Source organism: Aythya fuligula, chromosome Z (assembly GCF_009819795.1).
Source record: "Aythya fuligula isolate bAytFul2 chromosome Z, bAytFul2.pri, whole genome shotgun sequence".
In the NCBI taxonomy this organism is placed as follows: Eukaryota; Metazoa; Chordata; class Aves; order Anseriformes; family Anatidae; genus Aythya; species Aythya fuligula.
Window position 1 is genome coordinate 954,272 of NC_045593.1, and position 230,140 is coordinate 1,184,411.

At 47.7% G+C, this 230,140-nt stretch overlaps 1 protein-coding gene across 11 annotated transcripts; it reads left to right on the forward strand.

The window, feature by feature from the left end:
* The first annotated feature begins 22,939 nt into the window (after positions 1 to 22,939).
* On the forward strand, positions 22,940 to 196,432 carry TCF4 (transcription factor 4). 11 transcript variants are annotated; one of them, XM_032206712.1, is made up of 19 exons: positions 22,940 to 23,073; positions 25,538 to 25,629; positions 27,325 to 27,397; positions 78,974 to 79,035; positions 81,054 to 81,150; positions 112,742 to 112,806; positions 131,983 to 132,112; positions 132,526 to 132,575; positions 167,282 to 167,387; positions 168,881 to 169,014; positions 170,942 to 171,074; positions 176,623 to 176,690; positions 177,984 to 178,062; positions 180,721 to 180,797; positions 182,762 to 182,965; positions 192,037 to 192,172; positions 192,673 to 192,835; positions 195,030 to 195,259; positions 195,663 to 196,432. In XM_032206712.1, the coding sequence occupies exons 2-19, from the start codon at positions 25,558 to 25,560 to the stop codon at positions 195,797 to 195,799; spliced, it is 2,016 nt and encodes a 671-aa protein (XP_032062603.1). In that variant the 5' UTR covers positions 22,940 to 23,073; positions 25,538 to 25,557; the 3' UTR covers positions 195,800 to 196,432. The 11 variants fall into 11 exon arrangements, with proteins under 11 accessions (XP_032062603.1, XP_032062601.1, XP_032062602.1 ...); XM_032206710.1 differs by lacking the exon at positions 22,940 to 23,073 and adding an exon at positions 23,321 to 23,607; XM_032206711.1 differs by lacking the exon at positions 22,940 to 23,073 and adding an exon at positions 24,317 to 24,464.
* Positions 196,433 to 230,140: the final 33,708 nt, after the last annotated feature.

Genomic DNA, 230,140 nt, shown 5'->3' on the forward strand with positions numbered 1-230,140 from the left:
CAACACAACACACTCTGTCTACAACATGTTTTGCCCCCAGACTCCAGCTCCTGGGTTGGGTCCCAAAAGACTGGGATGTGTGGGGAAACTGGCCAAGCCACGTTGTTCTGAATGGGATTGGGGGAGAAAAGTGAAGGTCATTTTATTTTTTAAGGAAGGACAGCTTACACCAAAAATAACCCCACATCTTGATCCCATTGGTTCTCATGCCAACCACAAGCTTTCAATGCAACTTCTTCTGTTTTTAGTCTTCCTCCCAAATTTACCAGTTCTGAGCATGAGAAAATTCAGCCCATTGTGTGATGCTCATTGTGTCAGTAAAAACAGCATATCACAATCCCATTTTTTGCAAAAATTGTGAGTAGGTTTCAACCATCAAAAAGAAGATTCTAGAAATGTAAGGTTCCAGAGTTCCTATGAGTAATATCACATTAGTTATCAATGTAGGACTCTTACCATGGATACACAAATCTGTCTAGTTTATTTTTAAAAAAGAATGGGAGAATCTTTGACAAAAATCCTAAAACTGCAATGTTTTTGCAATCAACATGATAAAGATTTCAAGTATTTGAGGATTAAAATTTAGCTTTTTATTGCATTGAAAACATTCTACAAAAGCCAAGCCCTGCTTCACTCTCTCTTTTGAGTCTTCTTCCGGCTAAACCTTGACTCATTAGAAAATCTGCCCAGTTAAAGATGGAAAAAAGCTTTGGAATTTGATCTCATTTTTACTAAAAATGTCCTCTTGCCTTTTAGGAACCACTGCTTAAAATAATATTTACTTTGGATTTAACCACTGCCCTACGATGCTATTTTAGCCCACAGAGGGCTTGCTACTGGTTCGTGCAGAAATGACAAGACATGGGGTGGTTCATCTCTTTCTCACCAGCTGCTAATTGCATTACAAGATGCAAACTTTAAGCGCATGGAAGTGTTATTTCCAGCCTCCGAGCTGAGAGGCAAGTCCAGAGAGGTGCTGTGCACCTGCAGCTCCAGCAGGATTTGCTCTCATCGGGTTATTCTCCCTCTCCTGGGTGCTTCCAGGCAGCCTCTTATCTTAGCAGTGGGGTATTTCGGTTCGAACCCAACACTCCCCGGTATTTCAGGGAAATAACTCCGTCCCCATGAGACAGGGAGGCTGTGCTGAAGCTTAGCTACTGCTCAAGACCGCAGCAGGCATTCGTGAGGTTTGACCCAGTCTGCTCAAGACAAGTGGGAGCCTAGACATTGTCCATCCTTTTTCCCCTCTCTGTAAGCCAGTGAGATCCCGTTGGTGCCTGAATTACAGAAGTGTTACCAAAGCACAGGAAACAACCCTTAGACTTATTCCAGATAAGCAAATTCAGCAAACACAGCACTAAGACACTTGGGCTTGATTTTGTGCCATTTGTCAGGAATATTTCTTCCTGATCTGCTGGCTTATCACTATATCGTGCTATCCCATCTTTTCCCTTTGCCACGGGGTGAGGCATTGTGTCTCCTTGGTGCTTTTTGCCGGGATGTCTTTGATGTATTTTATGGCTTCTCGTAGCCGGAGGAAGTTTCTCCTTGCACTTCCTCACATTGGACACTGGGTTGAAAGGCACGGCACAGGATTTGGTCACGAGTGAAGTGCAAAAAGTAAACAGATGTTAAAAAAAAAAAAAAAAAAAAAGGAAAAAATCACACTAAATTAGATCGTGGAATATCAGAATTGTTTCATTTCCCAGACACAGCTGGGAAGTTATTAGGAACATATAGAAATAAGGATTTGTATTTTCTTTTGCTAGCTTATTTTCAACCTGAGACAACTTGCTTGAGCTCATCTTAGCACCGTGGCACTACAAAGCCACCTCGCAGCCACTTTCACGTTCACCTGTCCTGAGGGTGTCAAACCCATCAAAGACTGTGAGGTGGAAATTTAAGATCCCCTCATGGCCAGTGGAGATACGTGGGTGCAAGGTGGCCAGACATAGGTGTCTGCAGTAGGGTGAGCAGACACGTACCTCCCATGTAAACATCCAAAGTGCAGACAGCCTAAATTTAGATATCTGAGTCAAGAGTAAATCTTCCCTGCAGCGATAAGAAGCACTTCATCGGGATCCAAGACCAACAGAGGTTTGATGCTAGAAAACTCATGCCGCTATGGGTTTTCTGCTCTTTGTATTACTGTTTCCTTTCCAAAATCATGAAGATGAAAGTTAAGCTGTTCCTAGGTCTGTGCAGTAATTGCACAGTGGAATATAAACCAGCTGCCCTTATAACTTGTGAATAAAAATAACAACAGAGCTGGGGAATTCAGATCTCACAGTTCAGCAGGAGCCTTCCCACTAATCCTGTTATGACTCCACTCTCTCAACAGAAATGTAACGCTTTATGAATCGACTTGCATAAAGATTGTATTCTTATTCATTGTTCCCCATCACTTGTTGAATGATACCAGCTAAATACGCCGCTTTTAAAATGCCATCTATAATTGGGCTGCTCTCCTTGAGCAGGGCACGTCTTCAGATAAGGCACGCCGTCGGTTTGCGTTGTTAGATGCGGCACCTCAGAAGTTCAGAAGTAGGTTGAAGAGTGGACAAAAAAAAATAATTTCTGCAAATATAAAGCAGAAGGTACTAGACTGACTGTTTCTTGGCAGAGGACACGCAGACTGACTGCCTGTGCCCACACAAGAGGCTGGAAACCAGTGACAGATCTGGCTTCGAATGAGAGCAATTCATGTTCTCAGTTGGTTAAAGGAGCTTACGTTTTCACTGCTTGGGGACCTCTAAATCAGTCCAGCGATCTGGACTGAGATTAGAGCAGGTTATTTTAGATAAAATAAACAATAATTTCTGGGGTGATATCGATCAAAAAGATTACTCCAGCTTCTTTGCCAGAAGCATAACAGAATTCTGAGATCAGCGGCGCTCCTCTCGACAGTTGCCATGCCCATTGCGTTAAGGGTTCGTGCGTCCATCATTCCCCTACTGCCCTGTCCCCTCTGCCAGAGGCAGCCTTCACTCCTCTCTATCTCCATCGATTACAGAAAACCTATAGGGAGAAACGGCTGCCATTCCCTTCTCAAATCTTTCAATGTTGGCACTATTAAAAATCCAGAAATCTCCATGGGAACACGACCTTATTTTGGATGTTGCATTCCCTTTCTTTACCAACGTCAATGGGAGTGACATAGCTACTAAATGTGGGCGCACCACATTTGGCCCCCAAATCCCAACCTCATACACCTGAAAAGCTCCTCACCCAAGTGCAGAATAATTCAGGGCCAGGCTCCTGGCAGAGCAAAGCCCCCACATACAAAGACCCACGGCTCACGAGATGAAACCAAGACCCTCAGCATGGATAGCCTGGGCTGTTGGGACACCAGACAAATGCAACCTGTTTTAATTAATAAGAATTTCAGTCAATATTCATCATCTGTGAACGTACACACAGGAAGAAGTCAGCAGAAGAAGACAATGTACCAGCCCTTCCTTTCCGTTGTTAATACTCTTGGAATTCAATAACAGTAAAAGAAACAATTACGCGGACAATTATTTCAGTGTTTCCTTTTAAAACAATATAAAAGGTACAAAATGAACATTTTTATATGAGATACTATATTTGCTCCGATGGTGTTCTGATGTTTTCAATTACTCTTGTTTCCAAGATTACTTTGCACAGATAAAATAGTCATCTTGGAACATTAAAAAACAAAAAGAAACAACAACAAAAAAAAAAAAAAAGGAAAAAAGAAAAAAAAATCACTCTCCATTTATGTAAATTTTATTCTTGACTTTTATAATAAAGGCCACATAGAGAAGTTAGTGCATTTGCAATATCATTCTATTCATGCCTTCATTTTTATTTTTTTTTGGCGTGATTGTTCAAAATTCCACTGAATAATTGAATGAATAGATGATAGCTCAGAAGAAATATATTCTTTTAAAGAAGACATTTAATTATTATGTTTTACATACTGTGGAACATTAAACTCACTTGGAAACAGCTTCAAAACAGTGGGTTATTATTTATTTATTCATTTATTTATTTATTTATTTTACAGTGGGGTTTGTTCAGGATTATTTGTTTTGGGTAAACGAGTGTTTTAAAAGTCCACAGGTGACTTAGGAGCCTAAATCCAGGAAAAAGGCAATGAAAGCAGAGCTGCTGAGATTCCTAAGTATCTTTGTACAAGGTATCATAAATAATTTTGAACAAGGAAAGATTGAGATGAAGACAAGTTTGTCTAGAATGTAAATAATTTGTCCATGAACTGGAGATGTCTTATGTGAAATGTCTTATGTGACAAGTGAATGTGCATATAAATGTCAGCCTTATGAACACCTGAATGTGTTTTTTAATGTCACGTATATTACACTTTTTATTATGCCTAACTTCATGTCCATGATTCAAAGGGGATCTAAGGAAAGGATTCTTTTGTGTGAAGCAAAACAAGGTACAGCAGGAGCAAAACGAAGGCATGCTAAGCAAATAGAAAATAAAATATTAATTGCAGGAAGAATTTGTGGCCCCAGCTAAAGCAGCAGCACGTATACTTCCAAGGTCTAAATCAGGGGTAAAGGGAGTACCACAGGTTTTGTGTTACCGAGTGCCACGGACAGGCGGAGGAACCCCCTGTGGAGGAGTATTTCCCATCCCTGCGCACACCGAAGATATTTGGGCTGAATGGAACTGAGCACAATTTGCCACAAAGTGCTAACCCTACTCACCTGAGCTTTCTTACCCTTTTTCTGTGGAATTAGGTCAACCAGTGCCGTTTTGGCTCTGAAGAAGCTGCTTTACGTTTGTTTTATCAACTCGCCGAGGCTGAGGCCCCACGTGGGTAAGCACTTTGCTGGTGCCAGATACAGCTGGGTTAGATTTGCGAGGTGCTTGGGAAGCAGAGAGCTGGTGCAAAACCAGAAATTATGCCTGGGACACCCCACCCTGGGCCACCAACCCGTCCCCCTGCCCACCGGGTGCTCACAGGGGCAAGCTTGCAGGAACCAAGGGGGATCAGGCAGCCAAACGCACGCCCAGCCTACCTCTTCACATCGCTGGCGCTACAATGGAGATTAACTGAAGTCAGTATGCTTTGGTTCATTCTTTCAGTAATTGTTAGGCTTTACCCAGCGATCTGGCACTCAGATTTGCTTGGAGTGTATTATCCGCTGCTCATACGGCTCCTGCTCGGCAATAGCGAGACTCAGAGCTCTGCTCGTGTCCTATCTCTTTTTTTCAGAAGAGCTACTTTTAAAACCTGGTGCAGACTGAATTTCTAATCCTTAAAACATTTGCAGAAATAGAGATTTCATCCCACACAATGGATTATCCAAAAGAGAAAGAAATATTGGCACAAATATCACTCTGGCTGGGGTTTATTCTACAGCAAAGCAAATAATCTGAAAGAGCAGAAGAAGCCTTGTGGCCTGACTCCCATGTGTAGGTAGCATTGATGAGTAACGTCAAATTTCAATCTGCAATGCTTAACTATAACTTCAGCTAGTCATCTCGTGCCTTAAATAGACCAGAAAGCTCTTCATTACAACAAAAAGATATGTCAGCCTTTGAAAGCCGAGTCTCCTTTCAGGAAACAAGTAAATTTTACAGCCTTGTGCTTCGCCGTGTTCTGACAAAATCTGACCATCTTCCTGCACATCTCTTGTGTGCTGGCGTTTCTGCTTTGAGAAGCACCCAGCCCAGCCAGGCTGAGGTTTTCCCGTGCAGTGTGTGTGTGGATGCTCAGGTTTTTCCGTGCCCGAGTTCACAGCCACGTGTGTGCTCGGGAACCTTCAAGATGTGGACATTTGGGAAAGTGCGATGGGCTGCCACCACCACGGGTGTGACAGAGCACAAACAGAGTCCTCAGAATCCGTATTCATGCCAAAACTTCTTCGGGCTCCATGGAAAAAGTCATCACCCCCTGGTCTGACTGCCCAAAGGATGGACAGACAAACAGACAAAATCCTTATGTCCTTATGTTCATTAAAGGAGCGCACGCCTGACCTCAGTCCTATAGCAGCGTTTGATATAGCTGCACCTTGGGGCACAAAGCACTCATCCCATTTCGAAACGAGCAGGAAATTTCCAGAGAAGCATGGGTAGAGAACAGTGTGTGGAGTTTAACTTCATGTGTTGATTGGTTAGGCAGCTTGAGAGAAAAAGGTGATGAGCATCTGCTGAGCAAAAGCAAAGAAAAAAAAAAAAAAAAAGAAAAAAAGAGGTGGTAAGCTTGCTAACCCCTATAGCATATGATACAGTCATATATTGTCAGTATGGAAATCTGTGGTTTATCGAAAAGTAGGTGTGCTCGGATGAGTAATATAAATTATGCCTAATTTTATAACGTCTATATAACATGGGGACAAAGTGGCATTACTTGTACCATTCATTGCCACACTTCAAGAAGAAGCTCAGACTGAAATTCTAAAGGTAAAGCTTAAGTTTTAAAATCAATTGCATTTTAGAAACAGAAAATGTGAAATTTAATTTTAAAGAATTAATTATTTAATTCTCAGCTGGCAACACCAGGACTAGAGGATGACAAGTGTAATGCAGATTTCAAAGGAAGATCTCCTACCTGAAGTATTGTGCTCTAAACTTTTTATTTAATCTTTGCAGGCAGCCTGGTCTTAGCCATCATCTCAGATTTTACCAGCGTGTTAAAAGTGAGGGGCAGATTTTCTGTGGCACCCAGATATAAAGTAAAACTTGGAAACTAACTGACATTTAAGGGGCAGATAACTTGATTTTCATGTGTTACAGCATTCAGTAGAAAGCTACTGTCTTATTACATTAGCAACATCATACTGTTATCAATTTTAAAGCACATGAAAAAAAAAATCCTTCTTTGGGAAATCACTAAATAGAGGACAGAATCTTCCTTTCTGTTACATCGGTTTTCATAGCTACTAATTAATGTGAGTTTTCAAAAGCTTCAAACAACAGCAAGTCTCTGAACTTGGAAAGGTAACGTAATGAAACGCCCATGAAATGTAATTGTGCATTTCACTTCATCTTGCAGAGAAAATCATCTAGAACGGTCTCGTTTTTTTTTCATGATGACTATACCTGTATAATACGTGCCACCACTGCACAGGAAGGACCCTTGGCCTGTGGTTCACATACCAAGAAACTCATTTTTCCCTCTCATAGTTCTCAGTGCCATGATTAGATTTGCATTTCTATAAAGTCTATCATTAACATTAAACTGAAATAGTTCTTTAAAGTCTTGTGATGATCCACCAAGCCTGCAGATACTTTACAACGGCCTCCTGTACGTAGACTGGAATACAGGGAAACTACCATGATTGAAAAATCATTGCCCTCTATTTCTGCATTAACATGTAGCAACCATTAGCTGTTCTAACTGGACAGTTAGATGATACATTGGACACAATATTGGATTTTTATTATTATTATTTTTGATTATCCAAAATATATAAACAGTCAAAACAGTTCCAGCTTTCTTTAGCAGCAAACGCAACTCTGTTCTGCTGTGGGAGTTGCAGGCAGTACTTGGTACAGGAGTAGCCAAAGAGCTATTTTTTTAAAACAACCAAGGCACTGAGATGCATTCTGCAAGCCAGGTTTTTTACACCGTAGCCCCTCAAAGTAAAGATTAAATGAAAGATGATGAAACATGCTGACACTAAATGGCCATAAACATTTTTCTTTATTTTTTTTTCCAGAAACATTTGCATGTGAGAGTGAATAGTTCAGGGAAGGGTTTGTGATGGGTGCAAGAAAGGGAGGTTTTCTACACTGATTCATATCTAGGGTAAGCTTTTATAGGACACTACCTGCTCTAGGCTGCCACAGCCAGGACGCAGTTACAGAGCAGTGCAGCAAGCTTCTTGCTACGCAGCCATCAAGGTGCCCAGCCAGTTGTCTCATTACCTACTGAAAACAGCTTGAACTTTCTCAAGGCTCAGGGGGTGCCTCCTTTAGTTCACAGCTGACGTTACCGCTACCAAATAGGCCATTCGGCAAAGAGAAAAAGAGGAATATTTTTTATCAGGAAAGGTTGCTGTAGTCCTGAAGTCGCAGGAAGGAAAGAGGGCACAGTTTCTGAGGCAGAGCCTAAAAATAGCAATTTAGGTTTTGACTCCAAAAGAGCACTAAATACATGTTTAATTTTAACCACATGTGTGTTCCCATCTTGATTCAACACAATGTTTTAGCATGAAGCACATGCTTAACTAGGATTTAAAAATACACCCAGGGAGCTAAGCACATACGTGTGTGTTTCAGACCACAGAGATAAAACTGCTCATGGCCCTACTTCCGAGCATATATTTAAGTGTCTTCTCGTCATTGTGCATCAGAAAATGGAGTGCTTTGTTACAGTCAAGGCTGCTCTACTGCCACGGAAAGCACCACAGTGGTCCAAAGACATCTGCTTAGAGTGCTTGTTTCATTGCAATCCTCTGAAGTAAAGCCTGGGGTGTGGAAAATAGAGGGAAGAAAGTAAGCATCTGTTTTCATACGGAATGTACTCCTGCAAGAAGATAGACTTTTTTTTTCCCCCCCTCCAATGTCAAATCCTGCAAAGAAGGCCTGTGAAAGAAAGAAACTCACTGCAAAGCCAGCTGTGAGAGCAAAGGGTTTAAGAGAGCGGAGGAGACGTTTCATTAGGAAAAGGGAATGGGGTGGGAGGCCCACCTAGGGCTTTCTTGCTGCGAAGACAGAAATCCCTGAGGATTTGGGGTGGCTTTTTGCAGTGATCTTGGACGTCGGGCGAAGTGGGAAATGGGAAACTCAGCAACACCGCACCGAGCCGCTGTTCTGTCAGAAGGGACGGTGCTGCTGGTGCCCGAGGAGGAGAGCCTCACCTCCGACAGTGACAATTGCGATTGATAGCGGAGGTTGTGGAGTGAGACTGCAGGGTGTATGCTCACCCCGCCGAGCGAGAACGCGATCCTCCTGCCTTGCACGTCCGTCCGCATGACACACCAGTGGGAGAGCGTCCAAGGCACTTATTAGCCCAAAGTGTGAATGTTGGCCAGATGGTTTCCTTGGATTCGGAATAGTCAAGAGGATCAGACCTGTGATTTATTGTAGGGCCGCTAAGATGTGCGGCTACGATGGGCCTTGCTGCTGTTGTGTGGTCAGCGATGGTGGCACGTTCATGCTGCTCTCGCTTTCCTGAATCCAGATGCTTTGGGTGAAATGGTGGGCTTACCAGAAGCCAAAACAGCAGTAGCCAAAGACAGCCGAACAGATTGTCTTGCAGCTCTTTGAACTGTCTCATTGGTCATTTGAATATCTACTGCCAACTTTGATACAGCATTTTCCTTTCTGTCATTAGCAAGAGCAGTCAGTTTAAATCAACAGGCCAGAAAATAGCCCGAAATGTATTTCCTGAACGCAGGGACACAAGCTCTTTGGACTCACTCCCCAAACGTTTTGGCACTGGTGGAAAGACTCCCTGGGGATTTAATTTTCTCTTTACATGAAGAAGTTTTTTCATTAACTGCACCAGAATGAAAAAAAAAAAAAAAAAACAGCTTTTGTAATATATAGCTGGTCTAGATAGGCATGTTCAATACTTAACTCTCTGATGGCTTGTTCATAAGTCTAAAAAAAACATTTATAAAGCAGACCAGCCTTTTATGCTCTCAGTTCACTTCACAGATTTAGTCCCCACTATGGGCTTTCCCTGTGCACGCTCTGAAATGCAGAATTAGCTAAAAAATTCAGACCAGCTCCCCAGTAGGAAACACAGTAACGTTCCCAGAGTTGCATGAAGCCCTCTGGTTTTCCATTAAGTACTGAGTTGTTTTATTGCCTTTGGTAATATTCAAATGCGATGTGAGAGATGCATATACGTTTACTCTTTCAATATATATATTTCCTCTTTCTGTGCTTATTTTATGATTGTTCAAACAATCATAAAATGGATTTAATCTATTAAAGAGTATCTCACATACCCCATCTGCAAGTTCAGCTGTGTTGCTAAATTCGACTGGGTTTGTACATCAGTATTTTATACAGATAAACAAATATAAATCCATAAATACATGTTTACACTTAGCCAGTGTCATTTTTCCTCTTCCTGGCTGGATGAACAAAGACCTACTTCCACCCTTAGTTTAATATGAAACCTGCTTCCCTCAAATTGTTGAAAATAGTTGGCCATGGATCGTTCACTTGGAAAGCAGACCTTATCCTAAATCTAGAAATAATAATATATATGCGTGTCCAGTTCAGAGTATTTAAATAAGCCCTGAAATTTTATTTTCAGTGTCTTTGTTAAGCACAAATACATGAATGCATGTTTTGTTGTTGTTGTTGTTGTTGTGTTTTGTTTTGTTTTAATTAGGTTATGTCTTAAGATGTTCCCAGAAAACTTAAAACAAAGGTTGAAATTTCTGTCATACGCTGTGTGGTTTAATAAAAGGGGCTTAATACTGAAATGAAATAAATCTAGCATTAGAAAAATAAGCAGAATCAAAATCCATTTAACTGAAACCTGAAGCTCTTTATTTTTAAATCATAATACACTCACAGTAGAAGCTTCACTAAACACTGTCCCTGTCAGAGATAGCCCTTTATTCTTTCTTCTCTATCGCTTGTCAAGTAGCTAATTCAAGTAGCTAATTGTGCAAATAACTAATCCAACCACCATGTATTCTGTCAATTATTCTCTTTTTCATTCCCTTTCTGTTGTTACTCCCATGTATTTTTACATCATCTTTTAAGTAGATTATAAGGACAAGCAACACACATCACCACACAAAACCCCAAACCAAGGATCTCTGATCATCCTCAATGCATCTGGGCTCAATAATAAAAATAATATTTAATAATAATAACAACGATATGCCATTTTCTTCCACCGATGTTGAGCCTTCAAATAACACTATGTTATTATATGTTAAATAATACCATTTTGGAGAATAAACTACTAAATCTCACAAGCTCTCTAAAAAGTCCCTGCACATGATGTACAAGCCAAGAAAATGCCATCTCTCTTGGCATTTTCTAAGCAAGCTTTATAAAATGTTGTGAACTTTCCCCTTGGCCTTAGATAGTTTAAAATAATTTGTCTTGTAAAAACGGTGAGGTTGGAAACTCTGTAAAAGAGGGTTATTAGACAGAAGACAATCCTCGTTGTCTTAGCCTGACTTCAGTTGGGCAAAACTGGAGAAGAAAACTCTTGCCAACCTACTCAAAACTACTTGGTGCTTTACTTCGTGTTGAAAAGAAAAGCTAAGCAGCTATTTTTATGATACTTGGCCTTGAGTGCAAACATATCACCTCCAATGAATTGGCCATCAGGTTTTTAATCACTTAGTCATACAGCAGCTGCACGCTTGTATTCTTTCATGAAGTGTGTCACGTTGAAAGAAGTTTCCTATTTTTGCAAGTGAAGAACAAGCATGTTTGATTTCAACAAAAACAAGTAACTACGTTATTCTTGTTCTATCAAATTCTAGGAAGAAAGAATATAGAGGGGAAAAAAAAAATCTTCAAGTGGCTACATTTTCTTTAGCATTCTTCCATTATTGATTCAGCAAAATTGTTCCTGCGTGAATTGTGACACTTGTCCTATCTCTCTGAAGACATTTGAGGCTGCAGCACATCACCACCAGCTCCTGTGGGCTTGGGGCTGCTGACGACCCGAGCCCAGGCTCCATATTCTAATCCCCTTCCTGTGTTTCTTTAGAATGCTTTTTCTCAATTTAAATCATGCAGAAGACAGTGACAGATAGCTCTTCTGCAGATAATGAGGAAAGTGGTAACTTTTTGAAGCATTGAAATAAATTCATGTTTCGTTTCCCATGACATTTGGGAAATGATTGTAGATGCTCCCATGTGACTATTGGCACAAGATGCTAAAACCTTCCATGGCACTCATTCCTGCCTTAGATGTCAAAAAGATTTAAGTTCTTAGTGCTTCTTAGAAAAAAAAAAAAAGTCCATGATGTCTAATTCATCAGGAAGCATTTCTTTGCTGTGTGGGTGATGGAGCCCTGGCACAGGCTGCCCAGAGGGACGGTGGAGTCTCCCTCCTTGGAGACCTCCAAAATCTGCCTGGATGAGGTCCTGGGCACCCTGCTCCACGTGGCTCTGCTTGGGCAGAGGGGTTTGGACCGATGGACCCAGAGGTTCCCTCCAGCCTCAACCAGTGCGTGACCCCGTGATGCTGTGAATCTGACATCTGCTAGGATTAAATAAAAGTCTTACAAATCATAAGTCTGTTTTCAAATGGCATCATTTATATGAAAAAAAAAATGTTTGAGACAATAGCGGTGACTTGTAGAAATTGCAAGCTTCATCCTACCTTTGCACAGATAAAAACAAATATTTAGCTCGGTGCCAAAAATACAGACAGAACTGCTAATGAGAATAAATTCATAGAAATTTAAATGATAGCATCTGAGATGGAAGCTGTACGCAAAAACTTTAATATGTGCTCAATCTGGGGATGATCTCCAGCCCAGAAGACTTAAGGAGCTGGCACACTAAATCATCAGTCTGTCAAACCAGGAGTGCAGACATATTATTGAAGCATAGCAAATGTGGACAACTTTTAAGAAAATGGAAGAAAAGCAAGCTTAGCAGCCACCAAGCTATCCGAGTTCAAGCTATACGGTGTTTAAGTTTCGAAGAAAACAACAATAAGCTCGTGGACATAAATGAGAGAAAGATTTATGAAAGACAGATCTTATTAGACAAATCTAATATTTGCTCTGATAGGAAACATTATGATTTAAGCAATCTAGACCTAATGCTATTGGACTGTGGAAGTATTTGATGTTGTAACACGGAAAAAGTAGTAGGTAGCTTTCCAAAACATGATAATTAACTCACAAAGAGAAGGCGGCGGTGGGTTTTCTGAATGTATTGATAGAATTTAACCCACAGTATTCATCACGGATTAGTGCTGAAAACGATCTTCCCGCTTATTTCAACAATGATCTCCGTAGCAAAGGGAGGAGTGGGCTAATGAAATGTTCCCGTGACAAATTAGAGGAGCTAATGGCAGTGACAGGTGCACCACACTGGAAGATCTGCTCGTTGAAGACCGAAGCAACGCAGAGGAGATTAGGTTCAATAATACCTAGTGAAAAATAGACTCGGAGAGTGATTCACCTCCTCGGACAGAGCCAGCCAGGAGACAGGTCTCTGGGCAAACGTAGTGTGGTCGGGGACCTGCCAGGAGTGATTCACCACAGATAGTGCTGAAAACTCTTCTAGAGCTGAGCATCTGTATCTGGCCTGCTAACATCAGGTGAGTCGTTCAGGTTGGTAACTGTTAAGAAAAAGGCTGAAAGGCATCGGAGAGAGATGATACAGGAGAATGATCTGGCCATACTGCTGAGTTCCAGGATAAATACCAGCTACCAGTGTGTTATAGCTGTAGGAAATCCAAGCGATCCTAGCTTGTGATCCAGGTTACTACTAGCATATGTAGGCAGCTATAAATTGCATTGTTCAAGACACGATATTGTCAACCTGTTCAGAAAAGATGAACTCAAAATGAAAAGAAAATGCAGAGAAGGGCTACTCAGAAGAGAATGGAAAATCTGTCATGTAGGGACTTACCATTTCTCCTGGCATGATGATGATTATTACCCATAAACAAACAAAAGAAGCAAACAAAAAAGAGGAAGCACTACTTAAGTTAAAGGATGATACTAATAACGAAAATATCGTCACGAGGAATTAAAAGACATTTTTATCAAACAAATTACTGGGTTTCTGAAGCAAAGGGAGCAATACAGTAAAATTCTATATTTGAAATAAAAATGTTGCATGAAGTTAAAACATTAGTTGCAACTTTGATATAAGAAAAACAAAGGCATTAAACATTTCACAAAATACATTCAGAGTTAAACTTTTCAGACATGCAATTTAGAAAAAGTTATTTTATCATGCTATATCACAGTTAAAATCTTCTTCTTTTACTTAGAAAACAACGTTTGTCACGTCTCATTCCAAACATCTCTCTTTATTTTATTATTTTTAATTGACCTAATTTGTGAAAAAAAGCCAAAAATCATATTATTATAAGTGGAATATTGCTGTGTAAGTAGAATTGCTGTACTTTAGTCATTAAAACTAGATGACAAGCAGTAGACAAAGAGTAACAGTATTTCTAGTTTTACTGGCTTGTCACTAAGTTAATTGGCCACAATATGCACCTCCAAATAGCATTTCCCCGTCTTTTCTTAAAATAAATAAATAAATAAATAAAAGATAACAATAATATAAAAGAAACAAAACCAACACTAGTATTTTTAAAATGTTTCCAGGGAAAAAAAAAATCATTTTTTCCAGATGCTGGTTCTTTAGGAAATATTAAAGATGCCCGCTGAAATCTTTATAAGAAATTGCTTTATTGCACATTTTGTATTCTTAGCCAACCTGTCATCACGACCTCTGCATTTCCATAACTACCTACATATGCCCATTTACTCGAGTGGAGTAAACTGACAGAACTAACTTCACTGCAGCATGGCTCAGGGAGAAATTTTCACATGCCAAACTTAAATGGTAAAAATATAACAGAAACAGGAAGCCTCTTTGCATGAAAAACTAATGATTTTTTTTTAAATTCTTTTGAATTAAAAATAATAATAATAACAATAATGTTTTGACCGGAATACTTTATTCAAAAATATATTTTTTTCTATGGTAATTTCAGGAGTGTAGACTTCCCTCGACTACAGAACATAGTGTACAGGTTTTTTGAGAACAAAACATCCCCAGCTACCGCTGCCAATTGGTACAGTGGGTGCTTGTAGCACGCAGCATTTCCAACCATCCATGGCTGCTCACACCCATGGAAACAACAACAAAATTAAGAAATCCATCAGCAGAAGGGTCTAATAAACTCCCCCAAACACCTGCAACTACAAGGGACGGCAGGCAAGAGGAATCCTCTGCCCCTGCTGAGCTCGGCTGAACACGGTGCTGGGCGAATACCTGAACCCAAAGATTTCCACGGTGAGAGCGAAGCATCCTGTGTACCTGCTGGCCTTCTTCCAAACCCACCCCCTTCTCCCTGATGGACTAATGTAATGCATACCCGCTAAAACGATGCAGGATGTCCTAAAATGATGACATTTCATTTTAATTGAAATCAAACACACGCTTCCTCCAGGGAATAAGAAAGTAAACCAAATTTTAATAGAAATTCACACAAGTACGGGAGAATATTTTTCTCCCTCCTATATTATCTTTCCATGGAAATCCAAGAACAAATATTTTTGAGGCAATAAATGAAACCTAGTCTCAGTTAAACTGTAGTGAAATTAGTGAAGTTATATTGCGTATTGATTTGGTGCCTGTGCTTCTGTGGAAATGCAACTGTAGTGGATATATGTTTACTAAAATATACTACTTATCATAAACTTCACAGGGCATCCCTACCAGATTTTGGCTCAAAAAATACAACTTTTCCTACTTATATGAATCTTAGCCTAATACCTCAGATAGCAGGAAACTGTTCTCTCAGAATTTCCCTCCATACTCTCAAACCATCAGTTCCAAAACTGGTTGTATTTGAGAACAGAAGAAGGGTGAAGGCACAAGTCTTGTGTCTGTGTTTCTGTGCAATGGGATGCCAATGTATAATTAACCAGGGACTGCAAAACATCACAACTCTGCCCTCAGAAAGGCCAGAGCTGATAAGGTGCTGGTATCACAGCAATTACAACCTCTGGATTTTCTGGGCTTCAAAGGAGTGCTACGAACACCACTGGCTGCTGGTAACAGCTGAACACGACGGCAACACAGATCCCAGTGGCCAAGGAATTTACAGTCCTACAAGCAAAGGAATAAGCAGCCTCTGAAACACCTTCCTAAACCAGACACTGTTAATACACACTGCCTGCTCCTGATGCTGGTTGCATCCAGAGATGATGCCCTCAACTACTCCTTGCCATCAAACGATGCTGCTCTGCAGAAAGAAAAAATCGTGAGCCAATCAAGAGCTCAACTACAACTTGTTGCATGTCAGTGGAAAACAGATTGCACTTCTTACAGCTGTAATTCTGACTCTACACTCAGAACTTCAGTTTGCAAAGTTAAATAAAACTTAGGTTGGTTTGCTTATATTTCCTCTTTGTACCTTCCTCTCAGGAAAGCACAAAATCCCATGATATTCCCATTGAAGAGCTGTGAAACCTTTAGCTTACAAGACATAAGGGAAGAACTTGACAAATGTTTTATTGCCATACTTTCAAACCTGATCTCTAATCACTATCCAAAATTCAAGTACACTTTTTTTTTTTTTTTTTTTAAGGAATAAATCCTGTATGAGCAGAGAGCAGAATATGTGGAAAGGTACCGAAGAAGACAAGTGGATCAGTTTGTATTGAAGAAACACGTTGATAAATACATGTGGAAAACTAATGCATTGCAATTGAAAATAAAGAGCAGAGTCATGATAAAGGAGAGACAAAGAAATGTCAATGGTAGAGGGCTGAAGTGTCACAAAACTTAAAATGAAACAGAGGTCCCAGGTGATGGCGGGGGGATGTCTTCGCTCTCCCAACAATGAAGTGGTTTTCTTACTGGCTCATGGGCTTTAAATCTGACATCCAGATAGGATTTTATTATTTTTTTTTAAATACCACTTTCATCCCATCAAAATCAACAGTAGATATGCAAAATGATTTAACCACGTATCTCATAGGACTTGGACACATCCCTCAGGATGTATCAAGAAGTCTCTCTGCTGACAACATATTCTCTGCATTTTTTGAAAGGGGAAACATTTGTGACAAGAGCACAGTGAGTAGGACCACTATGTGACACTTCAAACGCTCCTGAAGACATCAGAGAAAGCATTTTGATCTTTTAAGGCCAATTTTCTTCCTCCGGTTCACTTCCTCAGACTAAAGTTTGCAGCAAGGATTTTGAGGTTCTTGGGAAATTTCTTCGTTCTTTGCAGAAGTGAAAGTTTTCAGCCCTTCCTTAAACCTCCCATTCATTGTATTGAGAATTTTGCTACAGTGACTATGGGATTTAACCTCTAAAAATACTGACTGCTTACACAGTCTACTATGGATTCAAAGTTCCTTGGAAATATGAATTAACCCTCATATACTTGTGAAGTCAAAGAGACTCTTACATATTTCTATAATTGTAAAATAAACCACAAACCATAGAAAAAAAATAATAGCTATATAGTTAAGCCATAGAAATATTTACTGATGTTGCAAATACAAGTATCTCAACCTTATTCTGTCCCTCTTTTTTTTCTTTTTTTTCTTTTTTTTTTTTTCATTGTTTTCAGAGAATGATTCAAAGTATAGCAGAGAAACACAAAGAACTATAGTAGAGGTTGCATGGAAATGATGAGCATTTTCTGTGCTTCTTTTTTCCATTTTTTTAAGGGGGCAAAAAGTTGCTTCAAGAAGCATCCAATTTGGTGTAGTTTGGTGTTGAGAAGCTCCTACTTCGTGGGATGCTGACAGGCTCTGAGCAGTGGCTCTGAGGTCTTCTGAGCTTGGTCCCCTCTCCCCTCTGCTCCACCTCTTCGTTGTGGTCTCCAGGTTGAGGTTGTGCTCCCCAGCTCCGCAGGCTGCGTGGCTCTGGGTACTGAGAACATTCTCGTGTATTTAAGCAGCTCCAAGTGAAAGAAGAGAAATAACATTTTTTTACCAGTTTATAATTCACTCAACGTGAATCCTGACACATCTCAAACGTTGAGGGTGTTAGGTTTTCTCCCCCCTAAAAAAGGCCAGTAGTAACTTTTTCCCAGGCATGTGTTATGTAGCCTAAAAATACACGTCACTACCATCTCTATCTGCAGTAGAAACTTGCAAGGTTTTTCCTCAGAATGTTCCACAATACCTGGACTTTGTTCTGGTGAAAGGTCCCTAAATTTACTTCTGCTGGCTTGCTGACACTTCCATGAGCCTTCATCGTGGTCACACAGGAGCAGTGAGTTTGTATCAGAGCTGCTTTGCAGAGCACAGGATGGGCATCATGGCATGAGAGTATTTTGAAGAAACTCACCAGGTCTTACCTGCTTCTTTCTAACCTGGTGAAAACTACTGACTTGCTTTTTGATTCTGGGGGTTTAGCACTTAATATCAGAAGCACCACCATGAATAATGTGAAATGTATTTTATAGGGGAGTGTGGTCGGTAGTCCTCTGTCTATTTTCAGTCTTAAACAGTAGATAAGTGAAGGGTGGAGGGAATCAACTGCAAGGTCTTATCTCTGGGCAGAACACAGCTGTGTTCTAGATTCAGTGCCAAAAAAATACCCAGTTTTTGAAAACTACCTCTCCCTACACATTACTTGAAACATACCCAAGCAAAGGAAGGCCACACCCAGGGAAGGAGTCATTAGCAGTAGTGTGGTTTCAGCCTCGTTCCTCTAAAAATGACTCACCAGAATAAAAAAAAAGCTCAGAAAAGACCTCTGTCATAACTGTTGTCCTGGCTCCAAGGCGGCTCACGCAGAGCCATCACGCGAGGAAGTGGCCAAGCAGCAGGCTCGGGACCCTCCTGCCCTGAATCCCACTAGTGGCATCAGGCAGGAGAGCAACACTGCAACACCGCAGCAGCCGCCAGCTTCCTCAGCATAAATTGTTGAGGCAGGCATTAATTACCTCCTCGCTTGCCATTTTTTCCAGAGGGCCCCTGCTTGGTCCCGTGCACGGTGCTCGCCGAGCAAAGTGCTGTTCCGCCACTTTTTTTGTCGCCCTTGTTCATATGGATGGCACGGCACGCAGGCTGGGCACGCCACGGCTCCAGCATTTGCAATTTCCACTTGGGTTCTGCCATGGCACCAGTTGTTGTGGCAACACAACGCCTCATAACATTAATAGGTTTATTTTCAAAACACCCTGGTAAAATTTCCAAAGAGCGTGTCTGCAAACGCCGAGAGAAAATCTACCGAACATGTGCACACTCAACTTTTCGCAGGCTTATGATACGGCCAGATTTTGCTGGATTTTTATAGCAATGAAAAAGGGCACAATCATAGTCCCCAACTCGAACAAAACGCAGTCTAGTACTTTGCTGTTGTGCTATTAAAGTCTGCAGACAGGGTGAAAAAATTTCTTTGGAGACGTATAGTTAACAGACACATTCGGGAACCTAAAGATGTGAATTTTTGTCTAATGCTCTTACTTGTAACACCGCTTATCATGTTAACAGTGCAATTCAGCGAGCGTTGCATGGATCCAAATTGCTTCACATGTCTTCAGAGGTGGGAAAAGACCCAACTGCCAATAGCTCCTGCCGGTCCGCAACAACATCTGCACTTGTGAATTGTCGATACGAAATTCTGTGGCACGTTGAGAACTGAACATATGGGGACAGTATAAAATACAGTGGATTAAAATCTCAAAATAAATAATACTGGGGCCAGTATGGCAGTTGTGTTATTCTTTTGCCTATTTAATTTAAAAGCAAAAACCCAAAGCCTATTATTACGCGTAGCTTCTGCATTAATTTTCAGTCTGCCAACCCAGTGTACTCCAGAAAGACAGGGTCTTGCTACAGAAACTAGCTGCACTTGTGTTACTATGTGTGAAGTCGTACATGTCACCGTGAATTTACATTTTGTGTTCTATGAATATTTCACTGTTGTGAGGTGAATAATTATATTTACCTCTATTTTCCCCGAAAGTACAGCATTTTTATATTACTTTAATGCAACCAATGTTTCAGTTATTGCTAATATTAAAAATGGATTTAATTATGACTTGATTCATCCAGAACTAAAACATGGCTGATATCTGAACAGGCCAGGCACAAATCAGGTGCAATTTACATCCCTAATTATTATATTAACAATTTCTTGCTTCTGAAACACTGAAATGACATGCCCAGTATAATCATGATGAAGAGCAGCAGCAGGCCAGGAAATGCGGCAATCTTAAATAAGGTACACACTGCACTGAGATATGTAAGCACAGCAGACAGGAATTACACCAGTGAAGCATTCAGAAATTACAAAATGGGACCTGGACAGCCCTGCCTGCCATGCTGGCATGTAATCTGTGGGGTTTCCCTACTGCTCCGGGGGGAAATTGTCTCATGGGAGGGTTTATGAAACCTTATGAAAGGCCAGCATCACGGCAAGCAGTGATCAGCACCGAGGGGACCCTCAGTGTTAGCAGCACTCGTTGTCCTGCTCCTTCCTGGCTAGGGGAAACGAACCTTGTCCAGGTTGGCAGAACTGCTTTAAGTCTCTACTGGTGCTTCAGTTCATCAGTGGTATCTGGAGATCCCAGGTTAAATAATAAAACAAATGTGTCTCTCCTCTGTGGGCTCACACCATTTTTTCATCCGGTTTTCTGTGTATAGATTTACTTGGGGAAAAAAAAAAAGAAATCTGCATTTTAAACAATAAGCATTTTGGCACTGGGACTGTCTTTTCTTTGTACCATGTATACTGCTAGGGCTATTGTTGGTGCCACAGGAACAACTCACAGATAAAAGAGCTCTAATAATACAGGGAAATGACTGTGCTTTCAGCCCTACCAGGCTGCCAGGCCCTGTGACACCCACCTCTGGGATATGGGAAATGAGGACCCCCCCCGCCCTAACCTTCCCCCTCCTGCATCTGCGTCACCTCCAGGCAGAGCCGCTCCGTTCCTGCTCGTTTCCCCACCTTTCACCCCCTGAAACCCGCTCCAGTCCCCTTGCAGGGGCTGCCGGGTGCCAGATGCTCTGTTGGGCACAGCAGACGGGTGGGCACAAGCCCTCCATGCTCACGGGATTTTTTGGGTGCCCTCAGGCCTCCCTTGGTGCCGAACTTCATCTGGCAACCACAGCAGTGATGGTGATTTCAGCCCAAGGCAGGAGCACGGATGCAGTGCCCACCAGGTCCCCGCCAGCAGTTGTGTTCAGGGGCAGTCTCGGTGTGAGTCGCACTTAACGCAGTATTCCGGTCACTTAGGCAGTCGTTGAAGACAAATTGAAGCTGATATGCTAAAAGCACTAAGTCATAATGGCTGTGTACACTGCCCTTAAATGTTCCCATCAGTGCCCCGAGGCCAAAATCCTGACTGCCCACATTATCTCTGCCACGGACTTCTTTTCTTCTTTTGTCATCCCCTTGTGCCCCTGCTCCTGGATGTCTCACACCTGCAGAGCCCATCATGGCTCTGTGAATACCGTCCCATGCAGCGTCACCCACTTTACATATTCTGGCACCACACCACTGCCAGGCCCTACAAACAGGTTCCTCTTCCAAACATCGTGTCTGGGCCCAAAAACAGAGCCCTCGTGGCAGCAGGTGCCACCTCCTCCTGGGAGGAGGCCTGTGTCCCTCTTCCCTCCGGGCAGGACACACGACAGCTTTGTGAAGCTGCTCTGTAACCGGCTCTCGGTAGCCCACAGCACCAGCAATGTCATGGCAACATGTGCTCGAGCAGTACAGAGAAGGGCATCCTTGACCTGTATGCAGCGTGTGATGGAGTTGTTGGAGGCACTGAACGTGAAGCTCTGCTCAGCACCCCCTAGGAACAGAAGGGAAGGCATTGGAGGCGTTATGTGGGACTTCAGCTTGACTTCCATGGGGCCAACCGCTCAGCTGGAAGCACGAGGAGCAGGTGAGTGCTCTCTGAAGCATTACATCCCATACGAAATGGGGCTGTGGCGGCCTGGGGGCTCTGGAGAGTCTATTAGAGCAGGGTATGGGCTGCTCTGACTGGAGAACAGCTGCGAGGGGGCACACCCCGTGCCTGGGCATGGTCTCCTCACATCCAGGCTGAGCCCAGGGAGCACCTCCAGGCTGTCAGGGGCATCCCCAGCCCCATGAGGCCATTTGAGCACCCCAGTTCCTCACTTGCTTCAAGGCCAGGCCGAACACAGTTTGACATTGCACTGGGAAAGCCCCTGCGCTGACACCCTGCTTGTGGGGCATGGCTGAGGGCAACCAGTGGTAAGTGGTGAAGTTTTTGTCGTTGTCAGTGACCGGGTATTTTTGCACCATATGTCTGCACCCACCGCCCTCAGGATAGGCCCTTATCTGCCACGTGCTTTTTGCTCTTCCCTCGCCTGTTCGCTGTGGGGTGCCGGTGACCACGTCTGTGTGTAGGAACAACCCCTGAGCGTGCTGGGGTGTCTGCATGGCAGACACTTTGGGGGGAAACTACAGACCCATGAAAACAATGCCCAGGAGCTCAGGGCATGCAGTGGGGTGCACCAGACAGGCCTGGTCACACCGCAATGCCAGAGCTGTCCCGGGAGGAGGAGGACATCACCCCTAAAGGCATGGGCACCGTTTGCATCGGGGTACGTGGTTAGTGCAGGCCTGGGAGGATGACAGGTCTGTGGTGACACTGAGTTGTTTCTCATTATGGTGGTGATGGGCAGCAGTCTGGTATGTATCATGTATGTTTCACCTCCTGGGACCAGGCCAGCTTCCCCAGCCCCATACCCTGCCTTTTAAAAGGTTTGGATGGTGCCATCCTTTCTCTTCCACCGCTGCTGGCGGGTTCAGCCTTCCATCCACAGACCCAGCAGAGCAACGCGGGTACAGGGAGGACTCTGCTCATCACTGAGGGTCTTTCAGTCACCCCTGCAGCCTCTCACTCATCACTGAGGGTCTCTCAGTCACCCCAGTGAGCAGGGGTCCACAGACCCCAGAAGAGCACCCCACTTCTCATTACGACCTCCTTATGACCAAGGCCATCTCCGTCCTCCTGTCCACCCGTTCCCCTGCACTCCCACCCTAGAACCCACTGGGCGCACCATGCGCTCACAACAAAACCCCACAACCCCCCGTTTGGGTCCCCGACCCCCGCCACCCCAGAGCCGCTCGCATGGGCTGCGTGGGGCTGCGTGGGGTTGCGTGAGAGCGGCGTGAGAGCGGCGTGGGGCTGCGTGGGGCTGCGGGGCCCCTCCATCTTGTGCGCGGCACCCCGCGCCTGCCCGCTCGCCTCGCCTCCCTCCCTTCCTTCCCTCGTCATTGTCTGCGAGCGGCGGCGCGGCGCTTATAAGGCGCGGGGCATTGCCCGGATGTGAGCGGCTCGCGATGGGGCTCCCAGGGAAACATGCCATTAGCCGCGGCTCCACGGGGGAGGCCGTGCTGGGGCTGGTGGTGGTGGTGCTGAGGAGGAGAGCGCTGTAAACTTGGAACAACAACAACTTGGGGGAACCGGCTGCTCCGCTCCCGTGTGTGCGTGTGTGTGTGGTGGTTCTTTTATTTTTTATTTTTTTATTATTATTATTTTTTTTTTTAAAGGAAGGACGGAAGGGGGGAAAGTCCCAGAGCCGCCACGGTGCGAGCAGTTTGTCAGTCACCATGTGTCTGTAAAAACAATAGGGGCAAAAGTTGCTGGACTTTTTTTTAATTTTTTTTTTTTTGCTTTTTTTTTTAAATTTTTTTGAAATTTTGTATTTTTTTTTTTTTTTTCCGGCCGGCTGGTGTTTCGGCTGGCCGGGTGGGGGAGCGTTTGGCGGTCGGTAACCCAAAAACCCAACAAAGCCAGGTGTAGGGTGCCTGTAAAGCTGTGGAGTACCCGGAGCAGCACTGACCCCCCCAGTACTTCTTCGTGGTTTCGGAGGGTCACACACGTGTGAGATAATAAAGCACTTTGGCAGAAGATTTCCTCTTTTTTTTTTTTTTTAATTTTTAATTTTTTTACAACATTTTTCCTTTTTTATTTTTTCCTCCCTTGGAATATTGTGAACATATTTGTGGCCATTTAAGGTAAAGTTACAATTTGCTGTTAGAGTAACTCGTGTCGTTTTTTTTTTTTTTTTTTTTTCTCCTTTTTTTTTTTTTTTTTTTTTTTAATATCTCTATAAATTGTCGATCCCGCCGTGTTCTTGTACAAAGAGCTGCAAACTTCTTCCATGGGGTGGAAGTGCAAAGGGAGCGAGCGGACACCGCGTGTGTGGACGTGTAACCGTGTGGCTAAACCGCTGTGCTCTGGCCACGGCGTGCTTCCCTGTGCGAGATGTACACCGAGGTGCAAACGCTGAGCTCCACGGCTCGCTGCTTGCTCTTTCCTACTGGAAAAAAAAGAAAAAAAAAAGAAAAAAAAATATATATATGTAATGAAGTCGGACTCGTTTCGGTGGAGTACGGCCGGGCCTGCGCTAGCGAGATGCAAAATAAAAAAGTGCTGCAAAGGAGGGGAGGGGAGGGGGGGGCTGGCAGCGTCCCCAGAAACTTGAGCGTAAAGCGAAGGCGACGGTGGGGTTTTGCAAAAGTTTTGCAGCGATGCTCCCCGTAAATCGAGGCGAGGGCGCTTGGGCAGTTCAGTAGCTGGAGGCAGCGGAGGGGGGGCACAAACAAACCCAAACAAAGCGGGAGAGCGAGATCTGTGTGTGCGTGTATAGAGATATATGTATATAAAAGAAACCGGACTGGATAATACGAGGGGAAAAATATTGTTCCTCTTGGCAAAGTCCCCGCATCACGTGTACGTGCAGCCTCGTATAAACTTGCTTTGCCATGTGGATGTGTGCGAGCTCGGGGAAATTTAAAGTCTAATCCGTGCAAAAGTGCGGCGCGGGCGGCAGTCGGCGGCTCGCCGGGATCTGCAGCTCCATGATCTGCGGGTATGGAGGCGGCGCTCGGCTCCGGGGCCTTTTGGGGCCGTTCGGGGCCGATTGGGGCCGTTTGGGGCCGCTCGGGGCCGTTCCCAGCCGGGCGCGGGGGGCGCGGGGCCGGGCGCGGGGCTCGGAGGGGCCGCGGGGCGGGAGGCGGCCGCTGCGCCGGGCTCCGCGCCCCTTCCCTTCCCTTCCCTTCTTTTCCCTTCCTTCCCTGCCTCCCTTCCCTCCTTCCCTGCCTCCTCTCCCTTCCCTCCCTTCCCTTCCCTTCCTGCCTCGCCTGCCCTCCCCGCTCGTCCCTTCCCTTCCCTTTTCCCTCCGCCGCCTTCCCCTCCCCCCCGGCCGCTCGGAGGGAACTGATGACTTCGCCCAGGCCCGAGCCGCCGCTCCTCGGTCGTTGTTATTAACCACCCGTCTCGGCACTAATTAGAAATTGGGGCTAATTGGCAAGGGCTCTCCGCTCGCCGCTTCCCTCCCGGCCCCGCCACCCCCGCCCCGCGTCCCTCCAGCACCGGCGCCTCCGTAGCCTGCGACTCCGCATCTATTTGTTTTTTTTTTTTTTTTTTTTCTTCTTAATTATTATCATTTTTTTTTTCTTCTCGCTGTTTTTTTTTAATTATTTATTTTTTATTATTTTTTTTCCTTTCCGTTCCTCGCCTCCCAACGCCCCGCTTGGCGTGGAAGAAGGAGAAGGGGAAAAAGTTGGGAGCGGATGGCTGTAGTTTGCTTCTCTGGGATCCTCATTCATTCCTCGCCGAACCTCCTGTTGCATAAATGATGCTCCGGGAGCGAGCCTTTCGCTTTTTTTGCCTCCTCCGCCTTTGGGTTTAGAGTGGATGTTACCGGCTTTCCATCGCCTCTTTGGAAATACAAGATCGCCTTTTTTTTTTTCTTGTTGTTGTTGTTGTTTTTGCTGCCCCTCCATCTTTTTTTTTTTTTTTTTTTTTTTTAATTTCCCTCCCTTCTTCTCAACCCCCCCCCCCCCCCCCGACCCTTCACCCCCCTCCCCCGACCAAACCCGATTGTGTTTCCTGCAAGGCTCGGGACTGGGTTTCTGATTGCGGTTATTTCCATGTTTCTAGGTTTGTGTGATTTTGCTAAAATGCATCACCAACAGCGAATGGCTGCCTTAGGGACGGACAAAGAACTGAGTGATTTACTGGATTTCAGTGCGGTAAGAAACAACGGTGGAAATTAACAACAGCTGTAAAAAAAAAAAAAAAAAATCTTCTAGCTGATCTGTTAAACTGGAAAAAAAAAAAAAAAAAAAGCAAAAACCAAACCCAACTGCGATCTGAGTCCATTGGGTAATTTTTAATCAGCAGCTAGAACCGTGCTAAATATATTTTTTTTTGCTTAAAAACGCAAAAAAAAAAAAGAAAACCAAAAATTAGCCTTTTTTTTTTTTTTTTTTCTTATTTCTTATTGTGTGTGATGGGAGATGCAGTCGTGTGCACGGCTTATTTTGTAATGTCTTGGATGCCTAAAATGAGATATATATATATATATATATAATTTTTTTTGGCCGAAAGAGACGCCCCTAAAAGCGACCGTTTCTCATCAGCAGCCGGTGCCACCGCCGAGCGCTCTCGCCGTGCTTCGCGTTGGACGGCGTGCTTGGCACATGAGCTGCTCCGTGCCTCATGAGTGCCTGCCATTCTCCTGGCCCGTTCTTCCCTTGTTGCGAGTTTTTTTTTTGGCCCGCGGAAAAGTGCAAAGAAATCCATGAGCGGCTCAGTTGAAAGTTTGCCCCCCCAAACCTGCCCTGCCTGTAGCTGCCCCCGAGCCCCCCGGAGCCCCCAGCTTGGCTCTCCCCGGGCCCCGTGCACTTGTCTGGCTCCTGGAGGCTCGGCTCCCCTCCCCCTGGCCCCTTCCTTCCTCTCCCCTTCCCCTCCCTTCCCCCCGATATGTCAGGAGTAGCTCTCTCCATTTATTTATTTATTTGAGGGGGGAACCGGCTTGCTGGGAGATGCGTGTGTGCCTCGAAATGAACCCCCCGCAAAACTCCGCAGCACCCTGCTAAATGAGGCTGCTCCAGGCTGCTGCTGCTGCTGCTGCTGCTGCTGCTGCTCCAGCCTTTGCTTGGGAGGAATGGCTTTGGGAAGTTTGGCCAGGAAACGTAGCCTGAGGCAGCTTCGCAGCCCCCTCTTTGCTTGTTGCACTTTTTCCATTTGTTCCTTGGCTTTTTGCAGGCTCTGACTCAGGGAAGGTGCGTATTATCCACTAGACACGTCGAAGAAGAGAGAAACCAATTAGGGTCGAAATAAATGCTAGCGAGAGAGAGGGTGAGAGAGAGAGGGAGAGAGGGGGAGAGGGAGAGAGGCTCGCCTCAAACTGCTCTCGTGGTAGAGACGAAATGAGAATTTAGGGCAGGTGGCACTTTGCATTATTATTATTTGGGTGCACAGATGACAGGCAAACCCTAAAGCGGGCTGGACATGGACGTTGCTACCTTTATGGCCAAGGTTTCGACCAACAAACTTTTTTTTTTTTTTTTTTTTTTTTTTCTTTTTTTTTTTTCCGCCTTTGTCGACGAGCGAGCAGGAGAGGGGAGCGAGCCCCGCTCCGGGGCTGCGGCCAGCCCCGCGGGGGCACGGGGGGCTCCCAAATGCTCGGGGAGCAGAGCTTATCCGGGGAGCTAATGAGCCCGAGCGAAACGTGCTGCTGGTGGTGGTGAGGGGCCGGGGGGGGGCTGCAAGAAATACCGAGTTGGCTCTCGGGGCTGTGGGGGACGATGCCTCGCATCAGGCAAACTGCGAGCAGAGTTCGCAGCGAGCGCGGAAGGAACTTTTTGGCGAGCGGTGGACCAGGAGTCGCTTCTTCTCCACTAGTAATGTCTCTTTGTTTTTCTTGTCGTTTTTTTCTGTAGATGTTTTCACCTCCTGTGAGCAGTGGCAAAAATGGACCAACTTCCTTGGCAAGTGGACATTTTACTGGCTCAAGTATGTAACGTTTTTGTTCAGTGCGGAGTTGAAATGCTCTTAGATATTTATCCATAGGCATTACCTTTGTTGTGGTCGTGTTAATCTCTTCTGGGGAGCAGATTCATTCAGATTTGAGCGGAATTATTCCTAAGTGCTGGCTATTGTTATTATTGCTGTTATTATTGTTGTTATTGCTATTTCCACAAGGCTGGGATGTTTTCACAATATTTCCTTGCATTTATGATTTTTTTTTTATTTTATAAGAACTTTCCCTCTGTGTAATTCTTCAAGGTGGGCTAGTTTAAATATTTTTCCTTTTTTATTTTATTTTATTTTTTAATTTAGCACTGGAGATTTTGATTTACAATTTCGGACGCTGTCTTTTCCCTGTGAGAACCGATGATCGCAACACCTCGAGTGAGAATTAATTTTGCGAATAAGAATGAAGGCTGCCTAAATTAAATAAATAAACGAGCGAGTATCCGAGTGTAAACACCAAGCCCTTCCAGGAAAAGCACTCTTTGGTGTCAGAGATCGGAGCTCGCTGACCAAATATTTTTCCTTGAATTAAAATCTCCAGGCTGGTTTCTGGTCCTGACCGAAAGCAAGGCAAATATTCCAAATATTTGACTGCTTTTGAAGAGTCCCTGAAATTTCCCGGGCGGATTTGTTTGTTTGTGTGTGCGTGCGTGTTTGTTTATTTGGCTGCAGTGGGACTGCATGGGCAACTTCTGCATTCCATAAAAGCAGGAGTCCTGTTTGATGACAAAAAGCAACACCCGAGCTCTTTGCGGTACAACATATGTGTGCAATAATTGTCTGGCAACTGACGTTTTATATAGAGGCTTTTATATGCCTGACAAATTAGGAGTAAAACTAGCGAGGATACTGACGCGTTTTGGAAATTGCCTTGCTCTTCTCTGAAGTTTGTTTAAGAGGGTTCCCTGCTTTGGGGATGCGGGCTTTTGGACAGGACACAAATCCTGTTGCAGTGTTTTAAAAGCCCAGGCAATTCCACATACCAGCACACCGTACGTAGTATTGTTAGACTCAGGGAACTGTTCTAAATCAGATGGGAAATTTGGACAAGTCTTCACTGCAAACTGCCAGTGGATATCTAGATACAAACACGTCACTGCGTATAGTTTCGTGCCTGGTATTTGCAGTTTGTGCTCAATTAAAGGAACCTCTTCTGTGCACTCAGTATAGGCATTTTTATTAAAGGCACCGCTATATTAATTAACTTAGAGAAAGACTTCCAAATCTGAAGGCAGCCTGTAACAGACAGTTTTAGGACACTGTATCAAGTGCCACCTGCAATTATTAGGCACTCGTTTTAGGCATTTTGTTCTGTCCAGACTCGCGAAATAACGTGCTTTATTTTCATCAGTTTGGTTATATTCTAAATATAGTGACTTGGAGAATTTCATTGTCAGGTTCGAATAACTTTCCAAATGTGCTTTGCCTCGTGTCTTGCAAGCTGAAGATGTGAATCCCATTTTGTGTCCTTTTCTGAATTGTATAATTTAGGTATGCGGTTTAGGCAAATTTATAATGCTCGCTATATTTGTTTTCGCTGGAGACAAGTGAAAAGTATTTGTGCCAGGCAAATCAATTTGCCATGCTTCTATCCCAGGCAATGCAGCAACCAACACTTGGTCTAACAGCAATTAACTAGATAGCTGTATTTAATCAATGCATCGCAGACCTCACCTATGAAGTCATTTTGCTCCGAAATAGCAAAGCCAAGCCAGGCAGTGGGTGAAATGGAGGGGCTGTGGTTGGTTTTTTTATCGTCTCTGAAGCCGAGAGCATTCAAGTAACTTTGACACATCGTTTTAGACGTCCTGAGGATTTAATGAGCTGGGGTCAGCCGGTGATAGGGAGATGGGGAGCATCCTAAATACCACCTGAAGGCTCCCACCGGGTGACAACTTGTGCGTGCTCAAACACACCGGTGGCTTTGCTCCGCTGCTTGGTGTTGGGGGTGGATTTTTGTGGCGAGTGGTCAGTGCTTCCCAAAAAGTTGTCAAAAGCCACGGACTGGTGAATCGCCCTGACCTGATCCTCGCAGAGAGGGTGGGTGCGTGGCCTGGAGGCAGAGGGGCGTGGGGGAGAAGTGGGGCCGCTGCTGCTGGCCAGCTGCGGGCGGTGGTCTCGCTTCCTAGAGATCTTGGCTGTGTGTTCCTCTAACGAGCCTGGGCTCGAGAAATTCGGGGTTTATATGACACTGCCCAGACAGCTGCTTCAAGAGATGCTCCATGCAGCTATCTGGAAGGTTTAAAGGTACCTTCGTTGCTGATATATGGGTGGAGGTGATTATCCTAGCTGGTAACCTGGAATTTTAGCAATCAGCATGCAGCACGTTCATCCTCCTGGACAGATGCCCTTCTCAAGTTTGAGCTCGCCATCCCTTAGTGGTCTTTTCAAAATCCTATTTGCTGTGACAGGGAAGCACAGCTGTCATTCCTCTGCATTCACCTGAAACTTCACTTAAAAAAAACAACAAAACAAGTCCCCAACAAAAAGTGATCCCAAGCAGTGAAGTGAAACTAACTGGACTTTACGAAGTGTGGTAATATTTCATGCTTAAAGTCATCCTAATGGCTTTTTACTCATCTAATATATGATGCTCCATTGTGATTTGTAACGTGTGAATGAAAATAAAGTAAAGCCACATTTCCTTTTAATCTTTAATTTCACAAACATGGCTCCTTACCACGTTAAGAAATGGTGAGGGCTGCAAGGGAGAAAGGAATGTAACCTGAGCCACAGCCGTGACATTCCCATGGAGCATTTTTCACATGAAAGGCTTTTGTCAACCCAGTAAAGGACCAGGAGTTTTTGTTTGATGTTTGCAGGTGTTCAGCAGAGAGCACTAAAACAATTCAGCCATGCTGGCTTAGAGACTCTGACCTTAACGGGGGGAATTGGTGAGGACTGAAATTATTTTTAAGAAAACTCCCCTGGAGTTACCTCAAATTTCTGCTGGATTTGCGGAGTGATTTAATACCTGTGACTTAAATCGAACAATGCACGTCCATTAGAATGAGGGTTTTTTTGTTTTGTTTTGTTGGGGCCGTTAGGACAGTTGCCAAAATCAAATGAATTTTCCCGGATGTTCAAAAATTTTCCGAATAGTTCGGCTTCCGCACCAAGAGCGTTTGTCCTAATCCAAGTGTGAGCCAGTGGAAAACGAGGCGCGATTGCTGAATCAGATGCTCGCTGGTGCTGGGTTTGAGGATGGGTTTCGAAGCAGCTTTGCAGCACTTTGTGATGCTGAAGGATTCGCCAGGTCTGTCACATCGGCCACGCTCAGGTTCCTGAACCGTTCAGCAAACCCCCCAGCTTCCTGATCAGGCTCGATTTCTGCATCTTCTATTTTAAGTATCTGATTTTACCTAATTTTTTCGGGCATCTGTGCGAGGTTGCCCACTAAGGATGTGCCTGTGTGTGGGTGGGGGTAGCCCAAATTCCTCTCGTTGGCCTTTCTGACTGCCCCAGCAAATCTCTGCTAGCACAGGCACGGCTGAATCGAGCCAAGTCAGGTTTTAAAGAAAAACTTGCTTTTAATTTTGCCGTTGGTTTGATTAAGGCTGCGCTAGAATAACGGTGATCACAAATTAATACATCTTAAACGAGGGAATTGCAAATTCAGCTCGGTTTTGAAGTCCTTATTTACTTTCCACGTGCCTGTGAGCAAATTTTAACAAAATAGAGGTTATTTAGGTCCAGTTCAGTGTTCAGAGCGTGGCCTTTTGGGAAAGGTGCATCATTTTGCTGTTGATCAAAGATAAAAAAAAATGAAGTGAAATATGGAGATCTGTGAAACATCTCCATTACCTGGAGGCGTTTGAACAGCCCCTCGGACTGGGCACCCCTCGGCACATACGCAGGGGTCCCACGGGCGTCCATAGGCACAGGAATTTTTAGCCTGTGGATCAGCCCCGTGGGTTTTAGTACAGAAGGACAAGAGGTGTGGGTGCGTGGCTCTGGTATTGGGGCGGGTGCCGGGCTCGCCGTGGCAGAGCCCCGCAGCTCCCGGCCGCGCTTTGCCTTCTGGAAACGGCGCCAGGGCTTCGCGAGGGAGCCGCACAAAGGCGACCAAGCGCTGCCATCTTCCTCAGCCCTCCCGTTTCGTAATTATGATTAAGGGGAAGAAGAATGCTCGTTACCTCCCGCCCTCCCAGCTCTGTTTCCTCGCCAGGAGCCGATCCTGCTCTTCTCCTCGCGGCGCCTGGGGCAGGACGGGACCCAAAGGCTGGGTTAGAAAGGAGAGGGGATCCTCCTGCCCAGGGTGGTGAGTCGAGGGCATCCCGCCGAGGCCAGCCAGCAGCATCACCCCAGCTAAAGTCAGCCGCCCCCGTGCTAAATCTGGAGGCGAGGCTCCTCTCTTGGCGATTAAACACCGACCAAATAATTCCCCCCGATTTCTGATCCTGGGGAAAGCAGCCCCGGTTGGTGGCAGAGGGTCTGAATGAATCGGCTCCAAAAGGGGATGGCACAGGAGAGAATTGTATCCCAGGCAGTGCAGTGGTGCCCCTTGGATACTGTTGCTTCTTTAGAAACACTTTTTCTGCTAATCACTGGATGTCTACCTTGTCAAGGCTCCTGCCTGCATTTAATAATTCAGAAACACACACATTAGCTGTCTGGGAGGCTGAAACGCTCGGGGGCCAGATTCAGCCAAATGTCACTTGGAGGAGACGTTTGTGCCTGCCGCAGCCAAATTTAGCAGCGGCAGCGCTGCTGTTTGAGATGATTCAGTGGATCCAAGTTCCCTGTGAACGAGGGCTCTGATAAACGGGTGAGCTCGGGGCTGGCTGGGAGGTAGGTAGGTGGAGGAAGCTTGTGTAACGCGCTCGGGAAGGGATGCAGAGAAAGGAGGCATTTGGGAACAGGAGCCACAGTTTGGCTTCTTCCCGTTCGGGTTTGCGCTCTCCCCGCTCCCAAATTCAGATCGATCCGTGTCGGGCAGCTTCTAGTGACTGAAATCCCACAAAACACTAAATATAAGCATAAATAATGGCCAGCCTGTGCACCTCCTGCATACCAGCTCCCACAGATTGTAACCTTTCACCACTTACACTTATTTTTTGGCTACTGCAGCAATACTTTGTGATTAAAAAAAAAAATATGAATTTTCCCCCATGATTCTACAAATTACCGAATTTAGGATCACTTCGATATTTAACTTACCTACTAGGTATAAAAAAATAAAAGCTTTTAAGCACGCACGCTTTGAGATCCGAGGAGCGGAGCAGAGCGAACGAACTGCCTGGCGTTTTTCTACAAGATCAGCAAATATCTTCACCCTGCTATTGTAATGAGGAGATCACTTAAATAACAGATGAACAACTAAGTCACATAAACATATATAATAGAACTATGTAATGAAAGTTTATGCCGTTAATTGCTTGAATCTCTCTTAAATGCACAGAATCATGGAGCACTAAAAGCTGTCATATAAACAGTTTTGTTTTGAGTTTAAAATTATTCCTTTTTTTTTTTTTTTTCCCCCTTCTTTCATCTGCTATGATAAACAAAGTCGTTTTGTAAGCTTTACAGATCAAACATTTACTCCTAATGGTAAACTACATTTTGGATCTGGCAGTTTGTGTCTGAGGAAGGCCCAGAGAAGAGGAGAGCCCCGGTGGCCCCAGGCTTGTGGTTTCCAGTGTTTGATAGCACGATGCTGTTCGGATCGGTTCCCATAAGCCGAGATAGCGGATCTGTGATTGTTTAGCTGGGAGCAGGGGATGTGTTTGCAGTGGTTTAAAGGTCTTGTACCCAAATTCTCCCGGATAAACCATAACCAGGGAGGTGGACGCAGTCGGAGCGCAACTAAAAAGGGCCAGAAATCACATTTCGAGAGGTGGGAATTATTTTTGATGCTGTGAATCCCAGGCAGCCTTTTGTTCTGAAACCCAGAAAGCGCTGCCAGGTGCCTGCACCTCCTGGGGCTCCTTGTGGCTGCCGGGGGGAGGCATCACCCCAGGGCATCACCCCAGGGCATCACCCCAGGGCATCACCCCGGGATGTCCCTGTCCAGGGCCCCGCGTCGCGTCCTGGAGGCGCCTGCCGAGGGGTCTCTGCTCCCTTCTGCATCCACTGTGGGACCCAGCCCAGCCCTGAAACCTCCACTTGTGCTGCTCAAGGGTCCCCAAACCTTCAGCTTTGGGGTTTGTGCCTGGCTCCTATAAGGCTGGCCAGCAGAGCTGTTCCCTTCCACCTGCTGCTGGTGGTGGGAGCTTTCCCCCAACGAGCGCGCTCGTGGGGAATTTTTCCAAACATTCCCAAAGACGTTCCCTAATCTCTTTTCTTGAGAAAGCTTGTTGTATTTACCCTTCGTGCCAAGGTAAACGGCGGTGCCGTCGCTGTGCATATCAGCCAGGCAGGTGGATTTAAACCGGGGTTATCTCAGGGTCTTAGGGCGGTGAGGATTTCCCGCAGAGGTGCAGCGGGCCCATTGCTGGCGCCGAGCTCTCGGGACGGTGGCCGGTTAACGATGTCTTTCGAGGCTGCTGCTGGTGGTGCTGACAGTCTGGAGCTGCGACCCATTGTTGTCTGGCTGGGCATTGATCTATTTTGGAAACAACGCTTCCCCGGCGCTGCTGTGGTTGTGGAGCACCCTCGTGGAGTTTGGCTAATCCCCCGAGGGTTGGGTTGTTGGGTGGAGTGATTTGCTTCTCACCTGGGGAAAAGGCTGCCGGGGTTGGGGTAGTGAATCCGGCTGCCTTCAGCCTCGCTCCTCACCCGCAGCTGGGTCCTGGGCATCGTTTTCTTATTTTGGGGCTGTGTTTGTAGCATTGTCAGCGTGCCGATGGTGCTGCGGGCACCCTCAGTGGTTGCCCGTGCCTGCAGCAAGGCACCAAAGGCGTTGGGGGTTCCCGAAAAATTAACTTCCAATGGTAAAGCACAAAAAACCCCCTATTGCGTACCGCATCCATCGTGAAGTGATGGGTGTGTTCACCGGGGTAGTTTTAGGGGTCTGAAAATTGAGGAAAAATAAAATGAAATAATTGAATTGATTCATAGGCATGTGTGTAACCCCTGACAAAATAGGGATGGGGTTCTTTTGGCTGTGTGGTGCCTAAAATTCAGACTCCCTCCTGAATGAACCCCGGGGCTGGTTCTCCTGACCAAAAGGCTGCCTTGTTCCCAAAGGTTTGGGGTTGTCGGGTTAAGGCGGCACGGGGCACTTTTCCTCCTGACCGTACATTTAAATCCGATCGACCCGTTTGATAAATAACCGGTACAAAGGTTTTGTTGTATTAAAAACAGCTAAGTACGACTCCTGATCGAATATCAGGGCTGTAATTGAATCTCGGGGGTTCTGGTGCTGTTCATAAAGCATCGGGGTTGTTTTGTGCTTCGTGACGTCAGCCAAAAGCTTGATTGAATTATGTCCTCGCATTGTGGGAGCACCTGCCAGTGCCACTAGAGCGAGGGGTCCGTCAGCATTTCCATTACAAACCTCGCCGATAAGTCGGTGACTCGGCTGCAAGTGATGCAGGGAGAGGGGCCACGGTCGTAGGAACCTGTCCCGAATTATTTCGGGCTCCTTGTAGGTCTGCGGCCTCGATCGTGGCGGCTCCGCGTGGTGGTTGAGCCCGAAAGGCGCAGGAAATGTTGGGCGCCCTGCTGCTCGAGGGGCAAGAAATGCTCCTCAGCCCTAAGTGACTGTGGGCCATTAGGCCTCGGATCTGGTTTAATGCTGTGAATATTTTGAAAGAAGGGCAGGGATGAGGCGGCTGGCTCCGTGAGGAACAGCCCCAAATGCTGTTGCGTGGCTCCACCTGGTTTTTCAGATTTTTTTATTTTATTCTTCAGACCCGGGGTAGTTTTTCAGCACTATCCCAGCGCTTGTGGCAGAGATCGGAAGGAGAAATGGAAGCAAGGGTTTGGAAAATTGCTTTTTTTTTTCCTGAGCTTTTCCACGTAAATGAATTCCGTGCTGGGGGATTTCGGATCTGCCTCTTGCTCGGGTGGCAGGGATGCAGATTTTCTGGCCAGACCTCACGAGCTGATCTTCCCCGGCGCGTTGCCAGCAGTTGGGTTGGGTTTGCCCTCACCTCGTGCTGCCGGGGACCGCTCGTCCTCGCTGTGCTCATCTGGCCTCTCCTCAGCCAGCTTTCTTTACCAGCATTTTGCCCGATGACACAATCCTCTGGGGAGAATCGTGCGTTAGGTCCTGATGAGAAACTCGATAACGCATTATTCTGCGGGCGCGGAGCTGTGAGCAAAAGCCTTGCTTAACTTTTGTTTTCTGGGCCTAATCGCTTTGTTGATTTTATGCTCTTCGGAAAGATTTACTTACTTAGGAAATACTGTGTCCTGCTGTATAAACAGGGGAAAATTCACGTTCCTAAAATTAGATATTTTGTAAACATCAGAAATTAGAGCATTTAATTTAGGAACCAGCTTATTAACTAATGGACATTGTCTTTCTCCCTCGCCTAATTTTCTCATTTATATTCCTTTTTTTTTTTTTTTTTTTTTTTTTTCCTCTTTCATCTCTGTCTTTTTTTCAAACCGAAGCAGCTAATTGGCACTAGTGGCAGCGCGGCGGCGAGAGTGCTTCAGGTTCATGCTCGTGTCAAGATGTGATTAAGCGGTTTGGTCAGTGTGAAATGCTGATGCTTCTTCGCATCTCCCTGCCTGTGGCTGAAGTACACAAGCTGCTGAAAGCGCCTTGATGCCCCATTAGGAAGTTAAGGTGGCAGAATTACCCGTTACCTGCCCGCTGGTCAGTGGGTGCCCTCTTCCCATGGGACTGCTGGTTCCCTAAATCCTTACCAGCAACATTATTGGCAGGAAAATAGCGTTTATTTAGTTATTTTTCAAACCACAAACCTCATTTAATTGAAGCACGAGAACGCTGTCACGTTGAAAATGAAATTGTTAGGAGCCACGTGTTACTTTGGGTAGTCTCTGCTGAGAATTCAGCTGAGTTTGGGCTGCTTCAGCATCACGGTCGCTTCTTGCCTTCCTGTGCATCCCTGCTTGGCCAGATGTGGCATTTAATTTCACCATTTCTTCCCCTTTACTTGTTTATAATCTTTCCTTGGACTTGTGAACGTGAGCTCTGTAGGAAAGGAGCACTGCAGCCATTAAACCTTCATTCTTTGAGCTCTGTAGGGCAGGATTTAGGCTTTTTGCAGCTCAAATCCCATAGAGAGAGCTCTGCCATTGCATTGAGTGTGGGATGGGGCAGCAGGGGAACACTCTGCCAACAGTGAGGGTTCTCCTAAGTCCAGAAAAAAAGCCACCACTGGCCCACATCGCAGGCTGGGTCTGTCTGATACAGCCACATGAACCTTGGTTCCCAAATCCTCCCCTTTTATTCCAATATTGCCCTGCTTAGGTTCCAGGAGAGGTGATTTGTTTCAAATTTGGAAGTGGAGACAGGGATGGAGGAAAGAACTGAGAAGACCATAACCCAAAACTTCAGCAGAAAAGAGGCAAGGTGATTATTTCTGTGCTTCTACCTTCTGCTGCCCAAGTGTTTTATGTGGCCATCACACCCAAGAGCGTCCTAGCACAAAGAGGAGATATTTGTTACGCCAAAAATGAGATCTTTTAAACTTCTGGAGACTGCTATCTCTTTTTCAACATATTCCCAGCTGTACAAAATCATCCGCCTCAGTGCCACTGGGCGAACTGGGGATGCGTTTGAAAGCAGGGCAGTGTCTAATGCCGTGCCTAATGGAGAATTGTTATTTTCTTAATCCAAAAGAGAAAGAGCTTAAATAGAAAGTGCGGGATTATAAAAGAAGCAGCTTTATTCTCTTTAATATAAACTTGTTTCCTCCCGCTCAGCTGAGTCCTGTCCCCACGGCTGGATCATCGAGGCTATCAGTGGAGGGGGCCAGGCCTCTGTGAAGGGATCAGAAGGCTTTTCCCTTTTTCAGGTAGTGCTTTCAGATGGGTTTTGCAAGGCACTCACCTCCTCGTGCCGACTGTAGACAGAGCTCGGTGACCACACGCCTGCTTTTTAGATGGTTGGAATTAAATGAGATTAATCCAGTCTTAAAGGTGCCCTGGGTCTACTTGAACCCTTATTTTTTGTCCTTTTGTCCTTATTTTTTGTAGAACACAAAACCCTTCGTTCTCGTGTCTGAAGAACCAAGAGCCCACATCCCATGAGCTCGAAAACCGTTCTCTCGCTGCGGCGCTCGGTGTTATTATTTCTGTATTTATTATATTTATTAAAGACTGCCACTGTGCTTGGCGTGGTGCGTTTCGGAGGGTTAATTGCTTCCAGTTGCAGAGTTAATTGATTTCAGTGGGCTCCCAAGGAGGAGACGTGAGATGGAAATCCTTCCGAGGGCGACGCTTCCCGGGAGGAGGAGAGCCCTCCTCTCCCCTTCGCCTTAGGTGCGCTCGGCTTTGTACCTCAGGAGGGGAACAGATCCCCGTGTTGCCATTTCAGCTCATTTTGAGCAGCCTGTCCTCCAAAATGCCTCCTTCCGAGTGGCAGGGTGTCTGTGCAGTCCTGAATGCGCATCGCCATTATTAGCAGCTTTTGATTTTCGTCCAACTCGGTGACTAATAGCAACAGATTCCAAATAGTTATTCTGAGCCTCTCGATTCCGTCCAAATTTTGCCTTAAAATGGGTTTGCTTACATACAAGAGCTATTTTGCTCTCCTGCATTCATTGTAGCCGCTTCAAATGATTTTCGAGTTGAAAAGGGGTTTGATCTTTTTCTAATTTAATCAGAGTTTCCCGCGAGGACTTCAAGGAAGAACATCTCATTTGCCCATCGGTGGAACGGGAAAAGTTCCTTGCAGAGGATCATCACAAATTCTGGCCGCTTGCTGCCTAGTGCTGGATTTATGAACCCCGCCGAAACAGTTTTTCTGGTGGATATTCACACTTCTTGTGTCTGGCTCACTCAGAAATACTGCAAATATCGCACTTCTCTTTCTCATTAAAGGCAGCTAATTAATAAATATGAGGAAAGTTAAACAACGGATGGGAAAACGTTGTCTGGGCATTGCAACTTGGTGACCTTGACTTTTCTTTGGAGCAATAAAAACTAATAGATAACATGCAGAAGGAAGTGGTGGTGGATTTATATAATCTGTCAGATCCACAACTGGAATAAATCAGCGTAACTCTGCAAACACCCACGGAGCCGTGCCATTTTACCCTATCTGAAGATCTAGCGTTCTGCTGGGAAACTAATAGGATAAGTCTAAAATATCTTTATTTTAGTTTGGGCAGCGGGGAGACTCGTTGCTTTCTGGGAGGAAGACGTGCGCCAGCTCTTTAGGTACTTGTGAAGATGCCGCCTCGTCCCCTTCCTTTTCATCTTTCATTGTAAAATTAAAGTACACATTTCCTGGTTGCTTATTTGGTTGAAGCCTCCTTCAAGTGCACATTCAATAATTTGTCTTATTCATCTCCTCATCATGCTCATGGTTATGTTACATTCACCTCCAGTAAGGGTGCAGTGAGAGAGGAAGAATGAATATGGATGAATCAATGAATACAAGTGCTGTAAGTGATTTTTAGAGCTGCTCGTATTCACTTTGACAGTCTCAGATGGAAGACTGTCAAGATCAGGCCTATGTTTTGAATCGTCAAGTGCACTTTATGTGCTTCTCCCCCTGAGCTGGAAGCCGGGCTTTTGGATAGCGAAAGCAATGGGAATTTTCCTGCTGACTTCCCTGTGCAAAGGATTGGGCTCTTTGTCTGCCCGGCTTCTGCAGCTTTACACATTTCATTGCCCTACATACTCATGCTAATGAAGGAGATAGGTACAGGAATGGAAAGGCATGATATGAATAGGTGGGCTTGGGAGAGGAGGCTCCCAGTCATTTATTTAGTCTTTGGGGCTTGCCCGGAAGAATTATTTTCTCATATGCTCCGCTTTAGATTTTGCTGGAAGAAGACGTTTGCCAGGATTGGGACGGCCAAGTGAAAAGTTGTTCCCTTTCAGCGTTTTAAAGCGATTCGAAAACGTTTTTTCCCCACCAGCTCCGCGTTAATTTGTAAGGAAAACTTCGCTTCAAAAGATTCACCGCCGTCCGCATAACTAGTGTGTGCTTTGTATTTCCTTGTCCTACTGTTTGGGTTATAAACATATTTAAAAAAAAATATATTCACATACACAACATTATCATGATTCGGCTTAAGCATCTGTGGTTATAAGTGCACTTCATTTCACCTAATTAAGTTATTTAGTCATTTACACATTAGCAATGTACTACATATTCCACTTTTACAGGAACTTATTTTAATTATACCCACAGTTCTGTTCTGCTCCATTATAGCCATAGATCAAGCTGAATAATAACCATTCTAAAAGCCATATGCTAAAAGAGATTATAGGTCATTAAGGCCAAATTAAGGTAACATTTCTGATGGTCACAAACAGAAGTCTAACCAACAATTATCTTCTTTCAGGTCTGTAGATACAGCCCTCTCTGAGCTTTTAAGATGACAACCAAAGGACAATCTCTGATTCCTAATTGTTGGCATTGGTTTCAGAGGTTGTAATTTCTGAAATTAATAAGGTTTGCTAAGGCATAACAATGTTTGTTTGTTTTTCCTCTCTCCGATTCTGGTATTTGCCAGAGGGCCCCGATGCAAACTTGATCTCCCCACCGCTCGGCTCCTGCTCCGCGCAGCATCCACGCGCTCGGCTCCTTCCCGTGGCCGCGCCGATCGCCAAAGCTCATTTTCACTGGTGTTGGGTTCTACAGCTCTGGGCTTAACTGTCTTCTGCTGAATAGAGTTGAATCTAATTGTCTCAAGATTAATTTTGGCTCGGAGCTTGCACCTAAGAAGCTTACCAGTAATTCCCTTTTGACTGAGCCTCGGTGGTATTTTCCCCTGGAAAGAGCTGAGCCACAGACGAGCTTCCCGCAGGGAGGGACCTGGTGTCGTGCCTGTGTGCTGCCCTGCAAAGAAACATCCTCCGCCAGTCCCCAGCATTCGGAGTTAACTTCAGGTGTCATCACTTGCTGTCCAAATGCAGTCACACCCACACCAAATAGTAACAAAGCCCCTTTGTCTATAGACAGCAGATGTGTTGCAAGCAGAATTACCTACCCACCGACGGGAATGCAGGTTCCTGTCCACCCAGAAGGATGCAGAAAAGCCCTGAGGAGGTGGTTCAGGTGGGACAGCACTCCTTAAAGGTCAGAGATGACCAGCCAGTAGGGTGAGGAGGGCCCTGTGAAAGCTCGTGAGGGATTTCAGGCAGGAATATCGCAGCCACCCCTGCTGCTTTGGGGTCTGGGAGGCTGTGTGCAGGGATAGAGACCCCTCTGGAGCGCTGCAGGTTGGCCTGCCTGGCTTGTAAAAGAACACATTTATTTTTTTATGAGAAATGCAGATTTCTAGCCAGAAGGCTTACAGACAACACTTTTCAGCAAAATAAACTGGAAACCATTCCTGTCCACATGTTATTGCCTTTCTGCTCTTGGGGGTATCTCAGCAAACTATTGACAATACCCTTACTGGAGTGAAACAACTATTTTAAATATATCTATGTATAAGCAAAAAGAGTTGTTGGTCATATCTAAAATGGTGCTCGGTCCAAACCAAGCTCCCATAAGCAGGCTGGAAAGGAATCACACTCCTCTTCTGTCCAGCGCCATGCTGGCGTGTCCCATAATGGTTGGCCCACCCTTATTTATGTTGGAGTGCGCTGTGAGATGTTGTTGCATAGGATCCACAAACAGCTGGGGTTCCTGTTGTGTCTCACAAGTAAGAGCAGAAAGAAATCCCCTCTCTTATCTCAGGGATTTGCTCCAAACAGGTAATCCCGCATTCCTGACCAGTTTCTCTCCCTCGATAGCTGGCTGGCCACTCACAGTTCATCATTCCCATGGCTGTGTCTTCGCTTGCCAGCCATTGGAGTTCCTAATATTGTATTGCAAAGGGCTTCTAGATGTGGGGACGTGTATCAGTAGTGTCTGAGAAGGGAATCGGGGCTGGAAGGGAGGCTTCGGGTGCATAGGGCCAGGTGCCGGGTATTGGTTAGGTTGTCACTCTGAAAATCCTCGGGGTTTCTGACCCAAACATTGCCTTGGAATAGCGTTCCAGCATCTCAGACCTGATGGCCAGAAGTCTTACTGGGATGTTTTGACAAAAATTAAACACGGCCAGTGTGTGTTTGCTGGATCCTGTTCCAGCACTCGGACAGCATGTTTCCCGTCTCCATCCCACCCCAATACAAGGCACATCTCTATAGGAACGTGCCTTTTTTGATGGGAAGCCCCAACCAGGAGGCATCTTTGCCTCCCAGATGCAGGCAGGCACTTGTCCTGGCTGCCTTTGCCCTGTTCCCATCCCGGGAGGGAGCAGAGCAAGGCCACGATGCGAGGTGCCAAATCCCCCCGTGCCGGTGGGCACCATCCAAACCATCGCCGCAGCTGAGTGCCCTGGGGGGAATTCAGCCCCCCCTGGGCGTGGAGGCACCCCAGGTGTCGGTGGGCTGCTTAATTGCAGTGATTAAAGCATGGACAGCTGGAGGAGGCCAGGTTTGCGTGGTGGAGATGGCTGCTGGAGCGTGTGGGGGCTCTGTGCTGGGGAGGTTGCTGCCTTCCTGAAGGTAAGAAGGGGCGAGCAGGAGGTTTCCAGTGATGTATTCTGGAAACAACAGCATGGAGACTGGGGTACCATGCCCTTTGTGCTCTTATTCTGTGGGATTGAGGGTTTTGCACAGGTTTTTTTTGTTAGGAACTCTTCCTTTGCGATTTCTTACTTGACTATTTCTGCCTTCCTTTAGATTAGAGAGGTGAGGTGGGGTGCTTTTGTGGCAACTCATAGCATGCAAATCTATCTGTACATCCATGTAGCTGGTTTATGCTGCTTGTTTTCAAAATCTTGTTACTAAAATGAAGCAATTGTTACTGAAATAATACTAAACTTGCTTCCCCAACCTATGGGTTTTGGTGTTTTAAGAGAACTTTATTCAGAGGAGATTAAAACCATTTTCATTATTAAGGCTAAAATGGTTAAATCCTGTCTCCTGGCTGGAGATAAGATAATGACCCAAAATACAGCCCCTGTGGACTTGACAGTGTGGGATTCCTCTGCTTCTGTGGTGAGAGGCCCCTGGTGCCCCTCTTGTCCCCGTGCCTCACCTGTGCTGCTGCCCTCCTCTAGGGTGAGGCAGGTCCTTGCACTGTGTCACTCGCCATGGGGGTTGTAGAGGCTCAAGAGATAAGGAAATCTGCCTGGGTATCAGTGATGAGATGCTTAACTTAAGCGTGTGGGTTTTTTTCCTCCCAATAACTCTTAAGCCTTTCTGTGCCCTCCTAGTTCAGCCAACTAGCACACTCCTTTTGCTTGCACTGATGCTGTTGGGGCTTCTGCCCACCGTGGGTACCGAGATGAGCGTTGTTTGTGCGTCTGAAGTTCTGTAAATGATAGCAGGAGCAGCTCTTCTGCTGTTAAACCTTTGTTCAGGGCTCTAAATATAACATGCATGGGACTTTTCTTAAACTATGGTCCCAATCCTAAAGCATCCTACTCGAGGCAGCATCCCGCTGGCTTTGCTAGAAGAAGGATCGTGCCCATTGGCGATGTAGCGTTGAGCTGGGCTCTGCTTGTACACAATGGCTCGAGCTGGGTGTAGCTTGCCTGAAGTCAGTGGATTTGTGCCAGACTCCTGCTCGTGCAACTAAAAAAACTTTTTTTTGTCACAGAAGCCGATAAGTAGTACCATGGAATCAGAAGTGCGCACAATGTGCAAAGTCAAACTCTATTTAAAGCGCCTGATTCGCAGAGGAACACCTCTAACCTTTCAATATGTGAATAAGATGTCAACCTAGTTCTGTAGCTCCACCAGGTTTTGACATGGGAATGCATTTGCCGTCGCTTAGAGGCTTGCATTGGTGAAGTGCAATGATTTGCCCGTGTTTATTTAAATAGTGCAAACTTTGAATGTTATCACCTTTTTATTTAAGAGAAGAGAGGATGAAGATGACATCACGGGAGCATCATGCGCTTCTAAATGGGACTGTCTATGCTTGGATTTGAAAGCCTTCCCTGCTCCTCCTCCTCTCCTTTTTGAAACTGAATTGCAATATCCATGGAATTCAGATTTTTTTTCCCTTAAACTGAAATTTCTGTCTACAAAAACAGTTGTAGCTTTCCTTTCTGTGTACTCAGTGGGTGATTGGGGTTTCTCATTTTGTTATCCGTGAGTTGGAAGTAGATGGCTTTCCTTGCTAAAACCCAGCCACTGGTTGAGCGAGGGGAAATAAAGGTGTGGAGTACTGGCTCGAAATCTGCCCTTTTGAATAATGAAGGGTATTTTTGGTCCCTGGAACCGGCGGAGGGATTGGTATTGAGAAGTGTACATTTTAATTTGAAATTTCAGGAAGACTCCATGGCAACTGTGATATGAAAGGAGCAGGGTCTTTCATGAATCCTTTGGTCTTTTAGGTAATCAGGCTTTGTTTACTGGCTTATTTGGTTTTTCGGGGAAAATAGCCCGCTGGACTGCCAACTCCTGTGCAGTGGTCTTTCTTCAATGCCTAAATTATTTTTGAAATACAAATTTTGTGCTGAGGCAGCCTCGGAAATCCATAAACCCCGTTGCGCTCTTGTATGGAAAATATGGACTGGGATGGTTTCGCGAGCCAGAGATTAAAATGAAGGAATTAAACCGAAATCTTAACAGAGCAGTAATTGTGAAAGTGGTAAGAATGTGGGCAACTATAAATATAGTTTGTGTAGGGGACCAAAAATAACCGTGGAGTGATATGAAAGCAATGTTAACAGTGATATCAGATAAATCTAGTATTTATTCAAGATTTTACTCCTTGCTTCATTCATCGCAGCGTATCATTAATGTTTATTTGGGGTATGAATGCAAGGGACAACTTGACCAGTGTGCTTGTCACAGAAGTTGATATCTGAAGAGAAATATCACTGATGGAAAACCAGAAAGACTAAATAGATATACTTGGTCTCACAGGCAGTCCATTAATTTGCTCAAATTAAATATTATCTTTAAATATTGAAAGGTTAAATGTACACTGATAATGGATTTAGACAGCCATTAAGTCATAATTGCTCTCTAATGTAGTTAGCAAAAGACATTATTTGATATAACTTATTGAAAAGGGACTAAAAGCACTGGGATTTTTTTTTTTTTTTCCTCTTTGGCTTGCCCTTTCTCATATAAAAGTCCGAGATTAAATTCCATTTTCATTTAACGCTGTGGGCCCTACCGGGGTGCGGGTTGGGTGCTGAGCCCCCCGATGAGGCTTTGGGGGACGTGGGGCTGCTCCTGACCCTTTTGGGGTGCTCCAGGGCCCTCGGGGGCTCCTCCTGGGGCTGCCCCCTTGGCTGTGAGATGCGAGGCATTGAACACAGCCTGGCCTACAGGTGTGTTATGGTCAGCACGATTTTATTTGGGTTGCGATGTAAATATTAGGAAAGCTTCAAAATATTTCTCTGCAAATGTACGTTTGCGTCGCTTCCTGGCCGGGTTTCCCGACTGTTTTGGGGCCGTGGGTGCTCCTTGGCATGGTCATCCTTCAACTGAAGGTCCTGTGGGGGCTCAGCCATCATCAGGTGCAGCTCCTTGCTTGCTCCGAAACCCTCTGGGGGTGTTTTGGAGGTGACTGCCCTCAGCTGGAGGATATCTGGAGAGGAAGGATGCTCAGAAGAAAGCTGGGAGCCTCCACGGTGGCTCTGGGTTGAGGTCTGGCCATGTCTCGGAGATCTTGCAGGGCTTTCTGTAATGTCAGGAAGAAAAAGATAAATATCAGTCTTTTCTTGGGCAGCGTCTTGGGTTTAAAGCCTGGAAGGGGCTTAATCGTAAGTGGCTGTTATCCTGCTGCAAATGGGATGTTTTTCTTCTCTGGCGATATTTAATGAGATGGTATCAAGGAGAAAACTTAAAAACGAAGGAAAATGCTGCTGTCATCTACTACAGAGGTAAAAAAGCAGAAGTAAAAAAGTCTCTAGAACTCTGTACTGTTGGATTTTTTTTGCCTTTTTTTTTTTGTAGTCCATGTAAGGCTGATAATGAATCAGGATGTTTGTCAGTTTTTCTGAATCTTGGGAGGTTTTAAAAAAAAAAAAAATTGCTGCAGAATGATTCACAGTGAGAAACTTTGGGAGGTCTGAATTAACTGCAAATAACAAGAAGGTCTGGAAATGAAGTTTTTACTTCTTAAAAATGCCCCCGAATTTTGTGGGGTTGTGATGAGGACCTGACCCTTCCTCCCTTGGCTAGTGGCAGCAGTAAGTAGCCAGTGACTCCGTGAATGGGGAGCGCATTTTTCCTGGGTTAGGGGATGCCTATAAATAATAAGCAACGTAATTGAGTCGTCGGGCTTTGGCTCTGCGAGCGAAATCGTGGATTTGAACCACCGCAAAGTGCCCTGATTAGATACCTCCGGGTATCTCCTGCGCTCTGGCACGTGCGAGGAAATAGCTCCCATTTCTCACCAGTGAAATGAGTCAATAAACCCCCGTCCTAACGAAGCAGACACTTCCTTTAAAACTCATCACAAGCTTCTTAATTCCTGGTGTTTTATTCTTTTGCTAGTTTAATTTGGGGTCGGCTTTTAAAATGGGCGAAGCTTTTAGGGCTGTTGGTGCTGAGTCCACACCGTCTAGGGGTCCCCGTTGCTCTCTCTGGGTATATTTTGGTAGTTGGGCTCAAAATGAAGTTTTCTGCTTGTTTCAAGAGCTACGTGCAGGCTGTGTGCTCGCTGTGCACCCACTTCCCAAAACCCAGCTTGGTGCATGCAGCATCGCTCCTAGACCAGCGGTCTGTGGCCTCGTGAGCATCCCCTGTGACAGGTTCCTGCTCCTTTATCCCTCGTAGCTATTAAACAACATCCAAGCTCCTTTTCAGAACAGGTAATTTCTGTCCAAGCAAAAACCAAGAAAAAAAAAATTAACTACTTTTTCCTTTTGGTCAGCCTGCCCCTTTTCCTGACATGCTGCTTTTTTACTAATTTGTGTCATCTTTCTTACATTTTCTTCCAAGCGTTTGGAGAAAAATGTGGAAACCAGGAAGCAATAATATCACTGGCTTTCTGCCTTTGTCCAAGAAAAGTCTTGCTACATTTTGTAATTGTTTGCTTCCCTCCGTCCCCGTTTTAGGCAGAATTTCCCGGGAATCGATGTTGGATTTTTCTGAGTAGGTTGAGAAAAATTCTGGGAAAGTCACTGCTTTGACTAAGGGGAATTATTGCTTAAAATTCGAAAGTAAAAAAGGTTTTAATGAGTTAGATGCAAGTAAAATTTGGATTTGATGTATTTGGAAAAAAAAACCCTCGCACTGGGGTGGTCTGGTCCTGACCTGCAACCTCGTGGTGACGGAGCGAGCCCCGAACAAAGAGAAGGAACCTTCCCCAGGAGCTTAAAACCGGAGTGTAAACCCGGGGAGAACAGATGGATGGACAGATTGGGGAGCAGGAGAGAACAAAGAGACGGCATTGTTCGGTGGAAATAGCTGCGGTGGGCTCGTCCCCGCAGCACGGGGCTGGGGGATAATTGGGGCTGATCCCGTGGGGACTGGGACACCATGGGGTGCAGGGAGGGTGGCCAAGGGGGTTTGTGGCTGGATGTGGGGTCAGAGCAGAGGAGGAGGGGAGATGGGTGGTGAGGGTAAAAAAGGTGTCGGGTTTGGGGAAGAGCTGTCCTTGGGACAGGGAGAGGGGGAAGAGCAGTGAGGACAGGTCAGTCGGCCACTCTGGGGCTGAAGGTGATGGAAATGTGCGTGGATGAGAGGCAGAAGTGTCCCCTCTGAAGGTGTCTGGCTGGTTTGGAGGTGGAGGAAGGATGGGTGGCACCGTGGTTCAGGTGGGTAAGGGCTTGGGAAGTTGATGAAGATGAAATAATTATTTCTGGTGCCCAGGAGTGATTGGGGATTGCCCACCAAGTGCCTGGTTATTGCGCTGCCAAATGGAGCCAGCAGGTAATGGCCTGGTTCCGTGGGTTGGCAAGTGGAGGAAGAAAAAGACGCCACCTCCTGAATCCCCAAAAGAGTAGAAATGCAGGGGAGAGCAGAAGTAAAATGAGAAATGGAGAAAAAAGCCAGCTGAGGAGTTGTAGAGGCATGGCACAGAGATAAAGAGGTGGAAAAAAAAAAGTGTTGATGATATATTATTCAAATTAAAGAGTAGGGAGGGATAAAAGGTAGGGCTTGGGAAGGGCAAAAGGGGATGGGAATAATTCAGCATCCTTTTCTGGGCAGGGAAGGGCAGGTGTCCCCAGAGGCAGCTTGGAGAGGGGAGGAAGAGGGCATGGGTAGGATGTGAGCCCCTGGGACCTTCCTATATCTGCGTCGAGCCCCCTTTCCCTGGATAACGGTGCTGCTGGGATGAGACCTTCCCCAGAGACACAGGAGGGGTGGGCAGAGCAGTGCCGCCAGGTTTTTTCGTTGTTTTTTTTAGCGTGCTGTCTTCCAGGTAGCGAAACGTGCCAGTCGCTGCCTCCTTCCTCGGATAGGAAGCCGCTGCTGCGGAGCGATGGGAGGGCTCTGAACAAGAGAGGAGCCTCTCCATCTGGTACCCTCCTCGCGTTTTATGTGTAAAAATGGGAGAAGGATACCCGGGCTGGGTTCGGCGGTGCCCTGCTCATCGTCACCGGCCTCCAACAAGCGGAGCTGGTGGCCACCAAGTTCGCCGCTCCACTCGAGGTGCGCTGTGATTGCTCCTCTCCCCGCCGGGTGTCACTCAGCCGGGATTTAAATACCTAATGGCTCTCATCAAACAACATTTAAACTTTCTATGAAATCCCGCAAATGTTCCGTTAGATCACATTCGGAGGAACAATGGGTGAAATGAGCTTGAATGGGAGGGCTGTGTTGCAGGCTCGGGGGTTCTGCAGCTGCTGGTGATGACAGTGGAGCACTTCAATTGAGCTGCAGCCTGGCATTCAGCAGCTCCCTGCCCATTAAACGACGTAGAAAAACAGCCTCAATGGGCCGGCACATTTCCTTTGCCACACTTATTTTCATCTTAGTCACCGGAGTGTTTCTGTAGAAAATAATTTATTTACCGGGAAGCTAACAAGGAACGGTTTTTGGGGGGCGCTGGGAGCACCAGATGTGGTGCTGGGCTCGTGGCACGACCCAACTGGAATCGGACAAGGAGCTCTTTATGCATTGAGAGGGACCTCACGCCGCGGGAGCAGACCTGGCCTCGGGGGGGAGCGGGGCGGCCCCGAAGTGGGGATTTATTGGTGTTTGTTTATGCGGATGGTGCCCTGTTTGTGGTAGGAATTTCACGGGGACATGTTGGGTCGCCCAAGGATATTGCGATGCGGCGTGGACAGATGTCACGTCGAGGGAAGACATCAAGCCGTGGGGGTTGGAGAGCGGCGATGTGATAACGCAGGGGGAGCTGGGGAAGCGTGGCTGGGAAAAAATAGGTTTATTATTAAGAGTGCTATTAGGGGGAAGCTGAGTTTTGAATATAGCTGAAATCCCGCTGTGAGGTGTGTTTTAGTCGATAGCAGTCGCATCCGTGGCCATAGGTAATCGCGCTTCCCCCATCCCCATCGCAGTTCAGCTTCCTTCCAGAGAGGAATTCACACACTCACCGAAACCACTGTCATTAAGCAGGAGAAAATAAAGGAAAAGGATCAAGGGCAGCACCGTGCCTTATCCCCAAAAATACTCAAACGGCAACAGCCCCGGCGAGCAAATGCCCTCCTACTCCTTGTGTGCCCCGCTGCTCTGCCCAGCCCTGCGCTGCTGAATCACCGGCAAAATCCCTGAAACTGGACTTGTGCTGTTGGGTCTGGGGTTGGTGGGATCCAGAGGAGGCTGGGGTGATGGAGAAGGTTGCCCAAACCTCTCGCTCCACGATGCAGAAAGCAGAAGGGTTTTGATCTTTGATTTCATACGGCTTATGAAATGTTCAGCCACGTTTCCTCAAATCGGTGACTTCACATAATATGGATGGGAAAAAATCCACCTCCTCAGCGTCCTGGAGGGCTCCTACAGTGATAGTGCAGCTCGAGACACCTTTATCTTACTGCAAGGAACCCAATGGAAACGTAATTCAATGCAAGTCCGTAAAAGTTTGAACATCCAAAGTTAAATATGAAAGCTGCTGGTGGCTTGGCTGCTCTTAAAAAGTATTCAGTGGGGTCTTTGGGAAGTTGATAGGGTTCTTGTCCACCTTCTTGGGCAAACACCGGGATGATATTTTGTGCTCCTAGGGCAATGGGTCCTCTAGAAGCCCGGCCGAGGGCTGCCCCCGCTCGCCTTCCCTTTGTCTTCGTTCCCTCCCCACTTCTCATTGATGATTGATGGAGATGCTCACTGGGAGTTGCTTCTTGACATCCTTAAAAAAAACAAACCACCAAACATTTCGTGCTTTTGTTGTTTTTTTTTTATGATAGCGTTCTGTCTATTTTTGAAAGTAAGGCTGCTCATGTTAAAAAAAAAAAAAAATAAAAAATGGTGCTGGAGTGAATTGTAAAGGCAGGATTATTAAATCCCTGCAAATTGCTAATTTATTAGTTTTCTCACCTAATTTTGATTTCTGGTGCGTGATTATAGTGACACCCATCTTCAAAAACAAGTGAATTGCTGAGAAACTATTTGCATATTGCTGAAATTTTTTTGAGACTTGATATTCAACATTTGCCAAAAAAAAGAAAAATCCATCCCTCTGGTTCTCTGCTTTCATTTGAAAACTACAGGGCTAAAAAGATTGAGATTTCATTTTCATTGCTGCCTTGGACAAGGAAAAAATGGCCTTATCTTATGAGTAGTAAGGTTTATTATGGGGTTTGGCTGTTAGGTTTGCTGCCATGGGGAACGTTTTTGGGTTCCTGGTGCTGTATGTTGCCCGTTGAAAGCTCTAGCACCTTCATACATGGAAAGATTTAACTAAAAATGAACCAGCACAAACGTATATTAAAAAGAGGAGTGAGAACGGGATCGTGGCATGTTAAGTTCTAGGAAAATCGGTGGGGTTGGTTCGGTTTCCTTTGGGTGAACGAGGATCTCCAACGAGGGTCTCCATCCCCTTGGAGAGGGAAGGTGCTGACGCATCCCACTTCTGCGGGGCTTTGTGCTGAGGCTTTGACCAGCACCACCAAAAAAAAAAATGTGTGCGCGTGGTGGGAGATTCATCACCAGGCCCCAGAAATGATGGGAAGCATCGCGGCATGGCTGGGCGCACCTGAGTCTGGCGCGGCTCCAGGCTTCGACAGATGTGGAAAAGGGCCCAGATTAGCAACACGCCTTCCTTTTTTTTGTGGGAACGCCCACCTAGGAGCACCTCGCTCTTTGTGTGCGGGAGATAATTGAATCAGCGCGTTCATTCAGGGCTGCCTCCATCCCCCTGGAGTTGTGGGGAAGCTCTCGTTCCCCGTAACAGCGCGGGATCGGGCTCCGACAGCCGGATTTGTAGGGTCTTTGGGTGCCTGGGCTGGCAGACAGGTACCTAATAGGATTTTAAGAAGCACAGAGACATCTAGCCAGCGCCGAGAGTCAGGTATCCAGGCACTTGTAAAAATCCTGCTAAGCACCTCTCTGCACCTTTAAATGCCCTTCAGCTGTCTTGCTCTGAAAGCCAAATCCGGGGAAAAAACAAATGAAATCAGTGGCAAAACTGACCTTAGTGTGCAAGCAATAAAGCAGCTGAGCATAGGGGAAAACCGCGAGCCCTTGGATTTTTATTCATATATGAAACGAGCCTGAGACTTGTTAATTTTGCTTAAGTGCCATGGCAACATACATATCTGTTTTGCAGCTTATGAAGTGTATTTTTGGAACTACTGACTCACACGCTTGCATATTTCTGCTGCACCAGGCCAACGTGGTTCCTTTTGCTTTCATGGGGCGCTCAGCTCGAGATCAGCCTCGCTGCTGCCCCGTGCCCTGGGTGACCGGGGCTGGCAGCGAAGAGCATCTAAATTAACAAAATATTAATTCAATTTGGACACAAATCACCAGGTTTCCAGGCCCTCTGCCATAGACGGGGTGGCTCGTGGTGTTGGTGTGCCAGCGAGGTGACCCCAAACAGCCCACCGGGGCTGGTGCCTTTCGTCCTGCTCCCACCACAAATGTTCAGGAGAAGTTTCTGCCCTCAAATACTTGCCCGCGAGGTTTTATTGTGTGCTCTGTGTTTCTTCCTGATGCCCTGTGCTGCCATCCTGCTGGAGAACTTCTCTGGCTGCCCTGAATCGGAGGCTATAGGGCTGCCCTTGTCCATAAAACTGAGTTCCTTCAATTTTGGGTTGGCCCTTGCCGGGCTATAACAGTGCCTGCTTACCTCCCAGGCTTTTACAATTAGCATGGAAGCGCTTTGCAGTGTAGTATGCAAATTATTGTCTGTTATTTCCCCTCTAAGCAGTAAATCCACGCGTGCGCTGTCATCTGGAGAGCATCAGAACCCATTACTTAATATATCCACCTAGCAATTTTGATTAGTTTATTGTACTGCTTTAATAATAATAATAATAATAATAAAGTAGCAGTAGGAAAAAAAGTGTATTTAAAATGGGAGTTTTCTGTGCTGGTTTTGGAGGCCCTAAAAGCAAAGCCCAGGGGATGAGTGCAGTGGGGTGATGGGGATCTGTCCTAGGGGGCTAAAAATAGGGGTTATCCTAGGCAAATTTTGGCAAGTTATAGCCTGAGGAAAGCTTGTTTGTTACAGGGAAGAGGAGTGGGGTGCTGTCAAGGAGTTTAAGGACTTAGATCTTGTTGGAGCTTGGCTGTCCTGGCGAATAAATGGACTGGGTGACCCCAGCAGGGCTTCTTAGGGCTCTGGCTTTAATTGCGTTTGTCACTGGGCTGCGTCTCGAGGTAAAGGATCGGTTTTGTAGCAAAAGGCTCTGGGTTGTGCTATCGGGACCAGGTGGCGGCGGTTTTACAGCATGCTTTTCCCCTTGCAATTTTCACCATTGAAACTTGTAGAATGTCTTTAACTGATAATTTAACTCCCTACCTACTAATTGGACCTAGGCGTAACTTTGGAGCTTTATCTCTTTCCTATTCCTCGTTTTATTTCTGTTTCAATTAGCGAGTGTGCCTTTAGCGAGAGACTAAGATTGTTTTTCTATCTGTTACAAGATTTGCCTGCGAGAGAAATACATTTTATTGCCTGTCTTCTCAAATGCTCAGGCAGCATCCTCCCCGTTACCATCAGCGAGGAGACCCACGAGCTCGTTTGCTTTAGGTTTGACCCCGTGACACTCCTGTTTTAACCCCAAATCGCTTCAATCTCCATCTTGGGTCAAATTTTAGAATTGAGAAGAGTGGGCATGGGAGCTGGAGGAAACATTTTGGCCACAAACTGCTGGGGTCAGTGCCCTGTTTCCAGTGGGGGCACCCGTTTTGAGATTAAATAGGGGAAATGGGAGCGACTGAGGAATCTGGAAGTGATCCCGATCCAAACTGCAGGATGATGACACTGTGCATTTTGGCACGTGGGTTATTAAGCTGGATCCACAACTGTTCCATCCTTGAGGGGGTGGTTTGCACTGAAGTTGCTTTGTTTCAATGATTATTTTTGGTTATTTCAATCCCAGAAGTTTGGGAGCTGCTGGCAGACCCCTCTGGGGCTCAGCTGCGTTTGAGGCAATACAAAACGGGTAGCGAAAACTTGAGGCTTGACCAAATATTTAAAATTCTTCTAAACAGCAAATCTCCCTCTGCTGACTTTGGCACGAGACCGAATGCGATGGAGAAAATAAAAAACCCACTGGGTAGTGGTGTGTGGAGGTCCCAGGCAGGGACACCGGCTTGTCACCCATGCGGAGCTGGCGGTTGGACGCGTCTTGGAGACAGCCAACGTGTCCTCACAGCTCCTCACAGCTGCTGGGCTGCTAGAAAATGTAAATTCCCGTTGCCACGGTTAATCAGTTAGTACTCGATGTTTGTTTAACGCCCTTGTTGACCACTCGCTCAACTGATTTGAAAAGGCTTCGAAGAAATTGTCTCGTTTCTCTTGGTTATTAACGAGCAAAATAAAAACATCAGAAGTCCGAAACTTTGAAGCCTTCTGTTTTGGAGCTCATGGAATAACTCAGTGGATGTAGGCTGTCGGTCTCTCCAGGTATTACAAAAAGCAGAAGCTGTGCAATTTGGAGCCCTGCGTTGACCTGTGGTCTGTGTGGGGATGCTCCTGGTGGTTGGTGTTGGGTTTCTGCTCGTCTTCTCCAAGACGAGCATCTCAGGTGAAAACATGCCTAAAAAGTACCCAACTTCAAACATGTCATGCTTTGTCCTGGTGTACCTCACTTTCCTAATTATTTTAATTCCTTTCAATAATTAATCTGTTCTAAGATGGCTTCCAAATTAAGTCTCTGCCCTCATTCCAACCTCTTTGGTGGTTGCGCTGGGTCTACAGGAGGTCGGATGTGCCTGGGTTCGCACCCTCACCGCTGTCATCTGTGGCTCCTCATGGATCCTCACTCTTCCCTCAACAGTTGCATGTTGGGGATGAATTACTAATTTAATCCCTTGAAAACTCCATCTTTTTGTTCGTTTCTTCATAATTTATCACGGCTCATTCAATTTTAAATAGCTTCTTCAACCTCCGTGGTGGTGGTTGTCTGTTGCGCAAAGAGCAGTCCGAGCCTCCCTTCGCCTCAGGTTCAGTGCCCACGGGTTAAATAATCAGCTTCCTGCGAGGAACTTCCTAATCTGCTAATTTCTCTTGATTTTCTTCTCTCGCGTTCTCCACCCTCCTCTTCCTGGCCTCGTGATCCCCGTTTATCACCGCATAATGTTATTTCCCTCCAGCCCAGGCGAACGCATCTTCCTGCCCTCCTGCAGCTCCGTGCCGTGCCTATCACCGTCCATGACCCCCTTCAAAATTTGGGGGTCTGCTGGGGGTCTCTTTGCGCCTCTCTGCTCCCCAGCAGACCCCCTTTTATTGGGGAAACTGAGTGCTTCTCCAGTCAAGGTTGTCTGTAGCTCATTTATAGCCATCGGTTCTGCTCGATCCCTCCCTTCCCTGGCAGCCGGGCATCTCCCCTCTCCTGCCGGGGGCTTTTGAAGAAGAGGGAACTTGTCCCGTTTGCCCTGAGGATGCATAAAGGAGCCCGAGATGCTGCAGCTCCTTGCCTGAAATTCTCCTGTAGCCGATGTTTTTCACAAGCTGGCGGCAGAATCTTCTGGTGGCATTTTTTTCCCCCGTGTTTTGCTCCGAGCACGCCTCTGCGCTTCCTGCTTTGGTCGGGACCAGAAGTGGAAGTGCTGAAATGCCACCAGGCAGGCTGCTCGCGGGAGGTTTTCCACTCGTTTCCCAGACCCGAGCAGTCTCAATAAACATCTGAAATTGTGGCATGCCGATTTGACCTGAAACTTGTGGCTCTGAGGTGCTTAACGATGCTCTTTTTTTGCTGGCCGGCCCTTGGTCCTCCTCGAAAGCACACATTTGGCAATCCCTTGCATGGTTTCACAGGCAGAAGAAACCTTTTGCACTGCTTACCAGATAATGCTGTTCATCTGCTGCTCTCCCTCTACATTTTGTCCCCTAAGACCTCGAGATCACCTTTTGGCCACTGTAGAGGTCTCGTTCCCAAGGGCTTTTCCTCGGAGCTTGGCCCCTGCAAAGCTCAAACAGGCGATGCTCCCCTCCAGGTGGAGGGGTTTGGGAGGGAGGGAGCTAAATCCTGTGTCTGAACCACAGGCATCAGCTCTCTTCCATTTATACCGTGGATTATTTTTATTGGAAATAGCAATCCTTTAGGTATCGCTTGCATTTCAACAATTATGGCACTAATTCGGGTAGGTAATCTTTGTATTTGCACTGCACAAAAAAAGGGTGAATGAAACTTTCATTATTTATTCAGGCGTGATTTTTTGAATTGTGGTTTCCAGCAGGTTTTGCTTTTGGATGGAATTTAGGTTTCAATTATAACAGGCAAAATCCAGCAGTTTAAATCAGTGTTTAGGAACTTGATGACTAAGCTTGTGAAATAGTTCCACGTTGAAATGAGCAGAGGCACTAAAAATACAAACTATTAGCGATTTGTATTAGCCGGTGTATTGAACTGATTGTTTTTTGGTGCAGGCATCCTTCAGCGTGTTCGAACTATAGCAGATCTCATGCTTTGGGGTTTTATTTCCATTGATAGCTTATCCTTTACTGCAGTCTCTCATCCATTTTCCAGCCCTAGCCTTGGACAGCTGAGCGATGGAGCTGTGCTGGTAGGACAAATGGGAACGAAGGAAATGTTCCCCGTGCGTTAGGGGAAGAGGCTGGTGATGTCAGGATCAGTGCTGCTTTTCCCCATGCCACAGTGCCAGGGATTGGGCTCGTTATTTCCACTAGTGGTTTATATTTTGAAATACGAGCACCAAATTTGCAATGCCCGAATATTAACTTTTCATTCCTGTTGTTTAATTCCTGCGGATTTAGATTTTAAAAGAAGCCGAAGTTTTAAACGTGCTTTGAGTTCTCTTGTAAATATTTCGTTCAACGTGTTTGCAGTTTGATTTCTGACTGATAAAAGTAATTGTTTCCCCTCCCCTTGTGTTAGTTTTCCCCTGGAGTCCCTGGGTTGCAGTCTTGTAGCCCAGCCAAGGAAGCTGGGGGGAGGCAGTGGCAGTGAGAACTCCTTTAAGACACTAAATATTGAAAGAAAAGTAAAATAAATAAACAAAAAAACAGCACCGAAGAGACTAAAACCTCCCCCCCAGCTGACTGTAAACAAAATGACTACCAAAAAACCCTCACACCCCAGCCTAATCTGTATCTTTTGTCTGACATCTTTAAAATTCAGTCTGATTTTTTTTTTTTAATTTGCATTTATTAGGTCAATAATTAATAAATGCAAATATGAGTATTTGGTCAATACCTAATAAATGCAAATACCAGCGCCGTAGTAATAAGCACAGGTTTTGTTCTCCCTATTCTTCCTTGCTTGTTTTTTTCTGCCAGGTATTCCCCCTTTGCTGAAAATGCATCTGTGTCAAGACATTTTTGCCAGCTCTCATTATTAGTTTCCTATAAAATTATAGCTGACAAAGGTCAGGGAAAAATAAATGGGAATCTCTCAGATGTGTTCGTATATTTGGGGTTATTTTCCTGTATTTATTTTCACTTCTTCCCTGGCAATCCCTGCTTTGACAGGGCAGACGTAGGAGAGAGCAACTCTTTCGGCATACGGCAGGGATGCTGCAGCTCCTTCTGGCAGGGGCCGCAGGAAGGCTGCTGCTCGCCTTCCTCGGCATCTCGGGGTGCTGACAACAGCACTTGCTGGTCGTAAAAGTAGCCCATCGCCAACCCGATTTTCTTTTGGGATCCCAAAGTTCTTGTAGTTCATACGGCAATTTATTCAGCCCAACCACTGCAGGTCCCTTCTAGAGTGTGGCCACACGGTGCTGAGCCACATCCTTCACCTTGTGCCCTCAGCAGGGTTCATTCTCAATGGAAATGCTCCAGCACAAGGTCAGAGTCCATGCAGCAAGGCTGCTTTCCACTAGACAAGTGAGGCCAACCTATTTTTTATTCATTTTTTCAATGGAGAGCAAGTTTTATATGGAGTGCTTTGAGGGGTGGGCTAGGCGCAGGGCTAGTGGGCACCAGCCTTGATTTTTGGCGTGCTGAATCTAACACATTATTCATTTTTTTTTTGGATCTGAGTATAATTTTCCCATCCCTTTGAAGTCCAGAGGGAGTGGCGGGATCAGGGGGTGAAAATAAAGAGGGTGGAGTGAAAGGGGCTGCTCGATGGAGGCGCTGGGTGCAGAACAACTTGGGGCCCCCCTTGGTTCTTTCCCCTTATCCTCCCTGTCCCCAGCATGCTGGGAAGGGACCACGATAGAAAGATTGCTAGAAATGAAAAGCACTTGTGTTTATTCTCTCTAAAACGCATTTCAAGCATCAAAACCTGTGCTCAGTGTAAATTCTAAATGAGAGAGAACGGAACGTATTAGGACCGAGGAGATTATTAAAGGCTTGATTTAACTAGTCATGTTGCAGCCCATAAACCATATCTAAATCTCCGGAGCGAGCTTAAAAGATGACATTGAGGTCAATCTTTATAATACCTGGATTTAAGGAAATTGAAAACAAATTTGTGTGCGGAGGAGTTGAGCAGAAACCTCCGGTTCCTTCGGCGGGGCCAGCTCCTCTCCCCGGCCCCGCTCGGCACCGAGCGCTCGAGCCAAGGGCTGATGCTGACATAAGCAGCAGCGGTGACTCATTAATGCAGCTTTGGGTGGTTGGGCAAGCAAAGAGGGGGAAAAAAAAAAAGTGTCCTAATCCTCTTACGTGCAGGAGAGGTGCTTCTGGGTGCCGCTGCTTGAAGCGTGTCCTCTGCAGCCCGCTCCGTCCAGCGCCACCCGCTCCGAGCATCCTCATCGGGGCACTGCCTGGCAGCTCCCAGCCCCGTGTCCGGCCACCATCAGCATCACCTGAGGTCCTGCAGGGGATCCCCAGTGGGGTTTGGGGCTGAGGGCTAACGTTAAATGCTTCCCTGGGTGCCTGCGCTGCGCCCTAACCAGGGTTTGTGCCTCGGGAGCTGCGGGACCTTACAGCCGTCTCTGGGATTTTTAACCATTTTCCTTTACGGGGCGGCAGAGGGGGGAAGGACAAAATTAGAAGTGTGTTTTCACTCATTTTACTGCGTATTCTGGCTCTGCCTGAGCAGGGAGGTGGGACCAGACGCCCCTTCCCACCCCAAGCGGTCCGTGGCTCTTGCTTAAAGCCATTTCTCCTCCTGTAATCCTTTCCCGTGCTCAAGCACCAGCCCGGCGCATGACATCACCTCGCTTCCCAGGAAAGTACTCTGATGTAGTTCCTGTAATTCAAGCAGTAATTGGGTTAATTTGGAATTAAAAGAGTTATTTCAAATGAGTTTAGTGCAGGATCAGAGGCCGGCTGGGAAGAGTTTTTCCTTTATAGCCGAGGTAGGCTCGCTAATTACCTGACGGTAAGGAGGGATGGGGAACGGCACGGAGGACAGGAGGACCTGCATTTGTCCTCCCTTCAGCTTGCACTGATGCCCACGGGGTTTTTTCTCTGCACAGTTTTATGTCAATCCCTGAATCACAAGCCCTGCAGTGGTCAGATGTTGTCTCTGCCCATCCCGCAAGCACAGTAGTGGTTCACATTGTTTTTAATGTGACCAAAACAACATGTTTTCCCCTTGACTTGTTCCCAAGAGCGGCCAGAAGTATTTTGTTGTTCCTCCCAGCCACAACAGGGGCAGGAGGCTGGAGTCTTTCAGGAATTGCTGCTCCTCGGCAAGCGAACATGCAAAGTAACCATTGCTGTTTGTGTGTATCTGGGAAATGCCATAATTTTTTTCCCAATTAATATATTTATGCAAGTCCCTAAGTGTCCATTAGATCTTTTATGTTTTTATTCAATGAATTTCCAATGCTGGTGTTCAGTGATAACCATGGAGCTACCAGTCCTGTTACAAACCCCATGCTCTTAAAGGCAAGCGAACAACAAATTAAGGTCACCGTGTAATAAATGGAGATGCTTTGGGGCAAGCAGAGATGTTCCCCTCCCAGTCAGCCCCTTCCAAGGGTCTGCAAGCAGCTCCTGCAGCCCTGACCCTAGGTTTTTTGGGTCCATGCTGCCCCTGCTCCTGTAGGGTGCTGCGTCAGCCCCATTCAGCTATGGGATCTGGAGGGGACCTGAAGCTTTGCAAATTGATTTAAAACCCGTTATAAGTATGCGACATCCATCACCTCTACTGGTCTATGCAACGTCTGTAAACTGAGCTGGCAAGGGATATTATCAAATATTGGGGTTAACAGTCAAAAGAAGCAAATTTTATCGTGGATCTCACAAAGGGCTGTGAGGACAGGACGGGCGAAGTCCGGTGTTGAGCCGTGGTACTGAAAACTGGGGGAGGAATGATTAGGGAGTGGTGTGTGATTGCTTCATTTAAAATAGTGAAAATAATGCTTTGTACTGCCCCCAAGCCACCCAGGGGTGCAGGATGTGGAGTGTAACTGAACAAGAGCCTCAGATATGTGTCTATTTAGGAATGGTCCTAATATTTTATAGGTTATTTCCAAATAACCTACAAAATTGGGAGGTGGAGGTGTTCCTACAGCCGTGCCTGTGTCAGAAGCGGGTCATGAGGTCAGAAAGGGGGCTGTACTTTTTACCCACACCTACAAATTCCCTTTGAACACCAAAACCCCGATACCTGCGTAAACCTCCTCCTCGGACCCTAAACTCAAGCAGGCTTTAATGACGGCGAAATAAAATCACCCGAAATCCCCCGGGCAAACAGCACACGCAACTCTTCCAAGTGCCGAAGTGTTAGCTGCAAGGCACGGGTGGGGAGAGAAGACTTCCTACTGAATCCTAGAAAGAAAGTTGAGACACACGTTAGCGGCGAGGCAATTCCAAAAGGTGAGAGGAGAGACAGTGATTATGGGGCTTTCTGACGGGAAGTCATCGAGCATTTCCTGCGAGAGGTGGAAGAGGAGCGCGCTCGCGCTCTGCTCAGCGATTTGGGAGCACTTAGATATTTATAGGAAAATTCCGAGGGGTTGCGTGTGTTTTCCATTATACAGATTTCCTATAAAAAATAAATGTTGCCCCAGCCGGCTGATGGCTGTGTTTGCTGCTCGCTGCTGCAGAACTTGCTTATTTTAGCTCACACCGGGGCTGGTTTTTTTTTTTTTTTTTTTTTTTTTTTTTTTTTTTACTGAATCATTAATTCGCTTTGCAAGTTGGCAAATTTTTATCATCCGAAATCGGAAAGTTCTATCGTGCTGTAAAATTGATAGGGCTTTGAAAAAGAAACGCCAGCGAGCCCTGTAAATGACGGTAAAAGCTAAACGGAGCACCTGCTTCTCCCTTTACCTGTGGAGCCCTTACCATTTCCACTTCTTTTCTTGTTATTCAGTAGAAAATCCCATGCCTTGTAAGGGTAACTTGGACACGAATTGGCTCTGTGGGTGACCTGAGTGTCCTGGAGTGCTGAGGATGCCCTTGTCCCGTGGTGCAGCATCTCTCCCTTCTGCTGCTGGCCTTTCCACTTTGAATTTGTTCATCCCAAAATCATGAATAACCACACGGGAGGAGGAAGGGGAGGGGGATGTACACAGAAATACACATATAAACTTGTAGAACTTCGCACCCCAGCCTCTGGGATTTTAAATAGCCCACTATGTCCTGGCACGTACATCTATTTGCTGCGTGGTTCCAGGCAAGTTATTTAGCGTAAAGGTGCTGGCACCCATGTGGATGCCTAATTCCCTGGGTGAACACTGAGATACGTGGTTTTCAGAGAGATGTGGCTTCAAGAACATGAGCCTGCGTGCCCCTCTTGGTTTTAATCCCTGTATAAACCAAGTCAGAGCCACTTTCCCAAAGAGAGGAGAAGGAAAATATTTCCTATTGTTCGATATGGGGTGAGGAGGTCACAGTTCCCCTAAATCAGGAGGGGAAATCTGATCCTATCGATTTCATTTGTCCCGTAAACAAATCTTCCCCCTCGCATCCCAATCCTTCTAGCTCTGCCTCAGTGTTTTAACAATTAATCCAAGCCACATCAGCTCTCGTTAGTGCTGCTCCCTACACAATGGCTTTTGTTTGGCTCCCAGTTGCGCTGTGTGTGCGCTTCCTCCTCCCGAAGCTGGAAAAGCCAGCGCTGCTTCTGGGGACCCAGAGCTGACTTCCCAGCCCCGAGGAACTCCTCTGGCAGCGTTTATCCTGAGGATCTGAAGGTTTCTGGTTCAGAAATGGAGTTGGGTTTGCTGTGTGGCTGCCTAGGAGGTACAAGCGGTCGATATTCTTCCTTTGGAGCTGGTTCCCTGGGAGCTGTGCGTGCTCTCCGTGGTGAAATTCAAAATCCCCCATTATTGAGCTCAAGAAGAACTGGAAATCCTCAGAGCTGGTCGGCTCGAGCGAGTTTCATGGCTCTGTCCCTGGATTATTCCCTTAACCAACACGTTGTGTGCACAAAGGCCCGTACATCGCCGCTATTTTGTTCCGAGGTTGATCAGCGCGGGCATCAACAGGATATTATTAGTCCCCCCGAACTGACGACAGTTTGACAGCCTGATGCGTAGAGGAAGGAAGTTTACAAACATCTCGGAGAGAGCCATGGTGAGCAGCCGAAGGAAATGAGGCATGTCCTGCTGTTATTGTGCTTATAGCGCTGGGATCCCCGAGGGACGGCGCAGGCCCATCTTGAGCCCTCAGTCTGGCAAAGCAGGAGTTGACTCATATTTTATTTCTGTTGGTTTTGTGACTAGTCTGTTATTGTTCCAATTGTGATGTTGCTTGTAAACAAACTGCTGCTATAATTTTATTTACAGCTATTGGAGGCTGGCTTGGGCACATAGAGAAAACAGGCATCTGAGGCTTGTGGTTGTTTTTCTGCGTGTTTTTAATGTTGCTATACATCAGCTCTGCAGTCTCCCAGATGAAAAAATGTGAATTCTACATCCAATTTGCCCAAAATAGGAAGCTCGGTGTGAAACATGGTGTCCTGAGAGCTGTTTGTCTCCCAGGTGGGCATGCCACCCCTTCCTCCTGGGGACAGCCCGGTGCCACCTTCTGCCACCAAGCGCAATGCTAAGGGGGTCGGGGAGTCCCCAGGCTGTGTAGACGGCTGCTAAGATCTTGTCAAACCCAACTCCTGGCCCCAAATTGCTTGGTCTTGGAACAGCAAGTCAACTATTGCCCCTTCCAGCAGTTTTTCTTCAATATTTTTTTTTATTTCAGTAGCTAAAGTGAATCAAGACTTAAGCAGTCATTCACAGGAGGGAAGTGAACTAGGCTTCTAAAACTTATATGCTAAATAAAAGACTTCATGCTGGCACGTTGATGAGTATCTCTAGCTCTTCCTAAAGCCAGTAGATTATCGCTTGTGTTATGATGAACAGTTAAAACACCCCAACCCCCCCCACCCAAACAAGGTTAGCGCGTATCCTATCTTCACGGTTATAGCACGGTTTTATTACTGAAGGTAAGACAGATAACTGGGCATTACTCCAAATTCCTGGCAGTTCTCCCTTTCCGAGGCACTAATATTGGGATTAGCGTGTTGTTTTAAAGCCGTTACCTTTCTTCACCTTCATAATTGCTTGTTCTTAGGGGAGAAGACTGCAGACTCGGTGCTCGTAAAGCAGCCTTGTTATGCAATGCGTGCACTTAGGTTTTATCACCTGGATTTACCGGAGCCTTTCTCTGGGTGCATCTTCATATACTTTGATATACATCTGCGTGTTCTTCGATTCAGGGTATATCTGGTGTGCAAGTAGCGAGGAAAAACTAGAACTCGAGGCTTTGATCTTCAGAAAGCTGCTATGACATCTTATGGGAAACTTATTTGCCTGGGTTTGGCATCAGGGTGGCGTGTCCTGTGCTGGAAGCTGTAGATATGTATGAAAGGGAGGAGACTTGATGCTGCTTAGTGCTGGTTTCTGCATAGAGAAGCAATTGAAGATCCAATTCCTTTGGATGCTCCTGGCCTTCCCGGAGTGAAAAGTGTCACAGCTCTACGTGGAGAACTGAGCTAGGGAGCAAGCACCATCCACATCGATTCACTGCCCCACTGCTCCTGGGAAAGAAAGCCAGCTCTGCCTAGCGATCCCACTCCCGTCTGGCTTAAAACAGAAGAAAAGAGCGGAAAAAAGTGGCCTCGGACTGGGAAATAGGTAGGCAGCGAGGCAGCAGCAACCTTGGCTCGCCGCAGCCAGGAGAGCCTGAAACAGGCTGACAAAGAGACAGCAGGAGAGAGCATTTACTGCTAACAATTGACTGGATCCCGTGCCCTTGGGGAAGTTTTTGTTCTGTTCTTGGTAGGGGAAATAGCTTGGATGAAAGATATGAGGATATGAAATAAGTTTAACAGCGGGAAGTTGTGTAAACATGATTAATTCCATTAATGGAAACTTTCAAATTGAAGGTTGTCAGTCCTTGTGTATATACCTCTTGTTTTCTTACCCCGTGTCACGCAGAGCATCGAAACGCTCTTCTACAGGAAAGTATTAAAAAATTAAGAGAAGAATACGCTTGGTTAGCTGCCTGGAAAGAGTAAGAAAAGTCTGCTGCCTTGCCCGAGCTTCTAGCAGCTTTGGAAGGCTTCATGTCGTATTTTCCTGCGCTGCTTTATAACAGGGTTAGTTTGCTGAGCGTGTTTGGGGACGAGGCACGCAGAAGAACACAACCAGCTTCTCAGCGGCTGCTGGTCAGAAGCTGCCTTGAAACCAAGAAAACCTCCAAATTCAGAAGCTGGTAGCATCGCTCAGCAGGAGGACAGCTTGGGCTTTCGAGATGGAGATGGTGTTGGGAGAAACAGCCAGTGTCACTGTCCCGTAGTCTGAATTCAGAGGTGATGAGGTCTGCAGACACCGCCAGGCTACCACGGGAGAAGCACCACCACCAAATGCCTTGGCTCTCCCCAAAAATCAAGGCAGCGCTGAGATTTATTTCAAAGGAGAAGCGTACAAGGTGCTGTACTCTGCTTTGGAGGAGGTAATGAACCTGCGCTCATTTTCCTGATTAATTACTCAAGGAAAGACTAAGCGTACACGTGTGTGTGTGTATATATACACATGTATGTGCACGTGTGAATTCATGGACAGTCCTGCTTTTGCTCCACGAAGCCTCCCCCCATCCTGCACGGTTGAAATAAGATGCAGCTGACGACATTCTCTTTGCCTTTTTATGATATGGGGATGCGGTGGTATCAAAGCAGGCAGGATGAAAGCACAAAAGCTTCCTGTTTCCAGCTGTTTTCCTCAGCAAAGACTCTTTTTTCCAAAGATGATGCTTCCTTTTAAGGGGTTTTTAATCTGCAAACTGTTTCCTCAGTTTATTTCACTACAGTAAAATGTGTTCCCTTTAGGTCATATCTGTCTCTTAAAAACCAACCTGCCCTTTTCAGTAGTTTTATTTGCTACTCAAAAGAACAAACATGACTTTATAAAAAAACCTTTAATGAAGTACAAAGACCAATAAACCTTTTGCCACTAGAGCTGAAAATTTATAGTGATTTTTTTTTTTTTTAAAGAGAGACCTTGAATAACTTAAATGGGGGAAAATATACCGACTACATAACACTTTAGGGTTTTAAGCAGTATTTAATACTGCATTTGTACCTGTTTAGCATACAAAAAAAATAGGTTTAGATTTATGTCAAATATATAAAAAAAAAAAAAAAAAAAAAAAAAAAACTTGGACACAACTTTAAATAATGGAAGAAATGGTGATTTGGATTTAAAAAAAAAAAAAAAAAACCTTCCAGCTGCTTCCATTACGTTAGTCTCTTTTCATTAAACTGATCTTTGTTTACTTTCCTCTAAAGTAAACATGTATAATTAAAATATATTGTGCCTCTCTCTGCGGCTCTGGTTCTGAATGTGGGCTTGTCGCAGTTGGAAATACCCGAAAGTGCTGCCAACAAGTCGCTGGGAGAGGGGCCCTGAATTTTAAGGTAAAAACGTCAAAAGGGGGAACCAGGGGTGGCTTTGGGCTCTTGGCCAAGCTGTTCCTGCCCAAGCTGTCCTCCCCGGTGCTTGGGCAGCTGCTGGTGGAAACCCTTTGGTGGGTTCCCACCCGTTCCCTTCCCAGGTGGATGGGGAGCAAGCAGAGGAACCCCGAAGTGAGCTCTGGATGCTGCCACCAGAGGAGGGTGGCAGGTCCCGAGATGGCATCGAGGTCCCGAAACGGCAACGAAACCGAAAGCATAAGGCAGAGAAGCACCTCGGCTGGGTTGTGCTGCAAAGCTTTCTCTAACATATGTTTTGAATGGCGATGGTGTCCCAAATGCCAAGACGTGTTGAAGGATAGCTGGTTGTTTTTGGATGATTGTCCTATATTTACTGCTTACAAGTTTCATTGTTGTTGAAAGTCTGCTGTGGTCTGTAAATATGTTCTGGAGCTGTATAAAAATATCACAATTAACATATTCAGAAGGACAACAATTGTCATGGTTGAATGACTTAGAAAGTAGCACAGGCTGTAAACAGGATGTGCTGAAATGAACTAGCACTCCCTTCCCTTGCAATGGTCTCTTCAACAAACGTCTGCTTGGTATCAGCACTTCTGAAAATAAGCTTTGGATCCTCTAAAGGACATAATGCTCTGGTTTCAAAACCAGCTCCTCTAAGACGAGAAGCGTAGCTGGCATCGCTACCCTTGGAGGTAGCCAGGTTTGGTTGGGAAGTGATGGCTGGGTTCGTGTTCTCTAGCCTAGCAAAGTGCTGTGAAGGGAGAGGGGGAGGACAGATGAAAGTTCTCCCCTCAATTCTGCTGGAAAAACCCTTCTAGAAAAAAACCCTTCTAGAAAAACCCTTCTGTTGGCAAATTCAGAAGTTAAGAGCAAGGCAGGATGTCCTGGGAAGGACTTTCATCCAGACATGGTGGGTGTAAAACTTCCCTTCCTTGAGCTTGTGGTTGTTTTTCCACTCTGTAACCTTAAGGAACGTAACAGCAAGAAGTATTTTATCGGAGTGGTGTAGTGTGCTCCACCAAGACCTTGAATAAATTGCCTCACTCCATGGAGGACACGTTGAACAGCTTCCCATCTCTGCAGGTTTAAGTGCTGTACCTTCATTTCAAAGGCTACCATAGCTCTTGAAGGTCCATTTCTTTCTTAACAGTGGAAAAAGTAATGGAAGAGGAGAGAATTAGCTAAAAACAGCTTTTAGGAAGCTATGGACTCTTTCACAGGTTGAGTTCTCAGCAGCGTTCTCCAAAGTCCCTGTAACTTAAACAGGAGACTTGAATGACGAGCTAAGGACAGGATTTCCAGCAACGTGTTGGAACTTCTCCTCTTGGCATCGTTCCCTGCTGGAGCTGCTGCTTTCCATAATGTTGGGAGGAGTAATTTCATCTTGGGTTTGGGTAGACATCTGGGCCTCGAGTCCAGCAAGGAGGACCAGCTGCTGAAACGGTTTCCATCCTTTCCTTACAGGTGGCTTTTGTGTTTGTTTTTTTTTTTTTTTTCTGAGTTGCCTTGCAAAGGTATTGGGGCCTTTTTGGGAACAGCGTGAAACTCGAAGCCCCGTAAGTTTCTTCCGAGCATATGGCCAGGCTGAAAAATAGCAGATGCTGCCTGAGCAAAGGGCAGCGCCTCAGAAGGTGGGAGATGAAGGAGGCTTCAAGAGCCCCTCTCTCAGTGATCTCTCAGTTCAAAATCAAACGCTGCCATTATGTAAGTTATCCCTGGCACAAGCTTCAAGGCTTGCAGCCATGCCTCAGCTGTTCCTGGAGGAGTGGAAACTTTCCAAAAGCGCAAAACAATTTCTCAAACTTGAGTTTTGTCAAATGCAGTTGACTCAAGAGTCCAGCGAAAAGACCTTGCTAACAGTCTAAATGTTGGATCCCAGAAGCTATATAGGAGAGATGGTGAAGACAGAGGAATTGGAGCAGATTTATTTGGGGTATTCCTTATTATCCTGTAAAAGGACAAAGCCTGGAGAGTTCCTGGAATGATCTGGTTTGGAGAAAGGAAGCATCGTTGCTAATTCTTTATATACTAGGGAATAACGTGTGCTGGAGCTGGCCATGCTCCTCAGGGTCTGTATTTGAAAGCAACCCACGTATTGGGGCAGGTGGCTGAAATCCGTGTCCACGTGCAAGATTGCTCCTGAGCGGGCAAGGCAGCGGTACCTGTGACCTCCTGCGGCTGTTCAGCGAGGATTGTCATCCCTGTATTGTCGTCAGCAAGCCTAACGAGTGGGTAGTGCTCTGTGTATTCTGCAGTGATGAATTAATTTGGTGTTCATTGTGGTAGCGCTGATCATAATGAATTAATTTGGCATTCATGCGGATGTCATGCTTTTTTTTTTTTTTTTTTTTTTTAAAGCTTTTCTATTACAATGCAGAATTAGTAGACACTTAAAGCATTACGCATCCGATTCAGTTGTCATCATAACCTGTTTATACTGTTCCCTTGTCTGGATGTTGCAAGTGCAATGTGTTCGTTTTCTGGAGAAAGACTTGCTGGGTGGCAGCGGGGAAGGCTTGGATAGTGGTGATGTGGCAGCAGCGAGGCATTCAGGAGTCGTTTTGCTCTCTTGCCCTCCCGTTTTGGAGTACCTGAGCAAACCACAGGGGTGTAGGAAACACGTGGCTGGTCCTGGACAGCTTGGGGTGAGAAAAGGGAGCTTAATTCTGCTACGTAGGCCCCAAATCAAAATGCATCACCGCTAATTAGTGGCGACATTGAAGAAAAATAGACTTCCTTTTGTAAATATTGAATGGTGAAAATCGCATGAAGCGTTTTGCTCCTTTCTTTGTGTTTTATTCCCCAAATGTGTCCGGTTAAGATAAATAACGTGGGTGTATGTCTCTCTTTTTGAGAGTTGGACTGCACATGCTTTTTCTTTTCCATTACAAAGTGGTTTGGGTGAACTGGGAGGCTGCTGGTGAGCTGAAACTGTTGGAGTTGGTTTCAAACTGATTTGACATGTCCTCCTCCTGCAGGAAATGTGTTTAAAGTATGAATTACTCCCTTGATGCGAGCCAAAAGCCTTTGACCAGATGCATATTTTATTAGTGGATACTCTCGTATTTAGTTCTGCATATAACGTACATTAAAACTTAAGACAAAAGATGGAAATCTCACTAGAGACCCCGTGAGGAGGTGCCTTACACACGTGGTACCATTACCTGGGATTTCTTGTTCATGAAGTGAGGAGTTGTGAGTGATCTGGGCCTGAAAAGGTACAAGCAGTGGGAAGAGAACCAGAGTTGCAGTCAGCAGAGCATTGCGAGCCTCCTGTGTCGTGGTGGCAACTTGACATTGCACCACGAGATTGGGCCAGAGGAAAAATGATGCAATTATCCCAGCATTTCTTTTCTGCCCTGAATCAAGGGGAAACTTCTAACTCTTGTTTGCAGTTGAAAGAAAAAAAAAAAAGAAAAACACACCAAAAACCAACCAACCAACAAACAAAAAACAAACAAAAGCCATGAGCTGAGGTTAAGACACCATGAAAACTAAAAACAGAAATCAAAGAAAGGAAGCTTTCTTTGAACATTGCGGAGTTGCAAAATTGCAGGCTCAGTCTGAGGCCTTCCTTGGGACCAAGGAGTCTCCCTCCTGACCTTTCTCTCCTTGCAAATTGAAGTCTGCGAGCGTGGAAAGAAAAAATTTGCATCTGCCAGCAGTTTGCTCAGGTCCGTAGCCAGAGCCCCTCCTTGGCCACCAAATCGATCCCATTCCGATTTCCAACTTTGATGGCAAATGCATTTTAAGAAGCTTTGTGGGAGGTGGTGGCTGTTGGAAGCCCAGACCTGCACCAGCACCACTTGTGCACGAGTTTTGGTGGTTTCCATCCCCAGCCCGTTCCCAGTTGAACCAGCGGTCTGTCCTTCTGCCAGAGGCTGCTCGAAAGAGAGAGGATTAAAGTCAGGTGAAGTCACAGCATGGCCTTGAAACCGTAATAAACTCCCTTGCCTGGAAAATCCTTTCTCACTACAGCATGATGGATCAGTTAAAATGTCTGTAGCATTGATTTCTGGTGGATTTCTCCCTTGTCAGTTCATATTCGGTGCCCAGAAACACACGGCTCGTCCTGCGATAGCGAGGGGTCCGGTAAATAGCAAGTGTTGGCTACAGGCTGTCGTAATGCACTTTAAATGCAAATACATCCAGGGCAGTTTTAATGGCATTTTCATATAGATGAAGTCATTCTAAAGTACACTTAAAATTAAAGCGCTGTTCTCCAAAGACTACAAGTGTGGCAGAAAATGTCCTGTCGTTTCGTTGGAGATTTTTCTTCTGTCTCGATCTGATTTGCCTTTCATCAGCTTTGTATGGTTTGCAATCAGGACGGGATCATTTCTTTTGTCGTCCATCTAATTTGTGACTTTTGCAACAGCCAGTTGGACGATCTGGACTGGTGGAGGTTGTTTTTTGGTTGTTTTTCCCTCTTTTTAGAAAAAAACCTTCGCCTTTTCCAGTTACACATTCCTCACTAATCTTTCTGTTTCCAAGAAACATAAATATTGGGAATTAACCAGTCATGTACTGGCCAGAGAGGTACAGAACCCAGCTGCTGGTGTGCTCTGCAACAAAATCTGGTTTCGATAACGGCATCGCAGCGGAGTGTATACAGAAATGGCCCCAGCAGATGCGCCCGCGATCCCGAGCCATCCGCTCAACGCAAACTAGCGATCCCTGAATTTATTCCCCACCCAAAACAGAAAGAAGTTTGCATGTTTTTAGTTTTTTTTTTTCCTGTGTAATGACCCAAGCCAGCCTTCATCCCTTGTGTCATGGGCAGGGGTCCTGCTGGAGATGCAGTGATCCCCAAAGCGGTGGTGAGGAGCTGGAAGCCCCCAGCGCAGAGGGGTGAGGAGCCGACCCCTTCCCCGTGCTGCTGCGAGCTCGCTTCTGCCTCCAGACCTCGCAGAAAAGAGGCCTTAAGCCCTCTGGATTGCCTCCACTAATTATGGCTTTCATTTATTTGTTTTTGCACCCTCAAAGTCACCAGTCAACTTTAACAGTTAGGGACGGTTTGGGTCAAAGTGAAACTGCACGAGTGATAACAAATATTTGCATCTTTTATTAATAGGTAGGAAAAGTCCCTAGATGTACCTTGCACCTACATGCCTTTACCATAAACCTTCCTGCACGGTCTGCTTGTGGAATTGGGTCTCAGGGTGAGCTGGAGATCTGTGCCAGACCCCATCCAGCCCTATTTAGATGCCAGGACCCTGGTTTTTTTACAGAAGTTCTTGGATTAAGCTGAGGGTGCCCCCGGAGCCCTTCCCCAGGAGGGTGTGATGTATGGTAGCGGCACTGCCCATGCTTAACGAGGTTCCCAACACAGTGGAACCGATCAGTGAATTATTAGATGCTGTTCCTTACAATTATTCAGCTTATTTTCCCAATTTGGGAGAGGGGTGCTCCTTGTGAATCCAACTCTTCGTGTATTTTTGTTAATTAGGAGCTAAATTAAATCCAATGTTTGGAGCTGTCACTACTCGAGTGTCCTCCGTGCCTGTCTTTGCTCTATCAAGAGGCTTTGGGGTCCTTCTGTGGGTAATAAATCCTAAAGGTGTAAACCTCAGGAATTGTCTAGTTTTCATGACTAAAGCACAAATTTACCTAATGTTTCATGGCACAGTAAAATGTGTATCATGGTATTACTGCTCTGCTGGAAAAACTTTGGATACGGAGTGCCAGCTTCTTCATATAACAACTCGGAGTGTTACTGTGCAAGCGTGCATCACTTCTTAGAAATGTCATCTGCGTATCAGGCTAATGACACTCCTTGAAGCTTGGGTTCTTGAAAGAGCTCATCTTACATGGCTAAACATGAAATCATTCATTTGGCTTGGGCAGCGAAGCCGCGTTTCTGTGATTCTTCTCTTCCACAAGCCCATGTGCTTTGTTTATAGCATGTTAGCACACGGCTGTCTCACAGAACGTCAGGATGTTGGAGCTGCATGCGGATTTTCCATGGAAAGCCCATGCTTCCATAGGCTGCACGAATGCACAAAACAAAAACGTCGATTTAAACTCAACGCAGAGCTCCCAGAATCATCTAGGTTGGAAGAGCCCTCCAAGATCACCGAGTCCAACCTCTGAGCGAACGCTAACCAGTCCTCCACTAAGCCATAATCAGGATTTTAATCAAATGTCTGCCACCACCTCTTGGCTTCGACTGCTAGTTTGGAAGTCAAATGCCCCGTTGCTTCATACCGAGACCTTCATAATCTGGGAACACAAGGAGAGTGGAAGTAATCTGCCCCTAAATATTTCTAGGATGCAGTGTAGAATGCATGTATGGGGTTCAGGTAAAATTAAGTACTTTAGTATAGATTATATATAAACATACAAATTAAACACTGTTTTATGAACTCTATAACTGAAAGAGTCCTAAGAAATGGATGCTTTCCTACTAATGTGTCCTCTCGGGTTAAAATCAATCAAACATTTTGCTTCGGACCCTGTGTCCAGCACAGCACTCTCAACCCTAAATGGATCCAAAACCAGGACAACATCAAACCTAGAGTATCCTGATGAGCTGCAAAGGGCGTTACAACACTTGGCACGTCAGTACCTTAAACTTTATTGTACTGTCTGCTTACAGTTTCATCAGATCTGATAGGAGCTGATTAAATGCCGGAGTTATGCAAATGGCATGGATACGTGAAAGTCGGCTGTCCTTACAGGCAGAAAGGCTGTCGTATGTGTGTTAGAAAATAGCTTATGTAACTGTGGAAAACACAATGTGAGGTTTTATGACCTCATCCGAAGGCGGGATAATGCAGTCCTTTGTGATGAATATTAAGATGGAGAACAGTTTAGGTTGTTTACCCTGTTGATGTTTTATAGCAAGTGCTGTCAAGTGGTGCCTCAGACTGTCCGCGGGTATTTGTATAGACTGTGAAAATCCGGGCGTAAAGTAAAATGACCATCTGATTCGAATGAATTTTCCAATTATTTGTGGCTTTAACAGAAGCTATTGAAGTGTATTGTATATATTTGGCAGCTGGTCCTATTTCCTTGGAAGAAAACAAAACAAAACAAAAAAAACCTAAAGCTTTATATCTAATCCCTTGAGCAAACCAATAGTAAATTGTTTATCAAATAAGTCGTAGAGTTTTTCCCATTTTGAGCCTGTGCTTTCTTTACGTTGCTCTCACGGAAAGGCTAATCGTATGCAACTTGATGCTGGAGGTGCACGGCGTCGCTGTTTGTGCTCTCCTCTTCCCTCACCGAGCTGTTGCCTGAGCTTTGTGCAACTTCCCCCATCCTGTGCCGCAGTCTGTCAACATCCTCTGCTGCTTCCCGTGTCGGAGTGAAGTTTTCTTCCCCGGCTTCCAGGGCCCTGCAGTCTGTGCTTTTGTTCGTGCCTCCATCTCCTGACTCCTTTCTCTCGCTGAAGTCTGTCCTTGACTTCTCCAGTCACCTTCCAGATTCATGCAGCCCTTCTTCCAGATCCCCCCCCCGTCTATTTATCTATCACATCCTGATGATATTTAGCTCAGAATCTTCAAAAAGCCTTGCATCAATGGATCTGCATTTTCAACTTGCCAGTCCTTTAGCATACGAAATGTCCAGGTGACCAACTTTTATTCTTCCCTTCATCTGCTGGCCTTTAATCCTCCTTCTGTACTTTGTCATTTTCCGCTCGGCTCATTTGTTATTGAGTTCTTCAGCCATAATGCTCCGAGGAGAAAAAAAAAAAAAAAAAAAGCAAAAAACAGTCTTTTGGAAAATCAAACGCTTAGCAGAAAAGGTCTCAATCCACAGGATGGGTTTGTTTAACTTAATTTGTATTAGCAGTATCTGACACGCTGTTTGTAAGGTGCTTCAGAGCACAAAGGGGTAATAGCGATCCCGAGGTATCTGTTTATCATACTTGTCTGCGGATGGTAATCATAATTAGAGTCTCGGATTTTTCCCACCCTTCTCATTTTTGACACAACTGTAATTCATACAATGGGAAATGCTAATCAAACATTACTGTGGTGCGTACACAAATCTCTCTTGTGTAGAGATCGCGGTCCTCTTCCTTCTAGTTTGAAGGTATTTTGACTGCTAAATCCCTTATAAAATTACTTTGGGTTAATACGCTATTTTTTTCCTTGAAGATAAAAGTGGAATTTTAAGATATTTGTCTCTTCCTTCACTGTTCTGTGTATTTTAGCTCATGTTAGCAAATCAACCCAGTTGGCAGGCTCTTTAGGGGAAATAGTCGGGGTTAGCATATAAAAGGGTTTTCTGATACAGGTCAAGTTATACTGGCTGGCTTCAGAAGTGAAGTGTGTATTTTGCAAATAGACCACTTGCCATACACACTCAACGTACGGGCATAATTATTACTTTATGTATATATTTTTTTAGCAAATAAACTGTATCTTTGGTTGTCTATGGTAAAATTATAATGATGAAAAAGGTGGTGGTTTTGTTTGTAGTCCATCCCCTTCCTGTTTGTCCTTTATCCAAACTCCTTTCCTCAAGGATGTTAGCGCTGAAGCCCTCAGAGATCAGCTCATACCACTCACCCAAACTGCTTTTATCATTCTTCTGTTCTGTCACTCCAAAACCAGCACCACAAAAGCCCGTCTAGGGAGGGATTTTCATATTTTCGAATGTACTTTCCCCAGTAAACATGGGCTACCTACTCCTGAACTGTCACTCCTGCTCCTCTTAGCTGCCTTGGGTACCTTTTTTGTGTGTTTTTGTGCCATTTTTTGTAGCATCTTCACTGCCAGACTTTCCATTGCAATCCTTCTGGTGTCATCTTTGCCCTCTGTCTTTTGGGGAGGTCAGAGCATATAACATGTTACTCTGATTTTATGATGCTACAAATGAAACAACGGTCTGAGCCAGCAACCCTCGACCCAAGCACGGCGTCCGGGAAGACGCCCACTCCTCACATGCAGGACGAGCACTGCTTTTTTAACACCCTTTTCCTTGGCACCTTCCCCCAGCGCAAACACATTACGCCATTTTAAGGGAGGTTAAGCAAATGTATTAATTCTGAGTACAGTATGTTGCCTTTTGGCTTTGGGAAATCATATTAAGTAATTTGCTTTCACCAACACCTTCTTGGGAGACTTCCCTCTTGCTCTAGTCGTCCATAACTGATCCCATTTGCTGCATAGGTAAATTCAAGAGCACGGCACTTAGCATCTGTGAAACGCGTGCTCTAGTTGGTCACAAAGGATAAAATGTCATTTCAAGCATTTTTGTGCTCTTGAGTGTTAAAATATTTTCCAAATTTGTTACAGGATTTTTGGATTTCTAACACAGTTCTATTTCTGAGCTACTAACACAAGTAACTATATCAATATTATTTTGCACTTGCACGAAATTATCGGTCTTCAGGAATTATCTTTGGCTTGCTCTGTCGTTTATTCAGCCCCTTTCAAAGAATACATGGCCCTAGCACTAAGTTAAAGAAAAGTTAAAGAAACAATTCTGTATTTCTTGCTCTGAAACTGATGGGTAAAGGCCAGATTTTTCACGGGCATGCTTCTGGGTACAGGCTGCTCATGCAGCTACTGTATTACCACGTTCTCTAAAAGTCATGATTTCGATTGTGCTGCTTCTCTGGATATTGCTGTTTAAACATGCAATATTATTTATTCTGGATTCGGCGAACAAAAATACGAAAGATGAAATTTCAGACTTAACTGAAATCAAATACAAATCAAATGGAACTCCCACAGAAGCCAAAATTCACCCGGGTCCTTTCAAAGCAAGGAGGTTCAGCCAATGAAAACAAACTGAATTTGCCCTTTCGGCTCTCTTTATTTGAGCATTTCTTAAAAAAAAAAAAAATAAATGTATGTAATGGGTGCCTCTCTATTTACTTGCATGAGCATAGTAATCAGGTTACTTAATTTGTGGGCAGAAGTAGGGATGACAGCATGAGAAGGGTGGGAAGAGGTGATCTTAGATGATCTTTAAGGTCCCTTCCTACCCAAGCCATTCTGATATCAGTGTTGCCATTTACTGGGGTAGAGTGTGAGAATATCATTTTCTAGCTTGTGATTTTAGGATTTCATGTACGTGCTCGAAATCGTTATTGGAAGTGGTGGGAGGCTCAAATGAAATTATTTTCCAGAGTCATCTAATTTATTGTCCTGCGTTATTGCTATAGTGTTGGATGATTTCCCAAGTATGTTGGCTTATACCTGCAAAGAGGAGGGTTTTTTGAGAGTAGGGTGGATTTCCAGAAAAATATATGCATATATTAATTTCTAAGCCTAACGCCTCCCTTTAGGAAGCCCTTAAGGGAATGAAATGTTTACCAAAAAAAAATTTGAAGGAACTGGGTGTTACAGCCAAGGTCTAGAAGCCTTGCTTCGTGCTTCAGGATCATCGAGAGAGGTGTCAGGGCTTGAATCCAGCCAGCCTCAGCCTCTCTTTTAGGATCCGCAGGATTTGCTTTCCCAGGTTGTGAGGATTTGCTTTTGGTAACGTCGCGTTGCCTCGTGCTTCTGATTAAGTGAGGTTAATTTACACGAGCCAGATTCTGGAGAAAATTACATATGTGTCCAAGTTCGTGCACTGTGGGATAAACCCAAGCGCTGAGAAGAAGTCACTGGAGATTTCTGCGTTGACTTTGGTGGCATTAGGGCTTCGGTGTCCTAATTACCTAAGTGGCAGTCCTCACGGGGTACTTAATAAATTCCCAGCGTTAGGTTTAGGGGACTGCAAAAAGATTTGTAAGATCTGCCGTGCTAAATTATTAGCAATCCAGGCTAGATTAACTAGGTAGCAATTACTGGGGCTTTTTCTTCTCGTCGGAGGGAGAAGTGCTGTTGGTTTGAGCTCCGTTTAGAGGGGGACAGAAGTTAGCTGGGTTGGCCTGTCGATAGCTCGCTGGATCATGCTGAAAGAATATTTTTAACTGAGATAGAGAGGCAAGGTGCAGATGTCCATCTATTTATCGAGCACTCCTGTGTTTTACCCCACTGTATAACCCCTTTGTGGCCACAGGCAGAAGGAAGGGCTGAGAGCTCTGGGTGTATCACACAGGTAAATGGGAATTCCACTTGAAAATGCAGGAAAAAGAATATTTCTTGGCAAATCTACAAACACAGTAAAATTATTATTTTTTTTTTCTATTTCTAACACTAGTTTTCATCCTAGTAAGCTCCTGATTTCCCAGCTAAAGAGCTAGTGTTCTTTAAAAAAAAAAAATAAAAAATCTTAATACATCTTATTCTTCAGCTCCGGCTTAGGTTTTTATAGGGCTCCATGATGTGTTTGAGACCAAGTTCCTTCTTTTTTGACTGTAGCCGAGATAAAGAATTAGTAGTTTAAAACAATAACTACATGTTCCACTGTGATCAAGGAATTAGATAATCTGGCATGTTTGCTTAAGGGGTCTGTATCTTGGGGCTTTTATAGGGCAGTATTAAAGCCCTGAGCCTTCTTATTATGCCAATACCCAGAAGATTGCTTTAATGAGAAGTAAAGGGCCTTTTTCCAATTACAAGGGAATAACTGTATTAAGTTCCTGTGTTATGTCAACCTGCTTTGATTTGATTACTGCGAAAGAAATGGATTTATCTGTCAGTGTTACTTAATTAAGCCTTCTCATTGATGTTTTGCAGAGTAATATAGTGTAGTTTGCACATTTAAGTCTAAATACAAAGAAAATTGGTCGAAAGCTAAGACACGACCCCTGAAGATAAGGCCCAAGAGCCATTGCTTGTCATTTTCTGATCAGAGTCCAGAACTTTTAACTTCGGTGGGCGAACTTGAGCTTTGTATGGACTCAAATTAAAGCAAGACAAATTATAAAGAGCAACCCAGCCCTGAGGTATGTGTTCTTCCTGGGTCATTTTAAGGATCTGATGGTGCCCTCTGGCCATTGGCACCTTGGCTCAAGGGAGGAATTGGGGATAACACAGCAAAGGGTGCCAGAAAGGAGAAGTGGGCAGGGTTCACCTCTTCCCCAAAACCATCTGCTTGACTGTAAGCCCATAAGTAACCTTTCCCTTCTTGGGAAGGGTGCCTGGGGCTGCGTGTGATCCCCCTCTTGCCTGTTCTTAGGGCCACTCGGTGCAAAAAGATCCCAAAACGCAGTTCTCAGGTGTTTGCTTAGGTGACTCATTGCAGTGCCCCAAGACCACGGCATCTGTATTCTTAAAATATAAATAAAAAGTACAGTATGGCAGCCCAAAAAGCCTGCTAAAGCACTCAGATCTTGCTCCTAGCCCTGACCATAAACCAGTGTAAGGGGCCTTGGCGGCTCGGCACTGCTCCTGGCACGCGTGTTGGGGTACACGAAGAGGTGTAGGAAATATTGAGGGATGTGCACGATGTCAGCATCTCTGCGTGTGCGTCTCTCTTGCTAATTTTTCTAATGGATTTAATATGGATTTTGGAAGCTGTGCTCCAGGGTGGTGCGATGCCCATCAAAGTCAATGGGATAATATCCATTGATTTTTAACAGGCGATGGATCAGGGCTCTACAGAGTTAATTGCCTGTTACATAACACAAATGATTTTTAAAAATATGCCTAATTAACCTAATAGAATGGTTGATCTGATCTGTCAGGTAAATGATACACATTTTCTTTCTTTTTCTGGAGCTTAATTAAATATTTACCTAAGAGTGTCTTGTGCTATTAACACGTTCATCTGTTATTGAGATAATAGGAATTGTAATTGAGGGAAAGTATTAAACTATACACTTTTTTTTTTTTTTTTTTTTAATGTTGGAAACCAACCAGATTTGGTCACAGCACCTGTATTTCGAAGTGCTAATGACCATAGCTGTGTCTCAGGCGACTCAGGTTCCCGCTACTCCTCCAGGAGTGGCTGAAGCAATACCAGGTGGGGAGGTAGCTCTTGTGTTTGTAGTCTTAGGGAGCACTCAGAGTTTCTCCAACCAGCAAAAAAAAAAAAAACCAAACGCATCTTTTTCCAATTAGATTAAAGCTACTGTTTGTGCGTGGCAAAAGGCAAGCAAGGTTGTTATTTCATTAGGGCGCTGGTGGGCACACGGGAGTAAGTTAGAAAATAGCACTGAAACGTGCAATAACGCTATAGATCGACGCCAGGCACATTCCTTGATATTTAGCACACAGTATGTAAAAAAACAAAGCAATATGGTCCATCAAGGTACTCAAGGATGTGTTTGTGTTGAGTGTGAGTGATCTCAGCTGAATTCACACCGGTGTGAACTGGGGTTTTGGTGGAATTACTCGCAGGCTTCCCTGAAACGTGTGCTGAGGTTGCTGGTGTACGTCTACCCATCCAATTTTTAGGCCAGAGGAAAGTCTCTTGAGGCTCCAAACTTGCTTTGGTAGAGGTTTTGTGATGGCTGTGGTTGTGTAAGTGTACATCTCCTGGGCAGAGGGTGCCAGGCCTGCAGGAGGTGGATGTCAGTGACTTCTCCTGGGCCACGGGGCGACCTCCAGCCTTGAGGTGCGCGGCCTTGTGTTGGGCACCCATGGGACACGGCCTCAGCAGCTGGGGTGTGTAGTGAAAAAGGTCCTATGTCTTTTTTTCATTGTTCCCACAAATGTGGAGCCTTGAAGCATCACAAGGAAGGTTTAATACTAGTAAATTGGTTTCATTGACAGTATCTCATTTTTTACTGGGAAAAACCCGGGGAAAGTGGAGTGGAAATACCACCATCAGAAGAAATACTGGGGATTATGAAATGTGGAGAGCACCTTATGCAAAATGTTTGATGTGATTTTTGTCAGACTGTCTGAAACGCTGTGTGTCTCCTAACGATTGCAATGAATTTTGTATTAAACAGGGAAGGCAAAACCAGAGCTACCTGCTATGTGCTGAGCTTTAGGAATGTGCTTTTCTGTGCCAAAACGTTTTTCTAAAATGGTAGCCTCGCCAGGGTGGTGAGAGTTAACACCCTAAATACGTCTTTACTTGAACTTCCCAGTTGCTCTGTTTTCTCAGATTTTGTTTTTTACTGTTTGACCATACCTGGTTTTGTGCTGGAGGCTCTGGCAGGACTCGAAGTGGTCGAGTGCAGCCGCTCCTCAGCGGCGAGGAGCGCTGAGCCACTGGAGTAATTTTATGCTCAAACCTCAGGTTCCTGAGGGTCCGGTTCATTTCTGCTGTGAATTTAAATGAGTTAATTTAAGCAGTGGGTCAGAAGCCACTACCATCGTAGTAGCCCTGTGCCTGATTCTTAATTAAAGGCAACAGGAGATTAATTTGAAACATTAATTTAAAAGTGCCTATACAAAAGGAAAGAATTATTGCAATAAAGCCTAAAGAACTTTTTTGTCCCTAGATGTAGAAGACAGAACTAGCTCAGGGTCCTGGGGGAATACAGGACATCCTAGTCCATCCAGGGTAAGTATATCTAATCTTTTTCCCCAAACCAGACATCCTGCATATGTAAATTTGCAATCTTAAATACGAGTTTTACACCTGATTGTGCAGAGAAATGGGCATGCAAAGTTGGCAGCGGTCTTGTGTTCCCTTTAAAATTGCCTTTTTTTTTTTTTTTTTAAAAAAAAAAAAGCATTCAAACCTGATCCTGTGATTGAATTTGGCACCTGCTCCACTGCTGCTAACAGGTAGTGAGAAGATTAATTAATCATTTTGCCTGGTGTGGTAGCAGCCACCTGGCCGTGGAGCAGCGAATGCTGGTGTTGAACATTTTTGTAGTGAGGTGTTTTTTTTGGGGTGGCTGGTGCTGATGCCCCCAAAGAGGGCCGAGGCAGCGCAGCTTCTCGAGGAGATGGGGAAGGGACCCCGAGGGCAGGCTGGTGTTCACAGCACCAGCTCCCAGACCCTTTTAGAGACCCTTTAGCCGTGCAGACCCTTCAGCCATCTCGGGCTGCAGCGGGGCCAAGCGCTGCTCCGTGCAGAGCCCCCCTGCATGCCCGGTGCTCCAGCGTCACGATCGTTATTTCTGTTTACATCCTGCAAAGGCATGAAGTACTCTTAGGCTGGGCAAAAAGTGGCTGAGCTCTCACTCTACGCCCTTATTCAGCCAGTTTGTTTAAATTGCTTTTTAATTGTTTTCTAATTAACGTGAAGGAGCCAGGCTGGTGAGCAGCGCAGGCTGCTGCTTGGTGCCCCCGAGTGCTTTTGCTGCTCGTCCTTGGGCCCGTCTTTCCCCTCGGGGTGGGTTTTTGGTAGGTGCCCACATTCAGAGGGGGTCTCCAGGTGCTGCCCGGCAGGGACCCTGGCCCTGCCACCGAGGGCTGGAAGCCCGACACCTTTTCTTCCCTCCCGCTTAGCATCCATTACGTCATTACCGCTCGCGTCTGTCACTTTTATTTTTATCCCCTTTTTTTTCGCTTGACACTTGTATTGCTTCCCGGGGAAAAATGTTTTGAAAAGTAAATTCTAAATTTGCACACACAATTATTTATGCATGCAAAAACTTGAATGTGAGCGCACAATTAAGTTTTGCGATAGAAAGAAAAGAGCACGAGCCTGGGGAGAATTCTGGACTTTCAATCAAGGCTGTGCATTAACTTGCAGAGTTACACCCCAAACAGCCTGACCTCTCTCTGTTTCCCTTTTTGTGAAGTGATGCTGGTGTTTCCACGCTGGGAGAATGAGTTTCTTGTGCGCTCTTCCGAAGCAAAGAAACAAAACATTACACAACTCCCTGCGCGGCCAATATTTGCAGTTAATTTTAAGATTTGGCTAATCTGCTGACTGAGAGGGGAAGGTTACTCTCAGGCTGTTTTTGAAAGTTAGGGCCTGATCCTGCCAAGGTTTGATAAATTCATTCCTCTGTGGGTACTGTGATGCTGCTGATCACCCCAAAAATACTCGCAGGCCAGCACAGGAGGGGCAGCAGGCACTCACAGGTCACTTAGAGAAATGTGTGCACAAGCACTAGCACCACGGAGGGTTATTTTTCAGTATAAAGTTATCCTCCACACCCACTCTGTAACAGTCTTGGAAATTCGTTTTATAGGCACTTGCACGCATATAGCAGCGAAGTGATTCAGAGAGCAAACTTCTACGTAGAAATAAATTTTAAAAGCAAAACATTAAAAGAAATACTTCTTCCTTTTTTTTTTTTATGTTATGGGTAAGAAGATTTTCATGCTAAGAGGGCCTTTTGCTGCATTACACAGCAGAAAGCTCCAGGAACCTCATCTCAGTTGCCCATTCAGGATTACCCACAGAGCAAACCAAAGTCAATTGCTAACAAAATAAAAATTTGAAACAGCTTTAAAAACGCTCTGGAACGCATCACTTCCAGCGGAATCAATAGAGGAAAACAATAAAAGGACTAATATTTCTTATAGATGACTTAAGACTTAGAAGGGGAATATGGGCCTGTAGGTTTTGAAAAATGCTGTAAAAATGTGTAAAATTGTTTTTCCCCACTTTGTTAACAGAACTATGGAGATGGGACTCACTACGATCATATGGCGAGCAGAGACCTCGGGTCACACGACAATCTCTCTCCTCCTTTTGTCAATTCCAGAATACAAAGTAAGAAACGATTTCCTAACTTAACTGTGGTTTTGGAAGTGGAATTAATGAACGAGAAATAAAATTCTGAGGGTATAAAATCCTTATCCTCATTCTTGGGGCAATTGCACTCGGTATAAGGGTGGGAACATGCTTTTTTTTTAAAGCTTCCATATGATTACAAAACGTACATGAGTTGCATTTACTGAACAGGCTGTTTTCCTCTCGTAAGGGGGGGGTATGACTTCTGATGTGATAACTATTTGCTGAAGGAGGTAAATCTATGCGTCCTAAGGCACAGCTTTTCCTTTCTAAAATGTGACCGGTTGGCAGAGAAAATAAGGATGTGCCCTGAGCAGGACTTGAAGAGTAGGAAAGGCTTTCTGAAAGCATTAGAAGTCTATGTTCACAGAAGGGAAGAGACAGATAGCTGCTGAGGGACACCGAAACCCTTGTTTGTTTTGGAGCGTGGTGGGTCGCTGCCTGCTGGGACCTGTGAGCTGCAGGCTCCCGGGTTGCAGATGAAGGTGGCTGCAGCATGTTCGGCTCACAGCAGCGAGATCTGCCCGAGGCGTTTGGCAGGGACCCTCCTTCTGCCCCACGCCCCATGATAGGAAGTTTTGACACCCCTGAATAACCATTTAGCTTTAGCAGCAAGCACCGCAGCAGTATGAAGCGAGGCTGTAATTATTTGTCAGTGAATGATAGCTACTTTCTTTAATTACGGTTGATAAATGAGTTTGGTTAAAGTAAATATATGATGTAAAAATATTAGTAATGTTTGCGCTTGGCCAAGATCACACCCTTCTTCTGCAGTTGTCAATGAACTAACCAAATGCTTTGCTTTAAAGGGTTGAATGCAAGCCAAAAAAAACATGGAGCTGTAACTGTGATATATCATTCTTCAGCTCTAATATATGTCCCTAAAATATGCCTTGTCTTTTAATATTGGGAAATATTTGTGAGTTGTTTAACATATGGGACAATGTTGGAGCTTGTAGTCATTTGTATGTATTCACGTACAAAACATGGTTACAACAGTTTTAAAGGGTCTAATATAAGCCAAAAAAAGCATGGAAATTTCAACACTCCCTTCTTAACTCACGCCATGGGGCTTAGGTAGTGCACAGAGACACTTCACAAATAGCCACACACTTCTGTGAAACCCACTGGGCTGTGGGATGCTTTCAAGTTTAACCTTTAATTTGAATCTGAAGAACTTAAAAGTGTCTCTTGCTTCTGCCTGCCCTTAGGTTACAGAAAAATCTCATTCCTGTCTGATTGTTTTTGCCAATCTTACTGAAAATACTGGTTTCGCTTGGTTTAAGACGTTTGTTTTCTAGAAGCGTGTTCAGAGGCACACAGTGAATTAAGCCATGTAGGACTCTTAGAAATTTTGGATCCCCCATTTCGGTGTTGTTCAAGTCCCAGTTGTCCCCAGCGGAGAGGTTTGCACAACCACTGCTAGCCCAGCTGTGGGCTCTGTGCTCCAGATGTCTTCTCCTGCCCTTGGTAGGGGCTAGGAGCATGGCAGTGTCCTACAATTTCGTGTTCCTGAAGCACCCTGAAACTTTTGTCTGCTTATACAACTTGAAATTTTCAAGTTGTTATATGTGCAAGCCTGTGTTATTGTGTGTGTGTGTGCTGCTGGGGCCATCAGCTGCCTCCTGCAGCCGAGTTCAACATAATTGTCTGGTAATTGGGGTGGACTCTTCTTAATCCATTTTGTCAGGCAGCAGAGGTGGCAGGGCCCATGCCCTTTTGTGCCGTGGTGTCGGTGTGTTTCTCGATGTGGGGCATTTATCTGGAGGAGGTGGGGATGATGTGATGTGGACATTTCCCTCCAGTGGAAATTCTGCTGGGCATCCTTGGCCAGGATCTTCATTTTGTGTGGTGTGGGACTGGAGATGGGGCTGTGAGTACCTCTGCTGGGCTGGGTGACACTTGTAAATCCATGCTGATCACCTGAATCTGTGATTTGGGGAGTATTATAAATATTGCTGTGATGAATAATGCATGTTGCTGTTTAACAGAGGTGTCCTGACCCCAGGACTTTGAACCCTCTGAAGGAGAGGTCCCCGTAACTGCTGGTATAGCATGACTTGCACCTCCACAAGCAGGCAGTAACTTTCTTTTCATGCTGTTATTTCTCTTGGCAACTGATAGAGCCTGATTATCATCCATTTTGAACCAGTTTCGTACTGGTGCATGCTCCTGACTCGAACGAAGCTGCTCCTAACATGAGGGGTGTGGCAGCAGCAAGGCCTTCGTGTCACCTCTGGTTTTATTGCTCTTAAATAGCATAATTGGTACATTGATTAAATGTCTTGTCTTTACGAGTAAGAAATTATTAGTAATGCTTAAATCAGAAACAGGCTAGATAGCTATATGGTTAATATGTTTCACAGAAAAGAACCACAAATGGCAGTTCGATCTCATGTGCTGCTGCTTCTGCTCTCGTGCCGGTTTTAGAGCAGCTCGTTGCTGTTAACACCGACATCCCCTGAATCTTTGCAGCTTTTCATTTGCTGACCCCCTGCTTGTGTCCCAGACAGTGGTCTGGATGGGTCTGGTGCTGTCTTTATGGATGGAAAAGACCCCAGAAGTCCCAGGTGGGAATGGGACGGGGCTGCAGGCGGCCAGGCCCTGCTTTCCCTCAGAGCTGGGCCAGATGAGCGCCTCCCTGTCACACTCACCGTGCTGGGGTGTTCATTCTTTAAAATCTGTGAACCACAAACCTCTGCAGGGAGAGGGTGTGCTTAAATGAGGGCTTACGTTGTATTTTATTCTCCAGATGCTTATTTTTAACACACATTTTGCTGTGGCTGGCATCTAGCAGGCAGCCTGTGCCTCAGGCTTCAGGGCCGGCTGCGTGGTGAGGAGCAGGTGAAGCTGCAGAGCTCCTTGCGTTGCTCACCGTTTCTCAAATCCTTCCTTAAACTACTGCCTGTGTGTTTTCAAACACAGCTTCTCCTGTGCATTTCTGAAGTCCAGGTACTCTACTGGGTATTTTGGTTTTGTTGTAAGAGTAACCAAAGAGTACTCGCTTGGCCCAGAAATGAAACATGCGCGGGCTGATAGCTGCAGCGGGCATGGCGTTGGTTCTTGTTGCCTCTCCATTTCCACCTGTGTCCTTGGTGAGCACTTTCTCTCTTGCTACTTTGGATATTTTGCTAGTACATTGTATCAGTATCGTTTACCAATGTACAGTAACTTGTTTCTAACCCCATTGTAGCTTAAAGTAGCATTTCACTGCAAGGATTACGCTGAGGTTTTGGGTGCTGTCAAAGAAAGCTGCTGGCTTGCGTGGTGACCTTCGAGTCTCATCTGGGCTGGTGGTTGATATTTTGATTTGGTTACTGTGGTCGTACTGTGACAGCTGCTGGGTTGTTGTAATTCAGTTCCTCTCCTTGGTTTGCCTACCAGGAGTATTTAGGTTTGTGCCACTCGGAGCTGCCGCAGCCCGGTGTGCTGGGACATGCTGTGGGTGCTCTCAGCTGTGGTGACAGAGGGCATGGGGAACACTCCACGAGAAAATTGTCCCTGACTTGATTAAGTGTTAGGTATAGTACTTCTGAAAAGAGATAATGGAAATAGAAAATATGGAAGTAATAGACATGAAAATAGAAAAGAGCAAAAATATTTTATTTGGCGGCATGGACGGTTTGTGTGCTTCTCCCCTCCACCTGTAATATTTCTAGTGTTCAAAGTAGTGACTTTGATACCTTATTGAAAAAGGTCCCACCCCACTCACTGCCTGCAGTGCTAGAAGGTGGATATTTTACTTCTGATACTGTTGTGAGACTCTGAAGGGGCATAAGCTCACTGAATGTACCTCTCAATTTTTATAGGAGTCGGTCAGTGGTCTGGTATGTGAAGACAAATCTCTATTGCTAAATGCAAAATAAAGAATTTCAACTTTTTTCCCTCCTAATCGTCTACTTCGAATTGATCCTGCGCGGTGTGGGGTTGTGCTGTTACACAATCGCTTGCTTGCCATGCTTTTTGGAGGGCTGGCACTTGGATTTTCCAGAGGCGGTTGTATCACAAAACAAATATTTTCACCTATGGATTCTTCCCTCCTTTTAAAAAACCTCCCAGTCGGATTTTTTTCCTCTCTGCATTGTTATTTCTGAGAAGGTGGTGTTTTCTCGCGGTTAAGTGACCGAGCCCTGACCATGCCAGGAGGTGCAGCTGGGCTGCTTGGTGCTGGGAGTGGTGCTTGCTCCCAGCTGGTGTTCCCAGCAGCTTGGCTCCGCTGCCCGGCTGCTGCTTAGCGAGTTGCCGAATGTCTTTGTACTCGAAGGAGCCTTCCTATTTATCTGTCTGAAGAATGCGCAGTGTATATTTTGCAGGGATATTGTGCGATTTGATAAATTACTGTCTGGAAAACATCCTGAGTTCATTGGATACTCTGTGTATATGCCAAATTTTAATATTATTTTTAATGCTATGATAGCACTTGTCTCCATATGAATATTGCTGTGGTATTTGCTTTTAATCCGGACAGCTTTGATTCTGTTACTGTTATTATAAGTAGAACTGGAATTTTTGCAGATTAGTTAAGTTTACCCAACACAGCATTATAAGGCCTTGCTTTCAATTGCTAAACTATAAACATTTGGGATGAAATTTTCCATGCTGTGTATCTGACTCAGCCTGATTATTATTTTTTTAACCTTCTGCAGAAATGATTTCAACATTTCCTAAAATGAGATTACATTTCATCCTGGCAGATTTTTGATTTTCTCAGTTAGCGCCTGGCATGTCATGAACATTAATTCTTTTTCACACCGCCTCTGTTATGTCAGGTGGCTTTGGGTCCCCCCTTTGCAGCTGGAGAACTTAAGGTACGTGAAGAACCACGAGGGAAACGTCAAAAACTGTCTAGTAATAATTCAGAAATGCAGAAGGTTTTGATTCTCGTGGTTGTGCTGCTTCTTTCTGGTCATCCATATTATGAGAACACACATTCAACAGCCACTTATTTACCATAGTGTTGTCTGATTTTTTTTTCTTATTATATTTTTTTGTATTGCTATTGCTTTTTTTTTTTTGGTATTGTATTATTGCTTTTTCAATGCAGTGTAATTTCTTAGTATTACAAAGAGGGTCTTTATTAAAGGCATCAGACAACTTACAGTGGATAGAAATTAATACATACGACTATGATAATTGCAAAAAATAAATTCCATGTGACAGACAGACAGAACCACATGACATTGCTTTTTGGATAGCAGTCAAAGGTGGATTTTCAGGACTCACAAGCAGCATCTCGTCCAGAAATATCTGTCACTCTCTGGCTAGTTTTACCATCAAGTAAGATGTTTTTCAACAACAGAAAAACTGAATCTAGCAGCTTGAAAGGCCTTCAGAAACCAAAGAACTGGAAATCCCGGGCTCCAGTTTTCACGTAAAATATTGTGTTTTGGTGCAGCTGGCGCAACACCACACCGGCAGCTTTAGGAGGAATCGCACAAGGGGTGAGGAAGGGGCTTCCCCTTCTGTGTGGGAGCTGTGGGGAGTGGTGTGAGCCCACGCGTGCCCAGCTGGGTGCACTGGAGCCTAACCCCAATAACCCCAATCTGCTGCGGAGGGCATAGGCTTAAGTGTGATGAGTGTCAAATCCCCCAAGGAAGCTGAGGCGTGATGTGGCTGGGCTGCAAGGAGACCTTTGACGTGGTCCGGTGTTTGAGGATGGAAAACATGCCGGGAATGCCAGCAGCTCTGCTATATTTATCCATAGCAGCTATGACCTGGAGAAGACCGGTCCCACCACCTAGGACTGCGGTGTCCTTGCTTGTGCTCGCAAGAGAGGTGGGAAAAGGTCTGAAACCCTGGCTTCAGCTGCCAGCTTTGAGCTATTGGGCTGATCTGTCACGTGCTTCATAATCTGCCTCTGGCATCTCATTTTTTGGGCAGTTTTATTTACCTCTAGACTCACTTAACTCTCCTTCCACCCACCTTGTTGAATGTCACATGGATATACGTGCTCACCAACATCACTTCTGCTCCTTGGGAGTGCAGGAGGCCATCCAGCCGAGGCAACTGGAAGGTCTGAGATAGCTTTCAAATAGCACCCAAATTCAAAAAGAGCCGTGTTGAATTTTTTTTTTGGCCAAATCTAGAGTTGCTTCACCAATCAATGTTTCTTAACATCTCCAAAATTCAGAAACAAAACTGATCTGAGAAATAACTGCACCCCCTTGAGTGTTTTTCAAGTGGGGCACTCTAAATGCATCTCTGAGGACCAAAAGTCCGAGTTTTAGCTATGCGGGCTGTCAAGGCTGAGACCTGAGGAGCTTGGATGCAGCATTTGGGCTTTGGAAGGTAACCACAATGGAAATCACACCATTTTCTGTCCACGGGGGCCTTGAAAGAGGCCTTAAAAATGCTTTGTGGAAGGCAGGGGCTCACATGCCTCTTGTCATGCATTATACCTGCTGCTCCTGCCATGTTTCAGTTATATACAAGCAAAATTATCAGTAAAGATCTGTGCTGAAAAGCATTTTGTAGATGAAGATGGAAATACGTCGTGGTTCCTAAGCACGAGGTAATGCATTTTGCAGCGTGCCGCTTTGCAGGGCTCTCAGCTCCAAGCCTCTCGTACAGTCCCAAAGAAAAAGAAATTGCAAGGACATCTCCATTTATTTGGGGCGCGAGCAGCAGATGTATAAATAGAAACCGTAGACTGTGGCAATTAATGTCTGCATACTGAGCGAAGAATTGAAATATTATTTTGTCCTACATAGTTTCAGCGCAGTTTACATTCCGTTGCGTTTTGTTCTTAAACAAGCCCGAGCCTTTTTAATAAGTTATTTGGGGCGACGGTTGTGTTCTGCGTAGCGTGGCACGGGCTAAAGCTGTGTGAAAACGGGGTGTTGAGCTGCAAACGTGCTTGATCGGGCTTTGGGGTGCGAATTGCAACGGGTTGAAGTTGGCAAAATGCTGGCTGAAGTTATTAAATAGAGAGGGGAGTCCCCGTGCTGGCAGCCCAGCCCTGTCTCGGGAACGGAACTGGATTTGAAGGGAACATCTGTAATGCCCCTGAAATGGTTAATGAGCTTCTGCCCTTTTTATAGATGAACTTAGTTTGGCTTTCAAATCAGCATTTGCTGCTCTTCTCCAGCTGAGCTGATATTCGTGGCAGAGGGAATTTGAGCTCACACCTGTTTGAGCATTACAAGAAACCTAAGAGTGACTTCCTTCAAATATTCACGGAGAGGACAAAATGCAATTTCTAGGAAGTTTTTCAGCACCAGGAAAAACATCGATAGGCACATTTAAAGGAGGGGAGGGATCAGCAACAACAACAAGCTGGCGTTGGTTTGTGAATTACTTAAAATCTTGATATTTTCCAGGGCTGGTGGTAGTCACGTAATCGGGGAGCACACACTTAAAGGTAGAGGCGTGCTTCTGGAGGACGCGGCCGGCCTGGACGTGGAAGAGATTTGCATTACAGCTGGAAAGCATACATGTGGGAAAATCTGTGAAACAAAACAAATTTGTTGAATTACTGGGTCATTTACATAGCTGCTCCAGTCATGGTCCGTTAAACAGGCAAAAACAATGGTTTTGTTCTGCTCTCTAGTTAAGGCACAGAATGTGTAAAACAATGCGGAGTTAGCGGGATAATTAATGATGATTCGGGGCCTTGCTCTTACCTTAGGCCCGAGCTTCGCAGCGTACAGAGACGTTGAATCGAGTAAGGCGTTAGCTAAATAGGGTCGACTTCCTTTGTTTAGGGCCTGGCGCGTTCTCCTCCAAAAAAACAGAGAAAGCTGCAACTGCCTGGGCTAAGCGCCGTATTTCTGGAGCAGATTTCTTCCGAGCTTTTTGTCTGTAACCTAGGGCACGTCCGGGAGTGAAACGTATCCCGTTGGCTTCTGCAGGAGGACGGGATTGTCTCGTGACAAAGTCGTTTTTACTTTCCCGGTTGCATTTTTAATCCTCTCTCCCAGCTCCTGCTGCCAGTTGGTGTGCTGGTGTCTCTATTCCCGTCCCCGCTCTCCGGCACTGCTCTGGGTTTTGCACGTTTGGTCAGATGCACAGAATATAGAAAATCAAATATAAAAGAGCTCGGATGAAAATGATAAAAAGGGTATGACAGGAGGGTACAGTAATCCTCCGCCGCATCATGCCAATAGATACATCTTGCCATATGGTCGGAATTAAGGACAGCACCAGTTCTCACACTACACGAGGCTGCTGGTATACTAGGTCCGTGCTTTGATCCTTGTACCATGTGAAATAAAAAGATATGGAGCATGCATTTAACAGGAACCATCAGTACTTTAATTAGATTATATTTCTTTTTAACTAAAATCAGAGTCCTCCAAGCCGTTGCGTTACTTTGCAGACTTTTACTATGTGATTGTGGTCTGAAGCACATTCGATAGATCTAAAAAGAGTGCAGAAGGGAAAGCGATAAAGGAGGGTATTCTGGGGAGCAAACATGCTGACTGGGTGTGCTGAAGCAGAAATCAGGCTAACTATCAAACACTGCAAGTGATATTGTTTGGAAAAAGCAGTTTTGATTCCTGGATGAGGAAGCTGTGTGGTTAGATCAGCAAGAATTTAGTTACAAGCATTTTTAAACTGTTGTTTAAATAAATTTTAATTACGGTGTTTAGTTCAAGCATTCATATCTTTCCTACTCTCTCTATTTTCATGTGTGTTATATCCCTGGAATTGAAAATGCCAGCTTCTGCTTCTCACAGACAGCAACTTCTGTTTCCCCAAGTACTTCCAGGACAATATTTTTCCTTCCCTAAATGTTCCCATTCCCATAAATCTCCTAGGGAATTATTCCAAGGCCGGTTTAGACCTGGATTTGCAAGTGGCTGAGATTACAAATCCCCCACGGCACGGGAAGAGGCACCTGAAAGATAACAAAATCTGACGAGATAAGAGCTTATTTTAGGAACTACTACGTGAAGGAGTTTGCAAGTGTCCATAAAATTTGGCCCAGTGGCAGTGCTCTACGTAATCAGTCTCCATTTCAAGAAGCAAAGACGATGCCATGTAAATACACACCATCAGTGTAAGGTGGGAAACATCAAGTGCTGCTCAGAGAATGCATGGAATGAGGTGAAGTGTTAAAAAATAATAACACGAAAGCAAAGATAAAGAAGGGAGAGACTGGAGGTGAGGTGAGGATAAATAATCACGAAAGATTATTGCAATGCATAAGGAAGAAGAGGTCAGTAAAGTAGATTTTAGGACCTCTTAGAGATGGAAAGGGTAATTTATTGACAGATGATGTAGACACTGCTGAAAAATAAATGGATTTCTCGCCTCAGTGTTCACAAAAGAGGATGGGGAACAGATGCCAGAATCAGATATAAATTTCCCAGGAGAGAGTCAAGAAATATTGAAGGAAATAGGGATTATTCCAGAATGGGTGATCACACGGTGGGTGAGAACATCAGTAGATGGATTAAACCCTGTAGAGGAGCCATCACTGAATGCTTAAATAAGAAAAGAGAAAGGGGTATTTAATGCTGTGGGGTGGGGGGAAGGAGGGATGAGCAAACCCAACAAACCCTCTCTTCTGTTCCTTGGTGTCCTCAGCTGTCCCCAGTGGTGACCATCGAGGAGCTCTAGTTCTCTGTAGTGGCATGTTGATAAAGTCCTTAAAGGACAAAAAAAAATAAGTTTTGTGCTTGACTGCTTCAGTCATTTTAAAGTAGTTTTAAATACTTGGAATATTTTTTTTGGAACGAAGAGTCTGATCTCCACAAAATGTGCCGTCCTGGATGGAAAGGGCAACCATGAACTTGTGGCCACCTGGAAGGAACGGCTCAGATGGGTGAGAAGCCACACTCGTGGTCTTCTTCAGCGCGGATGTTAGGAGAACAGCAATTAAAACGGACGGATCTGTGGATGGAGGGGAGAAAAACGAGGCAGGCTGAAACTGAACTTAGGTTGTCCATCTGGCAGAGGAGATCCTCACCATTTGGATACCAAGCTGATTCAGCAAAACCCTTCTTTTAAAAACCTCGCAGTGCTTTAGAAACAGAATCCAGATCAAACAAGATTTCCCCCCGAGCAGAAGTTGCCCTCTGGTCCTTTGGAAAGCTTTTGCAGAAGCCCAAACCCTTTCTTCTGTCCCCCGAGTGGAGGCTCACCCTCTTCCCGAAGGCAGCTGCTGGCGGATTTCCTCTGCTGCTTTCTCATCCCTGCAGCTGCAGGGCAAACGTTGCAGCCGAGATCCCCTTCTGCCTTCATCTCAGCTTCCCCCCTCGACAGATTTGCTTTGTTTTTGTTGGGGGACACCTCCTACCTCCACCCAACCTCTTCGGTGGCGTTGGAGATGATGGTGAGCGGGGGGAATCTTTGAATGGAGACAAATCATCTCGTAAGCCCTGCTTTGTGGACGGAAAACCCTCAACTGCTTCCAGAGCCTCTTGCCTGTAGCCATCCACCCATCTGCATTTTAATTCCTCTGACTCCGTGTCACCCTCCTGGCCGTGACCAACTAGCGTCCCTACTCCTCAGTGTCCTAAATCTTTCGTAGAGACACCTTGACCCTCTCTGGTAAACACAAAATTCAGCTTTCCACGCCCCTAACCAAAATTTTCCGTATTTTTCCAAAATTTTGCAGCACTCCTGCCATCGTTAAGTCCATTTTGTGCCTTTTTGGTGCTGCTGGATTCACGGCGCTGCCATTTTAGCCTTTGCATCTTTGAGCTTCTCTCCTCCTGTAGTTGGAAGAATTACCAGAAAGTCCCTATTGAAACGTTTCTGCTTTTCTGGGGAATAAAAGCCTTTTATCTCCCCCAGAACCCTTGGTTTACACTCAGAATATTCTTATTTTGGGTCAGAATGTGCTTGGAGTGGGGGTGACCCAGCTGAGCCTTGCTCCTTGAAACGGCCCGTCCCTTGCAGCGTGTTTTGGTCGCCTGGACTTCACCTCTCGGAAGGGCAGAGCCGTTCTTTGTCTAACTTTGATATTTTTTTCACCACGCGAAATGGTTTTGATCACGTCCTCCGGAGCTGTCATCGCAGCCCGGCCGGTTGCGATCCCCGTGCCTGCTCATGTGGCGCACACCTGTAACATGTTGGGAATGGAGCGGGCTTTGAAGCTCGACTCGTTCCCTCATCAGAGCCCGCATATTTCTTCCATCGTGTAATGAGATTTGCTGATGATACAAAACGGGAGGGGAGCGGGCTGCACTTAAAAGAGAGGCAATATAAAATCCAGCTTTGGCCGTGCTCCTGCGCTCGGACGAGCCCTGCCCCGGCGCGGAGCCTTCGCGCACGGCTCTGTAAAGCAATAAAACCCCCCCTCTCCTGTTTCTCCTGCTGCAGTTTGGTTTTAATGCTTTAAAACACGGAGTAAAATAATTACTGAAACGCCGAGGGAGAGCAGAAGGATGAGGGGAGGGAGGAAAAGATGGGGAAGGGGAAGGGTGACGTGAACCTGCTTTTTCTCTGATCCTTTAGAGGAGAAGCAACGCCAACAGCAAAGCGAAAGGGAAACCAGGCTCAGCTCTCAGGGCTGTCGCAGGGACTGGTTCTTGAAATATTTTGCTGCAGGTAGGAGCAGGCTCCGGTCCCCGTGTCCTGTTCAAACTGGAAGGGACCTCAAGGTGAGGCGGCTCCGTGGTGCGTGTAGGCTCGTGGTGCTGGGTAATGGACAGTCAGACCCCAGGACTGATGGCAAACAGTCCATCAAAACCTTCACCCGCGTACAAAACAGGATTTTTTTCTTTCCTTTTTTCTTTTTTTTTGAGCTAATAGGCTCAAAAAAATAGGCTCGTGAGCGAAGGTTGAATAAAAGTCAGAGGAAACTATGTTGGCACTTCATAAGGGACGAGCGAGGCCACATCCGTAATCCTGCGCACGGTTCTTGTCACCTTATTATTAGAGCTGTGTAAATCTGGCAAGGATTTGTATTTGCCAAATATACCTCTGGCCTAGATTTGGGCTTATATTGGGAATTCAGGCCAGTTTTAACGCCTGTGCAGTTCGTAATTTTTGCCAGTTTTAAGCAAAATAACAGGAAAGAGGATAATGAAGGACAGAGGAGTCAGGAAAGCAGAAAACTACGAAAGGCAGGAACTGGAAAAAGAGGAGAGGGACAAAGGAATATGGAGCCCGTTCCTTCACTTCCAGCTTCATTACACCCCTGCCTTAACAGAGCTTTTCTCTTCCCTTTCGTGCTTCAGCGTTGCTCTCTTTGAATTCAGAAGAATTAAGTAAAGCTGGGGTTAGGGTTTAGGATCTGCCTTCCCCGAGGGCAGTGAATTGGATCCGAGTGGGCCAAGCAGATCCCAGAGCAGCCAAACATCCTCTGCGCTCGGGGCACTCGAGATTTGCCACCTTCTCCCTTTGGCACCTTTCTCCTGGGGAGACCGACGAGGGGATGGGGAAGAGAACGGGAGTGTGAGAAGCTGCCCCTTCCTCAAGGTCACCCAGGAGATCAGAGGGAAAACTGGAACAAAACCCAGCAGCAATCAGAGCAAGAAGCGCTGGTTCTGCTTGTGGAAGTCCTCGGCGCACGTCCGTGACCATATTGTGCTGGGAGGCCACCAAAATCTTCGCTTTTAAGCCCAAGATGCCTCTGCTGCTCCTCCTCTCGATGAATCGGCGCTGAAGTCGGCCGCGCAGGTTTGTAAGGATGAAAACGCAGCAGGTATGCAGAAGGTACCCGTGGGGTGAGATAAAAGGAACGCTGAGAATTCCCCCATTTAACGAGGTGAAGGGGCTGCCCTTGCTGCTGTGGGGCTTTGGCAGGAACTGCATGCAGAAGTTCTTAACCAGAGAAAATAACACAGGGACGTGAAAATGGCCAGCCCTAGACCCAGATCTGAGATAAAACGGGGGTGTTTTGGTGTTTGCGGGTTGCTCAGAATTTCCTCTCTTTGCGCACTTTTGGCTCCCCGCGTTCTCCGTGCCGGCGCTGCGGACAGCATCGCAGAGGGCTGCCGTGCTTTTCTTTCAAAACATCCCTTTTTGGATCCGTTTTGTGTGCTGTTGTGACTGCGCGCTTCTCCCTTCGGAGGCACGTGGGAAGCCGCTATGTTTTCATCCCTTTTTGACAACATCCAAACTCGCAAGACTCCCGTGCCCTCCCTCACCGCCTCTCGTTGTAGCAGTGCTAAAATCTTTGCTTCTCCACTGCCCCAGCCTCCTGCCAGCCCGCGGCGTGCAACCTCGGCTGCTCCTCTCAGCAGCTCTGGCACGAGGCTGGTGGGGAGCAGAAACCCGGAGGAGCCACGCCGCAGCGCACGGCGATCATTATTCCCCAGGTTTTCGGGTTTACCTGTTGTGCTCGGCGCAACAAAAGGAACGAAATCTCCGTAATTATCCGGGAAGGGGGAGGAGGTGGCGTTTTAGCCCCTTTGATCTCCAGCCGCAATAAGCTCGGCGTTTGGAAATTCGATTTGAAAGATTCCGCCGCGCGCATCTGCTTTGCGCGCCGCGATTTCTTTTGAGCCAGAAAAGAGAAATTTATTAATGCAAATGTACAGGTTCTGTTTGTTGGGAGGGGAAGAAGCCCGTTCAAAACACGAGTTGAGTCTCTTTCTTTCTAGCACTAGAAAATCTTAATGGGTACAACGGGGTGTTAGTGTTCTGGAGTTGATACCAAAGTTTTGGGGGAGCAAGCGGACAGCAGAAAATGGCAGGACACTTCTGGGAGATAAAATACATGAGCAGTTGCAAGGTGTTAAGGACAAGAATTGGGGCAAAATTGAAGAGAAAATTGAAGAGAAAGGAATTGGGGAGCGGGGCTTGCGCTCAGTTGCTCTGCGGATGCCCAACGCGCCGGAAAATGAGTCGCGCCTTGCCAATTGAACGGGATCCAAAATTCAAGGTAGATACTTTTCAAAACATTACTTCAGAGATGCGACTTGTGCTTCTCGAAGCTCTGCACACAAACCCAGGGAAGACGGGTTGGACAGCGAAGCGGGTAGGAGATATACCTTGGCTCTAGTAGATGTTCCATCAGAATTTCCCCTCTGCGCCTTTTTTTTTCCTCCTCCCTGTCAAAACCTGCCAAACGGGAGCTTGGTCAGCCTGCAAGAATGCCGTATAAATGAGAACGTATATCCTGAAGCATATGTAAAGAAACCCTGAGCAGTCTGGGTGACAGCAGAGAGCTAAAATAAACCCGAAAGGTTCCGTTTGTTTGTTTTGAAATTAGCCCCTTTTTGTGCTTTGCGACTGGAGCGTATTGTCAGGATTTCAATGCCATTCATTCGGCGTTTCCCTGGCCAAGACCTTGCGTCAGGTGAGCCTCTCTGGACCAAAAGCATCCCTCAGATCTGTGCAGCCAGACAGGACGACTGCCTTGCGCTTGCTTTCAAGAACTCGGGGTCCACTCGATGCCATGGGAAGTGGAGACGTGGGCAAGTACCCATGGCGTTGGCTGGCACAAGGCTTTTGAGGCTTCTTTTGTTATTATTTCATTTTTCCCCATGTTTAGGAATAGGATTCACCCCATTAAGTTTATCAACACATCTTTCCTTCCCTCTCTGGTATCCCGTACGACTTGGCCATGGCTGGCTGGGGTTCCTGTTGCTCTTCTTGGGTTTCGTTGGTAGATGGGAAGCAATTTCTGCTGGCACGAGCAGAGGTGGCGTTGCTGCGCGATGGCAGACGGTGCTGGAGCTCAGCTTCCTAGCGGGGGCGATCCCTTGAATTCCTTCTCTTCCCCTCCAGTTGGAAGAGTTGGTGAGCGCTGCTCCCCGGGTGGGTAGGTGGAAGCTCCCCTTTTGTTGCAGTGCCGCCCTGGGCATTTTGGGACCACGGCACGGGGACCCGGGCACCCCTTGGTGTCCGTGCGCTCCTCCGGGCATCTCCGGAGCCCTCCAGGAGCATCGCGGCTCCTGCTCCCCTCCTTTCCCCTCGGCGCCCTCGCCCCCGGCCCCGCGTCGCCCCCTCCCCGCGCGGCGGCGCCGAGACAGGGCGATTATGAAGACGTCAGTCGGAGCGGAGGCAGGCGAGAGGGGAGCCGCGCTCCAGATGAGGTCCTGGGGGAGCCGAGGAGGGTCATTCATGTACGACCATGTGTATGTGTCTGACAGACTGTGAAATGGTGCGTTGTTGCGCGGCTGCGCTGCACCTGGGCCCTTCATCTGTGATTGATTGGTTTGGTCATGTGTAATGGTCCCATCTGCTCCGTGTTGTTTTTCTTTTTTTACTTATAAACACCGTTCCCAGCGGCTGGGAGAGGATGAGCTATGTTTTGTCATCTTCACTTACACTTTAGCTCAAAAAAAGTGGTCAAGGAGGTAAGCTCGAAAGTCTGTCCAGGCAGCACGGAGCGGGAATACTATTTTTTTTTTCCTTTTCTTTTCTTTTCTTTTTTTTTTGGCCTTTTTTTTTTTTCCCCTCCCGCGTGGAATTGAATCCCGACTGATATTTGACTCGTTCGTGAACCAGGAGAGACCCCAAACCGGCGAGCGAAGCGATTTGCACAAATCTGCCGATAGCGACTCTTACTGCAGCGAGGAGTTTTTTTGTAACCGAGCCAATACTTAATTAAAACCGCTGACATCATGGTGTTATAATTAAGCGTGGCATTAATTAAGCTGGAATAACGATTTTTTTTTATTAAGAGCCGCTCCAATTGTATAAGCGCGCGATCGGCAAAAAAACAAAATAATTTTTTATTAAAGGAGGAGAAATCCGGCCCCGCGCTCCGGCGCGCTCACGGCACGGCGCCGCCACAAGTCTCGTCCCCAGCACCAACTTTGGGGGGCTGCAGCGCGAGAGAGGGGAGCAGGAGAGGTTGGGAGTGAAATTTGGTTGTTTTTCTTTTTTTTCTTCTTTATTTTCCTTTTTTTTTTTTTTTTTTTTTTTTGCCCAAAAATGCTGATCGGCTCCTGGCATTCTGATGGCTAATTATGCATCGGAGAGCTTCGACAGCTGCATTCATCATCATAAAATGTAATAATTAATGACATTCCAACAAAGAAAAATATGCAAATGAGAACTCATTAGCATTTTCATATTCAGCTTTGATAATGCTTTTGCTGACAAGGTTGTAATTAATGAAAATTCATGTCGCAGTCAGGAGATTGGATCGGTTTCATTCCGCTCACAATTCCCAAATGCTTGCATTATGGAAAATCGGCGGCTCTGCCAACTTTTCAGGGAAGAAAAAAACACACACACACACACTAAAAGCACCAGATGCAAATTAATGGTAGGGAGCCTTTAACTCTTTAAAGTCTTCTCCCCCGAGCCCCCCTCCCTCCCCGAAAAACGTGAAAGCAAACCAGCAGCCCCCGTGCAGGAATAGTTGGATGCGCAAGTTTCGGGGTCTTTTGGAAGTAACTCCGGCTTTCTGCCCAGAATACAAAAATTCCTGTTAAACTTTTTTTTTTTTTTCTCTCTGTTTTTCCTTGTTCTTATACCTGCGTGGTAATAAACTCCGAGAAAACGAGGCTTCTCGAAAGGTCTGCTCTCCCCTGCCCTTCTCTAATTAACTCCACAGTTGTTTCTCCACCCGAGGCTTCCCAGATCCGTGGCATCAGCTGGATGCCGTGGCGATGGGCGCAGGATACGGCCCCGCTATTTCCTGCTCCTCAGAAGCCAGCATTCGCCCGGGTGTGTATAAATCCCTGCGAGGCCTCGCAGAAATGCTCTGCTCCCTTTTTCCTCTCTGCTTTTATTTTGGTTTTGCCATGCGGCCGCCCTCGGGTCGGGGAGCGCTGGTCGCGCCGAGCCCAGCTCCGGGGCTGGCAGCAGCCGGGATCTCGCTGGGCCATCACGGCCACACCAAGAGCCGGTCACACCTCGCCGTGCCACATGGGAAGCTCCGGTTTTGACAGCAAAATGACGGAGGAAGGGATGCGAAACACAGCCAGGGCCCGGTGGTGGGAAGGCAGCGACGCTCGACGCGCAGCGGCAGGGAACCGAAGCGTTACTTCGAGGGCTTGGGGCAGCAAAAGGCAAACTTGGGGCCCTTTGGGCACCCAGCCACCACCCGTGTGTGCTCCCAGCCTGCAGGTTTCTCACCGAAATGCCACTGTCCCTTTTGGTGCTGTGGTTGTGCTCTGTCCCCACGGCACCGCCGGGCGCCACGTGCCCGGTGCCGGCGTCTTCGCAGCCGTGGGATTTTCGCGGAGTGCCTTAATTTGTACTTCCCTATAGCATCGCACGGATTTTTTTTTTTTTTGGCAGAACTATTTCTTTAAAATGCAGCAGGCTTTACTTTTCCCTCTACTTTCCCTTTGTGCGGGCAGACTGCCCAAGCAGATGGTGTAATGTCACCTGTAAGCAAGCTGAATAGATAGGTTCATTCTTAGGTTTTCGAGAGCTTTTATTTCCTTTCTATACGGTACGACCATCGCTGGGAGCCTGCTCAAGATGGTGTTTCTTTTTTGTTTCCTTTTAAAGAGCTTCCTGCTGCCATCGGGCCTTTTTCTTCTCCCCCCAAAGTCTCCGGTTTTGGGCTCAGTTAAAAATCTGTGACTTGAGAAACTTTCCCGGGATTGTTGTAAGAACATCACAGGAAACCCTCGCCCATTTTTCAAAAAGCGTAAACGAGGAAGGATAGAATAAGTCAAAAACGCATTGAATTGTTCAGACGCACGCTGTTTTAATTTTGTAAATTCAATATTTGCTTTAAAAAAAAACAACAATTAACTACTTTTAAAAAGAACATCTTTTAATTGCTACCCATTTTTGTAAGCCCGGCTCTGCTGGCCCTCAGTCCCGCTCCTCAGTGGGACCCCCGTTAATACAGGTCTTAGTGATCCGAACCGGGGCTACTCTAGATAAGCCTCAAATTAGTTAATTTTGTACTAATAAGGAATTAGGGATTGTTTTAGTGAAGGTCCTGCTTGTATTATCATGCAAAAACTCCCCTCGACTTCAGCGGGGCCGCTGGCAGGAGTAGGGCGAGGAGATGGGTTTGCATTTAGAAAGCTGCAGAGAAACTCTGGGCATATTATCGGGCTTCAATACATTTCTACCACGCAAGCTCCTTAAAAAAACAATCGTTGGGGTTTTTATAAGGCCGTATTTGCAGGTTTATCCGTGGGGAGGAGCTGAATAAAAGATTGCTTTTTAAAATTGATGGTGAATGGGAAGCCACGGGATCTTGAACGGACTGAGAGAGGTGGTTTTGTTCTTGGAAGGAAGGGAGAGAAGCTTTTACATGTAAGCTTGCTCTATCTTTTATTTGTGTTTATTTGATGGTCTAAAATCCCGGGGTACTTGGGGGGAACTGCTCGGAGTTGCTGCTGATGGCAGCGTGCACCGGGTGACCTCTGGGAAGCCGGAGAGCTATAGTTGGCATTTTTTTTAGAAAAAAAAAATAAATCAGGCCCAGTTTAGCATCGTCTTTATTTTTATAGAAATTTCATAATTAACCTGGATGTTTTATGCTTCTAATTGATGCCAAGTTACTGGTTAGTCCACCAAAACCCTCCTGAGAAAATTTTTGGGAAGAATCCGTCTTCAGTACGATTCAGGAAGGCAAAAACTCGCAATTCCTCGTTGCTCCCAGTAGGAGCTGGGAGAACTCAACGTTTCTGGAAACCGAAGCGTTTTGGTAATAAATACGTATATTGGGGTGCAATTAATAAGTTGCTATTTCTCAGGAGGAAAAAAATAGAAAAAATTGCTCTTGGCTGGAGCGAACGGGTTCTCAGGGCTCTAGTGCCCATTGAGATCAACTGGGAACTTTTGTGCGAGTTTCCAGCCACAGGATCGTTCCACCTCCCCTGTACGGTCCCAAGGAAATGTCTTTAGTGCAGGTGAAGCACACAAAAAATAGGCTCGTATTCCTATAAGGCAGCCCCCGGTGTTTCGATGGCGGTGAGCAGCCCGAGGAGCAGGCTGTGAGCGTGCGGCTGGGTGCTGAGATGCTCGGGGCTGAGCTGCTCGATGGCAGAGTGTAGGGCTTTAGCTTCCCTGCTATCCCGAGCCTTTCCCGGTATCCCAAACCTGCAAAACGTGGACTCGGCTCCCTGCGAGGTGGCTGCGGTAAGAGGTTGGTCCCGTTGGAGGTGGGACACGGAGCCATCCCAACACCGGCACCATCAGCAGGAGCCCGCGAGCGTTTTGGCCTTGGTATCATCTCTCTGCTGGGTATCTTCTCTATTCTTGCCTCGTGACACTCGTGTGGGAATTCCCTTGTGGGGAATTTGGGGCATTAACAGCACGCTAGGCTCGTAGTTGAACTTATTCACAGATGCGTCAAGTTTTGTAGCAGATAGACTTAACTTCTTGATAAGGAAATAATGAATAGTTCCAGTATTTATTTTAAACTTTGCGTTCCCTTCTTTCAAACGTTTCATTCTTCTCTTTACCCTTCCCAGAGTTCATGATGAAGGGAAAGTAAATGCTTTGCTGAAGTTTTTATTCCATTTCATGAATGGCTTAGGAAACAGCCTGCTTGAAAACGTATTGGAAATAAATTTAGGGATAATAAATCCAGGCCAAAATTTCAGGGTTGTTAATGAAAAGTAGGAGTGGAGCACTGGCGATTGTATTTAAAATCTCTTTGGATCAGGTGTTGCTTTTACCATGTGAGGATTTAATTAGTAATAATAATGTTGCTCTGGGTTTAACGGTAGAATCTGGAAAACTCAGGTATCTGCCTCGTTTGCTGGTGAATTTAGCCATATTTCTCTTTCTGCCTACCTTTGATTCATTTATGCGTGTACCTCTATTGCTGCTGATAGCCGGAGAGAATTCAAGATGGAAGGGCCCTTCCAACCCAACCCATTTGGGGATCCTCTGATATTACGGGTTGTACCATCATGGAGCGTTGAGTTTGTTCGTATATAGGTGAGCAGCCCGTAAAAAATATGGAAATTGATTTCAAATTGATGGAAAGCATCAATTTGAAACCTTCGGCCTCTCGATGGTGGGAGTCTCATGGTTCGCTAGTACCAGGAGCGTGGTCAAGGCTTGTTCTCTACGTGAAATAAATAGTCCCAATAAATAGTTCAGAAACCCACATACGCCAGCCCCTGGGAGCACGACAGCCCCCGCGATCCCTCCCTGTCGCCTCTGACAGTAACCTTAAATCGTAAAAACACATTCTGAACGATGTGTGACTTTTTGAGAAGTTGATGTCCTTTTAATATGCAGGATCTTCCGAGGGAGAGGGGGGGCAAAAAAAGTCCCCTTTTTGAAAATGAAAGCACGTGCCGCAAAAGCATGCATTTATAATCAGAGGGGGCTTTGTTTCAGCGCCTGCAGTACGAAATGCTAAATCAATAATAAATTTGAGATCAGCAGGAAGAACTACAGCACCAGAGCCGTGGAGCTGCCTCTCTTTCAGCAGTGGTTTTGGTAATGGTCTTTGTTCTGCCGGCACGCCAGGGCTCCCATCTTCCCTTCACGTCGTGTTTCTGGCCAGGGCAGTCCCGAGCTATCGAGTTCAAAATGGTCACTGCTTGATCTATGAAAAAAAGGCTGTAAACATTTTGGGAATCTTTACATTTTTTCTGCTTAAATATTTGTTCCCGGTAGCAAGAACAATAGCATTTTCCCAAAAGCACAGAGTTACCAAAGACATTTAAAGTAATCTAAAAATATTTTTGCGTAAGGAATATAAAATGCTAATATATTTTGAAGGATTACGTTCTTCTTCCCACTGAAACTGGTGCTTTGCAAGTTCATTAGTGACTGCTTCAGTTAAGTGACCACCAGAATTCCCGTTAAGGACTGTTTTAGTCTCAGCTTCTTGAAATCTGAAAACAGGAACGCAGTTGAGCTTAAATTCAGAAAATAAGTACGTGTGAATAGCTCTGTATTTGATCTTCAGAGATGATCCTATCGCCGTTTAGCTACCAAGAACGTTGGGTTCCTACAGAGATGCTCCCAATGGGAGCTTCCGAGTCCCATCAATAACCCGTTGGCCTTGCACATCTGAAACTTTATGCTGTGTTGGGTGTTTGGGAAGTGTGTGCTGGTCCCAGCACTGGGCAGGACGGGCCCTTACTGGTAGCAAAGCTGGCTCAGCATTTATAAGGTCAAAATTAAAAAAAAAAAAAAAAAAAAGGATTCCAAAAATAAATGCTTAAAATTAGGTTCCCAATTCCAAGACCGTGGTCTGTTTTGGTTTTTCATGCACCAGCAGCTTCCACTACCACCAGTGACACTGGCTGGGATTTACAATACCCCTGGCTACGAGGCTTTAGTTCAATGCCTAAATAAGGACGTAGCTCTAGGTCACCTCCTTTATTTTTGCACCGTGACCCCAGGGCATTGCCCAAAAATGGTTGCGCAGTTATTTCTGCATATTTTATTTCTGAACCGTAGCAGACCTGCGTGATATTGGAACAGGATTATGACAAGTTCATAGAAGTTTTGCTGTCATCTTGTGCAGAAGAGATTCTTTGCAAGGACTTTGCAAAGTTTTTGGGAGGACTTTGCATTGCTTTTCTTCTAAGCGGTCCCTTTGTTATTTATGGCAGTGAAGACCCATAAGTGTGGCAAGGCAAATATTCCCAGTTCATGGGAACGCACGGCTCCCAGTCCACTGGTGTGTAGGTTTGGTACATCTGCTCCTTCCAAAGAGCTCGGGAATTTGTCTCCTCCAACGAGGGTAATTATGGGCGGTGAGTGTCTTGTGCCACATCATGGTTTGATCCTTGAACATGGTTTCATAATCAAAATGGGATAAAAAAGGGCCGTGGCAGCTGTGGGCTTGTACCTGGTAATCACTCCAAAGTGGATCTGGCTACTGGTGTTCATGGAGCAAGCATGGCCGTGATGTTGGGTTGTGCCCAACACTTGTAGGACGTGTAGGGTTCTACCATTCTGCCCCGTAGATCGTAAAGTCATGGACCTCGAAGATGGAAACGATCTTTTAGGTCATCGGTGCTGTTATCCTGCCTATGTAGGAATTCTCCTGACAAATAAGGGCCAATCTGGTGAGGAACACGGAAATGTGGTGGTTTGCGGTAGGATGACTGCTGTCTGCTCACGCCCACCCTCAGGTGTCTGAGTTGTTCTGTGGAGTGACGTTTCCATCGAGAACCCATCGCCAAGGCTTTGGAGGCATGGGTTTTCATCTTTTTGTCTTATTTAATTTTTCTTGGGTCTTCAACGAGCTACTAATAACATTTACGCTGGTTAATAATAGAAATGTCCTGCACTTAGCAAATGTACCAAGAATAAAAACCGGCTTACTCAGGAGTTATTTAAAATAACGAAGACCATAAGATTTCAGAGGAAATAATTTTGGTGAACCACCTGTTCGCGTACAGCTATTTTGGTGGACAAGGTAGAGGCTCTGGAAGGGCTCTACGAAAATTGAAAGGCTACGATATCTGAAATTTAATAAAAAATAAAGTAAATCAAAGTAAAGTCTATAGTCAAACTCCTTAATTGTGATGCATTTGCTGAGTTTCCCTCTTCCATCGTCGGCCCTGCTCTGATGCCATATGGTCTACCATGGAACATTTAACTTGTCAGATATAATGGATTGTCCTGGAAGCAGATTTTTGCTTTGAGCGTTCGGCTCCTTTCTTGCATTTCACTCTCAGCTCCAGGCTGCAGGATGAAGGATTGTGGTGGAAATGCAAAGAAGAGACACACAGTTGATTCCCCTTAAGAGAGTGACCTATATGCCACAAAATTTTACCCACGTAAAGAGGCATTATCCCTGTCACTGACCCTAGCAGGCTGCATGTCAGAACCATTTAAATTTGTCTGGACTTAACAGATTGTGCAAATGTTTCAGAATCGAGTGCTTAGGAATAATAAAGGCTTGTCATTTCAACTTAGGCAGCGGCGGCGCAGCTCGCGATGGCCAAGGGATGAGTATTATTTATTGTGACCTACATGTAACCTAAGCCGCCTGCCTTGTAGACCTTGTAAATTAAGTTCATCTCCCAAGGCTACCGAAACTTAAAAAAAAAATATATTGTCCGATAAGGAACCCGAAGAGCCATCACTCTCTGGGCTGTAAAGCAGAGGTTAAGGTTGGAAACGATCGTTTCTGCGGCTGGCCCAGTAGCAGTTAATTACCCAAATGTGGTCCTGCAGCAGAAAAAGGACATTCTTCCCCTTGGACCCACCTGGACACGGGGTTTAGCCACCCCCGGGACAAGGGACCGGGTTCAGCAGCCGTGCATGCAGTGCTTCCACGGGAGGAATCCGGAGCAGGAGCAGACACTACAAAGTTCTCTATAATGCAAACTTAACCAAGCGGTTTCTGAAACAAGCATGACAAATGACAAATTTTGGATATATTTTTTTTGAATAATTTACTTGAATTCAGTGGAATAAATCACATTGAAACTGTAGGTAACATCGCTGTCCGATTCTGTGGAGTAATTAAAGAGTTTAGGATAAAAATCTAACCTAAGATGCTCAATTTTACTTAGTGCAGCCAGTGTTTCACCTATAGAAAACAAAATATTAGTAAATCTGAATTTTGCTGTTCAGTATAGCACTCCTTTCACTTGAGACATCTGTATTGAGGAACAATTTTTTTTTCACATTAATGTTATTGTTTTCGCCTCTAGGAGTGGAAATTTTGAAGCTAAATCATCACCCAGGAGTGGGGGGAAATCCCTCTCTCAAGGGATTTTTTTTCAGCATAGGAATCACCCTTTCTGGATTAGTTTGCATGAGACAGCTTTATCATTTTAGCTCTGGCTCTGCCGGAGAGTATTTGTACTGCTGCTATGAGTTTGCCTGTATTCTCAGCCCCAAATTTTCCCTGAAACGATGAGGAAACGTTAGGTCTCAAGTGTAACAATCTTATTAGGGTATGCATGCCCTCTGCTGGATATTACCGACTGGAGACTGGTGGGTATTTCATGTGCTGCAATATATTTACCACATTCATTCCCATTCATTCCGTACACATATATCCCACGTAGTGTTTTGCCATAGACTAAGCAGCTCGTAGTTTGTTTCCCCTGCATACCCAGCCCGAATTACCCCATCCAAATTGGTTTTAAGCCACCAAAATCCTAGAAAAAAATAAATGCTGTTTTTTTTTTTTTTTTCCTTAAATTTCCTGCGCCGAACAATATTACAAATAAATAACAGCTCAGTGGGGATGTGTGACTGAGTATTTAATAGTCTAGTGTGCAATCACAGGCTTGGGTACTGCTGCCCATAGTTGCGGAGAGCTTGGGAAAATGGGGGAGAAAAGGGAGATAACTGGTTCTGAGACATCTACGTTAGCAAGTCGCCGTTCATCTTGGTGATCGGACCTTTGAAATGGGCCAGGACCTGCTCGTGGTTGTCACTTGTGCCCTCCTCTGGGGCTCGCAGAGGATGCTGCGGGGCCGAGTCCCCGGCACGGGGAGGGCCGCGGCCGCCTGACGGGCAGAGTCTTTGTTAATCGTGGTGGGGAGGTGCAGGTTTGACCCCCAGCCTGGAAGATAAGGCTTTTGATCTCTTTATCCTTGCTCTTGTCCAACATGGTTTGTTTTAGTAGCCTTTTAATAAACGCTACTAGATAGGGGGTGGTTTACAGAGGGAAGATTTAGAGCCCAGACTTGGCTGTGGGAAGGTTTATTGTCCTCTTTCAATTCTGTGTCTTTCATGGCCTCAGATCCTTATCTAACTTGTTTTAAAGTGATTCTGGTTTCATGCTTGAGTGAAAACCCAGGTTTCCAGATACCCGATAAGGATCTCCTGAACCGGTCCCTGAACAAATGATGAGGGATCGCCCCGCGGTATATTTCAATTTGAAATAGCTCTGGGAGGCTCACTTAGGATAAAACAATATCCAGCGCTTTCCATTCAATTCTTAGATATTGCTTTCAGGTCTGGAGCCTTATTGCAACGTGGTTTTTTTTGTCTCACATCTTTATGAAAATGCTGCCCCTCTTTATTACTCTGCTTCTTCAGTGCTGTATAATGCTTTGGGGTTTTTTGGGTCTGTAATGCCCCTGCCCATCTTGTGACTGTTGCATGCTCCGAGAATGAGAAGGGTAAATCACGGTGAGTAGGTTTTCTTAGAGTTTTTGTTTCTCTACAAAATCAATTTGCCCATTCTTTCCAGAATGATACAGGTGTTCAGGCTTAGATGATCATAATCATTTCCTCTAAGCTTAAATTCCGTGCACATATGAAAAGGAAGGGAGGCTGAGGGGTGTTTACGAAGTCAGATGCATCTTCACGATGCGAAATGAAGGATCCCTTCCCATGGATGTCCCTCTGCTGCACGGCTTTTGGGTTTGGTGCCCAGTCCTTCACTGCGAACTGTGACGATTAGGATGAGACCAGTCTTTGTGGGACCCAAATAGTGGCCACGATGGGGAGGACTCTCTAAGGTTTCCTTCACTCGTTAAACATTTCTTCAAACAACATTGAAATAAACATTGTTTTGTTAAAATACCGACTTTAAATATGAACATTTATTATTCTGGTCTCAATCAGTGCGTGCACTTGCGGTGAAAGACGGCGACATTCCTTGCCCACGGTGCCATATCCATCAGTTGCCCAATTGCACCGATGGCTCTGACTTGGCAATACCTTCGTGCCCTCTCCTTAATTTCAAGGTGCTGAAAACCTGTTGCAGAGCGTGTGATGTGCTTGGATTGCCGGGTTAGATGCCAGTCGGTCCCTGTAATGCAGCCGTGTCGTGAAGGCAAATCGGCACCCGCATCAAGCGTTCCTCTTGGAGGACAGCGCGATAATCTTTGCATTGATTTTGGTGGCTCTAGACAAGGACTAAGGGACTATTTTACGTATATCTGGCTGAATGTGATCTTCAATATTCTGCCTTCACATTCTTATCATTTCAAATGTAGTTTTGCCGCAGCTATTTTGTTTTAAAAGCACGCAAACAGCGACATCGCGTACTGCCCGGTAATAGATGCTATTATTTGGGAGCTTACAGAAATAGACGGAGCAATTTGCCTCAGTCTTTTGATTGGGGGCCAACATCTCATGAACCAAGATCAGCGACAAAAAAAAATAAAATAAAATTGCTCTCCTGACTGAATGTGCAGAGAGGGGAGCGTGGCGGGGTCGGGGCTGCCCCGTCCTGGGGCGCAGAGCTCGCGGGGAGCGCGGCGACGTGCGCGGGGCCGTGATGCCAAGCCTGAGTGCTTCATTCAAGCCAGCCATGATCGCTGTGAATATAATAAGCGATATGTCCGGGCACACGTAGAGGAAGGAGTTTGGCCCTAGGGGTGTTTGGGAATTAACCCTGCCCATTTAAGCAGGAGCACTAGGGCAGCGGGGGCAGTGGGAGATGAAGCACCACTTCTGCCCGGGCTCCCCTTCCGTTCATTCGCTTGTTCAAATCAGATCCGTAGCGTTATTTTAGTACAGGTCTTAGGATTTAATTTCCTTTGCGTTTTGATGGTATTGTTTAAAAAAAGAGAAAGAAATCTCCTTTTGTAACAGCACTTGCTCTGGCATCGTAACGTCTCTTTAAAAACCATTACTGTTTACTGCACATCCGTGTAAGTGGAAAAATCCTCTTTCATGTCAAGCAGATCTCTTTCTCCTGGCATTGTGCTACGTTTTGGGGTGTGATGCCATTACAATTATTGGGATTAATACCTTCCCTTAGCTTTGTCTCTAATTTATGGAGCTTCCCCGGATGAGTTGCTGTGGCATTTGGGCTATATCGCGCCCGGTCTTGCCCAAACTTTGTTTAAAATCTATTAGATTCCTTTCTTATTGTCTGTACTTCACATGGAGCACAAAGCAGAAATAGCTCATTAACATGATACTTCCATTACCATCGGGTGAGATGCTTTGTGATGTAAAATACGCTGTTCAGAACCTCGCTGAAATAAATAGGATATTTTGACTGTATATCCCATACCAGGAAGCGCATTACTGTTGGAGAAATATGTGTACATAACCTAGGTCAAGCCCGAGTTACTAACTGAGCCGAGCTAAGTAACTCTCTGCTGTGTAAATGTTGGCAGAGGAGAGATTGCGCCCGTACCCCCAGCTCCAGCACTTACTGCTCAGCCCCGCTTGCCCAAAACCGAGTCCAAAAAAAACCCTCATTTAATACTAAAAGCATTCTTTATTATTTAATTTACGTATCTTTTTTTTTTTTTTCTTTTCTTTTAAAGAACAGAGTACACAGAAGTTCTGGAAAAAAAAATATAATAAAGAAATTACCTGCTGGCTCCTCAAAAGATAACGTGGGAGGGATAGGGTTTTTTTTTTGTCAAGGTCAAAAGATTGCAAAGCCCAGGAGAATATTCCTGGAGGGCACAGGGTGCGTGTATTTATTTCCCTGAGAGGGAGCTGCTCGTAGGTGTGTGTGGGTATATAATGTAGAATAGAGCTCATAAAGAGTTTTTTTTTTCTTTTTTCTTTTTTCTTTTTTTTAAAAAAAAATTATTATTATTTTATTTTTTTTTTTACTAGGATAATTTGTAATGCAGTAGAAATTTTAACTTGGTTTCTATACGCTTCGTTTTTTCTGGATTTCAAATCTCGGAGGCAAAAATTAAAAAGAAAAAGAAAAAAAAAAAAAGCCAAGAGTCCTGCTAATCTGGCTCTCAGAGACAAAAGCTGCTGTGCAGAGCCAGTCCCTGTGGCAAACGCAGAGAGCAGAGGTGGTCTTCGTGCACACGCGTGGGCACGGAGAGGAGTCCTGCCCTCCTCTCCGCAGAGCTCGAGCCCTTCCAGCCTTGAGCAACCAACTTTGAACAAGCATAGGAGAGAGCTGGAGATCGAGGCTGAAGTCAACTGATCCCCGATCGTCATAATAATGCAATTAAGCCCTGCTCCGGCCAATTCGGAGCCATTCAAATTTCAATCTTTAATGCTTTTTTATTTTTTTTTTTCCAGACAGGTTTTCATTCTTCAATCTAACCAAGAACCAAAGCCCAAATGTAGGGCATCGGGAACCTGAATTAGAATATTCTGGTTGAACTCATCTCTAAAAAAAAAGATGTCAAAGACGGAATCAATGTAAACATTGAATTCAAGTCGTTTATAGAAATAGCTTCACTTCCTTTTTCTCTGCAGATGGAAAGAGTTGCCTCATGCCTCTCATTCTGCCTACCCAAAAAAAGACAAGGTGCCCTATCTCCCAGGGCAGGGGAATCGGATGACTGGCATTTGTGCTTGGGAAGTTGCTTGAATTTTCTACTTAATTCGATTAATTTTTCAAAGCGCACCATGGAAAGGCGAGTGGCTTCTTTATCGATTGATTGGCAATCCTGGGCTGCTTTTATTTTATTTTATTTTTATTTTTTTTATTTTTCGCAGTTAAAAATGCGAGCGGAATATTTCGGAGGCGGTGGGTTCAGCTGAGTGAGGATAAGCAGGGCTCGTTTCTTGAAGGATTGAGGGAGCACGGCCGTGAGACTCGGTGTGTTTGTCAGGAACCAGGAGCTGCATGGAGTTCTTTGTCTCTCCCGTGATTGGCATGCACGGTGGCAATTAATTCAATAGATAGATTTTATAGAGATACATTTACACCCCCGAAGTTGCTACCTCGGATGGCAACCAAAATGCCTTTTCGGCATCACCTAAAGGATAAGCGTGCACTTGGAAGTGATTAACCACCCTTTGTAGGTCAACTTCTCCCATGAAGCTCCCGATTCAATTGTCAGACCAGAAAGCCACGGAAGGCTACGGGGTTTGTCGCACGCGTGGAGTGCTGCTAACAAACGGCACGTTTCAGCATTTGGTCCTCTAGGTAGAAAAAAATTCATCAGACGTCTGCCTGGATTCGTTATTCGTCTGTATTTCAAGCTCCTTTTTTTTTTTTTTCTTTCTTTCTTTCTTTCTTTCTTTTTTTTTTTCCTTCCCCCTTCTCCTTTCCTGGCTCACGACAAAATATGACGGAGGGGTACTTTTCGGTTTTAAAATATGGACAGCGGTACTCCATGCAGTAAAAGACTCGAACGATTAATGCTACCCTTATGCCTCTTTTGAGTAGTTTTAGCCATGGGGCTTGGCACTGCCACCATTGTCTTTGTGCCAAAAAATATCCGCAGCGGCTGCCGCATTCTAGTACTAGAGGGGTTGTCTCGAAAATTCCGCAGTGAATGCGTCGGGTGTCTACATCGCCGTAGACGCTCTCTCTTTTTTAAAACATTAAAAAAAAAAAAAAAAGGAAAGGAAAGGGAAGGGAAGGGGGAGAGGGAATCTTTTAGCTCTCGGGAAAGGCGCAGCGCAGGCTGCGGTGCTCGAGCGCCTGAAAACGATGCATAATGTACAGGAAAGGGAGAAATTCAGGAGACGCTTTTGTATCTGCAGAGCACAAATAGTTGCTTAAAGAGCCTCCTCTCGCATATTATCAGCGCTCCCGCAAATTTTATTATCTGAAACAAATGTGCCAGTGAATTTGAAGCAGAAAATCAACATCAAGACTGTAGCTAATTTGAAATGGACAGTTTATACAAAAGATATTCCTCCCCCCCCACCCCCCCACCCTTCCCGAAATGAAGTGTCGGTACGAAAAGTATGATAATTTCATAATTACAGTGAAAATCCGTGTGTGTGTGTGTGTGTGTGGCTCTTTGGAACGGTTTTCTTGACTTTTTCGTGAATTTGGGGTTATTTATTCTTAATAGAGCAGGCAGATCCCCGGCTGCACGCGGGAACAACACCACCAAGGAAAGGCAATAAAGTTAAAGGCTTACACCCGCCGGATGAAATCGTGCTCGCCCGTGATCTCCAAAGCTATCTGCTTGGTGGTAAAAGTGGATGCTAGAGATGAAATCTTTACAAGGAGCATAATCCTAAAAAAAAAAAAAAAAAAAAAGAAAAAAAAAAAAAGTCAATCTCCTGCTGGCTGCTGTGCCGCTTTGGTACCTCACAGACTTCGACAGAGTCCTGGACGAGTGCCCATTGATGTCATGGAAACACTCAAATTACTGAGAATGATTCATGTCTATGCTGTTCTCTTATCCTCCCCCACACAAATAGAAGTAGATTTTAACCCTGACAACTTGTAATTTGCAGCGGGTTTATTTTTGTATCGGGATAAATATTTTTTAACAACTGAAATTAAGCCCAGGCTTGCCTGTGGCTGATCCGATAGGGAACGGGGGCTGCCGGCAGCCGGGCAGCGGCGCGAGGAGCGCGAGGAGCCCCCGGCGGGGCCGCGTGCGCCCCTGCCCCTCGCCTCGTGGGGCTGCCGCTTCGCCCCCTGCCCTCTCGTTGTGCCAGCAGGCCCCGGCATCGGGCTCCCGATCCCAATTTCGTTGCCGTTTCCAGCTTGAATGATCTCTGCGGAGTGCTCGGAAGCCGAGGGGGTGATCCGGCATCCCCCCGCGGCCAGATCCCGGCGCTGTCAGAAGTTAGCGCGGGCGCAAAACGGCCCCCGAACCTCAAATAAAGCACAGGGGTCCCCCCCGTGTTTAAGCACAGGGTTTAGGTGGCGAGCAACAAAAGCAGGAACAAAAAGAGGGGCGGCCAAGCAACAAAAGGAAGCTCCGGGCTCGGATTATTATAGGGGAACGGTAGGGGTTTGTTCCCAGCCTCTGTGCCAGCCTCGCGGCCGGCCCCAGCCTGGTGTGGCTAGCGAGGAGGTGTGCTCGGCCACCTAGGTGTGCTGGGTGATTTGGGATCTGAGGTGAGCTCTCCCGTCCTTTGTCTGTCAGTCTGCCTCCCCGTGGGCTCTACGGGAAATGGGGACGGCGTTGGGAAGTCCCAGCAGCGGCGCTGCCAGCCCTGGGCACGCGTGTGCCGCTAGCCCCGCGTCCCCATGCCCCTGGAATTGCTTCTGGGACCATCCGAGGCTTCCTGGAGATGTCCAGCGGGTGGCACGATGCTGTCGGGGCCGTGTCTTGGGGTGTGGGTTCATTAGGGCACGGGGTGGCACTGGGGTCGGAGGGAGCATCCCGTCCTGGGGCACTCCTGGTGCTCCAGCCGACGGGACCAACTTGGATGTCAGGAGTGAATTTTTTTGCTGCCTTCTCGGGTGTTGTGTGAGATGATGCCTCCCCCCGCCGGGATTATCCTCACCATAAGGGTGGTCTTTTAGTGTCAATATGTTTTGTATCAGCCCTCTTGACTGCTCTTTGTCTCACTAGCACGTGGTGTAGCGCTACTCAGCCGTGACTTAATGCTCTGCAGAAACCACCTCTTCCCTCCTCGGCTTTGCTCAAGCCTGGCCGTTCCCACCTGAAAGACCCTTGATTTTCCTTTGCAAACACGCCGTAACCCTACCGCTGCTGCACGCCAGGCCGGCAGGGAGGCATTTTAAAGCCTTCCTGGGGGGGAAAAATAAAAAAAGGAGAGAGTGGGAAGGGCGACTCGGGGCTGGCAGAGCGTCTCGGCAGCCGCTGGGCCCCCGTTCAAGTCCCCGCGCCGCTGGGGCGGCCGCAACTTGGGCAGGGGATGGCAAATTTCCAGCCCGGTGTCCGGCTGCCAGGTGCTGGGAAGGAATTTCCCCGTCCCAGAGATTGATGGAGGGGCTGTGCGGGTGCCCCCCGGGGAGAAAAGGGGCAGCACTCGGCATGGGGCTGAGCGGGGGCTCTCCGCATCCCGGTTTCTGGAGGTGCGTGGAGCGGTGCCGCGGGGGTTAGGAAGTTTCTTGCACGTTGCCATCCTCAGCTGGAGAAAACCTGAATCCCTTTCTGCTGCCTGCGTGCATTACGCAGCCAGCAGGGCCTATTTTACATAAGTAAACAGCACTGGGAAACGTGGGGAGCGTGGTGGAAAACACTCAGAGCCGCCGAGGCTGGCTGTTTGGATCCGTTACACACCTATTTGTCTTCTCTTTTATTAACAGGTAAAACAGAAAGGGGCTCGTACTCGTCGTATGGAAGAGACTCGAATTTACAGGGTTGCCACCAGGTAAGTGGAAGGCTGCTGAGCAGCGAGGTTGCGATAAATGCTCCGCGAAACGAGGCTCGTGGCTGCAAGTTGGGCATCCCGGAGACGGGCACGGCGAGGGCTGCGAGCGCGGGCTCTGTCTGCCTCCTTTAAAGCTCCTGCCCGAGCCGTGCTGGCCAGGATACGGTTCCTGGAGGCTGACCTAACACTGGCCTGGTCCACGCTGCTGCAAACTATTGATTCTTGTCCCCCCCCCTGTAACAATGCTGCAGTGTTTTTGGCGCGGCGGCTCCTTCCCAGCAGTGCAACTCCAGGAAAGGCACCGCAGAGCTGGTGGCGGCCCCCAGCTTTGGATGGCTACCGCAATAAATTATAGTTTTCCTCGAATCTGTATGATGTTGTGTGAAAACAAGGTTGTATTGAGGGATAAAAATGTCTGTGAAAATATGATTTGTTGTCCCTTTTTGTTTCGGAATTGTTTTTGGCTGGAAGTCAAGGCCAGCAGGCTAACAGCAAAGCCGTCTCAAGGGAAGCATGCGTGAGCTAGAAAAATAAGAGTAGTTTAATTAAATAATAAAATGCCAATGTAATACAAAGGTATAGCATGTGTGTGTGTGCCTCTGTGCACTTTGCATTTGCATACTTTTAAGTCTCCAGAGAAAGTCTGAGTCTAAAAATACTATCAATAGCCTCAAGTCTGTGCTTTGTTTCGAGACAATTGATTTTTTTAAAAGACACTTTCTTTTTAATTTCGGTAGCAATATTAATCATGTGTTTAAATTCATTTTGCTCACGAAGAGTGCCAGGCTTCCTTTTTTTTTTTTTTTTTTTTTTTCTGAGCGCGGCAGCTTCTGACTTTTGGGAAAGTATTGAAAGAGTTTAATGGCCTCCTTAATATTCAGAGCTTTCCGCTGTTCAAATATGCCAGGAGAGAAAAAAAAAGTAGGAATATGGGGATGCAGTTGGTTTTTGTGTTTTGAAAACAAGGCTAGGAGCTGGCAGGACGTGCTGCTGCCCCCAGCGCTCGCGTGGCACCCGGGGTCTGTCCACACATGACTTTCAGATTTCACCTCAAAATGCACCTTTTCTTCGCCGTCTCTCGGTTTTCTTTCAACCTTCCTGTATTGGAAAGGGCTTGTAATACCCCAAATAAGTCAGAAATGAGTTCAGGATGCCTTGTAGAGGCGTTCGAACCGAAACCTCGCCGATTCCAGTAAGCAAATTGCCTCATGGTGTCCACAGAGTGCTCTGCGGTCCTGTAGGGTCAGCTGATGGAGAAAACTTACTGCCCCGCCTACCCTCTCTCCTTTTTTTGGGGGTTTCACTCGTGAAAAATTGAAGAATATTAGGTAAATATTGCAAAAGTAACACGAATAACAGAATTTCCAACCCGGGGAATTTTCTTTCTGCCCATGCATCCGCTTTGCTGAAGTGTAACGGAGAAGGGGATGAAGCAGATGACCAATGGCCAGCCGTGAAGGAGAGGAGCTATTTCTAAAAATAAGAACCTCTTGAATTCCTGAAAGGTACAGAAGGAATAATGCTGAATGCCAAGGCTGGACCATCTGTTGTCTGTTCTCCAGGCTGCAGAACTATCAGGATCCACCAAATTATTAACAAGCCTGAACCTTCAGGCTGGGAAGAAAATTTCAAAACCGCAAAGTCTACTGCGAGATTTCCGGGACGTGCTTTCGTGTGTGCTGAGAAAGATGAGCTAACCTAGACAGGAGATGCTGAGGAAGAGGATATTTGGTCAATTCCGAAGAAAATATCAATGGTGATGACACAGAAAATTAAGAATACCCTGAAACCTGGAGTTTTCAGAGGGCCCTGTGCAGCGGGAGGAGTCGCGTGCGCTCCCTTTTCCGAGACCCAGGAGGAGCGTGCAGATTTTGTTGATTTCTGAAAGGTAAATTGCTACCTCCAGATGTGATGCATTGCTCTCTGTAGATGAGTTCCTGGAACAATTAAGGAAAACTAAATACCTAACGATATTGAACTTGCTACCTATTAATCTTCTGGTACGAAAAAAACCACCAACCCCTCTTGGTGCAGACGGCAGCGGTGAGCTGAGGTTTCCTCCCCGTGCTCCTCTCACACCAAGGAGAAGAGGTCGGGCACGCGGCGAGCCATTTACTCCAGGCTGGGTTTTATTCCCGAGCCCAGGGCCCAATTCTGCTCTCACGGAAAACTGTAGTAAATACAACACTGATTACAGTGGGAATGGAGGCAAGCTCATCTTGGGAACCATTTAATTCCATTAGAGAGAAGGCAGCGAAGAAACATGTACCCAAGTTGTTGTCAAGGCACTTTTGAAATACTGGCTTCATTCGAGTTAATGACAAAAACCTCATTTCGTTCAGTCAAGTCAGGATTTTGTGTGTTGTCTTAATTCTGCGCTACTCACCATCTCCCCACAGATCCATTTTTTTTCCTTATTGGGCTGGTGTGGGGGGCATTAGCAAGGCAGTGGCATTTAACAACGCGCTCCTGTTTTATCCATCTAACTTTATCCTGGTTCCGCGCTTCGGCTTCCCAAATGATAGATAAAAACGTTACTTAAATAGCACGATTTAAAGATAAAAGAGCGTTTGTGAAACGTTGATTTATCTTTCTGCCAGAGGGTCTGGATATCCAGAATATCATTGCTAGACTATCGGTAGCGTGTGCTGCTTAGTGTAGCGAGGATCCACTCATCGGTTAATAAATAGGCGATGGGGCCGACTTTGAATAATCCAGGGCCACCGTGCTTTGCTGGGCAATGGTTAATTCCCAAAAGCGCTGAATAAAGAGACCTGTAAAGTGAGCTCGGTGGCCAGAAAGCATCCACCGTAGATTTCCAAGGCAACGCATGAGATTGTCTGGGGGAATAAATTAAGAGTTCCTGGCCGATTTGGATTACGCCTTTTTGGCAAGTGCCGAGTGAAGGACGTTTGGCATGAGGTGCTTTAACTTCAAGCAGAACCCCCAAGTCCTGGGATGACTTGTTTTTACTATTAGGAAAGTGAGCCTCGGTGTTGCTTTTGGCTGTGCTGGTTTACTCGGTGTTGCAGAAATACTCCGAGGCTGGCTGGAGCCATCCCATCTCCAAAGCTGGGTCAGGAACGAAGCGTTAAGGTAAAGCGAGTCGAGTTACACAAGCTCTGCCAGTTTTTGCTCTTTTTTTTTTGGGTTTGTTTTCAAATACCTGCTCCCAAAACGTAATAAATCCCGAATGAGATCATATCTGCTGGACTTCAGCTTGACTCAAGGCACGGTGCTACAGGGAAAGGCTGCCAAAGGGAAGGCCACAGGCTCCCTCCTGACCTCCTTGCTGTGTGCCCGGGCTCCTCTCTCCTCTCCATCCTTCCTTCCCTTGCTCCCCCATCTCTCTGGAGCATGGTGGCAGGGAAAAAAGGGTCACACATCATGGGCGAGGGGGATCCCAGCGCGTCCAAACTCCACGGGACTTGGCGAGCCTGAGAGGAGTCCCTGGCACAAGCCTTGGGTTTTAATTTTTGAGCGCTCGAGGCTCGCTGAGCAGAGCAGGGGGTGTTTATAACACACCTTAGACAGGGATTTTGTACGGGGGCAATGGAAATATTGCTGGAAAACTCGAAAATGAGCATAATGGGGATGAAAGACCGAGGCAGCTTCTGTGGCAAGTGCGTGTGGATTAATTCAGCCCAGCTGCCCGTGCCTGTGTGCCCACGAAGTGTGTAAATCCTTGCATAATGGCGTTCTCGTGCTGAGGAGGGAATGGCCAGAAATAGCGATTGCCCATTTTCTTTTTTTTTTTCTTCCCCAAGTCCTGGGACTTCCTTTTTCTGCTGCGAATTATTGAATTGTTGCAACATCTCTAATTATGTGAAGAGGAGTCCAAGCAAAGAGAGAAAGGGAGGGGGGGAAAAAAAAAAAAGAAAAAAAAGAAAAAGCAAGGGGGGGATTATCTTTTTATCTGCCATGTACTTTTAAAAGGCCCTTCTTCAGTGCTTCATTCAGCACGAGATTGAGCCTAATGCATATTCTGAAATCAGGCTTCCGACTGAAGCCACTGCAGAACAACTGCTGGAAAAATCACCCTGGTAGCACATTCTTCACTATCTTGCAGAGCGCTTTGGGGTTTTGTTTTTGGGGTTTTGCTTTCCTTTTTTTTTTTTTTTTTTTTACTTTTTTTTTTTTTTTTATGGCCTGACCACATTTTCCTAGTAAACAGTAAAAAAAAAAAAGGCAGCTCTCTGGCTGCAGCCAGGGAAGGTGTGAGCAGGGGTTGTGTGCGTGTCAGCGCACAGCGCCGCTGCGCTCGGAGCTGCTTCTCATTTGTACTTTGTTCAGGACCGGCAGGGCAAAGAATCTCTGCGGTTTTATTGGGATTGTATACAATAAGTTATTAAATTTCATCTCTGTAATACACCTGCAGTAAAATAACAAAACATTACTGCACTTAAGGAACATGTGTGTGTGTTGCAATGTTCCACCCCTCCCTTCCCAACAGCTGCTTACGGATTTCAAGATCCATTGTATGTATTCCCTAGAGCCCACCTCTAATAATCGAGACACATCTGCCATTGCAGTGTTATAGGCATATGTAGTTTTATTGAAAACTATACCTGTATAAAAAAAAAAATAAATAACTCCTACCGCAATTAAATTGGCAAGCTACCTTTTCTGCAGATCATATTGCAGACCTCTGGAGACGCAGCGAGTTCATTTGATTCTTCTGTTACAAATCACTTAGTAGTTTTTTGCTTAGTCAAATAACGAGATTTCCTCGCGGTTTGATGGCGAGATTCCTCTGCCTATAACAATTCCTCCATCCCTAGAAAAACACACACAAAAGCTATCCTAAGATGATAAAAGATACCTAATGTACCAAGGAATGCGGGTCCTACAAAGTCTATTGCTAATCCGTTTTTGTGATGAGATGTGAAGCGCCAGTACCCTTAATAAACCCGACGGTGCTTTGTTTATTTGCTGTTAAATATTTGGAGTCTCTGACCTCTTGGCTGGGCAAAATGTGCTTACCAGCCACAGCTGCGTAGGGATGCGATAAATAAAAATTAAAAAAAAAAATAAAATTATGCTCTACTGTAAGCACAGCCTTTGATACTTTGATACCAGCTAACATCCTGGCTACCGTGAGGTCTGTGATCAGTGGGGCTGGGAAGCAGCGCTTCTCCTGCTAACTTCTGTGGTGATTTATAGCTGGAGAAGGTTCACCTCTTGTCATCGTTTGTGCTCCAGCATCTTGCTGTGGGAGGTGGAATCATTGCTTCTGCTCCAGAAATTAGTTCTAGCGCCCATAAACTATCCTCCTGTGATCGTGGGCACGTTGTGGACTAATGTTTTGGATGTTACAGCACTAAAATAATGACATAAGAGATAAAATTTCCATGTTAATCAAATGTATTAAAGGAACAGACTTAAGTTCAGATGTCTGAATGGCTCATTTAGCAGAATTTCTCATGCATCCAGAAAGACACGGTTTCATTGTCCATATCATAATTGAAGAAATGCTAAAACCCAACACTGCAATTTAGTGGTAAAAGGAAGTGCTTTTCTCTTAGCCCTTTGGATCAAATGTTAAGCTGAGGGCTATTTTGTTGGAAGTGAGCATTCCAAGGGCACCTTTCTGGAGCTTATAACCTGGCAACAGAATAGCACTGCTATTTGTAATGTGCAATAATAGGTTTATGTTGTGGTTGAGTGCTAATAGGAGCTGGGTTTGCCTTTGCAGTCACTGCACTCTGACTTTCCGTGCTATCGTCAAGGCGATAAAAAGGGGAGTGATGCTCGCCCGCGGTGGTACCACAGCGAGCTGTGACCCCGCCACGCTGCACGGTGCTGGTTCAGGTCTGGTCAGGGCTTGATGGAGGACCTCCAGCAAAAAGGTGGCCTGCTTTGACCAATTCTGGCAATTTGCAGGGCTCAGAGTTGAGTGGTGAGTGCCCTGGCGTGTCCAAGGGTGACAGCCGAGGGTGGTGGCCTTGGCATATAAGGTATGGCTTGGCGACTTTTGCTGATCTAAATGCATAGAACCTAAAAACCACCCCCACCAACAAAAAATCCAACCCATCCATGCCCAGGTGGGTCTCGACTATCACCCCCCATCCCAGTAAAAACCCGTTTGCTGGTGTTTACGTGGAATTTCCCCTCTTTCCAGTTGTGCCCTTTGGGTTACTGGCCTGCGGGGCGTTAAACTCCAGCTCTACCTGGCCATTTTCAGGAAGCACGGCGAGACAAGGAGCTCGTGTGTGCATGCACACAAACAGCACGCGTGGCCAGGCTCTTGGCAGCTCCCCGTGCAATAGAGGCGATTTTAAAATTTCTTTTCTTGGGGTCTGTAACGCTGAGGAAAGTGTCGACCTCTTGTCGTTGCCACAAGCCCACGTGGCCGTTTCTGTAGCATTCTCTGCGCGCTGTCGCATTGCTCATTTCCAACAGACCATTGCCAATAGCCTTTTTACTGCCCAGAAGTTACTCCGCGCTTCCACCACCCCCTTCTGACATGTGGTTACCTGCTGCTTTGCAGGGGAATGAATAGCATCTTTAATCACACTTAATTACCATGCGGCTGCAGACAGGAACTTCACATACAGAACAGCTCAAGATGGAGAAACGAGATCTTTCACAGGCACGGATAGACGCAGAAGGCTGATTATTAAAATAAACACTGTTTTCAAAATGTATGCTACACAAATTTTGGTCGGGATCTGTACTTTCTAAGAGAGCTATTAATTCACATTTATAAGGAATAAAATTCGTCTCGTTTTGCAAACTTCTTTGCAGCGTTTCTTGTTGCAATTCAGACAATCTGCAAGTTGTCCAGATCTCCCCGAGTTTCGAAACCTAGTGCATCTCTTTTGCTTACGCTTTGCATGGGCTGATATTTATATTTTAAGTCATTCAAATTAGTCAGTAAACAGTCCGGTACGTGTAAACACCGAAAAATCGGTGTTTTAACAAACCAATGCCATAAATTCAGACAGCAGACATTTCTTGCTGCATTGGCTCTAGAATTTTTTTCACCTGTTTCACTGCATACTCCTCGGGAAGGTCCAGATAAACACAAGCCCATGATCTGTATATTTTTAAGAGCTTTCCAGTAAACTCTCACCACCTGATTTTCACAGAAAGCTCTTTAACTTCCTCCTCGGTAATAACTGGAGGAAAAAAAAAAAAAAAAGAAATATGTTCACATCCCCCTTGAAAGACCATGTTTCAGCACTGCAGTTGCCCCTTGGTGTCTGGTGCCAGCCTTCACCAGCAGTGACCTTAGAGGTGGTTTTCCTACAGGAGATGATGCTCTGGCCGGGCTTCTTTTGTTGTGTGATTTATTCCTTTGCTTCTTGGCTTAAAAAATAGGAGCAATTTCTTCTGACAAGTAGAGATTTCAGGGAATGGATGAGGATATGAATCCTAGCAGCTATTTATGTATGGAATAATTAAAAACAATGACTAAGTTGTGCTCTCATCCTGCCTAAAAAAAGAAAACCCGCTGATACCTCAGACACACAAGCACCATCAAACGGCTTTGGAGTTGTCATGGAGCGTTCCTCACTTCTTTAGGAAATTCTTTGTCTTCTCACATCTGAAGGTGCTTCTCTAGCTTGTTTTAATTTAGTATTAAAGTAATTCTCAGAAAGAGAAAGAACTGAATGACAAACTGCCCGGGGCAACACAGCGTGGGACATTCCAGGTAAATGGGATTTGGGCTCCGTGTCCCACCTGTGTTGCCTATGACCCTTGGGAGCCCCCCAATTACCTAAAGGCCTTTCCTGGGCCTTACGGGGCCATTCAGAGATGCGAGGCAGAGGGGTGGTCAGAGCCCGCGAGCAATTCCCGGTATTGGGTTCACTGAATCACCCCCCGGGAGCAGAAACCCCTATTTCAGCGCAGCCGTGCCCGACTTAGGCCATCTGTAGGCTGGGGGCCATCGACCAACGACTTAGCAAGGCCTTGTGGTGTGTCTTTCTCGCTTCCCCTTTCCTGTTTTGCTTGATTTTCGTTGTTCCCCTTTCACAGCCTTTTTTTTTTTATTATTTTTTCCCCTGTAACTGTCTTGTGTTTTGCTGCAGTCTGTGGCTGGTGTGAGCACAGAGAGAGGAGGAGGAGGCTTTGTGTGAGGGGCTGGACATGCTCCTCACAGGTGGAGGAGTGGGTCTTGAGCCCCGTCACACCTCTAAAATGGACATTGTTTGATAGATTACACAAACGATCAAACTTTTTGTGTGAGGGAGTGGGATTTTTTTCTCGCTTTCTCAATCCTGTCGGACATTGGTGCCTGCAGGTCAGCAGGACAGTGCGTGTGGGCTCTGGGACAGCCCGCCAAAAACTTGGCATTTTTGTAAAGTTCAGTTTTTGGCTCTTGAAAGTATCAGTAAGAGGTGGTTGAAGGTATCAGTAGGAGGTGGTTAGTACCAGCCACGTGCTGGTGTTTGTGGAGGATCAGCCGAGCTCAGAGGAGAGCCATGGGCCCGCGCCTGCCCACCCACCAACGTGCCCACTGCTGACCAGGCCACACTCCTTGCAGGTAAACTTAAAATACCTCCCTTGGCCTCTCCTCCAGTCAAACAGTGCAAAACTCTGCTATTTCCACACTTGCCAGCTCTACAGGCCGGATATTTTCCAAATTCTTCTTATTTCAGACCTGTTATTGTTAGGCTGGACGCGTGGCCGCATGGGCTTCCCTCATACCGCCCTCCTGCTCTCTCATGTCCTCGGTCTTATTTACCTCAGGAGCAGCATTTTTAAAGTAGATTTCCCCCCCCTCTGGCTTTGAAAAGTGCCAAACACATTGTTGGTGCTTAACAAATAATAAATAATAATACCCCAGAAGCCAGGTATGTCTTTATGCCTTCGCAGCAGATGAGGTGCATGTCTGCCAGGCATTCAAGTCTTGCTGCAGTATGTTTAGCAACAATGGAGAAGTTAATATTTTTATTTTGTTTTGAAGTTAATGACAGAATATAGCCATCTGTCTGCATGTTTATAGGTCTTTCCATTTTATTTTTTAACTGTTTTCCTTCTTTGAAAATGGATCCTGCTTGACTGTCAGGAGATTATTATTTTTTTTTAAGAGTAAAGATATAAGCTATACGAGAGGTAGAATTATGGATATTTCCTTGCCTTTCAAAAGTATCTGGGGAAAATGCATATAAAGTCAAATAAAAACCAACGGAATCACTGAAAATATAACTCACTTGGGTATTCCTCTGTTGGTTTTTTACATCCCACTGTAATATACAGGATTACCTTTACAACATAGACAGTGGATAACAAGGTACTGTGACAAATACAGTTTTTAGACAGAGATTTTTTATTCTTTAATGCAATGTGAAAAAAAAAAAAAAAAAGCCAATTAACTGCCCAACACATTATAGTCATCTACAGAGAAAATCAGCCAGAAAATCCCCCTTGCTTTATGGCCTTAGATGAGGCTATCTTGCATCGTCACGGAGAGTCACCTGCATCTTGTCCCATGTCTTGTTGGGAGCAGAGCTCCTCTGCCTTTACCTAGTGCCCTTCCAGTCCCTGTTGTCCCAAACACTACCCAGTAGTCATGTCTTGGTTCATTGCTCCCCTTTTTGGAAGGCTTTGGTGTTGAACAGTGAGAATTTTCCATGAGTCCTTACTATTTTCTTTAAGATATATATTTCCTCTTAATCATTTTTTCAAGTTTTATTCTGTGATGACCAATCTTTGGCAGGCTTTATAAAATGACTCATTTGTAGCCCAGCTTTGGAAGACTTGTGAGAAAGGACGCTTTCAATTCGTGCTCTTCCAACAGCACCAGGGGAGTGTCCTTCATCTATGGTGCGACCACGGCGCAACATGCATGGAAATTTCTACTGCTCGTGCGATTTATGGGCACATCCTGATATCATACGATAGACTTCATGTGGTCATACGCACGTGGAACAGCACAGACAATTTCAGGATTGCAAGTGTACAAAAGGAAATCGCCGTTGATGCATGTTTTGAAGTAGCCCAGCGAGGACAAGCGAGGCTTCTTCCTCGCATATTCTTGCCACTGGGTAGGGCAGCAACGATGCTGTGCCAGTGTCCTTTAGTTTTCCAGTTTCTAGAATCTCATTCTGAAGCTGGTGGGATTCACAACGTTTGTCGTGTAACTTCTGCTGGCTCTTTGCTTTCTTTTCTGCTGCCTTCCTTTATCGGTTGCGTGCTGCAAGGCACGTCGTGCATCTCCACGGGGCGCTAGGTGCAGGCGAGAAGAAAGCAGTGTCTGTGAAACGTTGCTCTCTCCGCAGTGCTTCTGTTTGGCCTGGTGTTTCCTTTCTGCCAAGGAGCTTAGCTTAGCGGCTTTGGTTTATTTGTAAACGATGTCTTGCAGATAAACCGAGTCCACATTTTGTGACGTTTGTCCCTAATGGCAGCCGGGAGGGATGCTGCCAGCCCTGCTCCACGCCAGCTCTTTTCTGCATCTTTTTGGCTAGGAAAGCCTTACTAAACCTTGTATTGATGGTGGGAGTCAGACTTTGTAAAGAAATAAGAGAAAACCCAGGTGGGGACGTGTCCACAGGCAGTCCTTTGCTGACTATGGGCATCGATACCGGCCTGTGCAGGCATTTGCTTTGAGTGGATGGCTCGTGCTGGCTTCCCCAAAAGCAGCAGTATTGCAGAGCAGGAGCAAAGCCTCTCTCTGCAGCGTAGGCAACCAAAATGCTGCCTCCACAACACAGAAGATCCTCAGCACCTCTTCCACGCAGAAAGGAGGGAGGAAATGCAGCCGTGTGATAGCAAGCAGGACACGGAGCAGGTCTGCTCTCCCCTAGCTGCCCCAGATGCCCCCTTGGAGGCACCTAAGTAGGCAAAACTGCATTTTCACTTGAAAGTGCATTTTCTGAGCTAGCTGCAGGGCAGCATGGAGAGCTGGCCGGGTGGCACGCTCTGCTCTGACTCACCCAAACGCCAGCTTGCTATCCTTTCACCTGTGTCAGCACAAAAAGGTGCTTTTTCTTCCTGCCCGTTCCTCAGAGCAGCTGAATTTGCCAATTTTGTTGTTGTCGCAGGGCAATTCTAATTTATTTATATTTTTTTGGTCCTGTCTTCAGCACAAGGTGACCTGAGCTTTGCAGACTGTACTTGAAGTGAAGAAGCCTTCACGTTTTGTTCAGCCACAGTTATACATCATGTGCGGGGGGATCAGTTTCCATCGGGCAGCAAATGTCTTAGCTACGTGAAAAAAGACCCTGAGGAGCAGAGGGAAATTTGAAAGCAAGGAAAAAGGAAAGTTCCTGTAGTTTAAGCTCCACATTCGTGCCGTTGGTTGGCTTTATGTGTGTTCGCATGGATATAGAAAAACAAAAAAGTGATGTTACAGCACCGAGAGGTGGCTGGGGGGACCCGGCCACCCCTGCCCTCCCCGCGGCGTGCATGGGCTGACGGCGAAGCCACGAATGTGATTTATTTCCAGCTTGTCATGTACCGTTGGGTCCCAAGCCCACTTCTTCCCCCCAGCTTCCTTTCCAACGTGTGCTTGAGGTTTCACTTCCCTGCGCCTCACCCCAAGCAAACTCAGGCTTCTTGATGTGAACGTGGGGATGGAAACATCCTTCCCAAGCCCCTGCGAGTCCCAAGCCCTGTGTCTGACATGCAGGATCGTTTGAGGAGCTTTAAATAAAAGCTTTTAGTCTGCGGACAGCTTTTTCTTTTTTCCTACAAAACCTTGCTTCTGCCCTAAAAAAAAAGGGGGAGGGCGTTGTTTATCTTTCAGGCTGATGAATAGTAATAAGTCTGAAAATAAAAAACAAAACCACGCACTCACACACACATCCTCCGAGGCGCTTGAAGTATTTAGCATGGGTTTTGTTATTTTTTTTTTTTGGACAGGAAGTTTCTTCGGTCTCTTAGATGTCTGTACGGCAACTTTTCTTTGGTTAAAAATATTACTAGCATAATTTCAGCAAAAGGCCGTTTCCCAGGCATTTGAACTTCTGTAAGCCTTTTTCTCTGTGTTCTCCCATTCAAAGGGAAAACAATAATTATATCATTAAAAATGGGAATTCAGCCACCAGACACCTTTTCAAGACTGAGGCGTGTCAGGGTATTTTACCCTGCCTGAGACAACCTGAGCCAGGATTTTTGTTGTAAGCCGTTTGTAGTCGAACGCTTACACGGGGAAGAGTGATGATAATTGACTTGTTAGGTTAACGGGGCTTTTTTTAGGGTTTCTCATAAGTTGCCAGCGAGAGCCATTTTGAAGCGAGCAGCAGTAGGACACCCTCACTGAATCCTGTTGAAGTGCTTACTTGAACTGAAAAAAAGCAGAGCCCGGCGAAGGAATTCCTGCCAGCGAGCCTTCGGGATTTTTTCTCAGGGAAAAACCGGTGTAAAAATGTCCTTCTCCTCACAGCGTTGGCTTCTGCGTGTCATTAATCCTCCCTGTCTCCTATCCGTCTCTGGGAGATCTCTGGAGATCCACTCTGGATTTCCGCGGTGTTTGGTGGCAGATTGTTCTGCGCTGGATCTTCTCGGGCACGGGCGCTTGTGCAGGGCCCCGTTCTTCATGCTCTCAGCCACATCCAGCTCCTTTCGGGCACGCTGCTGTTTCCAGAAGCATTTCCCTGCTCGGGGAGCACATCTGCAGGTGAGGACGTGGGCTTCGGTCCCGTGTGGCACGGGGACAACCTTGGCACCTCGGCCACCTGCAGCACCGGGGAGTCACCAACTGCATCATCCCGTCCCCTCTGGGCACAGCCAGCAGCACGAGGACTCTCCAACCACGAACCACTGCCCATGGACTTGGACCAAAGTCTCCACTTGCCTCTTTCATCCCGTTTTCCCCTGCCACCCTCACGCGCTGGGCGCTTTTGGGATCATCCCCAGAGGTGGCACGGGGCAGCCCCTTAAACGTGGCTGTTGTAAGGCTGGTTTTGGGAACCCGCTGGCATCGCCGTTTGGGCTGTGGCAAAGGAGCTATCTCCAACTCCAAGCACTTCCAGCAGAAGCTGCACAGCAAAAAAAATAAAATAAAATCACAAACAGAGCAAAGGCTGCATTTAAAAAACTCCTTAGTTAGGAGGAAGTCCCTTCTTCCCTTGATTTTTTTTGTGCCTCGCACTTGTTCAGCTGAATCGCTTTTTATCCACGTTTCCCCGACCGCTAGGAAACGAAATATTTTCATTCTCCTGAAGCTTTAGAAAAAACCCTGAGAACTGTGCCGTTGATGGCGAAATCATTCACTGCAAATGCGAAAGCCGGGATCGTTAATGCAGACGAGTAGCTAACCTTTCGTGGTAATCAAGCGGCGGTGTAATCATCTGAGTCATCGTGCATAATGGTGAATAAAGGCAGGGGAAGAAGCAAACATACGAGAGTAAATGTGGGGAAAACGAGCTCAAAAGTTACAAATTTTTTTTTTTTTTTCTCCTGCTCACCTGGAAGAGATGAGGAAAAGGAGCGGAGAAGAAATTGGAAATATGCTGCTGGAACCACCGAACAAACTTGAGAAGTTCCTTCTGTTGTGCTGCTATTAAAAAAAAAAAAAAAAATTGGGAAAAATTTCTCCAGAAAGCTTTAAGCCTAAAGAGCGATTTTAAATTATGCAGATGAAGAGAAAGTGAAAAAAATAAAATAATAATAATAATAAAAAAAAAAAAAGTAGAGAACTGCTCCTGATGACATTAATGCACGAGGGCTGGTTGAACATGAAAAATGAGTTGATGATACCTGCAAGCGTTTTTCTCGAGGCAAAGGTCAGAGTCGAAAGCAAAGTGCTGAGCACCGCGCGCAGCCGTCTGAAGGTGCTGCCCTGGAAGGCAGAAGGAACGAGCCAAAAAGGTTATTTGCCATCAAGATGGAGCAAAGAAAAGAACCAGAGGAAAATCTCTCCTGCTCCGTGCTCGTGAGCCTTCCCCAAAAACCAGAACTCGGTGAGAAACGAAATCTCGCTGCGAGAAGCTCCTTTGTTCCCTCCAAGCCCAAATTTTTCTGTAAATACTTTGAAGAATTACGCTTGGTTGAGCAAAAAGGAAAACAGTACCTGAGCTCGAAAACATCCTCGGTGGAACCCGAGGAAATTGTTGCTCTGTGTTTGCCATCAATGCTTTGCAATTTACACTTGGCATTAGAGAGGACTACTGGACATAAACGACACACAGAAGATTTTTCAGAGAGCTGCCAAATTTCCAAAAGCCAAAGAAAGGAGTATTTGTAGGAATTGGACAGATTACGAACAGATGCCCTGATAGTCACATGATAAGTGGAAATTTAGTTTCCTAATTTGATTAAAAGCAGAGGATTGAAATCACAGAAGGAAGTAACCAAGGAATGATTCAGATGTCTATGCGGCATGACTTAGTTAACTTGACTTAAGTGAAAATTCATAAAGCGAGGGGAGGGCATGGAGAAGGAGCCGCGACCTGGCTGAGGAGATGCACTGCGGCATCCTGCGAGCTTGCGAGAGGAAGAAGCAAACAGAGCGGTTGCAGTTCAAAATCGGGCGTGTTGAAAAAAAAAAAAAAGAAGAAAAAAAACAGACCTCCCGTTCCTCTGTTTCGGCATGAATTAATGTGATTTCATCAAATTTAGGTTGCTTGGGGTGCACTGGGTGTGGAGAAGGCCAAGCGAGGTGGTGGAGGCGCGGGTAGCCGGCGGGGGAATGGCCTGGGCCACGCTCCCTTGGGCTGGTGTTTGGTGGGAGCACCCCAAATTGTGCCGTGGGGCTCCAGCACTGAGGGTGACTGCATCCATCTCGGCTTGAGCTCTTTTTTTTCTGGAGGAAAATGTGATTTGATCGCAGAACGGGGAAAGCAAAAAGGTTTTGGTCTTCAAGGGTGCACGGCCTTGTGATGCGAGGGCTGCTGGAACAGCAGGAAAGTGGCCGGGCTCTTCTTCTTGGCCAAAGTGCCCGAATTCTTCCCGTCCATGGGAAGTTTATTGCAAAAGGAGCTTGCTTTTCCATCCATGCGTTTTCCCGTGCGGAGCGGGGACCATCTGTCCCGCGGCCCCCATCCCTCCGCCGGGCTGGGGAGCGGCGAGCGGGGCTGCAGCTGTGTGCGGGGACGCTCGGCCCCGAGCGCCGCGCACAATCGCTTGGCAGCCGTTCAGAAAAGGAGCTTAATCTCTCCTCCTCTAAGCCCGTTTTTCTCTTCCCTGCGACGTCCCCGCGATGGCGCGTTTGATACCGGATCAAGATGCGGCAACAAAAATAAAATACAAAAATCTATCCAGGTTGTCAGCAAAAAAAAATAATAATAAAAAAGGCCCTTTCTGAAATATTTTTTTCCTGCTCAGTTTTATCATTTTATCAGAGGATTTTGGATTACGGGCTTCGAGGATCTTTACCTTTAATCTGAACTGATGTGCTGTTAGCGAGCGGCAGCGCTCTGCCGTACCCTACCCTCACCTGCTTCTACAGTAAAGGGGATAGAAAACAATTTTTAGAAATCTGTTTCCTACCCACACGGGTCTGAAGCAGGAATTGAAGCGAAACGCTTCTTGGCATCCGGGTGATTTTGGTTGGAGGAGCAAAACTCCAGGTTGGTAATGGAGCAACGTTTGTGTTTCTCCAGGAGGGGTAATATCGCATCCATATGGATCTTCCTTTGCCGGAGCAGGCGCGCATTTCCTCCCCATCCAGCTTTCAGTCTTTGTCTAGTTATTCAAATCTGGGAGGCAGGACTCACTGGTTAGTGACTTATTTTACAGATTACCAGAAAGAAGACAGGATTGCGTGGAGCAAAAGGCAAAAACATGGCAACTGATGAAAAACACAGCCGCGTGCCTCCGCGCCATCTTGCTCTGTTGCGTTTCTTTTCTTCTGGGGTTGGGTTTTGCTTCAACCTACCATCCGACTGGCAAATCCCGCGCGTTATTCGCTTTGTTTATGAGAAAACAAACAGGCTGCCAAGTGTACAGGTCCGCGAGCATCCGCCGGCAGGGTTTGTAGAGCTCGAGGGTTCGGAGTGTGTGGTGGCTCGCCGGTTGCACCCAAAGACGCGCCGCTACGTCGAGCACATCCACGTGGCGAGCCCCTCTGTAAAAAGTCTGCTAGGAAGCTTGACCGACGTAACATTTTGGGGTTAAGCTCATCTTTTCTTAGTGGTAAATACCAACTTTGATGCCCAATAATTCACGCCGCGCCTGAGACCCAATTGGGAGCAAACGCAAGCTCCAAAAGCTGGGTGATCTATGGCCCCGTGGCTTGCAAACGTTTCATCTTTCTCTTTGTTGCAGGCCATTAGCAGTGTGACACGGAGGCTGAGCAGTAATAAATGCCCATTGTTCCTTCTAGGAGCATCTCGGAATAAGTACAGATACGTTTTTTAGCCGACTTTTCCTCCCTGGAGCGCTCGCAAGGTCCCCTTAAGCGCACAACCCCACCTCTTTTTGTAGCCTGTGCCAGACAAAGGAGGGCGCTTGGGTGGTTGGGGCAATTTGGGGGTTCGGGCTCTTTTTGGGACCGAATGAAGAAATCAGCACACGACACTCAGGATGGAAAATTTGGGAGATATGTTTGAGAAAACCCAGTCTTTGTGGCAGCAAGAGCTTCTTGTAGCCGAGCTCCTGTGCTGAAATCACTGGGAGGTGGACACGTAGCGTGAGCCGGGAGCGGGCTCCGCACGGGCGCTTGCGTGCGCCCAGCCCGGCCGTGGGGAGCCCCGCGGGCACCCCGGTGGGTGCCAGCTCCAGCCGCAGGTCCTTGAGCCCATCCAGGGCATCCATCGCCCGCATTTCAGCACCTACCTGCTAGGTCAAGAGGAAGGAATAGTCATTGTGAAGTGCAACTAGTGGCAACGAGAAGCATTCGATCACGGAGCAAACAAAAGGCGGGCAGCCCGTCGGACCGGGGCATCTGTTTACTCCTCATCTAATAACGCAAATTTGGGATCTTTTATTTTTTGTTTGTTTGTTTGTTTGTTTTTCCCCGTAGAAACCTCTGCATCTTTTTTTCTAGAGAGAAATGTTTGGATGAAAAAACAAAAACAACATAGGGTATGTGTGTGTTTTCTGCTCCTGAAGTGAATCTTGTTTAAGCTCCAATAGTTTGCAAACGCTGTCTTAGAGACTTTTTTTTTTTTTTTTTTTTTTTAAATCAAATTAAATCTAGTAGGCTGGGTATAGGAATTTATACAGCTGATGGCTGTAAGTCTTTCAGACTCCCCGACATATGGATAAACCATGCACAGATTTAGCAGGTCTGTCTTTATGTTAAAACGTATACGTGATAAAAATATATGACTGCGTCGGATTTTTGTGGTTAGCACTGTTTCATTCTGAAATGCTCCGAGACATTCAATAAAATCCCGTGTATTTGCAGAGGATATTCACAATGAATTGATAACCTTTTTTTTTTTAATTTATATATTTTTTTTTTTTCCCCAAAGAGTTTTTGCATATATTTCTTTGCCATTATGCAATAGGCTCGCAACCATTTTTGTGCCGGTGCAGGTGCTGTTTATTCCGAGGAGTGTAGGCATTGCAGGTGTATATTAGGCACGAGCTGAGCGTCAAGATATTAGCCCAAAGTACGCTTCTCCCTGGCGTGCCTGCATTTTTTTGAGGTCTTTGAGGGGTCTGCGAAGCCAAAGGCTGGACTGCACGCCAAGAAGGGGGTCGGGGCCGCGTCCGTCGGGCGTCGCTTGCCCATACGTCGGCGGCGATTTTCCTGTAGCTGCTCCAGAAAAAAAAAAAAAAGAAAAAAAGAAAAAAAAGAAAAAAAAAAAAGAGTAATATAGTTTTCGTGCAGCAAAAGTTCTCTCCGAATGTTTTTAGACGTGTAGGAAAGGCAGAAGGATGTTTTAATTTCTGATTTTCCAGCTCATGGCTCATATTTGACCAACTGCTTTCAGCAGAAGACATGCCACTTTGTTGAGCTATTTAGGAATCAAAAAGACTGTCTTAATTTAAAACAAGGAGCCTTTGTTTTAGTTGGTGACTGCCTTGTGAAATTTTTCAGTTCTCAGCGGGTTAACCAGGGAACAGGGGCAGAGTCATAATTGGCCTATTTAGAGTATTTTGCATGTGAATAGTGTGTTAGTGAAGCATTACTAAGTCTGTTGTGAGTGACATGGTGATTAGAATTTAGATTAGGGAAAACACATTCTGTACTTTATCAAGTACAGTAATTAGTTCAGTCAGTAAAAGTTGATTACAAGTAACGATAAAGTTAGATTTTTGGTGCTTAATTTTAAAATTTCTTTATTAAATGGTAAATTTGTTCTTAATATAAATGGTGGGATCTACACCTGTTTTATTGCGTATCAGAATAATTAAAAGAACAATGTGCTCAATGCAGAGTATAATCAGGGGATTTATATATTATGGGTAAGTTTCCGTGTAGTTTATAGCAAATAGAACATTACTCAGGAAATTGTTCTTCTGCCGGAGCCTCTTGGAGATGTGTAATTTCTCTGGCGGCGGCGGTCAGATAACGTTTGCCGCTCTCGCAGGGCAGCCGGGCTCCGTTCGTAGCCGGGGAAATGCCGTGCGTGCCGGGATGCTTCTCGTTAGTTAATGGGAGAGGCAGAAAATGGATCTAGTGAAAGTCCGCTGCTGCTGCTGCTACTGCGGCTGCCGTACAATAGCCTTAATTGTTTGGGATTTTCGGAGGTGCTTTTTGGTGGTTTGTTGTGGTTTTTTTTTGTTTTTTTTTTTTTTTTTTTTTTCATGGCATCGCAAAAAAATCTTATTAGCGCACCGCTCCCGCTTGATGCACAGCCTGCCGTGTAGGTTTTCGTCTTGCACACCGCGATCCGTTTAGGAGTTTCGCCTTCCGTGGGGACAATGAGGCTGCTTCATGCGCTCCGAACCAACCGCACTGTCAACAGCAGGATTTTTTTTTTTTTTTTTCCCCCTTCCCTTCAGTTTTATGATGGCTAAATCCGCGCGCCTCACTGTCTCGCGTGCAGCCAGGAGACTAAATGGCTCCCAAACACGTCGCTGCACCGAGCTCCCAAAGTTTTTCAAACACTGATTGCGCTCGACTAAGTCGGCACTAAGTCTCCTTTAAACGTAAAGAATCGGATCTGAAATTCATTCCTTTGCGCTTTTCCGGGGGGAAAGGAAAGATGCGAAGCTGGAAATTTTTGCGCTGTCGCCTTTAAAATGTTGGCAGGTCCTGCTTTCAGGGTTCCGGGTGCTTGGGAAGGCTGCTTTGCTATGTTATTTTTAGGGGTGAGAAACAGCTAATGATGGGGGGAAGGCAGCTTGCACATGCACGCGCGCACACGTGTGTGTTTTTTCGTCTTTTAGCAAAGTCTCCTGGGAGGGGAGATGGACATCGGCAACCCCGGGGCGCTCTCCCCCAGCAAGCCGGGCTCCCAGTACTACCAGTACTCCAGCAATAACCCCCGCCGGAGGCCTCTGCACAGCACCTCCATGGGTGAGTGACTTCGTGCTCGGCGCTTTTTGCCCCGTTTCCACGCACCGGGAGCGCTTCGGGCCCCGCGCGAGGGCGCGGGGAGGTGAGCGCAGCGCAGCCGCCGCCGCTCCTCTTTGTGGGGCACGCGAGGAGCCTTCGAAAGTCGCTTGCTCAAAGCAGACCCGCGCCGGGCGAAAACAAAGGCCCCGGGGCTGGAGGTGGAAATATGAGGGGTAGGCAGGAGGCTGGCACCCCTCCGCCGTGCCCACGCTGCTGGGAGTGGGGAGGGAGCGGCGGGCAGGGTGATTAGCCGGCTCGCTCGTTAGAAAACCTCGCTGGCAAAATTAAAAAAGAAAAAAAGAAAGAAAAAAAAAAAAAAAGCCCATCTTGACGAAGACACCGTTTTATCTTTTTTATTTTTTATTTTTTTGCAGAAGTACAAACAAAGAAAGTTCGGAAAGTTCCTCCAGGTTTGCCGTCCTCAGTAAGTACCGCGCGCGCCCGCCCGCCCGCCGCGCCGTCGCTTTGCTGGGGGGAAGGCAGGCACGGGCACTCGTAGCGCGTGGCACAGGTTGTGGGCAAGGTGAGGAGAGGCGCGGAGCCTCGTTGTATGGCCTCGTCCGGCCTCAGTGACACGTCGGGGACGAGCGTGCGTGGGTCACGTTGGACTTTGAGAGGCAGAAGCGCCGAGCCGCCACGCGCCTGGTGGGCCGGGCGCGAGCTTCACGTGCCGGCCGGCGGCGCTGTCGCTGCGAGGCTGATTTATGGGTTCGTGGAGCGAGGTGCACGGGGAGGGTCCCCGCGAGCTGGCCCTGCTCTCAGCCCACCCCGAGGTTTCCCTCCCGCGCCAGGGCAGCGGGCGGCCATACCTGCAGCGGGCGCTGCTGGGCTGGCACCAGGTGGCCGCCAGCGGGAGCCAGCTGCTGCCGGGGCGCTGGGGGATGCTCAGGGCATAATGAGAGAGCTGCTAATTACCCAGGGCTTGCCCAGGTATCTGCAAGCATCTCGCTGCTACCTCTTTGTGAGGAGGACCGTGGACGCCGTCCATATAAACTGCGCTGATTTCGCAGCGTTTGTCTCGAAACCCTGGCGCCGCGCGGCCGGGACCGGGTGTTTCTGTGTGGCTGGGTGAAGCCCTTTGTCTCCCGACCCCCACAACTCTCCGACCACTTTGCAGTTTTCCGTGGCGGTGTAAAACCTTTGTGGTTTGTTTGTTTGTTTGCTGAAAAAGCCGTACTACAGTCAACCGCATCTTTTGAGAGCGTTTACTTTAAAAACCATTAATACATAAAAAATAGTGGTTTTAAAAGAAACGATAGGACATTGCAGTAAATGAAACATCAAGTAGTGCTTTGAATTTCATTCTAGTTACCATTACGTTTCATTCTAGTATTTTTAGTCTATTTTTCTTCTCCCCCATGGCTTTAAAAATGCATAATGCGTATTTTCCTATCAGTATCTGCAAACAGAGAAGAAAGCACTAATGAGGGGAGAGCGTCCTTTTCATACTTGATAACTGTGGTTGCTTTATCTGTAAATCTGGTTATTAGGAGGAGCCGAGTGGCAATCAATCCTGCAGCATATATAACAAATTGACATATTAATCTCAGATGGGTTTTCTGTTTTTGCCGTAAATCCAACTAAATTTGCAGTTTGCAAACCAGCCTACTTTGAAAGCCTCAGTTAGTGCAGTGAATGGGCTAAGCAGTAGTTTCAGGACCGGTCACTTTATAAATAGAAAAAAAAAAAATTGCAATTTAAAAGAGAAAAACACATAGGAAGATCCTAATTTAATTGCAATTTAATAATTGATCATTGTAAGCTTTATCGTAGGGAACAATACAAGCGTAAATCTATTTATAGTTGCTGAAATAGGGAAATTCTCGAACGAAAGGTTCCAGCGAAGTCATGATACTAGCTTGTTTTAATTCAAACCAAGTTCCCACGTGCGTATTTTAAACCTCTTTCCCGGTGTGTTTTTTGGGTTGGGTTTTTATTGGAGCCCTTTACAGCAACAGCTCATATCCCCCCCCCCCCCCACCTCCCCGAAGGCTTTTACGGGCACCGTTACGCCTGAAGTCAGGGGTGGATTTCATTGAGACGAAACTTTAGCTCTCCCCGCTTGCCCTGCCAGCCTCACATGCTCTGGCCCTCGCGGCTCTCCCCGGCTCGAGGCCAGCCCGTGGCGCTGAGGATCCGAGCCCCGGCGGTGCAGGGGAGCTTTGTGAGCACTTAAAGATGCAGTGCCCTGGCTTGCTTTGTGCTCGCGCCCTCACCGCCTGCCAGACCGCTGCTTTTTCCTTCAGGCATCCTCAGGGACAAACACCCACATTTATTTTATGCTGTACAATATTTCTCAGCAGCGAGGTGACCATCTCAGGACGTTTACCTGAATATTTTTGCATCCATGTTATAAAAGATACACTCTGTAGGACAGTACCCGCTGTCTGCTCTTGTTTTGAGCAAGAGAGATGACGCTGATGTTGGAAACGTCAGCATTCGGGGATGTAAAACCACCACAAAAGTTTTTTTTTTATGGATTGCTTCTTGCTTCCAAAGAATGAGACGCGATTTGTGTTTGTCACAGATTAGTCTCAAACGCGCGCTTCCTTTAATTTTGCCTGAATGCTGCTGTTGTGCAGAACGGAACCGCTTCCACAGCTCGGTACTCCTTAACTATTTTAACAGTATTGCTATTTTTCAGTCAATTATCCCCAAGTCGAATACACGCTAAAAACCTGAAGTGCTTTTAAGGAGATGCACAATTTATGAGAAAATAAAACGCAGGAAGGTACGCCCCGATATTTTAATCGCCCATAGCTGTGCCTTCTAAGAATAAGGAAATGAATCTACAACGAGTCCAATAATGTGAATACGAGAATGGTTTGGCTCTGAACGAAATACAGCTTTGCCTGCGTGACCATACAGATACGTGTTTGAGTCTGGTTGTCTCTGGTATATCATGGATCATCCGTTTCCCCTGAAACACCGCACACCCAGGTGTCCCCACCAGCAGGAGCATCCAATAAAAGGTCAGGTTCATTCTGCCGATAGCTCGTGGCACGCCGAACAGCCAGGATTTATGATGCTGGATAAAGTATAGGCATTTATAAATTGCCTAACTGGCTGATAATACACTTAGTTGATAGGGTGGAAATATTGCCGTATTTCTCTTAAAATATGTATATTAACTTGTGCTCGGTGTGATTTATGCGGTGGATATGGAGATTAATGCAGCAGCGTTGGAGAGAGCAGTTATTGTTGATTAATTCATAAGTAGTCTTATAAAAATTTCAATGATAAATGGTAATAAATACGTGGTATCAGCTCCCCTTTATGATAAGAAATGGCTATGAGTTTTGCAAACAAAGTAAATTAAACTAGGGAGCTAATCAGCATGTAGAAACTACCGAGGGGCGGGTGTCACGAAGCCGATGCCGTCGGCCACGTGGGGTGGGTGCAGGTGGTTGTCCCCGCGCCGCCCCTTCCATTTCCCCAAATCAGGACCCAAAAAGGGTGGCGAGCTTGGGGTATTTGGGGCTGAGCCCCCTGAAGGTGAGACACTGACTTGACAGAGCAACCTCAGCAGCTACTTCACGAAGAGCTGTGCAGCCATTTGGTAAAATGCTCTGTGCAAGCAGCAGCTGCTGCCATCGCCGTTGTGCAATCAGACATCTCTTCTCTACGATTTTCTTCTCCCCTTAAACTTCATTCAAAGGTTTTGCTGCTGTTTTAACCATTAACCTGACACCTTCACCCGCTTTGGCTGCCCCTGCACCTCTCACAGGCATCCCGGCTGCAGGAGGCAGGTCGCAGGCTGGAGAGCTCCGACGGAGATAACTCATAGATAAAGATAACGCCAAAATTCAGCCTTCACGGGGAGCTTCTGGTGCTGGGATGGCAGTCAGCTGCGGGCACGGTGTGAGAGCTTGGTGGCTTTGCTTGGAGCTGGAGCATCGAATCGCAGGCAGGATGGCTGTGGGGTGGCGCGTGGCTGCCTTCTGCCGCACAATGGGGCCGCGGGGCTGGAGCAGCTCTGACAGAGCCCTCGAGCCCTGCAGGGGGCAGGCAGGCTGGCAGTGAAGCTTTCTGCAGCCTGAGGTGCTCTGCTTTGGGCCAGGCTTCCCAGGGGTTAAAGCTTGTTGTTTCCTCCATCGCCAGCCTTATTTCCTTTGGCCCAGTTGTCCTCTGGCAAGGAGTGCAGTCAGACACAGTCCTTATACTTCCTATTTCCCTTCTCCTTGGACACTCTTTTCCCTTACAAGCACACCGGGGGCTCTGTTCGATCCTTACAGCAGGCCTGGGAGCTGTAGCCCGAAGTGAAACCCCTGGAGCAAAATGCAAAGGGTTCAAAAAGGAAAGGGCAGGGAGTTATGGCTGAGCTGGGCTGGCATCCTCATGATGGGGGTAGCCTTGTGGTGCGGACACTACAGCCAGAATAAAGGCTGGGAGAAGGTGAATGTCATCCCAGTTGTGTTAAAGGAGAAAAGAGGAACCAGAAACCTGCTTTTGTTGAAGAACCAGCAGGTAAAATCTCCCCAGCCTCACTTGTGGTGGCAGCAGCCTCCCTCTTCCATCTTAACTCGAGGTGTCCTCCTGGGCAGGAGCCATCTCGTTGCACTTGCTGGGGTGTGTTTAGGACCGTATGGGCTTTGACCTTGCTGCCCAGACAGATAAGGAAGTGTATGACTCAGTCGTACGTCCTAAGGAAACACCTGCTTTGTTCCAAAAAGCAAGGAAAGAGAAACACTACGGGGATGCCACCTGGAGCTCTTCCACGGCTTTCTTCTGGGAGCCTTGGAGTAGCTGGGAGGTGAGGAAGCACCCTTTGTGCTGTTTGTGCAGGCTTTTCGCAGACTTCCTACCTCGAGCAAATAAAACACAACCTTAGGAATTTCCCTTCGACTTGATGGGGACTTGTCCAAAACAACCACGGTGTCCCCGACTGTCCCTGTGCCTCCGGCCGCCACCTGCAGTACCAGGAGATGGGCCAGCACCTCTGGGGCCCTGCCTCGGCCCCAGGTGCCTCAGAGCTTGCCAGGAGGACACCTCAAGGTCTTCCAGCTGCAGCCAGGCCTCCTGGGATGGAGCTGACCTTCCTGAAGTAGAAATCTGTGGAGATTTGGGGTCCTACAGGGAGCAGGCTGACAGCTCGGGGAGAGGGGCCTGAGGAGGTAACAGGAGCCGAGAGGGGCAAGAGGCGGCCTGAGGAGGTAACAGGAGCCAAACCGGGCACTTTTGTGGAAATATTTATGTGTAATTCAGCCACAAACCCAGAAAATTACTCAAATTACTCTCGAGCAGTCAGGGGATGGGTTAAAAGAGCTCCTCTCGCAAATCGCACCTGAAAGTGCTCGCTGACCCCACAGGACTGCGGCGACATCTTGCAGGCCGAACGCTGTGGTGGTGTTTTCAAATGGATGAAAACGCAGTGAAATGCAGATTAAAAATGCTTAGTTTTTGGTTTCGGGTAAATCGGACAGGATATCTTAAACATGAGAAAGGATCCGGGGAGAATGGTGTGATTGGGGTATTTTTCTGAGGCCTCGGCATTGCGGTATATTTAAAGGCAAAACTTTTAGTGCAGACTTCACACACTTAACTATCCTGGACTCAAAAAAAATATATATGTAAAAAAAATAAAAAATCCCATGCTGAATAGCTGTGGCCAGCTGGTGACAGAGGTGTGGGATTAGTGGGGTTTTGGGTTTAGCTTGAGCATAGACTCCCTCTTCAGAGTACTGGAGGTAGTGCAGGAGGCGATTTTCCCTCATGGACATCACGCTTTGGCCAACGCATCCAGGTGATCTCCGTGTGCCTCCAGAAAGGGCAAAACAGAGCAGAGAGCACTGTTTTTATGGCAGCTCTTGGCAAATCGCTGCTCCTGTGGAGCACCATTTATCCCTCGCAGTGCCTGCAGCGGGGTTTGTAGGGTCGCCTGAGCGGGGTCCACCGGTGGGACACTGGGCTCCGTGCTGGGGAGGAAACCCACCGCGTGTGCTGGAGCCTAACACCTTTCTCCCCCCCTCTGAACCACACACACATTTTTAATTCACAATTAAAATTGCCCAGACTTCTATTTTCCTCCTTTATACATCCATGTAATTTATATTTCTTTCCTTTTTTTTTTTCATTTGGAAATTAAGGCGAGTTTCACAAGTGCAAAACTCAGCGCTTATTTTTTTTTTTCCTGTTTGAATTCAAGGCTAATTGTTGGCAAAAGGCATTCAGAGATAAAAAATAAAAACTAAAATCGCTCGCTGCAGCGATTTGATTTTGTAGCTTTTCTTTAAATATTATCTCTAGCTGGTGTTCATTACAAGCACTGCAGTGGCTTCAGATCTCTGATTAGCACAGTCCAGCATCGAAGCAAAAAACATTTCAACCCTATCTTGTATCAAGCCTTTCCAAATCGGTTTTAGGGAAGGGCGGCTTCCTGGGCTTGGGGGGGTTATTTATTTGATCTGCTTTAAGTTTTTCTTCCATTTTAGAAGTGATTGGCTCGGGGTGATGCGGCGTGCGGAGGGGAGAGCACAGCGGTGCCGGAGTTATCTCGGGAAGTTGGAGATAATCTGCCAGGATTGAGACGTTTGCACTTTGACTCGCAGGCATTCGTTAACCTAGTCTGTGTATTTTATCAAAGGAACATTTATTTTTTTGCTCCGGAGTAATTTCTTTGCCTTTACGCCGAAGCGGTAAACGTGCAAAAAAAAATAAAAAAAAATCAGCATAAGCGAAAACAGAAAAAAAAAAAAAATGGCATGGAGAGCTCCAATAACTATTAACGTTGTTAAATGCATAGCAAAGCTCCCCTGACAGTTTCTTGGCACAAAACCTAGGCGGCCTACAATGGCTGGTTGTTTTTTTATTGTTATTTTATTTTGAATGGCCTTCAGCGCGTTTCGACAGGCCAAACACGCGCTCGATGTCGGCACCCGAGCCGAGGGGACACGGCCGAGGGGACGCCGGGGCGCGGGGCCGTGCCCGCCGCTGCCTTTGGCTTTCTCACCCTCGGGCCTCCAGCAGGAGCAGGACGGGTGTCACAGCAGCCAGACAAAACTGGCAGTGCCCCAAAACGGGCTTTTTTTGAGATCCCTGAGCCCACCCAAACACGGATGGGACACAGATAGGACACAGATGGGACATGGACAGGACACAGGACCCAGACACCTCATGCTGGGCGCATGGTGGGATGTATCTCAGAGGCAGCATCCATGCAAGGCCATCCTCCCCGTGCTGTAAATAGTCAAAGGTACCTGTTTTTGCATTTTTTTCGGGCAAATCCAGGCGACTTGCACATTTCAGGTGCCCGCAAAGGCCCCTGAGGTGCGTGGTGCTCACGCATCGAAGCAGCTGAGCGGCGCCCATCAGCTCCGCAGCGAGCAGGCCGTCAGTAAAGTTGCAATTTTCGGCAGGATTTGCCTATTACCCACGATTTCAGCCTGTTTCCAGACCAGAGCACCTTCTCCCTGCCAAAGGCCAGGCCGCAAAGCGACGAGGAGAAGCCCAAGGGCTTTGGTGGGAGGCCAGGCACCCCGCCACCGCTCCCCGGCCGCCGCCACCGCGCTCCTGCCCCGGCCCCGGCCCGCGCCGTTGCCACCTGGTGGAGCGCAGAGGGTGCGGGTTCGCAGCTCGCTCCCATCTCACTCGGGCTCTTTTATTGCAACCACACTTTGGCACCCGTGCGCCGGAGTCCTTAACCAAAAGGATCCTCTCGTTTGCTCTGCAACACCTCATTTCTCCGCTCACAGTTCATTTATGATTCTGATGAGAGTGTTTTTTCAGGAAACACACATTTCACTTTTTGACCTAGGAGCATCTGTTAGAATTTTTTTTAATACTACTTTGGCATTCTGGAAGTGTTAATGTCTTTCATATCTGTTTAATGCTATTTAGGGATATTTATGATCACCTCTTGGTTACTTGGGGTAAAGTGTGTTGCAATTTTTTTCAAACAGACAGGAAAGCATTCATATGAGGAAACAGATTGCTTTAAACATGTGCTTCCTGTGACAGTAAAAAGAACAAATTAGATTTAACACTGTGTAATGAATGCATAAATGTGTACGTTTAAGCTTTTAAAAGCCTTACATTCGGTTCTGGCCTAAACAAAAATCGGGAGGCACCTAGCGAGGAGCGACGCAGTCGATTTAACCACGTGCAGCCGAGTCTGGTTGCATTTTCCGAGCGTTTTTGCTGCAGTTTCCCCTTCCAGCCTCGTGGTTTTCCCCTGAAATTGGGCAGGGTGGTCTCTGGCACCGCTGAAGCCTTTCGGTAGGGAGGGAGAGCTCACGGGGCCGGGGCAGGAGGCAGGGGGGTTCAGCGGCCGGGCAGGAGCCCCTCCGGGCACTGCCGACCTCTGGCTTTCGAGCAGGGCTAACAGAAGCCACAGGGCGAGTGCAGTGGCCCACGAGGGCTCCTGGAAGCACTTAGGGGCCATCCTGTGTGTGTGACCCTCACCTCTTGTCGTCTCGGAGCCGTTAGGGTTCCGATAATGCCCCTAACCGAGGGTTTTCCAACCCCTGGCTGTCGCAGGGCTCTTGTAGGAGCTCTTTGAAACGCCTGCGTCTTGGTTGCCTCCCTGTTTTGCTTTGAAGATGCATCTGGAAAAGAATTAAAGGCGCTTTCTGCCCGCCTTCACCCAATTAGTTCCCTCGCGCCCTTTATCTGCCGCCTTCCCAGAGCGTTTCTGAGACAGAAAACCTACCCAAGGTGAACAAGGAGCGGGGGCTTTTGTGTCAGAGGCACGGGGTGCAGGTGCCGTGGTCCCAGCCCAAATCCCAGTGGATTTGTAGCCAGCACCCAGCCGTCCACCGGCCGAGCAAAACGCCAGGACGATGCCCAGCTCGTGCCGAGCCTGAATTTTTATTTATTTCATTATTTTATTTTATTTTATTTTTTTTTTTTTTGCAGGCTGTGGGAGTTGGGTCTGGAACACAGTTTGTTTGATAATTAGTGCACATCTCCGCAGACTTGCCGAGGTTCCTGGGTAACCTTTGTGCCACCACGTTCGAGCACCAAATTAACACACCTTTTATCTTCCCCCGCTATTTTAAGTAAATATTTTTGAACCGTCTCCGTGCAACAGGTTTCCAAAGATTTAAAGTATGCCGCAGGTTTCCAAAAAACTTCATTTTTTCTTATATTTTAAATGTTCTGTTTGTGCAAAATTTTGAGAATCACCATAAGGGCTTCTTTGCATTTTTAATTTAGTAACTAACATATGAATAAATTTGCATATTAATTAGTTGCAGATTAAATCATGCATACATAATTGCCTCCTTACTGTGTTTAATGTTTGTCAAAATCTCCAGCCTGGTTTGATGGATGTCGTATGAAAGATTACAATTTGATGTACCCTTGGAAGTATTTACACCAATAACGCAGGATTCTTAATAGCAGAATTCACGAGTTATATCCAGTTCCTAATAAACATGGGAGCTAGGTGCCTGTCCCTTTTGCCTAGATTTTTTTTTTTTTTTTTTCCTTGCACCAAGTCATTTACTATTCATAATCATTAATGCATCTCCTAATTATACAGCATATGTCTGTTAACCCCTTCGGTGCCGATCTGGGGGGGCTGCGGCGCCTGAATTCCTCGCCCAACCCGTGTCACTGGAGAGGCTGCTCCCGCATCGCTTCGCCCCCAGCGGCAGCCAGCACCTCGGCTTTTCCTGGCGGGTGATCTTTGGAGGAAGGAGTTGGAAACGCCAGGTGCCTTTTGCGGTTTGTAAATCGGGCTGGAGGAAAAGAGCGGCGCTCGATTCGTGGCTGAAGGCTCCTCTGCTGGGGCTACTGCAGTAAAGCAGCAAGGGCGTTCCAAGAGCACAAATCATGCCTAGCGCAGCGGTCCCAAAAGCACCGTGAAGCCCTGCCTGAAATCCCGCAGGGAAGAGCCCTGCTGGTGGCTGCACCCCTCCTGCTCGGGGACAGCTTCGCCCCCACCAGGTCCGTGCCACCCATCTCCGGGGCGCAGAGGGGTTGTGCGGGGGCTTTCAGTTCAACCAGGCTTTTAAAAGACCAGGGCATGGTTGCCGACCTCCAGATTCCTGTTAAAAATCTTCCCCCGGCTCCCTGGCACGCCAAATTCAGCAGGCATTTGTAAACATGATGGGTTTGTGTTTGCTTCTCTTTTTATTTTATTTTTTTCCTGAGCTTGTACCTCTGCTCGCATCGCACCTTCAGGTTTTGCCCACAGCAGCTACCAGGGCCTGAAACTAAAATTTTTAACCGAGTCCAAATTTTTACCTAATTACAGCATTTTTGGAATGAGGCTTTAGGGGAGAAAACACAAAAAAAGAAGCAACCCAAGCCCAGGAAACAGTGCAGGGCCCCTGATAAGATCCCAAGAGCTGGCTACGCAGGATTTATCAGCCAGCAATTAGATTTTCTTCTTCATTTGGCTACGCCTTACCCACTTCTCAAGCAGCAGCAGTTTCCGAGGCCCTCCAAATAACCATATTTTGTTAGAGAAGCTGGCACCAGCATGTGTTAGGCATTTAAGTGTGAATTTGAGCAGTCGATGGGAATATGGCACAGTGTTAGGAAACAGAACCGCCGAAGTTGGATCTTGCTCCCCAGGCTCCTTGCTGCAGGGTTTGCTGGCGATTCCCTTCACCTCTCCGGCCTCAGCTCCCTTCTTTTTGGCCGTCTTTGTTTCCCCGGGCTGTAACCCCTTCGGGCCAGGCTCTGGCTCTGTGGCAGAGGCTCCTCGGGAGGGCTGTGGGGTGAGGATGCATCTTCTAGCACGGCAGCTGGATCCTTACCACCGAAAGCACGCTTTCGAGTATGAATTAGGATTGCTGGAAAGCAAAGTTCACAGGGAAAGCGCGTGGCATCGCAGCGAGGGATTTCCTCTGTAACATGCCTGCAGTTGGCTCGCTGCGCGTTTTAAGGGCGTGCATTTTGGGTGTAAATAACCAAATCTGCACATTGGGTGTAAAATACCCGACAGAACCTCTGCGCGACCCCGCGTGCTCGCAAAATCCTGCGCTTTGGTTCACAAGACCCAGCGTCGTGGCATCTTTAACCCAACCGGTCAGTTTGCAAGATGTATTTTAGCACGTTATTCGCAGTGAAAAGCCCGGTGAAACCAAAGGCACAAACACCCAAAGGATCTCGAAGGATTTTATAGGGTAAAAATAAAACGCAGAGTGCCCAAAGACCTCGCGGACTTCTCCTCTCATCACAGAAGAACACAATCTGCGTAAGACTTACCCCTAATTATTCTCCCGCACTGTGCAATTTGGGAAGAAACCACAAAAACATGTTCAAAACCCAGTAAGGGACAAATCTACAAAAAGAAATAATGTGAGGTTGGGCCAAGCTTGGCAAACTGAGCTCGGTGCTGAGCGGGTGCGGCGTGCGCTGCGGTCTCAGGACCGCACACACCTTACACCAAACGCCCTGTGCCATTTCAGGAGCTGCTTCGTTAGCATGTCCTCATTTAGTGAACTGTCCAAACCTTCACTCCCCAGCCCCATTACGGCCTTTGGGTCGTGGAAAACCCAAGAGCACGGCTCTGTGCTCGCGGTGGACGAGGAAGGTGAGGTCCCTGCACCTGCTGCCCGGGCGCCTCATCCTAACGTCACTGTCACATCTCATCCAGCTGTGCTATCCGAAGGGTTAACAGCCAGTCGGAAAGCCGAATTCTTCATGTTTAATGGGAAAATTGACGCTCAATGTTGCACAGAACATCTTTTGTTTGAAGATCTCCAAGAAAAGATGGATACCCGGCAGTTTCCCTCCTCCGGGCTATGTTCCTGGAAAAAAAAAAAAAAAAAAAGAGAGAGACACAAAACGATTTTATGCAAAGAGAGAAGAAAAAAGACCGTGAGAAACAAAAATGCTAGCGTTGGTTACAGCCCGGTCCAGCTGGTGCTGAGACCTGGGGTGGGTTCGGTGCCGGTGCTCGGATTCTGTACTGCTCGGGTCGTGTGAGCACCAGCACGGCAGAAACCAGCCACAGCGGTCCGAGATACAGAGGGAACTGTGCTAGGTGTGTGCTTTTGGGAATCCTGAGCCCTGGTCCTCCTTGTGGCACCAGGAAACTCTCTGGCTGGTGGGTGGAATCATTGAGGAACACTTTGGGGTCCTCAAATACCCATTATTCTGGTTTCTTTCCTTAAATACCCATTATTCTGGATCCTTTCCTTAAATGCCCGTTATTCTGGATTCTTTCCTTAAATACCCATTATTCTGGATCCTTTCCTTCTTTCTTTGAGCCTTAACAAAAGCCTTGCACTTGGTCCCCCTTTCCTTCTTCTGAGCAACCTCGCGGTGTCATGAGCTCCACTTTGGCCAGATCCAGACCCAAAGCCGGAGCTCTCACCGTGCCCTTTGCACCTCGCCGGCTCTTTTCCCAGAACAGGGTTCATCCTATTTCTTTGAGGTCCTTCCATCCTATTTCTTTGAGGTCTTCGGGACCAGCCACTTCCATCTCTGCGTGCGATGCCCCCGCTGGCAGCCCGCAGCAAAACCAAACCGCTTTGCTCAGCGGCGTGGGTGACGTGCATGGGTGGGCAAAGGAAGAGTTACTCATTTCTTTCCTTTATTTCTTTATTTCCAAACAATGTACAGGCACAAATTCACCCCAAACACCTCCTACGGGCTCCTCACCCTCACCACTGGGTTCTGTGGGGACGTGGTGACGAGGTGCCACCATGCAAGCGCTCGTCCTCCTCCGAGGTGACAAGTGTCTAGGACCGGCGCGGCCCTAGGGATTGCCACCCCTGGCCCCTCCGAGCTTCCCTTCCCCATCTATACAAAGGGAAATAGTGACAGAATAATATTTAACTGCTAGATGGAGGGGCTGCGAGGCCTAGCTATGTAACAGCTGAAAAGCCTTCCATATGGCAATGTGCAATAAATGAGAAGCAGCGTTTCTCTCCCTCCGCAGATTCTTGTGGCAGAGTGGGAAAGAATACGACTTTGCAGGATCCCACATCTATGTTCGGTCCTGCAGAGCATTTAGCAGAGAGCAGGCTAGTGAGAAACGCTTTTGAATGCTTTGATCCGCTCTGTTCGCGTTTTACCATGTAGACACACTGCTGCATGTGACTTTTTAAAAAAAAAAAAGACCGAGTTTGGGTCCGTAAAAATTAGCCATGTGGCCATTTGCATGGTGCCCACAAGTTTGGTTTTTTCTTTCACTTTTTTTCTTCTTTTTTCTCTTTTTTTTTTCTTTTACTAGAGAATTGCCATCCCATTTACATCAACTCCATGGGGGCAGCACCAGGCACAGAGCCCCGCTGCCCATCCCATGGGAGGTGATTTGGGGAAGGGACTTTGGCATCTCCAGGCCTAGGCATGGCTCCGCAGCACTTTGTAGCCAGGGAACTTTCTGGAAATGCTCTCGGTTGTATTTAGTACTAACAGCTCTGAGTGTAGAGACACTGTACTCTTGTATTGTTTTAAAAAGGAGTTGTGGAACATCATAACATATATAAATTCCCTCTCCGAGTCCTGGTACAAGTAGGTTTTTTATCGTTTATAAACCACCAAACCGATGTGGGGGAATATATATTGATCCTAATGAAAATTGTTGTGTTTTAGTGTGCTTTCTGTTCCTAAACACCAAATATAAGATCAGGTTCTTGATTGCCTTGTGCTTAAAACACGTATTTAGCTTGTACATCCTGCTAATGGAGAACAGTTGACCAAGAACATAGGGAAACCTATTGGTAAGGGAATAGGAACAGTAGCTCCAACGCTGGTGGCTACAGGTTGTATTTTACTCCACAAGCAGTGACTTTCTTCATAATCCAAACAGATTTGGTGGTGGTGAACTGCTCAGCACTCCTTGAAGTGTAAAAAACCATCACTCTGCTGATTTATTTTGCCAAATAACCCCACAGCGGGTTCCAGGCTGTAGGGCAGATCCAGGACATCTTGGATCTCGTATTGGGACAAATGGCACCAAAATTCCCAAATATCCAAACCTCCCACCTCTTCACCCCCAGTGCCTTAGGGACACATAGAAACGGTCGGAAATGATCCTTAAAACAATTTTCCTGTTAATTTCTGTGGTGAATGGTGAATCGAGGCCAGTGGGACGCTCCGGCCTGCAGTCGGTGCCGGCACTATTTCTGAAGGGCCTTGAAGCCCCAGTGCCACCTTACAGTCATTGCCAGGCCTCTTTACGTTGCCAGAGGGCTGTGGAGAAGCCATCACAGCACTGCTAACCTCAAAGGTTCAAATATCCCGAGTCAGCCGCCCCGCCACCCACAAAAAAGACGAAATCGTGAGGTTTTAAGGCCTGGGTTTGATGCCTCAGAGTCCCCATTTCCTAGATCTCCTCCCCAGCTATCAGCCTTCAAAACGTGCCGTCTGAGATCACCCTGCAGTCGGTGACTCCAGAAGCTCTGGCTTTCCAGAAGGGCTCACCAAAAGCTCTGAAAATGGAGAGAAAATGGTAAAAATTGGCAGCGGTGCCTCCGCGCGACGAGAAATCCTGGCCCATGTGTTTTACGTTTCTCCCTTGGCTTTTCGCAAGCGGCGGAGTCAAAAATAGACCGGGTGGCAAATGGATATCTTAGATAGAGGGTTTTGTTCAAAATAGATTAGCTGTGAAGGAGGTTTCGATGCCGGAGGTTTCTTTCGTGAGGGGCATTTTGGGGAAAGTGGCAGAATAACCAGGGGGCCTCAGGCGGCGGGGAGCGGGCCCACGTGCAGGCGGTTTTGGGGGTTTTGTGGTGTGATTAGCTCCGTGTGCTATCTGGTCAGTACATTTGAGCTAAAAGGAAGAGAAGTTTGATGTTGGGCTGATTAAGGGTGGTTTAGTGAGGTGTCCCGTGGCTTGTGGTGGCAGTCTCGGCTTGTGGTGGGGCTGTGGGCCTCTGCCACAGCACCCACCCCAGCCCTTCACCTCGTGTTTTTGGCAGCACAAGGACAGGGGTGTGTGTCATTATACCACCGAATCAGTCACCTCTGAAAGAGCAATTTGTGTAGGAACTCCTCTGGCTCCGGCAGATGTGCCTGGCTGACATTTGAAGTCCATAAAAACGTACAGAGCAAGAGCTTGGGAGGAGCAGCGCTCACGGTGATACCTATGGGTGGCAGCTGGCTGACCGCAGCCGCCTGGAAATCAGCTCGAAAACACGGCCTTACTGAAACAACGGTGCCCAAAATTCACGTATGGCAGGCTCAGGTGCTGCCCAGCTTGGTCCCAAGCCCTCTGTCCCCTCAGTGGGACGAACAGCTCGGTTTGGGTCTGGGACCACGCATTCCCAGAGCCTCCAGGCCCTGAAACAAGGCTTTTGTAGGGTGGTGGGGTCGATTAGGGGTGCCATCGCTAGGCAGCCCTCCGAAAGCAGATGCATCCACATTTGGCTGGTGTAAAGTAGCTTCTCAGAGCCGGTGGCTTTTAGGATCTGATTTATTCATACGGCATCTGTACAATCAGGCAGTTGTGCTGCTTGCTGTCTGCGGCACACGAGGATCTGAGCACGAACCTCCTCCCGGGGAGAGGGGGGAATGTCAATGCCCAGAGCGAGCTGCGGTCGCTGCGAAAGAGACACCCACAAATCACTGCCCGGGGTGCTCAGCAGGTTAATCTCCAGCGGATTTGGGATCCCCCAAAACCAAGGCCAGACAACACCCCTAGCACATGCAGCTTGGGGTTTATTTGGCGTCCCTCTGCAGTTTTGGCTGTGTACCTGCCGGTCAGCTCCATGCACATCCCTCTCTGAGCTCTGCTGGTGATTTTAAGAAACCTTGAGCTCAGAGCTGGCATCCTATAAAATGGACCTGGCTTTGTGGAGAAGAGCTGCAGTCGGCTTTTGTTTTGTTTTCTTTAACCAGGGGAGAAGCTGGTTGGGAAAGGCCATCGGGGCAGCAGCTGGGGTGCCTTCATGGGACCTCTCCGCTCAGATCCTGGGCACTGATTTGGGGCAAAAAAGGCCCAGCTTGGCAAAATTCCCTTCCCCTTCAGCCGTCGCATCTGGGGATGCGGAGCCACTTGTAGGGTCCGTTTTAATAACGACACTCAAGGATTTGTGTAAGAAGGATGAGCTTATCCAAGTGACCCAGACGGAGAGGAATACTGGTTATTTTAGCCATCTTACTTGAGATTTCACCATTATCCCTTGGAATTTGTGGCCAAGCCCGTCATCTCGCAGATCGCTTCCCTTGCTTTGCTGCCGTCACAGGGCTTCGGTCGCAGCAGTGGCACTGTCCCCACAGGCCCGTGACTCTTCCCCTGCTTCCAGTGTCCTTTGCTTTGGTGTTTTGTGCAGACCCGAGGCGTGCCCGGGGCCAACGGGGTGCCCTCCACTGCGGCACCAGGACGGTTTCCTTCCCTGCCTCCTCCTCCCGTGGGAGCTCAGGCACTCGGGGCTCTTTCTTCTCCTCCTGGGGTGTCTCCAAGGTTTCCTCACCCTCTTCTGGCATTTGCTGCTGGGCTGTGGCAAAAGAGAAGTGAGGAAAGGATATACCAGGACACCGAGATGCTACCAGGGGAGTTAGGAAACTCGGGGCATTTCTAGGCTGATCCCTCTCTTTTCTCCCACCTTCAGATACTCGTTCCTGTTTCTGAAAAAAAAGAGAAAAAAAAATACATATCCGGGACAATCACAGGTCCCCCAGCCAGGCAGGAAAATGCATTAAAGTTATCTCAACGTATGTGCGAATGCAAATAGGATATGGTAAAGTAATTAATTTTTATTGTCGTGTGCTGCGAATTCTGTTACAGTGAGGGGCTTACTGCCCTGCAAACCGCATTAACTTCTTATCGTGCTGGGTACAAGACATCGGGACCGAAATTCTCCCGCTCGGAGAGGTGAAAGCACTCGTGTGCCGGGATCCAAACGGAGTCGGACTGTTCCCCTCTCCGAGCTTGCAGAAAACAAACCAAAATCATCTGCAGCCATTTCCCTGACACGTCGGGCACGATTCGGGGCTTGCTTTGCCGAGTCCTGGCTCTCTCTCCCCGTTTGCACGCTCCGTAGGCATCAGCAGGAGGAATTTTTGGGATTACCTCGTGCCAGTCAGCGCAGGCGTCTTGGGCTGGAGTTGGAGGCTTGCTGGGTGGCAGCGCAGTGCTGAAGTTGCGTGATTTAAAGGTCCGCCCGATGCCATTCCGTGCTACAATCCGCACTAAAAATGTAATGCCCGTTGTATAACTTTGTGTGGAGCTGTGAAACTGCAGCGGTGAGCAGGAGAGCAAAGCCTCCTTTGGGGCTCGCAGTTTGAAAACACAAGAGGGGAGAACTCGTTCAATCCTAGTCATTGAGGTTTTTTTGGGACCGATCAGGGCACTTGGGTATTTTTCACCTCTGGAGCGTTACCACCTGGGAGCCCTCGGGTTTGGGGAGGGTTTCCTTTCCCTCCCAGGCGCGGCTGACCGGCGGTGGCCGGGCTTTTTGGCCCGCCGAGGGTGGCTTAGAGGTTCCAAATGCGCTCTTGTCGGATTGACAACGAGCCGCCCTAATGAGGAAGAAATCCGCAAAGCATGAAATGGGAATGAAATGTGTGATTATAATTCAAGGGCTGCTTCCCCCCAACCTCCGGGGAGCTCCCCGAAGCCGGCGACTTGGAGAACCTCCTCCCTGCCGCCGCGGCCACGCACACGCGACCCCAGCGAGCCGGGGCCGGCCAGAAAAAAAAAAAAAAAAGAAAGTCGGAGGCGAAACTTTGCCGTGGCCGGGCCTTTGTGGGCAATGAATACTGCATGCGCTCCGCCGCCGCGGCGCGGGGTAAGGCAAGAGGGGGCTCTGAATTATTAAAGTTGAGCCCGGAGAAGCGCTGCACGCTCGGCTGGCATTTGCTTCGCCATATGCAAATGATTGAGCCGCATTTGGGATCCATTCCCAAGGGGGCCCTCCCTTCCTGCAATGCTCACGGTTTGGCAGGCTCGAGTGAAGCCTCCGACCCCCCCTGACCCCCCCGGAGCCCCCTCGCAGCCCCCTTTTGCCCCGCAGGGGGAGGGGGGCAAAGGAAAGGAAGGGGGCTCGGGGGCTCGGGGCTGCGCGGGGCGGGCGGCGGCAGCTGCGCACAATGCTGGGAGCGCGCCAGCAGCACGGACAGATGGCGGAGTTATTAGATGTGCATCATACGATTCCCTTCCTGCCACTCGCTTTTTAATCAAATTAAACCCCAAAATAAAAAAAAAAAAAAAAAAATTAAATAAAAAAAAAAAATAAAAAGAAAAAAAAGTGGAAGAAAAAAAGGTAAAAAAAGGGAAAAAAAAAAGGAAGAAAAAAAAGAGGGAAAAAAAGGAAAGGAAAAAAAAAAGAGAAAGAAAAAAAAGGAGGAAAAAAGGGAAGGAAAAAAAAGGGAAGAAGAAAAAGGAAAGGAAAAAAAAGGAAAGGAAAAAAAAGGGAAGAAAAAAAAGGAAAGGAAAAAAAAGAGAAGGAAAAAAATAGGAAAAAAAAGGAAGAAAAAAAGGAAAGGAAAAAAAAAAGGAAAGGAAAAAGAGGGAAGAAAAAAATGAAAGAAAAAAAGAAAAAAAGGAAAGAAAAGAAAAGGAAAAAAGGGGGAAAAAGGGAAGAAAAAGGGGGAAAAAGGGGATAAAAAAGGGGAAAAAAAGGGGAAAAAAATGAAAAAAAAAAAAGGAAAGAAAAAAAAATGAAAGAAAAAAAAAGGGGAAAAAATTTAAAAAGGGGAAAAAAATAAAAAAAGGGAAAAAAAATAAAAAAAAGGAGAGGGAGAGAGGGGGGAGAAGGAGGGGGGGGAGGCAATTAGGCGCATTTGTATTCCGCTCGCTAATGGGCCCGACTCCGCGGCCCCGCGGGCGGCCGGCTGGGAGCGCGCCGGGGCGGCGCGGGGCGGGCGCGGGGCGGCGCGAGGCGGCGCGGGCGCGGGGCGGCGCGCGCGGGCGCGGGCGCGCGGAAAGGGGCCGGGGAGGCGGGAAAGAGGGGGGGTGGGAGGGGACGGGGAGGGGATGGGGATTTGGGGGAGGAGGAGGGGGGGGGGGGGGGGCGCCCAGCCTCCGCCCCCGCGCCGCGAATGGTCTCGCCCTGCTTTGCATATTGAGCGCGCCCGGGCCGGCCATCTGGGAACATGCAAGTGCAGGAATTGTGGTGAAAAAAAAAAAAAAAAAAAAGAAAAGAAAAAAAAAAAAATGAAAAAAAAGTGGAAAAAAAAAAAAAAAAAAACAGGCACTGAGAAAAAAAAAAAAAAGCCAAGCAGCAACACACAGGGCGCTGGAGCGAGTTTGAAATAAAAGTTGGGAAGAGTGGGAACCGGAGGGGAAAAAGGCTCCGGGACCATGTACTGCGCGTACACGATCCCCGGCATGGGCGGCAACTCCCTGATGTACTACTATAATGGCAAAGCGGTAAGGCGGCGCTGCGCCGGGACCCCCGCCGGGACCCCCCCCAAACCCCGGGCACCGGGCACCCCCCTTGGGGCCGGGGGCGCCCCCAGCCCCCTCCCGGCCCCGGCCCCTTCCGCGGAGCTTTTTTTGGGGAGGGGGGGGCGAGGGAAGGAGAGGCGAGAGCCGCGCGGGGCGTTCCGCGCATAACCCCAGCAGAAGGTTTATACTCGCCATCTGGAGGTTTCTTTCCTTTTTTTTTTTTCCTTTTCTCTGTGTTTTTTTTCTTTTTTTTTTTTTTTCTGGCTGGGTCTCGGCGAGGAAAAGTATTTTAAAATATCTCGGGGAGGGGGGGGGGGAGGAGGAGGAGGAGAGCCGCGGCTGGAAAGGAGAGGAAAATTGTCGGGAAAATGGGGAATTTGGGGAGGTCGTGGGGGGGGGGGGGGAAGAGCCCCGATTCCGGCTCTGCCAACTTGCTGCCCCGCTGCAATTTTTGGGGAGGGGGCCGGCGGGGCCGTGCGCGGGGGGCGCAGCACCCCGGGGTGCCCCCGGTGGCAGGGGGGGCGCAGCGCCCGGCGCCTTTTGGGGTGCGCGGTGCCCGGCGGAGCCTCGCGGACCTCGCCTTTTGTTCCCAGCTCTAGGGGGGGGGGGGGGGCTGCAAACCGAGGGGCTTTGCTCAGCCGAGATTTAACACCGCTTAAAAGACGAAAAAGAAAAAGCTGGCGAATCGGTGAATTTACCGGGAGGCGCTTTTTTTTTTTTTTTTCCCCCCTTTTATTTTATTTTCTTTTATTTTTTTTTTTAATTTGAATTAGTTGCGCCTGCTGCTCGTCAGGACGAAACCTGGCGTTCCCACGCGCCGCCAGGCTGGGGGTAGCTTTGCTTTGCGAGGAAAAAAAAAAAAAAAAAAGTTGCCAGCCGCTGCTCTTCATCCCCAGTAAGTAATAAAAGCCCCGAGACAGCGCGCTGTAAACAGGAAGCGGCAACGCAGGGCGCTCGCCTCGCGCCGGGACCCTCCGAAACATTTTTCAACACTTTTGCCCAAGTTCCTTCTTCCCTGGGCTCCTCGGAGCAAAGGGAGCCGGGGAAGAAGCACAAAGGGGCTGCGGGTGCAGCCGTGCCAAAAGCCACGGCCGCGCAGCTGCAGGAGTTCGGCACCGGAGAGCTGGGGAGAGAAAGTATTCAGCCGGCCACTTGGCCAACAGATTTCGGGGGTTTTGTTCCGTGGGTTTTTTTTTGTTTTGTTTTGTTTTTCATACGGTTGGCATTGTTCTGGCTCGGGTCGTGCGGTGTAAGGCTCTTGAGTTGGTGCCAGGCAGCTCGCCCAGCCCGGGGATGCCACGCGTGGAGCGCCTTGGCGAGGGGAGCCGGGCTGGCGGGGGGGCTGCGCGAGCAGAGCGGGGCTGCTGGTTGTTGCCCGAGCCCCCGGCTGCAGGAAAAGATACAGCCCTAAATTCCCCCGGTCCTCTTTTTTTTTTTTTTTTTTCCCCCTCCTTTTTTTTTTTCTCTCTGCGTTTTTTTTGTCTTTTCCCAGTGACAAGTCAATTACTTGTTTAAATTCGGCTTGAACTCCCTGAACCGAGCGCCGGCAGCGGAAGCAGGGCTTCCCTGGGAATAAACAAAAGCCGAAAAATGCAAAATCCTTCCAAAGCGCTCTCGGGCCCGCTCGCTGCTGGGGGAGAAAAGCAACCTTGGGTACGGGAGTCACGAAAAAAAAATGACCGAAAAAATAAATAAACTGCCACGAACGCGAGGTTTGCAGAAGGCTTTTTCTGCTGCTTGCTTTTTTTCCCCTCGCTCGCGGGGTGTTTTAGCAGAGCTCACTCCGGGGGAGCTCACTTTTGCCTTGAACTATTTCCCCGTGCCCGGCGGTGAGAAACCTTTTCCTCCCCGTGCCTCGGAGCGGAGGGCATTTCTTGGGGGAAAGAAAACGGGGACGTGTGAGGCAGCGTTCGCTGCTTGCCTTGGTGATGCCATACACGGCCGGGGAGAGCTTTCGGTCGGCTTTTTCTCCCCGAAAAGATTTTGGAAGGGAAGTTTCCATGGAGGAGTTTTCTAACCCGGGAAGCAGGGGAAGGAGAGGCGAGGTGTTTTTGCCAAGCCCGGCTCCCCGTTCCCCGAGCCGTGCAGGCGGTGTTTTAGGACGTGCACGGTACCTGCGAGGGGATGGCTGCGGGATCGCTTCCCACAGCTGATTTTCCAGATTGCTTCGTTCCAATTTCCCCTCCCGGAGCTTTTATTAAAGCGTTATTTCCCCCTGTACCTGCAACACGTTTCAACGCAGGGGGGCTCTAAGGAAGGAATTACTGCAGAGGAAAACGCAAGGCAAAAGTGGCAAAATTTTCTTCTGCTGGTCCCTTCAGATTGCAGCAGCAGCTCCCGCCACGCGCATGTGTTCAATCGTATAGGGAACCCTATAATTATTGTCATTGCTCTTTTTGCTTTACCCTAAGCAGCCCCGAACCGGCTCTCCGCCTAGTTGTTGGGGAAATAAGTTGTTTGCCAAGTCATCCAAATCCCCCAAAGTGGATGCTAACGAGTCCTTCCCGTTCCCGTCCCGTCTGCTATTCCTATCCCAAAGCTTTTTGGAGCCCGGGAAGTTTCCTGGAGGAGGATGAATGCTTGGCGGTATCGCTCCTGCTAAGGGGCTAGGCCACCGAGTGCCATAATTCCACGGGCCGCGCTTCATCATGACAAGTGCGAAGTTGTGAATGGCGTGAGCCGGGTGTCATCCCGCCGGCGTGGCAGGGGAAGTTAAGCTTTGGGAGCCCGAGGAGAAAGGAATCTCTAAATCTAAATTAGAGACCTTTTGTGCTCGCGTGTGGCGTGCGTGTCGTCGTGTCCCCGTCCCCCCCCCCCCCTCTACCGCCGCCTCCGAGCCCCGAATGAAGCTGCGGCGATTCAGCGCCGCGCGGTATTTTACGCTTCTGCTTTGTTGGAAGGGCTGCGTGCGCTGGAAAGGAGCGGATCGTAACCAGAAACAATAATAATTAATAATAATATTTATTGGCCAAACTTCCAGGCTGCTTTCAAGCGGGTTCCTAAGCGCGGGGAGAGCTTTTGCGCCGCGGTTCAGGTAGCTCGGCCGGGGCGCGCGTGGAGAGAGGGGGGCCGGGTGCGTGGCAGGGCGAAAATGGATCCGGGCGCTGCTTTTTTGGGGCCGTGGGTTGAGGCCAAGCCGTCTGGAAGGCTGGCCCATTGTTTGGGGGGGGGGGGAGGTTGCGGCGAGGCTGCGTGTTTTATCTCGTCACCGAAGCGAATCCCGTAAGCTGCCTCCCGAGAACGAGGGGAAAGCAAAAATTGGGCGAGTTGTCAGTCCGCAGGTTGAGACCCGAGCGGTGTTTGCTGCCTTTCACATTCAGGAGGGGGGGACGGGGTGAGTTTTTGTGAACCCGGGAGCCTGCAGAACCCAAATCGATTTAAAAACACCCATTTCAGGCTCGGCACACCTCGCCGGGCAGTGCAGCATTGCCTCCGACGGGTCCCAGCTCTTTCCTCCCGTCATGCACGCCCGAAATGGGAGCAGCTTTAGGGTGGCAAAGCTCTGGGGGGGGGTTTCCTAAACCATTTTGGGCATTTCTGGAGCTTAATGCTCCCGCAGGATGCATGCGGGATTTAAATACGCTCCGAACCGAGCTGCACGTCCTCGGCCGTGCCAGTTTGGAAACGAACCGTGGTCGGGTTTGGTTTCATTTTATTTTTATTTTTATTATTATTATTATTATTATATTTTTTTTTCTTTAAAAAAAAGCGATTCTAAATAGGATTTTCTTCGGTTATTGATTGATGGGAGGCACGGCGAATTACGGCCTGGTGTTGACATCCTCTGCCAGCGTGCGCTCCGAGCGGCTTTTTTGTGGGCAGGGCCGGGGGGGGTGTGTGTGTGTGTGTGTGGGGAGGGGGGGGGTTAACAAAAGATCTAATAGCTGGTGCAGTCTTTAAATACCTTTCCAATTGATCTACAGGAAATTGTGCAGAAGAATTGTTTGTTTCCTGTTTCGGCATCAATCTGGTTTGCATTAAACTCGGCTTACTGTAAAATTGCCGTGGCACTTTGGAGACGTGGGATTTGCTGCTTTCATACAGGGAATTTCTTTTCAAAAAGGGAGCGTTTCAGCCACTTTCTTCCTCATTTTCTGACGGCACAGTGCTAGGGGAACTCGTTTTATTTTATTTTATTTTTTTCACCAGCTCCTGAAGTTGTGCAGCCGCCGTGGTGGCAGGAGAGGGGCACGAGCTGCCTGCCCCGGGCTGCCCTGCCTTCCTGCTGCTTTTTTGATTATTTTTTTATTAAAAAAAAAAGAAAAAAAAAACGGCAGGGAGGGGGTAAGGCAGGCTGTCACGGCGAGGTCAGGCTGTCAGAAGCCATCTCCCGGTCCCTCGTGTGCTTATTTCACGGCGCAGAAACGCTTGGGCTCGGGAAAAAGTTTTGCTTAAACCTCTTGGGATTTAACGGGGAGGCTGCGCCCCCACACCTGAGCGGGGATTTGGCAAGATTTGGCGTTCAGCTTTCCTCCTGGCATGGAAAAAATCCCCAAGATTTCCCTGGGAATTATTTCATCCAGCTAATTTAGGCTAGGCCTCGTTCTGGGAAGCTTTCTAAATCGGTGCCTCTTGGTTTGGGAGCTCTGTGCTCGTTACTCGGTTTTGGTTTTGCTTTCTGGGGAGGTGTTGGCACGGTGCTACCTCCCGGATGCCCAAGGGGGCTTTCAGGTGGGCTGCAGGAGGAGCAGAATCGGCCCTGGAGCCTTCAGGGATTTGTCTGCTGGGTGCCCACTTCTTTAGGGCAGAGCTTTTGGGGTTTTTCCCAGCGCAGCCCCAGCGTGCAGCATCTCAGCCCGAAACCTGCCCTCCACAAATCCCCCCTTCCCCGGCCGCAATTTGCGGCGTGCAGCTCGGTGCCCAGGTTCCCAATTCCTTCCCCGGCGAGGACCCGAGCTTCGCCTATAAAATTAATAATATTAAAAGGCGAAAAAAAAAAAGGAAAAAAAAAAAAAAGTTGCGGCGGAGGAAATTTCGTGCACCTGCGGGGCTTTATTAGGTGTCTGAACAGGAGTGGGGCTGGTGTGAGAACCCATGTGCGCGGGATCGAATTGTTCTTTACAACGCCTGCAAAGCCCGTAATGAGAAGCACATGAGCTGCAGCTCGGATGCAAGCAGGGCACTGCTGCTGCTGCTGCTGCTGCTTCTCCTGCTCCGGTTTTGGGCACAGAGGGGTCCCAGCAGCTCCATCCCCCTGCGGGCAGCACCGGGGTCCTCGGGCAGGCGGTGGGCACGGTGCAAACAAGCCCCAGGGCTGCTGTCGCAGCTCCCTGCTCGCCCGGCGCGGCCCTCGGATTGCAGCTGGAGGATTTTGTCGTGCAGCATCTGGCCAAGCAGTGCCGCTAAACCCCGCTCGGAGCCCCGCTGGATTGCTTTTTGCCCTGGAAATCCGTGCCCGGCGCCGTCCCTCCTCCCGGAAGGCGCAGCCCACAGCCGCACGGGAAGGGCCTGCTGGTGGCATCTGAAAGGAGGAAAGGAAAGGAAGGAAGAAAAAAAAAATAATAATAATAATAATAATGCCGAATTGCTCAATGGCTTTCTGATGAATAAAACAAACCCGATCGATGCAGCATGCGTATTTAAGCCCATTCAGCTAAGTGCTGGCGCGATTGAAATAATCAGACGTATCACTTAAAAAATGAAGGAGGCTGAGCTGTGCGCCCCATTATTTTCTTGACTTTTCAATAGGGATCGCCGAAATGTTTACGTTCCTGGTGGCGTTATTAAGCCAGGCTGGCAAAGCAGAGGGAAGGCAAGTTGATTGCCCAGCGTCTTATTCTTCCTGCACCTGTTAGCACACTGCAGCTCGGGCTGCTTCCTCGGGCTCTGTCCCACGATGAGGGTCTTGAGCCTCTTTTCCCGAGGGTTATGAGCAGCAGGGAACGTTATCGTAGGCACAAGCTAGGTAATGCTGAAGCTGTTTTAATGCAGTTTTACCGAGTGCTGCCCCTCCTGTGCCCGCTGCCATCGGCGCCTCGTGGTTGCCTGTCCTCTGTCTCGGCTCCGTGCTCGCTGTCGTCGTGCTCCCGGCTTCTCCCAGCCTCTAACTGTCAGAAAAAGGGAGAAAGAAATCTTGTGCTGTCCCCACGCAGGATAGGCAGGGTTTAAGAGCCAAAGACGTGAAGAGGTGAAGCTGGAGATGCCTTGGGAGTGGTGCTTGGTTGAGGCTCAGAGGTGATTGCAGATTTGGAGTCGCAGAACGACTTGAATCCCCGTGCTTGTGAACACCTGATACACCCCACATCTCCCGTTTTTATCAGGAAAAATAACAACTTCGGTATTTTTTAATTTTTTTTAATTTTTTTATCATTGCTATTTTGTTTTTTCCCCCGCCCTGCCCCTTCTCGCCCCAACGCCACGTGGCGGGGGGGCTCTGAGCTCAGGAGGGCGCCGGGGGCTGTCGCCATATCGCAGCTCCAGGACCATCAAGGGCAGGTTTTGATGGATGGTCCCCGATCTCCTCGGCATGGAGATGAGAGAAATAACCCAGCCGTGCCCCCAGCACACATCTGTCTCGTGGAGAAGGGCCTCTGGCTCTGCCAGAGCCATGAGAGGGCAGCTCGTAGGGGTGCCCCGTGGCTCCGTGTTCACCCCCAGGGGTGATGGAGGTGCTTTTAGGGCCGTGGGGCAGCAGTTGGGGCTCGCAAGAAGCCCTCAGAGCCCTGCCAGGCCCTAATTTGGGGTTCCTGGGCCTGGTTGAGGAGCTGAAAGCCATGAGGGGCCGGTGGTGGCGGGGCTCCCGCCTCAGCTTTGGCCACCGGGACAGGCTTTGTGGCTACGGGCCTGCGCTCGGTGACACCAGGCCGCCCCCTGAGGTGCTGGGAGGGACCGGGTGCCTCCATGGAGCTGCCGTGTACAGAAAAGGGAACCATGGGGTATTTTTTTTGGTGTTCTTTTTCCTAGTCTTCGCTGGCATTGAGCAGGATCTCGTCAGCACTGCCCGCGGTGGCGTCACAGGAGGCGTTGGGGCGCTCGCTCGGCCTGCTGAGGCTCCTGCCACTGTCAGCACAAAAGTGGGAGCATTTTAAGGCTGGAAACCTTTATTTTGGTTCCTTTTGGGCTCGTTTCAGAACCACGGTAAGCTTTCACGACGTGGTTTCCTCCTTGTCAGAGCAAAGTGGGCCGCCCCAAAAGCGCCCAGTCGCCTTGCACTGAGTGAGCTGGGTGCTGGGGTGTTGTAGGATCTCAGGGCAAGCCCCCATCACGGGGCTGAGCACCTCCAAGTCTAACTTTTCACAGACAACACACGAAATAAATCATGGGGTGACTTTCTGAGTGACTGATCTCCCTGATAGCTCTACGAAGGAGGCCCGGCCGTGCTCAGCTTTATTTTTAAAACCCGATTTGGCGGCTGCGGCCCTACAACAGTTGCACAACCCCCGGCTTTGCCCCCTTAGGCTCTCGGCTAACAAGCTCATCTCTCAGCACTACTGGCAGTAGGTACATCCCGTTTTGTACCTATCTTGCCAATCACCCCAGTGAATTTAGGGTTTTCAGACCCCCTTTCCTCGCTGAGACCGGGCGTCGGGAGATAACGGTGTCACGAACCAGCAGCTCCTTCATCCTCGGGCTCGTGGTGGCTCGCACAACCCATCTTTTTTTTTTTTCCTTTTTGCCCCCCCCTTGCGATAATTGTGGTGCTGAGAGGCGTTCAGCGCCGCGTTGGGTTCCTGTTATGCAAATCCCGCTTTAAACTTAGCAGCGCCCATTTGCATTCATATTTTGGTTTCGGAGAGCGAGCCATTGCGTGGCAAAAACAAGTGCATTTTAATGAGCCTGGGGCAGAACGCTGAAAAAAAAGATATGGGCCTCATTAAATGCCATTATCTGAAAGGCAGCGGTTTGTTGCCAAAAATCGTTAGGATAACATACAACGCAAGGGAAGGCCGCGAGTGTAGCCCTCAGCAAAGAGGGCTGCGGTGCTGGGGAGCTGCTCCCTGCATCCTGCAAACTTCTCCGTGAAGTCCTTGGGAATATCGAGGACTTTTGGCCTTCCTTCAAACCATCCCGGTGCCACCTCGCAGCCTTCCCCTTCCCGACCCCGCTGCTCGGAGCGAGCTACGCGTCGGCATCTCTCCTCGCTCCCTCTGATCGATCTGATCCTGACGCGACAGCCCTCCTCCGACTCTTCTTTTTGAGTTTTTTTGGCTCAAAACCCCCCCCAAAAAAATGATTTGTTGGCGTCTTGATCCTGGAAACGCTTCCAAGGCGGAGACTCGAGAAGCTGCTTTGCCGCGAGCCGGCTGAAGGAGGACGAGGACAGGGTTAAAGGAATTCTTTTCTTCGTCACTCAGAAGTGATAGAGACTTTTCTTTGACTAATGTAGCTTAATTAGTGGTCAATTAAAACTGAACATTGTTGAATGGGAGCCCTTTGATCAAAACCCTTGGCATGGGCTCCCTTTCTTTAACTAGCCACCATCTTGAATTCATTTGGAACCAGTAGTGTAAACAAGTTTAAAACTGGTTCTTTTATAAGAAGTCAGCAGGCTCGGAGAGCTGTGGTTTCTTTCTTTTCCTCTTTTTTTTTTTTTTTTTTTTAACTTCTGGAGGCGGCAATTCAAAGCAGCGTTAAATGAAAACAGTGCTACACCCTGAAAAGTGCGTGTTTTTTTTTTTTTTTTAATATATATATAAAAAGGCTGCATTAATTAATGGGAACGGAGTGCTTCTTCCTTTTTCCAGCCCTTGTCACAATCTCTGCTTTCCCCTTTTTGTTGTTATCCGAAATTTATCTCGTCCTGTAACTGGGCAGGGGGTGCTCGGGGTGCATTTGGGGACTTCACGGCCAACGAGCAAGCGTTGGCAGGGGGAGAAACGTGTTTTTAAATCTGCACAGGGCCTGGAGATTAATATTAAAGTGCAGCTCCTGATGATTTTGGACGGGCAGAGCTTCATAGGATGTTTGGTGCGTCCTTGGTAAATTTTGGCTGAGGGTTTTTTTGGTGCCGGGAGCTTTCTGGCCAGTGGATGCGGCGTTCACCGTGCAGGTGGTGGTGATAACACATCCTGGGAAATATTTGGGGTTAAATTGTCGTCGTTTGAAAAAGAGCAGCCTTTTCCAGCACAGGCAAGCAGACCTTCTCCAGGACAGCTCGGGAGACTGCTTGAGCTGAAGCAGCCCAGCCCAGGAGACTTCAACGCTTCCTCCAGGCACCTTGCAGCCTCCTGGGTGCTCACCCCGTGACAGTGCCGTGCTCCCAGGAGGGTTTTGTAGCCCTCCGAGTGCCCTCACCTCCTATCTGCAGCCAGAACATTTCTTTTTTTGAATGGAAATCCCCCTCTGGATCTCACCCTGAAGAAGTCGACCTGAAGGATTCGCACATCTCCTCGCTCTGGGCTTCAAATCGTAGGAGGGCCTAAGTGGAAATTGCTCTGACACCAGCAGATTTCTTCCTTGCTTTGAATGATGGCGTTTTAAACTTTAATCCCTTTCCTCAAAAAAAAAAAAAAGAGTAAAAATCGGAGTCCTAAACAATAATTAAAATAAAACTTCCATCTCTTGACAGAGAGAGAAATTGTTTAGAGTAAATGTGCCTTTCAGCCTTCCCTCATGCCTTCTCCCAAAAGGGCTGATTAGGATGTAATAATTGGGGATGATAGCAGGAGGAAGACGACAATTCCATTTAATTAAAGATAATTTATTTTACTTTAACTTGGTGATGTCCCCCATGAATAAGAGTAGATTTAGCGGATAGATTTATTAATGGGGACTGACATCTCCGCTGACACACAAAGCAAACGGTTCTCTTTTCCTCCTTGGTTTTTCCTGTGGCTCAGCACCTGAAGCTGATGGCACCCCAAACCGAGGGGGCTCTCGGAGCTCTTTGGGCACATGGATAGCATCCGCTTCGTGGTTGTCGACCCGAAGTTATGGGATCGTGGTGGGCGAGGTCGATGTTGGCCAAGGATGGTGGCGAACCCTTCGCTTGCTTGAGATTTAAGACGAGGATATGGGCAGACTCTGGTGCGTTCCCGTCTCCGCGTGTGTCTGGAAGCAGAGAATTGGGAAAAGAAGGCAAAAAAAAAAGCACAAAATGGCTCTCGGTAAAAGCAGAGCAGGAAAGGAAGTTGGAAAGCAGATCCCGAGAAGAGGGAACAGGCATGAGATGGTCCTTTTCTGGGAAGTCCTTCACTTAAAAAAAAAAAAAAAGCCTAAAAACCCGCTATCTTCTATTAAATGTGAATTAGAATTCACATCTGAAAACTCGCCCTGGAGCCCGGCCAAGTGGCACCTTTGTTCTTTTCATCATCACTTTTATTTCTCTTTTCCCACTTTTTTTGCTCTTACTCGCTCTTTATTGCCTTTTTTTTTTTATATATAGATATTTTTTCGAGGTCTGGTTCTGCCTCGCTGCCTCTCTGCAAGCGCCGGGGCTGTGGGCAGTGCAGGATGTCAGCTCCGCTCCCCGGCTCTGTCCCATCTTTCCTCCCCAGTCACACCCCTGGTGCTTTGTCCTCCCTTCCTGCCTACTCCCTCTCCCTTTTGCATTTTGGTTTCCCCTCCTGACCGTGCCTCCTGCTCCTCTCCGCTGACTTCTGCATCCTCAGGGCCGTCCCCGAGCCCTGCCACAGCCGGGGCGCTCGAAGGGCTGCTCGTTGGTCTTACCTCAAGGTAAGGTGGCCATCTCTGGCCCTTGGCTCCTGAGACCCAGCTCCTCGTTGGCCTTTACAGATTCGGTGGCTCTGCAATCTGTCATTCCCTCTTTTCTCCTTCCTCAGCCTTCTTCTGGCTCTGGGAGGTGCCACCAGGATGCGGCTGAAGCTTGGGGAGCCCTCGGTGGCCACCTCCCCAGCATGGGCTGATCCTCCCGTGCTCCCATCCCTGTGCTGTGCCCATCTCCGTGGCACCTTCCTAACTTATTCAATTCCCCTCTCTACGAATTTTTCTTTCCGTTTTGCCTTCCCATCTTCTTGTCCCCCATCCCCGGGACTTCCTCTGCAATATTTGCTCACTTCTCACCCCCACAACCTTCTGTCCCTCTCGCCTTTCTTCCTTTTCCTTCCCCAACGCCTGGTAGAAACCACTCTGGTTTCTCATCAGGATCCACTGGGTGGCTCTGCCTTCTTCTCACCCAGCACCCCAGAGCTCCCATCGGCTGGGAGAAGAAGAGGAGGAAGAAGAAGAGAAGAAGAGGGGGAAGAAAAAAAAAAAAGGGCAGCTAACGTTGAGGGTACTCGAGGGTCACCGTGCTGCGGGGACAACCGCTGCTGGTGCCGAGGGCTTGAGCGACCCCACACCTGCACCCGTCCCCCCCGGGCACCTCACGGCTTCGGCATTAGCCCCGGGCAACCTGTGGCCCCCGGGGCTCGGTGGCAAGCGTGCAGGTGGCTCTCTGCTCGGCGTACACTTGTTTTTTGCCGCTGCACCGTGCACTTAAAGGCTCAGCGGGACCTGCAATTTCATACCTCTCGCGGGGCCGGGGCTCGCCTCGCATGTGCTTTGCCGTTCCCGGGGCTCATCTGGTCTCAATTACCAGCTGCTGGCAACGCCGGGCCCGGGGCCCTTTGGCGTGTTTGTCCTGCGAGAAAGATCTGGAAGAGCCGACAGCTGGTTTTGATTGCCTCAATTGCAGGTTGATAGAAGAAACGCGGGGTGAGGTGGGTGGGTTTTCCTTCCGGCCCTTTCCACTCCGGGCTGGTAATGTGCTTCACTTGTGGAGCTGCTCTTTTCATCAGCGCGCCTCCTCCTCCCCCCCGCCTCGGCCCCGCTCCCTCTTCCTCTCCCTCAAAACATGTGGCCGAAATTAGGGACCTGCCAGCCCCTTCTGCGGGAAACCTGCAGCAGGTCGGCCCGGGGAAAGGGCATCTGTGCCTCACACGGGCTGAAAATCCCAAATTCATGCCATGTCGGGTTGTTTTAAAAAGCTAAAAGCTGGGGAGATTCATCCCCGGCCTGGCAGAGCTGCCCCTGGGCAGGCGGCGGGGCTGGGAGGACGGCAGCCGAGGAGGGTGGCCCTCAAGTGATGAGAAAGGACAGAATGCTTTTCTTTTTCTTCTTTTTTTTATCGAGTATTTTAAATTTTAGTGTTGCTGGTGAGAGGGTTTCCCCTCCAAGTGCTCGAGCAGGGGATGGTGCTGCCGCCTGCCTGTCCCGGCCCTGTTTTCGGCCTCATGTGGATCTGGAGCTCACAGGTAAAGGAGATGGGAGCGGTGGCACCCCACGGATGACAAATTGGGACAACCGGTGGCCAAGAAGGCTTTCTTGTCCAACACAGCACGTGGCTGTGGTCAGCCCTTGGCTCGCTCTTAGCTTTGAGCCTCCCCAGTGTCACCTCAAGCCACCAAGCCAGAGGAGGACGGTGTGAGGGGTTTTGCGAGGGACTCCTGCAAAACCCCTGGGCAGGTGCTGGCGTCGAGGAGCTTTTATGCTGAGTTTCTTCTCGTCGGAGATGTTTCCTTCCATCGGGTTCCTGTCGGAGTGGATCTCTCTGTACCCAGTGTTTTACACCTCAAGCTTTGCGCCCTGCGTCCGGGTGCTTGGAGGCCTGAGAGGGGAGGAGAGCAGAGCCAAGACAGGAGAGGAGGAGAAGATCTCTTCACCTTGCTCGAGCTCAGTTTCCAAACACCAGCAGCCAGGTGCCTCCAGATGGCTCGATGGGGAGCTGAGGAAGTGGCCACGCTTTCTGGAGGCACCTCCTGGTACTTGGACGCACCTCAGCGAGCCCTTTGGCACCAGCCAGAGCCCTTCACTCCAAAGCCAGCAATGCTACGACGTGTTATAGGCATTCCCGAGGCTCTTTGCTTGGTAAACCCTGGATTCCTGAGGTCTGAGCATGTCACCACGGGTGGAAAACAGCCCACGGTCCTGGAAAATGGGAGATTTCTGAAGCACGTCCCCGGGACAGCGAGCTTTGCAGGAGAATGAAAGACAAAAAGGTGTTTGGAAGTCGAAGGCAGGCTCCCAGAAATGGAGACAATGTGATAATTTTGTCATCCTGTCACATTACAGCAGGGCTTGTTTTTTTTCCCAGATCATTATTCATCATCTCTTCAAACCTCCCAGCATGAGTCAGAGTGATTTTCTAAATTCGGGCTCTCTTTAAGAATATTAACATCTTTAAATCTCTAATGCACTTTCTGTCAAATCAGAAAGTCACTCTTGTACACATCTCGTTCCTCTCTCTTCTCGTAGGCAGCAGATTGCCATTTCTACCAGGGCCACGAATTTAACCCGTTCAACTTTCGCTCTCCTGCATCGGGTTCTTGGGTTGGTCCCTTTATCATCACTTACTCGTGAGGATTTCTGTCTGTTTAGCTGGGGTTGGAGACGCAACTCCTCTGTAAAATGGTCTGGCCAGAATATTGTCATTCATCCCGTTAATCATTTATTCTGCATCATGTATCGCCCGCTGAAAATGCTGCAGTCCCGGTGATAAAAAGGCAAAAAATCCAGAGACTTCGGCACAGTTCAGGACAAGAGGAATTTCCAGGCGTGCTCCTAACCGAAGTCATGATAACTTGAGAATCCCACGGTGACAAAACTCTGAAAATAAGGAATATTGATGGTGAAGGAGTGACACTTGTGCAGGAAATACAGGAGTTTTTCCCAAACGCTTCCTCGCATCTCCTCAAATTCCTCCTTCTGACTGAGCCTGTCACAGCAAAACGAGTTAATTTCCTTCAATCCAGCGGCTTGCTCTGTGTGAAAATTTCACTATAAAGTAGTAGAAAAAATAAATTTAGTCAGGAATTTAGCCAGCGAGCACTTCTGAACCCCACTGCAGGGTGGGCGACGCGGGGCACGGGAGGGAGAGCGCCGGGTAGGTGAGGATGAAGAGGTGGCGGTTGCCCTTAAAATAGCAGGAGCTCCGTGTATCTGAAATCAGAAGGGATTCAGGAGGGTTTTCCTAATCGGATGGGATTCAGGAGGGTTTTCCTAATCAGAAGGGATTCAGGAGGGTTTTCCTCATCCATCTCTTCGCAGCCCGGTGCCCATCCTGCTTTTCCCAGGTGGGAGCTGCGGCCGTGCTGCCTCGCTGCTGAGGTCTGCTGAGCCAAAAGGAGGAGGGCCGTAAGCTCAGGTGGCTTTTGAAACTGGAAAACATGAAAATCCTTCTTTTGGACTACTTTTCTTTCTCTCAGCAGTCTGCACCAGACTTTATGCCTGCCTCGTGAGCTGCAGCATAGCCATTAGGGGAAGCTGTGCCAGAGCAGTGCTAGGAGGAAAGCAGCACCAGAGGTGGCACCGTGGGCTGACAGCTGGTGACAGGGCAACCCTAGGGCTTGCAGACCCATGTGCTTGTGTTCTTGTGCCTTGGATCCGGCTGAACGCTGACAGCAAAGTAGAAAGTTGGCTGTGGCCTTGGCTGCCACTGCGCTACCTCAGCTCCCCCCGTGTGGGCAGCTCTCGGTGCCTCACGTCAGGGCCGTGGCTTCTGAGGAGGGCTTCTGGGGCCTCTGAGCCACCATGGCTGAGCCGTTTGGCTCTGCTTTCCCCAAAACTCTTGCTTTAGCCCCAGTTTCTCCGGGTGTGGGGTTGCTGCTGGCGCTGCCCCGCGTGGATCACATTTTGGGCAGGGCAGCGCTTCAGGCCCGGCCTGCACCCAGGGGTACGGGTGGCACCGCCGCAGCCGGGCCCGAGGGATGCCAGCGAGCATCTCGACATCCCACAGCCCTTTTGCTTGCCCTTTCCTAAAACCCTCTCTCAATTTTGGGACGAGGGGATCCCTGAAATCCCCTCCACAACGGCTGCGAGGTGCGGGCCGGGGGGCGCGGCTGCGCTCCGCTGCTGCCTTTTCTCTTCCCGTTCGCCGTGACCTGCGAACGGCGGCGTCGGCGCTCTGCCAATTTTGTGATCTGCTGCCTGCTTCAAAATGGAGGCAGGAAGGTATCCATTTTCATCAAGGAGATGACAGTGCTTCAGTCTTCCTGACCATCTGGAGAGAGGCACCTCCAGCGCAGGAACAAAACGCAGAGGAATAGCGCGAGCTATAGGGAGAGGGGGTGGAGAGGGAATAAACCACGCTCGAAATAATGAATTACGCTCAGCAGCCTGCACCAGCTTTTCCTTTTTTTGTGTGTGTGTGTGTCTGCTTTTCTTTTGTGTGTTGTTTCATGCTGTATTTTTTTATATTTTACTATTATTTGGTATTTTTTTTTAAACGCCGTCCGGGTTGACCTAGGCACGAGCAAGGAACACAGCAGATATGTTATAAAAGGCAAGTCGCAGAACCCCTCCGGTGGATTAGCAAACAAACAAATGCAAGGCAAGCAGTCTGTTGGCACATGCACCAAGTTTATTGCACACACAAATACCGTCAGAGTCCGAGGGGAGGAGGGGTTTTCCCCCCGACGTGTACACACGCTGTGTTGGTGGTCCTGTGGCAGCCCAGGTTTCGAGCAGTCCCTTTCAAGCTTCCCTGGAAGGGGCTACGTCCATGGGAATTCAATATCCCAAGATGTGTTTGCAATTTTCGGCGTTCCCGATAAGGCTGCTCTTCTAAACGTCCATTTTCTTTTTTTTTTTTTTTTTTTTAATTTTGGGAAATGAAGTATTTCGCTGGCTCGCGCTGCTTCCCTCTTTGTTTTTCAACGTGCTAAGTCCGTAGGCTTTCAGATGAGAAAATCGCTATTGTTTCAAGCCCTTGTTTATTTTAAGCTCCTCGGCGCTCTAGGAAGAACATATGTACATCTGCTGATTCGTTGTATTTACAGAAATAAAGAGTTTGACAAATACCTTGCAAATATCCTTGTTTAAAGCTGGGAAATGTCAGGCTGGAGTTTTCTTTTGAAGCTTCACATTTATTTCCCGGTCACACATATACTGAGGGTTTTGTGTTCCCGGAGAAGAATGATGTGGTGTTGCGAACTGATTTATACCCAGCGAGGTAAAAACTCAATATTTCTTCCCTGCTTCCTGCTAAAGGCACACTAAATTAGTCTTTTTTTCCGTAGGTTTATGCCCCGTCAGCAAGCACTGCCGACTACAATAGGGATTCACCAGGTTATCCATCCTCAAAACCAGCAGCCAGCACTTTTCCTAGCTCCTTCTTCATGCAAGGTAAGAGGCAGCTTTCAAAAGGCGAGCTGTTTTGCATATTTTGCCTCTGTTTGCATTTTGGCTCGCGTGTCGTCGGGCCCCACTGGCGTATCATCCCGTGGTCCGGTAGCATTACCATGAAAATGAAGACCTGGAGGTCTTGGTCCGGCCATTGTGCCTCTGAACATCTCGCCTCGACCCCGCAGCGAAGCGGCGTGGTGAATAACTCGCCAGCTCCTTATCTCGGAGTTTCTTGAAGTTCGATGAATTTCTGCATAAGTTCATAAATAAAACCCCTAGAGTTTGGCAAGATGGGCTGTGTAGAGGACAAGTGAATCTGTTTGATTCAGTAGGACCGCTGGGCTGAAGTACTTGCAGGGCATGGGGTTGGGTTTTGCTGCCTCTGTATATACTGCCCAGTTTCCACCCATGAAAAAAAAATTGCTTTTGAGTCGAAAAAGAGATGATTTTTTATTTTGTGGGTGGAAAACGGGACCCAGCTAAAGGTGCTGGGTGCTGCTCAGTGTCTCCAGGCTTCTGCTGGGACTCTTCCCATCCCTGGGGGTCACTTGGTGGACAACGAGGATGGGAGGGACGAGGATGTCAGCAGCGCTGTCCCTTTTTGCACCTCCTTTGGTGCAGAGATCTCCATCCAAACCAGCTCCTGAGCTGGCAAGGATGGGCAGTGGCTGAAAAGAAAATGGTGCTTTTGGCTTCAGCATCAACAAATCCTGCCTCGAGAGCACCAGGAAGCTCCTCCCGGGTTATAAAAGCTGGAGGTTAATAGGTTTCTAGTGCCATCAAATATTTACCCTTTGTAGTGCTGAGCCATTCTGCCTTTTGAAGTGATACCTTCTCCCCGATTTGCATGGAAGACATAAATCTGCCTTAAGAGACTGTTCAAACAGCGAGGGGAAGGTGATGCTGGAAGTGCCGCCGTTGCCTGGGTGTTTGAAGTGTAGAAAGGAGGCAGGGTTGTAGGTGAGACATCATCATTTTTTATTAGACCAACTCCCGGAGTTTGAAAGAGCAGGCAGCTCCTCCAGCCCACGTGCCTGTCTTTGAGGTCTGCTGCTTGTTAGGGAAAAGTTATCTTTTTTTTTTATTATTATTTTTTTAAGGCTTTGGCGTTCTTCCAGCCGAAAATAATTTTCGTTGCGTTATTGCAATTCCATTTCAGCACGGCGAGCTAAAGGCGAAACGTGCAGCTCGCTCTCCCCTCGGATAAAATTTGGGGAGCCCCCTTTTTGTAAGCAATATAACAACTCCGACAGCTTTTTGGGTGTGGAAATACTCAGAGTTTGGGACATATCTCGGCATTTATCGAGCTGAGGCTTCTCCAAAGCTCGTTAGCCCATCCTGAGTGTTTCATTTCAAAGGTCGGATTTCTGCCTGCTGGGGTTGGTTATAGGTGATGTGATGCTTTCGAGCCTGCAGCAGGACGAACCGGGGCGGTGGTTTGGAGGATTTGCAGCCTTGGGACATCCACATCCGTGTCCTCCTCTCTCTTGCAGATGGCCATCACAGCAGCGACCCGTGGAGCTCCTCCAGCGGGATGAACCAGCCCGGCTACGGGGGCATGCTGGGCAACTCTTCCCACCTCCCCCAGTCCAGCAGCTACTGCAGCCTGCACCCCCACGACCGCTTGGTAAGGGGCCAGGGGGACCAGGGTGGGCAGCACATTTCTGCCAAGGCATCATCTTGGTGATGAGTTCCCTTGCACAATTTTCCCAGCCTGTGCCGTACCCATTTCCACCGCCAGCCCTGATGGGTCACAGCCCCTGTACCCGTCCCAACCCCTCCTGGTGCAACTGGGAAGAGAAAAGAGCAGAAAAAGCCACTGTGTGGGCTGGTGCTGAGCCCACACAGCGAGGCAAAGCGGCCTGGGCTTTGATTTCTGGCAGGCGCCGTCCTTTGCCGGTCACAGGTAGCCATCCAGCAGTCATTTGCTGGTTGCAAAAAGGGATTTTTTCTCATTTTCTCCGGTACATCCTGATCTCTCACACGAGGAAGTTGCTGGGACTGATTCCATCTATTGTATTGGAATAGAACAAAATTGGAATTAAATCTGATTTGAGTGCAGCTTAGTGGATATTCTCCTAATATCACGGCTGAATTGGATATGTAGAAACGACGCTGGGTTGCATCAATCCAGCCCTTCGTTTTGCTCGTGTTTTTAAGTAAAGGAGGAGATAAACAAATGAACAGGCTGCTGAAGTGAAGCCCTTTTTCCTCAAAACGCACAAAACATTTTGTTTTTTCGATCTATACCTGTGCTTTTTGCTCCTGAAGACCATTAAAAAGGAAGAGCAGAGAGCACTGGTTCTAGGGGAGAAGCCTGTGCCTAGGAGAAACATCGCTTTAGGAATAAGGAGAAACAAACTTCACTGTTACAAACTGAAAATGAATTTGCAAAACAAATCTTTAAAGTCTCACGTTTAATGAGGGTAGCACGCTGCCATGCAAAATGAATAGGAAGGCAAAAGCAAAAGGGATTGCCTCAAAAACTGCTTAATCATGTCCTTCTCAAAAGCATAATTAAGGCACTAAGCAAACTTAATGTTGCTCTGAAGTGACAGGCATCTATTACAAAAATGGAGCATAACTTTTAAAACCCAATTTCGTCTAATTTGGTATCTACACCGGTGCTCATCCATCAGAATTAGGTAGCTTTTCCATGCTACCAGCTCGGGATTCAGGTCAGAGAGCCGAGTACCTTGGCTGGGCAAGTCTGCAAACGTTCTTGCATTTCTTTTAAGTCTGCCTTGATTCTGAATTTCTTGCTTTTGTAACACGTTGGGGGGTTATGAAGACTTAGAATATTTCTACAGTGTAAAATGAGAATTGATATTCCACCTATAGTCTCCAAAACGTTGGTTTTTTTTTAATAGATACTCCTATTTTTCCTAAATTTCAGAGACAGGGAGGACCCAGCTCTCTCACTGATGCCAGTCTGAGTTGTAGGTGCTCAGTGCTGGCAAAGCTCCTGTTAATCATCCATTCTGGGCATCTGGACGGGCCAAATCATCCAATCTTCTAAGAAAAAATCTTCTAAGAAAAGCCCAGGGAGGAAATTTTGGATGGTTTCAGTTCAATTCCCTGCAAATGTCCTTAACTTTTCGGTGACCTGTAGGGAAACTGCAAAAAGAAGATAGAAAAGCTGTTATTACTCTTATTTTCTCAGACACATCAGTGATTTTCAAGATGCTGTGAGTACAGGGAAGAGGTCCTGGCTAGGCTATATCCAGATCCCATGTTTCTCCTGAAATATTTAGCGATAGCGGTTGGATGTCTTCCCCTGAGAAACCAAAGGAAACGGAGTTTCCCCAGCAGTTGCATCCCCTCCTCTGTGGATATTTATGCATGGCAGGTTGGGATGTGCTGCCTCTTCTCCAAAAGCTGTCAAATTGAGGTAGAAAAACACCCTCCCCCCGTAGCCTCGTGGCTTTTCTTGGTTGGGTGAAGCACAGCAGCACCTGGAATTGGAGCAGCACGAGCAGCCTGCTGCCCTTTGTGTTCTCAGTCCTTAAAATATTGAAAATATTTCCTTTTTTTTTGCCTTCTCTTCGGCACAGAGCTACCCATCACACTCCTCAGCAGACATCAACTCCAGTCTTCCTCCGATGTCCACCTTCCACCGCAGCGGCACGAATCATTACAGCGCCTCGTCGTGCACGCCGCCGGCCAACGGGACCGACAGCATCATGGGTGAGTGCGGGCGGGCGCTGCGCCTGCTGCCCGGGGCTTCCCCGCTCTCTCCTGCCTCTTTTTTCTGCTCCAGGGCACTGTGCTGGTGCCAGAGAGCCCAAATCAAAGATACCGAGTCCAAGAGGCTCAGGGAGGTAGCAGGATGTTCCTGGAAATAAACACATCCTCAATGACCTCGCCCTTCTTTGCACATAGATCCGAATGCTTTTTTTTTGGTGAAATGAGGATTGCAGCCAAGTGTTTGCTTCAAAAACTGTGCAGAAGGTGGTCTGGTACCCCCGCTGCCTGCTCTTGGCTGGTTTTGAAGCCTGGTTTTGCTGTCCTTAGTGATCTACTTGCCTGCAGCAGCTCGGGAGCACCTGGTGATGCACCTTGTGGTCATCCCCTTGGGTGTTTTCCCCATTTCCCCGCGGCGTGGGGGACGTGGAGGTGGCAGCGTGTCCCTGCAGCGGGGACAGCCCCCGCTGACATCGCTCTGCAAAATCCAAGAGCGTGCATTTGTGTACTTTCCTAAAGAGTTGGCAAACACCGGGCCAGGCTTCAATACAGGAACTAAAAAATAAAAAAAAATAGTGCTTTGCCTGTATCTCAAAGAACAAATAAAGCTAATGAAATAATTGGTAAATAGGGAACACATCGCTGGACACATGTTTCGGATTACACACATGATTCCGGATTGAATGACGGGGAGCAGGACTAATGCAGCAAGAATGGAGGGTGGGTTCAACCATTAACACATGGGCATCAGATTTTTCAAGGGCTCTGAACAAAGCAAAAACTAAATACGGTCTCTTCTTAATTTGTCACTGTCTGAGAAAAAGGGATCCCGTTTCAGGGTAGTGTTTCCGCGCTCAATCTTGCCATTCCATTGAGAGTTCTTCCTTTACAACGTAGCTGCTGCTTCTGTGGGCACGACAGGCAGAAATCACTCTCGTTTTTGCCCTCAAAAGAGGCCTAATAGAGGCAAACTTAATTCTGCCATTTCACAGCCGCGATGCAGGCGCCTTACAGATAACAGAAAAAGATTTCGCAGAGGGACACAAGCAGGCAGGAGTGAGAATCCCGTCTCCTGCCCGTGTGCCTCAGTGCCTGAATAAATAAATATTCAGTGCCCGTGTAAAAAAATTCCTCCAGACTTCCATCTGGATCCCTCTCCTGAAAAGCAAAGCCAGAAGAGCAAGGTGAACGTGCCCCGAAGGCTGCGTGCGTGCTGCCCTTCCCCTGGGTGCCCTGGGAGCCAGCTTCTTCCACGAGGCTGCGCGACGGCATCGACGGGAAGCAGTGGGTAGTGTTATGCAAAGCGTTGGCTCTCGTTTTCAAAGGTCTGAAGCAGTGCAAGGTTTCGGCAACCAGTCACTGAGCGGGGCTCGCCGAGCGTATGCTGAAGGCGCTCGGTTGTAGCCATCTGATGCCCGCATTAATCCTGCGCGCTGCTTTCAGCCCTAATGACGTGTTGTTTGCATGACATTATGCACTGTGACATGCAGCTTTTCCAGGAGAAACATTATGTGCATTTCCCCTTGAGGCACTGGTTTCACAGTAATTTTATTACTCGAGCAGTCGCAGCGTACCGCGCTGCCTATTTTACAAGAACGCCGAGCTTCCAGTTACACGAGGGTGGCGAGCGGTCGCGCAGCCTAAGAAGGATGTGACTTCGACCCAGCGATGTCAGCTCCCCATGATTTGGGAAGATCATCAGCTGTGAACGCCAAGACGGTGCAAGTTTTTCCACTCCTCTTTACATAGACACATCATTCCCAGCCCTCTCAGAAAGCCCCATGCCAGCAGAACAGCCTGAGTTTGTGCTGGAGTTGATCCTATAAAAAATCAGGTGAAATTCTCCCCGGGAAGGCTGCAGCCGATCTGTTACACTAGATACTTTGCTCGATATAATTCCCCTCGTTGAGATACAGATCCCTGGGAGTTTATTCAATAAGCTTAAGATTTACAATCCGAGTCCCACCAGAAGGATGGGAAGAGGCTGTGCTCCATCATCCTGTCCGCTCGCCTTCCAGCGCAGAACTGCTCCTCGCAGAAACACGCTGAGAAAGTTTTAGGAGATGAAGGAGAACAAGAAAACGCGCTCTGCAGCGTCGTTAGAAGCGATCCATCAAAGGCTGCAGTCCTTTCACGCTGCCTTCGGTACATGAAGAGCTCGGTGAGTGGGGGAACAGCTCCCAAGGAACGCTGACAGCTCAAGTCCTGCCGTGCAGTCCTGTTCCCGAGCTACCTTCCACGTGGCTTCCCCCCCGAAAACTCTTGGCTTTGCAATGTGGTGCATTTATCCATTCATATATTGTTCTTTGGTGTTTTTTTTTTTCTCATGGGGAAGTCAGATTTGATCTCTTTGAACTCACCAAACTTTGCTTTCAGTATTGCTGTGATGTTCTGCACCTTCTTTGCTCCAGTGCTAGGTCAGTCCAAGTTTTAATCTGCAGTAAAAGTTAGGGAAATTTGTCTTTGAGTTGCTTGAGAGCTCTTAGAAATGTCATTTCATTCTTCTGTATTTTTCTTCTTATTGATTCATTTTAAAGCCTTTACATTGACACCTCGGTCGGAGCCAATTTTTCTGACTAATCCCTTTTAAAACACCATCCATCCCGTGGACGAAGCTGATGAAAATAATCAGTTCAGCATTTCTTCTGGGACCTTTTTTTTTCCCCTCTTACATCCTGCTATTGCATCATCATCTGACGAGCTTGAGAAAGTGCTTCAATATTAGCTTCCAAGCCACGAAAATAGTTCTTTTAAGGTATTTTTGGCCCCATCCGAATACACTCCCTGGCTTTTTCCTAGGAATTTTCTTCCCTTCAGTGTGCTGCTCGGGGCACCAGCAGTGCGGAGCCGAGGGAAGCATCCCAGTTATTTCAACGTGCCCCACGTTGTGCAAGCCGAAGCTGTCAGCTCGGCCCCCACGGCTGCATTTAAATAGCGTTTCCGTGCAGCTAAAAGGACGGGCCAACAACTGGGAGATATTAATAGAAACCCTCGCTTATATCCCGTAGCCATCCGCTGCGTGAAGCAGCGCTGGGTGTCACTTCTCTCATACACTCGACATCCATTTTCTCTGCTTAGTCCCACGTCCCGGGATGATTTTTGGTGCTGTCGCCTCTGAAACAGTTGGGCTCTTGCAGTGGACAGTGCTTGCTCTTCTTAATTGTTATTATTTTTTCTGTTATTCCTTCAAATGCGGAGTTTTCTTAATCACCTACAGGTTTCAGTCATGTCTCTTTTAGTACCAGAATAACTAAAAACCATAATTTCTGCGTAAAGCAGTAAAAATAAGCCCCTACAAGTTAGGTTAGCTATATTACACCTTTTTTATACACCTCAAGGTTAGCTATAGTGAAACAATCCTGGGTATTTGGGGGAGATGAAGACTTCTACAAGATCTCTGGTTATGTCCAGCGTGGTCTTCCCCACAGAAGGTTCCTCGGCTCCCTTCCTTTGCCCGTTTTCTCCATCAAAGCATCCGTGAAGTCTTTGAGGAAAAGCCAAATATTTGGTATATCCAAGGAATTCCTTTGTTTTTGACAGCAGCCAAGAGGCGAGGTGGCCTCTTAGCTGCAGTCCCTGCGCCTCCCTTCTCCCGCAGGAGCGGTACAGCTCATCTCATTAGGAGCAAGCAGCCTTCAGACAGACAAATGGAGGACTTAATTTTAGAATAATGCAGTTAGGGTCGCTTAGAAAAAGGAAAAAACAAGGCATGATTTACATTTCGATTCACAGTTCACTTTAGAGCGAAGTAACTGGATTTCTGGACATCTGCCTGGTTGCCAAACCTGTAGGTTGTGATTTACAACATTAAATTAGCTTGATGAGTTGGATCTCTAACTGAGGCCATGTATTCTTGCTGGTGCGCTTTCGCATTTCTGTGTTAGCATTTGGGGCTGTAAGAACTTCATACTTGCCCTGGCAGCTCGGCGGAGTAAATCCTAAAACTTTAGATATCGTGATTTCAAACTGAGATGAAATTACAAATGGGCTATCACTGCCATGTAAGCATATTTCCAAGTGTACAATAGTGAAAATAAAAGTGCAAATAAGAATGTAATGTGTAAACTTATGGAAAAGAGGTGAAAGAGGTAGGGACACATCATCCTCAGGGCTTCTTTAGGTGATTCTGTTGTAGGAGAAATGCTGAAACAGGGTTTTATGCAGTCAAATTAAATGTGTAGGTATTACATTTGGGCAGGGCGGAGGATCAGTAACAGCTGGCCTGGGGTGCAAAGGTCCCCAAAAGCCAGATTTCCCTACAGATTTCCCAACCCCCGTGGAGCTGCAGCATCGACAGGCAGATATACACACACAAGCGCATCCCTTCAGTAAAAAAGTTGCAGAATCGGTCACTCAGGAGGTACAAAACATGAAGCTTGAAGGCTGGCATTAATTGGGATGCCAGATACCAGCCCGGCCTTTCCATGGGTGGTGACTGGCTGCTTGCTTCTCATTTTCTCTTCGCCTGACTCCCAGTCTGTGGGGCCCGAAGCAGGAGTATTGATCACGCCCAGCAGTCACTCAGAGCGGTGCTTTTCCTTTATAAATGGCCCCAGAGATGCTGAAGCCGCTGCAACTTTCCGCCCTCGTTTTTCTTGCCTGCAATTTCCCCCGTGAACGGAGACGTTTCAGTCCTACCCCTCGAGGGTGAGGAATTGGTGGACGGTTACGCCACGATTTTTCTTCCCCTCAATTGCTTCTCTGAAAGGTGCAATCCTATCGCTTGAGAGATGGTAAAAAAAAAAAAAAAAAATCATTTAATTAAAGGTTCGCGCGGCGGTTTAAGTACAGTCAGAAGGAGCGCTTTGGAGGAGTCTGTGGAAATTAATAACGCCTTTAAAACATGCTTTGAAACGTGTACAAAGGACTAGGGTCACCGAGTGAATGGGGAGCAAACAAAACCCCGGGTAGCTGCTTATTACCAGCACTTTGTCCTTCCCGTGCGCCGAGCGAGGCTGGGGCTGCGTGGAGGAGCAGTAAGCGATCGTGTAATTAATGCCTGGCTCGCGGTACAGACGCAGAAGAGAGAAATTAGGCTCCACTGGCAGACTGAATTCTGGCATCCCCGGCTCTGGGGAGTTTATCTCTGCCGCCTTTGCTCCTGATGGTTTCGATGTGGAACATTGCCCTGATGTCTAAGTTTTGGGAGAGAAAAGCCTTGCTGGAGCTAAGGTCGAAGAGCCCAGAGCGCAGGCACCGAGGCTGAGCACACCCAAGCCAGGTCTTTAGCGTTAGGAGCTTGCACAGTGTCCATGCCTTTGAGCATCTTCGCTGAGTAACCTTTTATTTAGGGAAATGAAGCCATATGGCCCAGCACTGTCAAATACTCGATGCATTTTTTATAAAAGCAACATCCCGAGTTTATGTGTTATCTGAAAAAATGCCGCGTGAATGTGTTTGATATCTACCTTAGCAAACAAATTAATGGCAATTAAAGATTAATTTGATGTAATTAGCATTAAAATGCAATTAAATTATGAGTAAGTGGACCAGGAATAGAAACGGATGATGTCTTTCTGTCTGTTTTTACATTGAGTCTTTTGTTTTTCAGCAAACAGAGGAAGTGGGGCGGCAGGCAGCTCGCAGACTGGTGATGCGCTGGGGAAAGCACTTGCCTCTGTAAGGAAATATTTACTTTGGAATACACGTTTACCATTTGCAAAGTGTGAGCTTTAATCAGAATTGGACGCCTGGAGTTTGAGAAGATGAGCAGCAAAAGAGGAGAGACCTGGTCTCAGAGGTCACCCACTGGGAGTCACTGCCAACTGAGATATTACCAGTGCAAAACAGTGTTTACAAAGTCCTAGAATGAATTTTATGCTAGACTAGAAATGGAAAGAGTGGAAACCTTGGCCTGTTCCCATTCACTGGGTGACAATGAGCTGTGTCTTTCAGTCTTTCTCACACGTCATTTACTCGGGCAAGGGAGGTCTGAACAGAAATCGGCAGCAGGATTGATTACTTCTGTGCTACCGAGCGATCTGCAAACAGGATTCGCTCTAAATTTCCTTTGCCTTCAGCTTTTCTCTTTTTCACGGCAGTTTCCACCTATTGAGTTGCCGTGGTTGCTGTTAAAGTCAGGAGTTACCAGCTCTTACCGGGGTAACCGGGGCACGGCAGTTTTCCAGCTCGAGCAGAAGGAAACGCTGCCGTGCCTCGGGGTTTGGTAATTGTTGGCACGGACTGACTGTTAATAAGGACCACGATAGTTATTTTCTGGGCAGAGTGGGTTCCATTGAGTTCTCATGAGAGCTAATTTTTTTTCTCGCATATTCTTCGATGCCTCATTGAAAAGACGAAAAGTCAGACTCCAAGATTGCCTGAACTAACTGATACAGTACAGAATCCACTTTGAAGTGGTGCCCTGACCAATGGCACGGATGGCGAGCGGTGCGTGGCCCCAGGGACACCGCGGGGCGGTGGCACCCTCGCCGGGCACGGGGCAGGCAGGGGCTTTCTCGCTGGAGCAGCGGCCGAGTAGCTGGAGTTTGCTGCTGCAGATTCCCCGCTGTGCCAGGGCGACGTGCTCCGTGCCCTTTGCTTTATTTTGGCCGTTAAGGGATTTCAGCCGAACAAAAAAGCAATTTTCAGGCTTGCTCGAAGGCCTGTCAATGCCAGTCAATTCGTAAAGTAGTCTATACAATGAAAATGTGTACATCGACCGTGGCAGATCTGTGTGACAATCAGAAACCATCGCTTAATTGGCTAGTGTCTGTTCCCAGCAAAAGGGGTCTGTTGTCTAGCTTCCTGCATCTAATACAGTTTTGTCTTTATAGAAATATTAATATTTGAATAAGAGGCTTTTTAACCTGTCCTGCTTTCATTTAAATGAACTGAATGCATAAGAATTCCATATTTCTTTCTGCATCAGTTTGTGATGGCTTTAGATTAATTCTGTATCATCTTTTAAAGATCTATTCTCCAGATCACACCAACAACAGCTTTTCATCAAATCCTTCAACTCCTGTTGGTTCTCCCCCTTCTCTCTCAGGTATTGTTGTTACAATTCTATTTTACTGAACGTTTCAACGTATTTTTGGTAGGAGATGCCTAAATGAGCTCCTACGGTACTGGGTGTGCGACGTGCATCCAGCCAGCAGCACCGGGCCAGTGCTTTACCCACGTGCAGCACACGCAGGTGGCCGGTGGTCCCCCAGAGACGAGCAGAGTTTTCCCAAATGCTGCAGTGCCAGCGCAGAGAGAAGGTCGTGGCAGCTCGTAGGTGGATGCCTGTGCAGTAAAGCAGGATTTTTATGCATCCTTATTGAATTTCCAGCAGTGCCCTCGGGGTCTTGTGGCCGGTGCCTTGTGCACGGAGCCTGTCCTGTGCCATGGCCGTGCCCCCGTGGCAGCCTCGCCCCGGGGCCAAGAGCATCTCCTTGGACATTCCCCCATCCCCTCCTGGGGCTAAAGCAAATGCTGGCTGGAGTTTGATCCATAAAACGTGTCTCTGGACAAACCGAGCCCCCACGAATCCCATTGATTTATTTTATACGCTGTTTATAAAGCTGACATATTTCAACTAAACCCACTCATATTAATAAAAGCCTAAGCTTGAAAAGATCCAGAGGCCCAGGGTAGTTCTCATGAGCATCGGGAGTTTTAAATATTTATCTGAATATAATTCAGATTTCATAAACCCTGAGACTTTTCAGCTAGAGCAGTAGGCTTCTCCTCCCATACACCCACGTTAACGCCTTGGAGAAGACCTCTTGGCTTTCCACCCTGTCTTTGTGACGAGGTCTTTATCACAAGCAGCTAAAGCCTCCAGTCCCCTTTCCGTATGGGCCCTGCCTCGTGTTCAGGCCATCCTAAAAGGCAGCCGAGGCTGTGTGGGGTAGTGCTGCTGAGAGTTGTGCTCCTTCTCCATGGGGTACGAGCACCACAGCAGGCACCTCCCGTGCTGCCTTAAAATGGCGGCGCTGCCTCAGAGGCCTGGGCCTAACCTGTCCCCACAGTGATGGCACCTCTGGGGAAGAAGGGGTGGCAGGGAAGCTCGTGTCAGGTGGCAGTGTCTAAAGGAAGGAGAAGGGAGCTAGGTGATGGCCCGGCCTCTGGAGGCGGGGGTCCATGAGGAGGGGTAGGAAGACACCACGTCCACCTCCATCCCACTCACCTGCTCTGAAGGAGCGTTAACATCGGGGTACAATTCAGTCAGCAAAAGCCCCTACCTCCCTCAAAACCACCCCTGGCAGGACTGCCTGCCCTGTCACAGCCTTGGGGCTTCAGAAAACCCTTTTCTGCCCTTTTTTTTTTGGCCTGAAATCACCCCCGAGGTGTTAAGCGACACCCCGGCACTCTGAGCCGCGTTTCCCCTAGCGAGGCGTTGCCATTGTTCCCCATGAAAGGGTCCGAACCAAAAGGAAAAATATTGTGCTAATTTGGGCTGCCTTGCTTCCTGCAAGTTTTAGTGACTAAATAGAAAGAAGCAAGTGTCAAAATAAAGAGAAATAAGGAGTACGAATGCATTTAAATAAGAACTGAAAGTGTTTAGCATGCGAGACACTTTCCCTGAAGGATATCAAGGGCTAGTTAAAAATGATTTTGAAAGTAAAGATTGCTGTTCATTGCTCCATTCAGTGCGGTAGCAAAATCTCAAATAAAAGCTCCATGGGGACCAGAAAAAGGGAAGATTTAAGTTTTAATTAGAACTGACATAATTTTTACTTTTATGAGAAAAAAAAAAAATCATGCTGTCAGAGCCTTAAAAAAACGTGCCATGAGTTCCACCCTGGCCTATCTTAGTCCAAGCAAGTGCCACTCAACGTAGACATTAAGATTAAAATCCTAATATTTCCATCTCAAACTCTTAAGCCCATTTTATAAGATCGTTCAGAAGATGACTCATTGAAAAAGAAAGAACTTTATAAATGGTCTAAGCGTTGTGCTATATATAAACGCTGTTGGAAAAAAAATACTTGAAAAAAAACTTCTTTTCCCCGTGTCTGCTTTGCTTCTTTTGCAAGGGCATTTTTTTTTTCTTTAGAAAGCATTGCTGGAGACGAGGAGACCTTTTATTCCTGCAGCAGGAACAGATGTAGAGCAGTGGATGCAAACCAGATTTTTTTTTAATTTTTTATTTTTTGGTTAGACCTTTGGCATTCTGAACCTGCCAAACCAAATAATCTGGCCGAGGAGAGTGGCGACCTTATCAGAATATAATAGCATGTTGTGTGCGGTGCTTTTACTGGTTTTCTTTTTTTTTAAGATTTTGCAAATTTGATGATGGGATGACGTAATCAGTGGCACGGACTCCGGCTCGAAGTGAGGTTAGGATAATGGGCTAGTATGTGCCGGGGCTCGCGCAGAGGCCCAGCTGCCCGCAGCACCGCGTGGAAGTGCTGCTTCTCCTTTCCCCAGCGAGACGTTTCCTTCTCCTGCAGCCGCTCGTCGGTACAGCTGCGGAATCAATGCAGCCCTCTATGTGGAGAAGCAGCCTGGGGGAACTTTGTGGCCTGCATCTACGTGCTTTGCTACAAAATACCTTTTTTTTTTTTTTTTCACCCGTGTGTATTTTGGAAGGTCTCCATATGTCTGCTCTATAGTCTATCTGGAAATACGGCATTTACATGTCTACAAAACTGTCCAAAAAGTTTGAAAGACATTTTTGTTTGCATAGTTCTAATGGTAATTCCAATTTTACTATTAGCAGGCACAGCTGTTTGGTCTAGAAATGGAGGTCAAGCGTCATCATCTCCCAATTATGAAGGTCCCTTACACTCTTTGGTATGTTTTGATTAGTGACCTCCTCTGCCTCAGTATTTTACTTGCTGTTCTTTCCATTTCTCATCCATTCTTCTCACACAGGTTTTCATTTCGTTAGCAACTGCTATGCCCTCGGACTTGATTTTGCCACCCCTCAATTCGCAGCAGGGTGCCCCGTGCTCTAGCTCTCGTAGGCTGGTTGGAGCTGCAGCTGGCCAGGACCTCCTGCTTGCTTGCACGGCAGGGGATGCAGTACTGAAACACCCCGAAAAGGGAACAGTGCATACAAAAAGAGGGAACGGTGAAGAGGCAGGTGGCATGTGTTGAAGAGAAATAGAAAGCAGGGCAGAGCGTGGTCACTGTCCGTCAGTCCCGTGGAGCTGGGAAGTGAGAGCGGCCAGCATGGCAGCGATGGTCTCACGGGGAGAACACGAAGGGCTGAGCTTGAGAGGAAGAGTCAGGGGCCGAGCTGGTGATAAATGTTCATCTGACAGATAGGATTGAAGGGATATCAATAAGATTTGTTATCTTTTTTAATGGAAAGATTAAGTCACACATTAGGACAGAGGAGAACTTTAAAGAACCTGATATCCTCTGTCTGAACCCTAGCAGCTGGTTGTCGGTCTCAACTGCAAGTCTAGAAGGTTCCAGTGATCGGTGTGAGATGCCTGATGTATCATTGGGTGTAAAATCAATGGTGCTGAAGTTTTAAAGTGTCCTTAAAAAAGAGAAAGCAGGTAATTCCCAATAGTACAGTTCTAACCCACCTAGTGCTGGGGGATGCGGCAGTCCTGTGGATTTCACTGGAAAATTTCCAGGTTCAGGAGTTAGCAGGGGCTATTTTTTCTGCTCAAGCATGGAAATCCATCCCGTGATTGACTGTGATGTTTTCTAGGCTGTCTTCTGGAGGTTTTTCAGTTACCTTGTGTTTTGGCGACCAGTGGGTCAGTTAGGAGATTTGCTTAAGAGATCCATAAGATCCATAGATCCATAAGATCCATAGAGCTGTGTCTATTTTCGCAGCTGAAGCTCCGCAGAGCTCTGGGACTGTCCTGCTGAGCTCCTCTCCTATTCCTTGAGTGGAAATATTTCTTGGAGTTGTTTTGGCTGAGCAGAAAGACAACAGTGGAAGGAAGTAACTCAGGACAGCAGCAGCCAGGTTGCTTCAAGGAGCTCCCTGGTGCCGTAGCTGGCATTTGGGATGGTCGGAGAAGCAGGGAGGAGAGGTGGAGGCTCCTGGGGCAGAGGGAGGTGGTTGGGTTTCACAGACCTGGCTGCCACGAGGGTGCACCTTCATCCCCAGCACCAACACCAGTACCGTGCCCATGGGGTGTACCGGCCAAGGGCGAGTGCTTTCTGCTGCTGGCATCAGAACTAGAAAGGGATCTAGGGTGCGTACCTATAGGGGAAAAACCCGAGCAGTGTGAGGGACTGTGTGGCCTGGTAGTGTCTCCTCGTGTGTGATCCTGTGCCTAGATGGGGGGAGGAAAATCCCGGTTAGAGATTGACTCAAATTAGAGGGATATTTGTTCCTTTACTCCTACTTCTTTTTTTTTTTATTATTATTATTATTATTTTTTATTTTTTTTAAAGTATCACTAAAACTTTTCAAAGAACGTAGAGGGCAACATATGTACTGTAATGATTATGTTCATGAGGAATCATTGAACCTGTTTTGCCCATGAAAATCAAAGCTGCACTCGTGTTACCCATGCTCGCTCCTTCCCCGCAACGCTATTTGAAACGTGTCCCTGAGGAAACAAAACCACTCCTGTAAAAAAAAAAATAATAAATATATATATATAAAATAAATAAATAGTGTGAAAAGCGAAAAAAAAGGAGAAAAGGGGTTGAGAAGGCAGGCCTGGCTGCGGGTGACCGTGCCCCCCGTTGCCCCCCGCGCCCAGCCCTGCGCCCGCCTCCGCCGCTGCGGGGCCCCGCGGCTGCTGACGCTGCTCTCGCTTTTCTTTCTCGCACGCCCACAGCAAAGCCGGATCGAGGACCGCCTGGAGAGGCTGGACGACGCCATCCACGTGCTGCGCAACCACGCCGTGGGGCCCGCCACCGCCATGCCGGGCGGCCACGCCGACATGCACGGCTTGATAGGGCCCTCGCACAACGGCGCCATGGCGGGCCTGGGCTCCGGCTACGGCACCGGCCTGCTCTCCGCCAACAGGCACTCGCTCATGGTAAGATCTGACAGAAAACGGGCCCGGGGGGAAGGACGAGGGGACGTGAGGGCTGCTTAATGTGTGAGCGTGAGGTGGCTGCGGGTCCCTTGCACGGCCGCCATTTGCCTTGCCCCTCCTGACGTGGAGCGGCGGGTGGAGGTGTGAAACCTCGGGGTTTATAAATCGGCTTTTCGTGCCCAGCCTGCACTATGTAGAGCCACTGCCCCACACCGGTCTGGAAATGCCTTTCCTTTCATGCTGTTAAGATTTCGGGAGCGTTGCGTTTCGTGTTCGGGAAGCTGGGGGCAGATCTTAGCGCAAGGCAGGCGGGGCTGGAGAAGGCTCAGAGAGCAGGAGCTAATCCTGGCTGTGTGTTACACTTGTGCTGAAATCCGGGGAGAGAAAGTGGCTCCGAGCCTGAGTCTGAGCTGTTCACACTCCGTGTGGCTTCGGTTTCACTCTGGATTAAGTGGCCCCTCTGTAGCATCGAGTGCTCGGTGCTCAGCAGCCTGCTCCTTCCTCGTGCTGCTGGCTCTTGCTTGTGTTACGGAGTCCCAGCTCCATCCCTGCTGCCATAATGCATAGTGTCAGGTCCGTGTGTCACCCTGACAAAAGCCTCTGACCCGTTCCGTGGTGTGCTGTTGGGATTTCCACTTCCACGGGGCCTTAAGTACACCCTTATGTCTCCAGGGTAAACGCCTTGCACTTGGAAAAGGAAATATCTGGCAGCTAAATTCCTTTCATGTGAAGGAAAACCATGTCTCCTCAATCTCTTTTTTTAAATATACTGAGGAAAACCATCTAACGCCATGTGTTCGGGTCCACAGACATCTGAAAGTCCCTCAGCGGACGTTAATGACAAACCAAGGGTCCTGTAGGAGGCTGGGCAGAGCCGAGCTAGATGTGTGATTCTCATCAGGATTAGAGGGCAAACTTTGTTACGCTTCGAAATTTCGTTCTCGAAATAGAGTTGCTTGTTCCACGCGGAATGGGAGAAAGGACCGAGGAGTCAGCTGGCAGCATTTTCAGATGGTTCGAGGTATTTAGGTTAATTAGGACAGGGGGAAAATATGTGGGAATGGGAAGGGACTTGACAGATCCACGGCCAGTTAGCTGCCGTGGCGTTGTGGGAGGACTAGGCTTGATCCCCGTCTCATCCCACATACTGAGGGTAAGGCCGAGCAGATTAGAAGAAAGAATTTCAATTAGCCATATACATCTTGGGCTCTATTCAATTTGGGAGGAGAGCATGTGCCTCTGTGAGGGTTGCCTGGAAATTTCTCTCCAGTGTGCATGAATCATTAAAATAAACAAATGGATGAACGAAGAAATAAATGAGACCTGCTGAACTGAACGGGAACATGAGAAAGGACACCAAGACTGATGGAATGACAGTATATGCCTTGAGTGTGGACTTATACACACACATACGTGTTTTTATGCCTTACCTGGAGTTGGTCTGTTTTGGTTTTCCCGTCTTAAAAAAGTGTAGGGGGATTAGGAGAAGTTCGGTGACAAACAGCGAGAGTGCTTGCAAGCACGGAAGGATTTTCGTGTGAAGGGAGATTGAACAGATTGTGGTGATTTTGTTTAGAAAGGAGATGAATAAGAGGAGACATAATAGAGGTACATCGAATAATGGATAGCATAGAGAAGGTAAATCTAGCTCTTCTATTCATCCTTCCTTATAATTAAAGAACAAGGGGACATTCAGTGAACCTGACAAAAAGAAATACTTTTTATTCAACACACAATGACCTGTGAAATTCATTGCTCCAAGATGTAATCAAGGCCAAATGTTCAGAAGCATTCCAAATAGGATTAGACATCATATGGAAAATGCAAACATTTAGAGTTTGATTTGACAGGATTCAGACAGGATTCCTCCTTTTTTTTTTTTTTCACAAGGAGAAAGAAAAAAAGAGAAAGAAAAACTTTGATGCCGGAGCGTGAGGCAAGTGCTCGGGGAAGGCAGGAGCTTCTTCTGGTGGCCAATTATTTGATAATTGCCGCGTCCTCCAGGCTGCTGCACGCTGGTGATGCCCCCAGTGCCGGGCTCTGTCGTGATAGTCAGTTAGGTGATTATAAATTAATTAGCCCCAGCGTTCCTGAGAGCCTTGCTTTATTCAGCACAGCCATTCCTGCGTCCCGTGGCTGTTCTCAGGCAGCCCAGATGAGCAGAGGGGCCGGCTCCGCACCCCCAGCACACCCCAGCACCCGCAGGGGCAAGATTTTGGGGGTCAACCTGGACCCCAAGGCCTTGCTGACTGAGATCTGCTGTCTCGAATAACCCATCCACCTCCTGCTTTCCCCCTCCGAGGAAAAGTGGGATTTCCAGATATTCTCACCCAAATACTCTTCACAGTTCTCCCCTTCGTATTTGTCCACACACAAGCTAAATATTAACCCATAGATTTTCAGCTCTGAGTGAAATAGTTTCAGGTTATTAAAATGTAACATCAGTTGCTGGAATCTAAGAAACTAAAATAAGTTTTTATTATTATTATTATTATTATTATTTATTTCTTATTGGGGCGGCTTTGTGATAGCCTCTGCTCCTCAAGAAATTAAACATTACTAGAAGTGACTCTGTGAGAGAAATACCATTAAAAGCCACAACTGAGCCTGTGCCATTTGCAGATTCCCCCCCAAAAAATGTTAAGTGTTAACTGAAAACGGCCTGGCAACAGGCTCCGAGAGGTAGAAAGATGCTTTTTCAGCAGCTCGGTTAAATCCATCTCCTTTCCCCTTCCCCAATAAAATTAGCATGAACCAGACATTGTTTTGCTCTCTGTGGCAGTTGCTGCGAATTCACAAAGGGAAATTCTAGATTGTAATTTAGCTTGGCCTCAGGTAATATGTTAAATACACTTGGGACACATATAATCTAAGATTTGAGTTTGTACAAAGCTATTTTTTCCTCCAGTGTTTAAACAATACTGCTTTTAATGAAGAAATCTGGCTTTATTAAAAGCCAGATCTGTGACTTACAACTGGTGCTGCATATCTGCTCTCAATCAAGAGAAAAGAGTTTAATTTTTGTAGCTTTGTTCGCTTTGCATATGTTAAACCGATGCAACATGCACCCAGGGCATCACTTCAGAGAGGGTTTGTTCCATAAATATGTGCTCCTCGCCTAACTACCAGATGTAGGTGAAGTGAGATGGAAGCAAACAACAACAACAACAACAAACAACAGGGCGGCGACGCGAAATGGAAGCGGTCGCGTCCCGCGTCGCAAAAATACGCTCAGATTTGGGGCTTTTGGAGAAATTCGCGTGTCCTGGCTTGGAAACGCGGATCCAGGGGGGCTCGCGCTGCTGTGGTTTCGGGGGCGAGCCTCTGTTTGTGTCTCCAAAAGCCTCTGTAAGATCAATAGGTGGGCACAGCAAGCAGGATGAGGGGAGTTGGAAGGCAGATACGGTGCTCTGAGGGCAGTGCTCCTTCTAAAAAACGAGCCGGGCACAAGTTCCCTGAAAAAACACCAGTCTGCTGAGCTCCCAAACAGCATTACTCACTGTCTGAAACCGTAACTTGCGCGAAGGAGGCAGGCCGGCTCATTTCTTTTGGAAAACTGGGCTGAATTTGGAAGCAAAACCAGAAGAACAAAGGAAATAGTTTGGGAGTGGAGTCAGGCTGAAGTTAGCCTTTGACCATTTGATACATTCCACGCTGAAAAGGAAGTCGAAAGGGGGAAAAAAAAAAAAAATCCCCCCCCCCCAAAAAAAAAAAAAAAAAATCAAGGAGGATACTGGTAATGTTTTCCACATTTGAATTTTAATACATGAAACAGGCTATAAAACGCTGGCCAGCTGCAGTAAATAAAGTAGCAGTGGGAGGTATGGACCGGAAACTTGTACAGAATGTGCTGGTGGAAATCTCCTTGCCCACCGTACACCTTCGGTCGCTGCCTTCGGCCCCGGGGGAACTCGAGCCCGGGGCTGGGATCCAGCAGCCCTGCCGTGCCCTGCACCCTCTCCCCAGACGAAAAAGAGGCAGGGGTAGGGCAGATGCTGCTCCCCCGTGGAAAATATGTGGACGGGGTGCTCCGTTTTCAGGGGAATTAGCCCAAATTTGCAGCTGCGAGCAGCGTCCTGCTGGCTACACAAACCCTTTGCCGCAGCGAGCTCTGACTTTCTTTCCCTCCCTAATTTTTTTTAGCAGCCTGGTAAGGATTTGAGCACTTGCTAATTTTGAGCAGGCCCCTTTCTACGCTCTCCTTTGGCTTGGGCGAGCGGCACACGTTTATCCACGCCATTTATAAACGAGCAAACGGGCTCCTCCGCTACCCCCAGAGGGGGCGCACGGCGAGGTGGGTCGGGCTGGGGGGGCGCACGGGGAAAAGGGGCGATCTCTCCTCCGGCAGGAGAGAAGCAGGTTCAGGTTTCCCGTCCCACAAGGGCCCCGCTTCGGCAAACACACGTGTGCGGAGCTTTATGGCCGCGGCTCGCCCCGCGGGGACCGGTGGTGAGCTTGAAATGAAGCACACGCACGAGCAGGGCCTGGAGACGTGGCAATTAAAAGGCAGGTAGAAAGCGAGCAGAAAACAACCCCGGACACCCATAAAGAAGCTGCCATCGACTGGCTGTGGATGTCGGCTTAAAAATCCGGGCGATGCTGGCTTTATTTCCGAGCCTCTCATAATATTTCTGCCCCCGGAATGGTTTTTACGGCACCAGGCGCGTGGCGAGGAGGTAAAAGCTCGGAGTTTTTGCGGGAGCTGCCCATCTCCAGCTCTCAAGGGCATGAGCTCAGCAGATATTTTCGGCTTTCCCCGCGAATTTCCTGGCTTTTCGGTAGTTCCTGTTATTTCAGGGGTTATGCAGCTCGGAGGGATTTTATTGGAACATTGCACATGAAATGGGAGCAGCCAGCGCCGAAACGCTAACTTTTACACGGGAATCTTCGCAGACACATGTTTCTTTTGTAGCAGGGCATGAAGGGATTGATTAAAATCATTATAAAACACAAACTGGTGCACATTCTTTTTCAGACAGTGCTTAGAAGTCCAGCAGCTCGCCTGCGAGCTTCACATGAGGGCCCACAGGAAGGGAGCATGCTCGTGTATATTTTTTTTACATCCACATTAAATTAACTTACGGAATTTTCCACCCCTAGGAATTAAAGTAGCAGCTCATGAAGTAACTCGGTTATGTCATTCATACATAAACAAAAAGAGGCAAGCAACTTGGCGGTGTTTAAAAGGCGAAATCTGGCTTTTGCTGGTGTTTTTTTTTTTTTCTTTTTTTCTTCTTTTTTCTGATTATCTTTTCATCTTCTCCATTCGCAGCGCCGCCGTAGCCGTCGCATCTGTTGTTTGTTTTGCCTCGCTGATGTTTTTTAGCTAACAGGTATCACGTACATCGAAAAAAATATATGTAAAATATCAAATAAAGGGGCAGAATGACCTTACCGGGATAAAATCTGCCACGACGGGCACCGGTGTAGGGTTTTTGAGGGAAGTTTTCTGCCTAATTGGCTGCCATGCCTGCCGCCCCACAAATTACGGCCTCCCTATCATATTTTGAAGCCATTTTTGAGGCTGTAAAGTTGGTTCTGGCCGATATTGAAGCGACACCTCCTTCTGGAGAACGCCGCCCTGGGCACAAGGGCTTCATTCATTCATTCCCCGGCAGCTAATTAGGCTCATTGTTCAAACCCCGTGATTCGGGGCTCGTCCACGCTCCGGCCCCGGGTTTCTCCTCGTTCCCATTATGGGACAGGCTTCCCAAAGTGCCAGGTCGATCAAGAAGAGTTCATATTCTTAATCCCATCCTCCAGGCCCCTTTCTATCTCCGGCTCCGAGAGCTGCAAGTTGTTTTGTTTTTTTTTTTTCCTCCAGAAAAAAAAAAAAATGAACTTTGCTGTTTTCCTGATTTAATGCCACTCCTAATGTCTCTCTCTCTCTTTTTTTTTTTTTTTTTATTATTATTAAATCCTTTCTTTTGGCTTTTGATCTTATTTATAGCCGAGCCACCGGTCATATGGAAGCTATTATTGTATAGCGTGGAGATGAAAGGCTGCGAGGCAGTTAAATAAGAGGGAATAATTGGGCCCAATAACGCACACGTACAGTGAGAGGCCGTTTGTGTCGGCGTGCCCCGCGCCGTTCCCTTTTTAATATCGCGCTGGGGCTTTCGAAGGGCTTTGCCCAAATCTGCTTCCCGTCAGCCTTATAAATTCTGACAATATTGAACACGTGTTAACATGCCTCACCTTCCAACTTTGCTGCCGCGTGTTTTTATTTGTCTAATCGGATAACACGGGGTCATCAGGTGGCAAAGCACAAAGCCCCGCTGCTCGCCGCGTCCCTTCCTTACAGGAGCTGCTTCGGAGCCGCCCCTCGCTCCGGAGCATCAGCCAGCAGGTGATCGCTCTTCCTTTTGTGCCACCGTGCTCAGAAAGTTCGTCCTTGCGCGAAGCTCAGCATGACAAGGGTTAACCCTAAGGATCAGGGCTTTGGGATCGGTTTCCCAAAACCCGAGGATCTTCCCAATTTGCCTGGCATCCACAGGTGAGCCCACAAGCGCCTCCAGCCCCTCCGCTTTCAGGAGGCAGAACCGCACGGTGCGTTCACAGCCGAGGTAACAGGGGAGCAGTGGTGGCTCTGGGTCATCACCCAGAGAGACAATATTCCCCTTTCCATGGACTATGTGTCTGAAAATCCCAGTATCGTGCTGTTCATCCGCTCTAACTACTGCTCCACAGCTCAATCGCGAGGTGCTGAGTGCTCCAGAGCGGATTTCCAAGCATTTCTTAAGAGCTTCCCATCCGCGATGGAGACGGAGATAGCGCAGGTAATCAGAAATGCGCACAGACCTGTGCAACCAGAAAAACCTGGCTGGGTGGCTTTCACCCTGCGGAAAAAGGAAAGCAGGAGGTAAAAGGAGACGAGCTCTAGCCTTCTTCCAGCGCTTGAAGAGTCGCAAAATGCTGGAAAAGACAAATCAAGATTTCAAAGAGGGCAGAGATTTGCACATCAACAGCACCGTGTGTACCTCCCGTGCGCGTTCCTGGCTTCGCTGTTGGTTTTGCTTTGTGTCTTCTTTCCACCCCGATCTGCTGAGTGCTGCAGTCGGGGCTGTTTGAGGAGATGGAAAGGAACCAAATATTAATAGGACTTCAAAGCGAGCCTGATTCTCCAAAGATAAGTATTATTTATAGGTCTGCCCTCCTGGGCTGGGGGGAACGATGCGTATCTTCGCTCCACCTCGGGGCAAGGCTGGTGCTTGGACGACAGACAAACCGGCGGCGCTGCTGGCTGCGGAGGGGGAGCGGGAAAGGCAGCGTTTGTGCGTCCCCAAAACGCGTGGACCTGGCTGCTTTCGGCCCCTGAGGTCTCACATGGGGCAGTTGTAGCTGATGGATCTCAAAACCCACAGCCCTTACGGATAACGACGTGACCGAAATTGTAGGATTAAAGTATCCGGGAGAATACCCCGTGGGAAGGCAGTGTCGGGCAGGGATAGTTCGTATCGGGCAGATGGGACACATGACGCTCACGGTGACCTTCTAGATCTCCTGAGAACCTAAAGGAGGAAAAAACTGAGGTTTTTTTAATTTTAATCAGAACTATTTTGAAAAAGATGAACAAAACTGTGTCGATACATCAGCGGTAGAGCGATGGTGACCTCGTGGCACCTGATTTAGCCTCGGAAGTCAACAGTTGAGTTAAAAAAACGCCCGTCCTGTTAGCCTTCTGTCGTGATTGCTGCTTCTGCCTCTTGATGTGATAAATAAGACTTCGTCCCCCAGCAGCCAGGCCCAGGAATCGAGATACCCGGGCTGTCTCGCCCCAAGCTGGCCCACCCAGCTCGAGGCATCTCACGGTGGCCGTGGTCATGCTGACTGCATGGGGGGTTCAATCACTCCAGATTGAAGGAAGGAGAAGTGCAGACCCCCCCAAGCCCACCCTCTTAACAAACCTCCCTTCCTTCAAACCGAGTCACGCCGGTCCCAGCCCTTCCTTAGCACCTCACGTTTCTAAAATCCCAGCGTCTCAGCGAGGAGAGTTTTTGTCGGTGCTCTTTTACACTTGCTTTCGGTTATTTGCATTTCGTCTAGTAGTAAAAGATTTTCTCAAGTTCCCCTTGGCAGGATTCCCTTTTATCTTCCCTACTGCGGTCTCGGCTCGCTGTTAACAATTATACCATATTATCTTGTAAGCCTGATGAGAAACATTCCTCCATCTTTCTTTATCTGCCCGAGCGCTTCACGTAGGGAGAAGAAAGAGAGATTTACAGCTGGCTGCTGGCTTCATCAGCCACGAAAACCCCTTTCACACCGCTTTTAGGGGAGGCGCACACCTGAGGAAGGCGGGAGCGTGTAGAAAATTTTCCTGCCTGTAGCTCTGGACACAGGGTACAGACAAATGGAGCTGTGCAGCTCCAACGTTGCCCTTTCTTGGCTTTTTTCTAGCTTTTTTTTGACAGTTTTGCTCGTTGGCTCTTCTCCTCAGCCTTGATTGAGGTGAGGAGTGGATGGGTTTCCAGCCCCGCTGATGGCACTGCCGGAGTGTTTCATAAAACCTTCACGGGGACGTTACCCGGAGCCAGACCCGCTGCCCCTTCGGCTTTGGGGCTCGGTGCTTCGTGAAATGGGGCTCATTTGGTCCCGGCTGCTTGGCCCCCGCTGTCAGAGCCTTCTCCGGGCTCTTCGGGACGGGGAGGAATGTCAGGCCCGCCGAGCCCGGCCCCGAAAAGCGAAGCGGGATGCCGAGTGGCAATTCCTGCAGGGTTTCCCGCCGGCAAGGGGGGAATTGCGAAGCCCGCAATTAAGCATATGGGCATGAAGCTAATTGTCAGATCTGTTGGCGGACATGATAGAAGACAGATGGGCGCCAAGCGGCGCGCTCGGCGAAGGCACCCCGGGAGACGCTTTGACGTTTTACCTGCCTGAGCTCGCTCGGCCTCCTGCGCGCCCGGCCGGGCTTCGGCTCCGCGGGCTCACGGCGCCCTCTGGCGAGGCACCCAGCCTCCCGACAGCACCCTAGGGCAGCGGCAGCACCCCAAGGCTGTAGGGTCGCAGCCCCCGTGGTCCCGTTGCGGGTTGTCGCCTCCTCTCACCGCCCTTTTCTCCTCTGTCTCCAGGTCGGCGCCCACCGCGAGGACGGGGTGAGCCTCCGCGGCAGCCACTCGCTCGTGCCAAACCAGGTGCCGGTGCCCCAGCTGCCCGTGCAGTCGGCCACCTCCCCGGACCTGAACCCGCCCCAGGACCCCTACAGGGGTGAGTACCGCCGGCAGCAGCCCCCTAACACGGGGATCAGACCCCACACCTCGATCCCGCGCATCGCAGAGTGATTGGGGCGGGAAGGGGGCCTTCACGGTTGCGGGGTGCGCGGCAAAAAGATGTGGATTTAAGGTGAAAGGCTGAATTTCCACCACAAGGCCTTTTTGCTCATTCATTGCAGCAGGGATACTTGGTGTATTTGGGGAGGAATGACATGTTAAAGATTTTTATTTTTTTTTTAAGATGAGGGAAAACCTAGGGAGTGATTGCAGCTAGGCGTCAGTGAACTATTCCTGAAGGCTGAGGAGCAGAACAAGACCTCAAAGCCATCACTGAAACCTGTTTTAGGGCCTTCACGCTTCGCTCAGTGCCAGTTATCTGGGGCTGCACACGCGGGTCACCCTTCAGTGGGCTGCAGGGACGGAGGATTTGGCCCCAGATCGCTCCCATGTTTGCGGAAGCAGCGTTTGACAGCTCCTCCGTGTGTTTTCTCCCAGGCATGCCAGCTGGACTGCAAGGGCAGAGCGTCTCTTCAGGGAGCTCCGAAATCAAATCCGACGACGAGGGAGACGAAAACCTCCAGGACACAAAATCTTCCGAGGACAAGAAACTAGAGGATGACAAGAAGGATATCAAATCAATTACTAGGTCAAGATCTAGGTAACAGTATATAATAGTGTCGCTTCATTTAATTCCTTTACTGGATTTTGATGAAGTGAACAGCACAGGAGGAAACTATGAGGTTTTTTCCTGGCAGGTAAAACCACAGCCTAAGTGGAACAGAACGGCTGTCCTGGCAGTACTGAGCACACTTCTGGTGCTTGTACTCCAGGACTTCCTCAAATTTGAACAATTCACAAATTTGGACCCCGACCAAGTTCTCCACAATCTCTAAAGAAATTATATTTTGCTAAAATGCGTGAATTATACTGCTATTCCTCTCTGCCCTTGCTTGCAAACGGGAATGCAGTACGGATTGGCATCTTGGTAAAAACGAGCCTGAAAGTCGAGCACACCTGCATCTGAACTAACAAAACATATTCTTTGCTTTTACCTTTCAAATAAATCCGTCGTACCTTGTCCTCAATTTCTGCAAGCCTCTGGAGCTGTCTAGGTTCAACTGGAAAATTTGGTGGCATTATTACAACAGATGAGGATCTGCCCCTCCTTTCGTTTCTGGAAGATGGGAAGGGCAGGAGGATTCTCTCCTCCTTCGAGGCTGAGATGCTTAGGAAAGGCAGGAGTGTATCGGGACTGCTGGTGGGACAAGGCTTGTTCTGCACATTATTTATACATTTTTGGAAAGCATTACTTAAATCCTAGCTGTATTGTATCATTTGGGAGCTCGTGGCCATGGTGAGCCTGAGCAATGTTTATGGGCACAGCAAACACAAACCACCTAACAAAGGACAGGCCTCAGCTGTCCCATTTATCCTAAATTTCCTCGTCTCACCTGCATCTCAGCACACCTGAGGTACAGCTCAGGAGTGCAGACACTCTTTAGCATCACTTGAGTGCCAAACTACCCGGCCAAATTGCAAATAAGGCTGAAATTCTGTTTTGTTGGAGGATTTTTTAAATGATTGCGCGTGGCCATGTCTTACTGCCTTTTCTCCTTCCGTGTCTGCTTGTCTGTGCAAAGGCTGAGACAAGGTAAGAAACATCTGAGCAGACATTTTGCCACGGAGAGAGCACCGAAATTCTGACCTCTCAAGCCTGCACACACTGATTTTTAAACTGTTAGTCGCATTCACATCTCTTTTGACGGGAGAAAAAATATGACACTTGAGATTCTCTCCGAATAAATGTGTTGGAGTAACCATAAGTGAGGCTTTCATGTCCGTTTCCAACCTGGTAAGAAGAAAGGAGCTTGATGCTGCTGTAAGGTGGTTGTAGTCCCTGTTAATTCAACAATTACACCGTCGCTTATGCATATTTATAGGTGCTTTGATGCTTTTGTAGGCTAACAGTTTTGCTTTTAACATGCTTGCAGCTCTAAAAGGTTACTCCCGATATTTAGTTATGTATCTAAATCCGTGTTGTTAGGGCTGCTGGAAATTTATGACTCTATTTGCATAACCAATTCAAATTACATAGTGGCAGTGACTCACCAGTTGATGTGTTTTCAATTTAAAATCATTATTTCATCTGGCTGGAAAGCCGTTTTTGTTGCAGAAATGATGCCCAAGTTCACCGTGGGGCTCTCTGCAGCCAGCAATTCCTCCCGTGGCCGTTTGCCCGCAGGCATTTCAGTGCCCGGGCTCTGCTCAGTGCCTGGTGGGCTGCCTGCCCCCACCAGCTGATAGCAGAGAAAGTTATTTTCTAAAGGACAGTCATGCTGGAGCTTCGTTATGTTTTGGTGTTTCTGCTTTGACCTTCTCTCTGGTCTTTGTCTGGGTCACCCGGAGACGGTCTGCTGGGGGGCCCCGTGCTCTATAACTTGAGCTGAGTAGATCTCAAGTCTTACATTCGGCACAGAAGAAAGTCACAGAAACATAAAAAGTGTCTCTCAAACATAAAAAGGGCTCTCAACATTTGTCACGACGTAACAAGCTGAGGTATTGAGCGTGAGAAAATATATTATTGAAGAAAAATCTCTAAAAAATAATCTCTAAATTCTCCAAAGTGTCTCCCTTGCAGAATGTAGAGGTTGGTAACAAACTTAATTCAGTGTGAAATTTAAGGGGATTGAATTTTGCCCAGGTTTGCTGGAAGAGGAACAGCAAACATCAATATCTTACAAGGTGTTTGACTGATTTGTAGCCCTGTTCTTGGCCAAATGCTGTTGCAAATCTTTTGACCCTGCTTGTTGCCCACACCATTAGAAGATGAGGTGTTCCTTTTTGTCTCCCAGCAATAACGACGACGAGGACCTGACACCCGAGCAGAAAGCCGAGCGAGAGAAGGAGAGGCGGATGGCCAACAACGCTCGGGAGCGCCTGCGCGTGCGCGACATCAACGAGGCGTTCAAGGAGTTGGGCCGGATGGTGCAGCTCCACCTGAAGAGCGACAAGCCCCAGACGAAGCTCCTGATTTTGCACCAGGCTGTGGCTGTCATCCTCAGCTTAGAGCAGCAAGTCAGAGGTGAGTGCCGCCCGAGTTTGGGGACGGCTGCCCAGGGGCACCCGGAGTCGCCGTGGGGCGCTTGTGTTCGCCCGTGGCTCTGGCACCGCAGGCGTTGGCGGCGATCCTCGGCGGTCTCGGTGCGTTTTGCATCCTTCAGCAAGCTCCAAATTCAATATTAAGCTTGGCTGCTCCTTCACAAAGCCCAAACACGAAGGGATTTGCAGCGGTTGTGTACCGAGTTGCGCTGCCTGCGTCCCAGCACTTGACCTGACCGGGCTGCATCATCCGCTTCAGCCCCCTCAATTCCTGCAGCCTGACTTCACCGAGTCACTGAGAATGTTTTCAACGCACGTGCAACGTCAAAGCCAGCCTGATAGAAAAACCTGAACGTTTCAAATCGTGTTTTGCTTCCTTTCCACAGAAAGAAACCTGAATCCTAAAGCAGCCTGTCTGAAAAGAAGGGAAGAAGAGAAAGTCTCTTCGGATCCTCCTCCACTTTCCCTGGCAGGACCCCACCCTGGGATGGGAGATGCCTCCAATCACATGGGACAGATGTAAAAAAAAAAAAAAAAAAGGCAAGTTTTGTTTGCAGCAGTGCCCAGGTGCCCTCCAAACACCCGGCCACGGGGAGTTCAGGCACAGAGAGCCCCCTGGGCTGCTGGGGGTGGGCAGGTGGGCGAGGGGCACCCTTTATAAACTGGCCATCAGGTCATCCTGCCAGCAGGCTTGATGCCAAAGCCACGTTCAGATCCTGTGTTTAGAGAGGATTTAGTGATGCGTATTCATCTGTCCTTGACTGATGTGGTTTTTTTTTCACTTCTTTCGCAGGTCCAAGTTGCCACATTTCTTCATTTAAACAAGAGACCACTTCCTTAACAGCTGTATTATCTTAAACCCACATAAACACTTCTCCTTAACCCCTTTTTTGTAATATAAGACAAGTCTGAGTAGTTAAGAATCACAGACGCAAGAGATTTCAGCATTCCCGAATTATTAAAAACAAGAAAAAAAACAAACAAACAAACAAAAAGTGCAACTTGAGGGACGACTCTCTTTAACATATCATGCAGAATGTCTAACGCAGTATGTTACGAGCTGTAAGTGCACAGCCTAGAGACTGAATGGCAATCTTCTCCACACTGTGGGACAATGCATTTGTGCCTAAACTTCTTTTGGAAAAAAAAAAAAAAATATAATTAATTTGTAAGTCTGAAAAAAAAAAAAAAATATTTAATTTAAAAATTGTAAACTTGCAATAATGAAAAAGTGTACTTCTGAAGAAAAAAATGAGCGTTTTTGTTGGTGTGCTAGACAGCTAGTGTTTATACTTACTGGATATTAAAAGGGAAGCTTTGCTGCCCAGATATTTACAAAACCAGCAAACGTCCTAATGAAAACTGAAGTGATGACATTAGCCATTCCTTAGGGTAGGAGGAACAGATGGATCTTATAGACCTATGACAAATATATATATATAAATATATATATAAATATATATTAAAAATTTAGTGAATATGGTAAGCTTTTGTTCATTTGTTTCAGACTTTTTTGCTCCTGTAAAAAAATAGTACTGATTAACTTTTTTAAAAAGAAGATTTTACTGTAAATAAGGATTTTTTTGTCTTATTTCTGTCCCTCTCTCCCCTGTTTTTGTTATTGTAACCTGTAGTGCCAACTCTGTCTCTGGAGGGGTAGTGCAGGAACGAAACGCTGACCCTGACGTTGCTTCTCATTCATAAATAAGTAGAGAGTTGTTTCTTCGGTCTTTTTGGGAACACGGGACTGAAACACAAAAAAAAGTCACGTCGTGCGTAGATACGACGGGCGGCGTTACCCAGCCCGGCCAGGCGAGCCGCTCGCGTGGTGACGTTGCTCTGGTTTGACCCTTTTTCTGGGATTTTCAGAGGTACAAGGTTAGAATGCTACAATTGTTACCACTGTGCCTTCCAATGTTTATATCATCCGAAGCATAACATGAATCAAAGTGGCTGTGATTTAACGACCCGATTAAAAGTGTTACCTATGTGTGTAGCCTAAATAGTGTGCAGTGAGGCGTTTCTGAATACATGGTCAGATTTCGGGGGGGACGGGGGGCGGGAGGGAGGGAGGGGAAACCATCCTGGGGGTGGGGGGGGGAAAACTGCAAGTAGTGTGACAGATCCGATTGACTTCTTTGCGTTGTTCTTCTCTCGTTTGGAAGTGGATTATTGAAGTGTAGACCACTTGCTGCCTCCTCCTTTCTTTGTAAAATGCCAATTTCAGTCATCATGCAGCATTATACCGAGCCTTATGAGTCCTAAAGCATTAAGTTGCACTTTCTCGAGGAGGGGTGGTAGTACAGTATTTCTCTGGCCAGTATGAATGAAGTTTTTACTTAACATATTTAATAGTAACATAGCTCAAACTATGGCACAGCAACTCATCCGATAACTAGCTTTGAAGTCTGGGCACAATTGAACCAACTTCCATAGTGAATCTTTAATACTGATTGACTTTGGTGTACAGTACAATTAACAGATAGTGCTCCTAGTTAAGTATTTGTCAGCATCCTTTTGTCTCTAATTCCAGTTTCTATTTTTACAGCCACACAAACCTGGCATGTATTTTAAAATGAAATCTCCCTGTTCGAGTAGATTTTCCACCTATCAACACTGAATAAATGCCATAAATCCATCAAACGGTCTAAATGTTCCATCTGTTCTCCTGTTTTGCCAGTTATAGAGTAATGAAAAATACATTTGTAAATTTTATGCAACAAATGGCAAACGTATCATTATTTTGGAATTGTGTATGTAAAAGTTATATTTTTACATGTAGACTCTTGTTATTATGTGTTTTAATACATTGTATCCGTTTTTGTTTATAAAAGAGAAAAAATCTGTGTGGTTGGAAAAAAAAAAACAAAAAAAAAACAACAAAAAAACAAACACAAAAAGTCTCATTTAAATGAAATAGTGAGATACGAGAATCTGAATTTTATGTTTGTTTCTGAAGACGTAAAGAACAAATATGATAGCTACCATGTGATCACCTTCGCCATACCCATCGCCATTTGGATCAGCTGTGTGCGTGCTGGAAAACTGTAAATATGTTCAGTAGCGATAAACCGTGAGAAATGTTTTGATTTGTCGATAAGTTTCTCAAATGTGGAGGTGGATTAAACCACTAGGGAAAAAAAAAAAAAAAAAACGAAAAGCGGTAGAGGAGGATGCACGGAGGTCGGGTTCAGAGTCACAGACGCGTGTCCCGTTGCAAACGCCGGACTTTGGTTTCCATGCCGGGGGGGGAAGAAAGACGAATCCCAGCCAACGTTGGCGCTGGTGGCCTCGGCAGGGTGGAGGCTCCCGCGAGGCGCTCGTGCTGTCACGCTGGATGGTGGGGAGAGTAAAACGACGCTGAACAAGCCATAATTTTTTCATTCCAGGAGATGGCAGAGCCGGTGGAGCCCAGCCGGTGTCTGTCTGTAGCGGGGTCTTGTAAGGAAGCCGCCAGGAGCCCCTCGATTCACGGTGATTTTAAGAACTGGGCTTCTGTAAAAAAAGAAAAATAATGACGAGCCCAACTTGGTGTTTATTTAAAACGATCTGTGGACAGAAAAATGAATGGCGAGTGTAGTTTGTGGCACGCGTGGGAAAGGAAAGGAGAAAAAGCTTTTCTTGTCCCGCTTTCACTTCACTCGAGGAGCGGCTCCAGGTTGCGGCCGGCGGCTCTGCTGTGCGTGGCCACCGCGGGAGGAGCGGAGCGCACGCTGAACTTCACGTTCAGGCTCACGGTCCCTAGTGTGTGCCCTTCCCGGATGGAAGAACTGAAGATCCTGTCCTGGCCAGATCCCCCAAACCCCAAAACCCACCCCAAAAGCAAACCACAAAGTGTGCACTCCTGATTTTTTTTTTCCATTCGTTCCCAAAGCAGGTAAGGTGCGTGCATCCCCAGTTGCCTTCGTCAGGGGAGATTTAGCTGATGATACCTAAAGCAAGGAAGGGCTTAGAAAGCTCTACCCCGTGCTAACACAGCGGGGCTGAGAAACTCTCCGAAAGAAATACCGAAATAGCAGCTTTTGACGAAATGATCCACCTCCACATTCAAGTAATTTATGAATATGCTGAATAGGGAATCTGTTCATCTCGAACTTTTTTACCATTTGTCTTCTGTGTAGCTGCAAGGAACACTAATGTTTATACAACTGTCAGTCCTACCAGTGATGCAACTTGTACTGATTCAGTCTTCCGAGTTTTGTTTTTTTTTTTTTTTTTTTTTTTGGTTTGTTTTTGGTTTTGCTTTTCATTTTTTTTTATTATTTTTTTGGTTTGTTTTGTTTTTTTTTCAGGGGGTTGGGGGGGAAGGCGATAAAGAGGGGTGGTCAGGGAGAGGAGGGTTTCAACCTTTGTAGCCGAGAGGCAGAAAACGATCCAGTGTCCAAAAGCGAACAATGCAGTGCGTTGCCAGGAATGAAGAGATCTCAGCGGAAACAAGCACAAACAAAAAAAAAAAAAAAAAAAAAAAAGTAAAAAAATTTAGTAAAAAAAAATAAAAAAAAAAGCAAAAAAATAAAACAAAAAAAAAAAAAGGAAAAAAAAAAAAAAAAAGAAAAAGAAAAAAATTAGTCCACTGGTTGACTGGAAAAAAAAAAAAAAAAAAAACAAACATAGAGGTGGAATATGATGAATTCCAACACAACGGGGCACCAGGGCCCTTGGGGGGCCCTACCTTTTTGTTTTGTTTTTTTGTTTCGTTCGTTTGTTTTTTAAGAACATGTTCTTTCTCATGGGACTTGAAGTTGATTCATATTTGTGCAGTGCTGGTTTGACCATACTCATTTCAAGTATTATAGACTTATGTAATGGTGAAAATATATGAACTGTGGCCTTTTTCATTCTTGTTACTTGTGATGCAATTAAGTGAAGATAAGAAAAAAGAAAAAAAAAAAAAAGCAGAGATTTACCATGTATCAGTGCCTGGCTTTTTGTTATAAAGCTTCGTTTGTCTAGTGCTCTTTTTGCTATAAAATAGACTGTAGTACACCCTAGTAGGAAGAAAAAAAAAAAAAAAAAAACTAAATTTAAAAATAAAAAATATATTTGGCTTATTTTTCACAGGAGCAATCCTTTTATACCATGAATATTACGGGAAAAAAAAAAAAAAAATTGTCAGATTCTGAATATTTCTTCTTTGTAGATTTTTGGAATCATTCTGAGTAAAAGTTTGTTACTTTATTTTACTATTTAAAAGATGTTATTTTACCATGTGTTATTGAGATGAAACTGTATGGTAGCTTTTTTTTTTTAGTTGTAGGTCGCAACGGGGGAATTTTGCGACTATACACATAGCTGCAGCAGTAAAAAAAAATGAAAAAAAAAATGGGAAAAAATGAAAAAAAGGGAAAAAGATCAAAAAAGCAAACAAAAAAAAAAAAAAAAAGATGAACAGTTACACCTTGTTTTCAATGTGTGGCTGAGTGCCTCGATTTTTTCATGTTTTTGGTGTATTTCTGATTTGTAGAAGTGTCCAAACAGGTTGTGTGCTGGAGTTCCTTCAAGACGATTAAAAGCAAAACAAACACAGCTTGGTGTAGGCCATTACCTGTTTCTCATCTGTAGTTATTCGATGCCGTCATGTACATGACCGTTCTGTAGCAATAAATGTGCCATTTTTATAAACCCTTTCCGACACCTTGGTTTCATTTCATTCCCCGTTGCCGCCGGGCTGGGGCCGGGCTCTGGAGGACGCCGGGCGCGCGTGCGTGTCCCCGGAGAGCGCCGGCTGTGCCCTATGGGGTCGGCTCCGTGCTCGTTCCCGACCCCACTGCTCCCCACGGCGCTTCTGTACCTGCCGGTGTAGCCGCAAGGCGCTTTGGAGTCCTCTTGGAGGAAGGCGCTGTGAAAAATCGAGATCATTTCCATTCTCATTTCCATGTAGAGCTCTGTGTTCCCTAAGGAAACCATCCGTATCGCGCCCTAAAACTGCTGGATCCCTCGGAGGAAAAGCCCTTGTCAGAACAAATGGGGCCATGCCGGCATGCGCGCAAACCAAACCAGCAGCCTCACCTAGGCAGAAAACCGTGGAAAACCAGACCAAAATGTGTAAAAGCTGAGGCGGTGCCTGTAGAAATGCCAACTACTCGCGTGCCGTGCCGTGCTCTCGCCTTGGCCGGATCGGTGTCTGCTCGGAGCCTTCTCTCTGCTGCGATTTTTGTGGTTGGTGCCGGAGCAAAGAGCTGAGATGCGTAATGGTTTGAAACCCACAGTGATGGCATTTCCACTCCTTTTTGCACAGCGCGCTGCTGCTCGGCACCGTCGGACCTGCTCGACCCCGATGGAAACCACACAAGCTCCGTGCACCACAGCCTGCCAGCGGGGCCGGGGCCGGGTGGCCTCGGGTGGCGTTCGGAGGAGTGAAGGGGCTCAAACAACCTTCATACAACACCCGTGTATGTGTATGAAATCCACCGCAGGTTTGCATTCAGGAGGTGTTCACCCGTGTGGTGTATTTGGGGCCGTTTCTGTTACGGTTCAGGCTCCTGTTGAGGGGTTGGGCTGCTCACTGGGGCACGTGGACGGCCTCGGGAGCAAAATGTGAGGATGCGATTTAAAGCACTGTACATAATGCAAAGGTTCTCAGCGGTAACACCGTGCGTTTTGCCAATGAATGGAGCTGCATCACGTTCACCGCTGTGCAACGAGTCTCTCCGTGGCCGCTGAACCACGCAGCTTCCTCTCCTCGAATATTACACCCGAAGCAATGCCTTTAACCAAGTTTTCCTCCCAACCAGGGCAGTCGGGCGCTGCAAGCACGGCGCCTCTTCGCCATTCCCAGTGGCGGGGGCAGGAACACTCGTCCATCAATCCCCGGTGGAGAGGTGGAGACAGCGAGCCCACAGGGCCACCACCTGATGGTTGTGGCCTCTGTGCACCCCCTCGGGTCCCACCGTGCCCGGGGGACGTCCGCCAGCACCCGCAGCACCGCCGGCACTGCCGCCTGCGGGAGGGCGCAGGGTCCAGGCTGGGACCGCGGCCGCCGGCAGCAAGCAGCCACTCGGTGCGAGAGGGCTTTCAGCAGGACATTGACGCTGTCATTCGTTTATGAGGAGCTCGGCCTTGGTTTTTTTTTGTTTCCTCATAAAGCAACGGGGCTCCGCCGCTCGTCTGAAAGGCGAAATGAATGGCAGAGCTGAAGGCTGGAAGAATGGTTTTTATTCTTCTGCCTTTCTGTATAGATAGGGCTTGGATGAAGAGACATCCCACCCCGTCCCGTCGCTGACAGCTCGAGGAAAGTTGGCTTGATATCACATGCAATTACGCTCTCATTATGTTGGTAGCCAGTAAATACATCGCAAGTGTCTGGAGCTTGTAAATCTTACAAGTGGGAGCACTGGGAGGGAAACCGCCCTGTCCCCACGGCTCGAGCCCAGGCCCAGGGCTTGGATGTGCTGCACGGCACTTGGGGGGGGGTCACTGGGGAGGGGAGGAAGGGGCTTCAGCCCCTCTCTGAGCTGGGGGGAACCCCTCCAGCACCCCTCGGCTGTGAAATCCTCCCACAATGATCTTCTGTGCACCGGGGCTGACAGCCACCGAGGGATGGACAGGACTGATGTGGTTTTCTCTGACTGGTGGTTTTGCTTTTGGGGAGGGGGTGGGTTGGTTTGGGGGGGGTTTGGTTGTTTTTTTAACATCACTGCTGAGGCCAAAGAGCAGTTTCCCAGCTCTTGTTCTCCTGCTGTGCTCTGTACCTTAAGATCTGCTCGTGTGGGTGCAGAGAGAAGGTGACCTCAGCACCAGGCTGTGCCCCCAGACTGCGGCGGGGAAAACCTGGAAGCTTTTCTGGTGAAAAATGAAAACCTTGCCCCAAATACACTGAAATAAGCCGGAGTTCCCCAGCACCTTCCCCCCAGGACTCACTGCAGCCACAGCCCTCCTCCAGCCCCTGTATGTCCACAAGTTTCTCTTCGGGTAAATAGCACTTTTGACAAAAAAAAACTGAAAACTCTCAGTTTGCTTCTAGGCACTGATTCTCTCCGATGCTGCCGCTGATACGATCAGATCGCTTTCTGTAGCATGATCTGCTTTTAAGCCCTTAAAAAACCACTCTGTTGTAATCTAGTGGTAATCAGCTTGCAGTCAGCTGTCCCTCGCATAACCCAGTGGGCGAGTGAGGCTGGGAATCCTTCCTGCAGGCAGCCGAAAAGCCCCAAAGTGTTTGTACGGTGTAGTTTTGTTAGCAAAGAGGCTGTTTTAGTGACCTGTGTGTTTGGGGTGAGCTGCTTGGGGCACGGAGGAGCACAGGGGGAGCAGTGAATGGAGCTGGTGTGTGCTGAGGAGAAACCATCTCTCAGGCTCCGCTTTATGGCTTTCTACTTGCAGTCCTGGCCTCCCTCCAGCAGTGCTAAATACCTTTGGTATATCCTTAGCTAGAACTCATTTATCTTCTTTACTCCGCTAAGCCAATATTGTTATTTATGACAGAAATCCGGCGGCCTCCTTCCAAACCCAGCCTCCCAGCGCATCTGGGCTGGATGTTGCCCGTCGCGGGCGATGCAAGGCTTGTGGTGGAGCACAACGCTCTGCCCAGCCTCGTGCTCCTCTGCTACTGTGAGAATGATTAAAATAACATGTTAATTGAGGCCCAGGCCTTGCAGGTGTGGGTTTGTGGCCAGGGGAGGTGCAGCCCCAGGGTGCTGAAGGAGCCACAAGGGCTGAACCCAGTCAGCACCCGACGGGAGCAGCCATTCTCTTTGACACCACCATGTAGGAGCCTCCTGCCGATAGAAGCAACTCTCTGTCCTCACATATTCAGCAAAGAGCATCTGGAAGGTGGCTCTGGAGTTAAATTTCGCTCTTCCCCTGAAGGGACGCCCAGGGGAAAGGTCCCTGAGGCACGACCGGGCGCGGCGGGGGGCTGTAGGCATCCAGGTTCCACACAGATGTGCTCCTCACTGAAACACGCTAAGTAACTGTAAGCCTGGGATTCAAAGGAGTCGAAAGAGGATTAAATCGTGCAAACTAGGCCAGAACCGCCTTGTTGTTGTCAGTTTTTAACTTAGTCCAGGCAGCAGTGGCTAGAAGGAGGCTGGAGAGCTGCTGGCGGCCCCAGAGCCACACAGGCGGGAGCCGCAGTGTGAGCAGGCCGGGGGCTCTAAGCCAGAGACACAAATTTTACCTGTGAAAACAAAAAACATCTCCTGAGCTGCAACCAGCACACGGAGGGGCCAAAACATCCCCTCGTGCTCCCTCATCCTTCAGGAGTCCTTGTCCTGTGGTATTTTAGTGCTGGCATCACCTGAGGCCCTGAGGCCCAGTCAGCCACTGGGATTCAGTGGTTTGTGAGAGAAAATATTGAAATCCCAGAAGGGAAAATGAGCTTGCAGGGACTCTGGGGACCCCAAGTGTGTGTCTGTGCATGGGGACACACGCAAAGTCCTCACACCATCTCTGCTGCCCTGCCCAGGGATGCCCCACCGCAGCCTTGGTGCTGGGTAGGGCCTTTCTGGTGGAAACGCCTGGAAGGTGGAAAAGCACTGAATAACAAACAAACAAACAAGGAAAAAAAATAATAAAAAAAAAAAAATAAAAACAAAACCACAAAAGAATAAAGAGCCGCCCGAGGCTTTCTCCTGTTTCCTGGGTTGGTTTAAGGAGAGCCCCAGCACTCAGCAGGACCACAGGATAAAAAGTGATGGAAATACTGGGGTTAAATCAACATAAATCCTTAATTTTGCACGTGTAGGTAGAGGAAGAGGGACTTAACACTCAGAGCTTTGGGACCATCAGTGGGTTAGGCAATATAAAACGGCAGTGGAGGAGAGAGAAGTGGGGAAGAGGCAGGTCCCGTGGGGTGCTTGGGTCGGTGGCTGGGCTCAAAGGGGGCTGAAATCGATGGGCGTTTTGGGGGTAAATCAAATGATACGGGGCAGCGGCAGAGAAAATCACTGTCAGTGTAGATTATTAAGCTTAAATAGGAAAAAAAAAAAAAAAAAAAAAAAGGAATGAACACAACACGAGCCCCTCCAGGAAACAGATCAGATGCTTTGCAGATGCAGGAAGGGCGCTGGGGATGGAGGGGATGCAGGGGTCGGGGGCTGAGCCCCGCAGAGTTCCTGTTCCCTGGGGCTGAAAGCACCCCACTGCTGCGAGCTGAGGATCTGCCATTAGGAACTAACACCTGACCTGGCTGCAACCGCACAGGGGTTGTGCCATCCCAAATTGCCCCTGCTAACAACACCGCAGCACCAATTAATGGTAATAATACTAAAAAAGCATGGCACGGAATGAGCAGGTGAAAAGCAAAGCCTTGGGTGGAATGTGGAGCAAAGCCAAGAGAAAAAAAAAAAAAATGTATCGGCGTGGATTAAAGACAGCAGAGACACACTTAGATGCAAAGATTATGTGGAATTCCTGAATTATGGGGAATAAAAGGGGCTGAAAGATCATTAAAATTAATCAGAGCTTAACTGAAGCAAGACTGCTGAGCCCGTGTTATCTGCTGTCAATTGAACTTATTTTAGCTGCGAAATAAGACTGTCAGATTTGGAGCAGAGTGATAAGGATAAATAAGATCTCTTCAATCTCCGGCCAGACCCTGCCTGGAGCCGCCAGCCCTTTGGTGACCCCCTATGGGTTTGTCCCCCCAACACAGGCAGCCTTGGGACCCTGGGGATCCTTGTCCCAGCCACCCCTGCCCATCCCTGCTGCTTCTCTGCTGTCAGAGGAAGGATAATATTTGGAGAAACGCTGCCCATCAGCAAAAAGCGTGCTGCTCCCCAGGGAAAGGGGCCGGGTTTTGGCAGGGGGGTGAGGCACAAAAGCTGCCTGCTGGGCTGGTGCGAGCTGGGCCAGCTCCTTTCAGCTGCGAGAGAGCTACAATGAGTTACATCCGAAGAGGGTCTGGCACGCAGGATTTATTTCAGGAAAAAAAAAAAAAAAAAAGAAAGAAAAAAAAACCAACACAGCAAATATGTAGAGGCTTGTTGGCAAAAATGTGGTTCGGATTAAAAGAGTTAGGCTAAAAAAAATAAAATAAAATAATAAATAAAAAATTAATACTGCTTTTGAAATGGCACAGGGGAACAGCCACGCACTTGGGAACGAGCTGAAGTGGGCGGTGGGGCTTTGCAAAATGCCCTTCCCAGCCCCAATGAGGGAAGGTGCAGGGGGAGATGATGCCGAATGTGGTCCCTGCTCAGCACCAGCCCCAGCACCAGCCCCGGCCCCGGCCCCGGCCCCCAGCAGCGTTTGATGCTGTCAGTCGGAAGTCGGTGGGCTGGGAGGGAGCTCAGGATATTACAGCATCAGAGCCGGCGTAATTAGAGGCAGATCTGCCGTCGCTGTAAATTGTCTTAGCCTCATTGAAGTCACTAATCTTTGAAGTCGATCGAGGTATGATAACGTACACCAGCTGAGGATCTGCCAACAACTGTTGGGTTTTTACAGTCCGTTATTCATCCTTACAGCCCCCAACACTAACTATCGGCCTCGCCTGGGCAGGCAAAGCCCTGCGTTGGAAATGCTGTTAGAAATGCTGCTCCCCAACCTTGGGAGCCAATATTGGATCCGAAATAATCACCGTGGGCTGAGAGTATGAAAATCAAACGGGGGAAGGAAAATTATCCCATGCTACAGCACCAGTGGTGGTGCAAACCGAAATGCAGCATCTCCTGCAGGGTTACTCGGCAGCAGGGCCTGGAGCTGGGGGTTACCAGGAGTGCTGAATAAATAGCTGTTTGCTATTATAGAGGTTATTTGTTATTTATTATAGAGGTTAATTAGCAAACTGACATGTTAGTAAAGATGAAAAATGACGGTCACCTGGTCACAGACCAGCTTTAACTTCTAAAATTGAAATCTCACTGTTTTTTTAGAGAATTTTTAGAAAGCTAACAAGGAGACTTCTCGTCTCTCCCCCGCCCTGCTGATTATCGTGTTCCTGCAGGCTTTGCAGTGATGCTTTTTGGACCAGAGGAAGCTGCTCCACCAAGGGTAGGAGCAAGGGTTTTTACAGCGCAGCATCACAACCCGGCTTGTGTCTGCTCGGAAATGTCGGCTTAGATGCTCGCCACCTCTCCCCCCGGTCTGAAAACTTGCAGATGGAGGGAGGGGATTGCCAAAACCTGCCTGGCCCTTGGAGCGAGGCACACGGGGCCTGAGCACAGGACAGCACGGAGACCGGGGGCACCCAAAACCCAAGGACAGGCTGCTTCGGGCACCTCCAAGCAGCCGGTGGCTGCCAAGCTGTCCCCTCGGAGGCTCAGCAGGGTGGGTTCAGCCCACCCAGACCTTTCTGTCTCGCTCCATTCCCCTGATTTGTGGGCGAAACCCGCTGCTGTGTTGCTGCAGTAGCTCTACCTTCCAGCTCCTTCTCAGACCATGAGGGCAAACGAATATGGAAAGCTAAATTAGACATATTGCACAGGAATGCAGGCTCCAATCAGACCCTTGCTGCTCATTCCTCTGCACAAAGCACATAAATTCATCCCAGATGGGTAAATAAGCAGTCAGCTTTTATTGAGAAAACTGTGTATTCATTTTGCTGCTGCTGCTGACTAATTTCTCATAGACATTCCTTCCTCTGTATTGAGCAAGCATCTTCCCGCAGCCCTCTGATGCGCTGTTAGCCGGCGAAATTATATCATCCTCCTCCTAATTTGTGTTTAGTCATTCGAGCTCGGTTTAAAGAGCCTCATCCCATCGAGCTGGGGGCTGCGTGATGGAGGCACGCCAAAAAAGCTGCAGACCGCCTGCCAGCCCCTCGTGCTCCCATGCTCTGGCCGGGATACGTGGCCGGGGGGCGACGTCTCCAAGACCCCTTTGTAGGGGAACGGGGCCGTGCCTCTGGCTGGCAGTGCTTTGGGCTGAGAGCTGGCAGCCTGGGGTGCTGCAGGCTACGGGGCTGCTATTTTGGGAGCTGTGTGGGGGCGGCTGCGGACCCCCCCCCCGGGCTGGCCCTGCACAGCCCCGGGTATTGTCTCGGCGGTTTGCTCTGACCGGCTGGGGCTGGCCGGCCCCGGCAGCGCGCCCGCGTCCTTCGGTTCCCATTCTTTGGGAAAACTCGTGGGGAAAAGGAACAACAACCAAAAAAAACCCACACACAACAAAACCAATCAAGCTGAAAATAAGGAAGTTTCTTCATCCGCCTCCCTGAGGGGATATCAAGGTCCTCTAACGGGCTCTCAGGCAGTAATTTTTGTATTCTGGGGGCTGAGAGGTCCTGAGCAGTTTCCCCCCATGTCATTTGGTGCTCAGCCAGCCCAGCAGCACCCTCGGGGCATCCCCGTGACAGGACGGATCACCAGATTCATCCCGGTCTGAGCTCTGCTCCCCGTGAGGCCTCACACCGAGGGGGGCTCAGGACCACCTGCACGGGGGCTGCTCCAGCCTGTGTTCCTGCAGCCCCGCTTCTGCTGTGATTTGGTAGTGAAATTTAGTGGTGGATGTTTATTTTTTTATCATTTCTGTCCCTTCTTTCTCCTCCTCCAGCCCTTTTCCTTCTCCTCACCCCCCTTTTTCAGCTACTTACTGGCCAACGCTCTGGTAAGGAAGCCCGGTGGTGGCACACGTTTATTCCTTATTAATTTTCCCCGGGATTTTCATACGTGTCAGCAACACGTGGCGTACTTCCAGCAGGAGAAATTATGTGTTAAGGGCTGAAATTTATCCATTCAGGGATCGCAGTTAAAGCCCGGGTGGGTCAAGCAGCCTCCTGGAAGGCTGGTATCAATTTTAACCTGGTATTCAGTTATTGCACAGGTGCAAGTTCTTAAACCCGCTCAGGAAATGAAAAGGAGGGAAGACATCAGGCCAGGAGATCGCCACTCGGGCAGAGGTTTGCTTGGGGCTCAGAGGTGCTGTGGGGCAGCTGCAGGGTCCTGGCCAGGCGAGCAGGGGGATTTGGGGACATGGGGTACGGGGAGCAGCCGCTGCCACCCCTGTGGTGCTGGGACTGTGTCTCTGGGCAATCAGTACGAACAAAAAATGCCCTTTAGTTACATCCTGCTCATTTGGAAGGAGGTTCAAAGGAAAATTTAAAAAGTCCTTGTGGTTTAGGGCCAGTGCAGTCATTAAGAGCAGAGCCAGACCCTGCCACTTGCCAGAACCGCTCGCTCAGGCGAGGGCTCTCGAAGCCAGGAGTCACCCCGGGATAAAATTGGGGACTGGACTCGGGCTCAGAAGGAGAAGATCTGCTAACAGACCCCACTCCTGTCAAACACTGCTGCCGTCCCAGGAGGAAACATCCCAGCCCTAAGAGGTGAGGCTCTCCGAAACCATCTGGCAGCTTTCTCCTTTCATCCCCAGTCCCAAATACTTAATTTTCTCAGCATTGATTTTGCAAACGGCCAAAAGAAGCCCATGCTGTAGGCTGATCGAAAGCAGAGAGAGAGAGGTGTGAGGTGCCCATGGGCCCAGCACATCCGTAGGCGTCTGTGCCCTGTTGGGGTTTCTTTCTGACGTGGTCAGCCCCAAACTCGGCTGCTTCACGTGCGGCCCCAGCAGCTCCTGAGCCCCGTCCTGGCTGGATATGAGGCACGCAGGGACACCAACAACAATTCCACCTAATGGGAAACAAATGCTCTGCCCCAAACGTCCCTGGCTTTCAGTGGGAGTTTTACAAGGAAGTCAGAATTGGATTCAAAGGGTTTGTCTCACATTTGTCTTCACTCCTGGCTCTGCACCCCAGCTTGTTCTTATTTTATCTAAATCTAGTCTTAGTCCCTAGAGCTCTGGGATTTGTCCAGCTTAGGGCTCGGTTCCCGTCTCACCTACACGGAGCACCCGCACTGACCAGCCTTTAGCTGGGGCCGGTGGCTTTCAGATGGGGCTGGTGGCCAGTGGCAGTGTCCCGGCAGCCGTGTCCCCGCACTTGTCCCCTCTCTGGAAAGAAAAGGACCCGAGGAGCCGTGCTGCTGCCACATCAGCCCCAGCCGCCCATGGCCATTCGGGTCTGGTACAAATTAACGTCGGCTTCCGGCAGGGCTCCGCATAACGCAGCGCGAAGGATGCACAAAGAGCAGCAGCAGCATGGGGGCCGGCCGCGGCGAGAAATCAAAGCGTCCCCGGCACCCTCCGGCCCGCGCCCGCTGCGGTTGCCTTCGCAGAAGTGCCTGGTCTGGTGCGTGGCCAAACCCTTTCACGGCCACATCCTGAGGCCTTCCCCGTTCCTCAGAGGGCCAAAAGGTGAAAAGCGGTGTCACCTGTGTAAAACACAAGGACACAGCCATGAAGGTGACGTGGAAGAGGAACCTGATTGCTCCCACACCAAGCGTCCCCTCGCTGCCTCAGCTACCAGGGCCCCGTGGCTTTCGATGTACCGCCAGAGTTTTTAATGCACCTCAAGCACACTTTTTGTCTCCTAAACCCAAAATGTCCTGAAAATGTGCCATTTTTTGTAGGTTTTCAATCAGGCCTGGAGAAATCTTCTTGAAAATCTTGATTTTGTTGAGTTTTGAATGCAAACCGTGATCAAATCTCACTTGAAGTGAAGCTGCAGGCCTTCTTTGAGGGCATGCTGTCAGCAGCCTGTGCTGTGTTTGAGTGCAGGCCGGACACTCCTGCTAGCAGACAACAGCAAAAAGGCGATTTTTGTCAGAAACTGACACCTTAGGCAGGGGACGAAGCCAGGTTTTGGGCTGTAATTCCCCCTCCCAGCACCTCCTTGAGGCCGGGGAGGCTCCCAGGCTGGGCCGAGGCCTCAAACCGCCCGCTGCAGCCAGGCACTCACCTGGGTCAGGATACAAAGGCAGCATATATTTCAAGTTCAGGGCTAGATTTGAAAGACAGCACATTAAAACACACCCTTTCTTTATATATATATATACATATATAATTATTTTTAAATTAATTTTCATTAGGGTCTGAATGGTGGCTACTGCCGGACTATACACAGTTCCCGTAGACCCGTGAGGTGGGCTTAACCTACGTCATCCTCAATCTGCAGAACAACCACTCCTGGGCCAAATCCCTTGATTTCTCTAGAGACACAGAAACCAGGAGTGAGCTTGACCTGACCTCGCTGTTTCCAATCAACTTTTCACCAGCTGAATTGAAGCAGAGGTGTGGTGCTGTGAGGATGAAGTCTTATCTAACAGCAGCTGTGGAAACACTGAATTTTAGGGACCAAACAACTGAGGTGGCACTGTTTTGTCGTCCTTCCCTGTGTAAAAGAGCTTGCCTACCATCAGCACTCGTGGATTAGGGTCATTACAGTGGGCCAAGACTCAAGCACATCTCCTGGGCTTAAGGCTGGTGGGTCTGGGTGAGGAACGGGCTCCCACAGCCACTCACCTCATGGGGCTTTGCTGGAAAAGCCCACTGGTCTTTTAAAAGTCGTGCCTTGAAAGCCTTTCACATCGAATCGTGATGCTCCTGCCATCACACAAAGGCTTTGTAGGCAGAAAAACTTATCATGAGTAAGGCCATTTCCAACCATTTTACTCCAGAAATTGCTTCATAAATGAAACATGTAAGAGACTATATTTATAGTAGAAAGAACAACTCTCTCGGGATGTGAATAGCATTATACCATATCATGTAATTAAAAGCTGAATATGACTAACACATTCCCATACAGATGTATCACAGCGCTGGCGACCATGTGGGCTACGCGGAGAAAAAAGACTTAGTTAAAGAAACCACAAATTCCAGGGGTGGGAGTGTGAGGAGGGGGATAATGAAGCGCTTCGCGATGTATTTTTCTTCTCCCTTTTTTTTTCTTTTTTCCCCTTCCGAGAGGAGGAACACATGAGAAGCATTAGGTGGCTGCATGTCTCTAGCCCTCGGAGACCCAACCGAGCAAAGGCAAGGGCTCGTCCCGAGCTGGAGGGGTCCTGCTGCAAGACGGGCGTATGGCCCATACCGTGGTGACAACACCGGGATGGGGGCTCCGAATGCCAGGAGACCTTAAAACACAGCTCTGGCCACCGGTCCATCCCACGGGGCTCCCCTCCAGCAGCCGCTGCAGCCCAGCACAAGGCTATCCGGGTTGCTGTGGTTGCCTTCCAAGCCTGCCCCGGCGCTGCGGTGCAAAGGCCCGATTGCCCAACACGAAATTGCATGTTTCGAGCGAGACAATGGGTGTTGAAAGGAGCGAGGGAATAAACCAGGGTTGAGAAAACAGTGTAAAATAAATCCATAAATTCTGGGCGAGGGGAGACGAACCGAGAATGTAGAGAAAAAAAAAAAAAAAGGTCCGAAGAACAAACAAGTCTGGGCGTAGAATTATGTCATCTGCGAGGCATCCCCCAGTGCCAGCCGCAGTCTCACAGGATGTGATCCACGGTCTTCAGCTGGGCAGAAAAATGTCTGTGCGGCGCTCCAGCTCCGGGGAATTGTGCAGAGTAAGGGGGTTTGGGCCACACAGCGGGGACCAGGCCTGGGCAGGACTGCTCGGGAGGAAAATGTGAGGTGGAGGCATGCCCGGGGAAGGTCCAAAGCACGGGGTGGGGGAGTTTTCCTCATGTGCTTACAACCGAGATGATTTTGTGAGTGTGTTACAGCTGGCCAAAGCAGGAGGATGGGAGCTGTCACCTCATGGGGACAGGGCAAGGGGGTGGCGAGGGAGCGGTGCAGGAAACCACGACCCCATGGAGCTCAGCGTGAGGGACGCTGCGGGCCCAGAGGGTTACTGGTGCCAGACCAGTATCTCCTTGGGGATATCCCAGTGCTTCACTGGGAAGCACGACTGCTTCTTTAGGCACCGAAACATAGGTGGGAGCTGTACAGAGAAGATCCCATGGTAAATAACTCTGTTCTCGGTCTTCCCTAATGCAGCCTGTGCCTCTGCCTTCTTTTCCTCTTTTCCTTTTCCTTTTTCTCTTTCTCTTTCTTTTTCTTTTTTCTCTTTTTTTTTTTTTTTTTCTCTTTTTTTTTTTTTTTACTTGCCGCGTGGAGACGAAATCTTGTTTTTCCTCAGCAAACTTTCTACAAACACAAACGCCAGCAGCACGCCTTCCCCAAGCTTATTCAGATTCACTCAGCCCCAGCACTCGGGTCACTCCGTGAGCAGCATTTCCACCACTTTCTGAGCTCCCCACGGTCAGTCCCCTGCTGAACACACGCTCCCATCCCAACAGGTCAACGTTGGAAATCCTCCTGGGGTACGGGCTCCCAGCTCTGGCTTTGTTTACCGCGTAGCATTCTCGTCCAGGCTTGGATGCTTCAATCAGAAACCTTGCCAGAGCTCAGCCATATGACATCCACAGCCTCTCCTACACGCACAAGGCCTGTTGCCCTGCTGTAGTATGAAATTAGATTGGTTTGACATGATTTATTCCCGACAAAGCCATATTAGTTGTTACTCATCTCCTTGTTCCATATACTTAAAAATTCTTTGATTAATTGCTCCAGTACTTTTCTGGGGCTTGATGCTAAGCTGACAGCTCCGTAGCATCTCTGGTCTTCTTCTGCTTCTTCTTCTTTTTTTTTCCCTTCTTTTCCTTTTTGTCTATTTTAAGGCTAGAAACCCTGTTTTCCATTTCCTAGACTTTTGGGACGCCTCCAGTTCTTACGGCTCCAATTCTTGGAGGGACCGACCAAGATGTGTGCTGGCACTCCGGGGAACCCAGGACATCCCAGCCCGTCCTCCTGGCCAGTCCCTTACGATTGAAGGTATCAGGGAGCCACAACAGACCTGGCACACGGTGCTCCTACCCCAGGGATCCAACAGCGAATATTTTCATATGAAATAATTTCATGGCCCTCGGACATGGCTCGCTGTGCCTGCAGAGCCTACTCAGGGTTAACACGGGAAGCTTCGGAAGAAAATCAGATGCCTTAATGACACATCCCTACTTTTATTTATAATACGTTCTCCTTCTCCGATCACACATACTTGTCTGAACTCCATTGTAAATCAATGTGCCCTAATTCAATCTCGCGTTAATTAATTCTTCCACTCGCCTTCTACTTCGGGGAAGCAGAAGAATAGATGTAAAAACCCTGATAGCGATGTTGGAGTGGCTGATTATTCTTTTTGTACAATAGCGTATTGATAAGAAAATGAGCACGTTCTTTTCCCATTTGCAGCACAACCTTGGGCAGGAGTTTGTTATATTAGAAAAAAAAATAAGAAAAAAAAAAAAAAGCAATTTGAAAAAATTGCTCCCTGGCTCCCGTACAGCCACTTGAAAATTGATTTATTTTGGGGTTTCCGCAGCTGTGTGTGGGTTTCCACAAGCCTTTATTTCATGTTATTAAATCTGGCCGTTGAAATGTTCCTTTGATTTCATGTGAAGTGCGTTTTATTTGATAATTCCTTATAGATATGGAGGGGAGGCCGCGTCGAAGCCCCGGGGAGGAATAAACAAATAAATAGGTGAGGCGACGGCTTGGTGCCGCGAGACACGGCCCTGGGGTGCGTGGATGGGAGAAGAGATGAGGATAAAAAGAGGAAGGCGATGTCCTGAGGGTCAGGAGGCACGGACAGTGGGGATGGGGACAAATTAGGGCCAAACTGAAGGGGGAGCAGTGTGGGGATGCAGGGGCAGTGCTGGCCGGGCTCCCCCCAGCCCTTATTTCAATTGAAATTAGAGCAGAGAGGGACCCTGCCCGCCCTCCAAATACAATTTTAAAAAGCAGAATGCTTTCCTCATCGGAACGAGCCACAACCTTCGTCCTTTATTCGTGAGTTTGGTGGCTTAGCCTCATACGGCACGTGGACACCCACGGGATGGTGCATTCGGGGAGATTTGTAACAGCATTAAAATTAACAGAGAGTTTTGCAGCAAGCCACGGATGAAATCGCCGAGGTTTGGGCTTGAAAAGCTCGCTCCGGGTCAGGAAAAGGCAAACACTTTTCCTTCCAGTTGCAACAAAAGATTTCGGACCTTATAAAATGTTTCCCGAGAAGGCCTGGCTGAATTTGTTGTGACAGCGCTCCCAGAAGAGCCTTGTGGTTTGGTTTTGTAATGGAAATCCTAGTCACCTTAGATCGCTTTTGAATTACACTCATAATTTATGGACAGAGTGACTCCAGTAGTGTTTTTATGTATTTTCATTTAACAGCTCTGGAAATACAAGGTTTGGAGCTTGTAGCAGCTGGAGCGAAGCTCCGTCTTAATTTATGTTGGGCCAGGTTCAACCTTATGTGACTCTGCTGAACTCGTTCACCCTTCATTTCCCTGCCTGCTCCAGTTATGCTTCCTAATATTCTGCTTCCCTCCTCCCACTTCCTTCCTGCTCCAGGCCTTGGCTCGCTGCCCTCCCTCATCTGCCTGGCCTTGGAGCCAGCCCCTGCCCTCCTGCTCCCTCCTGCCTGCGCCCGCAGCCCCTTTTCGGCACGCAGCCCCATTTTGGAGTCCCTTCACCATCTCTTCTGGGCTCTTTGCTAGCCCAGAAGGTGGGTTTGGGCGGAGAAACACGTCTTTTCCTACGACTTCTCGATGCACGGGGAAGAAAAGGTTGTCACCTGTTAAAGGGCTTTTCAAGGCACAACGAGATGTTTGCACCCGGATAATCAGTGTCTGTGGGGCCCAGGAACTTCCAGATTTCCTGAGCATAAATGCTCAGGTGAGATTTCTGAAAAAATAACAATTCCTGCATTGTTTTCCCAGAATCATCCCGGCCTTATATCCTCTCGGGATGGTGTGCGCAAGACCTGGCTACCTCCATTTGTGGGCACAAAGTCACGCCACGGGGGCCAGCAGCCACAAAAATCACCCCCCGGCAGCATCCTCCCGTGCTAGCCCACGTCCAGGCGCGCAGGAAAGAAAGGCAAAATAGCAAAATACGGCCAGACTGCCCCAGAAAATTGCCGCAGCCCTTGGGACGTGCGGGGGCAGAGGCGCTGCCGCTGCGCCGGGAGCCGGAGCAGAGCCTGACCTCGGCTCATTAAAACGCCCTGACCTAATTTAGCTGATGGCTCTCTGGATTTGCATAGGCTGCCCGCAGAACGGGCTGGCGCTGGGCAGATTAACTGCAATTATTGGGGGACTCGCAGAGCCTGGTTGCAGAAGAAGCTGGCGGCTCGAGCAACTAAAATCATTTGGGCTTCGGGCAGACTTCCCACGGCAGATAGGCGGCCCCAAATGAAATTAGGAGAGAAGCAGGGGAAGTGCGTTTGTCCTGCTGCGTTCAGCGCGGGGCAAACTTCTGCATTCCCTCCTCGCGCGGATCCGTCTCCCCCCCCCCAAAAAAAAAAAAAAACCAACAAATAAAAGGTTTTAAGTGCATGGAGCGATTGATCCTTTTTTTTTTTTGACCGTCTCAAACCCAATGAGAAAGCAATTCCGGATGGGTCGCCGGCCCCGGCGGCCTTCCTTCTGCTTTTCGCTTGTATTTGTTGTTGCCGTTGCCTGTGGAAACGGCGCTCCTGCCTGCAGCCCCACCGCCACGCTCCTTCCCCTCCCCGAGCGCGTTATTACGGCCTTGATTTACGACCTGGGAGCAATTAGGGGCCTGCTGCGGGGCCTGGGGCCGAGCTCCCAGGAGCCATGTGGGAGGCGAGGGCCGGGAGGGGGGCACAGGTCCCCCGGCCCCAAAAACGGGGGCAGGGGCTGAGCACGGGCAGCGGGCTGGGGACCCCCACACCCCGCGTCCTCGTCCCATGAAACAAAGTTCTCGTGCTGGGCTTTCACTGAAATCCTACACACACGTGTGGCCCGGCCTCGTGTTGACCCTATTAGCAGCTTTTTCCTTCCTTCTTGCCACTTTTTGCCTTCTCCTCACGGCATCTTCCCGGGGATCCCATCCCCGAGGATGCTCCAAGGCTCTCGGGGCGCCCCGGGAAGTGGCAGCTGGGCTTGCGGGGCCTGAACCCTTTGGAGGAGATAGGGAAAAACCCCACAGCACACGAAGCAGGGCCGCGAGGGGCCGAATCCTGCTGGGGCCAGCCGCCAGCAGCCGCACGGCTCCGCACGGAGCGGGGACAGCCAGCGGGCCACAGTGCCACCTAGCGCGGCACGGCCGGAGGAGAGCTGCCAGCCAGAGGAGCTGCCACTTCTGTGGGGTCTCCGCCACCAATTTGGGGTCTTCACCACCTCTTTGGGGTCTCCGCCACCTCTTTGGAGTCTCCACCACCTCTTTGGGGTCTCTGCCACCTCTTTGGGGTCTCCATCATCTCTTTGGGGTCTCCGCCACCTCTTTGGGGTCTCAGTCACCTCTTTGAGGTCTCTGCCACCTCTTTGGGGTCTCCGTCACCTCTCCAGGGTCTCAGTCACCTCTTTGGGGTCTCTGCCACCTCTTTGGGGTCTCCGCCACCTCTCCGGGGCGTTGCAGTTCTCCGAGCTGCCATAAAGGTAGTCAGGCAGACATTTCCATACCGATCGTGGCAAATAAACGCAGTGGGAGCCCAAAGTACCTTGAGGGACGCCCTGCTGTGCTTATTACCCTGCACTTCTCCGCTAATTACTACAGCCTCAGCTCGGGTACTGGGGGGGGGGAAGCGCTTTACCTACCGCTTCCTCAGCTGCCGCAGCCTGCCGGTGAAGTTTTCCTTCCCGACGGGCTGCAGTGGGGTGGAGGCTAATGGGGCAGAGATCCCAAGACATCCAGGTCACCCCCGAGCCCGATTCCACCCTACAGGCTCGGCCGCTTCACCCCATGGGGGACCCTGCCACGTGGGGGATGCCCGCACACGAGCGATGCTAACCTGCACCCATCCTGGGGGACATTTGGGGCGCAGGGTGCTATGGGGTCAGCCCTATCCATAGGAAAGCTGCTGCCACCCCAAAAAGCACGGGGCCGGGGGGGGTCTGGGTGGCGCTTGCTGCCCGCTGGGCTCCAGCTGGCGCCGCGGCAGCGCCGCGCCGCCTCGCAGGGCCCGCTTAGCTGACAAAATTCAAAGCATTCGAGGCCAATAAATTGGATTATCACCCGATTGTTGGATTAAGATGAATGACTTCGCCAAATTCTTGGCCTGTTTGCTTTGGCCGTGCTTGAATCCGCCGGCCTCGGCTTCTGATAACCGGGTTAGCACGGGGGGGGTACGTGGCAAAAAAAAGGGTGGAACTGGGACGGCGTAATCGGCAGATTACTTGCCGGTGGGTTTTTGTTTTATGTCAGGACTCCGAAGCCGTCCGTAATTACCTTCATTACGCCCGACCCCAGAACGAGCTCAAAGGCACTTCTAAAAGGGATTAATGGAGGGATTTGGGAGGCAGGGGGGACGCTGCGAATAGCGGCGTGCCTGTCCTGCACCGGCTCGCTGGGGTGGCCACGCAGAGGGCCGAATCCCTCCCGACTTCCCTGGAGCTTACAGGGGCAGAATTCAACCAGCAGGAGGAGAAGGGCTGCCCCAAAACCCATTTTTTGGGAGCTGGCAGGGCCCGGCCCCGGACCTGGGGGGCTGCAGCTGCTGCTGCTGCGCGCAGCGATAACACCATGCGCAGAAGCTTCAGAGAACGGCGAAAAAAAAACCCTCCAGCCACCTCCAGCAGGCTCTGGCCGTGGCCACCAGCCAGTTTCTTCATCACACGGACACACGCGGTCCTTTTAATGCATGTATGTCCGAATGCAGGCTGCAGAGAGACAGAGACACCGGGGCTGGCACCTTTGGGGTCGCCGCATCCAACCCTGCTGCTCCTGGGGCTAAAACCAGAGCCGGCTGCCCAGCACCGCGGCCAGGCGGCCCTGGGCGCCTCCGGGGACGGAAGCTCCACAGCCTGTGCCAGGGCTCAGACAGACAAATAGAAAAAAAAAATAAAAATAAAAAGAATTCAAGCGGAACTGGGTGTGTTTTAACCCGCAGCCGCTGTTTTTCCTTTCCCCGCTGGGCACTGCCCTCTGATACGCGGCCGTATTTTAAGTTTGGAGTTTGGGGATGCGCACGGATGGCTGTTCGGGGAGCAGGTGAGGAATGAGGACTTGCAATCCTGCTGCAAGCGCCTCCTGTGCTGCGTTTGGGTTTGCTTTCAGGTTCCCCAGCTCCCCCTGCTGCACCGAAAGCACAGGATGGAGAGCTGGGAATGTTTCCTCGCTGCTGCACCTGGGTGTGATGCCCCAAAAACGGGACCACAGAGGCAGGAGGGGTTGGAATCGCATGGGCAGGGCCCGTCCCCATACAAAATGCTCCGTTTGGGAACTCCATCCCCTAAAAAAGCCCCGGAGAGCCTCTCCCCAGTGGGTTAGGTATAGGAAAACGTGTTTGCGCCCTAACCGTGCCTGGCAGCCCGGCCCAGGGTGCCTGTTTCGCTCTCCTCTTGTGCAAAAAAAAAAATAGTGCTTCTATTTTGGGGTCGAGCCATCTGCTCACCTTGTTTCTGTTAGGTGGGGAATTAATTGCAGGCCATCCTCGTTACTGGAAACAGAGCCCGCCTAATGGTTTTATTATCAGAACCTGGTTCGAAAGGGTGTCCCGTCCCTGTCTGATGCGGGGAGCTAATTGCAAAAGCTGCTTTGGATTAACTTGAAAGGTATTGTGACATCCAGCTTTGAACATCTGGAATGAAAAATGGGATTTCTCTTAGAAAGGAACTGCCCGAGACAGCTCAGGAGGCGGTGGGAACACATTATTTCGTTAAAAAAAAACGCTGCCTGCCGAAATGAAACCTTCCCCGCGGCGCTCTCAGGGCCGTGTGCTCGTCCTTGCACTGAGCGCCCCTCACCTCCCTCTGCATTGTATGGATGGAGGCTGCAAGGTAGCGAGAAGGGACCCAATAATTAAGGATCTGGGCTGCAGGAGGATGAGGTTTCTGGGGTAAAAGGGCGGCCTGTAGGGCTGGGGTGGCTGCGGGGTGGTGGTGCAGGTCGGCAGCGTCCTGGGGCTGTGCCGGGCATCCCGGAGCAGCCAGCGAAACCAAGAGGGATGAGCCGACGAGCTGTGGAAAGCAAAACCACAAAAACGACCGAAGAAAAGGCTTGTGACACCCACGAGGAAGGAAACGGGGGAGGAGAACAAGAACGCGCCCCCAAATATGTTGGAAAGGACAAAAATAAGAATATCAAAGGGCGCCCTTCAGGCAAGGGGAGAGCTTCCTTCCTCCCGGCCGGGGCGAGGGAGGGTGCAGCCTCCAGCAAGCCATCAGCCTGCCCAGAGATCCCCAAGTCCCCCGGCCCACCCCGGTGGCAGCAGGACAGAAACGTGGCCCTAAAAGCAACCCGAAGGCTTTGAGCCCAAGCCGAGCCCTCCCCGCATCCAGGAGCAGGGTCTGCGGGAGGAGCGCGCCCTGGGTGAGCGCCACAGGTAGTTTGCAGTCACCAGTTTGGCGTTTTTCTTTTTTCTTTTTTTTTTTTTTTCTTCACTCCTGGGAGAGCTAATTACAAAGAATTTAATTAAGATCTCGCGCTCGCTAATGTTCCAGCAGTTCAGCAAGTTTGGGTTCGCTCAGCAGGTTGCAAAGGTTTTATTCTCCCCCTGATCCCCCCATTAACTCAGCCCGCGCCAGCGCCGTTCGCTTAAAGCCCCCCCCCCTTTGTGGCAAAGTCTCCTGGAACAGCAGATCCCGGGACACCTTGTCAGAAGGGACCAGGAAGATTAAAAAAAATACAGGCGAGAAGGGAAGGGGGCTGGGGAAAAGCTGGAACCAGTTCCCTGGGTATCAGCTCAACAGCCTTCTCCGCCTGGGGCAAAGAGAAATCCGAGCACTAAGGCCCTGGAAAGCGGAGAAAAAAAAAAAAAAAAAAAGAAAAAAAAAACATCACAAGTGACTGAGAAAAGAGAGGAAATGTATTTTTAGCCCGTTTCGAAATCTGGTTTGGTTTTGTTTCGAATTAGCTTAAAAAAAATAAAAAATCTGCTTTGGGTTTGAGCTCAGCGCCGAGCTCTCATGCCTCGCGTCCCCGGCCCGGAGGTGGCCGCGGCGCTGCTGCAGGGCAATGGGCTTCCAGGAGCCATCCTGCGTCCCCTTGGGAGCAGTTGGGGACACTGAGGTCCCTTTCAGCTGCTGGGGACCCTGAGCATCCCCAGGGCTGTCCCCCAAGCACAATAAAAACCAAGGCACCTGCTGGGGAGCCTGCCTGGCGAGGGAGTTGCTAACCACGATAACCACGCAGCGGAAGAAAGAGATGTTTAGGGAGTCACCTGCAGCCTTGATTGAAAAAGCCAAGTTACATTAAATTTTATTTTTTTTTTTTCCTATTTCATTATCGCTGGGATAATATCGCTTCGATTGAGTTTCATATCTGAGCAAATTAGTTGTGCCACCATTATTAAAACCTACTTAGGAAACTCAATCAGCGCAAACTACCACTTTGAGGCTTAGCACGTGCTAGGAGCAGAACTGGAGAGGTGGTGCTTTGGTTTTTTTTTTTTCAAATGAGCTGAAGTATCTTTATGATGTAGATAAATGTAGGATGCATGAATCCAAATTAACCCCGCTTGGGAAATCGCTTTTCCATTTAGCTTTGCTCCTCAAAGTGGGGAAAACTTGGAAAATATCGTGCAGGCTTCAGCCCGGGGGAGCCCTGACACCCTGGTGGGACAGAGGTAAATGGAAATCCATGGAGCACTTGCACGGGGTTCACGGGCTCTTTTCTGTGGGACTGCCACCTGAATGATAGAAATTGGCCCTTTTCTTGTCCCTCTGATTTTCCCCGAGGGATTGGAATCGCAGAATATTCCCGGCTGGAGGAGACCCATCAAGTCCAACTCGTGGGTCCCCAAAGGACCACCCAAAAATCAAAGCATGTGTCAGAGAGCGTGAAGAACACATTATGGAAAATATAAAAATTCTTCTCCAAAGTTTAACAAGTCATTTTATACGTGTGTATATATATATATATATATACCAGCTTGGTTCCAGCCCTGCAGCAGCCCTTGGCACAGCATCAGCTTAGTACAAGAGAGGGCTCACCAAGGTCTTAATTTTGGTGCAGCTGTGGGTTGAGCTACACATTTATTTCATTCTGTATTTTTGAATCACTCGTTTTATGCTCCAACCAAATTTTTTTATTTCTCTTTTTTTTTTTTTTTTTTTTTTTTTTTTTGTATTTCCAAAATGCAATTAAAATTACAGCTGCGCCGTCTATCATCAGCCCTTGACAAATCTTTCACCTTAAGGCTTCCTGCTTCGTTTTCATCCGCTAATGTCTCATTCACAAGGTGAACCGTAGCATCGAGCTCGATAACTCGATGTACCGTAGGCTCTTCAACCTCCTCTTAATTGCAAACTCCTCTGATGCTTCACAGCTTTCTGTATCTCACACCTTCTTCATGTCTACTTCTCAGTCATCTTCAAAAATAAAGCATCCCAGATTAACACGACTGAGGCTTTTTCTACTAAATCTCTTCTGCTGGAGTATTTTGGGTTTAGTATTTCAGGATGCTGACCCCAGTGCAGGAGGACCCCGTGCCATGGGAAACGCAGCTTGGGCAGGGGGAGAGTGGGGTGTGCTCCTGCTGGGCAGCCCCTGTTGGGGGTCTAACGGGGGATTTGGAGGATTTCAGCCCTAAATAATGCCAATAACGAGTCCTCTGCTTAGATTTCCCCATGGTGAGCCCATGGGACAGGCTGCCCTCCCCAGAAGAAAAGCGTGGTGGCTCCAAGAAATGGGGAGCATCCCACCTCCACACCTCGGGACTAGAATTTTTAAATCAAAATAAAACTGGAACTTAATATTTTTTGAAATTCTGAACGAACAAACAAAAAATATATATACATGTAGGCTTCTACACTATATTTTTACCGCTGAGATACCCACATTAACTTTTTAGCTGACACAGGAAAATGCCATTTCAAAGTAGTGAAGATTTAGATAACCCCCTCACATTTCTCTGTCACCCATTCTGTACAAAACAAGTGCTATTTACAGGAATACTTCTCTATGTAATTACACAATTATTAAAAACATAGGAGTGAAGTAGGAGCTTTTATCAAGTCATTCAAATTAGAGCTGTTTCATTCTAATCACTATCTACTTGAATACGTATCGCTTGGATGAAACTGTAAAAAGCTCGTTAAATATATTTTTCTTTAAAATTTAATTACTGGGAACTTCTTCAGAGAATAATGACTGTGGATCATAATTAGGATCTTTGTTGCTGTTTGTATTTATGCTGAAAGGTATAAAGACGGGGAGAAAAAAAGAGAGAAATTGCAGATCCAACATTTGGAAACGGGGCTGTCAGAGGGGGAATGGAATATTAACAAGCCAGATCCAGCATTACAAAGCAGAAAGATGGTGCTATAATTTGATAGACTTATTAAGCCCTTCGTTTCTGGCGTTAAGAAAGCTGTGTCGTAGTCTTCTGTAAATGTGAGATCCTAATTGCATTCTGTTTCCATACAATGCGTTTATGTGCATTAACTTTGTTTAAACAACCACGATGCATTTGCAACTTCAGCATGACAACTGGAGGTTGCCATCCGTGTGACGGTTCTAGAGCCCAGAACTGGGGAGAAGAGATGTCAATGTTTTCCATCATGTAGAGCAAAGTAAATCACTCATTTATTCCAATTTTTTCCAGGGATTGTGACAATGGATGGAAGCAAAGCGGGAAACTGAAGGTGGTGGTGACGGAGGCAGGATGAGGCATGCTTACCGGAATGGTTCCAGAAGATAAAAACAACAATGAGTAAAAGAAAAAGGAATTGTCCTAAAAAACAGTAATGAAAGGAGGAGACCAGAGTCTAAAAATATCCATTCACTTGCACGTACACAGACAGAGATCATGAGAACTTCTCTCTGAGGGATGCAGACTCTGATAGCAATCTTAAAATCAAAACCCAAATGCAAGTGATATCAATTACTGACGGTTTTGTTTGTTAAAACTTCCTCTTTATTGATGATTTTAACTCAGATGTAAGACGGCTTTGTTTATGAGGGAATACACTTGGAGCTGTTGGGATCCTCTCCTGACGGGGAAGGAGGGATGAGGCGAGGGAAGGGGACAGGCACGGCTCTCCCTGCCTGCCCGGAGGGGAGCACGGCAGATTTATGGCCCTAACCCATGAGGCCAGAGCTCCCTTCATCTGCTGGAGGCCATGGCTTCATCTTTCTAGATGGAGAAGGAGAGCAACAAGGATTTATTTTTTGAATAGCCCCTGCTCCCTCTGAGTAGGCGCTTCATATCATTTCCCTTAGATGCCCGGGGAATGGCGGTGGCGATAAAGCTCACAGAGCTCAGCTGATTTTGCAGATACGTTGGCTGCCTGCTTCCAAGGCCTGCTACCAGCAGGAACCTGACTGCCTGAAGTGTCATGGAAGTGTCATGACAGAGGTTTCACCTCTCCCGTTTCCTTGAAGGGCTTCAAGGAAAGTGGGGCCTGAGGTGGCAGCATGGGGTGAGGGCGGAGAGCAAGGCCACGCTTCTCCTGGGCCTAAAAACCCTTTTTGGGCTGGCCTGGGGACACCTCCTGCACCCGGAGAGCTGCCACACGGGGCTGCAGGGTCACACATGACGCCAAAATAGGGTCAGAGCCAAGTTTCAGCAGTCACACTGCCCTCAGAGCAATGCCTTCAGGCCCTGGGGGCTGAGGGCCTTGAGGTCAAGCTCCTCCTGGGCGGGTGTCCCCAGCATCTCCTCCTGTCCCTCCACACAAGACGAGCAAATGGTTGTATCTGAGGGTCACTGCTTGTTGCCAGGTGTCCCCACACTGTCACCGTCCCTCCTTCACTTTCCATTGACATCCCTTTACTGCCACACTGCCAACCGAGGCTGAATACGGGATACTGCCATTTTCTGGTGCGATATTGCAAACCTCTGCTTCTTTTTTTCGAGGTGATACGTTGAGGAAAAACCCCCCAAAGCTGTTAGCTGTACATTTTTCTTCTAGAGATGAATCATAGGCAATTAACAGGAACAATTCTAATTAACTGACATAATTAAAAAACTAATAATGTTTAACATTATTGTTTTATACAATGACATTAGCTTTAACAGCCTAGCAACACATCAAGGCTTCATTTGCATAGTCACTGAGTATATTATTTATTCTTGGTTTCTTTGGTAACCAAATTGACAATAAGAACTGCAATGTGAATTCCTAAATTGTTTTGCCATATAGCTTCATAATTTATGCCATTGGCAGTAATTGTAATGTCTGTATAATTTCCTTTTAATTATCAGCTAATGAAATTTACATTCATTGGGGTAAAAAACAAATATTCACATTCGACTTCCAATCACCTGGCCAAATTTCCAATCAATTTGCCCGCGTTTAGCTGTGCCGTATGTTTATTTAGGTTTTCGAATGGCAAAATGGGCAAGAAATGCCGAAACCTCTTGGGCTGTTGGTGGCCGGAGGAGTCGCGATTGCTCTTTCGGCCTCCGCTGGGCTCTCCTTCCTCCCAGATTTCCATGATCCTTTCCAAAAAGAAGATGGAAGACGTGGACTTTATCGCGTTAAACTCCACGGATTGCAGGCGGAATTAATTCTGTAAACTTTAATTGCAGACTAATCTCTGTGTGTTCCCTTATCTCTTGATTTATTGCAGACATTTACTTCTAGTTTGAAAATTCCTCATCAGTTTCCCAAGGAATTAATTCAGGTTTTTTTTCAAAAGGACAAAGAAACAAAATAAAGGAGGGTTGAGGGAAGGAAATGGTTTCTAAATTCAAATTGTGAGGCTAATTACGATAATTATTTCATGAAATAATATAGAAACTTTATCTATATGAGCGTAGTTGTTTCGCTGAGAAAAAAAAATATCTATTTGCACGTAATCTTAATTGAACGCAACTTCTGAACAAGACAACACTTTGGATCATTGCATTTTAAGCAGTAATGCTTGGGAAAGCCAAATTGGCCCCAAAATGTGCTCCTTGGGCTCGGGCAGGGCTGTCCCAGTGTGTGCAAGGTCCTGGGGTGCCCTCGGTTGGGGTGTCCCCATGGGGGGCAGCGCCGCCGCACCTCGGCGAGCGGCCTCCGCGGCGACTGAGCGATGAAGTCCATTATCCTCAATTACCTTTAAGTGATTCCAATCGAGATTTGATGCGAATCCACATGAGACAAATTAAAACAATTAATGGACAATCTGGGCCAGTCCTCGAAGGGAAGTGCTTATTGTTTGCGTCTGGGTTTTTCTTCTCCATCAAGCGTGCCTCCCGCACACAGAACCTATTAGCTCCTTTTTGATTAGGAAAAAAAAAAAAAAAGGAAAAAAAAAGAAGAATCGTAATAATAATAAGTGCTAATATGCTGCATTTCTTGAGGGAGAAAGGCATTGCTGCTTGGAGGGCTCGCTTCCCAACAAAGTTCAGTGTGTCTCCTCGGAAAGGAGCCACCTGGGTGGTGATGGAGCATCTCTGCTTGGGAAGAGGAGGTCTCACCCGGGCGTCCTTAGCTTTTAGCTGCTGGAAAATGGTTGAGCTGGAAAGCAGGGAGTTACCCTCCCTGCCTGCCAAATTCCCCCTGGGGCTCAGCGGGGTCGGGTCCAGGCCTCGGGGATGCCAGCACGCTCACGGGGGGCTCGTGGAGCACACGCTCCTTAAAACTCAAAGGGATGGGACGCTGCTACGAAATGAGCAGCTGTGCTCAGGCTCATTTTGCTCAGCAAGCGGCAATTGTGATCTGGGTTTGGGTCCACTGCACAGCATTTCTATAGCAGTTGAAAATTCATTTCATTTCATTATCGGAACTGTTCAAGCACCCCACTTTGGATCAGAGAAATCTTTCTAAACCTGCAGGAAACTCATTTACCCCTGCTGAGGCTCCAGCTTCTCTTCCCGTATTAAGGTAGCGTTGTCTTCCCTAGGAGTTCTGGCAGGCACACACACAAGATTTGTTCTGAGGAGGGAAGGAACATTTGCCGAAATCCGGGGTGGAAAGGAGCAGCATTATTACTCTTCCCTGCTTTATTTAGGTCTGTTTCAAGGCTACTTTACTAATCTCTCATCTGTTACAAATACAGTTCCCGATGCATCAGAAAGGAGAGCGCTGCCTTTGAGGTGTCGTGATGTAGAACAAAGAAAAGACCGTCTGCCCTCCGAGATTTTACTAATGAAGACACTTGCAGTGTCATTAAGTTGAAAAGAGGGGGGAAAAAAAGAAAAAAAAGAGGCAGTAATCAAAGTGGGATGCTTTCAGATGGGGACTAATGCAGGAGGGCAGGTACCTTCCCCTTCCCAGCACAGCAGGACTGGCTGATCCCCGCTGCAAAACTCGACCCCGTTTCCTGATGGCAATGATTCAAAGACCCGCGAAGTTTATCGAAATCAATCCGTTTACTCCAGAAGTGCACCAATAAAGATTAATCCGAGATCAGATTGCCTGCGTTCATCGTATTGAACTTCCACTAGCGCAGAATAAACGCAGGGTGCGTAGCAGAGCTCTGCGTGCTCGTGCCCTACGACACCTGCAGCAACTCCTCTGCGCCCTGAGTGATGCTGTGAGCTTTTATCGGCCCCGTAAGCTTTCACCATCAAATAAATGACCTGCATTGATCCTGTGCACATGGAACAAGTTACTGAATGCAATTAGGGCAGCTGGAATGAGAGGTGTGCGTTGCAGAGAGGAATGACCCCCCGGCGACGTGTTTCGGGGCTCTCACCCTCATGCTGCAGCCTTGCCGGTGCTGCTTTCGGCTTCTCTTGGCACATTTTGGAGTCTCTTGCTTCAGCTGAGCAATATGTGGAAAGAGGCTGTTGCCTATCACGTTATCTTGTCTTTGAGGAAGGGCAACTGTTCTGGAGTTCCTCTTAAAAAAAATAATAAAATAATGACAAATAAATAAATAACCACAGTGAAGGAATGAGAAATGAACTTTTTATTTTTATTTTTTATTTTTTTTAATTTGGTGAGAATCTGCAAAGCAAAGCTCAGCTCAGGCAGCGCTGGGTGGCAGCTGGGTGGCAGAGCTGGGTGACAGAGCTGGTGGCAGAGCTGGGTGGCAGCACTAGGTGGCACTGCCTTCCCACTGCTCCACCCGCACCTCCTGCATCCCCTGCATCTCCTGCATCCCCTAAACAAGAAAAAAAAAAAATAAAAAATAATCAATCTCTTTGCAGTTTCCTGGGAAGTGAGGTGATGGATGGGGCCGAGCATTAAACACCTCTGGTGTGGCTTGTGTGAGCGATGCCGCAGACACTGGGCTGGTGCTCGTGGTCCTAAATCGCCAACAGAGCTCCCACCCCATTAACACCAGCAGCAAAGTGCCCGCTGAGACTGGGGATGGGGCCGTGGCATCGTGGCAGGCACCAGCACCCCAGCACCAGCACCCCATGTGCAGACCTGCAGACCTGCAGCATCGCCCCCCATGGGACCCCACACTCCATGGGACCCCAGAAAGTGCCATTAACCCCATGCCATGAGCCAAAGGCACTGCATAGAGAGACGCTGAGGTTTCCCATTTGGGGATTTGCTTCTCACACTCGTGTCTAGATGGCTTCAGAGGTGTCAAGCTGACGTGTTCGTACACATGGCGCTTCCACTCGCTACCGCAACCCTATCAAAATAAATGGAGGTACGGTAAAAACACCCAGAAATCGTATTTTTGAACAGCTTTTCGCTGCGCTTTGCACGGTTTTTGAGCAGCGCTCTCGTTTGCCATCTGACATTTGCTTGGCACGGTTTTTCCTGGCATGGGAGCCCCGAACGTAATGCCAAGGTATGAAAGGCAAATCAGTGCCGAGCAGCACAAGGATGGTGACAGGCGAACCGCCCCGCTAGAAATAACATCAGTGATGGTGTTTAAAGACAGGAGTTCTCCAAATGTGGATTTCAGCCAAGCTGTCGTGGACAAGGAAGGTTTATGGGGTCTGGACCTGCTGTGCTTCGAGAAGCGCAGCCGAGGGAATATCGCTGGGTCACTTTTCTTCTTCACGTAGGCAAGAAAACGCGTCTTGGATAGCCTTCCTCAGCACCAGCCTGTGGAAATAATTGTATTTCCTAAAGAAAAAGGGTCCGTACTGACATGGGAAAGGGTTAGGGCTTTAACTTTTGACCAAAAGCAGTATTAATGGCTTAAGGGGCGTGCAGTAACCATTCTCTCCATAATCTAGTGTTGGCTTCAACATATCAGGGTTTCTCCCCCTCTGTGCCCACATTTCACTCACCAGAGGGCTGCTGTCCCGTCCTGTACATGGGGAAGCCCAAACCCTGTCAATGCCAACCTCTGGCAGTGCAGATCAGGATGAGAAATAGTCTCTGAGGGCTACATCCACGCGACCTACTTCACGACCTGCGTGGCACAGGGATCACGGTGGAGGCGAGTGCCGCCCCTAATTACAACACCACTGAAGTGGGTTTTATAAGGAGAGATTTTTTAGAGCAAATGATTTATTTAGGAAAAAAAATAAAAATAAATAAATAAACAAGCTCTTTGGTTCACAAGCTCTCCCGTACGCATGAAATGGAAGGAACACGTTTCAAGCTTTCGTTCCTATTTAATTAATTCCAATTAGCGGCTGGCTAGACCAGGCGCAAATATTCCTTCCCTTTGCAAATAACAAATATTGCGAGGGGACCTATTTAGTCGGGGGTAAGCAGGCGTTGCCTAGTCTTGGTTAGACGCTCTTAAAATGTCTCTATAAACCGGGGGAAGAGTGAGGGCTTCATTTTCCTGCTAATGTTATGTTTTCAGCCCAGGCGCGATAAGAAGAACCCTTTTTTTTCTTCTTGCCCAAACTGCTCATGCAACAAAACTCTTATCTTAAAAAGACATTGACAGGAACAGTTAACGCACTGTATAATTAAAGCAATAAATTAATTACCAGGCTTCCCTGGTGACTGTTAAGCACTTGAGGCAAAAGAGCTGTCTTTTGCTCCTTCTTGCAGGATTATTGCTGTTGGGTTCGAACATTAGCTTCAGCATCTAAGCTAGGGCACTTTCCCTGGTGCAGGCACAAAACACTTCCCACCTGTAGGCTGCTGGAGGAGTGTTACCAACAGGTTTGCAACCCGCTGGCCGTGACGTCCTGCAACACATCCTGAATTTTGGGGTGATTTGGGGTGATCTCGGGCCAGCCTCGCTCACAGCTCCCTCCTTGGGGCGCAGCCTGGGTGCTCGATACCTCTGCCAGGACACACGGACAGCATAAAGGGACACACGGACAGCATGAAGGGACACGTGGACAGTGTGCTGGGACATTTATTGAGTTTGC

Excerpts from the sequence above, each read along its gene's own strand:
- TCF4 (XM_032206708.1), top strand. The coding sequence starts at position 24,815 with ATGACTTCGCCCAGGCCCGAGCCGCCGCTCCTCG. Across the intron at positions 24,849-25,537 it reads GCCCGAGCCGCCGCTCCTCG|GTTTGTGTGATTTTGCTAAA; the intron begins GTCGTTGTTATT and ends CCATGTTTCTAG. Across the intron at positions 169,015-170,941 it reads TGCACCCCCACGACCGCTTG|AGCTACCCATCACACTCCTC; the intron begins GTAAGGGGCCAG and ends TCTTCGGCACAG.